General features: G+C 43.9%; 1 protein-coding gene across 1 annotated transcript; it reads right to left on the reverse strand.

Annotated features, from left to right (window-relative positions):
* Positions 1-121,133: 121,133 nt before the first annotated feature.
* LOC147464887 (Protein kinase superfamily protein) lies at positions 121,134-242,599 on the reverse strand. Its single transcript, XM_086516982.1, has 22 exons — positions 242,051-242,599; positions 203,415-203,459; positions 203,088-203,126; positions 202,803-202,973; positions 202,553-202,705; positions 181,138-181,173; positions 180,908-180,951; positions 180,745-180,835; positions 180,576-180,617; positions 180,310-180,418; positions 180,057-180,171; positions 179,859-179,908; positions 126,610-126,688; positions 125,823-125,873; positions 124,651-124,792; positions 123,850-123,894; positions 123,660-123,767; positions 123,216-123,257; positions 122,953-123,141; positions 122,716-122,835; positions 121,901-122,057; positions 121,134-121,790 (listed from the first exon to the last, which is right to left on the reverse strand). The coding sequence occupies exons 1-21, from the start codon at positions 242,516-242,518 to the stop codon at positions 121,911-121,913; spliced, it is 2,286 nt and encodes a 761-aa protein (XP_086373108.1). The 5' UTR covers positions 242,519-242,599; the 3' UTR covers positions 121,134-121,790; positions 121,901-121,910.
* Between the last annotated feature and the right edge of the window lie 5,625 nt (positions 242,600-248,224).

A 248,224-nucleotide genomic window follows, 5' to 3' on the forward strand; every position in this document is an offset into this window, starting at 1 on the left:
TGAGAGGTTTTGGGAAGCGCCTTCTCCACCCACTTCTTAACCATGAATTCACCAGGTTGCTAGGGAAGCTTGGCAACCAGAGACTTGGTTTTGGTCATAAGCTCTGCAAAAGTCTCCTCTGGTTGGAGCACCATGTTGGCCAACTCATCCAACACTTTCTCTTGGTAGTTGCCCGGCCTAAAAGCTGCACAGAACTGTTGTCTTAAGTCTGCCCAAGTTGAAAAATGATTCTCTGCAAACTGGCTGTACCATTTGTCTGCTAAGCCATCCAAGGTTGATGGAAAAAGTACCAGATAAGCATCTTCCCTGTTAAGACCACGTCCTCTACAGAGAGATACGAACCTCCGTGCATGGTCGTCCGCATCTTCCGAGGAGAGTCCTTTGAAGGTGGGGAACTTGATGTTTACCTTGGCCAACACACTAGCCAACGCCTCCATGGCCCCTTGTTGAGCCTGTTGCTCAATAGCCTGCTGTAGCAGAATAGGAGAGAGCTTTGCTGGAGAAGGTGATCTGGAAGATGTGGAACCAGATGAAGGAATCGGGGATGTCTTATGTGGAGGTATGGTTGATGAGGTTAATGGACTTCTACTAGATACCACAGGGCGTCTTCTGTTATAGTGCTTCAGAGGGATCAGTAGTGCGCTTTGACGCTCAACTGACCGCCTTGTATGTGTCATGCAGTGAACAACACGGGTCTAAAACCGAACAAGTGAGGATAGTGACTAGACCACCTGGTCCAGGACCAATGACTAGACCACCTAGCTGGCAGGACGAGGAGGACTGGACCAGGGCGAGGACTAGACCAGGACCAAGGACCAAGGACCAGGACCAGGACCAAGACCAAGACGAGGAGGGCTGGACCAGGGCGAGGACTAGACCAGGACCAAGGACCAAGGACCAGAGACCAGGGACGAGGAAGGCCTAGACCAGGACGAGCACTCGGTGGACCGCTGCGAGAGAGGACCAGACCAACAAGGCGAGAGACTAGACCAGCTAGATTAAGTTGAACCAGACCAAACCAGACCAACAGGCTGCACAGGCGAGGCGAAGAAACCAGCTACTCAACAGAGTGAGACTTCAGTTGAGGTCCCACCGTGATCGCCAAAATGAGAGCACCTGTAGCGCGGATAATGTGTCGTGCTCTCTACAGTGTGGGTGCCCCTCAGTGCAATGTGCATGACAATCTCACTCAACAAATGGAAACTCTCTCAAACAGAATGAAACACAGCAACAATGGATAACAACAGAGACACAACAGTGGACCAAAACTAGCTCAAAGAACATGTACATGGCGTGGCAGCACACTCAGCTGAACACACACTGGCTACACAGCTCCAGAGGACTCACAGGTACAAATGGGGTCTCCAGGCTCAGATGTGCAGGGATGGTGCTAATGTGCTCTGTGTAAGACTCTCTCTAGACGACTACGTACAAGATAATGCCACTGGCCCAGAACGACTACTCATATGTATCACCATAAAGAGCCACCAACGGCTCATAAATGTCAGCCATGTGGTGACCTGGCCACGAAGTCCACTAGACCACCGTCAGTAGGTACCCTGCCACGTGTCGCTCCCAGACCAGAGGGTCCGTCCAGTGTGAACCAGGACCAAGTGTAACCAACTGTCCAACTGTCTGTCCTGTGAAGTGACACTGTAGCCCTGCTACATAGAGTTGATGATGAATTGCCCGATATTCCCTTTTTCATAGTTAAGACCATGTCCGAGTCGAGTGAGAAGATTATAAACTTAGTTAGTGATTGTCCACCCAAGGAGATTTGTAAGGATATACCTTGGAAGCTACTCAAGAGAAGTGAACCTTATCGCCTAATTGTTGGAGCTCTCTACAAGCTAGGGAAAGGCGATATTCTTAGACGTTGTACCATGAGGATGAGTATTTGAACGTACTGCAAGAAGCACATATGGGCATAGCTGGATGGCATTTTTCAGGAGAACTAACTACTGGAAAGGTGTTACAATTAGGCTATTGGTGGCCCACCGTATAGAAGGATGCCTCACTTTTTGCGAAAGAGTGTGACGAATGCCAACGTTACAAAACCACACAAGGGAAATATAAGTTTCCCTTACATCCTATGGAAGTGACAATCATTAAAAAAATGGGGATTAAACTTAGTAGGTCCGATAAGTCTGGTAGCTTGTAACACTCAATCTCAATACATTGGTGTTGTCGTTGACTATGTGACAAAGTGGGTTGAAGCTAAGGCTACACACAAGGCTGATGCAAGGACAACAACTAAGTTTTTCTATTAGAAAATTATTACATGATTTGGTTGTCCCTTTGAAATTGTGAGTGAAAATGGTACCCATGTCATAAATAAAGTAATAAGAGAATCATGACAAGCTTCATGATATCCCACCATAAGTCTACACCTTATTATCCACAAGCGAATGGCCAAGCCGAGAGCACCAACAAGTCTCTAATCTCTATTTTAGTGAAGATGATAGAGGCTCATTGCACACATTGGAATTTGAAGCTGATCTTAGCTCTATGGGATTATCATACGGCTTATAAAGTGGCTATTAATTGCACGCCATTCAAGATGGTATATAGCAAGGAAGCAGTTATTCCATGGGAGCTCATCAGTCCTAGTCTTCAAGTAGCTTTGCAAAAGAAGGTTGGGATGGAAACCCTTTAGTCGAGCATTTATATATCTTAGAAAGGTTAGATGAAGAGAGACAATTGATTGTGAAAAATACACTTGTGGAGAAGGATATGAGAAAGAGGTGTTTTGACCATCATTAAAGGAAAAAGGATATCAAGGTTGGGGATAAAGCCCTTATGTATGGAGTGCGTAATGAGAAGAAAAATTTGAAACATGTTCGGAAAAGGGCCATACAGAGTACATGAAATTACCCACAAGGTACCATTTGTGTGGAAAATTTAGATGGAGTTAAAACCATTGGATTCCTCAATGGGAGTACATTTAGAAGATACTATAATCCCTTAAGCCAAGAGGAGATGGTTCCATCTCAGCAAGGGCTCACAAGGAGTTGGCCTACTGAAGAACAATGTTTTCATAATGGAACTTGGAAGACCTTAGGGTTAGCTTTGATAAAGACCTCCAATGGTTAGTGTAAACGTCCTTAGACCTTAGGTTAAGCTAGGTTCATGTTTTAAGTATTAATAATTAAGGTGCTTGACATGCTTGATAGCTAAGGTCCTTGGCCAAGCTCCACCTATGCTGGAGGTGTCCAAGTCCAAGTCAAAGTTGATCCCTACAAAGGAGAGAGTGAGCCTACAAGCTAGGGGGATGAGAGAGAGAGAGAGAGAGAGAGAGAGAGAGAGAGAGAGAGAGAGAGAGAGAGAGAGAGAGAACCCATGGTCATGTTAAGCTTGTACCTATTGACTAAGGTTCTTGAGAAGCTTCCCATGCTTGGAGGGTATGGTGCTTGAAGGGCTTGAGCCAAATAAGTTCCTACAAAGGAGGGGGCAAGCCCCAAATACAGGATTATGACTTAACCTCTCACTCAACCAAAGGGCACAAGGACACATGTCAGGTTCTCCCTATGCTTAGCCACATGGGGTGCTTGAATCTTATTGGCTAGGATAAAGAGGGGTCCAATGAAAATTTAGTTATTTAATTAATTGTTTATGGAATTTTTCAAGCCCTCTATCTCAAATGGGAAAGGAGGACACTTGTCCAAATGCTAGCATGGTTGTTTGATATGCACTGTGCATGTGATTGGCTACGATTGCAAGGGTCCAATCAAATGCAAGCATGGCTACAATGAGGGGTCGACCAAAGAAAGCTGGGGGTGTGCTTAGGGGTTATACTCTCTCTCACACACTCACATGCTCATTCTCACTTGGTGAAAGTGCAAGAACTCCATCTCCTTCTCCAAGCTTATGGAGAAGTTGAGAGCCTATACCAACACTCTTGGCCATGCTTCAATGCTTAAGATTTCCATCTTCTTCATCATCATCATTATGCTCTTATGCAATGCTATGCAAGAAGAGTGATGACAAGTGAGGAACTATCTCTTTCTCGTATGTTACTTCTTATTCCTCTTCCCTACCCTCATTCCCCGCTAGCTCTGTCCACCTTCAAAGGTGTTTGAGGTCTTGGGACTGAGGTGGAGGATGGTTAATGATTTTAGAAAGGCTATGTTATGCTTGTGATGCATGAAGTTTTCCATCTTCATTGCATCACCTAGGTCTTAAGGAACCCAGAGATTGTATTGTATCAAGTCTCTCTTTATGGGAGAATCTATAATACAAAAGCCTATTGGAGGGGGGACCCGACTCCACATAAATCAGGTCCTTAACTATCGTCAAGTTCTCCAATTCTCTCTCTTGAAAAAGTATTGTTCATGCGAGGTTAACTAAGTATGATAGTAATGTTTCTACCACTAATTAAGTTTACCCTCTATGTTCTCAAAGTAGTCATAAAAAATGCTCACTATAGCTCTCTTAATTCCGCTATTCTCAATGTTCATTGGCCAGTTCCATTAGGTTGATACTAGAGATATTGGTTTCTCTTTTCTTGCTTAAGAAGAGAGGTCCTTAAGTTGTCCATGAAAGGCTGGACATGTTCATTGTAATAGGGTAAGTGGGACATAAATCTATTATCTTGGTTGAAAAGGACTTAGTTCGAGGTACACCATTGGGAACTATAGTCTTAATAATGGAGTCTCTTGGGGTTTTCCTTTGGCTTAACCATTATTGAGCTACTAGCAAGCTCAATAGGAACCATAATCAATCGAGCAATGTTAGACCCTCTCCACTAGTCTTTTCAATCAAGAGTCTCTAAATCACTAGTGTGGCTGCTTGAGAACTAATGTTCAAAGGTAAAGAAGAGTAGCGACTAAGGTTTTTGAGGATACCAAAGCACAAAGTAATTTTATACATAAGTTTGATTAGCATGGCTGACAATAATCAAGAGAGTAGAATGAATATTGACAACTTTAATTTTGCACATGAAGGTGCTGATGATGATGCCCCCATGTTTGTTAATTATCTTGCTACTAGGTTGCAACAAGCTATGGGAAACCATGCTTTGCAAGTCAAATTTACTCAACAAATTTGTGCTTATGGGATTTCCCTTCCTCTCGAAGAGGAGAGAGAGCTTAGGAAGCCTCTTGATGAGACTCCTAGAAGAAGACTCTCTCCCATACAAGAGGAGGAATCCAAAGAACGAGAAACAAGTGAATCACTAAGTTTCTCTGAAGATGTGGCTCCATGAAGACGGTGGCCTAAACAATCGCCAACTCCTCCCAAGAGGAAAAGATAAACCTATAGTACTTCTCCTCATCACTCTAAAAGAGAAGAGAGGAAACAAAGGAAGAAAAATGCAAGAAAGAGGTCACCCTCTTCTCCTTGTTCTTCACCTTCCTCCTCTTTTGACAAAAGCAACAATTATTCTCCTAGAGAATACAAGAGGAGAGGAAATCACAAATCCTACCCTGCTTGGAGAAGGTCCCAAAATCTTAAGAAGTTCAAAAAGGGAGGAAAGAGTATCTCTTTTCTTACCTATGATGGCACCTTTGGTGCTACTGACAAACTATTGGCCTTCATCCAACAATTCGACGCGGCCTTTGGAGACAAGGGTTTCACAGAGTCCTCCAAGCTACATCATGTAGCTATGCACTTCCAAAAATCTGTTTGTCAATGGTGGGCTAGCCTTTGTTGCAACAACAAAGCCCCAAACACATGGAAAACTCTACAAGTCTTCATCATGAAGCAATTCCTTGCAAGCAATGGAAAGAACAAAGTGCTTACCAAATGGACGGAGTTTGAAGCTACTCTCCAAAAAGTCTATCCACAAATATGTGGACAAGTTTTGAGGTTTACATTGCAAGGCTACTGTCTTTCCAAAGATAAAATTCACTGAGAAAAAGCAACAATTCTGTGCGGGATTACCTCAAGAAATGGCCGAGTATGTCAACTCCCAACGGCCTGGTTCTATCACCAAAGTAATCCACCACACTATGGTTGCTTTGCACATCAATTTTCAACAAGGGGCTAAAAGGAATGCAAAGCCCATGGAAAACAAAGATTAAAATGATTCAAAGGGGAAGAACAATGCCCAAAACTCTTCCCAAGGCAATTCCGGCAACAACAACAATCGGTCCAAGGAGAAGGTAGTTTACAAAGGTAAAAATAAACTCTCTCCTAAACAGCTAGAAGCTTTTTGTAAGGACCACAAATGTTTTAAGTGTGGGGAGCAAGGTCATGGCTATCGTTCTTGTCCCAAAAGAAATTCCCGCAATGAGACTCCTAGAGTTTCCACAATCGAGGCTCCAAAAGAGGATGCTCATTGCAAAGGATCGTGTCTCTCCTCACAATTTCATATCAATGGAGTTGGCCACCAAGTTAGGCATTCCAGCTCATGAGATGGGAGAGTTGTTGTAGCCGATGGAGCCTTCAAGGGGCAAGAATCCGCCATTACTCCCTTGATTGGGAAATTGAGGCTTCATGTCCAAGGCTATGTTGACAAAGAAGATTTGTTCATCTCTCTTGTCAAACATGAAGATGTCATCCTAGGGGCACCATGGGTTGACTGTATGGCTGTTAATGTAAAGTTCCCTGAAAGAAGGTTGTACTTCAAGTACAGGTAAAAGAACATGTACATAGATGCTAATGAGCCTGGTCATACCATACCCCTTGTAAATTCTCCTGCTTTTGATAAATCAATGAAAAGCTCAATTTTTGCATACATGATTTTTGTCAAACAATCCATAAAACATCCTAATGTTTTATCAAATGTAAATGGTAAGAATCAAGAAGAGTTAGACTTGTCTAATTTTCTAAGTAGATTCCAAGATTTTTTTCTTGATGATATCCCTATGGACTTACCTTCAAAACGAGGGGATGATGACCAGCAAATTGAGCTCCTATCAAGAAGCTCACCACCTAACAAGCCTCCTTATCAAGTTTCCCAAGCTCAACAAGAGGACATCATGAGGCAAGTACAAGAATTGATAGACAAAGGGATGGTGAGGCCTAGCTCCTCTCCCTTTTGTTCTCCAATCCTTTCAGTGCAAAAGAAAGATGGTACATACCACATGTGTGTGCACCATAGGGCTAGAAGATCTGTTTGATAAGCTACAAGGCTCTACCTACTTTAGAAGGACTAACCTTAAAAGTGGCTATGATCAAATAAGGAGCAGAAATCGTAAAGACTGTGCTCCGTACAATGTTTGGTCTTTATGAATATCTTGTCATGCCTTTTGGTTTGACAAATACCCCAACCATGTTCAATTGTTTAATGGAGAAAATATTTAGACCCTACGGCAAATTTCATTGGAGTGTTCTTTGATGATATCATCATCTACTCCAAGTCCTTAGAGGAGCACAAGCAACATCTACATGTGATTTTTCAAGCTTTGAGGGAGAACAAGCTTTTTATCAATCAAAAGAAGAGTGAATTTTTTCTTCAAGAGATTCAATACTTAGGTCATTTTATCTCTCAGGATGGAATCCATATGGATCCATCTAAGTTAGAGGTAATAAAGGCATGGCCTAATCCAAGGAATCTACATGAGCTACAAAGCTTTATTGGTATGTGTGCATACTATAGTCGCTTCATAACAAAATTCTCTCAAATAGAAAGACCATTACATGACATAACAAAGAAAAACGTTAAGTACTCATGGACTGATAAAGAGTAAAATTATTTTGACAAGCTCAAAGAGAAGCTTACCTCCCAACCAAGCTTATGCTTCCGGTATCTCAAAGCCATTTGAGTTTCAATGTGATGCTTGTGGTGATTGCCTTGGAGTAGTCTTGCTTCAAGAAGGGCATACCATAGCATATGAGAGCCACAATAATGATGGATCTTAGGCATATATGAAAAAGATATTTTAGTTGTTCTACATGTCCTAAACACATGGAAGCACTATCTATTGGGGACTCCATTTATTTTGCAAACCGACCACCAAAGTCTCAAGTACTTCATGACACAAACCAAGCTTTCTGACAAACAAATGAGGTGGAAAATTTTCTTTCGCAATTTTATTTTTATATTGCTCACATTGCTGGTAAGCATAATCAAGGGGGCCGATGCACTTTCACGAGACGACCAAGAGTCAATGCGGTGTCTATAGAAAGTCACAATGATCTATCTTCTATGATAGATGAGCATGCTATTGACCCTGACTTTAAAGACATAATGTCAGCCCTTGCATTGGGGAAGAAAGAAGAACCATTCACCTTGCAGGATGGTTATCTTCTACATGGAAATATGCTATGTGTTACCCACTTCCTTTGTGAGAAAGTCATGTACGAATCCCATGCTCCTCCCTATGTGGGGCATAGAGGCATTCAACCTACTCTTTGAGGAATAGAGATGTACTTCTATTGGCCTACCATGAAAGTAGACATACAAGAGTATGTTTCAAAATGTGTGGTATGCCAAAAGACCAAGTATGATAGAGGGAAGCAACCTGGGTTACTCCAGCCATTGCTAATCCCTAGTTCACCATGTGAGAGTATATCCATGGATTCTATTATTTATTACCCAAGTCTATCCATGGAAATATGGGATTATGGACAATAGTCGATAGGTTTAGCAACCAAGCACACTTTATCATGTCAAAAAGACTATTAAGGGGCACCAAATGGCAACCCTCTTCATATCCCAAATTTTTAAACACCAGGGATTGCCAACATCAATCCTGCTAGATAGAGATCCTAGAATGACCAGTAAATTTTGGAAAGGTCTCTTTGAAAATCTAGGTGTACAAGATTGCATTTCTCTTTCGCCTATCACCGGATGGCCAAAGTGAGATAGTCAATGTTACGATTCTTGATCTACTAAAGACTTATGTTACAGAAGTAGATGTTACCATATACATGTGGTAGTGATGAACGCACTAGAACCGCCGGGGCATTTTTCCCCTCTTTAGGAGGTTTTTTCCCCCATGCATTGTAAATACACCCATCACTCTAGGGCTATCTATCTTTCCATTGCACACTAAGTAATAGACTCTCTATTGTGTGCCTTGAGCTTCCTTCATCTTCTCCAAGCTATGTGTATTTCCTACAACCCTAATTCCAACAATTGGCATCAGATCAGGTTGCATCCTCCCGGGCTTACTCGCTAGTAGCTCCAGCATCTGCCTCCTCACTTTCTCCGATTTTAGTGAGCTTTGGCAAGTGTTTGAAGGCCGAAAAAATTGTGGGAGATCGCGTAGAGCTTAGTCTGCTCAGATTTTTGACTCAGGCCCATTTCGACCTCCGTTTCCACTACATCGAGATTTGCACAGGCAATTTCATCATTTTGTGCAGAATTTTTGTCAGTGTCAATTACTGCATAACAAGTCCCATATAGTCTACTGTGGGTTGTGCTATGTACCATGTGTTGGTCTCACTCAGATTCTCCTCATTTTGAGAAATTTTCACATCAGGTGCAGGCATTTTCCATGGCTGACAACAACACAAATGTGTTCAAGATGTTTGCTACTTAGGACAGATTGGATGGGGACAATTACCCTATGCGGGCTTACATGATGCAACATGTTCCTGTGTCAAAGTGCGTCTGGAATATTATGTAGGCCATTGATGTACGTCCTAGTTCTGAGGATGTAGGAAATGTTGAGGATGTGGCAGGTCTTGCTGCAAGGATTGCTCTTGTTAGAGTTGTTTTGCCTATGGTAGAACAAGCTCGTTGTTGTTGGGATGTAAAGGATGTGCAGGCTCATGCATTAATTGTGTTGTATGTGAAGAGCACCATTACTACTCACATTCGTTTAGTAAAATCTACAAAATAGCCTTGGGATATTCTAGCTGGTCTTTGTGCAAGCCGCAATGAGGCAAAAATTGCATTGCTGCGTAAAGAGTTGGAGTCAAAGATTATGCACGAGGAAGATGATATGGACACTTTCCTTGCTGGTGTCAAGGATATCAATGAGCAACTAATTTTATGCAAGTGAACTCATTTCAGGCAGTTTCCTTGTGCAGACTGTTCTTGATGCCTTACTAGATTCTTACCAGACTTTTGCTAGTACTTGAGACTTATGACCCAAGGAAATCCTGAAGTTGTCAAGTTTGATGCATCTGCACATTGCTGTTGCAAGAGCCACTTTCCAAAAAAAATAGGACTAGACAACGTGCAGTTGAACAGGCTTTTATTGTTGCTCAAAGTAAGGGTGGTAACAACAGTGCAGCCACTTCTTATGGTTCTTCTACAAGTGGAAAATCATCTGTTCCTAATGCTTTTGTTGGTAGAAATTTTTCTGGAAATTTTGGTGATAAGGGAAAAAAGAAGATGCATTGCCATTATTGTACAGCTAATAATCTCTTGATCATTAGCAGTGTCCTAAGTTGAAGGCCAAAGAGGCAAAGAAGAAAGAGGGTGGTTCCACTGCAAATGCTGGTTCCACTACAAATACAACTATTGTTGAGTCTTCTCTGAAAGGAGACTGTGATGTTGATGTTGATATGATGGGCTTTAAGTGCAGAGTGTACCTATAATTGTGTTGTTCATGATGCATGCATGTCAGCTCCTTTTGATTCACATGTGTGGTATTTTGACAGTGGTGCTACAAAGCACATTACCTCACAACGTGATTTGCTCACCTCTCTTGAGTTTGTCCCTCATGGGAATTCAGTCACTTGTGCCAACAATGCCTCTTATCCGGTTCAGGGAGTTGGAAAGATTGTGCTTACTACTACAAATGGCAGTTCTTTCACACTTGTTGATGCACTTTATGTATCTGGGATCAAGAAGATTCTTTTGTTTGTACCTGCACTTGCTAGACTTGGACTGTAGTCAAATTTGTGGATGACAGATGTATAGTTCATGATCTTAGTTTTGGTGATGAAATTGTTGTATCTGGCCTTTTGTGCCGTGGGCTGTATAAGCTCACTTTGTATGACAAGTGTGCACAAAATTTTGCAAATGCAGTTGCATATTCAAGGGCTATTTCAAATGAAAAACTGTGGCATGCACATTTTGGGCAACTGAATTTTGCTAGTTTGCTGCGTTTGCAGAAATCTAATATGGTTGCTTCTTTGCCGCCTCTTGAAGCACCTATTAAACATGTTTGTGAAGGCCATGCATGGGTATATCCATTGAAAGCTAAGTCCAAAGTGTTCGTGTGCTTCAAGCAATTTCTTGCTGTGGATGAAAATGTCTCAAAATGTACTATGGGCACCATCCATTCTGATCAAGGGGGGAGGGGGGGGAGGGGGGAGTACATGTCTCATGAATTTAATGCATTTCTGGCTAGTCATGGGATAAAACATCAATGTGCAGTGCCGTATACGCCTTATCAAAATGGTGTTGCTGAGAGGAAAAACAGGTTTCTTACGGAAATGGCAAGATGTATGGTCAAGAGTCAATCTTTACCACGTTTGTTTTGGCTCGAGGTTGTCATGTGTGCCACTTATGTACTCAACAGGTGTCCTACAAAAGCGTTGCAGTCTATGAATCCATATGAATCATGGCATGATAGAAAGCCATCTATTGAGCACATGCATGTTTTTGGCTATTTGGCTTATGGTTTAGTGCCACAAGTGCAACGTAGAAAATTGAATGATAAGGATGTCAAATGTATTTTTTTTCGTTATAGTGCTGAAAGCAAAGGTTACAGGTTGTACCATCTGCAAAAAAAGCATATTTTGGTCTCACGTGATGTTGTGTTTATGGAAAATTATGTTTAGCCTTTGCTGTCATGTACTAGAGACAATAATGTAAGCTCACAGGACATTTATGACTCTTTGTTGCCTCTTTTCAGTGGTGGAAGTACAAATGTAAACTCCAATGAGGCAAATATACAACCTATGGGGGTTTTTGAAAATGTTGCAGATCAGGCTTTTACTGATGCAGATGTACATGATGTACTTGATGAGGAAAGGGCTGAAAATGAGCAGGCTAGAGGTATGCTAGAATGGCTGGTGCACACTTTGTGTGACAGTAAATTGGATGCACCTTTGTCTAGTCATACACGTTCAGGTTCTTGCCATGCATCTTATGCATCAGATTGCTTTGGTTGTGTCTAGCTTACATGATGTTGAGGAACCTCTATCTTTTGATGAAGCCTAGAATTCCAAAAATTGGATGGCTGCCATGCAATCAGAAGATGATACACTTATAGAAAATGACACACGGACTTTATGTGATTTGCCTCCTGGCAAAAAGGCCATTGGTACAAAGTGGTTTTAGAAGTTGAAACGCAAGCCGGATGGTGAGGTTGATCGCCATAAGGCTCGACTTGTTGCAAAAGGCTATGCACAGCAAAAAGGCATAGATTATGAAGAAAATTTTTCTCCTACTTGTCGTCCATTTCCAAAGCTATGTGGACAAAGAGGACTTGTTTATCTCTCCTCTCAAGCATGAGGATGTAATCCTAGGGGCACCATGGTTTGATCGCATGGATGCCAATGTTAAATTCCCTGAAAGGAGAATCTCCTTTAAGTTCAGGGAGAAATATATGTATATAGATGCTAAGGAAATGGGTAACACTATACCCATTGTACATACACAAGCTTTCAACAAGTCAATAAAGAGCTCTATTTCCGTGTACATGATTTTTGTTAAAGATTCTCAAAATGAACCTAATGTTTTAGCAAAAGAAAGTATACACAATCAAAAGGAATTAGAGTTATCCAATTTTCTCAAGGGGTTTCAAGATGTCTTTATTGATGACATCCCTTGTGAGCTACCTCTTAAACGAGGTAATGATGACCATGCATTTGAACTTCTTTCAGGATGTTCACCACCTAACAAACCTCCTTATAGAGTTTCTCAAGCTCAACAAGAGGAGATTATGCGGCAAGTGCATGAGTTAGTTGAGAAGGGCATAGTTAGGCCTAGCTCATCTCCATTTTGTTCTCCTGTGCTACTAGTGCAAAAGAAAGACGACACATATCGTATGTGTGTCGACTCTCGGGGGATTCAATCTATATATAAAATGGGACGCCACCTTCACGATCAGACAACTTTGATAAAACCCCTACATACGAATCATACTAGGGAATATGACCCCCCTTTCTACGCTTATACAACAATCAATGTCAAAAAATATCATACCCCTACTTTACATATAAAATTTAGGTCTCAGATGATCTAACTGAGTAAAACTAGTCAGAAAGTGTGTAGCATAGTGACTGGCAGTGTACTAAGGCAATTTTCTAAGTAACCACTTATATTGATAACTACATGCACCCTCGATGTGTCTTAGTTTGACTTTCAAACTATGTACCCACTCATCTTGTACTCTAGCTACTCATCCAATTCTGCCCCATCTAAATTACTCAAAAACATGATCATAAAGTTGTGCTAGGTTCTTTGTGTAAATTTGCATTTGTACAAAATTTTTATAGGTTTCATCCCTCAACAAATGAACTATAATCACAAAACAAGAAATCGATACAAGGCAGTGTTAGTGCTTGAGTGGATCTTTGTATCTATTGACTCAAAATTTCAAGGGCAGACTCTTTTGGGAAGCCATGTTTTTGAGACACAAAAAATTCCTCTCATTTTTTCCTTTTCTCACTTCTCCTCCCACCCAACCAATAAATATGATATCCCCTCCCTTATTTTTAAGCTTGGGAGATACATTATTGGGGGCCTTCCCCTAACTTATACGCTTATGTAACTTGTGAAAAAACCCCCCCTCCCTTGCACTTACGTGGTGTGGTAAGTTTTACATGGTGAATCCCCCGGGGTGTTGACTATAGAGCACTAAATAGGATCACTATCAAGAATAGGTTTCATGTTCCACGGGTAGAAGACCTATTTGAAAAGCTACAAGGATCCACCTACTTCAGTAGGATTGACCTAAAAAGTGGCTATCATCAAATAAGGATAGTTGATCAAGACATTGTAAAGACCGCATTTTTCACCATGTTTGGTCTTTACAAATACATTGTCATGCCTTTTGGCTTGACCAATGCACCAGCCACATTCAACCGCTTGATGGAGAAGCTATTCAGGCCTCACCGAACCTTTATTGGAGTGTTCTTTGATGATATCATCATCTACATGTAATTCATTAGACGAACACAAGAACACCTCCAGGTAATATTTCAAGTTCTAAGAGAGAATAAGCTTTATTTAATCAAAAGAAAAGTGAATTTTTCTTACAAGAGATTCAGTATTTAGGTCACATTATCTCTCAAGATGGCATCCAAATGGATCCATCAAAGTTAGAGGTAATAAAAGGATGGCCTAAACGAAGGAATCTTCATGAATTAAGAAGCTTTATAGGTATGTGCGCATACTATAGAAAAGCTTCATAGAAAAGTTCTCAATAATAGTAGGACCATTACATGACCTAACAAATATAAACATTAGGTACACATGGTCTGCCAAGGAGAACAATGCTTTTAAAAAGCTTAAAGAAAATCTTATCTCTCAACCTGTTCTTACACTATCGGATCTCTCAAAGCCATTTGAGGTCCAATGTGACGCTTGTGGTGATTGCCTTGGAGCTGTTTTGCTTCAAGAAGGGCATGCCATAGGCTATGAAAGTTGAAGGCTCAATTGTTGAGCAAGCTCTAGGCATATATGAAAAGGAAATCCTTGTGGTTCTACATGCCTTAGACTCATGGAAGCACTATTTCTTGGGGACTCCTTTCATTTTGCGAACGGATCACCAAAGTCTTAAGTACTTCATGACGCAGACCAAGCTCTCCGACAAACAAATGAGGTGGGAAAATTTCCTTTCGCAATTTCATTTTCATATTGCTCACATTGTTGGCAAGCATAATCAAGTAGCCGATGCACTCTCAAGACGGCCGAGAGTGAATGCGGTTTCCATAGCAACTCACAATGATCTATCTTCTATGATAGATGAGTATGCTATTGATCCCAATTTTAGGGATGTGATTTTAGTCCTTGCACTAGGGAAGAAAGAGGAATCGTTTACTTTACAATATGGTTATCTTCTCTATGGCAATAGACTATGCGTTACTAGCTCACTACATGAGAAAGTAATGTATGAATCTCATGCTCCTCCTTATGCAGGGCATAGAGGGATTCAGTCTACCCTAAAGGGGATTGAAACATATTTCTATTGGCCTCCCATGAAATCAAACATACAAGAGTATGTTTCTAAGTGTGTGGTATGCCAGAAGACGAAGTTTGATAGAGGGAAGCAACTTGAATTGCTTCATTCTTTGCCAATCCCTAGTTCACCATGGGAGAGCATATCCATGGATTTTATCTTTGGATTGCCCAAGTCTATCCATGGGAATACAGGAGTATGGACGATAGTAGAAAAGTTCAATAAACAAGCTCATTTTATACCTTTCTAAAAGACTATCAAAGGCCATCAAATGGCAACCATCTTCATTTCACAAATCTTCAAGTACCATAGCTTGCCAATGTCCATAGTGTTGGATAGAGATCCTAGAATGACCATTAATTTCTAGAAGGGTCTCTTTGAGAATTTAGGAACAAGGTTAAACTTCTCTTCGGCCTATCACCCGCAAACGGATGGCCAAAGTGAAATAGCTAACCTAACAATTCTCGATCTACTAAAATCCTATGTAATGGAAGTAGATCAAAGATCCCAATGGGAGAAGTACTTAACCTTAGTGGAGTATGCTTACGATAACACTGTACATACTTCCATGGGAAAAGCACCTTTTGAGGTAATTGAGGGAAGATAAAAAAGTCCCTTGATACTTAAGGTACACGGGAAGATCTTCGCTGCAGATGAATATAGCTGAGACCTACATGAATCTTTCCAAAAGATTAAGGATGCTAACTCTATCTCAACAAAGTCAAAGGCTGTTGCTCATAAGCACAGAAGAGCCCAAGCCTTTAAAGAAAATGATTGGGTCTTACTAAAATTTCCCAAAGCTTGATTAAGGCACACGACAGGCAAGAATCCCACCGGACACCAAAAGTACTATGCTAAGTTAGCAAAAAGGTATTATGGTCCCTTCTAGATTCTTAGGCCAATCAATGAGATGGCCTATCAACTCAAGTTTCCCAACCATTGGCTCGTACACAATGCTTTCCATGTGAGCCTACTAAAGCCTTACAAAGGAGAGCCACCTCAAGAACCAACTATTGCAGACCCACTGGAGATCGAGGACCAAAAAGAGGTGTTGCAGTTCGAGTCCATTCTCCGACATGAAGACAAGGTACTAAGAGACAGTAATACTATCCGCCGACAATATCTTATTAAGGGGTTATACAAATTGGCGAGCGGGTATTTCCGAGCAATGAAATAATTGAGCAAGTCCCTTCAAACAAGCTAGATTAAAGAAGTTTATAAATTATACGATTTCTTGAGCTTGAAGACCACGCGACGATGGTGCATATTTTCAAGACAATCTATCCTAATGGCTCAAATCCACACATTCCTGACATATGATTAATGCCGGACTCCCACAAAAACTCGGGCAATCATATGAGTTTCTAGAGAAGTGTAGCCGTGAAAATTTAAAAACTTGCATGTCTTCTTGCATAATTCAAGACTACACATGCTTGATGCATGGTGCCACGACCCCTTGTCTTTACGCGCTCCCTCCTTGTCTGCCCCCCACCTCACCCATACTACTTGTCTGCATCGACTGGCCTTCTCCTTCACATTTAATGGTGCTGAACTGCTAGTATCCCGTTCGATTCTTTAAGGTTTTTTTTTTAAATCATTGGCCCCTCGTTTGTCGATGCTTTCAATTTTTTATTGAAATCATTGGCCTTTTCTTATGTAATGGGTATACATAAAAACACACACACATTTATTCAACTAACAACATAGAAATTGTATTCCGCAAAGAACGAAATTCAAGTGAACTAACACCTTTGAGGAATCAAATGCGATTGGCAAGTTCAAGAGATATTGCCAAGATGTTGCTATTTCCACCTCCTCTTCACTTAGAAGTTTATAGTTACTTTTTTCCATAATCTGAGAACAAATCTAAGTCTCTCTCTCTCTCTCTCTCTCTCTCTCTCTCTCTCTCTCTCTCTCTCTCTCTCTCTCTCTCTTTGGAGATGATCATTGATATTGAATATTCCAAAACCTATACAACAGAGCGTGGCTGTCACAAACACAAAAGTACAAATCCAACATTTTTTAAACTATCTCACCCTTAATGTTGTCATCATTAGGACCGACAACACCTACTCATCCTCCTAACTACGAAGCCTTGCAGAACCATTGGTAATGGCAACGTTGGCTCGCTCCACAATTGATTTCCGCTTCAAAGTGGAAACATAATGACCAATCTCAGCATAAAACTTCTTGTTGTGCATCATAAGAAGGTCCGGTTCAGTAAAATTGTGCACCCAAAACTTTGGGAAACCATTGGGTAGCACATGCCTTATCTTCTTGTTTGAGCAATACCTAAGGTTAGGCATCAAAATGCGCCCTTTGAATTTCCTCCTGACATGCGAATCAATACCCTTTGGTGTGAGCCTCACCATGCAGCCCCCTGCGCTAGTACAACTCACGGAAACGAACTTCCTCATGGTTCTTCTGGCAGCCCTCAAGCTAGCCTGCCATGCCCTCAACGTCGGAGCCTTACCGTCTCCTACGCAGATCCACTCCACAGGCTCTACAGACACTGAAGGTGCTGACCCCTCTTGCCAATGATGCTAGCGTCAACACAATCAATGAGGCGCTTCGAGCCACGCTCCCTACGCCGGTGGTGAAACCCACTCAAGCACAACCTGTTGCAGGTGAGGCCAACCATGGCGAGTCCCTGCCTACTCCGCACCATCCAAGCTATGGTTACCATGCCGCATGCAAAACTCCAGACGGGACCCTTGACATTCTTGTAGCCAACTTGGTCGAATCAGTTGCAATCGAAGCTGACACCTCCATCATGGAAGCAATTATCGCTCCACTAGAAGCCCCTTGCTCAACGGTGTTGCTACCCTTGCAGACTCTCGCCTCCCACCTCTCACACTTATGCCACGGTCTGCTGCTCCCCGGTCTCCTGCTTGTCTGCTGCTGCCGCTCTCGCCTCCCACCTCTCACACATAAGCCTTGGTCTGTAGCTCAATGGTTTGCTGTTGCAACCATTCCGCGTCGGCGCGTGGACTGGTTGCAGTAGCAAACCAGTGCGGGCAGGGTCATTTACAAAAAGGGAAAATTACCAAAATACCCCTCCTAAGTTGCCTTCAAATTTCAAAAGTTCCCAAAGTAACCCCCATGTTTTGTCCTAAATTCCCATTTAATGCCCTTCAGATTTTCCAAAATTCTCAATTTACACCGATTTTGAGATTAAATTTTGTCAAAGATAAAAAAAATTGTAGCTTTCATAAGAACGCTGATTGTCTATCAATACAAGATGCTAAAACTAGAATTCGAGTTGGTTATGTAGGCTCTGCAAACGAATTGCTTCATTATTTTTTGAACATAATTGCCCTTTTTGTGAGGTAATTTGTGACAAATTACATGCTAAGCACTCAAAAACGGATCTCAAATGTCAGAAAGGAATAAAGATTAGAAAATCTTGAAGAATCCAGCCAAAATAGGTGCAAGGGTTTTTGGGAATTTCTAAAATTTGAGGGTATTTCCACAAATTAGAGGGGTACTTTGATAGTTTTCCCTTGAAAAAAATAGCATTTGTCAAAATGAGTTGGATTCCAAGCTTTTGTGAATGATTTATTTTCTGTTTTGTCTCACTTGCATCTACAATTACTGAGCTTTGCCCATTTGCTGCTTCTTGTCCATAGAATCACGCCCATGCAATCTGGCTCTTGCTAAATTTCAGACTCTCAACAATATGGGATCCTTGAGAGCCTACCATGTAGCCGCGGGAACAACCTGCCTAGTAGATTAACCAGTCAGCAGTTCTTTCCACCAAACATGTTTGAACATAGGCTACAAATGAGCACGAACTCTGTTCAACATAGCTCGAGATTTGAACTAGGGTGGGCTACGAATGAGCACGAACTCTGTTCAACACAAGTCAGGATTCGAACCAGCACTCTCGATTCATTCCAACATGACATACCCCATAGCACTAATGATGTTCGCTTACATTCCGATATTTATCATAAGTCACATACGACAATACTGTGATAGATTGGAGGGACATTGGATTGTAGCCATAGACGTTGGCATGTAGAAGAAACATTTCTATTGTACCTCTGTTCCTGTGATGGTTTCTCTTGTTTACCTATTGTTGCAAAAGATCTGGCAGGCTTTGGAAGTTGTAAATCACCATTCTTTGACCTAGGACTAAAAGATTCTTTCAATCTTGCTGGATATCCTAGGATTAGACAATTCTCTAGTTGTGCCATGGCCTTCGGGCATTTTTAACAATGAGAGCACTCACATTATAGAAGCTTTTAAGGAATTGTTGCTTCATGACTTTATCTTTGCATCCAATAGGAAAATGCACCTGAGACTTTGGCCTTTCCTGTGTAGAAGAACTTGCATTTGGCCTTGGGTCGTATCATTTTTGTCTATTGATCTCACAATAGACTCGTTAGGCAAGAAATTTTCTCAAGAAAAGTGGTTCCAAAAGCAAAATGATCCGATAAAGCAGCAATTTGGAGGTCTTGCAAGGCACCTCTTAAAGCTTTATTTTATCCTTAAATTTTCAATTAGGAGGGCTCAGAGAATTAAGAGGCATCTTAGAAGCCAATGCTGCACAAGCTGCCAACAAACTTAAGCGAGACAAGAAGTTTTGACTTGAACTTTTAGTAATTAGTAAAATGGAGCTTGCCAAATTTTTTACAACCTATTTTGAGAGGAGGTATGCCACATGGAATTGAACTGTATATGTTTAAAGTATGAAGAGATTGCTTGTGCCTTGTGTATTCAATTTTTATATTGGTTCTAAAATCTCATTTTTTGTGGATTGAGTGTTAGATTTGTGTAGTGAAAGTAATGTGCATGGCATAATGTTTTCCTTTCACCATTGTTGCTATTGTATCAATTTGCTCGAATTTGTCTTCGCTCTGTTTTTTTTTCTCGGTGATTAGAAACCCCCCTTATTAAGTTTAAGAATTATCTTTTTGAAGATGCTAGATGGATGCAAGGCATACAATTAAAGGATAACCTAAACCTTGTCAATGCTTACAATGCTTCCCTATAGTAAGCAAATGTACAAATGTTAAAAGTGAACAAAGTTTTTGTCTTATAAGATTCTCTTTTTCTTTATTGTGCACAAAAATGAAGTAGTATGCATGCTTAGATCAAGTTTGCAGAGAGGACGTCTCCCAAACACCAAGTAGAGATTGTCACTCTACTATGGAAGAGTGATAGGACTAATGTGCAGACATTCTTGCAGCAGCTTAGGCTCTCAAGCACCAAATGGACTAGTCATCCATTCTGGAACGATGTCGTAGGGTAACATAGGGATCCTCTACCCACTAAGAAAAGGACTAATGAATATGCTTTATCTTCTCTACCCCATAGTCGAGGACGACTATGACTTCAAGAGAGAGGTAATGTCATAATAATCAATATCTAATTATCCTAAATGATTTTCTCATGTTAAACTGATCATTTAATATGGGGAAGTGCCAAGGGAGAAAAAGCTAGAAATTGGTTAAGCTAGCAGACCGGCCATATAGGGATCCAAAGGAGGGAAAATAGGGATCCAAAGGGGGGGCCATATGTAAAAGAGCCATGTGCAACAATGGGCTTAAAAGACCCTATGGTTCAGCCCATTAAGACTTCCAAAATGCTAAGGTTCCAAAATTCAAAGACTGTGTCCAAAGGTCAAACATTGGGGGAATTGGATACTTTGTGTGTGTCCCAAAAGTCTTTATCAATCTCTACATAGGAGGGGACAAGCCTTGCAAGTAGGGGATGAGAGAGAAACACACACACACACACACACAAGCTCCCTTTACACAAAGGGAATGAGGGACACAAGTCAGCTCCCTAGCCTAGATGCTCACAAGGTGTACCCAATCCCTATTGGATGACCTTGGAGGTGTACCAATGAGAATTAAGCTAGAGTAAATCTAGTTTAATTAGTTTAGAAACACTTAATAAAATAACCAATAAGAATTAAGCTCTCTAGAAGACTATTGAACAATCTCCCAAGGGGACCAATAAGCATTTAGCGCCCCAATGGCTTGCCTGATTCTTATTCAAGAGGCAAAGGGGTCCAATGAGAGTTTAGTTGCATTTATTAATTACCTAAATCTCTCAAAAAAGGAAAAAAGGGGGATACATGTCATAAGGCTATCACTTATATTGCTTAATTCCCATTGGCTAGGCCTGGGGAGGTCCAATAGGACTGTAGCAAGAGCAAATTGGAAGGGGGGTCGACCAAGAGAGAGAGGGGGACTGATTTTTGCAAGGCATTATCACACACACACACTCACACAATCTCATGTGTGAAGCAAAGAATACTCTCTCTCCTTATCAAGCTTTAATAGAAAGCTTACCACCTACTCCAAGCTTGTGATAAGGGAGGCCTACACCAAAAAATCTTGGCTTTGTGATGCAAATCCAACCAAGAGCCAAGATTCAATGCATGCTCATCTATTCTACCATGCTAGTTACTAAGCTAAGCTATGCTAATATGAGTGATTATGTGAGGAGATTCTCGTAAGAATACTCCTTCTTCCTCTCAATCTACTCTCATACCCCGCTAGCTCTCACAATCTTTGAAGGTGTGTGAGGTCTTGGGTCTGAGACCGTGAGGGAATTGATGTTGTGTTTGATAAGTGTTTTGCTTAGTGCATGAAGTTTCCATCTTCATTGCACTAGCTAGTATTGGCGGAACACAAGAAATTGTATTATAAAATGTCTCTCTTGATGGGAGAAACCATAATACAAAGTCTTTTGGAGGGGGGACCGGCTCCATGCAAATCCGGTCCTCAACTGTTGTCAATTTCTTAATTTCTCTCTCTTTTGAAGTGTTGTTCATGCTATCTAACTAGGTGTTATGCTTTTTTTTTCTCTCTCCACCCAAGCACTCTTGTTATTATCATTAGGAATCTATTCTAATGAAATGCTCACTATGTTCATGTTATTTTCCACTACACACAAGGTACTAGACCATTAAATGTTACAGCTATAGAATTTTCTCTATTGTCCTTGTGCCTTTGTTGCCATTTCTACTACTGGCTAGCTTTGATGTACTTGAGTTCTTGGATCGACTTGAGTCCATGCTAGCTTTGTCTATAAATATGTCCCCTTAGCAGATTCTGATGTTGCCCTGTCAAATTCCTCTTGCTCAGGTTGACAATACTACTTGGGCCAAATAAATTTTGGAAGTTGACTGCTCTGTAGACTCACAAGAGTTGGGTAACTCTAGATCGAATAATGCAGACTTGATTGTAGATTTTGAAACATTGAAACATTGGTGCCATGATGGTTCCCAATGTGCAACCATCGATGCTACTGCAAAGTAGAATCTTCTTCTACACACACACAATAGTGTCCACATCTGAGCATTGTTATGGTAAGATGAGCAAAATTGACATGCAATCACTTCTTAGCATGGAGTGATATTTGTCATCCATCGTATCCATAAAGGATAAGATGGTTTTTGAAATTGTTTCCCTGTTGAAGTTTGAGAAGGGTTTTAGGTTTGTAGGTCTAAGTCGATGTTGTCTCATGCATGTTTTTGTGCATTTATTTGAGGCCCAACAATTTAATGTCACACCCACTATATTTATATGCAATAATATGTCTTTTGAAATCATTCCAACCCTTGTTAGGAGAGAATTGGGGATTTATAGAGGGTATGCATTAGGGAGATAGATATTGATGCAAGCTAGGGGCTTTAGGTATTAGGATACAGTACTTAAAAGTTTGCACAACTTTGTATATAGGCTTCCACCTAGAGTTGTGGATGTGTAAGACAGGGAAATGTATACCTCTAAAAAGCCTTGAAGGGAATCTTGTGACATTTGACATTCATATTACATTACCAAATGATGTCTCTGAAACTGTGCAAGTTAGTGATCGCACAAGCTGGGGGCTTTGGATACGGTACTTAAAAGTTTTCATAACTTTGTATATACACTTCCACTACAACGGTGGATGTGTAAGACTGGGAAATGGATACCTCTACAAAGCCTTGAAGGTAATATTGTGACATTTGACATTCATATTACAATGCCAAATGATGTCTCTACAAGTATGCAAGTTAATGATCACAGTTATTGACACAGCTGCCTTGGTCACTTCAAATATTGCAGTTGCAGAGCAGGCATACATCATGGAGGAGTTCTTGACAACCCAAGCCAAGCTTGTGGAAAATCAACAACCTCTTCATGTTGAGTAACTTGAATTTCATACCCCAAACATTGTTGATGAGAGGAGATCGTCCCTCAACCTTTACCTCACACCAACTATGGATGATGGCGACAGACCGACATGCAGTAATTGTCTTCCTTGTGGAATTGTCCATCCCAATGTATTTTCCTAACACGAACTTTTGCAGGATCGTTTGGACATGGAGGTGTGGGAAGCTTGCAAGGTGGGAGAGAGCAATGTTTTTGGCCCAGAAGCTTGCAAACTACATCGGCAAACAACCCATGGGCGACATCTGCATTATCCACAGGGACTTCTCCCTTAATGGACATTTTTCTTTGTGGGTCTTGAAGGCTGTCAACAAGCTCTTGTGCTTGTCTACTATACCTAAGACTATGCAAGTAGTTTTTCTTGTAAAAAAATCCCTTGCAATGTCCACTTTTGGCATAGGTTTTCATGGCAAGGTCTTAGTCCCCCGTGTAGCTATCAATCAAGCCTTAGGAGTGGAAGACCCACAAGCCATAACGGCCTCAATACTAACTTCTATCCTACCTAATGTTGAAGCAAGACACAAGGAAGTTGAACAATGCCTCCTTAAAAAAACCTTGTAATGAGTTCCTTTTTTAATTTCATGTATCAAGATAATATCAGCTCCGCGTGTACTTTCCTATCTTGACTTACAATTTGGTAAAAGACATGGATTTTAGTGAAATTTAATTTTCTAGTTTTGAATGTGCAAGTTTATTATGAGTTTTATTAGCTGTCTTGAATCTTTATTTGGTATAGAGACCCGATGTTCATTAGATCAATTTAAAATCTATGATTATGCAAGTGCTTTGTGGGTCAGTCTCTAGATCTACTTTGACAATGTCAGGGGTCCCAACTTGCCAGACGGAGGGGTTAGTGTACATGCAAATAATTGTCATAGGATGTGTCATTAACTTTCAAATGGTATTGTTAATGCTAATGTTGTGCTCGATTTGTCCCAGAAATTGCAAAAAACCCCTATCCACAAGGCAACAATTTTCGGCAAAACAAGTGCACTTGTTTTTCCCAAAATTGATGTCTTGTGGACAAGGGTTTTTAACAATGTTTGGCGGCCAAAACAAGCATATCTAGTGCCTTCCAGATGTCAATCAAAGGCATTTTGGTTGTCTCTCAGTCTTCCACAGGTACAGAAGGTTGGGAAGGTACTAGTAGCAAAAAAAACTATCAATGGTTACTTTGTTGGGTCTTATTTTCCAGTTGAAATACACACACAATATCTGTTTTGGCCCTGGTGGTGTAGAAGGCCCTTGTCCACAAGGCAGCAAGTTTGGGCCAGACGTGGCTCGTGTCTAGCCTAAACTCGTTGCCTTGTGTACAGGGTCCTTCTGCACCACCAGGGCCAAAATAGATATGATGTGTGCATTTCAACAACTGGCACTTGAAGCCTGTCGTGATGGTTTTGTAGCACTAGCGAACAAAATACTCATCCACAACTCCCCCCCTCCATGTCTCCCCCTCCGTGTTCAATGGCATGGTGTGCAAGAACCACCCGACAATGTATAAAAGACTTGTAAAAAATTATTGAACACAAATTAAATACAAACATCTTAATTTACATAAGAAATGAGACATTCCAAAATGAGTAAGCATCATTTCTTTTCCAAATTTGAAGTCATTACATATCCATTGCAAAGAGGTGTTGTTGTACATATTACTAACTACAAGTTTGCTCGTATCCAATAGGCTAGTGCCAAATCTTTTTGCATTATAGTTACATGCTTGGCATGGATGGCACACAAGTTGGTATCCTTAGATAAACCCACCAAGTATGCCTCTACGGCTTCTTGAGTCCTTCAAGGCTGATGGGCTGCATTGCTAACTCAGTGTTGTAGCTTTGCACAATCTCTCTGCGGGTCTGCGCAGAAGGAGCCCTTTCGATGACAAGTTCCATGCATTTTTTATAATGTCGAATATCAACAAAGGCTATGCTAAAACGACGCACTCTGCGAGGTTGCCTATATAGTGTCGCTTGCTCGTCTTGCTATAAAACTTTGTTTTGTGGCAACACTTGGGGGGTGGGGTTGCATTCTCTAGGAAAAAAATTTTGTTGCTAGACTCGTCTTCTTGAGGTCTTAACAATAATAATATGACACTCATCCTCTCTAGCTTCATTGCTTCACAATTTGGCACGCGTCAAGCTACACCAACTTAGTTCCAAACGCTGCAAGAGAATAAAGGCAATAAGTGAAGGTCATACAACGACAATGAAAGAAAAACCTCACATGATTCTTTCCTCACCATTAGAAGGTAGTGCATAAAAGACAACCATTGCTTGTTGAAGCCTCTTCAGATGGACAAAATGTTATTTGACATAGAGTAAGGAAACCCCTTGTCAATATTATCAGCACGATTCCTTGCATTAGTAGCTTTCTTAGCAATTTGTGGAGATTTTGCAAAGATAGATGAGGGCATTGTCTCCTCTCGATGTGCAAATAGTGACCTAGATGTGAGAACACATCTTCATTGGAGGCCCCTCTAGCAAGTTTCACCTTGCATGGCACTGGGAACACATTCTCTCCTCATTCCCTCAAAGCATTCTTGAAGAGGCTATGTAGTGAAGTGTAGCCCTTTGTACTAATGCCAACTTCATCACATTCCTTTTGCAAATCAACATCACTCACGAAATCAAAAAACTTACGCATCACCTCCTTGGTTACAACATCATTGATATGTTTTCCTTTTGGTATGTGCAAGAGTGCTATGACATCTACCTTCTTAAGGAAACTAGTAAGAAAATGAATGAGATCCTCTTGGATTTGGCTACCACATGTCTCTTGGATGAAGTTCCTACAATAAGAATAAAAAACAAAACAATTACCACAGAAGCGACTTCATACATGTAGGATATGATAGGGTATTCAAAAATGCACCTTGTAGCTATAACTCAAGAACCACCTTTGGGAGCAAGGGTCTCTATGGATGAGAAGCTCCTCTTATTCTCCCTTGCACCTAAAGGTGTCTCTTTCAAAATCAATATGGTACCCTCAAGATTTGCAATCTTACCATCCTTCTCTTCTACATGTTGCTGAAGAGTTTATGCTTCTTTCTCCACATGAATGATCCTCTGTTATAGATTAGAATTGTTATAAATGATAACTTGGTGTGATGCATCCACCATTGCACACTATGAGCTCTGATAGTGGACAACCGTTTGCAGTAGCCAAGCAGACCTGGCTTCCCTCTACCTACATATTGCAAGAAGGTAGGGAGACTATTGAATGTTGGATACACATTAACCAAAGGGTCATTGGGGTAGAGGCAACCATCCACCCAAAGGTCCACATGTGTGTGACCTGCAATGCGGTATTGTTGTGTTGTATGTAAGTCATAACGCTTGGAGGGTGCAAGCTCTTTTGAACACCAGATATGTACACGTTTTTTTTTTTACCATGACGATCGTGCTGTGGATGGGATATTTGTATTTTCATTTGTATCCATATCATGGAGAGATGGGGTTGTATAGCATAGAATGAAGGAGGTAGAGAGGGGCCAAGGCAGAGATTATGGGATGTATATTATGGGATGTATATTATGGGCTGCAAAGACCATTGTGTGCTATCGGCTCCAACAGACGACAATTTCTTGTAGTATCCAAGAAGACTGTGCTCCCCTCTGTCTACATATTGTAAGAATGAAGCAAGGCTATTGAATGTTGGATAAACATTGATGGCTGGATCATTAGGGTAGAGGAAACCATGCACCCAAAGGTCCACATTGGTGTGACTTGCACCACGGCATTGTTGTGCAATTTGCAAGTAATGACGCTTTGAGGGTGTAAAATTCTTTGGTAGCCAAACATGTAGAGAAATTGTTTCGAAACTTGATGATATTGCTGTGGATGGGAGGTTTGTAATGTCGCCTAGCTCCATGGCAAGGGGAATAAAGCTAGCCTCAAGCAAGAGTGGAGATCTGCAGCAGAGCCACGGAGGGGAGAGGTGAACTATGGAGTGAAGAGCTATGGAATGGAGATCTATGGAGTGGATAGCTTTGGAATGGAGAGCTGCAAGAGATCTATGGAGTGAATAACTATGGGATGGAGAGCTGCAAGAGAGCTATGGAGTGGAGACGAGGGCTATGGAGTGGAGAGCTATGGGGGGGAGAGCTGCAACAAAGCTATGGAGTGGATGTGCAACAAGGAGAGGGAAGGAGGAAGAGTGTCTGTTGAAAAGTAGGAGAGAGAAGAGAGGGAGAGGAGTGAGAGAGGGAAGAAAGAAGAGTGTGTACTAAAAAGTAGGAGAGAGAAGAGAGAGAGACAAAGGAGTGAGAGAGAGGGGAAAGTAGGAGAGAGGAGTGAGAGAGAGAAGAAAGTAGGAGAGAGAAGAGAGAGACAGAGGAGTGAGAGAGAGGGGAGTGATTTTGGAGGGAAATAAAAAAAGGTGGAAAGTTTGATATTTTGCAGGTCTAGCAGTGAGATTTTGAGAGAGAAAATTGATTTTTGGGTATACATATAGGCTGAGGAGAAGTTTTGAGTAAAAGTGAGGTTTTTTTTTGTGAAAAAAGTGATTTTTTGGGTTGAGTCTATGGACCCCCTTGATGATGTGGCAAAAAAGGGGGAGGGTAGTTATTGTTATAAGGACCACCACTCTTTTGGGTAGAGAGATAATATACCTATCCTCCCTCCCTGGCCTCTATTTCAACCTACAAGAAGAAGCCTATGACAACCTAAAAAATATCCTATGAGAATATCCTCATTCAATGGCCTTGTCTCCTAAATCACACACATTTTCAGCCTTAATCCCTTAAAATTAGGGATCCTTACAAGGCCCTTTTGGGGTTCATATTTTCTCTAATGCATTATGCACACTGTTATTGCAAGAGTCACTTTCAAGAAAGAACAGGGCTAAACAACGTGGAGTTGAACATGCCTTTATTACTTCTCAAACAAAAGGTGGTACCAACAATGTAGCCACTTCTCATTGTTGGAATTAGGGTTGCAAGAAAACACACACAGCTTGGAGAAGACGAAGGAAGCTCAAGGCACACAATAGAGAGTATTTTACTTAAGTGTGCAATGGAAAGATAGATAGCCCTATAATGATGGGCATATATACAATGCACAGGGGAAAAAACCTCCTAGTGAGGGAAAAATGTCACGACCGTCCTAAGTGTGTTCAGACACATCACTACCACATGTATATGGTAACAAATGCCCCCTGGAGTATTACAATGAACAAGAGCTGGCACATAGAATAAAGGGTTGTGGCATGCCCTGAGGACATGATCAATCCACAAAGGGGAGTAAGCCCAAAGCTTTACAGAGGTATTTGAACTTATCACGAGACAATGCCTTTGCGAACATATTTGCAAGGTTGTCTTGTGTTGGCACATAAGCCAAGCTGATCTCTCCTGCTAAGAGCCTCTCCCTGACATAGTGGTAATGCACCTCAATGTGCTTTGTGTGAGCATGAAAAACTGGGTTCCTCGCAACTGTCAACGCGCTCTGACTAGTCAGTGTAGATGTGGTTGGCAGTGTCATGTCCAACACCCAAATCAACCTTAAGGCTTCTGAGACATACACACTCAACCATAGCTGTGACAACTACCCTGTACTCAGGCTCACAACTAAAAGTGGCCAGGGTAGGTTACTTCTTGCTCAACCATCATATACATGAACTGCCAAGCATGAAATAAAAACCACTTGTGGACACTCGCATGACAAAACAACCAGCCCAATTTGAGTCCAAAAAAGCATGTAAGTCTGGTGGTAATGATCCCCCCTTGGGATAAAACAAGCCAAGATGTAAAGTGACACTCAAATAGCAAAAAATAATCTTGACAGTCTACCAATGCTTAGACCCTGGGCTATGCATAAATCTGATGATCTGTGAGACTGCAAACTGAATATCTGGCCTTGTGTTGCATACATAAATGAGGCATCCAATAGCAGTTTGGTAAAGAGTGACATCTGTAGGATCACCAACATCATGAAGACTCAATTTCAAACAGGTTTCTATGGGAGTGGCAATAGGTTTGCAATCCTCAAGTCCTAACTTACATAGCAATGTCTCTATGTAACTTTTCTGACACACCAGAATACCACCATCACACTGCTTAATCTGTATACCCAAGTAATGATGCAACAACCCCAAATCTTTCATCTTGAAAGTGGTGTTCAAATCAGCCTTAAATTCAGCAATATGTCTCTCATTTGGTCCAGCAAATCATCCACATAAAGAACCACAATGATAAGTACATCACCCTCATGCTTTACATACAATGTGATTTTTGTTGGATTGTTATGAAAGCCTTGTTTGACCAAATGAGTGTCAACCTTGTCATACCAAGCACGAGGAGATTGCTTCAATCCATACAAAGATTTGCTACATTTGCACACTTTATCCTCTTGTCCTTTCTTGACAAAATCGTGAGGCTGCATTACATTAACTTCCTGAAATATGTCACCATTCAAGAAAGTAGTAACAATGTTTGATTGATGTACATCCCAACCAAAATGAGCTGCCAATGGACATAGAAAATGCACAATAGTCATATGACAAGTGGGAGCAAAAGTCTCTTCATAATCTATGCCTTTTTGTTGTGCATAACCCTTTGCAACAAGTCGAGCCTTATAACGATCAATCTCACCATCCGGCTTGTGTTTCAACTTGTAAACCCACATCGTACCAATGGCCTTTTTCCCAAGAGGCAAATCACATAAAGTGCATGTGTCATTTTCTATAAGTGCATCATATTCTGATTGTATGGAAACCATCTAATTTTTTGAATTTTGTGCTTCATCAAAAGACAGAGGTTCCTCAACATCATGTAAGCTAGACACAGCTAAAGCATAGCAATTTGATGCATAAGATGCATGGTGAGAGCCTGAATGAGTGCGATTAGACAAAGGTGCATCCAATTTACTATCACCCAATGTATGCACCAACCATTTCGGCATACCTATAGCCTGCTCATTTTTAGCCCTTTCCTCATCAAATACATCATGTGCATTTGCATCAGTAATAGGTTGATCTGTAATATAATTTTTAAGAAACCCCCATAGGTTGTACATTTTCCTCATTGAAATTTACACTCGAACTTTCACCACTGAAAAGAGGCAACAAAGTGTCATTAATGTCGTGTGAGCTTACATTAATGTCTCTAGTACATGACAACAAGGGCTGAACAGAATTTTCCACAAACACAGCATCCCGTGAAACGAGAATACGCTTTGTTTGTGTCAAGCTTTACCACGTTTGTTTTGGCTTGAGCCATCAAGTATGCCACTTATGTACTTAATAGGTGTCCTACGAAAGCTTTGCAGTCTATGACTCCATATGAAGCATGGCATGATAGAGAGACTTCTATTGAGCACATGCGTGTTTTTGGCTGTTTGGCATATGCTTTGGTGCAACAAACACAACACAAAAAATTGGATGATAGACTATCAAATGTATCTTTGTTGGTTATAGTGCTGAAAGCAAAGATTACAGGTTGCATCATTCACAAAAAAAGCATATTATGGTTGCATGGGATGTTGGATTTTGTTCAACCCTTGCTATCATGTACTAGAGATATTAATGTAAGCTCACATGATACTTTGTTTCCTCTTTTCACTGATGGAAGTTCAAATGTAAATTCCAATGAGTCAAATGTATAGCCTATGAGGGTTTCTTAAAAATTATGCCATACAGATCAACCTATTACTGACACAGATGTACATGATGTACTTGATGAGGAAAGGACAGAAAATGAGCAGGCTAGAGGTATGCCAAAATGGCTGTGTGCATACATAGCATGACAGTAAATTGGATGCACCCTTTGTCTAGTTGCACTCATTCAGGCTCTCACCACGCATCTTAGCATCAGTTTGTTATGCTTTGGCTGTGTATAGCTCACATGATGTTGAGGAACCTCTATCTTTTGATAAAGCACAAAATTCAAAAAATTGGATGGCTGCCATGCAATTAGAATATGATGCACTTATAGAAAATGACACATGGAATTTATGTGATTTGCCTCCTGGCAAAAAGGCCATTGGTATGAAGTGGGTGTACAAGTTGAAACGCAAGTCGAATTGTGAGATTGATCGCTATAAGAATCGACTTGTTGCAAAGGGTTATGCACAACAAAAAAGGCATAGATTATGAAAAGACTTTTTCTCCAACTTATCGTATGACTACTATGCATTTTCTATGTGCATTGGTAGCTCATTTTTGTTGGGATGTACATCAATCAGACGATGTTACTTCTTTCTTGAATGGTGACATAGTTGAGGAAGTTTATGTAATGCAGCCTCGCGGTTTTGTCAAGAAAGGACAAGAGCATAAAGTGTACAAATGTAGCAAAGATTTGTCTGCGTTGAAGAAATCTCTTTGTACTTGGTATAAGAAGTCTGACACTCATTTGGTCAAATGAGTCTTTCGTCCCAAGGGAAAGCACATTGTGTGTAAAGCATGAGCGTGATGTACTTCTCATTGTGGTTCTCTATGTGGATGATTTGCTGATCATTCACTGGACCAAATGAGAGACATATTGCTGAATCTAAGGCTGATTTGAATGCTACTTTCAAGATGAAAGATTTGGGGCTGCTGCATCATTACTTGGGTATACAATTTAAGCAGTTTGATGGTGGTATTGCCTTGTGTTAGAAAAGTTACATAGAGACATTGCTGCGTAAGTTTGGACTTGAGGATTGCAAACCTATTGCCACTCCCATGGAAACAGGTTTGAAATTGAGTCTTCATGATGTTGGTGATCTTGAAAATGTCACTCTTTACCAAATTATTATTGGATGCCTCATTTATGTATGAAACACGAGGCCAACTATTGAGTTTTCAGTCTCACAGGTCAACAGACTTACGCATACCCCAAGGTCTAAGCATTGGTAGGCTGTCAAGTGGATTTTTTGCTACTTGAGTTGCAATTTACATCTTGGATTTTTTATCCCAAGGGGGGATCTGTGATGCCAGATTTGCATGCTATTTCAGGCTCAAATTGGGCTAGTTGTTTTGACACACGAGTGTCCACAAGTGGTTTTTGTTTCATGCTTGGCAGCTTATGCATATCACGGTTGGAGCAAGAAGCAAACTACTGTGGCCACTTTTAGTTGTGAGGCTAAGTACAAGGAAGTCTTCACAACTACGATTGAGTATGTATGGCTCACATGCCTTATGGCTGATTTGGGTGTTGGACAGGAGACTACCAACATTATCTACACTGACACTGGTTACGAGGAACCCAATTTTTCATGTCGCACAAAGCACATTAAGGTGCATTACCACTATGTCAGGGAGAGACTCTTAGCAAGAGAAATCAAGTTGGCTTATGTGCCAACACAAGACAACCTTGTAGATCTTTTCACAAAGGCTTTGTCTCGTGAGAAGTTCGAAGCTTTTTGAAAAGCTTTGGGCTTACTTCGCTTTGTGGATTGATCATGCCCTTATGCATGGCACTTCCTTTACTCTATGTGCCATCTCTCGTTCACTGCATCAGTCCAAGGGGGATTTGTTACCATATACATGTGGTAGTGATGTGTGTGAACACACTTAGGACCTTCGGGGCATTCTTTTTCTCACTAGGAGTTTTTCCCCCCCGTGCATTGTATATACGCCCATTACTATAGGGCTAACTTATCTTTCCATTACACACTAAGTAATACACTCTCAGTTGTGTGCCTTGAGCTTCCTTTGTCTTCTCCAAGCTGTGTTTTCCTGCAAACCTAATTCCAACACTCCTCATCACTCCAAAAGGGAAGAGAGGAAACAAAGGAAGAAAAATGCAAGAAAGAGGTCACCCTCTTCTCCTTCTTTCTCTTCCAACGAAAGTAGCAATTATTCTCCTAGTAGAGAATACAAGAGGAGAGGACATCACAAATCCTACCCTGCTTGGAGAAGGTCCCAAAAGCTTAAGAAGCTCAAAGAGGGAGGAAAGAGTATCTCTTTTGTTACCTATGATGGCACCTTTGGTGCTACTGACAAAGTATTGGCCTTCATCCAACAATTCAATGCGGCCTTTGGAGACAAGGGCTTCACAAAGTTCTCCAAGCTACATCATGTAGCTATGCACTTCCAAAAATATTCTCGTCAATGGTGGGCTAGCCTTTGTGGCAATTGCAAAACCCCAAAGACATGGAAAACTCTATGAGTCTCCATCATGAAGCAATTCCTTGCAAGTGATGCAAAGGACAAAGTGTTTACTGAATGGTGGAGTTTGAAGTTTCTCTCCAACGAGTCTATCCATAAATATGTTGACAAGTTTTGGGATTTACATCTCAAGGCCATTGTCTTTCAAAAGATAGAATTCACCTAGAAAAAGCAACAATTTTGTGCGGAATTACCTAAAGAAATGGCGGAGTATGTCAACTCCCAATGACCTGGTTATATCACCGAAGAAATCCACCACAGTATGATTGCTTTGTGCATCAATTTTGAACAAGGGGCTGAAGGAATGCTAGGCCCATGGAAAACAAAGATCCAAATGATGCAAAGGGGAAGAACGATGCCCAAAACTCTTCCCAAGGCAATTCCAACAACAACAACAACAATCGGTCCAAGGAGAAGGGAGTTTTCAAAGATAAAAATAAATTTTCTCCTGAAGAGCTAAAAGTTTTGTAAGGGCAACATATGCTTTAAGTGTGGGGAGCAAGGACATGGCTATCATTCTTGCCTCAAAAGAAATGCCCACAATGAGACTCCTAGCTTCTAGGATCGAAGCTCCAAAAGAGGATGCTCATAGCAAAGGATCGCCTCTCTCCTATGCTTGGGAAAAGGTAAGGGACCATGATGCCTTCATCTTGTTTGACCCTGGCTCTACTCACAATTTCATATCAATGGAGATGGCCACCAAGTTAGGTATTCAAGCTCATGAGATGGGAGATGTTGTTGTAGCTGATGGAGCCTTCAAGGGGCAAGAAGCCGCAGTTACTCCCTTGATTGGGAAATTGAGGCTTTATATCCAAGGCTATGTTGACAAAGAATATTTCTTCATCTCTCCTCTCAAACATGAAGACGTCATCCTAGGGGCACCATAGTTTGACCGTAATATGGATGTTAATGTAAAGTTCCCTTAAAGAAGGTTGTATTTCAAGTATAGGAAAAAGAACATACACATAGATTATAATGAGCCTGGTTGTACCATACCTCTTGTAAATTCTCTTTCTTTTGACAAATTAATGAAAAGCTCAGTTTTTGCGTACATGATTTTTGTCAAACAATCCATAAAAGGTTCTAATGTTTTATCAAATGAAAATGGTGGGAATAAAGAAGAATTAGACTTGTCTAATTTTCTAAATGGATTTCAATATGTTTTTATCGATGATATCCTTATGGAATTTCCTCCAAAATGAGGGGACGATGAACATCAAATTGAGATCCTACCAGGAAGCTCACTGCCTAACAAGCCTCCTTATCAAGTTTCCCAAGCTCAACAAGAGGAGATCATGAGGCAAGTACAAGAATTGGTAGATAAAGAGATGGTGAGGCCTAGCTCCTCTCCATTTTTCTCACATGTTCTGTTAGTGCAAAAGAAATACGACACCTATCGCATGTGTGTGCACTATAGGGTGCTAAACCATATCACTATTAAAAATAGATTTCCCGTATCGCGGGTCAAAGATCTGTTTTATAATCTAGAAGGATCTACCTACTTTAGTAGGATTGACCTTAAAAGTGGCTATCATCAAATAAGGGTAGGGAATGAAGATATCGTAAAGACCACGTTTCGTACAACATTTGGTCTTTTTGAATATCTAGCCATGCCTTTTGGCTTGACTAATGCACCGGCCACATTCAATCGTTTAATGGAGAAAATTTTTAGACCCCATCGCAAGTTTTCTACAGTGTTCTTTAACTATATCATTGTCTTTGGAGGAGCACACACAACATCTCCAGGTAATTTTCCAAGCTTTAAGGGAGAACATGCTTTTTATCAATCAAAGTTGAAGGTAATAAAAGCATGGCCTAATCGAAGGAATCTACATGAGCTACAAATCTTTATTGGTATCTGTGCATACTACAGATGCTTCATAGCAAAATTCTCTCAAATAGAAAGACCATTACATGACTTAACAAAGAAGAACGTTACGTACTCAAGGACTGCTAAAGAGAAAAATGCTTTTGACAAGCTCAAAGAGAAGTTTATCTCCTAACCAACCCTTATGCTTTCGGATCTCTCAAAACCATTTGAAGTTGAATGTGATGCTTGTGGTGATTGCCTTGGAACACTATTACTTCAAGAAGAGCATGCCATAGCATATGAGAGCCAAAGGCTCAATGCCAATGAATGGGTCTTGGGTATATACAAAAAAGAGCTTTTAGCTGTTCTACATGCCCTAGATGCATGGAAGCACTATATATTGGGGACTCCATTTATTTTGTGAATGGACCATCAAAATCACAAGTAATTTATTACGCAATCCAAGCTGTCCAACAAACAAATGAGGTGGGAAAATTTTCTTTCGTAATTTTATTTTCATATTGCTCACATTGCTGGTAATCATAATCAAGTGGCCGATGCACTTTCACAACAACCAAGAGTTAATGTGGTTTCTATAGTAACTCACAATGATCTATCTTCTATGATAGATGAGTATGCTACTGACCCTGACTTTAAAGACGTAATGCCAATCCTTGCATTAGGGAAGAAAGAAGAAACATTCACCTTGGAAGATGGTAATCATCTCCATGGCAATAGGCTATGTGTTACCCACTCCCTTCATGAGAAAGTCATGTATGAATCCCATGCTTCTTCTTATGCGGGGCATAGAGGCATTCAGCCTACTCTTCAAGGAGTAGATATATACTTCTATTGGCCTACTATGAAAGTAGACATACAAGAGTATGTTTTAAATTGTGTGGTATGCCAAAAGACCAAGTATCCTAGAGGGAAGCAACCTGGATTACTCCAGCCATTGCCAATCCCTAATTCACCATGGGAGAGTATATCCATGGATTTTAGCTTTGGATTACCCAAGTCTATCCATGGGAATACAAGAATATGGACAATAGTTGACAGGTTTAGCAAACACTATTTTCCTGTCAAAAAGACTATTAAGACACATCAAATGGAAACCCTCTTCCTATCTCAAATTTTCAAACACCATGGATTGCCAACATCCATCTTGTTAGATAGAGATCCTAGAATGACCAATAAATTTTGGAAAGGTCTCTTTGAAAATCTAGGTCAAGATTGAATTTCTCTTCAGCCTATCACCCACAAACTATGGCCAAAGTGAGATAGCCATTCTTACAATTCTCGATCTACTAAAGACTTATGTTACAAAAGTAGATCAACGCTCACAATTGGAGAAGTACTTACCCCTTGTAGATTATGCATACAATAATACTATCCATACTACTATGAAAAAGGCACCTTTTGAAATCATAGACGGAAGACCTAAAAGTCCCTTGCTATTTAAAGTACATGGGATGATCTTCGCTACCGATGAGTATAGTCGTGACCTACAAGAAGGGAGGCTATATCCATCTCTCAACAAAGGCAAAAATTTGTTGTTGATAATCACCGAAGGGCCTTAAGATTCAAAGAAACTGATTGGGTCTTATTCAAGTTTCCCAAGGCTTGATTGAGGCAAACGATGGGCAAAAATCCTACTGGCCAATCAAAAGTATTCTGCTAAACTAGCAAAAAGATACTATGTTCCTTTTCAAATCTCGAAGCCAATCAATGACATGTCTTATCAACTCAAGTTTTCCAACCATTGGCTCATACACAATTCTTTTCATTTGAGCCTACTTAAGCCTTACAAAGGAGAGCCACCAAGAGAACCAATTATTGAAGACCCCCCAGAAATCAAATACCAAGAAGAGGTATTACAACCCAAAGATATCCTTTGGCATGAGGATAAAGTACTATGACATGGTAAGATTATCCTAAGGTATCTTATTAAGTTCCAAAATTATCCTTTTGAAGATGCTAGATGGATGCAAGGAATACATCTTAAGGTTAGTATGAACCTTGTCAATGTTACAATGCTACATTAGAGTAAGAAAATGTACATGTTTTGTTTTAAATGATCAATGTTTTTGTCTTATAATACTAATTCTCTTTTTCTTGTGCACAAGTTTAAGTAGTATGCATGCTTAGAATCATGTTTGTGATGACGACGTCTCTCAAACACCAAGTAGAATTTGTCACTCCACTTTGGGATAATAAAATGGACTTAAGAGCAGACATGCTTATGACAGCTAAGTCTCCCAAGCCCCAACTGGATTAGTCATCCATCTAGGAAGGATGTCGTAGGGTAAAAAGGGATCCTCTACCTGCTAAGAAACATAGACTAATGACTAAGGATTTATGTCCTCTACCTCATAGTCGAGGATGACTATGATTTCAAGAGAGAGGTAATTCCATAAAATCTAATATCTAACTAATTCAAATGATTTTCTCATATTAAACTGATCATTTAATGTGGGAGAATAAACGGGAACAAGAGTTAGTATATAGACATGTTCTTATGGATCTATCTTGACACGGGGCGAAAGTCAATGGGTCCAAATCAAAGATGGTCTGTCAAAGAGCAATGCTAGCTAATGGAGCTTGAAAGACCTTAGGCTTGGCTTCATTAAATATCCCAAAGGCACTGTTAAATGTCCTTGGACCTAGTACCTTAGGCAAGCTAGGGATGTGCTTGAGGTGGAATCCCGGACCAACCTTGAGGTGCTTGTCGTGCTTGCTGACTAAGGTGCTTGAGGTGCTTGTCATTCTTGCTGACTAAGGTGCTTGAGGTGCTAAATGACTAAGGTTCTTAAGGTGCTTCATGACTAAGGTGCTTGAAGGTCTTGAGGTGTTCCAAAAAGGCAAAATGCATCCCTACACAAGGGGGGGCAAGCCCTACAAGTAGGGACATGAGAGAGAACACACACACACACACACTCACTCCATGCAAGTCAAGTCTAAAGAGGCAAAAATGGCACATGTCAAGTTCCTCCCCATGTTTCCCACATAAGGTGCCTAAAGCCTTGGTTGACCTCTAAAGGGGTCCAATGAGAATTTAGCCATTTGATTAATTTTTTAAAGCATTTTCCAAGACCTCTCTCTCAAAGGGGAAAGGATGACACTTGTTCAAATGATACCATGGTTTCTTGATGTGCACAATGCATGTGATTGACTAGGATTGCAGGGGTCCAATCAAATGCAATCATGAGCTACAAGGAGGGGTCGACCAAAGCAAGTTGGGGGTGTGCTTGGGGGGTATACTCTCTCTCACACAAACTCACATGCTCATTCTCACTTGGTGAAAGTGCAAGAACTCCATCTCCTTCTCCAAGCTTGTCGAGAATTTGAGAGTCTAATACTCTTGGCTATGGAATGCAAATCCAACCAAAATCCATGATTCAATGCTTAGCTTGACATCTTCATTACTATGCTATTATGCTATGCTAAGCAAGAAGAGTGATGATAAGTGAGGAGCTATTTCTTTCTCATATGAATGCTTCTTATTCCTCTCTTGCCCTCATTCCCTGCTAGCTCTCTTCACCTTTGAAGGTGTTTGAGGTCTTGGGACTAAGGCCGGGGAAAAGTTAATGCTTTCATCTAGCTAAGTTACGGGAATAATTGTGGTGCGTCAAGCTCTCTATCTTCATTGCACCATCAAGGTCTCAAGGAACATAAAGTTTGTATCGTATCAAGTCTCTCTTTATGGGAAAAATTATAATACAAAAGCCTTTTGGAGGGGAGACCGGCTCAACATAAATCAGGTCCTCAATTGTTGTCAAGTTCTCTAATTCTCTCTCTTGAAAAAAGTATTGTTCATGCCAAGTTAATTAAGTATAATGGTAATGTTGCTATCGCTAAATAAATTCACTCTCTATGTTCTCAAAGTAGTCTCCTAAAAATGCTCACTATAGTTCTCTTAATTCTATTATTCTCAATGTTCATAGGCCTTTTCCATTACACCTTGCATGTTTTACACCAGTGATGCACATCTCTCTGTAAACTAGGCCACACAAACCTGGCTTGTAGAAACTTCCTACTTGTGATTTCAAGTGAAAATTTCCCTCCACAAACACCATCATGGCAACTTGAAATTTTCCTCCACAAACACCATCATGGCAACTTGAAATGATTTTGGTGATCTCTCTAGAGAGAGGTATATGCCTAAGAATTTGATCTTTACCTTTGCAGTAGGAGTCATCATTACTAAGGCGGTTGTTGCCTTACATACAAGCCACTACTTTTGGCCCTTAGTAAGATCTTCAGGACACTCTCCTATGTCCAAGAAAATCATGGTGTCAGTCATAACATCGCTACCTTGGAAGAGAGGTAGTTTCAACTTGATGTTGGAATTAGGGTTGCAGAGAAACACACACAGCTTGGAGAAGACGAAGGAAGCTCAAGGCACACAATAGAGAGTGTGTTACTTAGTGTGCAATGGAAAGATAGATAGCCCTAGAGTGATGGGCGTATATACAATGCACGGGGGAAAAAACCTCCTAAAGAGGGAAAAAATGCCCCGGCGGTCCTAGTGTGTTCACACACATCACTACCACATGTATATGGTAACAAATCCCCCCTGGAGTGATGCGGTGAACGAGAGCTGGCACATGAGTAAAGGGAAGTGCCATGCCCTCAGGACAGGATCAATCCACAAAGGGGAGTAAGCCCAAAGCTTTGCGGAAAGATTCAAGCTTCTCACGAGACAATGCCTTTGTGAAAAGATCTGCAAGGTTGTCCTGTGTTGGCACATAAGCCAAGCTGATCTCTCCTGCTGAGAGCCTCTCCCTGACATAGTGGTAATGCACCTCAATGTGCTTTGTGCGAGCATGAAAAACTGGGTTCCTCGCAACTGCCAATGCGCTCTGACTGTCAGTGTAGATAGTGTTGGCAGTGTCCTGTCCAACACCCAAGTCAGCCATAAGGCGTCTGAGCCATACACACTCAACCGTAGCTGTGAAGACTGCCCTGTACTCAGCCTCACAACTCGAAGTGGCCACAGTAGGTTGCTTCTTGCTCAACCATGATATACATGAACTGCCAAGCATGAAACAAAAACCACTTGTGGACACTCGCGTGTCAAAACAACCAGCCCAATCTGAGTCCGAAAAAGCATGTAAGTCTGGCGGCAATGATCCCCCCTTGGGATAAAACAAGCCAAGATGTAAAGTGCCACTAAGGTAGCGGAAAATCCTCTTGACAGCCTGCCAATGCTTAGACCCTGGGCTATGCATAAATCTGCTGACCTGCGAGACTGCAAACTGAATATCTGGCCTCGTGTTGCATACATAAATGAGGCAGCCAACAGCAGTTTGGTAAAGAGTGACATCAGCAGGATCGCCAGCATCATGTAGACTCAACTTCAAACCTGTTTCCATGGGAGTGGCAATAGGTTTGCAATCCTCAAGTCCAAACTTACATAGCAATGTCTCTATGTAACTTTTCTGACACAAGGCAATACCACCATCACACTGCTTAAACTGTATACCCAAGTAATGATGCAACAGCCCCAAATCTTTCATCTTGAAAGTAGCATTCAAATCAGCCTTAAATTCAGCAATATGTCTCTCATTTGGTCCAGTGATCAGCAAATCATCAACATAAAGAACCACAATGAGAAATACATCATCCTCACGCTTTACATACAATGTGCTTTCTGTTGGACTGTTACGAAAGCCTCGTTTAACCAAATGAGTGTCAGCTTTCTCATACCAAGCACGAGGAGATTGCTTCAACCCATACAAAGCCTTCTTACACTTGCACACTTTGTCCTCTTGTCCTTTTATGACAAAACCGCGAGGCTGCGTTACATAAACTTCCTCAAATATGTCACCATTCAAGAAAGCAGTAACAATGTCTGATTGATGTACATCCCAACCAAAATGAGCTGCCAATGCACATAGAAAACGCACAGTAGTCATACGACAAGTGGGAGCAAAAGTCTCTTCATAATCTATGCCTTTTTGTTGTGCATAACCCTTTGCAACAAGTCGAGCCTTATGGCGATCGATCTCACCATCCGGCTTGCGTTTCAACTTGTAAACCCACTTCGTACCAATGGCCTTTTTGCCCAGAGGCAAATCACATAAAGTCCATGTGTCATTCTCTATAAGTGCATCATATTCTGATTTCATGGCAGCAATCCAATTTTTTGAATTCTGTGCTTCATCAAAAGACAGAGGCTCCTCAACATCATGTAAACTAGACACAGCCAAAGCATAACAATCTGATGCATAAGATGCATGGCGAGAGCCTGAACGAGTACGACTAGATAAAGGTGCATCCAATTTACTGTCACGCAAAGTGTGCACCAGCCATTTTGGCATACCTCTAGCCTGCTCATTTTCAGCCCTTTCCTCATCAAGTACATCATGTACATCTGCATCAGTAATAGGCTGTTCTAAAACATTTTCAGAAACCCCCATAGGCTGTACATTTGCCTCATTGGAACTTACATTCGTATTTCCACCACTAAAAAGAGGCAACAAAGTGTCATAAATGTCCTGTGAGCTTACATTACTGTCTCTAGTACATGACAGCAAGGGTTGAACAGAATCTTCCACAAACACTACATCCCGTGAAACCAAAATACGTTTTGTTTGCGGATGATACAACCTGTAACCTTTGCTTTCAGCACTATAACCAACAAAAATACATTTGACAGCCTTATCATCCAATTTTCTGCGTTGCACTTGTGGCACCAAAGCATATGCCAAACAGCCAAAAACACGCATGTGCTCAATAGAAGGTTTTCTATCATGCCATGCTTCATATGGAGTAATAGACTGCAAAGCTTTCGTAGGACACCTGTTAAGTACATAAGTGGCACACATGATGGCCTCAAGCCAAAAAGAATGCGGCAAAGCTTGACTTTTGACCATACATCGTGCCATTTCCGTTAGTGACCTATTTTTCCTCTCAGCAACACCATTTTGCTGAGGTGTATAAGGCACTGTACATTGGTGTTTTATCCCACGACTAGCCAGAAATGCATTAAATTCATGAGACATATACTCCCCCCCTCGATCGGAACGGAGGGTGCCCATAGTACATTTTGAGACATTTTCAGCCATAGCCAAAAATTGTTTGAAGCACATAAAAACTTCGGACTTCGCTTTAAGCGGAAATACCCACGCATGCCTGGAGTAATCATCAATGAAAGTCACGAAGTACAGGTAATTGCCCAAGGACGGAGTTTGCATGGGCCCACAAACGTCACTATGCACAAGCTGCAACCTGCATGTGGCCCTAACTGAACCATCCTTTGGAAACTTAGAACGCTGCATTTTACCCAGAATACAGCCTTCACAAACATGTTTGATAGGTGCTTCAAGAGGCGGCAAAGAAGCAACCATATCAGATTTCTGCAAACGCAGCAAACTGGCAAAATTCAGATGACCAAAACGTGCATGCCAAAGTTTTGCATCTGAAATAGCCCTTGAATCTGCAACAGCATTTGCAAAATTTTGTCCACACTTGTCATACAAAGTGAGCTTATACAGCCCACGGCACAAAAGCCCAGATGCAACAATTTCATCACCAAAACTGAGATCATGAACTGTACATCTGTCATCCACAAATTTGACTACAAGTCCAAGTCTAGCAAGTGCGGATACAGACAAGAGATTCTTCTTGATCCCAGGTACATAAAGTGCATCAACAAGTGTGAAGGAACTGCCATTAGCAGCAGTGAGCACAATCTTTCCAACTCCCTGAACTGGATAAGAGGCGTTGTTGGCACAAGTGACTGAATTCCCATGAGGGACAGACTCGAGAGAGGTAAACAATTCACGATGTGAGGTAATGTGCTTTGTAGCACCACTGTCGAAATACCACACATGTGAATCTGCAGCAACTGACAAGCATGCATCATGGACAGCAGGATTGTAAGTGCACTCTGCGCTAAAAGCCCATTCTGCATCAACATCAGCATCACAATCTCCTTTCACAGAAGACTCAACAATGGCTGCATTTGTAGTGGAACCAGCATTTGCAGTGGAACCACCCTCTTTCTTCTTAGCCTCTTTGGCCTTCAACTTAGGACACGACTTGATCAAGTGATCATTGGCTTTACAATAATGGCAACGCATCTTCTTTTTGCCCTTATCACCAGAATTGCCAGACGAAGTGCTGCCAGCAGAAGCATTAGGAACAGAAATTTTGCCACTCGCAGCAGAACCATAAGAAGTGGCTGCATTACTGTTACCACCCTTTCTTTGAGAAGCAATAAAAGCCTGTTCAACTGCACGCTGCCTAGTCCTGTTTTTTCTAGAAAGTGACTCTTGCAACAGCAATGTGCATAATGCATCAAACTTGACAACTTCAGGATTTCCTTGGGTCATCAGTCTCCAAGTACTAGCAAAAGTCTGGTAGGAATCTGGTAAGGCATCAAGAACAGTCTGCACAAGGGAACTGTCAGAAATGACTTCACCTGCAGAAATGAGTTGCTCATTGATATCCTTGACACTAGCAAGGAAAGTGTCCATATCATTTTCCTCATGCATAATCTTCGACTCTAGCTCTTTACGCAGCAAAGCAATTTTAGCCTCATTGCGGCTTGCATAAAGACCTGCTAGAATATCCCAAGCCTGTTTTGCAGATTTTGCTGAACGGATGTGAGGAATAATGGTGCGCTTCACAGACAACGCAATCAATGCATGAGCCTGCGCATCCTTAACATCCCAACGAGCTTGTTCTGCTGTAGGCAAAACAACTCTAACAGCTGCAATCCTTGCAGCAAGACCTGCAACATCCTCAATATCGCCTACATCTTCAGAACCAGGACGTACATCAATGCCCTGCACAATGTTCCAGACACCTTTTGACACAAGAACGTGTTGCATCATATAAGCCCACATAGGGTAGTTGTCCCCATCCAACCTGTCCTCAGCAGCAAACATCTTGAACACATCTGTGTTGTTGTTGTCAGCCATGGTAAATGCTGCACCTGATGTGAAAACTGCCCGAAAATAGGAGAAATGGAGCGGGAACAACTTGTGCTATATAGCACAAACCGTAGAAGACTATAAGGCACCTGTTATGCAGAAAATGGCACTGACAGAAAATCTGCACAAAATGACGAAATAACCTGTGCAGTACTGCCCGTAGTGGAAACGGAGGCCGAAATGAGCCCAAATCAAAATTCTGAGCAGACCAAGCTCTTCGAGTTCTCCCAAAATATTTGTCGACCTGCGAACGCTTGCCAAAGCTCACTGAAATCGGAGAAAGTGAGCAGGCGTGTGCTGGAGCAGCTGGCGACTAAGCCCGGGAGAACGTGACCTGCTCTGATACCAATTGTTGGAATTAGGGTTGCAGAGAAACACACACAGCTTGGAGAAGACGAAGGAAGCTCAAGGCACACAATAGAGAGTGTGTTACTTAGTGTGCAATGGAAAGATAGATAGCCCTAGAGTGATGGGCGTATATACAATGCACGGGGGAAAAAACCTCCTAAAGAGGGAAAAAATGCCCCGGCGGTCCTAGTGTGTTCACACACATCACTACCACATGTATATGGTAACACTTGATAGCAGTCAATAGAACATCTTGTAGTTTCTCTTTAGCTAGAGAATCTGCTTCTTGATTTTTTGCTCGAGGGACATGATGTAATTGTACAACTTGAAACTTCCCTAAATGTTTTTTAACTTGGTGAAAATGTCCTAGCAAGATATGATTTTTACAAGCCCAAGTTCCTTGTATTTGTTTTATTAAAATTATGGCATCACCAAATACATTTAACCATTGAATACCTTGTGTAACACACCACACTAACCCAAGAGTTAAGGCTGTGTATTTTGCTTCATTGTTGGAGTGGGAATCCAAAAGATGCCCAATGGAGAATACATTTTCCCCTTACTCCTTGAAGACGACAATGCATGTTGGAGCTTTGTCCAATGTCGTCTTATAGGCTCCATCAAATAAAAGAGAGTGAGACCTCTCTAACCTATGGAATTCCAACACATGTGTTACTTCTTTGTCACTTGTCTTGATCTCCAACTTCTTTTCATAGTGGCAATGAGTGAGAATGTCCCCCTAGACTAGCTCTTGTGGAGCTCTCCACATGCATTGTGTAGTCAAACTCTTGCAACCTTGTGAGCCATTTGGAAATCCTAGAAGAAACATCCATGTGCTGCATGTAAGGAAATACTTCTTCCATGGTTAAAATTATGAATGGTCTAGAAAATAAATAAGAGCAAAATTTGGTGGTAGCAAACATTAATGCAAGCACCATGTGCTCCACTGCCGTGTATCCCTTTTTTGATGGAGCCATCATGCGACTAGAGAAGTAGATAGAATGCATGAAAGAAGTTTGAGGATCCTTTTGCATCAATACTACCCCAGTTGTGTCATTTCCCACACTAGGGTTTACATAAAATGGCTCATCCCACTTTGGAGGTGTAATGGTGGGAAGTGAGGCTAGAATTTGTTTTACCTCACTGAACTATCGTTCATTTTCTTCACTCCAAGCGAAGATCTGTAGATGGATAACTTGTTGTAAAGGGAGAACCACTTGAGAGAGCAGGTGGATGAGCCTACTCAAATACCTCACCTTTGGAAGGAAAGAGACTAATCGCTTTGTTGTGGTGGAAAGGGAAAAGTCACCAAGCCTTGAACCTTGAGTTGGTCAGCTTCAATGCCCTTAGCAGAGATCACATGGCCAAGAAGAGTAACCTTTCTTTCACCAATGTGGCATTTCTCCACATTGAGTTGGCCACCCAAAGCTTACAGCCTAGCTAGACCTTCATAGACTTTTTCCAAATAAAGAGAGCGAGAGAAATATATACAAAATTCATCAATAAAAACACATATTGATTTTCCATATCGCATTGCCGACCTATCTTCATGTCATAAAGTATTGGATTCCCTTTGGCATCCTTCATCTGGATTATGTCGGTGTCAAATCCTACTTAGCTCTCATAGCCATAAGCCAAGGTTTCCCTAGAATGATAGGATACCCCTCCCCCTTGTGTGGCATGACAAAGATGTCCACATCTACCTCGATGATGAATGCCTTTATCCTAACTACATTTATAACACCAACACATTGAACTTTTACACTATTTTCCATTTTGGCTCGGTATGGTGCCGGCCTACTCACCTCTAAACCCAAATGGTGCATCATTTTTTCACTCATGATGCATATTTGTGTGCCATTGATGTAGATATTGGAGATGTGTGGCCCTTTGATGTGAACATCCATTACTGGTAGTATGTCATCTAGATTCCTCCCAAAGATAGCCCAGCTATCTTTGGCTTCGGTCGTCTTGTGCTAACGGTCTTTGTTCATTGTCTCCTCACCCTAGGTGCTAGGTGGAGTAATTGGGGCCAGATGATTTTTGGTCCCTACACAAAAACATCTTGAACCAAATCATATGGTTTCTCTATGGTTTAGAACATTCACCCAAAGAGAAATCTACAATGTCAATTTTACGTCGTGACTTTGGACGGCTTTTTTCTAGATTCCCCTTAAGTCTTCATCTTTTCTTTCTTTTGGGAAGATTCACCATGCCTAGCATGCTTTACCACCATGGCATCTACCCCTTCAACCTTGGTCTTTCATTTTGCCACTCTTTTGATATCATCCTCCACTTTCTCATTTTCCTTACCTTCAAGACCGATGACATTTACTGCTTGGTTGCCAATTGGTGGTGAGGGTAAGGGTGGAATGAGAGGTTGTGGTGGTGGTGGTGGATGTGGTTGAATGGGGGGTTGTAGGATTTTCAAAGGTGGTGCTTGTTGTGGTGCCCTTGGTGGTGGTGGTCTTGCTCTTGGTGGTGAGAGCTGGTTTTGTCTTGCGCCTTTGTTGAAAGTATGCCTCCTTGGATGTGAGCAGTAATACATTCCATGGCCATCTTCCCCACAATGTCACTAGTGGTGTTCTTGGCTTTACCTTCATTTTCCTCTCCCTTGCTCTTGATTGTGGTTGTGTGCATGCCCCTGATGCACCAAGTGCACAAACAAATTCTCCAATTGAGTAGTGATGCAACTCAACAGGTCTTGTTGCTCTTCTGATGCCTCTTGTGGTTGGATTCTCTAAGTGTTTGTTGCAACTAATGTGGTTAGTCAGACTAAGATTGATTCCTTTGACTAGTTGACTCTTGCTTGCATGCACAACTTCTTGTCTTTAAAGGCGGCTACTTCCACTTTCAACTCATACATTGCACGAAATCTCCCCTTCACCTTTCTCTTTAAGCGACAACCACATGCCAACAATGAAACAATCCTTTTTTAGGAAATTAAGAGCTCATTCACCTTCCTCAAGTGAGGCAACCCATTGCTCCCACAAATACACAAAATTGGATTTATAAGTGACATACTCTAGCCGACCTCCCTGCTTTAACTCTGTCAGCAGTTGCCATAACTTTTCTGAGGTTGTGCCTCCACCACCAAACCTCTTCACAAATGCAACACATGGTAAGTCCCATGCATCCTTGGTAGCTTGGGGCAAAGCATTATACAAAGACTGGGCCTCTACTTTCATCAGTAGAGGAAAGATTCATGTGAGAGAAGGGGGGGGAGAGAGAGAGAGAGAGAGAGAGAGAGAGAGAGAGAGAGAGAGAGAGAGAGAGAGGGAGAGATCATTAGCTAACATAGGCTTCATAAACACCATACAAACAATCACAAGGGGAATTTCACATAATCAACACTTTACAAAGTCATGTGTGCATGGTAAACCTCTTGGCCAAAACAAACAACCATAGCCATTACTATACCATAGTAGAACTATTCGTGCATAGAGGTGCATACACAAGGATGTACATGTAAGAGTGTGAGTGCTAGAGCATGATTGTGTGTGTATTACAAAAGAGGAGGCCTCCTTTTATAGGCCAAGAGAGTGATTAGGGGAGAGATTATGAGCAAGAAGGGTTATTACAAAGTGTCCTCAATTAAGGGAATTCCCCCAATGAGAGAGCTCCATCTGTCCTGCTTATTGACCAATTTCCTCCTAATCGCCTTCATCATGGTGAGCTTTGTCTCCATGCCACCTTCCATAGCTTGAGTACAAGAACTTCCTTATAATATTTGTGAGAATCTTGATAAAATAAGAGAAATCCAACAATAATAGAGAGAAACCTATAAGAAAGTATGTGTGTGGAGTTAAATAACCATGACTTCTTCCCCATGTGGACAAATAGGCTCCACAATTTTGGCCATATCTCCCAAACCGTAGCTCCAAAAATTATAAAGAAATAGGGGCAAAAAGATCAGCTCAACATCAACAACTTTGCTGTTGAAAACTTGTTTAAATTTGGAATGAAAAACATAGAGAAAAATCCCACAAAAAACATGTGTTTGTCTTTTCCCTTCCAAAAGTCTTCCAGGTGGTCCCCTCTTGAATCCATGCACAAGCTTGTGTCCACAAGTGAATTATGCTCAAATTTGATGATATTTTGTTGACTCCAACTCCATAATACATAAAATTCTCCTCCCTTTCACTATTGACTCTTATTCTTCACCTGTCGACATATAAACACTATGTAATAATTGAAAAGAGTTGGAAAAAATGCATCCACCAATATGTCTTTGACATATCAACCATAGTCACTTGGAACGGGAACAAGATCAACAAGGCCATCAGAGACAAAAATGGCTTGCTCATTTCACTGAAACAGTTTAAAAATGGCTTTATATAGGTATATTGTGTATGAAACTTCCCAAAGAAATGGCAAACCAAAAACGAGAAATAGGGGACTTTGGAAACGGATTTTCCGATCCAATAGGCCCCGAATCGGAGTTTCCTTGTAACTATGGTATCAAGCGGGACACGAATCAAATCAATGCATTGATATAGATCACACAAGTAGCCCATGAGTTGAAAAAGTTTGAAGTGCCTGCGAGCATGTAGTGAATGATGGACAAAGGAGTGAGCACATTCCCAAAATCATATAAAATTGTAGTGAAGCAACGTCCAATGCTAAAAAAGTTATAGTCTTGTCTCTAAATTTTTCTTTGCATCCTTAAAAACCAAAATATTTCAAGCAGCGAATAGAAATTATCCCTACATCTTACAGAAAGAGGAATCATTCCACATTTAAATTGCTAACCTTGCTCTGATTGGAAGCCGAGAAGAAATCTGCTATCTTTCTTGTTCCAAGAAGCGTGTTTGCAATTGGAGTAGAGGATTGGAGAGAGATTGTTGAGGGAGCTTTTTAGGGAGCTTTTTTCTTGATTTTTACTTGCAATAGTAAAAATTAAAAAAAGCTCCCTGGAGAGGGGATCCTTGAGAGAGCTTTAGAGGAACTTTCTTCGTCCTCTCTCTCTCTCTCTCTCTCTCTCTCTCTCTCCCCCCACCATGCTCACAAGTGAACGCTCTCTCCCTCTAACACACTTGTGAGCATGGTGGGGAGAGAGAGAGAGAGAGAGAGAGGGGGGGGGGGGGGGGGGGGGGGGGGGGGGGGGGGCGGGGGGGAGAGAGTGGGAGGGAAATGTTATATATACATACATACACATATATATATTTATATTTATCTATACACACACACACACACATATATATATATATATACTCTCTCTCTCTCTCTCTCTCTCCCTCTCTCTCTCTCTCTCTCTCCACCATGCGGGGAGAGGGAGAGAGAGGGAGGGAGGGAGAGGGGGAGGGAGATATTATATATATATTCACACACAGACACATGTGTATATATATATAAATATAAATATAAATAAATAAATAAATAAATATATATATATATGTATATATATATATACATACATACATATGTATGTATATACATACATATGTATGAGAGAGAGGGGGATATAGATAGATGAGAGAGAGAGAGAGAGAGAGAGAGAGAGAGAGAGAGAGAAGGGAGAAAGCTCCCTCCTAAAGCTCTCTCCACTAGGGAGTTTTTGAGGGAGCTTTTTTTTTATTTTTTCTACTGCAAGTAAAAATTAAAAAAATCTCCCCAAAAAGATCTCTCGATTCCCATCCCCTTGCAATTGCATGTTGCAGTGAGAGAGAGAGAGGGAGAGAGAGAGAGAGAGAGAGAGAGAGAGAGAGAGAGAGAGAGAGAGAGAGAGAGAGAGAGAGATGAAAATATTATATTAACGTCTTCTAAAATCCATATGGACCCATGAGACTAGAGAGTTACATCGCATGGAATCTAAGACAAGGTCTAGATAAAAAGAAAGAAAGAAACTAACTAAACAGAAACACTACTAGAGTTGTAAAACGTAGGTATCAAGAGCCAGAGAGATACATAAACAAAAAGTGGGCGTGTATATGAGAGAATAGATACAACATTAGGAAGGGAATGGGGTATAAGAGGGCCTCTTTATTTTCCATGGGATTAAAAATGAGATTAAGGAATGAGCAAATGGGGGACTACCATGTGGACTGAAATGGTGGGTGTGGCAGGTTCTAAAAGTGAGTGGTCAAACTTATAGGCCTAGAGGTGGAGGGGTCTTTTCTTTACTAATAAAATAAGAAAATAAGAAAAATTGAACCTTTTTTTATAAATCTAGGGTAAAAACCCACTCTTTATCTCTCTAGAGGCTATTGACTCCCCCCACCTTCCTCCCTAAAAGGGGGTCTTTCAAAAAACGTGCTAACATTCTCTCTCCTATTTACTCTCTCTAAGGCTGCTACATCTACTTTCTCTCCCCTCTAGCTATGAGACCTGCATCTCCCTCTTCAAGCTCACTTTTCCCTCCAAATACCTTTTGCAGCAGAGGTTTGAAACCTCCCTTCTCCATTGATCACTCAGCCTCACCCTCACACCTCTACAAAAGGCTATAGATCTACAACATTGGATACTTCTATGTTATCTTCATAAAAAACTGCCTTCTCCATTGATCACTTAGACTCACCTTCACACCTCTATGGAAAGTTGCAGATCTGCAACACAATTGCTTTTGGAGTATCCTGATCAATAGCTTCTTTGATCCTTCTTCCTCATCTAGGTGTGAAGGTGAGGTTAATCACTCAATCTCACCTTCAAACCTTGGCATGAAAGTATAGATTTGAAGCAGTATCTACTTCTTGAGTATCTTCATCAACACCTTCCTTGGTCCTTGTTCCTCATCTAGATCCAAAATGATCTCCCCTTACTCATCCACATCTTTTGGAGATTTTGCATAGGAGCATAGTTGGGTAAGATTGTTAGGCTTCTTCAGCATATGTGTTGGTAAGAACAGTGAGCTTCATTTCTATTTTCAATGTTCTTGTATCTTTGCTCACTCACCATACTGGTTTCTGTTTCCATCTTTCTTGTAGAGATTTGTGGCAGTGTCATTGTCTGTCTTTGTATATATCTTAGCATTTCTTGTTACCATGCACTGATAAAAATCGTGTATATAAATCAATCTTCATTTTTGTCACAACGCGTGTTACATTGCTTTCATGGATTCTTTAGGTGCTCATCAATGTGGGAGTTTTATTGACTCAATAAGTTGCAACAATATGCAAGACAATAGCGGTCCTTTGCTTGCTATCATGACTACAAATGATTTATGTGGGTGAAAATGCAGCCAAGTTCATGGAGTTTACACAAGGTGTAAATCAAATATATGGCTTCTCAAACAAATCATTGAAAGGGGAAGATTGTGGGTTTCAAGCAAACTCAAGATGGCAAGCATCTACGAAGGTACAACATGTGTATATAGCTTCTATGTTGGTGCTTGACATGTCTTTGCCTCAATCTAGGTTTCTTGAAAAGTGTACATGTTCTGCTTTTACTTAAATATTTTGGATTTATTCTTTTACCTCTTAGGTTGCTTCAATATATGCATAATTTGGTGTGTTTTTCCTTCATATATTTTCCATCTAACTTTGCAGAGTGGGAGCCAATGGAATCTTTTGCAGGCATCTTTGAAGCTATCCATGCGGACGTTGGCAAGTTTTTATATGCAGAGTGTTTACGTTGAGAGGTTCCCTCACAAGAGAGATTCTTATATGGCCATGCTTATGCTACATCGAATGCTCTATTATTGGTAAAACTGATATGCAGATATCAATCTGTAAATCAAGGCTTGTCAATGAAATTTCCATACTGAAGATGAAAGTGAACAATGGGAGTATGGGAGGCGCTCAACTCCAATATTGTTTTTGAAGATCTTGTGGACCTTCAAATATTCCCCCACACTGATATTGTGCCCAATAGTTGTGTCAATGATGACTGGCATCTTTATAATTTTTGCAAGTACCTTAGTCCTTGAATAGTATTCCTTTTGTGTGAATAGAAAAATTGTAAGGTCAAGAGAAGAGAAGGGTTGTACTTGTGAGGACATCTCATTCCCATGAATCTTTAATTCAATTTAGGTGTGATTATTTTGGTATTTCTTGAATCTTTCAGTTCTAGGTGTTTCAACTATAAACGTAATTAAGTCTTAGAGAATGACATCCAAGCGTTGTATTATTGTGCAAGTACACAAGTTTAGTTCTCTATTTATCTTCTCCACACAAAAAGAAAAAAATTAAACTCAATTTTTAGTAATTAAGTGAATTCTAATTAGTACTACATGGAGGCACACATGTGTGAATATCAATTGTTTTAAAGGGCTTACACCATACAATTATGAATTGATTTTCTAAAGCATATGTACAAAACTCACAATAATTTTTTATATTGCATGTTGAAATTTGTCAAAGGGATTTCTAAGAGGGACTGCAAGGTAGATGATCACAATGGCCTCATCAACTTGGGCATGAGATGTATAGGTATCCAATTTCCTGATTGGGACATGGACCTAGCTTTGCTAGTGCTTGAGGACACAGAGAGAAATAAGAACAAAGAAAAGAGCATGAAGAGCGATAGGGAGGTTGAAAAATTAAGTGAGCATGAAGAGGCCTCAATGAAGCTTGCACTCCTACAGGACTCTAACCTAACGGACAACATAACTTAAGTACTAGATAAAGAGAGGTGATGGAGGAGGTTCCACACTTTCATCTGCTCACTTTGTATGCAATGGTGATAAAGGCTCGTCAATTTCTTTTTGTCAATGAAATTCCAAAGACTGTTGGACTCTATTATTATAGGAAAATCCTTAATTATTTCACGACTCAGCCTTTAGTATGGAGCTTTGAGTATTATGGGGATTCAATATTTAGGTCACATTATCTCTCAAGATGGCATCCAAATGGATCCATCACAATTAGAGGTGATAAAAGGATGGCCTAAACCAAGGAATCTTCGTGAACTAAGAAGCTTTAAATGTATGTGTGCATACTATAGACACTTCATAGAAAATTTCTCACTAATAGTAGGACCATTACATGAGCTAACAAAGAAAAATGTTAGGTATACATGATCCGCCAAGGAGAACAATGCTTTCAAAAAGCTTAAAGAAAAGCTTATCTCTCAACCAGTGCTTACACTTTCGGATCTCTCAAAGCCATTTCAGGTCCAATGTGACGCTTGTGGTGATTGCCTTGGAGCTGTTTTGCTTCACAAAGGGCACACCATAGCCTGTGAAAGTTGAAGGCTCGACCCTAATGAGCAAGCTCTAGGCATATATGAAAAGGAACTCCTCGCAATTCTACATGCCTTAGACTCATGGAAGCACTATTTATTGGGGACTCCTTTCATTCTACGAACGAATCACTAAAGTCTTAAGTACTTCATGATGCAGACCAAGCTCTCAGACAAACAAATGAGGTGGGCAAATTTCCTTTTGCAATTTCATTTTCATATTGCTCACATTGTTGGAAAGCATAATCAAGTAGCCGATGCACTCTCAAGACGGTAGCGAGTGAATGCGGTTTCCATAGCAACTCACAATGATCTATCTTCTATGATAGATGAGTATGCTATTGATCCCGATTTTAGAGATGTGATTTCATCCCTTGCACTAGGTAAGATAGAGGAACCATTTACTTTACAAGATGGGTATCTTCTCTATGGCAATAGACTATGTGTTACTAGCTCACTACGTGAGAAAGTAATGTATGAATCTCATGCTCCTCCTTATGCAAGGCATAGAGGGATTCATTCGACCCTAAAAGGGATTGAAACATAATTCTATTGGCCTTCCATGAAAGCAAACATACAAGAGTATGTTCCAAACTGTGTTATATGCCAAAAGAAGAAGTTTGATAGAGGGAAGCAACTTGGATTGCTTCAAACTTTGCCAATCCCTAATTCACCATATGAGAGCATATCCATGGATTTTATCTTTGAATTACCTAAGTCTATCCATGGCAATACACGAATATGGACGATAGTAGACAGGTTTAGTAAACAAGCTCATTTTATACCTATCAAAAAGACTATCAAAGCCCATCAAATGGCAACCCTCTTCATTTCACAAATCTTCAAGTACTTTGGCTTGCCAATGTCCGTAGTGTCGGATAGAGATCCTAGAATGACCAGTAATTTCTGGAAGGGTCTCTTTGAGAATTAGGGACAAGGCTAAACTTCTCTTCAGCCTATCTCTCGCAAATGGATGGCCAAAGTGAAATAGCTAACCTAACAATTCTTGATCTACTAAAAGCCTATGTAGCGGAAGTAGATCAAAGGTCCCAATGGGAGAAGTACTTACCCTTAGTGCCTTCAATAATACTATACATACTTCCACGGGAAAAACATCTTTTTGAGGTAATTGAGGGAAGATCAAAAACTCCCTTACTACTTAAGGTACACGAGAAGATCTGCAGATGAGTATAGCCGAGACCTACAAGAATCTTTCCAAAAGATTAAGGATGCTATCTCTATCTCACAAAAAAGGCAAAAGGCTGCTACTGATAGGCACAGAAGAGCCCAAGCCTTTAAAGAAAATGCTTGGGTCTTACTCAAATTTCCCAAGGCTCGATCAAGGCACACGATGGGCTAGAATCCTACGGGACACCAAAAGTACTATGCTAAGTTAATAAAAAGATACTGATCATTTAATATGGGAAAATGCCAGGGGAGAAAAAGCTAGAATATTGGTTAAGCTGGCAGACCGGCCACAATAGGGATCCAAAGGGGGGGCCATCTGCAAAAGAGGAAGGTGCAACAATGGGCTTAAAATACCCTAAGGTTCAGCCCATTAAGACTTCCAAAATGCTAAGGTTCCAAAATTCAAAGTTTGTGTCCAAAGGTCAAACATTAGTAAAATTGGATGCTTTGTGTGTGTACCAAAAAGTCTTCATGCATGCCTACATAGGAGGGGGTGAGCCCTAGAAGTGGGAGATGAGAGAGAAACACACACACACACACTCCAAGCTCCTTTACACAAAGGGAAAGAGGGACACATGTCAGCTCCCTAACCAAGATGCCCACAAGGTGTACTCAAATCCTATTGGATGGCCATGGAGGTGGACCAATGAGAACTAGGCTAGATTAATTATAGTTTAATTAATTTAAAAACACTTAATAAAATAACCTGTAAGAATTAAGATCTCTAGAATACTATTGGACAGTCTTCAAAGGGGTCCAATGAGCATTCAGTAGCCCAATGGCTTACCTGATTCCTATTGGCCAGGAGACAAAGGGGTCCAATGAGAGTTTAGTAGCATTAATTAATTACCTAGATCTCTCACAAAATGGGAAAAGGGGACACATGTCATAAGGCTATCACTTATGGCTCTCAATTTTCACTGGCTAAGCCTAAAGGGGTCCAATGAGGTGCTAGCAAGACTAATTAGCAAGAGGGGTCGACCAAGAGCTCGAGAGGGGGCTGAATTTTAGAAGGCATTATCACTTACACACTCACACTAGTCCATGTGTGGAGTAAGAAGTCTCTCTCTCTCTCTCTCCTTCTCAAGCTTTAATGGAAAGCTTATCACCTACTCCAAGCTGGTGAGAAGGGAGGCCTACACCAACAACTCTTGGCTTTGTGATGCAAATCTAACCGAGATCCAAGCTTCAATGCATGCTCATCTCCTCTACCATGCTAATTACTAAGCTAAGATATGATAATATGAGTGATTATGTGAGGAGATGTACATCTTTCTTGTAAGACTACTCCTTCTTCCTCTCCATCTACTCTCATACCCCACTAGCTCTTACCATCTTCGAAGGTGTGAGAGGTCTTGGGTTTGAGACAGTGAGGGAATTGATGTTGTGTTAATAAGTGTTGTGCTTAGTGCTTGAAGTTTCCATCTTCATTTCACTAGCTAGTATTGAAGGAACACAAAGAATTGTACTATAAAATGTCTCTCTTGATGGGAGAAACCATAATGCAAAGCCTTTTGGAGGGGGGACCGGATCCATGTAAATCCGATCCTCAACTGTTGTCAATAGATTAATTTCTCCCTCTTTTGAAGTATTGTTCATGCTATCTAACTAGGTGTTATACTTTTTGTTGCTCTCTCCACCCAAGCACTCTTGTTATTCTCGTTAGGAATCTATTCTAATGAAATGCTGACTGTGTTCACGCTATTTTCCTCTACACACAAGTTACTAGGCCATTAAATGTTACATTTTTTATATCATGCAAAGCCACTATGATGACTCTCCATTTCCTATTCTTCTTATTCAATGGTGGTGTGGGAGGAGGTGATTGTTGTTTCCATGCAAGGACATCATTCTTGTACTATGGTTTGAGCAGTATTACACTTCCTCTTTTAAACTTTCTTTGGCATGTTCACTAAGGGTCTAATCTTGTGTACCCTCTTTGTAAGAAGTCTACTTATACTAACTTGATCCAAGGAACTTCTGTGCATAAGTCCTAAGTCCACCACCTCCCCCACCATTTTGAAATTTGGTAAAATATTCAATAAGTTCTAAGTACTTACTATATTTCCATGAATATTCCATATTGTATACATAAGTTATGGTGAGGTTATCAAAATCTACCATGACCTGCGTGGTCTAAGCCACTAACTTGATCCAAGGAAATTTTGTGCATATGTCCTAAAGTCCACCACATCTCCCACCATTCTAAAATTTGTTCAAAGATTCATTAAGTTTTAAGTACTTACTTAAAATTCCAAATAAGAGGCCTTCCTATATCCCATTCTCTTCCTAATTTCTATAAAGGTTGATTGTACTATTAGCAGCTATATGTTTCATGTTCACATTTTAGATTTAGATTCCCTTTATTTAGAAATATGAATAATGATCTTTTTTTTTGTTTTATGGTGCCTTTTGACCATCCTTTCACCAACCGCTATCGATATCCAATTATGTACAAGAATGTATCAATTACAAAAGTTATTGGCTAATTTGATTCTCAGCACAAATTTTTGTGGGGCCTAAAAAATGAGAGAAACAATAGTATTTCAAAACAAGTGCACATAGTTAATCACTATTTGAATGACAACATAAAGTAACTTCAAAACAATGACAAAGTTTAGTGCAAGTAAAGAGATGACACAATAGTATGGTAAAAATTGTATTGTCTTAATCAATTACATGAGCCCACTCGCTTAGCAGATGAGTGGTGTACTTAAATGTTCCGTACATATGAAACAGAGATAGGCTCTCTCTCTCTCTCACTACCACTCTATTGCTCCATCTTTTGGCCTCTTTGTCTTGCCTTCCATTTGCAGCACCTTTCTTTGAAACTGTAAGTTTAGCAGACACTGTCAACCGATTCTTGGTTCTTGAGATTTGGTTCCACACTTGAATATCCATCTTAGCTTCGTTGGTTCTTGGTCTGCAATTGAGCCACAAAGTGACTAATTATATCTCGCTAGGGATTAACTTTTCAAATATTGTAGGCATGAAATTCCACGTTATTAACTTTTGCGCTACACCTTGTGCAGGTCAAAAGTGAACACATGGATCTACAATATTAGAATCTAAATACAATGTGAGTTTCTTAAATCCATAGGTGAGTTTGATTGCAATATAAACATTACAACTTTACCTCTTCCAAGAGAAAGTATTGCAACATTTTTGAATTTAGACCAACCCATATTGTGGCCTACATTGCTAAAATGCATCAGAGTCAGGTTTTCCAACCATTGACAGCAACTTTCAAATAAATCTTTTGGAAGCACTAGTACCAATTTTCAATGTTGTTGAATATAGGAGAATCTGCTAAAACAAGAGATGATTAATAAAGAATCCTTCTAATTTCAAAGAAAAAAGAGCTCTAATAAGTCATTCATGGAAAAAATACACTAATTACACATGCTTTTCAGGAACTGACACTTACCTTAGGATCCTTTGCCAACATTGAAAACTTGTGACACTTCATAAGCCTTACATACACCCCTTGCATACTACTACATTGGCACCATGTATAATAAATCTCTACTGCATTGTAATCCTTTTCCGGGTAGCTATGAGCAAGTACACTCTTGCTAGAAATTACTTGCATAATGCATAGTTCACACACACACATACACACAATAAAGAAGAAGATGTTGCAGCAACTGTGAAAAGGATTTTGAAAGGAGATAGGGAGCTAGAGTAGGAAAGTTGATGTTGCACGTCAAGAAAGAGGTTATGGAACTCAAAAGAGAGATGCAAGCTTGGGATGAGATCAAAAGTGGACTGGGAACCTAGAATTTGGAGCTATGGAGATAGAAGTTGCAGATCTAGAATGAGATGTTGGAGCTATGGAGAAAGAGGTTGCAGATCTAGAAGAGAAGCTATAGGATCTATGGAGAAAGAGGTTGCAAATTTGGAAGAGAAGTTGTTAGAGCTATGCAGAAAGAGGCTCTAGATCTAGAAGGAGATGTTGTAGCTATGGAGAAAGAGGTTGCAGGTTTACAAGGAGATGTTGTAGCTATGGAGGAAGAGGTTGCAAGTTTAGAAGGAGATGTTGTAGATATGGAGGAAGAGGTTGCAAATCTAGAAGGAGATGTTACAGAGGTAGAATGATGTGTGATAAGTTACTTTACAAAAAGATACCCTAGAATGAGAAGAGGAGGAAAGAGAGATGTCAGGGCGGTTTAGATTTTAGAGAGAGAGAGTGGGGATAAAGATTGCAGACCTTCACTTTTCAGCAACAACTGAGGGGAGAGAAAGAGAGCTTGGGAAACTTTTTGAGGGTGAGAAATAAGAAGAGAGAGAAGACAAAGAGGGGACAAGATAGGGAAACCTTAATCATTTGAAAATTGAAAAGGTGCTTTTGGGGGGGAGAGTTACTCCAACCAGATCTAGTAAAATTTGCATTAAGAAAATAAGCAAAAGTAATTTTATAAAGGCATGTCTAGGCTATCTACCCCACCATTCTAGACCTTGGTCAAATCTTGATTAAGTTTTAAATATTTCCTTAAATTGCCAAATAAAGAGGCCCTCCTATACCCCATTCCCTTTCTAATGAATGGTGGATATGTGTATCAAAATCAAAGATGGCTTGCATGGATCACAACATGATCGTGTCAATGTTCTCCATGGTGAGAGTCTTCACAAGGCATCTCCCATGTCTTGCAAATATAGATTTGATCCTCTGCTACACCCCTCATCCATCAATGGGAGTATCTTCTCATCCTAGGTCTCCTGGATATCCCCAGCTCTGCTGCTCGATAACTCAATATACCTCTACTAGTGATGTGCCATGTATCCCTTCTCTTTGGGTTGTCTCGCCTCTACTCAATATTTGGATAGAATAATATTGTGATCTATCTTTGGGTGAGTCTCCCAATGTGTGAGCCTCTCTCTCTCTCTCTCTCTCTCTCTCTCTCTCTCTCTCTCTCTCCCCCCGATTTGGGTGATCTATAGCCTCAATCGAAGAGCACGAAGTCCTCTATGAATTGATGTAAAGACAGAAATTTTCAGAGTTATGGAAGGCGTTTCTGTAGCAGCATTTCCGAAGTGAACAGGTTCAACAAAATTGATTCTCATCTCCTATTTTAGATACAATGTCTTCCGGCACTCACAAGGGTTCTTCTTCTTTAACAAGGTCCACAACCATTGTGGAAAATGATCCAAAATCTCCTAAGTGTGGAGATAGCAACACAACCACCCAACCAACGACATCGGAAACCATGATCATGGCGTACTTGGTATCATTGCAAGAGACCGTAAAAAAACAAGGCGAAGACTTACGAGCACTTGCAATGGAGAATGGCACACTAAGGGTATTTGTGGTTGAGAATGAGAATCTCAAGAGGACACTTGAGATGCAAACAACACGTTTGATGCAACTTGAAGAGGAAGTCAAGGAATGTAAACGCTCTCTTGTGGACTTGAATGCTTTGAAGGAGCGGATGAGCAAAGTAGAGCATGACCATGTATTGAAAGAGGAGAAATTTGACACTATGAGCCAGGATGTATGCGACATGAAAAATGTATGCACAAACAAGTCTTGGGCTGATGTGTGTGGTAGCAATGTGGTTTCTAATTCCTCACTCATGCAAGCTATGGTTCAAACAAAGAATGTTGAGAATGTGGATGTGGAGGAGTTGAAGGAACGGGAGCGACGTTCCAAGAAAATTGTTATTCGTGGAATTCCTGAAGAGAAGTTAGAGACACCTCCTTCTCTTGCCATTGTTATTGAAGATTTCTTCAAAACCCACTTTGGAATGTCCGGAGTTATGGTCTATGGAGCACATAGAGTGGGGAAGCAAGGAGCTCCTCGCTTGGGAGAACGGCCAATTGTATGCACCATGCCAGATGAGACCAAGCGAAAGATTATCCTTGATAATAGTTGGATCTATTTGAGGGATAAAAAATGTTTTGTATGTGAAGATCACACTATTAAGCAACAACATATGCGTCACAAGGCATATGAGGAAAAGAATAATAAAAACAGGAGATCTCTCATGAAGAAAATGTGCCCAAGGAGGAGGCAAGTCTCTCAAGCAAATAGGGATGCATGACCTATGAGACCGAGTTACAATTGAAAATATGCTTTTGGAATTATAATGGATACCCATGGAATGCGGGGGTTGGCATTGATGAACTAACAAGCAAAGCCGATGTTGTACTTCTTGTTGAAACTTGGGAGCATGATACACAAAGGATTAACGGCTTGGAGGATTACAATGTACATTCATTGATGTGGTCAAAGAATCTCAAGCAACGAAGAGGACAAGGAGGGTTAGCATGTATGGTTAAGAAAGGATTGGAAGATTTTGTATCAATTGTGAAAGATGACAAGTACAAACGTTATGTATGGCTGAAAATTATGACACCAAAAAGAGCACCCATTTTTGTAGCCGGTTGCTAGATTCCTCATCATGATTCTCCCTTTTATGCTTGCATGGATAGAGATCGACCATTTTCTGATTTGGAAGAGGACATTGCTTATTTCAAAGGTGAAGGTGATGTTATTGTATTTGGGGATATGAATGCTCGCACAAAAACATTGCAACATAATACTCAACAATTTGATATGCCATACATTTCAAGGGAGTTGGAGGAAGTTCACTTGTATGATCGTACTTCAATGGATGAGAAAGAGCCAGATCACTATGGAAAGTTACTTTTACACATGTGAAATAGCACGGGTATGCTCATTGCCAATGGTGTATCTTTGTGGAGTGGAACCAATGGATTTACATGTAGGAGACATAATGGGGATAGTGTGATTGACTATATGCTACTCTCTGAAGCCATCATGTATCGCATAAAGAGTTTTATGTTTGGTCAATGGACCCCGGAATCCGACCATCGCACCTTATGTATTGACCTTTCATGTGGAGAAGCAACTAAGCATGATAATCTTAGCCAAAGGAAAGAGAAGTTATCACTATGTATGGATTTCAAACGGGCACCAATGTACATTGAAATGGTTGAGCAAAAATTATGGATGACAAAGCTTCAATGTGATGCACCATTGGAAACTAAATGGGAAGCTTTCAAGAAAGCTATTTTTTCTTGTGCGGAAGAATGCTTTGCCATAAAGCATCTCCATGGTATCAACAAAGATAGATCACGCAAAAGGTGGTTTGATAAATAATGTCAAGATGCTCGAAAGTCCTTGATAAAGCTTGATGCAAATATGGACAAAGACAACTATCAAAGTCATTTGCATACATACAAGGCATTGATTCAAAAGAAGAGAAGAAGATGGGAAGTAAAGCAACAAGAATTTCAAGTCCAAGAAAACGCACATGCATGTGGAAGATTTTGGAGAAGCTTGAGAGGCAAGCGGGTTGAGAATTTTGGTAACTTGAGTCTAGTGGATATGTACACACATTGTAGGCAATTATATGAGCAAGCAAATACTGAAAAAATGCCATTTTATGGTTCACTCCTATGTATGCCGTCTTTTTTTACTATTGAAGATGTATGCGGTGGGCTTGAAAAGTTGGCCACTCGCAAAGCGGGAGATCTTCAAGGTATCAAGCCGGAGATGATCAAATGGACAGGAGATTTTACCCATGAGTGGATGTGTGATATGTTCAACCTTGCACTTCAACATGGTATGCCTTATGATTGGAGTATTAATTGGGTTAAGCCTTTGCATAAAGGAGGGGATGTAAAGAATGTAAGCAACTACCGGACTATAATGATTGGGTCTCTTATGGAAAAGTTGTTTGGGTGCATAATGGAGATGAAATTGAGTGATTGGGCTGAAGAGAATGACAAGCGTGCAAAGGGACAAGCGGGTTTTCGTCGATGCCATAGCACCATTGATCATCTTGTCACTCTTCGTGTTCTCATGGAGGAAAGTCGGTTGAAAGGCAAGCGATTGTATTGTTGTTTTGTGGACTTTAAGAAAGCCTTTGATATGATTCCACGTAACAATTTGTGGAGAAGGATGGAAGAACTCCAAGTGCCAAGTGAGTTTATGCTTGCGGTTTCTCGAATCTATGAGAAGGTGATTTGTCAATTGCGCATGGGAAGAGAAATTTCAGAAATTTTTGTAAGCACTATTGGGGTTAAACAAGGATGTCCATTGTCACCAACTCTCTTTGGTCTATGCATCGATCAATTGGAACAAATGGTACTTGACTTTATGCAAGAAGAAGACATTGAAGAGGTCACTATTTGCAATGCGGTAATCATGCTTTTGTTGTATGCGGATGATGTAGTGCTTCTAGCACACACTTTAGAAGATGCACAAAAGCTTATGGTTGTCCTTGAGAACTTTTGCTTGCATAGTGGGCTGATTGTAAATGAATCCAAAACAAAGGTTATGCTTGTGAAAACCAACCATAAGGAGAAGCCATGCATTGTGTACAACAACGAGACACTTGAAGTTGTTGAGAGCTTTAAGTACCTTGGCCTTGAGGTTCCATCCAATCACAAGTGGCATGAATGTGCTATGCATCGTTTGGAAGAGGGAAAGATAGCATATTATGCATTTGAGAACATGTGTAATGCGGGAAACATCAAGTGTTGGATTCTCAAGAAGTATCTTTTTGATGCATTGGTGACACCGGTTCTTCTTTATGGAGTTGAAGTGTGGGGCGGGAGCATCTCAAAGTCTACTTGGAAAGAGTTTGAGAATGTCCAAAAGAGTTTTCTTACAAACTTTCTCCAAGTTAAGACACAAACACCATATATGCTCTTACTTCTTGAGTCGAGATCTCTTCCGATTGATGTTATGGGCATGGAAAGGGTTGTGGAGTACATGATAAAGATGCGTCAAAACCCCTCACATCAACTTCTTACAATTGCATGGGAAGCAAGCAAAAAAGTTCAAAAGACGCATAAAAGCAAGATCTTGAGCACGGGATGGATGCAAGACATAAAGAAGTGGTTTGGGAGATGGGATACATTACACTTGCTACATGATGCTTCAATTGACTCTCAAGTGAATGAAGCTTTTCTACAACGCCAATGTATTACGGCTTGGGAGAAATCCGGTGGGTCACGCTTCATACATTACACCACCTATATTGCCCCCAACTACAAAACCATGTTCTTCGCTGAGAGAGGAAACCGTACTCACACTTACATGCTTAAGCCTATTCCCTTGTCCGCGATACGCACTATCGTAGCAATTTGGCTTAGCTCCCATTTCCTTCGATGCGAGATAGGGCGTTGGGGCAATGGAGAAGAGTCAAATCGATTGTGCACATTATGCTCACTGCAAGTTCGAGAGTCTGAGCACCACACACTACTAGAGTGCTCAGCTTTTGATCACATACGAACTTGCTTCTCTCACATTTTCAGCCATAACTTAGACCTACACACTTTCCTCTCCCAGCCAAAGTGTGGGCTCTCCATTGCGACTCTCATCACTACAATTTTGGAGCATCGAGAGTCACTCATCAGCCATACACATACTACATCACATGTAACTTTGGTCCCATAGGTCATATTTGACCTCCGAGGATGATAATAAAATCTATCTATCTATCTCTCTCTCTCTCTCTCTCTCTCTCTCTCTCTCTCTCTCTCTCTCTCTCTCTCTCTCTCACACACACACACACACACACACACACACACACACACACAATAACCTTACTTGATATCATTGAATCTTCAATAGATAGAGGCCAAGACACCTTTGACCTTGGTATCTTCTTACTCTAGATAGAGGCCCAAAACCCTCCCTAAAGAGGTAGTGAAAATAGCCATGTATCTCAAAATATGATGTACAATGGCATATATAGTGAAGCTCTGTCTCTGGCTCTCTTTGAGAAAATTGGCACAACCTGGTCTCAATTGAAATTCCTTGATATCGGCCAGTCTCAATCTCCAATTGATGTCATGATGTTTGAATCTATCCAATAGCACATCGTAATACATATGACAAGTAAGTGTCCATGTAGGCTCGCCTAGATAAGAACCCATTCCATGCTCTTGTATATGTTGTATGCATGTCCTTTGCGTATCCAACTGATATAGATGTTGTGGTATAAGTTTAGTGACCTCCCTTTGTGTGTGTGTGTGTGTGTGTGTGTGTGACCTTGCTTGATATTGTTGAGTCTCCAATAGATAGAGGCCAAGGCATTTCTGATCTTGGTATCTCATAACTCTAGATAGAGGCCCAAAACCCTCTCTAAAGAGGCAGTGAAAGTAGCCATGTATCTCATACTATGCTCTACAATGGCATATATAGTGAAGTTTTGTCTCTTTCTCTCTTTCACATAGCTAGCACAACTTGGTCTCAACTCGAATGCCTTGATATCGGTGAATCTCAATCTCCAATTGATGTCATGATGTTTGAATCTATCCAATAGCACATCCTAATCCTTGTGACAAGTGACTGTTTATGTAGGCAAGCCTAGATAAGAACCCATTCTCTATGAATGAGAGAAAATGCTTTCTATATGTGGTCATCTCTGTACCTAGTTCTTGTATAGGCCTTATCCATGTCCTCTAGGTATCCAACTAAAATAGATCCTTGTTGACAGCAGGATGCAGAAGAGGTTTCCCAAAACATTGTACTACTATTTTTTGAAGTGAAAAGATACTTTTGTAATTTTTGAGCTGCCAATAGACCTTGTGGGAATGAGCCTCTATGGAGAAATGTATATAATTCAACTTTTGTAACCTAAACCCAACTTTTGGGAATTAACAAAAATCGGTTTTATCACTGTGCGTAGAGTCTGACAGAGAGAAACAGAGAGAGTGTGTGACTTGATCTCTTTGCGACACGCGCTATAGAAGTCCCATTGCTAAAGCGACACCATCACCGTGTTAGCAACTGCAAGGGCTTCCCTCCAACGCCAACAATGTGTGATTTCAACTACGACGCAAAGAGAGCGCCTACAAGCTTCCGAGTGAGTTTTCTTGCAAACCGGGTGTCCATTTGGTGATTTCTTTATACCTATGGGTTCACGGCGAGTAGGATTACACGTTAGGACCATTTGCCACACAAAAAATGGTAAATTTTATTTTGTTGCATGTCTTTATATGCGATTCACAAGGGGTAGTAGGAGGTGGGTTATCCAGTCACAGTCCATAGGATATTGATCTCAAGGCAAGGAGATTGTATCTTATGAGTTTCGTGACGTTTCGAATGCTTTTGACCTAGATTCGGTGAGCAGTAGCGTTTTAGTTTGGATTGTCTTTGCTCGTGCGTTCTTTGACCCAATTTCCTTATTAGTGATTGTCTTACAAGGTCTAGAAGTAGATTCATAACCCTCTTCTTATTTCCATGTGCCTACGGGTTAAGCTTCATCCTCGTCCGACATAGAGTTGTTGGTTTTGTTCTTTCTATGCTTGCGTCTGCTCGCACAGTGCCTGCCAACATTGGCACCGCTGCCAAGGATCGAAGCCTTAGGTAGGTGACCTTAGACTAATCCTATAGGCGAGAGTTCCTCTGGTTTACTAGAGTATTCCTTCTATCTTAGTTTAGTTAGGACCTATAGAGAGGTCCTAGGAAGTGTGTGTCTTGCCTTGGTCACCCGTGTTGATGGTTTTAGTTTAGAAATGTCATGGTTTGGGAGCTTGAGTGGTTGAGGAGGTGGTCAACCATTGCCTTGTCTGTTTGTGTCAGTTAAATGCTTATCTACTCACAATTGCAAAAGCCAGTTTTTTATGATTAGGAGTAGCTTTAGGTAGGTGAATTGATCTTGATGTAGACATGTCCAATCAATGGAAATTCGCTTGAGTTCATTGCATTTGAATCAAAATTTTGAAAAGAGAGTGATTCTTGGTTGAAACAGTGTAAAACAAGGGTCATTAAAAAAAAATTCATGACTGAGGATCTCTAAGGACTAAAGAAGAAATCATAAACGACCCTGCACATCAAAATCTAAAGTCTGTAAAGTTAGTCTTCATACACGTATGAAGTCTACCCTGCCAAAAAGAGACGAAACTTGGGAAAACTAACTGTACCAAAGTGTTCAAATGAGTAGTTATACCCTAGGAACACCTTGAGTTGGAAGTCTTGGCAAAGATTTGGGGACCAAACACCAAAAGATGGAGTGGTTGTAATTAAAATAAAAAATAAAAAACTTGTGCATGGAAGCACTTTTAAGCTCTAAATTTTGATGAGAACATATGTACATGATGATAACTTAAGGAAGAAATAGATCTGGATTCTGAGACGGACAGAGGACTTCATATGCGTATGAAGTCTTTAGGGTAGATTTGGGAAATATTTTGCATGTGGTCAGCACTAAGCCATTTAGGAGGGTTATCTAAGCTTGCTGACTTCAAGAATTCATATCATTTGGTCAGCTAACTTTACTTCCGGAGAGTATTTAGCAAATCCTAACCAAAAACAAAGAAAAGTGGGGAATTAGTGAATCATTGGCATTAAAACTTGATTTTTGAGCACATAGGCTTAGAGTACACACCAAAGAGAACTTTGGGCTAAGGTTTAAGTTCATTCTGATAAAAAAGTCTTTATACTCGTATAAAAACTACCAACTCAGAATAGAGCCAACATGTACAAAGGTAGATGCTCAAAGTTTTCTAAAGCCTTGGGGAAGCCCTTGATTCATATTTCATTGCATTTGGATCAAAACAAAGCTTAAAAAGAACAAGAAACAATGCAAACACTCTACATACCCCTGTCTTGGCCACAACTTGAACAAACTTGATTCCAAACTCAAGTTAGAGAATATGTGTGAAGTCCCTGATTGCTAGGCTACCTCTAGAGCAAGATTCATGTCAAACGGCCCCAAAAGTCTTTATACGCATATAAAGTATTTTTGATGCTATTGACTAAGAATTGAACTTAAGACCACACAGGGGGTGTCAACACTCAACTAGAAGCAATGATCTACAAAAATCTAGTCAATCTAGTCAAAAAGACTTCATACGTGTATAAAGAATTTCTGACCCTAATGACTTCCAAAGTTGAACTGGTACATATCATTGCATTCTAAGAGACCTTAGATGCCACTAGCCAAGATTACACTCAAGTTCAAAAGAATCTGAGTGTGCAAGTGCCAAGAAACAGAAACAAGATCCCAAATCAATCTACATCACATTGTAACTCACACTAAAGTTGTCCAATTGTTATTTTGAAAATTTATGTGAGCTGCATGAGTGGTAGAGAACCTCTCGTGAAGAAAGATTGCCATTTCTTATTAATAGTCTTTATATGCGTGTAAAGACTGACACCAGATTTTAGAGCAGGCAGTATAGCTGGAGCTGCCAAGTAATCCACTTATCTCTAACAACACCTTTTGCTAGTCCATTATGTGATAATAACATATATAGGGGATCAACCCTTCCAAAGAAAAATTTGGACAGGAAAAAACTTGCATGTTCTTCCTAATTAATACTGAATGTTACTAAAAGAGAACCATCATTGACAAGGAATTGCATAGTCTAAAGTTTTGTACAGATAGCTAGAAACGAAGTCAGCAAGTCCAGACCAATCTAAAGTGCAAATCAACCAATTGCAGAGCTGAAATAGTCAGAGTAAGACACGACAGAGTAAGACTGACACCTCCTCTGAGCAATCCTTTTATCTCATGGCGAACCAAAACATCGTGATGAACCAGTCAATCCAAGGAGAGGGAGGGAGCACCTCTAGAAACCCTCCTTGGACATTAAGGTTTACAACCCTTTACTTAGAAGGACCAAATACCCATGGGGCTTTGATCTATGCTGATGAAAGGGGACAAAAAAGCATAAGTATTGAGGAAAAACCAGCAGAAAGAGTGGATGCCCTTCTAGCGTACGATGATGGGGATAGATTCCGTGATGAGGAGGGAACACATTACCTTATAGTTAAGGATCCAGAGAGCTACAACAAGTATGAGGATAATGTGGTAAAGGGGAAGATGATTTCTAAAATCACCAAAATACCTCCTTTAATAGACCTTCCTAGTGCCACCCTATTGTTTGACAAGAAGGTGACTAAAGTTGCGACTAGCCATGGAGCAGTAGGAATCTATGAATACCTGAATGGGAGAGTCAAGACATATTTTCGATGCCTAGCACCATTTGCCTTTGAGCTAAGCATAGAAAAGAATCTATACTTGTTCTCATATGAATCGTGAGGGAAGCCTCATAATATATGTTGACAAATATGACGTGAGTATAAGCCAATAGAAAAAGCAAAGGTAGTGAGATTGATAGCCACTAGGGTGATCCCAACAGAACCACTCAAGGACTAAACCCTACCCCTAGTAAATCTACTAATCCCTTTGAGGAAATGGAGGATGAGATCAGAATCTCAGCCACGCAAGATGGAACGGTAGAAATCCGAGCCTTTTCTTCATATCTCAACACAAATCCAGAAACGTTACACTCATGGTTGCGACCTACGGTGACGAGAGAACAAGAGTTCTATAGAGGTGAATCCCTGATTACAAATAGTTCATATGTGACTCCGATAGTCTCACCTATGCCCACATACTCTTATTCTTATCCCAAGGACAGCAAGGGACCAACCACGATCCCAATCACAGCAGGATTTCCCTATCAGGAGAGAATCAAGATAGAAATAGGGTTTGTAAGGGAACCACCTGTTGAAAGGTCATACAGAGGCACTGGGATGGGAGGCATAGTTGACGGAAGACTGAGACATGAACCAGACCCAGTGAGGAGAGAGGGACATGGAGATTCTAAGGTTTGACTGATAGAACAAAGACGTATAAGACCATAATTCCAGAAATGGGTACACAAGAGGTATTTAGGAGAAGGAGATCCTAGAGATCATGTGGCAACATTTTTGCAAGTGATCCGATTAGAAGAGGTTAGAGATTTTGATACACAATTTGCCGAATTTGGACTCACCTTAGAGGAAGACACTGCCACATGGTTTGACTCTGTAGAAAGACGATATCATGGGACCATCCAAGAAGTCTTTGATGAGTTTGTGGAAGAATTCTCTCACAGAGGGATAGCTCACAATATTGTCTCTCAAATCCACAAGTTTAAACAGAAAGATGGAGAATCTTTTAGGAAGGAAGCCCTACGATTGAAACGATACGTAAAGTTCTGCCCAATGGAAGAACTACCTTCTCAATCCAGACTAATGTTGATATTTATCCAAGGATTCAAAAATGCAGATCTTCAAAAAGATTTGCATATGAAGAAAATCCCTACTCTAAATGAGTTAACCAAAGAGGCTTTGTTCCTTGTAGTAACTGTGAGATCTACAGAGTCGGAGATCTAAGGGACAGAGATGATGATTCATCATCTCAACAAAGTGGATCAAAAATTGGGAGAACTATACAATGAAATGAACCAGGAAGTAAACCAAGAGCGACTAATAGAGGAGGTGCTAAAGAGGATTAGCCCATTTGCCAAGCCACAGGCTAAACCTTTAAAGTGGTGTGCCATCAAAAAAAAAAGGACAAATCATGTTACTGAGGAATGCTACTATAACAAAGGGTACGTGAAAGAAGGACAGTATGTTTCCCAACCGCAAGTAGCACCACCTCAAGTGCCACATGTACCTAGATATACTGTGAGAAATTTGCCAAGACCAACTAGGGTTGAAAGACCACAGCCAGTTTTAGAGCAACAACCACCAATCCCAGGAACAAGACCAATAGGTGTGAGATACACGCCCATTGTGGAGGAAACAAAGGAACAAGCCTTAGTGCCTATCCCTGTTTATTATGAAGAACTGATTGAAACAATGGCCAGCCCAACATACTACCCACCAGAAGAGCCAAGAACACTGGAACCATGGAGTATGATTGGCAATGTTGGACCACCAACCGTGGCACAGATTGCAGGAGAAAGGAGATATAGTTTGGATGAAAGAACATTGTTGTTCATAGCCAATGGAGGTCTTAATGGACCTAGACGAGCTTACCAACAAAGGGGTTCCCAAGGAGCTCCACGACAACCACTGGGACCTTGCTATAAATGTGGGGGCGACCATCTTATGAAAGATTGTCCTCATTCAAAAATTTCACGAGTGAATGCGTATTGTCCAAATTGCGGCATCACTCATTTGATTGATGATTGCCCAAAAAATCCAAACAAAACAGTGAAAGCAACCATAAACCTTTTGGTGGCTATTCCTTCAAGCAGTGGTTCCGAGAATGAAACAATTATACAGATACAGGTCATCACACGAGCTCAGGCTCAAAAAAAAAAAGATGGACTTGGAAATAAAGAACTAGTAGGTAAAACATGTAGCATCAAACGAAAAAGTCAAGGAAACACATGGAAAGCTAGAAAAGCACACCTAGAAGTTAGGAAAGAACGAGAACAAAATGTCATAACAGAAGAGTCACAGCGGAGAAGAAATGAAGAAATTGAGCTTGAGAAGAAATCCAAATCCAAAAGTGCGCGATTGGGCGGATCGGTACTAGTGGAAAAAGTAAATGAGCATCTAGATGCACTCTTGAAAGCATACAACTCAAGACTTAAAATCGGACTTAAAATCGACCAAACTCAGAAGCAAAAATGGATGACATATCCCTATGCTAAGTGGGAAAAATAGAGATTGGAAATGTGCCAAAAGATGATCAAAACTGCGCAAACTTTACTGGAACCAACTCCAAGGAAACAGGTGGAGGAGGTAGAACTTTCAGTGCCAATAACAAGAAACCCTCCAACACATGGAACGGACCGACTAATTGTTAGTCCAGAAATTGAATTAAAACCTGAACATTCAATCGAAATACCTAGCATAGTGTCGAACACAACAAACTCAACATCAGAAGGGTTTCAACTTACCCACCTGAATTGTATAAAAGTGACGAGGGTTTAAATGATCTCTGGAGACAGATAAGGGAAGCCAATGAAGCTAACAAACTAAGCCAACGTGTTAACAAAACTAGTATAGGAGAAGATGACTTCCTTCCTCCTATTGAAGAATTTGAGGCAGGACCTGAAGTAGATCTAGAGATGCACTCTTATAGGGGAGACAAGGGATCAATGAAATCTTGTGATAGCCAACCTGGATCTTTGAAAACGTTACCATCCTTTATGGGAGAGTATGAAGCAAAGCATTAGGAGAAAGTTGGACTCACTTTTGGGCCCTATAAGAAGTGCCACGTCAGCTTAGAGAGAGAAAATGAAAATGTTAAATTGTGCATTTTATGTGATACTTTTTTGTGCAACAAAAACATTCTTTGGTAGGTAGCCGCCGTCTTTATCGTTCTTATCCTTCGTTCTCTTGTCAAGAATCCAACTAGCCGTATGACTAATGATTTGAAATGCCAACTTACAAGCGTTCCCTCCAGAAACATAAGCCAACAAACTCTATTAACTCTAAACTTGAGAATATGGTCTTCCCTCCCAAAACCTGAGATATTTCATGAGTTTCGAGTCTCCTTCTTTTTCTCTATCAACTCTAGGAATGGAGAACGCTTCTTTTCGTGATGAAAACACTAATTTGAACTTGCAATCCTCAGCCCCTTCATCTTTAACACTTACCCAAAGAAAGAACACACATCACCTTCATGTTGATGTATTGCAAGAGTACGCACCGTTGCAGAAACGTAGGAGGGAGTCTTTCTTATCTCAAAGGGAGAAAGAACTTAGAAGGACAAACAAGGAACATCATTTGGATTTGTGGACTGATGGGTCTATTTATCCAAAGGATCCTACGACAAATGCGCCACCTCCCTTTGCTAATATCATTAACCTCTTACATTTCACAGGCGATGGCAAGGATGGGCTATTGAGATACACCGAACATTTGGAAATGAGAGGATTGAATGCGGAAAAGCAAAAAAACTTCCTGGAGATGGAGAACACGCAGCTGAAGAAACTTAATGAAGCATGCTCTCAAAAGATTTCATCAAACAAAGAGACAATCCAAGGCCTTGAGAAGAAGATCACAAGTTTGCGAGAGAAAGACACCATGCTTGGTAATCAGAAAAGAAAACAAGATCTGTGCAACATTGAGAACATGAAGGTTGGTAGTGGTGGCCTGAAAAATGAATACGATCTCTAGGTAACTTGAAGTTTGTTTCTACTTTTGTATCTTCAATGTGCTTCACTAAGAAATGGATACACTTTCCTATACATGAGCATAATGCATGGTGCTTTTTTGGCAGGTCTTTATTGCATCCAAACTCGAACGGTGCATGCTTCAATGCCGGAGTGCATTACAACCATCTAGTTTCAAAAGAAGTAGTTGAAGAGATGATAACTCAGAAAAAAATTTGTAAGTTGAAAGGGAGGCTCCTTACCTCCTTCATGAATGAGAATCAGCTGGAACCAATGGAAGTACAAGAAATACTTGATGAGAGTGGCATCTCGCAGATGGGATACAGGGCACTCTTTAAAGCATTAGCTAAAAGGTCTCAAAATAAACTACAAAGAGGATCATTGCTGCCAAATCCATCACATGTAAAGGCTGCTCACCGGCACGTAAACAATGAGGTTTTTGAGAAACTTGGGTCACCATTCCATATTGAAGCAACGTTCTTAGGCAAGGGCGGTAGAGAGGTACAGTTTAACGAGCACAACAACCTCTTCGTTCATCTTGAAGCATTACAAAGGTATGCAGTTGACTTCTTTGACACCAGTCAAGAGGAGTGCGGTGGGGTTCTCAAGTTTGTTTTGAAGCTCGACGAGTGCGAGGTCTGAAGAACAAGAAGCTGGAGAGAGTCACCATTACCCTCATGAACAAAGCTCTGGATCCATCAATAACGAAAGAGGATCCACGATACTTCAGCGTGCAATTCGAAAACAACATTCAAACTCTAGGATCATTTTAGGTATACTTTGTTCACTCTATGATAACAAAAATATTGTTATTTGGTTGTTGATTTTGTGTTTTCGTTTTTTCACTACAGGTTGATAAGGAAATTTTTGAAATCCTCGATTGGGTTTTTAGTCAAACCCAAATTCCTTCTATCATCAGTGAATAAAAAAACGGAGCCGTTCTTTCAGTTGAAGGATTTGGTGACTATACAGTGGAATGGCACATGGCAGGTGACTTAAAGACTCTTAAGTGTATGTACAACATAACACACGGAGAAGCTGTGGCAAATCCATGCTTATATTTCATGGCTGATGCACAATCTCTTGAGAGTGTGCAATGGAATAGAGCTCCCAACAGACATCTTTGAGATAAGACTTTTAAACCAGTGCTTGATATTCCTCTGAGTAGAGTTCACGTCTGTACACTTCATGCACTCTGTCGAATAATTGAAAAGGTGGTTCATTTGTACATATGTTTTGGATGGAAATTAAAGCCAGAGAGTGAGTCAAAAAGAGTGATCAAAGCATTAGAGGGAGTGCTCTCAGACATCGGTTTGCATGGAGGCAATGTCAAAATCGAAGAGGACCCTAAGATGTCTCAAAGTCGGTACAAGGTACCTAGGAAAGCATCGATAGGTGGCGTGAAGGCAAGAAGGTTTCTTGGGTTTAGCCTCAAAGATTCAGATAGAGAAGAAAGAAGAAACCTGTTCAACAAATGGAAACAATTACATAAAGTGGTTAAAGACAATGCTGGTGGTGGGGCAATCCAAAATCAGAAGGCGAACGTGTGGAAATCATTAGATAAAATTTTCCACTACGTTGAGCAACATTCTTGGGACCAAAGTAAGCTCACATCATTTCAAGCAGCCTTGCTGGATTGGAAAAAGGCTTACCTTACAGGGTGGGGTGGGCAACATATCACACATTACATGGTGGGTTAGCATTCAAAGTATACAAAACAAAACTTTAAATTGTACTCTACTGACCATTTTGTTTTATTTCAATGCAGCACATACTGTTCAACCATGGTCCATATTTTGCCAAGACATACGGCTCACTATCAATATGGTCCACACAAGGCATGGAAAAAACCCACTACATGGCAAGAACAAGTTATTTTAAGCACACTAGACATGGGGGAGGAAAAGATAAGTCCAATAGCCTATTAGAGTTACACCAATGGACTTATAGATGACTAATTCATAGAGCAAGGCAGAAGGAGCTTCTTAAGAGTTCAAAAATTACATGGTCTTTACAACATATCCGCAAAGAGAAGAAACAGATGGCTTGGGGAGCTTCAAATGCGGTGGAGAGCCATGCGAGGTGGCGACGGTCATGAGCCACGAGCGGGAGAAGATGGACCTAAGCCCGTCGTTTCTATCCTCTTCGATGCACCTCCTTCTTCCTCACTTTGCACCTCTTCGATGTGAAAGCTCTGTAGATGAGCTTGATCCTCTGTTGATGGCAGCATCCCCACGGGCATCAGGCATCTTCTTTCCCTCAGAAATAGCCACTTGTTGTATGAATCTAAGCTTTTCGGATCTTCAACCCCTGCAGCCAGAGCCTGAGCTGTGTAGGACATGAAATAGGGGGATCTGAGTGCTTGGCACCCATACCCAATGCAAAATACACGTAGAGCAAACTGTTTCTCAATCAGAATTAGACTTTCTGCCATTTAGTGGGAGGGGGTGACCACCACACAATCTTGTAATAACTTTCATTGCAAACAGTGGGAACTTTGCATTGTCATCGGAGTATTCCTTGTGATATATTATGATTTACATAAAAATTGTAATGAATTTATGAGCCGTAAGTGAGATGAGTACAATTTCCAAGTACTTGAATTGTTTCTACAAACCTTTTTGTGGTTGAAACGCCCGATGTAGTGAGACAACGCCGCATCCTTGCCTTGGACTCCAGTGACAAGCCCTTGTCGTGAGCCTCCCGCTCTTCTAAGGAAACTATCATCGTACACTAGCACTTGTCAACAAAAAAAATGATCATGATATTTTATCACAGGGCCATCTCCAATACCATCTAAATGCACGACAAAAGTTACCATCTGATTCTCATCCATTTCCAGCATCGACCTCCCTCACAAGTGAATAGACTGACTATTCATTACCTGATCTCTGGGTGCCACGGGCCTACCCATGTTTTCCAAGACGAGTTGTTTTGTTGTCGATTCAAACTGCTCATCTGTTGGAAAATTGGCCTCTCTGGACTTCGCTTCATTGAATGTATCTTTGATCAGTTGCCACCCTAAAGTGAACTGTGAGTCGCAGACAGCTGTGTCAGCAATAAGATGTTGGTCCACTCCATCATCATCCACAAACCCCATGTCTGCCTCACAAAAATTCGCAATTGCAGCTAGGCAGTAGTCCTCCCGTATATTGAGCTCATGCATGATATCTGTGAGCAAAACATAGTGGGTGTCGCCCGCCATAGCAAAGCTTGGAGCGCAATTCAGAGGCAAAGTCACTTCCTTACTTAGACTTTCTTGCTTGCACCCTATTGCTGCATCAGCAAGAGAAGCAAGATTTAAGCCCGCATCAAATTTTTCCTTTAATACCTCTACCCGTTCTTCTTCTGGGTCAAACTGCACCTCCACATCCTCTACCTCTTCCTCCGGCGCCAATGGACAACTACCGAAAGTTGTTGATTGGGGAAGTCTCTGACTCACCATCCGTCTGCAAGTATAAGTAACAGACAAACCCGTGGTAGAATTCCACTAAGCGACACTTTTTGAAGTGCTTCATACATCTATCTTGTACAAGCAGTGCATTGGAGGGACACTTTTCTAGACAGTGATTCGGTCTCCTTGAAGCACTCTTGTTAGGGTCAAGGTCAGCTGGGTGCACATGTCTCATGCCATCAACTGTCATGGAATTGTCACAAGTGGTTGCCTCATACTGCTGCAAATGGGTTTGTAGGTACTCAAATGAGAAATCTATAATCCTCTGTATACAAAACTCTGCATTAAACATTCCTAATAGTTCTAGTGCACGGTGATGAGCATGGGCGTTGTATAAGAACGTGAATAGTTTTTCTTCACATCTATCCTCGCTCACAACGTCTGTCTCCAAGACTATGATCCCATGACTGAAAGAAAAAGCAAGCCAAAACTATTTGGTTTCATAACCAAGCGAATATTGAGCCTCGAGTACCCCTCAAGGTCTCTATTCGCTTGGTTTTGTCCCGTGCGCTAGTCTCATAAGAAGTGACATCACTTGAGTCAGAACCAAGCGAATAGGGGCCCCAAGAATCTCCGAAGGGCCCTATTTGCTTGGTTCTATCCCGTGCGCTAATGTCATAAAAGATGACATCACTTGAGTCAGAACCAAGCGAATAGGGGCCCAAGAATCTCTGAAGGGCCCTATTCGCTCGGTTCTGACCCAAGCATTCGGAACATGTTGATAAGAACAAAGCATTTAATGTTATAAGTGATAGATATATAGGCCTACTCACTCACTATGCCCAAACTCAGGCACGATCACATAAGGAGTAATTATTCCAACCATGCGGTGGGAGACTTTTAATCTTACCCTAACGCAGTGGCTTCGGTGAGAGGCAAGGAGAAAGAACCTGTCTCTACAATATCCAATGGTGCTGAGTTGGATGGTGATGTCACAGGCCACCGACAGCAAGAACCAGAAGGTGGCAATGGCGAGGGCGACACCGCAGCAAAGGACTCAACCCAGTGGAGGTCGCTCAACGTAGGATTACGAGAGATGGCCAAGGGGAAGAGCGCAGAAAGGCAAAGGCAACGGTGATCTGTTTGTTCTACTTGGAGATGGAGATGGCAACTGCAAGAGCAATCGGCATCTGACTCTAAACGCAGGATCATGAGAGCTGGCCAAGGGGAAGAGCGTAGAAAAGGCAAAGGCAACAGCGATCTGTTTGTTCCACTTGGAGATGGAGATGGCGATTGCAAGGGTGATTGGAGTCTGTCTGACTCTAAACGGTCACTCGAAAAAGGCACGTGGGCTGCACTCACAAGGACATGCAGTAATAAATGGTCTTAGATTCCCATGCAATACGATTTACCAACCACAATCTCGGGTGTAATCATGCGCATAAGTGAAGTTGTCACCCTCGCCGAGGTAAGCATTCTAAGTTTAGAGGCAGTACCCCCACCAAACATTTCAACTATACCCTCGCCCCACTCTTCTCTTTTTGCGTCCTCTACTACCCATCATTTTAAGTAACTCTACCCCCATCGACGCTACATGGTAAGCAAACCATCCCAATTTTTTTTTGCACATCTCCTCTTACTCTCGGGCATCCTTCTGTTACTCTTGTTCTGCAGTGCTTTAGTGACACAGAACTCTACACATACTGAAGAGGTATGCTACTACCCTTTTGTGCACTTGTATTTTGTGTAGTCAGTACTAAGAGAATAAGGGAAGGTAAACCCTGTTTGCTGCACCTGTTCGCTTGGTACTAGCCATCGTCTTTACCATAGGATGTTTGCTTTTACACTTTTCTGAGGTCAATACCAAGCGAATAAGGGAAGGCCACTTTGTTCGATGCACATGTTCACTTGGTACTGAACTCGGAAAATATAAGTGATGTTTGCTAGTACAGGGGTCAGTACTAAGCAAATAAGGGGAAGGTAAACCCTGTTTGTTGCGGGTTTAGGGTTTTTTTTTACCAAATACGTGTTTTGAATTTATAAGGGAACTACAAAATTACAACTTAACACCCATGTAGGGGGTTTTGGGCTAGACATCACACGGGACGGGCGCAAAGGCCAAGTTTCAAAGTTTACAAAAAGTGGCTTACTAATTTTTGGGGGTCTAGGGTTCGCAATAACCAGTTAGAATTTAATCCTTTTCCTTCACAGCCAGACTACCTCTTCTTGAAGCTTGTTGGCATAGTTCAGGGCTTCCTCATATTTACTAGCTAGCTCAAGCACTTCATCCTTCATCTCCTGTAGCCAATTATAGATAGCATCTACAGAGCCATTCTCGGCGAGCAATCGCTGCAGGTCTTCAGGCCTTCTTGCTTCCAGAGAGTCTTTGAGGATTGAGACTCTGTGCCTGACGATCAGTATTTGTTCCAGCTTGAGGCTAGCATCCTGCATAGAGCATTTAGCAAATAAGCTCTTCAAACTAGGAGCTTGGAAATTGGGAGCAAAAAGGAAAGAATTACCAGCGGCTTACCTCGAGGATTGACTCCCGTGTTGACAGCAGCCACTCCCGGGCTGTGTCGATCGAGAACGCTAAGGGTACCATTGGGTGAGGGCCAAGGGGGGACCTCATGAGGAGGGCCCGGATGCGGTCCTGCTCTGGCGCTACGGGAGTATCCCTTGGAAAGGCATCACCACTATCCTAAGCTTCCTGTAGTTGCTCTGCGAAACCTTGAGGGAGGTTCTGAAAAACTGCTGGTTAAATAGACTAGATGGACATGCCTGAAAAGCACAGCCTAGGTTCTGGCTGATGAGTGGTCTGTGAGGGGTGGTACCGCCATGCGGTTTCATGAGAGGTAGACGCGGGAGGGAGAAGCAATGGTACCACCCCCCTAGATTAGGGGAGGTGATGGAGAGAACGACATGACAGTTAGGACCGCATGGACTTAAACGTCTCCTTCACATTGGTATTTTGTTGCAGGGGATGCAAACCTGTTTGCTTGCTATTACACTTTTCTTAGGTTAGTACCAAGCGAATAAGGCAAGGAAAACTCTTTCCGATGCACCTGTTCGCTTGGTACTGACCTTTTCTAAAAATATAAGTGATGTCTGCTATTACACTTTTCTGCGGTCAGTACCAAGCGAATAAGGGAAGGCAAACTCTTTCCGAAGCACCTGTTCGCTTGGTAATGACCTCAGAAAATATAAGTGATGTCTGCTATTACACTTTTCTGAGGTCAGTACCAAGCGAATAAGGGAAGGCAAACTCTTTCCGATGCACCTGTTCGCTTGGTACTGACCTCAGAAAATATAAGTGATGTCTGCTATTACACTTTTTTGGGGTCAGTACCAAGCGAATAAGGGAAGGCAAACTCTTTCCGATGCACCTGTTCGCTTGGTACTGACCTCAAAAAATATAAGTGATGTCTGCTATTACACTTTTCTGAGGTCAGTACCAAACGAACAGGTGCATCGGAAAGAGTTTTCCTTCCCTTATTCGCTTGGTACTTACCTCAGAAAATATGAGTGATGTCTGCTATTACACTTTTCTGAGTTTAGTACCAAGCGAATAAGGGAAGGAAAACTCTTTCTGATGCACCTGTTCGCTTGGTACTGACCTCAAAAAATATAAGTGATGTCTGCTATTACTATTTTCTAAGGTCACTACCAAGCGAATAAGGGAAGGAGAACTCTATCCGATGCACCTGTTCACTTGGTACTAATCTTTTCTGAAATCTTAAGTCCCTTGTGCTGACAAATGAAATGTCATTTTGTGTTATGCTATTTGTAGAGATGCCTCGTACAAAGGCCACGCCTAGGAGGGCAACAGGTGAATCTTTGAATGCTCAAGCAAGAAGACGCCGATATGAGGCGCACAGAGGTGTACTGCAAGAGTTGTGCAGGATAGAACAACACGTTCAACCTGCTATTCCACGTCTCCCTTTCCAGTGAGTAGTGTGAGAGATTTGTGAGCAGTGGAGAGTCGGCATGCGATGGGCCAGCAGTGCACTACTCTGCCTTCAAGAAATTGTAGAAGACTACCTCGTTGAATTCTTCAGCGATGGATATATCCTGGCTGCCCATGCACACCACGTTACTATCATGCCGCGGGATTTTGATACTCTTCGGAGCCTACGTTTTTGCTATGATGGGCTGCTTCAGCCAATGCCTATCCGGGATAGTAGAACCATGGATATTCTCAACATCCCCCCTCTCCATCCTCGTGCACGATAGACAGAGCCGTCTAGGCCTAAAACAAACAGCAGAAGGACCCGATCACGGGTCGAGGGAAACGACACAGATGGACAGGCTGAGATAGCCGCAGAGGGGCATGAGCAAGCCACAGTGGACCCTGAGGTAGTCATGGAAGATACACAGGCAGTTATGGAGGAGCCAGCTAGACACCAAAATGAGCAAGTCATGAAGGATCCGCAGCCAGTAAGGGCTGATGAGGGGCAAGAGTAGGCTAGGGTGGACCCTGAGGCATTTATGGAGGAACCAATATTGAAGGAAAATGATCCGGAGCTTGTGCCTGTTAGGGAGGACCCTACAGCTGTTAGGGAGGATCCTGAGGTAGCCAGGGAGCCAGCTCAGTAAAGGCAAGTGCAAGGCTCTGCATCACAAGGTCCATCCAATGTATCAGATGAGTCAATTATTTTAGAGCAAATCAACGAAGAGAACGAAGAGGAGTTGAGAGTTTTTCTCAGCGCAGCACCTCTGCATGCACAGATACTGCTGCCTAGAAGGTCAGAGGGGGCCTGCATTTCAATCTCGATCAACAAGACTTCCTGTGCATGCGCAGTTTCACCAACTCCAACGCAACGAATGAGGTCATCAACATTGCTTTGTGGCAATTCTCATGCTCCTTAAAAGTCACGGTTGGTTCATTAAATGGGTCTCTACCAAGACATGGGTCAATACTAAGCGAGACAGTGGCTTATGGAATTGGATAGTGGTACTACTCGCTCGGTATTGACCCATGTTTTCGCGGAAGTCGTCAAATTTTTCTTTATAAGTCACGCTTGATTCATTAAGTGGCTCACTATTGTTAAGACATGGGTCAATACCAAGCGAGTCAGTGGCTTATGGAATTCAATAGCTGCCCCACTCGCTCGGTATTGACTTATGGGTTTGTGGCAGTGACAGCCCGCTGAAATACCTCAAGTCAATAGCTGCCCCACTCGCTCGGTATTGACTCATGGGTTTGTGGTAGTGACAGCCCGCTGAAATACCTCAAGTCTAATCTCTACCATTGATTCATGTTAGGCACGATGTCTCGCTTCTACCCGCTGAGGTTCAAGACAAAGTATACATAATAGATCCGTTGATATCACCTTTGCTGTAGAACAGCTCACTTTCCTTTTTGAGTCTGCTGAACTGGTTTAGCAGAGTCAACTTTGATCTAGCGCACTTTCTGGTCACTACATACAATCAATCATGAGTTTTTTCTTGCCTTGTAAAAACCATGTTGCATTTAGAATCTTTCTCCTCATCTTTGATGGTGTCTTCGTAGTGATCATTAGAGTCTGATGTTATTTGACATAAAAGCTAAGATTGTTTACTATGCAACCTCCAGGCAAAGTAGGGCGTTTCATGGTCATGTAAAAACGTAAGGCCCATGTGGGTACATATGGAACTAGTGTCTCTTTGTAATGTGTTGCTCACTCAAGTGGTTATGTACGTAGTGCCATGAAAAAACTTCCTAGAGCATGTTTTGTTAGAACATGATCTAGGAAATACCATCTGGCACGAACGGGTAACCGTGCCCACGCAGACAGACGACTATAGCTACATGTGGTGGCAGGCGAACCTGTTTGAATTCCCTGTTGCTCCTCAGTCAAATTATGGATGTACCGAATGTAAGTAATCGTGATGTTTCATTGTTTGCTACAACGTTTGTATGAAGCAACAAACGTTTGTATCACGCTTCTACAGGAACTTCAATTACATAACTACACCCCCAACGATGTGCGACATTTTTTGTAATGGCCATCCAACATATTATAATCTCAATAAACAGACGCACAAGAGAGGAAGGGGCGAGAGTTGAGGAGTTCGAACAGGCTCGCATTAACAAAACGATGCAGCGCTTCAATCAGAATCAAGAAGACGTTCGAAATATGCAAGAAGCAATAAATCAATATTATGCGAACGCCGCAGAAGTAGAGAAATGGGCTACACGCCGACGGCAAGAGCAAGAACAGAGGGAAGCTTCATAGGTGCAAGATGCATGGGAAGCCATGGAATAGGCCTCAAACATGGGATGCAGAAGTAGCAGCAACCGGAGTAGAGGGCAGGGGAGCAACTGGAGCAGAGGGCAAGGGACCAATGGCAGCAACCGGGGGAGAGGACAGGGGACGAGTGGCACAAAACGGGGGAGAGGACAGTAGCAGGGAAAGGGAGCAATTTACTTGTTTAAATCTTGACAGAAACAACACAATATGTAAAGTTTTGAGACAATGAAAATGTACATTTTTGAAACATTGTTTGACCGCCACAAAATGTCTTTGCATTAGTCATTTTGAAGAGTACATCATAGTTTGCACGGCATCAAAGATCTTTGCGTGCACAAGGTATGTGACCTAGCTTCTGGTGGAATCAATTAAGTGAAGTGTATTTGTGAGTGACTCCTTGCACAATGTTGTTTTCTCCTTGCATCTTGGAATCTGCACCGGAATCAATTAAGTGAAGTGTATTTGTGAGTGACTCCTTGCACAATGTTGTTTTCTCCTTGCGTCTTGGAATCTGAAAAGAAGAAAAAGTTAGATTCTGTCTTAATGTATTAAATACAATCAAAATTCATCGATTTAGTAAGCACCTTTCTATTGTTGAGACTGAATGCATACAATTCCGACAAAAGTGGAAGTTCTTCACATGTAATATCTACCCTGAGTTGTGCAAGAGTTGTGCTTGACATTGTCTCCATCACAATAAGTAGGCTTTCTGGAAAGTAGAGTTCCATTGATAAAGGTTTGTTCTCGAGGCTATTCTCTGTATCTTGGTCGAGTGGAATAAGTTGCCCACTAAGATCTACCCTGAGTTGTGCAAGAGTTGTGCTTGACATTGCCTCCATCACAGTAAGTAGGCTATCTGGAAAGTAGAGTTCCATTGATAAAGGTTTGTTCTCGAGGCTATTCTCTGTATCTTGGTCGAGTGGAATAAGCTGCCCACTAAGAAGATGATATCTAATATAGTAAAACGGCACTAAGAAATTTTGAGAGCTTATAATGAACTTGCAAATTATGGACTTCTTTTGCAAAATATAGATTTTGCTCTATGATTGTTTCCTATCCCAATTATCATCTAAAAATTCCAAACAACTCTCAGACTTGCAAATGAACATTGTTGCTCTAGTTCTTATTTGCTCATCGAAGAAAAAATCTACAAACACTTCAAGAGGCAATAATAGTGCGAGCCGAACTATTTTTGTGGCAATTTTCGAAGCTGGCAAGGACCAATCCTTGTTGTCAAAGGATGGAAGTGACAAAGGAGATACACGACCCCAACCAATGGAAGTTCTCGGTTCCACATATGACATATCATAAAAGAAAATTCCATTATCTGCAAGTTCCTTGTGTTGTCTTCCTCGGTACATTTGCTCACCAATAAATGCATGGAAAGCATTAAAAATTCCAACTATGCTCTCAACTGGTTGCCAATCTATCCTATTCAATGGATAAATATCTAAAACATACCAAAGATGATATCCACCACTTAACCTTTGAATATAATCATGCACTAAGCAAGATGCTCAAAATAACTTACAGTTGGGTCGATGCCTTGGAAAACTTGGAGGAGATGTTTGCAACCTTAAGTCTGCATGCTGGAAAGCATGTTGTATGAGGACCTCTTTCACCCGCTTGCTTTGTGCACACACTTTAAACTCTTTAACTTGTCCCTTGAAAGCCTCCACGAAATCATTGCATTGCCTCCTCTTCCTCCTCTTAGTTTGCAGTAGAACCCAACTTCTGATAGTTATTCGAGATGGTACCGATGCTTGATCGTCTGTAGTATAACTGTTAAAAATGCTAACAGAGTCAATGGTAGTGCTAGGCCTTCGAGAAGTAGTCATGGTGTGCAGTAGAATACAAAAAAAGGTTAGCGCAAATATGAAAAAGGGAAGAATTTTTGAGAGGGAAGTAGAGCTACTCAAAGTCATATTTGGGCGGGAACAAAGATACTAGATAGAGTCTGCAATGAAAGTTCTGAAATTCCTCGGTACAGAGTTAGTACGACTTACGGCATTTATGCCTTGAAAGCGTGAAATTGTGCAATTTGATGGAACAAAAATAATATTTTCTCCCTTTTTTTAAAAAGATCTTGACTCCAAAATGTCGATTTTCAACGTAACGTTAGCCTCTTCCTCATTGGTCAAGCGCCACTCTCTCTAAAACTGAAAGGCCCAAAAGTGAGTCCAACTTTCTCCTAATGTCACATGTGAAAGTTGTACCATCCCAGCAACTCGCTACAAGGAAGGGCATGGACTCCCAAGGGTTGATAACACTCTTATCAACTCCAATAACTTGTACCATTACTCTAACAAAGCTTCTCAAATTGAGACATAATATGTGGAATACGGTAGGAAAATGTCTCGAAAAATTTGGAGTAAGGGATCCGAATTCACGAATGCAGTAAGGAATCAAGGAGTTAGAAAACCCCAGGTAAATATGCAAGCAGTGCCTTTAAACAAGGTAGGAGAATATTGCAAAGGGGAATATAGAAATACCATGCTCCTAGTGGAATTAGAAGGTGTTACCACCATGGCTATTCTTGACAGTGGAGCGGGTGTGGCCATCGCGACAAAGGATGTAGGGAAGAAATGGGGACAGCCGGCTTTGAAAACCACCAGAATGAAATTGCAATTGGCTGACGTTTATATGGAGAGACCCATAGGACTTTTGGAGAAAATAGTTATTAAGTCTTGCAGAATCAAATACGGGCGTACATTTGCTATAGTGGATTTTGACAAGAAAAATAACTACGACATAATACTTGGATGACCCTTCATGAGACAATTAAAGATGGTTCAAGATTGAGGCTACAATCACATATACCTCAGACACATGGAAACTACTACACAAATAGACCTTAAAGACCATATCTACAAAGATGTCGATAGAACCCCGGTAGAAGAATTCAACTCTACGACTATAGTAGGGTCATAACTTTCCGAGTGGTTAGGAAATCCTAAGGAGTTATGGATGTGTGGGGCATCCAATTGTGGAAGCCTAAAACAAGAAGAATGTATTCTAAACAAAGTGATCGAAGATACGGAATACATTCCATAACCTTTTTCAGAAGAGTCCTTAGAACCATTAGAATGGACACATATTCTGGCAACCCTAGATGTGTGTGCTAAAGCGGAGGGACCAACGACTAAGTTTTGTGACCAAGATGGGTATGATGTAGTTCCATATTACATGGTTGCACTAATAAAAGAGGATGATTACAAAATCTCGGATCAATCAAGAAAAATTGAAAATAGGCAAGAAATGAATGGAGAGTTGTTCCATGATTCTCCAGACCATCTTGAACGGGATGACGATGCAGATAACAAATGTTCTGACAACCCTAGTGAGCTAGAGGAAAGGCTACCTGATATAAGGTTTTACGATTTTCCAAATAAAAAACCGAGACATCAAGCACATTACAAAAAATGGAGAGAAACTCACAAGGCAAGAGATAACCCAATGCCAATCATTAAAAATAGAATAGAATTCTTATCTCTGGTAAAGGCAAAAGATTGCATTAAAAACAAAATATCAGCTCAGTTCTCTCAAGATCGAGACCCAAGGACAAAAGACAGTCCTAGGGATGTGAAAGAAAGAAAGGAAAGGCTGAAAGCAGAAACTAAATCCAAAAAAGGGAAACATAATAAAAAATGGAAGAACCAAAATTGACTAAACGTGAACGTAAGAAAAGGTACCAAGAGCTCAAGAAAACTCTAAGGGAAGTCTGGACAACCCACACAAACATCAAAGAGGATGAAAAAGACAATAGTGGTAACAATAGGAGTGTACCATCCCATTACAAAAAGTTCACAAGTCAAGATCAAAAAATATGCTGACACAACCCATAAGAGAGCAACGAGAGAAAGAGTCTTATGATGGGCCAGAAGATGCAAAGAAAGTAGACTTAGCACAACCTAGAGAAACACCTCAATCTGTATACATAGCAACAGACCTAAGCCGAGACGGGGAGGAGGAACTTCTCAATGTTCTTCAGGAATATAAGGATGTGTTTGCATGAACTTACAAGGACTTACAAGGACTTAAAGGGAGTGGATCCAACGATATGTCAGCATACTATCCCATTAAAACCTGATGCGAAGCCAAGCAGACAACTGCCTTATACGTACAATGATACCTTTGCAAAGTGTATCAAGGCAGAGATTGATAAACTTAGGATGTGTTTGCATGAACTTACAAGGACTTAAAGGGAGTGGATCCAACGGTATGTCAGCATACTATCCCATTAAAACTTGATGTGAAGCCAAGCAGACAACGGCCTTATACGTACAATGATACCTTTGCAAAGTGTATCAAGGCAGAGATTGATAAACTTAGGAAAGTGGAGTTTATTTATGAGATAGAAGACACTGACTGGGTATCCCCAAGCGTTGTTGTACCTAAAAATAATGGTAAACTTCGAGTATGCGTCAGCCTCAAAAAAGTCAATGTAGCCACAATAAGGGATAACTATCCCTTGCCAATTACAAACATGTCCTTGAACGAGTGGCAGGAAAGCATGCATATTCCTTCTTGGATGGATTCGCTAGTTATCATCAAAACTGGCAATTGCACTCGAGGACCAATATAAAATGGCATTTTCCACAGAATGGGGCATATTTTCATATCGGGTCATGCCATTTGGGTTAACAAATGCACCTGCCACTTTTCAAAGATTGATGGCACATGCCTTCAAGGAATATTTGAGGAATTTCTTGGTAATCTATATGGATGATCTATGTGTACACTCTCTGCAAAGAGAAGAACCTGTGGAACACCTCAAAAAGGTATTCGAGAAATGCAGGACATATAGGATTTGCCTTAGTCCAGAAAAATGTGCTTTCATGGTAAGACAAGGACGAATCTTTTGGCATATTGTCTCGAAACATGGCATTTCCACATATTTGGATAAGATTAAGGTGATTTTTGAAATGCCTAAACCGATCAATGCAAAGCAAGTACGATGCTGCTTCATGGGACATTGTGGTCATTACAGGAGGTTCATACACATGTATGCAATTATTGCACAACCATTGTATAGACTTATCGTGATCTTCGAATGGACCGATAAATGCAAGGAATCTTTTAAGAAATTAAAAGATGCCCTTGTATCCGCTCCAGTGCTACGAGCACCTGATTGGGAAAAAATATTTCACATTCATATAGATACTTTTGCAGTTGCTATTGGATGTATTCTCGCTCATCCGGGAGAGGGAACTATGGATTTCCCAGTCAGCTATTCTAGTCGACAACTAAATAATGTCAAAAGAAATTACACCACCACTGAGAGAGAAGGACTTGAAATGATTTATGCCGTCAAGGAATTTTGGCATTACCTACTCGCAAATAAGTTTGTGTTTTTCACTGACCATCAAGCCCTTTTATACCTTGTTAATAAACCATGCAATATTGGACGAATCGTAAGATGGTTCATAATATTGTTAGAGTTTGACTTTACTATAGTGGTAAAGAAGGGGAAGACACACCTTCGTGCAGATCACCTCTCTTGATTACCTAATGGAAACGATCCAGAGGGAGTGGATGATGACCTACCTGATGTATACCTTTTCAATATAGAAATGGTACCTAAGTGGTCCTAAGAGATTGTCAAGCTACTATCACAGGGTGGGAAATTCAATAAGATGGATCTAGACCTTAAATGACGAACGATTTGCCAATCTAAGAACTTTCAGTTGGTTGGGGGACATTTATATAATTTAGGCTCCGACGGCATTCTAAGAGTGTGCATAAACCCTGAGGAATATGAAACATATTTGTTGGAAGCGCATATCCAGGCATTAACATTTCATTTTTCAGCAACAAAAACTTTCCAAAGACTGCAGCAATTGGGAATGTATTGGCATACTATGCGTATTGATGTTCATGATTATGTCACTAGTTATGTCAAATACGATTAAGCCCACCCATTGAAGATGCCACATTGTTTCAAATAACACTTACACCAGCGTGGAGTCAATACATTGTTGACTATTTGGAAAGGAAAATATTTCCTGAAAATATCACCAAAGCACGACAGAAAATGATAGAAACAGAGGCTCGTGCTTTCACTCTTATTGAAAATTAGCTTTATAAAAGGGGAAAGGATAACCAGCTTAGGTTGTGTGCAATGGAGAACATGTACGTTCCAGCCCTGGAACAAGCACATGGAGGGATTAGTGGAGGCCTTTTCTCTGGTGAGAAGACAGTAAAAATTGTACTCACATCGGGAATATGGTGGCCAACATTACATATGGATGCAAACGAGTATACTATACGATGTGAGTCCTATCAAAGAAACAACGTACCATTAAAACGGGATGAGATGTTCTTAAGGCCAATGATGGGAGCCAAATCCTTTGCCAAGTGGGGAATAGACTTCGTAGGGCCAATATCACCCCCTGCGTACAAAACACATGTCCAGTATATCATTATAGCCACAGACTATCTAACAAAATGGGTAGAAGCTAAAGCTACACCAAAGGCTAATGCCAGGAATACTGCACAATTTCTATACAAAAATATCTTTGTGAGATATGGTCTATCCATAGAAATTTTCAGTGATCGAGGCACACATTTCATAAATGAGATAATATCTTCTTGAACACTTCCTGATAGTTCATAAGAAGTCAGCTCCCTACCACCCACAGGCTAATGGTCAAGTCGAGGCCACAAATAAAACTCTATGCATAATCCTGACCAAGATAGTATCAGAGTCTAGAACGGATTGGGATCAGAAACTACATTCAACTTTATGGGCGTATAGAATAGCTTACAAAACCTCGATAGGCTTTACACCGTACAACATGGTGTTTGGCCTTAATGCTATACTGCCTATGGAATTTCTAATCCCAACCCTAAGAACATCAAAATGTCTAAAGTGGACGGGTCATGAAATGTCCTCACGTATAGATAACGTGGAACATCTAGATGAGCTTCACTTGAAGGTAGTAGCTTCTATCTATGCACAAAAACGAAGGCAAAAAGAATTTTTGATAAACATGTACTTTCCAAAAAATTCAAAACAGGTCATTATGTCTTGGTTTATACATTGAAACAACATGCAAAGAAACTTAAAAAGCGAGGGATGGGACCCTTTTGATTAAAGATTTATCTCCAAGTGGTGTCATCAAGCTTGCTACATTGGATGGGGAGGAAATGCCTAACTGGATAAGTGGTTGCTAACTAAAAAGATTTCATCTACCACTAACCCCAAACATGCTCTATCAAATCCATCAAGCAAAGAAAAATGCACAAGAAAAACAACACATTATTGCAGAAGCTCAAGCAAAGGCTAAATAAAGAGTGGCGAAAAAGAAGCTTCTTCGATGACAACAACATGGACCGCCTCTAAAGATAAATGCAATTTGTGTCACAGAATTCGACAACGAGACCATACAGTAGCCTAAAATTGATATCAAAATCGAAAACAATCAAGTGAAGGCAACATCGATACTTGATTCGGGAGCTCAATGCAACTTGATCTCCTACAACCTTTACAAGCAACTTCAACTTGACAACCAATTATAGAGGATGACGAATGCACTCCAAAGTTATTCAGAACATCTGATTAAAGTTTTGGGATGGACGGTGATCAGAGAACAAATCAATCAACATGACTATCCGCATAAATTTTATGTGGTCGAAGATACGAGCACACAACATGCAGTTTTGCTAGGGCAACCTTGGCAGAAAAGTTATAAGGTACAACTTGACTGGTGTCACAACACTCTCAATATACAATCTAATTCGGCAAAACAGCAAGTTCCTTTTGCTACCAGAAAAAGGTAAGCAGACCTTACCAACAACCATGGACCAAAAAGGAATTCCAAAGATCACGTCAAGGCAACAAGATCAAGTCCCAAAGGCAAAGACTCATGATACAAAGAACAGAAGTCACCAAAGCGTACACCAACACAAACAACAGGGTCAGTACAACAAAGCTATCAAGCAAATTTGCATCCGAAAAGATCGATTGACCAAGGAGGAGAAACCAGAAGTTAATTTTAACCCTCCAACCAATCATACAAATAGGAAGCCAAAACCAAACTCTTGTCGAAAACAGATATGGGTACCGAAGAAACTACTCAGCATTCACAACCACCATACCAAAATCTAGATTCAAAAGCAACAACTTCAAGAACTGCCAATACACAACTTCTACAACCGACAAAAGGCAAGTTCCAATCAACTAATATCGAAGGTTCAGTGGTGGCGACCTAAGCAAAAAGCAATCAAAAATACCAAAAGATTAAGAAGCCTGGCTCCCCAAAACCTATTGACAATCAAAGATAGAGCAAAAATACTTGAGATCTTACTATTCAGACGACTTCCCCAAGAGCATACATCATTGAAAAGCTTCAACATCGACATGGTCGTCCAGGAGGACTTCGACTAGGAAGGGGGAGGAACCAACACGCTACAAGTGTAAAAAGGGCATTGTTTTCCTTGAATTTATGGACTTTTATGTTTGATTGCAATTATTTTGATAAAAATCGAACAGATATGCCCTAAAATATTGAGTAATAACAGATGACAGAGGACAAACACCAAGATGAGCCTCTAGGTGTGTGTACATATCTAAAATTAGAGGTTTTCAAGAAGAAAAAGCAAGAAAACGGAGCAATCCGACCAAAAATACTACGGATTGATGTACATAGTAGGTTAATATGATATTACCTAATTATCTTGATTTTTTTATTTTTTTGGATCAAATTAGATATTTTTCTTTATTTTTAATTATTTTTCAGCCAAAAACAAAGAAAAATAGAAAAAGCAGGTGAAACGACACTTTGGCAACAAAAGAAAAATAATAGGAGTGGTCAAATAAACAATCGACAATTTATGGTGAAGACGAGGTGCAAATATGCGAAAAAGTTGCGGAAAGCCAAATTGGCAGATCTTTGGCCAATTGACAAATTTTTCAAAAATAGATCAATCGGAGTCCAAATGAAAAAATTTATGAGCCTAAAGTGCATTTCACAACAAGATAGGAGCACATGCCAAATTTGGTAAAAAGTGGTCCAGAAACCCGATATAAGTTCTTTTGGGCCCACTTAATAGCTCATTTTCACTATTCACAAGTGAGAGAGAGCTTGAGAGACGTAGAAAGATCGGATCTTTTGAGACTCCGTACGATGCACATGACACACCGATCGGTGCCAAATATGAGAGGTAGGCTTGTTACCATGAGTTTTTCTTGTCCTACACTCTCTTTGTCACGAAAAACTTCAAAAATCGTCAATGTAGCTTCGCGAGAAAGAAACCGAAAAGAGCCCGTAGTGCATCATCCACCCAACGGGTTGCTACAAGACTCGGTGGGGGGTTAACCCTAAGCTAAAAAACACATCTATGATCTCCAATGCAGGTTTAGGTCAACCGGAAAAACCCTAACTTCTTCGGGCAGCACGACAAAGACTGATCGGGAAAGAATAGTCGAAACGACGCAAAACTTCAAGAGAAGATACACCTCAAGCATGTCTTTAAGTCAAGTAAGTCTCTGCGTGAATCCACCATCAAAAGTAGGTCAAAACATGGGGTAAAGCTTCGGGGCCACAAAGTGTCATTTGGGCCTCACGGTCGAGATAGATGTCCGTTTGCCACCAAACTTCACAGGCTTCATCAACATATTATCAACAACCAGTACGTAAAGTCAAACATCAAGAAAAATTGTTGTCGGCACTCTCCTCAACAAAAGACGCTATTTTAGCGACAAATCGCCAAATGTAGCATTTATGAGTCCAAAGGATTCATTATAGCCACAGAAGGGTGCCTAAGGACATTCACATGCAAGGGAAATAGAGATCAAGAAGAATCTCTAAGTCAATGCGGCCACAATGGAGAAATCCCTTTCGAAGACTGAAATACCAAGTAGGGAGTTTCAAAACTGATCACTTGACTTTTTAAAGTGAAAAATAGCTAGCAGGGCTTAAGGCACAATCACAAACCACCTCAAAGCATCAAAATCAGTTTTTATCACAGCAGACTTCATACACGTATGAAGTCTCACATACATTTTTTGCACAAGAAACACTCACAGGAAATCACAGCATCATTTTGCATACCCTCTAGATGCAATACACAAAATTTTACGGAATTTGGAGCTTTTATAGTTCCCCAAGAACCAAAAAATGCAAAGTCTCAGCCTAATCTCAATATTTGGCTTTAGACTTATAAAAATTCCTCCCAATCATGTGGAATTATGTGCACAGCATATACTTAGCCCAAATATCTTATGACTATGCTCAAAAGTGCGATCTATGAAAAGAGACTTTATATGCGTATAAAGATTAACTCTGCAATAAGGGAGTGTTGCCCAGAAACTGATCACCCAAACCTGTAAAGTATATCATGCCAAGCCTCTACACCAAATTTGGACCGAATTGGGAATGTATTTGTCATCATTTTCAAAAACCAAAGTATCTTAGCCTGATTTATGGCCTTAAGCTCAAGAACTCTTACCCAATTTCATGTGTGCGCCTATCACAGCCTTATAAACATCATGGACTAGGTTTGCAACAAATCTGGATCAAAGATTCTCAAGTAGACTTTATACGCGTATAAAGTCTACAAGCCTTGATATAGCAGGCTAGCTGGGATTTTAGGCTTTTAGCACTTGGAAAACATCATCATGAGCTCTCTAACCCACATCAAGCACAATTGGAAGTGATATGACCTTCATTCATTCAAAAAAGCCAAACATGTGCCATGACATCTTTTGAAGCCTTTCTATCACAATCCACAAGCCCAAAGTCATATCAGAGTTCATGGATACTTTACACAAGCCATACAACACCAGCCTGGGGAATTTCTCACTATTTTACATCAATAGTCTTTATACCGTATAAAGTCTAAACTATTATCTGGGAGCCTAACCAACAATTTCTCAGCACTGGTTTGTGCACCATGTACTTACAATGCATACCTTCAATTTGGACAAGTTTGGGCTAGATAATGACCACTAGTAGTACCAAAGCAGAAATTTCCTCCTGTGCAGTATTCTAGACCCCATCCAATTAGTCCATATCCAAATGGGAATCAGAGTTTGATATTGGGTGTCCCAACCACCAAAGGAAGCTCCAGAATAATCCAAGGCCAGAAGACTCAATGAAGACTTCATACATGAATGAAGTCTCATAATGGTTAAATGATGGATTAAGGCAAAGCTCTACACTCCAAGGCTTTTATTCCAACAAAAGTAACCCAAAGCTAAAAATCCATCAAATTATGTATCCATTTACCCATGTTAACCCCAATATCGAAGTCCCAATCTCCATAGGTGAAATGTGGCTCCATACTCAGAAGGAAAATCCAAAATCCAATTTCACTGCCCCACAGATGTGTATAACATGCTAATGACTACTTACAGCCAAGGTATGAGTCATATCTAACACACTAGACTTCATACGTGTATAAAGTCTCTCTAATATGGAGATGAACCTGGAGATCAACAATGACCAATCTAAGCCTCAACAACAGGACTATGAGTACACTTACCCAAATTCATTACATTTAAGCCTCAAATACTCAGAAGTGAGCCCAAATCTAGTTTCAAACTGGCAAAGAGTCAAATGGGCATAGATGGTTCAAACAACATCCAAATTGAAATCCAGACACATATTCATGAAGCATACGATAAGTGTTGTGCATATGTAAACTATCACTATGTTTTAAGTACTTAAACTTCATACGCGTATGAAGTCTCACAGCATCAATCAGCACCCAAAAGCATCCATCATCCTATGCATTGCACCCTTTTGCCCTTGGTAGCCTATTTTTCAATTTAAGAGTCATTTGGACAGATGGAAACTGAGAAAATGCAAGATTCGATAATCACTTGAAGTGTCCGCAGGATCTATGGAGTCTAGTAAATCACCAACAAAGAAGAAGAGGATGTCTGTCAAAGACATAACTGCAGCCAGTGAACCATATACACTGCCAGCGGAGATACTCAAGCCAGCCAAGGCTTGGATAGATGAGGCAACAGTAGAAAAGGAAGGAGTTGCAGCCTATCAAGGCACCTCCAGAGACACACAGTCAACACATTGGATATCCCAATGAATCCACGAGAGATGTTAGAAATGGCAAACAAAGAAGATACCGTTACCCAGATAGAAAGAGCGGACCTTCATAACTTCTATACGACTCCACCAGCAGGTGTGGATGTTCAGAGAGTATATGAGCTAGTCAGCTCTATTCAAAAAGACAGAAAGGCAATGATAACAGGTTTGGATGGCCACAAGACAGGAACTCTAATCACACCTCAAACCATAGCAGATGCACTTGCGCTCCACAACAGGGGAAGCTCAGTGAGAGAAGAAGAGACGAGGTGAAAGTTTACGCACAAAAGAAGTTTAATCAGAAATTCAAAGATCTGGTGGAACCATGAGCTACAAAGATATGCAAACTATACAACCAATACTTCCATGTTTGCAGCAAGCGGCCACAGAAATACACAACTCCTCCTTATGCAGTGGCAACTACTATAGCCTGGGCTTTAAAGAGCAATGTACCAAAAGAGGTGAACTACGCTCAATATCTGCATGAGCAGATGATTGGCATAGGCATGGAAAAGCCCAAGTACATTGGAGGAGGAGAAACCTTGACAAAGATTGCATATGAGGCAATCAAAGCAAGAGGACATTGGCTAGAGCCACCAACACAGAATGAGTGGTTCAAGGTAAAACCTGATATCGAAGATGAGCCGGTAAAAACAACAGCTCCACCCATCACCACCAGGCTAAGAAGAAAATTGGAAATAGTGCCGGAGAACGAGCCTGTGGATCGGAAATTGATTGGAGAAGCCACCATAGTATGGTGTATGACCGCAAATATGGTGTGTGGCCTTTGGGAGTTGACATACTCTGTCATTTCTTTAGTTAAGCCCACACAAAATTGTTGTTTTTTCTCTCCAAAATCCATCTATTTGAAGACAGTGGATTTGAGATGTAAGTATCAAAACTTGTCTACATATTTGTGAATGGATTTGTAGGGAGAGAGCTTCAAGCTTCACCATTCAGTGAGTACTTTGTCTTTGGCATCGATAGCCAAAAATTGCTTCATGATGGAAGATCTTATAGCTTTCCATGTTTGTGGAGCTTCATCGTTTGCCTGTAGGCTAGACCACCATTGCCTGTCAGACTTTTGAAAGTGCATAGCTACATGGTGTAGCTTAGAGGACTCCTGATGTTAGGAAATAAGACGTAGCTAAATAGATAATTGAGTAGATTACTTAATGGAGAGAGACAGATTTACATACACGAGATTACAGAGTAGAGAGAGAGAGAGAGAGAGAGAGAGAGAGAGTACACACGATATACGTGGTTCACCCAATGTGGGCTATGTCCACGGGAAAGCAGCCACTTTAGTACTTCAAAACAAGAAGTAGTTTACAAAGGGATTATACCCTTAATGGAGCTCCCGCCTTGCTTCACTCTCACCACCTCACACTCACCTTGTTGCATCAACTTCACACACTATGAAATGTGTGTAGAAATGGCCTCCTTTTATAGGCCAAAAGGGCTGCCCTCTCTCATGAGAGGCAGCCATGTGTAGCCGCCCTTGTGTAGATAAGTCCAAATCGGACCCTCCAATCTGCCCATGTGTGGCCGCCCTTGAGAAGACAAGTCCGCTTTTGAATTCGGCCATTGGCCACCGGCCATTGACTACCAGCCACCGGCCAAACGACGGTTGTTTTCCGACCACTTTCCGGCCGTCGTCCGGCCATAATATTTCGGCGAAAAGGAATATTCCGGCGAGGGAAAAAAAAAGTCTCGGGGGCTTCCGCCCCTGAGGCCCCTAAAGTTGCCCCTTATTTTTTGCCGGGAAAATTTTGGTTTTCGGCAAGTGATTTTCCTTCACGCACAATGGCTTCTCCTCATAATGGGGACCTTACAAATGTGCGCTCTTACCACAAAAAATTACAAGGGTAAATCAGGCTCCATACTTAACACCTGAAGCCCTCATCTCCAAACACCGCATCGAATTGAAAGGAAAAGTGTTAGCCAGGGAATCTAGACCCAAGGAAACACACAGTCAGAAAGTTGCTCGTATTGAAAGATTGATAGAACAGTTCAGAGCAGAAAGGGCACTAAAAGGAGATTTTGAAGGATACTGGGTGCTAGACCTAGCCAAGGTGGGAGGAAGCTCCTCTAAACCACTAGAGGACCAATTTGACCATTACATCCGAGCATATGAAGAGACGGCAAGGGTACTTGATCAGAAAAATTTAGAGCCTTTCACAATGGAGGAAGTGAAAAATATCAAACAGAAGCTGAAAGAAACATCAGAAGGACAGGAGAAGAAGGAACAAGAGGAAGAGTAGAAGAAAGATGAAACACCACCTTTTCCACCAAGATCTCCCACACCTCCTCCAAGCTCAAAACCAGCTACACCCAAACCTCAGTCTTCACCAAAAACAACAGAAGAGGCCACATTTGCACATGGAGATCAGGAACAGGATGAAAGAAATACATATGAAGATCTCATCCAAGCTAGATATACTATGGCAGAGGATTCCACAGTGGTATATGGTACTCCGAACCCACCATGGGCTGCAAGGAAAGACAAGAGCTCCCAAGAAACAAAGAAAGAGATGATGAAGCAGAAAACAGGAAGGGAGAGCATGGATCTCAACAAAGAAATCCAGAGAAATACTCACCACAACCAGGAGTGCCAGGGATGGTTCAAGTCCCCATGGTACCCCAATGGAGACCCTTGGCTAAACCATTCCAAGCATCATTAGTAGGAGTGCTGATCAGTACGGGTTATCAGGTTCCACTGGCTGGTCCAATCAATAGACCAACAACTCGAAACCTTGTCGCAGCAACTGAAGACAACATAAGAGCCGCTTATCAAATACTAGATAGAGTCAAGGCGCTGTCTCTTGCCACTGTTGAAGAGAACAACATGCTGCGTACCAGGGATGACAACATGCAAATGGAACATGAGAACCTATCGTATCTGGTACAAGATACCCACCTGAAGACTGAAGAAGCAGAAAAAGAGCTCGACCCTCTTACTGCAACACTAAGGGAATCTGAAAGCAAACGAGACACTCTCCTGCTAGAGATGATTGAAGCATCGAGAGCAATCAAGACTCTTCAAGAGCAAAAATATTAGGCCTTGGATGACTTAGAAGCAGCAAAGGATGAAGTCCTAGAGCTGAAGGAAAAGTTAGAGCTCCAGGACAAGACAATCAATAGACTAAGGTCTACACCAAGGATCAAGAGAACAAGTGCAGGATCAGACACCCAAGGCATACAAGCACCGGAGGCACAAATCACCACCCTACATAAGGAACTGCGGCTATAGCAAAGACAAAGGATGCATATGGTAGAAGGATCTTTAGCCACCGAAGAAAGAATGAGAGCAGAACACACAGTTCTCGAAAAGAACATGAGGAACTTCAACAGAACCTAGAAACATTGCAAAATCAAATGGTTGACATGGCTGAAATAGCAACTCAACAAGACACATTGGCGCAAAGACAGATCATCGTTGACTTGCAAAAGGAAATAGCGGCGTTAAGGAAACAGGAAACAGAATCAGGGCATAGTGAAATAGAAACAAATGCTAGAGATGATCCCATGGAAATTCCTGAAGGGGTCGAAGATATCCAGTACAAGGAAGACTAGGAGGAAACAGAGGAAGACCAAACGAACACACTAACAGCAGAGAAGGAGACACGCTTCCAGCTTTTTAAGACCACAAGCCAGCCTTGGAATGGGTATCAAGAATGCTCTATTCTGTAGGAGTCCAAGGGCTGGTGACAAATGTACTTAGGGAGAAATGGATGCAACCCACACTCCCATATCCTCTCCTAAAGTATGAGGTAATACTGATCAAGAAAAGAGTCAAAGCAAAAGCAACAGAGCCGGTCTATGAAGGAGATGCCAAGAAGACGGAGGATACAGGTGGAATAGTGAACTCATAAAATCTGGCTCCTAAAGTGCCTAGTTTTTTTGAAATACTTGGTGGAGGCTCCAAAGATTATTAGAGATGACCTCCTATTTTGCCCAGTCCCTCGTGTTCTCACTTGGGAAAATCATTTCAGAATCTTGAAGGCTCATCCGAACTGGCTGAAATACCCGTCTATGCCTGCACCCAAATCAAGAGAGAGAATATGTGTCTCTTATATGGTGAAAACCCTGAAGGGCACCATTAAGATCTTTACAAGCTCTCTGGATTTTTTGTGCATCATGATCAAAAAAATCTGCAAAACCTTGTTGGCTTGTTTTGAAGTGTTCGCGCCTTCTAAAGCGACGGGTTCTATACTTCTATCAATGGGTGACACTGTCCTCACTGCAATGACATATGATCTGTCAAAACAACCATCTCCAAAGGTTTTACATCTGCTGTATCAGAGAATCATGTTCCTACCCAAATATCACATGCAAGCCTTTGAAGAATCTTTCTACATGGGATTCTTTACTTATGATAGCAAGATATTTGGCCCAACGACCACTTTGGGGAACATCCGGTACGAATCGTACCTAAAGCTGCACCACCAGGCTTCCACTGACATAAGAGCAGCTCTTACTAAAGTAAGACCAGTCATGTCAAGGACGACATGGATGGGGAAGGGGGAGTGTTGACGGCAGGATACAGAAGAGGTTTCCCAATACATTGTACTACTATTTTTTGAAGTGAAATGGTACCTTTGTAATATTTGAGCTGCCAATAGACCTTGTGGGAAACGAGCCTCTATGGACGAATGTATATAATTCAAATTTTGTAATTTGAACCCAACTTTTGAGAATTAGCAAAATTTGGTTTTATCACTATGCGTGGAGTCTGAGAGAGTGAAAGAGAGAGAGAGAGAGAGAGAGAGAGAGAGAGAGAGAGAGAGAGAGAGAGAGAGAGAGAGAGAGAGAGAGAGAGAGAGAGAGAGAGAGAGAGAGAGAGAGAGAGAGAGAGAGTGACTTGATCTCTTCGCAACACGCGCTACGGAAGGCCCATTGCTGAAGAGACACCACCACCACATTAGCAACTGCAAGGGCTTCCCTCCGACGCCAACAGTGTGTGATTTTGACTACAACATGAAGAGAGCGCCTACAAGCTTCCGGGTGAGTTTTCTTGCAAGCCGGGTGTCCATTTGGTGATTTCTTTATACCTATGGGTTCACGGCGAGTAGGACTACACGTTAGGACCATTCACCACAAAAAATGGTAGCTTTTATTTTGCTACCTGTCTTTATATGCGATTGTCGCAAGGGGTAGTAGGAGGTGGTTATCTAGTCACAGTCCATAGGATATTGATCTCAAGGCAAGGAGAGTGTATTTTATGAGTTTTGTGACATTCGAATGTGTTTGACCTAGATTCGGTGAGTGGTAGCGTTGTAGTTTGAATTGTCTTCGCTACTGCGTTCTTTGACCCGATTTCCTTATTAGTGATTGTCTTACAAGGTTGAGAAGTAAATTCATAACCCTCTTCTTGTTTCCATGCGCCTACGGTTTAAGCTTCATCCTCGTTCGACATAGAGTTGTTGGTTTTGTTCTCGCTATGCTAGCGTCCACTTGCGGCGTACCCACCAACAATCCTATAGTTTATTTCCAGTGATCTCTGTATGTGGCAAAGAGAGAGAGAGAGAGAGAGAGAGAGAGAGAGAGAGGGAGAGAGAGAGAGCGAGAGAGAGAGAGAGAGAGAGGGTGCATCTAGAGAATATTGAAAGGGAGGAACCTATCCATAGAGGAATCATGTAGCTCAAACCCTGCTACCCTCCGTACCTCTTGGATCTCCCCTAATCTGCTACTCGATAACTCGATATACCTCTACTAGTGATGTACCATGTATCCCTCCTCTCTGGCTAGTCTTGTCTCTATTCAATCTAGGGATGGAAGAAAATTGTGATTTATCTTTGGATATGTCTCCTAGTGTGTGAGTGTCTCTCTTAGTAACCATGCTCAATATCATTGAATCTCCAATAGATAGAGGCCAAGACCTCTCTGACCTTGTTATCTCATAACTCTAGATAGCGACCAAAAACCCTCTCTAAAGAGGCTATGAAACCAGCCATGTATCTCATAGTAAATTGTACAATGCCATATATAGTGAAGCTCTATCTTTGGATCTCTCTAACTCATAGTAAATTGTACAATGCCATATATAGTGAAGCTCTATCTTTGGATCTCTCTAACATAGCTGGGATGACCTAGCCTCAACTAAAATTCCTCGATGTTGGTAAGTCTCAATTTCCAATTGATGTGATGATTTTTTAATGTGTCCAATAGCACATCATAATCTATGGGACAAGTGAGTGTCCATGATGAGAACCTATTCTCTATGACTTGGAGAAAAGGCTCTCAATACGTAGTCATCTCCATGTCTAGCTCCTCTAAAGGCTATATCCATGTCCTCTATATATCCAATTGAAAAAAATGTTGTTGTATAAGTCTAATGACCTCCATCCATGTAATTCCTCCATGTAAACCATGGAAACTTCTCCCCTAACCCTCTACTAATATTCCCATTAGTGTCTTTCCTTGCCACTAATTCCAATATATGCCCTAAAACTATGGGGAAGTTCCTTGTCTTAAATTCATAAGTTCTCGAATGGGAATAATATCTCATTCTTTGAAGTTCCCTCAGAAGCACCTACATCCAACCTAAGTATTCCATTACAATTCCCTTAGCACTCCATATTTCCACAATGATCACTCTTAGATCTCTATAAACAATCCATTTTCCCACCTTTCTAGCCTCAAAAAGACGTGGTATGCATTCTTTCTTGTGCGCTACTTGAGCATGTGTAAGTCTTCTTTCAAACTACTTTCTTGTTCTTCAAGGTGTGTCGATGTGAGAGAAAATATTTCTTTCTGTTCAAATCAATAAAATTTGTTATAAGCGGTCTCTCTTTTGATGGACCTTTTCCTACTCTTCATGCATCTATGGGTCATTTTTCTATTGCCAAATTTTAAACATGAAGCCAATGCATCATTTTTTGGACTCGTCCTTTTTCCATCCCACACACAAGGCAAAGGGCTAGCTTTTTCCTTTTTCCTTAATTCTATCATGTTAGTGTTTTACTCATGTTGTTTGACCACATCATTCCACATCTTTAATAAAAGGCTTTAGCTCTTTTATTTTCCCTTGTAAATGCAGACTTGATGCACTACTTTGAGTTGTCTCGCTTGTATTGAGATTACTCTTACATACAATAGGTTTTTCCTCAAGGTCTTCAATCAATGCAACATACACTTTTCCATTTTTTATTTCCCCAACTCAAAAATAGCATCATACAATTCTTTTGCACCGTAAAGTCCATTACATTCACCTCTACTCTCAAAACAGAATGTATTTTTCATTTTAGAGCCACGTACATTGCAAGGTAAAATTTATCAACCATCTCCTTTTGCAAGGCATTCCTCAAGTGTGCACACGAATCATTCTTGTAAGCTTCTATGGCTTCATACATAACTCTTTGCATCTCCTACCTCATAAGGCTTAAAGTCTCCAAATTCAATCTTAATTACCACTTGCACTATTTCATACATGAATTTATCTTTCATTTTAGAAAGCTCCCATGCTCTTTTCACTCTCTATAGAAAAGGACATGCCACTTGCAAGCCGAGAGTCTTGGAAAACCCCCTATTTACAACTCATGTGAAGTAAAAATGACCCCCCTTCATACACTTATACAACATGTAGTTACTAAAATTATTATGCCCATAACTTATATTTTAAGGTTTGGTATAGTTTCTCACCTTCAAGTTCAAAAGATCAAACTCGATGCCATACAAGTTACACTTTTAACGTCAGTACCTTGAAATAGAGAAGACGTAGGAGATGCAAAATAGAGAAGGAGTAGCCACATGCACTTTATCGTACTCACAAATATAGACTTAGACTCACTCTCGAAAGTTACTCAACAAGACTTGGCAACATCGAAATGGTTGCAATGGCAGAAAAGTTCACACACATCTACACAATTCTGGACATAAGACTTGAAATGATGGCAAAGAAGAAAGAAGCATGCAGTAAGTAGTAGAAGTTCTCTCTCTCTCTCTCTCTCTCTCTCTCTCTCTCTCTCTCTCTCTCTCTCTCTCTCTCACACACACACACACACACACACACACACATACTTGTAAATCTATTTTGATTAATTTACAAGTGGAAAACCTCAAAATGAGGAAAATCCACCAAAACGATAATATACAAAGGGAGGAACACAAGAGTGCTATGTAATCCCTCTCTCTCTCTCTCTCTCTCTCTCTCTCTCTCTCTCTCTCACACACACACACACACACACACACACACACACATTGGTACTTGTCTTTATGTTTATGGTTAAAAGAAAACTAAACTTCCCCGTACTGCTGTCATCTCGGCTATGTATTTCCACTCAAAATATGGCTTTATATCTTTCCTAGCTACACTAAGTCAGTATCCACAGTGGGAAGGAACCCCTAGGGTTATGATGGTTGGAAGTCCTTAGTTGGAAGCTATATTAACGTGGGTACATGTAAGGACATGGGTCCTATGGGCAAGGCCACCGGCACGGCCAGACAGTGTTCGGATAGTGTGTACGCTAGGGGGAGGCTATAAGATAGCACGGTTGGGTGGAGACTAGCACACGCATTACCACCACCCTTTCACTGGTATCCAAGCTATTTTTTGGAGGAGGCTAAAAGCTTCTTGCGTGTGTGTGTGTGTGTGTGTGTGTGTGTGTGTGTGTGTGAGTGATGTCCTGCTTCTCTCCCACGTTCAGCAGACAGCGACTTCTCCGCTGCGCAGCAAAAATAAGGCAAGCATAGTTTTCTGTGCGAGCAATGCGTGGACAGGAAGCGACAGCAACCGACTGTGCCCGCCCCCACAGCGCACGACCAAGGAAGACAACCAAGGTAAACTCGACCAATAAATCGATGGCATCAAAGCTCCAAAGGCATTCATTGGTTTTGTTGGTTGGGCATACAAGAATGCCCGCTTAACCCTTGCATGAAGGAGGGTTGAACCCACCCCATGAGGGTAAGAGGCCAACACTTTACCATGAAGCTATTGGCCCTTGTTGTGTTAACAAGGAAAGATAGTCTACTTGTATTGAAAGGAAAACTAGAAGGAAAGGGAAAGCTTCAAACTTCAAGGAAGTAACTTCACCCTTCCTTTTCACTTCTTGCAGGAAGGCAAGTTTTCTTCCAAAAGTTCTTTTTTCCTCAAGGAGGTACTTCAAAGTGAAAAAAATCCTTCACAAAAACGAAGAGTTTTTGTGAAGAATCATCAAAGGTGTTCTTACAATGAACGACAAGTGAAGCGCTCAAATTCTCGCAAGGCGAGGTTCGCATGCAATGCAAATCGCGGAGCATACAAAACACAAAGACTTCAATTTCTCAAGGTACAAGTTGTCGTCTTTTTTTCTCTCTTTGCATTAGTGTGTGTTTACCATGGCCAGTAAGGATATCCCACCTACACACACGTTTGATTTTGAGCAGGTAGATCAAAATCAGGGCACCACGGGTGCTGCTGACACTAATATGCATGATGATGATGATCTAGGAGATCATGGGCTTGTAGGTATGGCTTCTTTCAAGACTTTGGAACATCGCCAAAGAGTACTTGAAAGCAACCTCTCTGTACTCAATGCAAATGTTACCAATCTTACGGAGTTACTTGTGAAATTTATGAATTTACAGACGACTCAAGGAGCCACAAGTGGCACGGTTCAAGGGAACCAAGCTCGCACGACTCAAGGAGTCCAAGAGACAAATATTGCAGAAGGTAGCAATGCATTACTTAAGAATATCACCATTCCTGAGTTTCACGGGGAAGAGCATGATCGCAACAAGGATGCGATCAATACGTTCTTATACAAATGGAGTGATATTCATAGATTGAGACACACCCCGGATATAAAGACGACTATGAAAACAAGTCTATCTCTTAAAGGAAACGCCTATAAGTGGTGGATGGCATTTCCAATAGATGCTCGTCCTTCATCTTGGGCTACGTTTCAAGCTTCTTTCTCCAAAGATCTTTTGGACTCCAATGAAGAAGATAAGAATTGGTTAGCATGGGATGCATGCCGCATGTCTGGTCTCTCTCTCACACAGTACCTTTCGAAGTATCGGAAAATCACATTAAAACTAGAAGGTCTAGATGAATTCCAAAAGATATGGGGTTTTAATAGGGGTCTTGACAAAGACTATCGTCTTCATGTCAAGACCCAATATCCAAAAACTTTGAAAGAAGACATTAGTCATGCACAAAGACATGATGATGACCAAGAGAGGAAAGGAAATGTTCCCTACTCTAAGAATACTTTTGCTAAGAGCAATGTGGCTAAGAGACAATGGCGAGGTAGATCTCCCACACGTTCCAAAGGAATAAGAGACCATCTACCTCTCCACGCCCACAAGAGGCTAAGAAGCCTAAGCAATCACGAGATACTCTGCGTGGGTCTCTCAGCACTGTTGATTTTGAGCATGCAAAGAAACACAATTTGTGTTTTAGATGTCTTTAGGACCAACATAACAAGAAAGATTTTCCTCTTTTGCAAGGCAAAGAAAAGGCCATGTACACGGTGCAACACCTCACATTAGATTCATCTCTAAATATTGTGTTGTAGAGGTTCTTCATATGGAAGAAAAACACAAGTGTTGTGTGTCTGCTTCAATGTGGCAGCCCGCCTTTGGCCCCCATGATTTTATTCGCATGCATGGCACTATTAACGAACAACATGTTCTTATTTTAGTGGATGATGGTGCAACTCATAACTTCTTGAACTATAAGCTAGTCAAGAAATTGAAGCTTACACAGACTCCTTGCTCTCACAAGTATGTGGTGGAGCAAATGTCTGCGAATGATAAAGAAGTATGGGACACGGTAGTTCAAGGTGTTGAGCTTATTGTTGAAGATCATACGATGACCCTTGACTTCCAAGTTATGAATATGGACCGTGCTGATGTAGTTTTAGGACATGAGTGGCTGCATGGTTTAGGAAACACATTGCACACTAGTCATGAACACAACTCCTTATCCTTTATGGAAAATGGTAAACATGTGCTTTTGCTTGGTGAGAAAAATATACCATCTGCACCTCTTATATGTACAGCCGAGCTTTCTATTTTGCAGAAAGAAATTTTAATAGATGAAGTCTTTTTGTGTTACTACTCCAAGTCTTGTGAATTCTCAAGAGCAAAGTGCGGTGAATTCTAGTAATGGTATGCAAAGTGCAATGAATTCTAGTAATGATATGCAAAGTGAAATGAATTCTAATGGTATGCAAAGTGCAATGAATTCTACTGATAAATAAAGTGTTAACAAATCTAACGAGCAAAGTGCTCTCAATTTTAACTCTATAGAGCAACGTGCAACTATTGTAAAACAAACATTACAGGAATTACAAGATTCTCCATCCTAGCATAACTCTAGTTTACTTTCTCCTTTTGCACGGCAAAAGATGACTCACTTATTCACAGAGTATAGTGATGCGTTCTCAAGTGATTTACCACCGGGTTTACCCCCTACACTTGATGTGCAGCATGGCATAGATGTCTTGCCAGGCACTAAACCGGTGAGTAAAACACCTTATTGTATGAGTGCTAAAGAAGCCAAGGAGGTTGAAAGTCAGTTAGCTGACTACCTCACTCGTGGTTTCATTAGACCCAGCACTTCGCCTTGGGCATCACCAATTCTATTGGTAAAAAGAAAGATGGTACTATGCGCATGTGCGTAGATTATCACGAATTAAATGCGATAACCATCAAGAACAAGTATCCTCTACCTCGAATGGATGAGTTGTTTGATCAACTCCACGGGGCAAGTTGATACTATACAAAGATAGATCTTCGTTCAGGATACCACCAGGTACGTATCCTACTACAAGATATCTCCAAAACTACCTTAAGAACACGGTTTGAGCATTTTGAATTTTTGGTTATGCCTTTTGGTCTAACCAATGCTCCAGCTACATTTATGACACTCATGGATAGTGTCTTACGTCCCTATCTTGAAAAATTTGTTGTGGTTTTCCTTGATGACATTCTCATTTATAGTAAGACTGAAGATGAACACATAGAACACTTACGATTAGTGTTTGAACAGCTACGAGCTCACGCATTGTATGCTAAGCAAAGCAAGTGCGATTTCTTTAAAACAAAGATACATTATCTCGATCATGTGATCTCTTATTATGGCATCAAGATGGACAATGACAAGGTCGCTGCCATTCTTCGATGGCCACATCCCAACATGGTTGAGGAGCTTCAAATATTTTTAGGCATGGCTGGATTTTATCGACAGTATATCCATGACTATGCCAAAATCATTGTTCCTATGATGGATCAACTTAAAGAAAAAGGTAAGACCTTTTCTTGGGAAGAAACTCAAAAACGCAGTTTCGAACAGCTCAAGGGAGCTATAGCCACTGCTCCCATCCTAGCAATCGTCGATTCACTTAAGTCGTTTGTGGTAGAGACTGATGCTAGTGATAAAGCCATTGGTGTGGTACTTCTCTAGGAGGGAAGACCTATAGCCTTTGAAAGTAAAAAGTTAGATAGAGCTCAACAGAATTATTCTGTCTATGAGAGAGAGCTCTATGCCATAATTCACGCTTTACAAAAGTGGAGACACTATTTATATGGTGTCGAGTTTGAATTAGTTTTTGACCATGAGAGTATCAAATGGTTTCCTACTCAAACAGACTTGAAAGGCCATAAATCTAGATGGACAGAAATCCTTCAATATTATAATTGTAAGCTACAATATCGCAAGGGGTGATATAATGTAGTAGCGGATGCACTAAGTCGGATGCCTCAGATTAATTCACTTGCTTTCACAAAACTAAAGAGTAGATTTTTGGAGTCATTACGTGGCAAGTGTGCACAAGATCAATCATATGCTAAAGTGTGGAGTGCAGCTTTAAAAAGGGATCCCTCACACTCACATGTCTCTGAACAGTCAAATCAACATGTCTTTGCATGCGCAGATAGAAACTCCAACACACAGATCTCCACCCCTACTCAAGAAGAGCTTAAGCAATGGAAGATTTCCATTGATGATGGCTACTTACTCCACAAAGGTAGAGTATGTAGGAACCAAATCTTATTTGAGTGTCACGATAGTCCAAGTACTGGTCATCCAGGTATCCGTAAGATGTATGCCTTAGTTCGACGGCAATTTTATTGGCCGGGCTTACATCATGATGTTCAAGAGTACATACTAAACTGCCAACAGTGCCAAGTCAATAAAGCAGAGTGCCTCAAGGTAGGTGGACTTTTACATCCTTCAGAGATTCCACAAGGTAAGTGGGAGAGTATCTCTATGGATTTTGTAGTAGGACTACCTACTATAAATCGTGGCCATGATGCTATTTGGGTAATTGTAGACCGTCTCACAAAGATGGGCTGATTCATTCCCACTAAGGCTACGGTTAAGACACCGGAATTAGCACGGCTATTTGTAGAGAAGATATATATAAATTTCTACGGTCTTCCAGCTAGTATCATTAGTGACAGAGATCGAAAGTTTGATAATCACTTATGGAGAGTTGTGTTCCAAAATTTGGAAATTAAACTTAATCTAAGTACGGCTGATCATCCAGAAACGGATGGTCAAACAGAAAGAGTTAATCAAGTGCTAGAGGATATTCTACAAGCGTACGTTAGCAAGAAGAAAACCAATTGGGAAGACCACTTACCTATTTTGGAATTTGCTTATAGTAGTTCAAAGCATGCGACTAGAGGGTTTAGTCTACTTATGCTTTTGTATGGATTTCAACCTAGATCACCCGTTACGGTGGGGTTGGCTAAGGAGAAGATACAACAAGCGAAGGATTTTCTCCAAGACCATTTTGACATGCTTCGAGTTACTCTACAGAATGTTAAGCAAGCTCAAGATCGATATAAGAAGTATGCAGATAAGCATCGACGTCTTGCTACTTTCGAAGAAGGAGACAAGGTTTTCCTCAAAGTTTTGGAGCATTCAGAAAGTCTGAAGACGGGAAAAGTTGGTAAACTTTCACCACGCTATTGTGGACTGTTCACCATTCTCAAACATATAGGTCAAGTGGCCTACAAGTTAGCTCTTCCAGAGCACTCACAAGTTCATCCTGTTTTTCATGTTAGCAGTTTACGAAAACAGCTAGGATAGAATAGTAATGTCATTGACACAGGTGTGTTGGTTGACCTTATCGCACCGCCAAGTATTCCTCATGATCCCGAAAAGATTTTGGATTCTCATGATCTTTGCACCAGACATCATGTCAGACGACAAGTGTTGGTAAAATGGCTAGATAGACCTGAAGAAGATTCTACATGGGAGAATGTCTCCCATGCACTTAAGAAAAAAATTTCTACGTTCATTTTCGAGGACGAAAATGATTCTCCAAGGGAGGGAGGGGGGGGGGGGGGGGTAATGTAAGGACATGGGTCCTATGGGCAATGCCACAGGCACAACCTAACAGTGTGTACACTAGGAGGAGGCTATAAGATAGCACGGTTGGGTGGAGACTAGCACAAGCATTACCACCGCCCTTTCAGTAAAATCTTCTTACTCTATAATTGGGCCTCACCTACCCTGCCTTGCTAAAGGCGCAATGGCTACTCTGCTCTACTATGACGGACCGCATCAGAGGCGGCTACATGTTGTGGCTTCCCCAAGAGGAGTAGCACATGGCCTACTCGGTGCTTGGGATGATAATGATTCTGTGCGCTACTCACCATAAGTGATCATGATCTACCTTCTCCTGCTTAAAGAGGTAAGGGCGCATTCTGTCCCTTACTTAGCCTTGTGTGTGTTTTACTTGCATAAAAAGTTAGGACTGTGTGTGTTTGTTCACTCTCCGCTATACCAATCATGAAGATTGCAACTCAACCAACACACGTTGGCTACTATTTACTGAGCTTGATATTATGGTTTTTCTCTCCTTTTTTCTTACTTGTCTTTAGGATAATAAAAACAGTCGGGCTTATTGGTTGGTGTACCCTATCGCTTAGCCTAGTAAGGCCCACTGTTGGTTGGCTTTATTTGACACTTCGAGGCACTACTGGATATGTGGTATATTGATCCTCGTTGCTTAGCTGGTTAAGGCCCACTGTGTGTGTTGGCTATGCTTGACAGTACGTGGTAATGGTTGAATGGTCTAACACTTTTGGGCAAGCTATGATCCTGCAACTGGTTTTCGGTTCTGAGTAGCTCTGAGTAAACTATTCATTGGTTTGATTAAGTTATACCTTAAACATTGGGGTACTTTATAGTGGTTGTTGCCGCTTGGCTTGACAATACAATACTCTAATGATTCAATGTCTGGATAGAAGACATAGTACATTGCATACTGTTCAAAAAAATCTTTTGGGGATGGAGGGGTATACCCTAGATGTTTATTGGTATTGGACTATTTACTATTACTAGTTGTTTCCTCTAACTTGATGCAGGTCGCGCAAATACTGGCTAATTGGGAGTTGAGGGGTATAGCCCAGCTAAATACTAGTGTTGGACCTTTTTGATACTGGTTGTTTAGAGTTTGGGGGTATGCCCCGGTTGCGTACTGATGTTGGACTTGTTTGATACTGGTTGTTTTGATAGTGTGTCACAAAACACTTTTTTGACATTCACAAGGCCAGGTATAGTTTGAAAAAAAAACCCTAAAGGCAACTGATCCTTTTTGCTTCATGGTTTGGCATTCGTTCTGGCTGGATACCACATCTACATTAAGGGTTCTCTACCACTTGGTTTGCTAAGAGGTGTATAATTAGTGTAATCGACATACAAAATTGGGAAGGTTGGATTCCATGAACCCTAATGGACATATACTATATCTGTTCTAAATTATAAAAAAACAAGTTTGATATTCTTGTACTATTAATGAAATTTTTAAAGATTTCTTAGACTTCTTTACTTTATGGCTTCATGTATTGAAAAAAGCAAGAGGAAATGCAGCTTCACTGATCTGGCAAAGCAAAAGATTGATAAGATGTTGATGAGGGATGAGACACTTGGATTAGAAGGGGTTATGGCCTTCTAATCAAAATAATATTTATGCTAAAAGATCAAGAAATATAAACTTTGGGATAATAAAACATTTCTAAAACATATATATATATATATATATATGGAACACATAAGTACTTTGGATTGTGCTTGTAAGTTAAAAAAAGTTGTAAGATGGACATGGATAACAACATGTAAAACACATCCAAGGCTAACGTATCTGTTGTCTTGTTTGGATGGATGCAGGTAAGGACTCTATCTTATAAGTTTTTTTGGTTAAAGCAATTGTCTACACATGATTAATTTATCCCTATTGCGGGGGAAGTACTTCTGATATCTATATACTCGAATGAGGCTTCATTCTTATAAGCATTGTACAAAGATAATTCTAAGACTAAGTTGTTCTTTTACTTATCATTTCTCTTTCTCTGGAGCCAACTGACTTTTGAATGTGAAAGTTTCAATTTTGTCTTATTATTTTATGTTAAAACAACTACACACACACACACACACACACACACACACACACACAAATTTTTTTTGGGTGATATGATATGATTTACTAATGGAACCCTCAAAATGAGGAAAACCCATGGAAAACATTACATGCGGTAAGTAAAAAACAGTCAAAGTAGATCTCATAGTGAAGAGGGGAGAGCTCATCCAAATTTTGAGCAAATTTAAGAGACTGTCGAAGGGAGGTTTTGAAGAGGAAAACATAATCCATTTTACACTACTGAAACATGCGATAATTTTGTGCTTTCCAAACTGTCCTCCAAACCACCCACTCCAAAGATCTAGAAATATCAATCAAAATGTATCCCAGGAAAATGATTGCGAAGACATGTAGAGATGTAATCTAAAAATCGATGCATGCAAGAACAAAATCAGAATAAATGTGAAATATTCTCCGTACGAGCACCCCAATGAATGCATGTTGAGGAGGCCAATCCTCTCAAGTAAAGAAATTTACTAGTTGGGAGAATCCCAGTAATGCATCTCCACATGAACAATTGCTCTTTCAAGGGAAGTTTAGCATGCCACACTTTCGTAATTTTGTTATGCCACCATGTAGTACCTTTATTTGTAGGCCATATCTTATTGGAGTTTTTCTCTATCCAGAAAGATGACTACAAATGGAAATATACCTTTTTTGGAGATAAAGAGAGTATTGAGGATCTTACATAATGCCAATCACACAGTTGGTCTTCAACGACAAGCGACAGAATGGGAGATCTAGAATCAACAATCTCCTTGATGATATGCCATGTGTGTCTATAATGCATTGCAAGACCAAAAGCAAGAGCAACTATTCAAAATGAGAGTGCATGTCCATCAGGATGATACTGCATCACGATATCGCATCAATGCCTTTGTGGGAGAGAAAATATGTCTGTGTTGAAGAACCATTGAGCAAGGGTCTGATTGAAAGCTAAACTTCAATTCAAGATCTCTAGTTTGAGCGAATTGTGATTCGCAGCATCCCTGCCATGCCATGACAACTGCTTTGTGACTTGTTTCCAATATGCTATCGGACTAGAAGCAAGGAGGTAACCTGTAATCGTAGCTATTTTCCAAAAATGACATCCCAGTAGGAAGACTGACAATGACCAAAAGCAAGTGTAGAAACCGCGTGAGAGCACAAAAAATCCAACATCAGCATCCAAGGTTGTTTTTTTTCCACCAATACCAATAACGTTGCATTCCTTGCAATAACATGAGAACACAAATATAAGATATTCAAACCACTACACTTATTTGAAGTACATAGTTTATCCATAGCAAACAATCTCACCTCTTTTATGTGAGCAAGTAGACCAGAAATGATTCAAAATCCGAGACATAAAAGTACAAAGTCGACGAGTTGGCCAATGCAACAATGGTAAGCAAAACTGTATATAAGCCATCAAGATGGACTACACTATTTTGAGTCATACATGTAACGACTAGGTAGACAATTTTCAATGAGCTGTAATTTAGATCTAATTTTATGCTCAACCCAATCCAAACATTTGGCATTCTTACCAACCAAGTCAACGAGTATCCAAGATGCCGCACTAGCTGATCATGCTTTACTATTTCACCTACCATTATATAGAATGCCAATGCATTTAATATAATGGCAAAAGCTTAGATTTTTGAAAATTAACATGAACACCAACAGCCAACCCATAAATGTGCAAGGCATCTATGATACAATGAACATCATGTGGATGATTTATGGCCAGAACATAGAATCATCAGCATATGTGTGTGCCACAAAATGATTACGAGAAGGTAATTCCAATTTATGCAATTGACAAGATGTCGTTAAGGTGTCCAAATAAAGCAATAGAGGATGAGTGGCACTAGCATAGAGCATGACACTCAAAGGGCATCCTTGCCTAACTAAATGACCAAGATCCCATGATTGTGTAAGCTCCCCTTCAATTAATCTAGAAGATTAAGTATGTTCATAAATAAGGTGGACCACATGACGCATTTTCAATCCAAAACCTATGATCTGTGCAATGATGTCCCACTGAACAGTATCAAATGCTTTCTTTGTATCAACTTGCATGATAAGCACATCTTGGTTAGTATACTTTGCATTCTCAATGCCGATGAAAACACTAGCAAGATTATCTGGGAATTTACCTAGGAGGAATGATTCCATATTGAACAACATGTATACCAAATAACAAATGATCTTTCATTCGTGCAGCAATCATTTTCGACATTGTTTTGTAAATAACCGGCATAAGCGTAATGGGTCGCCAATAAGAAAAGGATTCACAGAATGCTTGCTTAGGCAACAATTTCACCAGGTCTCCTTTCCATGATTGTGACAAAGATGTGGTCCATGCATGATTCATCATGAAAAGTAGAGGTTGTTTTAATGATTCCCAAAAGCGGAGAAAAAACTCAATCATAACACCATCCCACCCTGGAGATCTCCAACGGCCAAGATGCAACAAACTATTATGCAATTCAGCTTTAGTACTCTCTCTCTCTCTCTCTCTCTCTCTCTCTCTCTCTCTCTCTCTCTCTCTCTCTCTCTCTCTCTCTCTCTCTCTCTCTCTCTCTCTCTCTCTCTCTCTCTCTCTCTCTCGTCCCTGCCGTGCTCCCCCGGCTACATCCTGCCATGTTGCCCTGCTGCGTCTTGCCCTACTGCCCATGCTCCCACGCACTCTCCCCCCCTGTCGCCTCGTGCTGTCCGCCATCCTTGCTCCCGCTGCTGCCCTGCACCCCTGCCTAGCCCTTCTCTAGCGCCCCTGCTCCCGCCCCGTTGCCCCTGCTGACGCGCTTTCCCACCCCCCTTGTTGTCTAAGCGTAGAGAGAGAGTGGAAGGAAAGAAGGAGGCGTACAGAGAGAAGGTAAAAAGAGTCGAGAGATAAAGAGAGAAAAAAGTTGCATAGAGAGAGAAAGTTGGTTTTTCAGTGTAGAGAGAGAGGTGAGAAGCATAGAGGAAGAAAGTTTGTGAGCGTAGAGAGAGAGGGTGTTTAAAAAAAAGACATGTGCACGTAGAGAGAGAGAGAGAGAGAGAGAGAGAGAGAGAGAGAGAGAGAGAGAGAGAGAGAGCTCTTATACCCCTCTTCTTCACTCCTGTACCCCCTCTCCCTCTCCTGTGGCGGCCTTTCAACCATGAGAAAGCAGAATGGCAAAGATGACCCTATGGAGGTTTCCATCCAAAAATGCAAAGAAGAGTTAAGTGAGTCCATCAACAAGATCAACCGCACATCCTAGGTACTATTAACATATTCGATGCGTGCGTGGCAGCACAGGAAAGCACGATACATACACTCGAGGATCGCGTGAAGGACCAAGATGAGGAAATCGCACTACTCAAAAAGGATCTTGCACAAGTGTGATCGCAGAATGTCCTCAAAGAGGGAGAGCTTCAACCCTCAATAATTGAAGAGTTTAACACGATTAAGGAACAACGGCGGGCCCATCAAAGAAAGTGGGGAGCAACAAAAAGAAATGATGACCTCGTGGGTAGATGTCATCACAAAGATCCAACAAAAAGCAGAAAAGGCCGAAAAATGGATTGAGATTGTCAAGAAAGGGAAAGGCAAGGAAATAACCCCCACCCCCACACCAACCATCATCAACTTGACACTAGAAGAGGAGCAAAGGATACGTGTGCGAGCCTTACACGTAAGGATATGTGCCCTCAAAGACAAAGATAATGTGGATGAAGAGGTGAAAGAACTCATGACTCTAGTGGGGGTCAACGAGTAGACGCATACGAGGGCCTGGAGAGTGGGCACTAAGAAAAGTGGGAGCAATAGAGAAACCTCAAAGGAAAGGGCACTTATTCTCCGCTTTCCCTCCATGGAAGCGAAGAAGGACTTCCTGAAGAAGAGACCGACTATAAAGAAGACCGGCATCTTTCTTAGAGATGACCTCACCCTCTTGCAGATTGCTCATATGCAAGAAGTTATGCCGCAAATTAGAGCAACAAGGGAAAAGGGGAAGATTGCTTTTTTACAGGGATGGAAAGGTGGTGATATTGGAGCGACGCCCCGCATGACGGTGCGAGACCTATGGGACCACACTAAAGATGGCAACCTAGAATTGTAACGGGTCATTCCATCTTCATGTAGGGGCCTTTGAGCATAGCTTCACAAGGAGAGACAGCATCTTCTACTGCTTTGCTATTTACAAACTTTTGGTTCATAAAATACTTTTGGGGGTTCTGGGAGTCCTAGTACTCTTTCTTGTGCTAGCTTTCTTTGTTCTTCTTGGGCTCTTCCTTGGTGTTTTGGGATTCCCTCCTTAGGCTCTGTCTCTTTGGCTATCTTTTTTTGCTTCTCTTCCTCCTTGGCTTTGGTTCTTCAAATGTCCGCTTCTTCTTTGTCTTTTTCTCTTCATTGGCTTGGTTTCTGGATTTTTGGTGCTCTTTCTGGGGGAAACATGCTTCTTTACCTTCTTTGCAACCTCCTTTGGAATCTCCATGGGCTTCTCTTCCTTCTTTGACTTCTCTTCCTTTGGAATCTCCATGGGCTACTCTTCCTTCTTTGACTTCTCTTCCTTTGGAACCTCCTTGGGCTTCTCTTCCTCTAGCTTTTCTCTTTGGTGTGGATCCTCCTTGACCTATATGGTGCCTGGTCTCTTCCTTTGGCTTCTTTGGCCTTTTGGGGGCTTGGGTGTTGCTATGGCTATTGATTGGTGTTGGAATTAGGGTTGTAGGGAAACGCACACAGCTTGGAGAAGACAAAGGAAGATCAAGGCACACACTGGAGAGTGTATTACTTAGTGTGCAATGGAAAGATAAGCTAGCCCTAGAGTGATGGGCGTATATACAATGCACTGGGGAAAAAACCTCCTAGTGAGGGAAAAAATGCCATGATAGTCCTAAGTGTGTTCACACACAACATTACCACATGTTTACTTTAACAAATTCCCCCTCTGAGAGTGGTTTAATGAACGAGAGCTAGCACAAGGACAGACTTTGCATGGGCCCACAAACATCACTATGCACAAGACTCTGATACGCATCAAGACCCTGGGCAATCCATGCCATAGGTGAGTGGATATAGATGGGAGACAGCCTGTAGACATGAGACCAGATCGGAGCATCGAGGACTAGGCTCAGGGGGAGTGGCAGTTCTATTCAGGGAGGAGTTGCAGCCATCGATATATAAAGCGTCAAGGATGAACATGCTAGGTGCATGTGGGTGAGGCTCAGGGCAAAGAGATACCTCTACATTGCTATCTATTACTTTCCTCCTAGTACGTCATTATATGCATCACCTAGAGGACAATCCCCCTTTGCTATTTTGGATAACGACATATGGGAGTTTTCTAGGGATGGTGACATTATCATACTAGGGGATTTTAATGCTAGGACTGCCCACCACCAGAAAATATTTTATGATACTTCCCAGGAGATGCTTAGGGAGCTCGACATTACAGAGATGGGTCTATCCAGATTATCACAAGATGAGAAATACACTGAGTATCGCAGATACTTGATAGATATGGGAACCGCACATAGATTGGCCATTTTGAATGGCCTACAAAGATTTTTGACAGCTAGAGATTTTACTTGCTACTGACATGGTGCCAACACAATGGATTATGTTATGGCCCAGCCAGGTCTCATTCCATTCTTTCAGGATTTCATGGTGGGCACTAGGCCAGTTGGAGTATCAGTTGATCATGCTATCTTGTCCTTCACCCTAACATTTCAGTTCAGCACACCTCCCACACACATCCAGTATACCTTCATGAGGGAGACGGATTTTGTGTATATGGATGAGATATACAGAAAGCTATGCACCCAGAAGCCAAGACGGCCACTAGATGAACTCATTCAGATACTGACAGAGACGCTCCATGATTGAGCATCAGAACCATACCCCCACAACTAGCCTACACGAAGACGATCTAGGAACATGCCTAGAACAGTTGGTATGATGAGGATCAAGTTAAAGAGGGAAGTGCTCATGGGTATTACCACACATAGACAGTCACGGATTATCTTTTGCCGCCTAGTGCGACAAAAGAAAAGGGCTTACTATCCCAGCTAGAGCAGGATCTGTATCATCTATTATAAGTCAGGACTCGGGCGAAGCATGAAATCTATTCCATGAACATTCACCACCACCAGCGGTCACCTCCACAGAGACATGGGGGGAATATACCACATCTCTCTACACAGCATCAAGACAACCACCTCTGCCGGACCCATTAGACATGCCCAAAGACATGTTCTTTCTTTACTATCAAGAGGTTAAGGAAAGCTATTGACAGGATGAAGACAAGGAGAGCACATAATCATGATGGTCTCGTAGCAGAGCACTTCATCCATGCCAGAGATATGCTTGCAGAGCTCCTGGCTATGATGTTTAATCGAGCCATGTATAAAGGCTTCCCTGAGACTTGGAGTATGTCCACGATTGTGCCTATTTTCAAGTCAAGAGATCCAATGATTCTCGAAAATTATCGCACCATCATGGTTGGTCACACATTAGCTAGCTGTATGCATCCATTCCTGAGTAGGAGAGAGCTGAGTAGATGGGTAGAGCGAGAGGGCATAAGACCATCAAGGCAAGCAGGTTTCAGGAGAGGTTTCTGCACTCTTGACCAGATTTTGACACTCAGAGCTATTGTTGAGGAGGGTAGACACCATGGCAAGAGGATCTATTGTAGCTTTGTAGATTTCTGCAAAGCTTTTGACATAGTGCCGAGAGCCAGACTTATACGCAGACTACAGGACATGGGTGTGCCTACAGAGCTGATATGGGGTATTCTGGCTTTATACAGGACGATGATGGGGCGGGCACGCACAACTGAGGGAATGTCTGACATGGTCCTCTCCACTATTGGAGAAAAGCAGGGATGCCCCCTATCCCCGACTCTTTTTGGGATGTATGTGGATGCGTTTTTGGACTATGTAGAGCGTCAGGGAGACAGGGGGGCTCAGCTAGCAAGGAAATGGATTCCGTTGTTACTATATGCTGATGATATTGTGCTGATTTTAGCCTCTCCAGAGGGGATGCAACGTCATTTGGATGCTTTCCATGCATTTTCTTGTGATAGTGGATTGTCTATCAACCTAGGGAAAACCAAGGTTATGGTGTTCAACACCACACCACAGTGGGTCAGGAGGTCAACGCCCACATTTATGTATGGCCAGTAGACTGTAGAATACACAGATGCGCATACTTATCTTGGGGTAGTTTTCAGTGGACCGGTGTTTTCACTAAGGAGAGCATTAGAGACTAGACTGAAGAGAGCATATGCAACTTTGGGAGGACTGGAGAGGATGTGTTCACAGGTTCAATTTCACGAACTACGAACAAAGCTCTGGCTTTTTGACACTCTAGTGACTCCAGCTATGCTCTATGGAGTTCAAGTATAGGGACCCTCAGTAGACTACTATGGGAGATCTGGCAAGCAAATGGATGTAGATGTATCTGGTCTCTATGATCGCTCGGATGATTCAAGCTAAGCCCTCAGTGCTGCATGCGATTATCCCAGCCGAGCTAGCCACCCCCCCCACCCCCCCGGAGGCATTGACTAGATCAGTTTCCTTTATGTACGGTCTATGGGATCTCCCAAGGGACAAATACGCTCGGCTTGCCCTGGAGTCATCTCGACAACTAGCTCTACAAGGCGATACAGCATGTTGGTATGGACAGATGACAACATGGTTTCAGTCGCATGGTTTCAACATGGATAGATTGCCTCCGTTTCAATACTCCCTGGATCCACCCTCCCTGTCTCTCACACGGACAGAGATCACCAGACTCATACGCCAAGATCTAATTCGGCTAGATACCAAGAGCACATGGATACAACCGACATAGAAGTTGGGCACGAAGATGGCCTTCTATACAGAGCATCTTCTCCAACTCACGGAGGACGGTTTTGTGACTAGGCCTGCATACATGGATACACACTTATCTCATGGGATAAGATGCGCTATTGGGCAGATAGACACATCCTCACATCAGCTCCAGATCGAGAGTGGCCAATTTCTAGGGGTGCCAACAAGGCCAAGATATGTCACCTATGTAACTTAGAGCCAACGGACAGCTGCACTACACGTCATTGCCCGACGTACTATGAGATACGCGACCCTTCCATTGCTTGTTCAGAGAAGGTTTCGGACCTTTTTCTAGAGTCAGGAGATACAAGGATAAGAGATGTCTTGGATTGTTCCTACTAGAGCTACGCAAACTTAGGGAGAGCTCACTGAGGACAACAGGGAAAAGACAATCTCAAAGACGAGTCAAAGATTTCTTTACACCAGCCACGGGAGAGCCAATGGAGCAGTCATTACAGTAGATCTCAAAGCCCAACCATACTAGAGGTACGCTGCTCGACAGAGCCACAGAGCTAGGCAGATCCAGACACCCACGACCTCGAGGGGTCTCCCACCATCGACGAAGGCTGCAATAGAAGATACAGATCACTCTAGCTCAACATGCAAGACGCCCAACTAGAGTATTGACCATGGAGAAGGTTGATGAGATTCGACAAAGACCGGTGAGATATTTCATTCGAACCCACCAACCCAGTCTTTATCTCGTCTGAATCCCGAATCAACTTCAAATTTAATTCCTTTCTCCTTAGTATTCTAGTGTTTAGTTCGTTTTAATTTTGCACTCAGACATGATATCAAAGTCCAACTGTAACTTTTTGGTCTCATAGATCATTTTGGCCTCTTGAAGACGTTAATATAACATTTCATTTCATTTCTCTCTCTCTCTCTCTCTCTCTCTCTCTCTCTCTCTCACACACACACACACACACACACACACACACACACACACAAGAACAAAGAATGCTGAATATTCAATTCTTTTATTTCTTAAACCGAATTAGTATCTCTCTCTCTCTCTCTCTCTCTCTCTCTCTCTCTCACACACACACACACACACACACACACACACACACACATTCACTTCTTTTTTTTAAATCGCTTGAAGTATTGGTGGAAAATCTCAAAATGAGGAGTATATCATATACAAGACATGCCCACATTCATAGTGAACGAAGGCATAGTCAAAACACATATGAGAAAAGGGCATAAAATGATGCGTACAAATAAAGAGACTCCTAGAGCTATACTCTAGAGATGGAGACACTATTGAAATCACGAAATCACATGGGAAAACATTACATAGACAAGGATAAGGAAAAAGCTATCTCCATAGCTGAATACGATGCAACAATTCTTGGGGAGCATAAATTGTCGTCAACTCAAAAACTATGACCATACAAGCAATATTGAACCAACCAACCAATAGCTTAAAACATGACTGTGGGCCTTAACAAACAATAACTAATGCCGAGCTACCAAAAACAAATTGAGCACCAACATAAAAAAAATTATCACATCTCGCAAAATATCAATCTTGACTGGGCAAAGCATGCTGATCATGTTTTTGCAAACATACTATATGTGACTGCATGTTATTTGCATAATGCCAATAAAGCCCCATTTATTCCCATCACAGAGACCTTTTGATATTGCAAGAGACAAATTGTATTAGACCATTAAACATGGTGCGAACAAGATGTATATACCAACTTTGTAAAATAAAGAAAAAATCATGACATGTCGAGTCTCCAGCATGGCCTCCATGTGATCAAACCTTGGACAGCAACCCTTATGCATTTTAATATCTTAAGATTTAGAGCCCAAATCCATGCTTGACGTACCATCTCTAACAGATGTTTGACCATAACTTTACAATCGAGGTGGAAATGAAAGGATAACTCAAAGTACTAGTAGGGAGCACAAAAGCAGATAAAGGATGATATAAAATTCTGGGGCATTCAAACACCATGTCCCCAAATTTATGACATGCAAAACAAGACAATAATAAACTCCCCACTTGAAGCATAGACCCCCATCCCCTTAACATTTTCTGCGTCAATGGCCAAAGCATGTGGCTAGTCCTTGTCAATCCAAATAAAATACAGAACCTATTTTTGTTTTCCTTTCAATCAAGGTTGTCTATACACTTTCCCAAAGCAACTGCAATTTCAAGTAATTGTTCCCCGAGAAACTAACTCTACACAGACTAGACAACGATGCTTGTTCAATTGATAGTCTTTAGTTGGCAACCATGGAAGCACATGTACCAACTAAGAACCAAACATCAATGAGGAGGCTTCAACCATAATTTTTTGTGGCCAAACAATAGCAAGCACCTCAAGTGTCTTCTCAAGGATGCAATGAGGAGCAATTACTGTGCAGAGGTCAATAGAGATGCCTGGTGGCATTGGCACATAGTGCAGCTATGTGTTCCATGTTAAGTTCTTGCTATCCCATGTTGAGTTCTTAAGGTTGCAAGCACAACACTGTTCGATCTTAGGTCAGAGGCAGAGTTTTTGATGTACAGATAACACATGGCAAATGCATACAACTAGAAAGTATGATTGAAGTATGCTAGGAAGAGTTTATCATAAAAATGTGACCTCTCTTCTTGGCAATGAACATAAACTTCTAGAGTAATTACAGAAGACTTAATAACAATTAGGTTGAAAACACACACTACACTAGTGAGAAATAACATATCTGAGTAGTTTCACGGAATAAATGGATCTAAATATGGTTTCATTTAGCACTCTCTATCCCAAACATGTTTTTCAAATAAGTGGAAGCTTGGACAATCGGTAAAGCAGATAGTTGCAGCAATGTCCTAGATGTATAATGGGGGCTGTGATTCATACATGTGGGTCATCTGCATTGTTGTCGAAGAGGATGAGCATGATAGTGCAATATAATGGGCACAAACCATTGGTTGGAAAGAGTTTATTGAGACATACATAGACGAGTAAATCTATGCAATCTTTGGGCATAGTCACGCAAATCTTTGATCCTAGACGTTTATATGAGCATGGGTGCATAGTTGCTGTCATCTTAGGGCATAGTTGCAAATACTTGTTCATAGAAGTTCATATGAGCATGATTGCTCCTCTATATGCCTTGTCACAAGATCTGTAAAGCTACAGCAGCTAAGAGAAAACAGAAGTTTGTAGGGAAGTGTCTCTATAAGATTACACTTTTATTGAATATTAGTCGGCATTCACATGCTGATTCATGAGCAATTAATGAAACCATGATGTTTTATTTGATACAAAACGGAGGACAATAAGCAAGATTTGCCTGATTGTCCAAAGAGAGTGAGCAACAAGAGGGCACACTAGCGATACGCAGCAGCAGCAGCAAGGAGAGATCACAGCGCACCTCCATGCACAAGCCATGAGCTCTGCCATATTTGATAATCTGCCAGAACAATTCACTTACATCAGTTAAAACCACTATCAAGTCAAAGAGAGAGAGAGAGAGAGAGAGAGAGAGAGAGAGAGAGAGAGAGAGAGGCCTTTGCGACTCACCGGAACCACACTAAGCTCCCTGATCAGGTACCACTGTCAGATTCACTGCTGCCCTAGCAACAGAGCTCCTTATTGCCCTTGCAACGACTCTCGATGTCAGCCTCCCAATAAGCTCCCCAGGTAACAACAATGCTTGAACTTGTGCTGAGACTGGAAGCTGGCAGAGAAACAGAAAGATCACACCATGACTCTCTAATGTATTCACCTGGCCTTTGACATTCTAATAATCTACGAAAGAGCATCACCATTGAATCAAATGTCTGCCAAAACACACGAGCTATTTCACATTGAAAAACATAAGCAAAGCTTTGTCCACAGAAATACTGATGATAGCTCCCGTGCATATGAAATGCTCAATTGCCTCCTTAATGCCAACGCAGAAGCATGCATTGAAGTATGCTTATTTCATTGGGGAATAAAGAAACCTTTAACAATGGGCGTCAGGTCAAACAATGGTTTTCTGCTCCAATTCGTAAGCAATGCCTTGCAAATTAGTGAGCAGAATTACTAACAAAATTGATCCTCCATGTTGCAAACATTTCATAGTTCAGCAAAATTTTTGCAGAACGGTTATATTGCATGTAGTGATGCTACGCAAAGCCACAGACTTTCTTTACTACATTCTTTACTTTATTGGATTATCTATGAATGGGCCATTAATGATAATCAGCATTCTGGAAACAAGAGACCTTTAATAGCTTACAGACATGTTGATATGAAGTTCAGGAGAACACTGTACAAGGCCCATACAAACGGAAAATAAGAAAAAGCAGATGAAAAACAAACTTTCACAGAAAGAAACACGCAGCAATCACCTCTAATAGCAGACCCATACTGGGCAGAACTTTGAGGGTGCCCTGTACTAAAACAGACACATCTTCCAAAGAGGGAGCTTTAAGCCCATCCACATCCTTGCTGGGTAGGATCTTTTCAAACTGGTTTTGGACCACAAGAGGATAAATCTTCTTAGAAGGCAGTTTCACCAGAACAAGAACAAAAAAAAAAAACTAATGAACACAGCAGCCATTAGTTAACGTCTACAAAACAAGTACCTTTGCCAAATCTGGATCACCTTCCAAGCCTGCCGCAACAAGAGTACTCAATCTGCTGAATGTAGCCAGATTCTTTGCATCTTCTTCATCCAACAGTCTTGGATAATTAAATGATCTCATCAGTGACACATTTGACAGGATTGAACTGGTGGTAGTATCAAAAGTAGCTCGGTTCCAAGCATCCAGTCCCTGGCAACTTCAATCAAGTAAGCTAAAAGGAGAACCTAATCAGAAAAAGAGTTTCACACGTACACTGTCCAAACCTTTGCAAACTCCTCCAGAAGTGTCTCCCTTACAAAGTCTCCCTGAAATATCAAATGTCACACATTGAGTTTAAAAAGCAGAGTAATGGACCATATATGCAAGATGAACATCCTGCTGGATTTCATCCAAGAGATTACATTGGAGTGTCCCCTTCCCACAAATCAATCCGTATACGTCCACATTACAATCAGCAGACACATCAGGTAGATTAAGACCCTTTCCCCATAGCTCCTAAATATCAGCTAGCACATAAACACTGGGAACCCGGTCTACCATGACAAAAATCTGGTCCTTCAGCTGTTCCAGCAAACTTTTGCTCCACACTTTCACAAAATTTTACAAGCTCAATTATCATTCTAGCTTCAGTTTAACCTCGAATTTAAAATGGGTGTGAGCTACAATGGACCTGACGAAAATGAAGATCATAGGTCACACCGTTATACCTCGTCACTTAATATAAAGCTTAAAATCTTCATAATGATGCTGCTCCCAGTTCCATTTGGTGCCTGCTTCTCGGTGCCAAGCGATTCTGTTGTCCCAGATCTCAGAGACTGCATTTTCAAGTTTGAACCATCAAACAATATCCAATTTTTCAATAGCACAGGAACTTCAAGAAAGTGGCCCCACACAGACCTCAGTAACCAGAGACTCTAATCGATCGATCTGGAATACTCCATCCTGTGAACAAGCTAAATACAATCAAGTCATGGAATGACACAGCCACTGTTGAACTCAAACAATTAATTGTTAACAAAGTAGCTTCATATATTGGCCGTAAAAAAAGCAGAGAACAGGAAGATCTGAGAAAAACGAGGGAAGGATGATGCAGCTTAAAGCAAGTTCCTAAGCTGAGTAAAATGTAAAACAAAAATATTATGCCAAATGCTTCACACAAAAGTCCACTATGGCTGAATCTATCTAAAGAGGTAATCAAGTTGTCATTGGCAACTGCAGTTTATGTAGCATCACGTAATGTTCTTTAATACGGACAAGAAACAAAAGGCAACAAGAGATGTGACAAGTTCATTCTTCAATGTAAGCAGGCTGAAGCTACCCTACCCATTTCAGTGTGGCAAAATGCCTTACTTTCCAAAACTTAATGTCTTAAGCACACACAGACCAGTCATTCCATAAGAGTCGGATATGATTGAACCAGACGACTCTAACCTAGGATTAGGATTTTGTTGCACTAAGATCTCACTACACCAAGTGAAGAAAGACTTTGACCCTCAAGCTTGTATGCATGTGCAACTCCATTGGCTGTCTGTAACTAGAGAAGCTGATAGAAGTTTTTATTTCATACAGATAGATCCTTCCAGTGGTTGAGGAGAACCAACATCTGGCCTACAAGACTCTCATTTAAAGCAAGAGAACAAAGACAGACACAATTTGGAACACATCCTATCAATCCACATGATAAACATTTCCTTTTACCTTGTAAAGAAGAGCTTTTAATGTGGAACGCAATTGTGGTGAATTATCAGTGAGTACTTTCCTTGCAATCCATGGATAAGAACTGCTGAGGACTTTGTAATCAGGATTGTTGCTTAGAGCTATGCCTTCCAAAACCGTCAGACTGCAGAATTTCCAATGAAGATCTGATTAGGCTTGCTGGTGGGACACAGCTAAAACGTGCACGACTGTGCAATTATCAAACGAATGCAGCTACTCAAATTAGGCATAGAAATTTTATGCTATACTGATAATTGGTGGCACAAAGTTGCTGGCAAAAACTGTGATTGCAAGATGCTAAAGGGCCGAAAAAGTTGACAAAGCTAAGTTATACAAAAAATCTACTTAGCAGCAGAAGAATGACATAGAAACTTACTGCCAAGACCCCTACTGAAGAAGGCTGTCTTTAAAAAAAGTGGTCACATGGTACGTCTACTAGATGGCAAAAACTTCAAATGCCAAATGCTGAACGGTCAATTGAAGCACTACATTGTACAAGAAAACTAGAGAATGACAAAGAAATTTTACTGCCAAGACCCTTACTGAGGAAGGTTGTTTCGAAAAAGAATGGTCACATGGTCCGTCAACTATATAAGGACACAAATATGGCCTATCTCTCTGTTCTTAAGAAGAAGCAAGAAAAGTTATAGCAATTACATGCTGACAGCACGTGGTTTGACTTGTATGTCATCCAAACTGAAGGACATCCAGTGCACTTACACCCAGTAGACTTATGCTCTTCCTAAAACCCAAGCAGGTTTGCTTCGTTTGAAGCTCGACCTCCTCAAAATAAAGCAGCAGTACCAAATTAAGGTGATGATCTCAGTACACTAGTTTCAGAAACTCAAAACAACTACGCGTCATAGACTATTTAAGACTGAGGGTGTAGTTTATTATTGACCAGGTGTCAAGTAGAAGCACAATCTACTCCAGATAGGTTCAAAGATAACCATTTTAAACAGAACAGGTTTTGACCAGAAACCTCTTACCACTCAAGGAAAAAGGCAATTAAGTACATGAGAAAGTCAATCAACTGAGACTTTCTAAAGCCTTGTCCAGATTTGTCCAGCCAAGGAGGGACATTGAAATGAAACACAAAGCTATAAAGTGCATGATTTGCAAAAAGGAAGATAAGCATGGTAAGTATTCGTTACCTCCGGACAACAAGGGAAAAGTATGATGGTATACGAAATTTAAACTTGTACCTGGAACCATAGTAGAACAAGCGTCAAAACTTTTTTACCATCCAGGTCTGAGCATTGCTAAAAACAAAATCATGTCAGAGGGGTCGACTAAAAGACAATCACTCTTTATGCAACTGGCAGTAAGACCTTTAAAATAAACTGAGGGTTGCAGTAATAAAAATCTATCCAATGGGGGTATGGAAAACATGAGGTAAGTGGCTGATCAAACTACATATTGGTTTCAAGGGTCTAGTCCAAGGAAGAGACAAATCCCTCACTTCCACACACAGCCTGTTCAAGTGTAGGTTATGCTGATGCCAAAATAGCAAAAACCTGACTAATGTTTCATTTCAGAAGAACACGAAACCTATGTGAGGATAATTCTAGCTTGAAAGAATGCTTATAATGCTTTTGACAAACAGTGAAGATGATAGCTATATAGTGCACTACAGATTATGACTGGTCACGCTATATCACTACCTCTCCCTCATTAACCCAGTTCAAATAATTGGATAGTTCATCAGTATAACCCTCCAATATACATACTGACTAGGAGTCAGTCACTCATATCAAGCCCAATTCATGTACATAGTGAAGGTACACAGAATATACTTCTCTAAAGTTTTCACGTATCGTAATGCAGGGACGATTAATGCACACGTTTTTCTACTTATAAACAGAAAATGAAAAAGTGAAAATTGTGCATCATCAATGAAATCAGAGGATACCAGTTCATGTTTAGGGTATTTGTACTCACATAGTTCTGCCAAGGTTCCCAGACAAATCACCAAAACTAATGTTTCGAACCCCTCTGCTGACGGCATTTTGAAAGACCCCTGAAATAAGAAATCACCAGAATAATCCTTAATTCCATCCAGAGATTGACAGGCACAACTTCTCCCTTGAGATATACCATTAATTTGTCAATCACATTGCAGGACACTTCCCTGAATCCATGCATACACAAGTGCAACTGGTAGCACAATAAACTTAGTAGCTAAATGCAGCTAAAGAAAATTTACAAACATTCTCAGTGACAAGAATATCCTGAATATCACTAATAAACTCAGGGACATGTGTCATGAGCTCCCTGCAAAGACCTTCCATGCCTGTGCACACACCTACTAATTTTTCCCCTTGGCTGCTCCAGTTTTAACCCAGCCGCCCCTCCCCCCTTTTCTTTCCTATATTTCTCCTTAGTTCTACCCATGTTAAGTTAACATGCTTTCGTTGCCACCCCTGCCTCCAGCCTACATCAGACCCAGACCCTTGACTTCCTCCTGGTCGAAGCACGGTTTCCTTAGCTGCTCAAGCAAACACAAGGACACGATTCAAGATGTTCTAGACACACTCCAATGCAGATGCCATGCCCAGTAGATTTGGGTGGGGTGGTTTTGGAGGGGCACTAGAGAGGTCGGAGGTCCCACCACCTGCAGAGATGTTTCTGTAACAGTCATGCCAAAAACTATGGCAAACTTCTATTGCTATGTGTTGGGTTGCAGCCTATGGTATTGTCAGCACCAAACACGGGATATGTATAGCCATGGTGGAGTTCCTGCACTCTTTATTTTGTTTTCTGTTTTTGTGTTTGTTTTGTTTGGCTTGGGGTGTTGGGAAGCTGGCTGCTGCTATGATCTCTCTCCCAGGTTTACTAATGCAGGATTTCATATGGTGGTCCCCAAAGTTCCCTCCACTGACTTCCTGGAGTTCCCTCCTCAGCTCTGGATTTCAGGAGCCACCTTCAGCTAGTGAACTGTCCTCTACACTGTATGATATCTCCTTGTTTGCTTCAGTTGCAGTGCTTTGTTGGTCCTCTTATGGCCCTTCAGTAGTTTCTTGGTGATCTCTCTCTCTCTCTCTCTCTCTCTCTCTCTCTCTCTCTCTCTCTCTCTCTCTCTCTCTCTCTCTCTCTCTCTCTCTCTCTCTGCCCCCCGCTGGCCCCGCTCGCTCGCTGCCCCCTCGCCCTGCTCGCTGCCCCCCGCACCTGCCCCTGCCCGCGCGCCACTGTGCCCGACTGCAGCCCTGCCTGCTGCTGAGCCTCTCTCTGTGCTGCTCGCTGCTCGCGCGCGCTGCTGACTGGTTTGCGCCCTGCCCCCCCCCCCCCCCCCCCCCCCCCCTCTGCCCTCGCGCCCGCCGCCCTGCACCCCCGCCTCTGCCCCGCGCGCACCGTCGTCCTACACCCCCGCTGCCCTAGCCCCCCAACCTCTACGCGTAGAATGTCTCCCCCCCCTTTCCTACGCGTAGCGTGTCTTCCCCCCACACCTCCCCCCTTTTTTCTTTCACACGTAGGACGTCCATCCTCTACGAATAGGACGTCAATTTTTTTTTTTTTTTTTTTTTTTTTTTTCGCCCCCGTTCCCCCCACTCATACTTATTCCCCCCCCCCCCCTCTCTCTCTCTCTCTCTCTCTCTCTCGTAACTACCGTTTTCACCCCCGGGCCGTATATCTACCACACCCATTCCCCCCCCCCCCCTTCTCTCTCTCTCTCTCGTAACTAGCGTTTTCACCCCTGGGCCGTACCGCCTCCGCTCTACCACTCGCCGAGACCGCTGCTAGTGTGGGTGCATACGTGCATCTAAACCCAACCCCCTTGCGGACAGCGATCAAGCATGAGGAAGACAAACGATAAAGCCGACCCCCTAGAGGATGCCATTCGAAAATGCAAAGAGGAAATGACGGAGACCATCACCAAGTTGAACCGCAATCTCTGGGGCACAATAAACATTCTCGAAGGACGTGTGATGATCCAAGAGAGCAAGATAAGCACGCTGGAAGACCGAGTGACGACCCAAGAGGAAGAGATCGCGTCACTCAAGAAAGAACTCGCCGAAGCCCGATCAAGAAACACACCGGAAGAGGGCGAACTGCAACCCTCAGTAATTGAAGAAATCAACACGATTAAGGAACAAGTACGGGCCATCAAAGAGGGAGACGAACAGCACAAAGAAATGACGACTTCTTGGGTGGATGTTCTTACCAAAACCCAACAAAAGGCAGACGAAGCCGAGAAATGGATCAAGGTGGCCAACAAAGGGAAAGACAAGGAGATAACGCCCATGTCCACACCCAACAACATCATTAACCAGACACTAGAGGAGGAGCAGAGGAGAAGAGTGCGCGCTTTACATGTGCGAATTTGCGGTCTTAAAGACAAAGACAATGTGAAGACAAAGGCAATGTGGACGAAGAAGTAAAAGAACTCACAGCCCTGATGGGGATTCATGAGCCGACACACACAGGGGCATGAAGGGTGGGCAACATAAAGAAAAATGGAGGCAGTGAAGAAACCTCAAAAGAAAGAGCACTCATCCTCCGTTTTCCCTCCATGGAAGCAAAGAAGTCTTTCTTGAAGAAAAGACCAACTCTTAAGGAGACTGGCATCTTTCTCGGGGACAATCTCACCCTCTCGCAAATCGCCCATATGCAGGAAGTAATGCCGGAGATTAGAGCGGCAAGGGGGAAAGGCAAGATCGCTTTCTATCGAGACGGAAAACTAGTAATACTCGAGCGACGCTCCACATGACGGTGCGAGACTTATGGGACCACACTCAAAGTAGCTGCCTGGAATTGCAATGGATCTATGCGTCTTGATGTGGGTGCTTTTGAGGATAGCTTTACCGGCAGAGACATCATCTTCTACTCTGAGACACACCAGGCCCCGCGGCAATCCATGCCTCACATCAGTGGATATAGGTGGGAGACAACCTACAGACAAGAGACACGCTCAGAGCACAGAGGGCGGGGCTCGGGAGGAGTGGCAGTGTTATTTAGAGAGGATCTGCAGCCACTGATACATATAGCCCGCAGGGACGAGCAGGCCAGGTACATGTGGGTGAGACTGAAAGCAGAGACAGGCAGATACCTCTATCTAGCTATTTGTTACTTTCCCCCGAGTAAATCGGTTTATGCACCACCTAGGGGGCAATCCCCTTTCTCTATTTTGGATGATGACATATGGGAGTTCTCTAGAGACGGTGACATTATCATCCTCGGGGAATTCAATGCTAGGACTTCCCATCACCAGGCAGTGTTCTATGATACTTCAGAGGAGATGCTAAGAGAGATAGATGTGGCAGATACGGGCCATTCCAGACTATCACACAATATGGAATATACTGAGTATGGGCAACACCTGATAGACATGGGCACTGCACATGGATTGGCCATCTTGAACGGCCTATAGAGATTTCCTGTTGCAGGAGGTTTCACATGCTTCCCACACAGACATGGAGCCAGCACGGTGGACTATGTCATGGAACAACCGAATCTCATCTCTAGTATCCAGGATCTCACAGTTGGGCCCAGACCGGTCGGGGTGGCAGTGGATCATGCTCTGGTGTCAATGACTATCTCTTTCCAATTCAGTGTAGCACACAGGCCACGAGTAGCAGCCCCTACTCGCTACATATTCACAAGGGAGACGGACTCTGTATACATGGACGGAATCTACAGACACCTATGCATTGAGGACCCGGGGCGACCTCTGGAGGAGCTAACTACTATACTGACACAGACATTACATCAGGCAGCAGCAGAAGCATACCCACACACCCAGCCTGAGCAGAGCCGCCGATCTGGGAGCATGCCTCAGAACAGCTGGTACGATGAGGAGTGCCGCCAGACTAGAGCCAGACTTCAGAGGGAGGTGTTGTTGGGGGACATCAACTGGAAGTCCTGCATGTGCAATCATCCACATGAAAAAAGAAATACGACGAGCCGCATGTAAATCCCAGATGGCTGACCAAAACTACTGTAGATAGGCATGGGAGAGACCTGAATGTAACCAGAAACGCATAAGAGTGGGCTGCTCTGGGTGTTGTCTCATCAATGCTACTCTTCCAATTATGACAATGTACTCAAAGAATGATACAGGTGCACCGGTGGGGTTAGAGTGAGGCCAATGCCACTCTCCTGGGTCCCAATAAAGCTGAGATAGGGCACGACCCTCCCACACCCAAAGCCTCCAAAGTGCGGCATTAGCGGAAGCGAAACGGGGGTCAACACAACGACGCTTCCCGCGGGAGCCAACTACTCGTATGGATCACCAATCAGAGTCGCTCTCGACGTTATTGAAGTCGCCTCCAACAACCCAAGAGTCTACAGCAGGTAGAACAGCAGCCAAGGAGGACCAAAAAGTAGCCCTCTCCATTTTATTGATGAGCATCTCTCTCTCTCTCTCTCTCTCTCTCTCTCTCTCTCTCTCTCTCTCTCTCTCTCTCTCTCTCTCTCTCTCTCTCTCTCTCTCTCACACACACACACACACACACTAGTGGTTTAGGCGCTCACCAGATCTGTCTCCTCCATACACCGCATGTGGGAACTTCCCAAAGATAGATATGCCTACCTTGCACTTGAGTCCTCTCGACAGTTAGCCATCCAGGGAGATACAACATGCTAGTATTGGGAGATGACATCATGGTTTCAGGCGCATGGGTTCAGCATAGACAGATTGCCTCCCTTCCAGTACTCATTGGATGCACCCTCTCTGACTCTTACACAATTCCAGATCAGCAGGCTCATCCGTTAGGACTTGACTCAGCTAGACACCAAGAAGACATGGACACAGCCAGCACAGGAGCTGGGCACGAAGATGGCTTTCTACAGAGAGCATCTCGTCTAGCTTACGGTTGATGGTTTTGTGACAAGGCCCAGATACATGGACACCCACTTGTCTCATGGGATACGATGTGCTATCGGCCAGATACGCACATCTTCACACCAGCTGCGGATCAAGATTGGGAGATACAGCAGAGTACCAACAGAGGCAAGGACATGCCCCCTATGTGACATCGAGCCTGAGACAGAGTTGCACTACACATGCCACTGCCCCGTCTATTAGGAGATACGAGGACGCTTCCATTGCTTGTTCAGAGAGGGTTTGGACCATTCTCCAGAGTCATGCAGTACCAGGATCAGAGATGCTTGGGTTTGTTTTTGCTCGAGCTACGTAGACACAGAGAGAGAGAGCCTGATGAGAGGAGAGGTTGGCCAGTCTCAGAGACAGATCACAGATTTCTTTAGAGGTGCCACTGGACACCCGGAGGAGTTACCACAGCAGAGCTCGTCGTCTCACACCAGAGGCACACTGATCGACCGAGCGACTAAGCTTGGAAGATCCAGGCACCCACGACTGCGGAGGACTACACAGCATCGACGGAGGCTGCATCAGAGGATTCAGATCACTTTGGCTCGACATGCACGACGCCTGGTCAGACTACTGACCATGGAGGAGATTGATGAGATCCGCCAGCGAGACCGATGCTGGATCTCTTGTGATCTAGATATCCCAGCAAGCTGCTTAGTTCCCACCTAGCAGTTCAGGATTCCATAATATTTTATTTTTTCATTTATCATTTCATTTGTGTCATCTTGTACCTCTGACTTTGTCTCAGATCCACCACATTGTAACTTTTTGATCTCATAGGTCACTTTGGCCTTTTCAAGACGTTAACATTTCTCTCTCTCTTCTCTCTCTCTCTCTCTCTCTCTCTCTCTCTCTCTCTCTCTCTCTCTCTCTCTCTCTCTCTCTCTACAGTTAGCCATGCAGGGAGATACAGCATGCTGGTATGGAGAGATGACATCATGGTTTCAGGCGCACGGGTTCAGCATAGACAGATTGCCTCCCTTCCAGTCCTCACTGGATGCACCCTCTCTGACTCTTACACAGTCCGAGATCACCAAGCTCATCCGCCAGGACTTGACTCAGCTAGACACCAGGAGGACATGGATACAGCCAGCACAAGAGCTGGGCACGAAGATGGCTTTCTACAGAGAGCATCTCCTCCAGCTTACGGTTGATGGCTTTGTGACGAGGCCAAGATACATGGACACCCACTTGTCTCATGGGATACAATGTGCTATCGACCAGATACGTACATCTTCACACCAGCTGCAGATCGAGACTGGGAGATACAGCGGAGTACCAGCAGAGGCGAGGACATGCCCCCTGTGTGACATCAAGCCTGAGACAGAGTTGCACTACACATGCCACTGCCCCGTCTACTATGAGATACGAGGACGCTTCCATTGCTTGTTCAGAGAGGGCTTTGGACCATTCTCCAGAGTCATGCAGTACCAGGATCAGAGATGCTTGGGCTTGTTTTTGCTCGAGCTACGCAGACACAGAGAGAGCCTGATGAGAGGAGAGGCTAGCCAGTCCCAGAGACAGATCACAGATTTCTTTAGAGCTGTCACTGGACACCCGGAGGAGTTACTACCACAGCAGAGCTTGTCGTCTCACACCAGAGGCACACTGATCGACCGAGCGACTAAGCTTGGCAGATCCAGACACCCACGACTGCGGAGGACTACACAGCATCGACGGAGGCTGCATCAGAGGATTCGGATCACTTTGGCTCGACATGCACGACGTCCCGTCAGACTACTGACCATGGAGGAGATTGATGAGATCCGCCACTGACCGATGCTGGATCTCTTGTGATCTAGATATCCCAGCTAGCTGCTGTTCACACCTAGTAGTTTAGGATTCCATAGTATTTTATTGTGGCATTTGTCATTTCATTTTTGTCATTGTTGTCATCTTGTTACTTTGACTCTGACTTTGTATCAGATCCACCACATTGTAACTTTCTGGTCTCATAGGTCACTTTGGCCTTTTGAAGACGTTAATATAACATTTCATTTCTCTCTCTCTCTCTCTCTGATCCACCACAGCCTACGGACGACATCTACTTCGACTTGGCTCCCAGCACCGTCTCGTTATTTATAACGGGATGGTCCAGTGGCCCACCTCAGGGGGCCTGACTTGTATGCCACATGGAGTTGCAGAGGGAGGGGGGAGTACAGTCGACTATATTCTGGGACCCAGGGAGGCTACACACCTTATCACATCCTTCACCATTCCACCCATACCCATCGGAGCCGGCCACACATACCTCTCTTTCTCCATCACCGGAGATACCATTCCACAGCTCCACAGCACACACTCCACACACCACCATCCATTTCACACATGAGCTAGCCTCTCTTTACTCGGCCGAGGTCGAGCATGGCCTATGCCTCCTCCACCCATCCACACCACTCTCAGTTCTCACATCACATATCTCTTCCGTTCTCCACACTTCAGCTATTAGCTCCTTTCCACACACCACTCACACAGGACGCACTCCCCCCCCCCGGGACTATGCCTCAGAACCGCTGGTATGATGATGAGTGCAGAGAGCTATACCGACGCCTCCGCGCACAGCGAGCCTTAGGAGAGATCACAGAGAGAGAGGCCAGACGGCATATGAAGACGCTAACACGCCAAAAGCGGCGAGCATTCGAAGAGGCACAGGAGCTTGAGCTATACCGCCTATTCATGAGCATGGATAGCGCGACGGCATGGCGCACCCTACGCGAGCCACGTCCAACTACAGCTATTGAGGATCCACAGATATGGCATGATTATGCAGAGCGACTTTACGAGGTGCCAGGACAGCCTCCTATCCCACAGCCACACGAGCCACGCCCCACGTGCTCCTCCTTCTTCACAGCACAGATGGTAGAGAGGGCCATACGCCGCATGCAGCACAGACGATCAGCTGACCATACTGGATTACAGAGTGAGCACATCATTTATGCGGCCTCCACTATAGCCCCGTTGATTGCACATGTCTTCAACCGGGCTATAGGGGAGGGCTTCCCAGAGGAGTGGACACAGCACACCATAGTGCCTATCCACAAATCTGGCGACACCCTGGATCCAGGGAACTACAGGACTATCATGATTGGCCACACGATGGCCAAGCTATATGGAGCAGTACTTGAGGCACAGCTCAGCTACTACGCAGAGATCGAGGGTTTACGAGCTCCAGGCCAGGCAGGTTTCAGACGAGCTTTCTCCACCACTGATCACATCTTCGTTCTGCGCTGCTTCATTGATGGGGCAAAGGCGCGGAAGAAGAGGCTTTACTGCTGCTTTGTGGATTTCCGCAAGGCCTTTGACACAGTCCCACGCGAGAGACTCTTCCAGCGCCTTCACAGCATTGGGGTACCAACAGAGATGATTTGGGCCATATATGCTCTCTACGAGAAGGTGACGGGTCGAGTTCGTTGCCCAGGCGGTTTTTCAGAGACCATTGCTAGCACCATTGGTGTTAAGCAAGGATGCCCACTCTCCCCGACACTCTTTGGGCTCTACATCGACGAGATCTCCAACTACATACTGCGAGCAGGGGGAGGGGGGAGCGACTTGGCAGGTACTCCGGTCCACATCATGTTATATGCTGATGATATTGTGTTGATTTCAGAGTCACCCGAGGGCTTGCAACGCCATCTTGAGGCCTTGGACGAATTCAGCACACACAGGGGGTTGACTGTGAACCTTGGCAAAACCAAGGTTATGATCTTTCACACATCCAATGCAGTGAGGAGCGCTGCCACCTTCACAGCAGCAGGAGGACAGGTTGATGTAGTCACCTCCTATGTCTACCTTGGCATCACATTCACCAGCCTACCAGGACCCTTCACTATGAGGCAGGCTGCTGCTGACAGGCTCACCCGAGGATATGCAGCTCTGGCCATGCTAGAGCGGAGATGCCACCAGGCACACTTTCAGGAACCCCGCACGAAGGGGTGGCTTTTCGACACCTTAGTCACTCCGGCCTTGATGTACTCGGCGGCAGTATGGGCACCAGGATTGACAGCTGACCAGTGGACACAGCTTGAGAGGCCACAGATATGTATGATCTCACGCTTGCTCCGCAGCAAGAAGACAGTGCCACATGAAATTATTAGAGCCGAGCTCGCCACACCACCCATGGTGGTAGAGGCACTATTCCAGACAGTCTGCTTCATCCAGAGGATGAGAGAGCTACCTCCTGACAGACTTACTCGTAGAGCATTTGAGGCAGCTATACAGCTATCAGAGAGTGGGCATGAGAGAGCATGGTACTCACAGGTCAGAGCATGGTTTGAGGGACACGGTCTTGACATGGAGAGCCTACCACCTTTCCAGTACGACCCCCACTCACCATATGTTCACCTCTCTCGCAGTGAGAGGAACTTGGTACTGAGACAGGATCTGTGGCAGCTATACACTAGGAGAGTCTGGGAGTCACCTGGCTTGGGGACGAGGATGTCAGATTACAGAGACCAGTTTCTCACCATATTGTCTGGGGGGTTCATACAGAGACCACGCTACATGGACACATATATGCCACATAGCTCACGGGTGGCGATTGGTCAGCTGAGAGTGGCTTCACACAGGTTAGAGATTGAGATCGGGAGACATACTGGTGTCCCCAGGGAGGAGCGCGTCTGCAGAGCCTGCACAGAGGAGGTGGAGAGTGAGGAGCACTTTGTATGTAGATGCAGAGCATACACTGAGATCAGAGGCAGGTATGAGGCCCTATTCAGAGGACAGCCCACTCTCCGAGAGATCATGGACTCTCGGGATCAGAGACAGCTCGGACGGTTCTTACTAGAGATACAGAGCCATCGGGACACACTACTACAGCCACACACAGCTACACAGAGGGGAGACAGTCGCAGCTCACAGACTTCTTTCAGAGGATTACCGCCCCTCCCCCACCAGACACTCAGAGGGGAGTGACACTCCCACAGGCAGAGGTGAGCCGAGCTAGACGACGACCACGAGTCACAGGCTACAGGGGCGCGCGCTCCCACCACCGACAGATCGAGGAGATCCGAGCCCGGGAGCGCCGTGCCACTGAGGAGCGAGTGGCCCATATGAGGGCCGACCCGACAGCTTTCATCCGGGCAGCCCTGGCACCAGACCCGCCCATGTACCACATCTTACATCCCCCCATTAGTACAGGATGGAGCTAGATAGCTTGATGCATTCTCATGATTGTACTACCTTGAGCATATAGACATGCATATACCCCTAGAGATAGAGCTCCATCCCTCCTCAGATACCCCACTACGTACATTCAGTTCAGTTTTGTATCAGTTTTGTTTCATTTGTCTTTCCGATAGACGGATGACATACACACCATGTACATTTGATTTGTCTCATAGGCCGATTTCGGCCTGACATAGACGTTAAAAATCTTTCTTTCTTTCTTTCTCTCTCTCTCTCTCTCTCTCTCTCTCTCTCTCTCTCTCTCTCTCTCTCTCTCTCTCTCTCTCTCTCTCTCTCTCTCTCTCTCTCTCTCTCTCTCTCTCTCTCTCTCTCTCTCTCTCTCTCTCTCTCTCTCTCTCTCTCAGAGAGAGCCTGATGAGAGGAGAGGCTAGCCAGTCCTAGAGACAGATCACAGATTTCTTTAGAGCTGCCACTAGACACCCGAAGGAGTTGCTACCACAGCAGAGCTCGTCGTCTCACACCAGAGGCACACTGATCGACCGGGCAACAGAGCTGGGAAGATCCAGACGCCCACGACTACGGAGGACTACACAGCATCGGCGGAGGCTGCATCACAGGATTCGGATCACTTTGGCTCAACATGCACGACGCCCGGTCAGACTACTCACCATGGAGGAGGTTAATGAGATCCGCCAGCGACCGATGCTGGATCTCTTGTGATCTAGCTATACCACCTAACTGTTGTTCACACCTAGTAGTTTAAGATTCCATAGTATTTTATTGTGACATTTGTCATTTCATTTTTGTCATTGTTGTCATCTTGTTACTCTGACTCTGACTTTGTATCAGATCCACCACATTGTAACTTTTTGGTCTCATAGGTCACTTTGGCCTTTTGAAGACGTTAATATAACATTTCATTTCTCTCTCTCTCTCTCTCTCTCTCTCTCTCTCTCTCTCTCTCTCTCTCTCTCTCTCTCTCTCTCTCTCTCTCTCTCTCTCTCTCTCTCTCTCATGATCTCACCCTCTCGCAGATCGCTCATATGCACGAAGTAATGCCAGAGATTAGAGATGCAAGGGGAAAAGGCAAGATCGCTTTTTACCGAGACGGAAAAGTGGTAATACTAGAGCGACGCTCCACATGACGGTGCGAGACTTATGGGACCACACTCAAAGTAGTTGCCTGGAACTACAATGGATCTATGCGCCTTGATGTGGGAGCTTTTGAGGATAGCTTTACTGGAAGAGACATCATCTTTTACTCTGAGACACACCAGGCCCCTGGGCAATCCATGCCTCACATCAGTGGATACAGGTGGGAGACAGCCTACAGACAGGAGACACGCTCAAAGCACAGAGGGTGGGGCTCGGGAGGAGTGGCAATGTTATTTAGAGAGGATCTGCAGCCATTGATACACAGCCCGCAGGGACGAGCAGGCTAGGTACATGTGGGTGAGACTGAACGCAGAGACAGGCAGATACCTCTATCTAGTTATTTGCTACTTTCCCCCGAGTACTTCAGTTTATGTATCACCTAGAGGACAGTCCCCTTTCTCTATTTTGGATGATGACATATGGGAGTTCTCTAGGGATGGTGACATTATCATCCTAGGGGACTTCAATGCTAGGACTGCCCATCACCAGCCACTGTTTTATGATACTTCAGAGGAGATGCTAAGAGAGGTAGATGTTGCAGAGACGGGCCTTTCCAGACTATCACACGATGTGGAATATACTGAGTATGGGCGACACCTGATAGACATGGGCACTGCATATGGATTGGCCATCTTGAACGGCCTACAGAGATTTCCTCCTGCGGGAGGTTTTACATGCTTCCCACACAGACATGGAGCCAGCACTGTGGACTATGTCATGGCACAGCCGAACCTCATCTCTAGTATCCAGGATCTCACAGTTGGGCCCAGACTGGTCGAGGTGGCACTGGATCATGCTTTGGTGTCGATGACCATCTCCTTCCAGTTCCGTGTAGCACACATGCCACGAGTAGCAGCCCCAACTCGCTACACATTCACATGGGAGACGGATTCTGTATACATGGACGGAATCTACAGACGCCTATGCACTGAGGACCCGGGGCGACCTCTGGAGGAGCTAACCAGAGTTACCGGGGAACGCCCCCTAGCACCCATTCCGACGTTCCGGGGGGCAGTTCCCTTCCCGAACGTTCCGAAACGTCCCGAAACGTCAGACGTCTTGGAACGTCTGACGTTCCGGGTGGCCAGTGCAAACCGGAATGGCCGTTCCGGAATGTTCCGGAACGCCGCTGGAACGGCCAACAGCTACAAACAAATTTCGCAAAATTGAAAAAATTGAAGTAAATGTTTGGGCTTCTTTTTGAAGTGTGCAAGGCCTCAAGGCTCAAGCTCTCTCCCTCTCACACTCTCAAGATCTCTCCCTCTCAAGACACTCTCTCAAGGCTCAAGGCTTCAAGCTCTCTTCCTCTCCCTCCCACTCTCTCAAATCTCTCCCTCTCCCTCTCTGTCACGAGGACGTGGCAGTTATTAACCATGTCACAAGATGTGGCAACTGCTAACCTTGGTTGTTGGTTTCTTTCCAATGGGGTTTATTTTATTTGTTTTGAGACCCTCTTTTTGAAGTAGCAAACGGTCGGACATTGTATGGTCAATGTGAACGGTAGATTCACCCGCAGACGGGAAGTGGTCGGCACTGGAATTCGTATGGTAAGAGGATGTCTAGGCTCAGAGCAAGATCATATAGGTCCCCCAGTCGCACTTAGCAAGTTGGTGGATACTAGGAAGTGAACTCAATTAAGGCGTAAAGTCAAGGTGGGACTACCAACAAAAAGTATCCGACATTTGGGGCCACATTGCACTTTTGGATGCGGTCCCAATGATGATAGATGGTCAGAAGACCAGTGGCAGCCCAACGGAAGCATCTCCTAAAATTTAGGGAACTGCTATTTTGGGCCGTGAAATGTGTTCGCGTCATTATTCCGGTATGACTAGGGGAACATTTTATAACTCTGCCGTGAAGTCAACTGGGCAACCGGTCAGGATATTTTTAAGCGGCAAACCCGAAACGGGAAAATGCTTGAAAATGCGCCAAGTGTCACATTTTCGTGAACTTTCCTCTTGCAGAAAAATGGGCGCTGATTTTTATGCTGGGAGAGCCCTCATTTGCAACCTGTCACAGGTTAAGAGCTATGGAGTGCTTCCTTTCCCTCTCATGTACAGTGTGGTGCTAGGAGTGATGCCCTGCACACTACACACTGCTCTCTCTCTCCCCTACGTGCAGTTATGTGATGCCCCACAAGAGGGCTCCTCATTTGACTGATGTACAGTTGTGTGGGTTCATGCTTTTGTGCTTGAGGCAAGAGCCTCCTTGAGCAGGAACAGGGGTAGCTAACTGCTGCTCCAAAGCAGGCACTGGTGAGGGTCATAACCTCACCGTACAGGTGCAAAATCAGCGCTGTGTGTGCGCTGTAAATTCACTGTTTTTCAGCCGTACGGACGCCAAGATCATTGGGAATCGTGCCCCACTGGCAAAGGACAGTTAGGGGACTGTTTGGGGCTGAAAACAGGGCAAAAACCAGTAAATACAGCGTGCTGAATTTACTGTTTTTGGACAGGAATCAGAGGGTATACGACAGTGCAAGCGAGTTCCAGCAAGGAAATTGGTTTCGCGCAAGTTTTGGGGCTGTTATGCTGCCGAAATTCGGCCAAATCAGATGGTATTTAGGTGGATACACGTGAAGGATTCCCAGGACCTTACCTTGTAGTTTACCCTCCTAAAGAATAAAGAAATACCGAAAGGGGCGCCGATTTTGGGGCCTACAGGTTGTCGGCGTCTGCTCGGAGCATTCTAGCTTCCGAGCCGTGTGTGTGTTTAAGTGTTAACTCCCGTTACAGGTCTCCTTTGCAAAGTGCTTTGTGTGTGTGCATAAAGTAAAGAATTTCGGGTGAAAGCCAACGCCTACCGCCCTACGGGACGGTTTCATGGTTCCATTGCCGAGATATCAATCACTTTTTCCTCAAAGAGTGAGCCTGAATTGTTCAGGGTAAAGACACACAGTGCAAGAACACGGGGATTACACTATGGCCGACAAGGGGAAGGGAATTATGGAAGAGGGTTCCTCTTCAAAGGACAGGCAGGAGATTCCTATGGTTTTTGAGATTGGCGAGAGCTCACGGCCACGTCAGTCTATACCTCCTGTCAACATGAATGTCCCTCAAGTAGTACAGGGCTTTATGACAGGGCAACTTGAGGATGATGCGTTCAAGACTCAATTAGTTGCCGCGGTGAATGTCTTTTCGCAACTGGTGCAGAATCCGAGGTTTATGGAATTCTTGCAAGCGCCACGAGTGCAACAACAAAATAGGCAACCTACGCCGCGTACGGAGCTTGTTGAAGCTCAAGCCCAGGTACTTCATGTGGCGCAGGAGGAAAGGGAACACTCGCATGTTGCGGAGTCGGGGGCTCCAAAGCAGGTTCCTCCCGTGCTTGAACAGGTGGCTAGAACGCCTATTCCACAAGTTATGCCAGTTCAGCCCGCCATCTTTCCGAGCCAGCATGCTGTCTTGAATGGATAGGGAGCTGGATACCAAGCTATGCACTCAGTTTTTCCACCACCCACGGTACATCCTCGGTATTTCAGGGGTGGATCAGTGTTCCAAAGTATGGCTGGTTATGCGTCTGGAAGTCAGCCGTACATGCCAGGAACAGTGTTCGGGGGTATGCAAGGCATCATGCCAAACCCCATGTATGGTAGTATCGGCATGCAGCAAGGTTTCCACGGCAACCAGGGCCAGTTTGGGGTGCCACAGGGTCATTTTGGCATGGCTGGTTTTTCTGGACAGCAGCCAGATATCGCGCCTCTGATGCAAAATGTGAATGGCCAACACGTGCCGATTATGCCTAGTACAGTGCCCATGTTGCAGACCATTCCATATGACAACTTGGGGGCACTAGAGAAGCCGAAGGCTTACAAAGAAGGTGGTGCAGCGGTAAAGTTCAGTACCTTCAGTGGTTTCGAGGACAAGAAAAAGGCACCTCACTTTCCTCCAGTTTTTTGATACAGCTTATGCGGGAGGGAATTTTACAGAGGCCTCGAAGGTCAGGAAAGCTGCCACTTTCTTAAAGGACAATGCACTTACATGGTGGACGACATTGTTAATGCAAGGACAGGCACCCGCCACTTGGGTTTACTTCAAGCAAATGTTTGCATCTGCTTGGCTATCAAATGAATTTGAAGCCGATGTCCTGACAGATTGGCACCAGCTTACGGCAGCTTCGTGCAAGAGCTTGCTGGAGTACAATAGGAGGTTTTGTAAAGCATTACTCTCAGTGACCTCCTACAGATTTGTGCCATTGACAGAGCAGATAGAGAAGTATTGTTGTGGGCTGCCTAAAGGGCTTCGCGATTACTGTACAAAGAACAGAGTGGCTACCCTTACTCAGCTTATGGAAGTTGCGAACACTGGTCTTGCCTTGTTGAAAGGAGAGGACAGTGGATTTCCGAGCAATGACAAAGGAGGGCAGCAAAAGAAAAATTCAGCGAAGAAGCCCTTTGTGAAAACGGCTCCTGATGCGTCACAGGGGTCAGAACAGGCCACCAAAGATAAGGATTCAGCTGGGACTTCTGGAGCGCAGGCAAAGCAACAGAAAAGGAAGCCTTTTGTGCACAAGTCGCTCGAGGAAAAGAAGGTCCTAATTGCTGAGAACAAATGCTTTATATGCGAGCAGCCTGGTCATATTTCTATCAATTGTCCACAAAGGAAAAGGCCAGCTGACTCAGAGGATAAAGAAGACCAGAGAGGCAAGAAGCTAAAACCCATGGCAGGTTTAGTGCCAGACATGGTGGGTGACAGGCCCAGCACGGATGCCAGTGAGTTATGCGGGGCATGGGGTAAAGTTAGGGATCAGACGGCACTCATCTTCTTTGATCCAGGTGCCAAACCAACTTTATCTCACCAGAGTTAGCTATGAAACTGGGCATCAGAGCTGAAGAGATGGGGTACACCGCAGAAGCAGGGTTCGCATGTCCTGGCCACTCAGAGTGTGTTACTCCCATCATTGGAAAACTGCGTCTGCATATTCAGTCGTATGTGGACACTGAAGAGTTTTACATCATGCCGCTGGAAGGTTGTGACGCCTTGTTGGGGATTCCATGGATGTTCCGAGTGCATGGAGTCTTGGATGCCTACAACAAAAAGATCATTGTACAGCATAGGGGCAAAAGTCACATCTTGGATGTAAAGCTTAGAGGAGAGTCAGTCCCTATTGTATCTGCTTCTGCTATCACTTCTGTAATAAAGAATCATCTTTCTGTGTACCTGATTTTTGCACGTGATGTCTCAGATAATGATCAGTCAAATTTATCTGTGTTAGATAAAGAAAGGTCAGCATTTTTGCAAAAGTTTAATGACTGTTTTTCTGATTCATTACCGTCGCAATTGCCGCCAGAGAGACCTGAGGACCATCGGATAGATTTGGTGCCAGGGTGTAGCCCACCAAATAAACCTCCCTACATGGTTAGTGCGGCGCAGCAGAAAGAGATTATGGGCCAGGTTGAGGAGTTATTAGAGAAGGGGTTGATTCAGCCTAGTTCTTCATCCTTTTTGCTCCCCAGTGCTCCTAGTGCAGAAGAAGGATGGCTCATGGCGCATGTGTATTGATTACCGTGCGTTGAATAAGAATACCATCAAGAATAGGTTTCTTATTCCTCGCATTGATGATATTCTCGATCGTTTAGAGGGTGCTGCAAATTTGAGCAGGATAGACCTTAAGAGTAGGTACCATCAGATTCGTATAAGCCCAGAGGATGTACACAAGACTGCGTTTAGAACGACATTTGGTCTTTATGAGTTTCTAGTAATGCCGTTTGGGCTAGCAAATGCTCCTGCCACGTTCAACAGAATGATGGACCGGATTTTCCGCTCGCATCAACAGTTTGTTGGAACATTCTTCAATGACATGATTGTGTATTCGAAGAATGAAGAGGAGCATAGGCGTCACTTGACCATTGTGTTCGAAGAGCTGCGCTGTCAGAGGTTACTTGTCAATCCTAAGAAAAGTGAATTCTTCCTTGAAGAGATCCACTTTCTGGGCCACATAGTCTCAAAGGATGGTGTTAGAATGGTTCCCGCAAAGGTCGAAGCTATCAAGACATGGCCAGACTTGAAGACTGTGCACGATGTCAGGAGCTTCTTGGGATTGTGTTCCTACTATAGAAGGTTTATCAGAAATTTTGCAGAGATAGCATCGCCTCTTCACGCATTGCAAAAGAAAGAGGTCACTTTCAGATGGACCCAAAAAGAGATTTCAGCTTTTAGTCTCTTGAAGGAAAAGTTGACTTCAGATCCAGTTATTGTTTTGCCAGATCTTAGGAAGTCATTTGTGGTCCAGTGTGACGCGTGTGGCAGTAGCATCGGAGCCGTGCTAATGCAAGACGGACGGGTAGTAGCTTATGAAAGCCGAATTTTGCAAGGGCCAAAGAGGACTATGCAAGTATATGAAAAAGAGCTCTTGGCCGTTATTCATGCGCTTTCCAACTGGAAGCACTACCTCTTAGGTGCTGATTTTGTTGTCCAAACAGATCATCAGACCTTGCGATACTTCTTGACACAGTCAAAGTTATCCGAATAGCATATGCGATGGGCAAACATTCTTTCCATGTTCCACTTCCAGATTATGCATGTGGAAGGCAAGAAGAATGTTGTGGCTGATGCGTTATCAAGAAAGCCACAAATTTCAGCTGTGTCAATTCCTTATCATCATGAGTTAGATGACATGAAGGAATAGTATACTGCTGATGAAGATTTTGCAAGGATCTTTGAACAGTTACAAGAGGGGCAACATCACGAGCACTACCTTCTCAGAGATGGTTTTATCATGATGCATGGCAAACTTTGTGTCACTAGGCCACTGTGACATAAGGTCATGGAAGAGAGTCATGTCCCACCGTATGCAGGGCATCGTGGCATTGATGCAACAGTTAAAGCGGTAGAGACGTTCTTCTATTGGCCTACCTTGAGGAGAGATGTAGATGCCTTTGTGCGAGCATGCATAGTTTGCCAAAAGGTCAAGTTTGACAGGCAAAAGGCACCAGGGTTGTTACAACCACTCCCGATTCTGGATAAGCCATGGGAAAGCATTCCTATGGACTTTATCTTTGATCTTCCAAGAACGCCAACAGGGAATGATGGTATATGGACCATTATCTGCAGGTTCAGCAAGCATGCCCATTTTATCCCTGTCAGGAAGAAGATAAAATCTGATCAGATGGCACGCTTTTTCATGTACAATGTGTTTAACTACCATGGTATGCCACAATCGATTATTAGTGATCGTGATCCTCGCATGACCAGTTTGTTCTGGAGAGGATTGTTTGAGAACATGGGTACTACGCTCAAGTTCTCGTCTTCGTTTCATCCACAAACTGATGGACAGTCAAAAGAGGCTAATTCTACTGTCTTAGATCTACTAAAATGCTATGTGTCAGATAATAAGGGCAAGTGGGAACAGTATTTGCCTATGCTTTAGTATGCGTATAATAATACGGTGCATTCGTCTACTGGCAAAGCACCTTTTGAGATTGTTGAAGGCAGAAAAAAGGTTCCTCCCATTTTGCATACAAAGGACAAGATCTTTGAGGCAGATCGATATGTTGAGAACATGGATGAGATGTACAAGAAGGTTAAAGTTGCCTTGGAGAAGACTCAGGCAAAGCAGAAAAAGGCTGTTGATCGTCACCGTCGTGAATTGCTACTATCACCTGGTGATTGGGTTCTGTTAAGGTTCGAAAAGGCAAGGTTGAAGAAGATGAAGGGCAAGGAACGGCTGTTTCCTAAGCTCAGCATGCGTTACTATGGGCCTTTTCAAGTGCTTGACAAGATCAGCGATGTGGCTTACAGGCTGAAATTGCCTGATGCATGGAAGATTCATAATGCGTTTCACGTGAGTCTTTTGAGACCCTTCGTGGGTGATGTGCCAGAAGATATGCCAGTTGAGGATCAGCCAGTAGTTGAGGAACTCGATGAGATCCTGGTACCTGAGCAAGTTTTGGCACATAATTACAGAAAAGTTAAAGGATAAGTTGCAAGACGTTATTTGGTGAAGTTCAAGAACTATCCACCTATGGATGCAAAGTGGATGGAAGAGCATGAACTGTCAGAGTCACCAAATGTATTGCAGCTCTACCTTGAAGCCTTTGGGTTACAACCTACTTATGCCCCAACCCAACGTGTGCAAAGGAGGGGTAATGATAGAGCTAGTACATCAAATGTACCGATGAATTCAGTGCCATAGATACAAATGGCAAAAGTATGAAGGCCTCATTAAGTCATTTGTATCTATGTATGTTACGACCTTTCTTGCGGATACATGCGATGATAAAAGAGTGTTGATAGCACAAGATCATCAGTGGCGTGTATTTATGGAATACAATCGGGGACGTTTGCGATTTCAAGAGGGGGGTATGTCACGAGGACGTGGCAGTTATTAACCATGTCACAAGATGTGGCAATTGCTAACCTTGGTTGTTGGTTTCTTTCCAATGGGGTTTATTTTATTTGTTTTGAGACCCTCTTTTTGAAGTAGCAAACGGTCGGACATTGTATGGCCAATGTGAACGGTAGATTCACCCGCAGACGGGAAGTGGTCGGCACTGGAATTTGTATGGTAAGAGGATGTCTAGACTCAGAGCAAGATCATATAGGTCCCCCCGTCGCACTTAGCAAGTTGGTGGATACTAGGAAGTGAACTCAATTAAGGCGTAAAGTCAAGGTGGGACTACCAACAAAAAGTATTTGACATTTGGGCCACATTGCACTTTTGGATGCGGTCCCAATGAGGATAGATGGTCAGAAGACCAGTGGCAGCCCAACGGAAGCATCTCCTAAAATTTAGGGAACTGCTATTTTGGGCCGTGAAATGTGTTCGCGTCATTACCTCCGGTATGACTAGGGGAACATTTTATAACTCTGCCGTGAAGTCAACTGGGCAACCGGTCAGGATATTTTTAAGCGGCAAACCCGAAACGAGAAAATGCTTGAAAATGCGCCAAGTGTCACATTTTCGTGAACTTTCCTCTTGCAGAAAAATGGGCGCTGATTTTTATGCTGGGAGAGCCCTCATTTGCAACCTGTCACAGGTTAAGAGCTATGGAGTGCTTCCTTTCCCTCTCATGTACAGTGTGGTGCTAGGAGTGATGCCCTGCACACTACACACTGCTCTCTCTCTCCCCTACGTGCAGTTATGTGATGCCCCACAAGAGGGCTCCTCATTTGACTGATGTACAGTTGTGTGGGTTCATGCTTTTGTGCTGAGGCAAGAGCCTCCTTGAGCAGGAACAGGGGTAGCTAACTGCTGCTCCAAAGCAGGCACTGGTGAGGGTCATAACCTCACCGTACAGGTGCAAAATCAGCGTTGTGTGTGCGCTGTAAATTCACTGTTTTTCAGCCGTACGGACGCTAGGATCATTGGGAATCGTGCCCCACTGGCAAAGGACAGTTAGGGGACTGTTTGGGGCTGAAAACAGGGCAAAAACCAGTAAATACAGCGTGCTGAATTTACTGTTTTTGGACAGGAATCAGAGGGTATACGACAGTGCAAGCGAGTTCCAGCGGGGGAATTGGTTTCGCGCAAGTTTTGGGGCTGTTATGCTGCCGAAATTTGGCCAAATCAAATGGTATCTAGGTGGATACACGTGAAGGATTCCCAGGACCTTACCTTGTAGTTTACCCTCCTAAAGAATAAAGAAATACCGAAAGGGGCGCCAATTTTGGGGCCTACAGGTTGTCGGCGTCTGCTCGGAGCATTCTAGCTTCCGAGCCGAGTGTGTGTTTAAGTGTTAACTCCCGTTACAAGTCTCCTTTGCAAAGTGCTCTGTGTGTGTGCATAAAGTAAAGAATTTCGGGTAAAAGCCAACGCCTACCGCACTACGGGCCGGTTTCACTCTCACTCTCTATTTCTCTCTCTCTCTCTCATCATCTAGTCATAGCAAGGTTGAATGGTCTTCAAACCGAGTTTTTTGTGAGAATTAGAGTCAAAGCACTCTCATACTCCTTCCGTTTTGCGCCGTTCCTGTTCCGGACCCCTACCTGTTCGCCCGTTCTGCAGGGATCCCGTCGCCGTTCTCGTTCCGCGTTCCGGGTAACTATGGAGCTAACTACTATACTAACACAGACATTACATGAGGCAGCAGCAGAAGCATACCCACACACTAAGCCTGAGCAGAGCCACCGATCAAGGAGCATGCCTTAGAACAGCTGGTACGATGAGGAGTGCCGCCAAACTAGAGCCAGACTTCAAAGGGAGGTGTTGTTGGGGGACAGCACTCACAGACAGTCACAGATTGACTTCCGACGCCTGGTGCGGCGGAAGAAGAGGGCTTTTTCGGCTCGACTCGAGCATGATCTATATCAGCTATTCTTGACTCAGGACTCGCGTGAGGCATGGCGGCTCTTTCATGAGAAGTCTCCCCCCCCTCATATTTCCTACGCAGAGACCTGGGGTCAATACGCATCATCTTTGTACACACTACATGGACAGCCACCCCTCCCCAACCCCCCGGATCCATGCCCACACGCATGTGTCTTTTTCACCGCTGAGATAGTGAAGAAAGCTATTGACAGGATGAAGATTGGGAGAGCATATGATCATGATGGCAAAAGACCTACTAGCAGAGCTTCTAGCAATTATGTTTAACCGTGCCACGTGTGAGGGCCTACCGGACACTTCGAGCCTATCTACGATCGTACCTATCTTCAAATCAAGCGACCACATGGAGCCTGGGAATTGTCGCACTATTATGATTGTACACACACTGGCACGGTTCTATCCATCCATTCTTGAACAACAGCGGAGTAGATGGGCAGAGAGGGAGGGAATACGTGCAAGTGGGCAGGCAAGATTCAGGAGAGGCTTCTCTACTCTTGACCATATCCTGACACTCAGGGCCATCATCGAGGAAGGCAGATCTCATGGGAGACGAATCTACTGTGGCTTTGTGGACTTCCGCAAAGCTTTCAACACAGTACCCAGAGCTCGACAGATGCGCAGATTACAAGAAATGGGAGTACCCCCACAGAACTCAGTTGGGGGACCATGACATTGTACAGATCAGTAGTAGGGCATGTACGCACCCCGGAGGGACTTTCTACACCGGTTCACTCCACTATTGGGGTGAAGCAGGGCTGCCCGCTCTCTCCTACTCTTTTCTGTATGTATGTGGATGAGGTTTCTGACTACATTGACACCGATGGGGATAAAGGTGCTCAATTGGCAAGGACATGGATTCCACTTTTGTTGTATGCTGAAGACATAGTGTTGATCTCCGAATCCCCAGAGGGAATGCAACGTCAATTGGATGCTTTGCATACGTTTGCCCACGAAAGTGGTTTGTCTGTCAACCTGGGTAAAACCAAGGTTATGGTGTTAACTACCACCCCACAGTGGATTAGGAGGTCAGCACCTACATTCACATACGGCCAGGAGACTGTGGAGTACACAGACGCTTACACTTACCATGGAGTGGTATTTAGCGGACCTGCATTCTCACTCAGAAGAGCAGCTGAGACCAGACTTACTAGAGCCCACGCAGCATTGGGTAGATTGGAGAGGATGTGTTCGCAGGTTGAGTTTCAGGAGCCCCGGACGAGGCTCTAGCTCTTTGACACCTTGGTGGCTTCAGCATTGCTCTATGGAACCGAGATATGGGGATCTTCACTGGATCACCACGGGAGCCCGGGTCGCACAGACGGATGGGGGAACATGGAGAAACCTCTCCTCTCTATGATCTCGCGGCTCATTAGAGCCAAGGCATCAGTACCACGAGCCATTATCCGAGCAGAGCTAGCGGCCCCCCCACTAGTGGTGGAGGCGTTCACCAGATCAGTCTCTCTTCATAAACCGCACATGGGAACTTCCTAGAGACAGATATGCTCGCATAGCACTTGAATCCTCTCGACAGTTAGCCATACAAGGAGATACAACATGCTGGTATGGGGAAATGACATCATGGTTTCAGGCACATGGGTTCAGCATAGACAGGCTGCCACCATTCCATTACTCATTGGATGTACCATCTCTCACTCTTACACAGTCAGAGATCACCAAGCTCATCCGCCAAGACCTGACCCAGCTAGACACCACGAGGACATGGATACAACCAACACAGGAATTGGGCACGAAGATGGCTCTCTACAGAGACCACCTTCTCCAGCTTACGGAAGATGGTTTTCTGGCGAGACCCAGATACATGGATACCCACTTGTCTCATGGGATACGATGTGCTATTGGCCAGTTACGCACATCTTCTCACCAGTTGCGGATTGAGACTGGGAGATACAGCGGAGTACCAACAGAGGACAGACATGCCTCTTGTGTAACATGGAACCTGAGACAGAGCTACACTATACATGCCGCTACCCCGTCTACTACGAGATACGAGGCCGCTTCCATTGCTTGTTCAGAGAGGGTTTAGGACCACTCTCAAGAGTCATGGGATACGAAGATCAGAGATGTCTGGGTTTGATCCTGCTCGAGCTGCGCAGACACAGAGATAGCCTGATGAATGGCGAGGCTAGCCAGTCTCAAAGACGGATCACAGACTTCTTCAGAGCAGACACGGGACAGCCGCAAGAGCCACTCCCACAGCAGAGCTCCCCCTCGTCTCACACCAAAGACACACTAATTGACCAAGCGATTTTAGTGGGGAAATCCAGGCGCCCGCGACTGCGAAGAACTACACAGCATCGACGGAGGCTACGACAGAAAATTCGGAGCACGCTGGCTAGGCATGCACAACGCCCGGTCAGACTACTAACCATGGAGAAAATTCATGAGATTCGCCAACGATCGATGCTAGGTCTGTTGTGATTCAGCTATCGCAACAAGCCGCCAATTTTTGGCTTAGTTTTTTGCTTGGCTCACATCGACCAACTTAGGACCGCATAGTATATATCTTTGTTTTGTACTGTTGTTAGGTTATTTTGTTACTCTGACTTTGTATCAGATCCACCACTTTGTAACTTTCGGGTCTCATAGGTCACTATGGCCTTTTGAAGATGTTAATATAACATTTCATTTTCATTTTTCTCTCTCTCTCTCTCTCTCTCTCTCTCTCTCTCTCTCTCTCTCTCTCTCTCTCTCTCTCTCTCTCTCTCACAGATTTGGGGACCTTCATTGGATCATCACGAGAGGACAGGCTGCACTGATGGATGGGGGGACATGGAGAAGCCTCTGGTCTCTATGATCTCACGGCTCATTAGAGCCAAGGCTTCAGTACCACGTGCCATTGTCCGAGCAAAGCTAGCTGCCCCCACCACTAGTGGTTGAGGCGCTCACCAGATCTGTCTCCTTCATACACCGCATGTGGGAACTTCCCAAAGACAGATATGCCCGCCTTGCACTTGAGTCCTCTCGACAGTTAGCCATGCAGGGAGATACAGCATGCTGGTGTGGGAGATGACATCATGGTTTACACGCACATGGGTTCAGCATAGACAGATTGCCTCCTTTCCAGTACTCACTGGTTGCACCCTCTCTGACTCTTACACAGTCCGAGATCACCAGGCTCATCCGCCAGGATCTGACTCAGCTAGACACCAGGAGGACATGGATACAGCCAGCACAGGAGCTGGGCACGAAGATTGCTTTCTACAGAGAGCATCTTCTCCAACTTACGGAGGACGGTTTTGTGACGAGGCCCAGGTACATGGACACCCACTTGTCTCATGGGGTACGATGTGCTATTGGCCAGATACGCACATCTTCACACCAGCTGCGGATCGAGACTCGGAGATACAGCGGAGTACCAGCAGAGGTCAAGACATGCCCCCTATGTGACATAGAGCTTGAGACAGAGTTGCACTACACATGCCACTGCCCAGTCTACTACGAGATATGAGGACGCTTCTACTGCTTGTTCAGAGAGAGCTTTGGACCACTCTCCAGAGTCATGCGGTACAAGGATCAGAGATGCTTGGGTTTGTTTTTGCTCGAGCAGCGCACACACAGAGAGAGCCTGATGAGAGGAGAGGCTAGCCAGTCTCAAAGACAGATCACAGACTTCTTTAGAGCAAACACTAGAAACCTAGAGGAGTTACTACCACAGCAGAGCTCGCTGCCTCACGCGAGAGGCGCACTCATCGACCGGGCGACCGAGCTGGGGAGATCCAGACGCCTGCGACTATAGAGGACTACACAGCACCGACGGAGGCTGCATCAGAGAATTCGGATCACTTTGGCCCGACATACACGACGCCTAGTCAGACTACTGACCATGGAGGAGATTGATGAGATCCGCCAGCGACGTCTGATGCTAGATCTCTTGTGATTTTAGCTATCCCAGCTAGCTGATTAGTTCACACCTTGGAGTTTAGGATTCCATAGTAGTCATTTAGTCATTTTCATTTCATTTTGTTACTTTTGTTACTCGGACTTTGTATCAAATCCACCACATTGTAACTCTTAGGTCTCATAGGTCACTTTGGCCTTTTGAAGACGTTAATATAACATTTCATTTCATGTCATCTCTCTCTCTCTCTCTCTCTCTCTCTCTCTCACACACACACACACAGAGATTACAGACTTCTTTCCACTAGATACGGGACAGCCAGAGGAACAGCCATCACCGCACAACTCGGCTCACACTCATTCAACCACTACCGGCACTCTCATCGACCGATAACTGGAGCTACGGAGATCCATTTTGTAACAGATTGGTCTCATAGGTCATTTTGGCCTTTTAAAGACGTTAATATAACATTTCATTTCATTTCATTTTTCTCTCATGGGTTTGGACTTTTGCCTCTCACTGTTATTAGGGTTATATCACCATTTTTTTGGTTGTTTTTAGGGTTTCAAAACTGTTTTTTGCTTCTTTTTTTTCTTTTTTTTTTTAAGGGTTTTGTCACTACTTTAGATGTATTTTAGGGTTTTAGTCACTGTTTCTTGTTGTTTATTAGGGTTTTGAGTTTTTTTTTTCAAACCTTTTTTTTGCTATGTTTTAGGGTTTCAAATCTGTCTCGATGTTTTTTAAGGTTTCAACGCTGATTTTCTCTGTTTTTTAGGGTTTCACAAGTGTTTTTAGGTTTCTCCTAGGCACAATAAACACGCTCAAAGAACGTGTGTCGGCTCATGAAAGCAAGATAAACACACTTGAAAGTCGTGTGACTGCCCAGGATGCAGAGATTGCATTACTCAAGAAGGAGCTTGCAGAGGTGCAATCACAAAACACACTTCAAGAGGGAGAGCTTCAACCCTTAGTATTTGAAGAACTCAACACGATCAAAGAGCAAGTGCGGGCCATCAAAGACGGGGAGGAGCAACACAAAGAAATGAGGACTTCTTGGGTGGATGTTATCACAAAGACTCAACAATCTTTCCTTATGGGAGACCTTAATGTCAGGACATGCCGGAATCAATGTGAGACATAGGACACAAAGGACCCGGTGGCACTATTCGCCATACACGAGCAAGCCCCCATGAGAGATTCAGCAGACAAAGCTCGCACTACAGACTACTGCCATCATTTGCTCAGATTAGTCTCTTAGCACCGTCTCGTTATTTATAACGGGATGACACAGTGGCCTACTTCAGGAGGGCTGACATGCATACCACAGGGAGTTGCAGCCAAGGGAAGGGGGCGGGGGGGGGGGTACCGTGTAATACATCATGGGGTCCAGAGAGGCCTCCCACCTACTTACCGCTTTCACCATCCCACCCATACCGATTGGAGGCGACCACACCTATCTTGCACTCTCCCTCACTGGCGATGCCACACCCTACACACCTATGATACACACCCCACACCACGATCCATTTCACACATGAGGTAGCCCCCTTATACTCGACAGAAGTCGCGAAGGGACTTGTCACGAGGACGTGGCAGCTGTTAACTATGTCACAAGGACGTGGAAACTGCGAACTTTAGTTGTTGGTTTCTTTCCAATGGGTTTTGTTTTATTTTTGAGACCCTCTTTTTTAAGTAGCAAACGGTCGGACATTGTATGGCCAATGTGAACGGTAGTTTCAAGTGGTCGGCATTGGAATTCATATAGTAAGAGGATGTCTAGGCTCAGAGCAAGATCATATAGGTCCCCCCGTCGCACTTAGCAAGTTCTTGGATACTAGGAAGTGAACTCAATAAAGGCATAAAGTCAAGGTGGGACTACCAACAGAAAATATCCGACAGTTGGGCCACATTGCACTTTTGAATGCAGTCCCAATGAGGATAGATGGTCAGATGACCACTTGGAGCCCAACAGAATCATTTCCTAAAATTTAGGGAACTGCTATTTTGGGCCGTGAAATGTGTTCGCGTCATTACCTCCGGTATGACTAGGGGAACACTTTACAACTCTGCCGCGAAGTCAACTGGGCAACCAGTCGGGAAATTTTTAGGCGGCGACCACGAAAGGGGCAAAAGCTTATAAATGCTCCAAGTATCACTTTTTCATGAACTTGCCTCATGCAGAAAAAAGGGCGCTCAAATTTAAGCTGGGAGGAGACTTCATTTAGATTTTGTCACAGTTAAGGGCTATGGAGTACTTTCTTTCCCTCTATGTACAGTGTGGTGCCAGGAGTGATGCCCTGCACGTTACACACTGCTCTCTCTCTCCCTTACGTGCAGTTATGTGATGCCCCACAAGAGGGCTTTTCATTTGATTGATGTACAGTTGTGTGGGTTCATGCACGATTGCCGAGGCAAGAGCCTCTTGCACAGGTACTGGGTTAGCTAGTGGCTAATCCCCCGCAGGTACAAGTGAATTCGGAGAGGTTTCACGTGAGAAATCTCGTCCGATTCAAAGGGCAAGTAGCCCTGCACGTGCAGGAGCTCGAGGAATTGCTACAAATGCGACCGGCATGCGAAACGGAGCCCAAAACAGGGAATTACAGCCTGCTGTGTATTTTTGTAGGTTTAGGGTTTCGGCCCTAAACGGTCCCTAATACCCCAGGAGTTTCGGGGATGCGAGGGGACCGCTGTAGAGGTGATCTAGCGCATTTTCGGGGAAGAAAAATGAGAATTACGCGTGCTGCAGATTCTCGCCAGGTTTTGCAAAGTGTCCGTATGCGTCAGGAAAGTCATCTATTGCGTGGGGATACTGACTGTGAAGCGTCCTACTACAGATATGCTGCCGAAATCGGGCCAGAACAGGTGTTTCTTAGCCTCGATTATTCGGGGCAGCTCGTAGGAGATCACAGGTTTTATTCCCTCTGTTAAAGAATAAAGAAATGCCGAAAGGGGCACCAATTTTGGGGCCTACAGGTTGTCGGCGTCTGCTCGGGGCATTCTAGCTTCCGAGCCATGTGTGTATTCAAGTGTTAATTCCCGTCACAGGTTTCCTTCGCACGTTCTCTGTGTGTGTGTTCTATGTAAATAATTAAACAGGTTCCTCCCGTGCTTGAAGAGGTGCCTAGAGCGCCTATTCCACAGGCTATACAGTTCAGCCCGCCACCTTTCAGAGCCCGCATGCTGTCTTAAATGGACAGGGAACTGGATACCAGGCAATGCACCCAGTTTTTTCACCACCCACGGTACATCCTAGGTATTTCGGGGGTGGATCAATTTTCCAAAGTATGGCTGGTTATGCGCCTGCAAGTCAGCCGTACATGCCAGGAACAGTGTTTGGGGGTATGGAAGGCATCATGCCAAACCCCATGTATGGAAGTATCGGCATGCAGTAAGTTTTTCACTGCAACCAAGGCCAGTTTGGGGTGCCACACGGTCATTTTGGCATGGCTAGTTTTTCTCGACAACAGCCAGATATCGCACCTCTGACGCAAAATGTGAATGGCCAAGATGTGCCGATCATGCCTACTACAGAACCCATGTTGCAGACCGTTCCTTCTAACAACTTGGGGGCACTAGAGAAGCCGAAGGCTTACAAAGAAGGTGGTGCAGCTATAAAGTTCAGTACCTTCAGTGGTTTCGAGGATAAGACAAAGGCTCTCACTTTCCTCCAGCAGTTTGATACAGCTTATGCGGGAGGGAATTTTACAAAGGCCTCGAAGGTCAAGAAAGCTGCCACTTTCTTAAAGGACAATAAGCTTACCTGGTGGACGACATTGTTAATGCAAGGACAGGCACCCGCCACTTGGGTTTACTTCAAGCAAATGTTTGCATCTGCTTGGCTGTCAAATGAATTTGAAGCCAACATCATGACAGATTGGCACCAGCTTACTTCAACTTCGTACAAGAGCTTGCTGGAGTACAATAGGAGGTTTTGTAAAGCGTTACTCTCAGTGACCTCCTACAGATTTATGCCATTGGCAAAGCAGATAGAGAAGTACTGATGTGAGCCGCCTAAAGGGCTTCGCGATTACTATAGAAGGAACAGAGTGGCTACCCTCACTCAGCTTACGGAAGTCACGAACGCTAGTCTTGACTTGTTGAAAGGAGAGGACAGTGGGTTTCCCGGCAATGAGAAAAGAGGGCAGCAAAAGAAAAATTCAGCGTAGAAGCCCTTTGTGAAAACGGCTCCTGATGCGTCACAGGGGTCAGAAAAGGCCACCAAGGACAAGGATTCAGCCGGGACTTCTGGAGCGCAAGCAAAGAAGCCAAAAAGGAAGCCTTTTGTGCACAAGTCGCCGAGGAAAAGGTCTTGATGGCTAAAAATAAATGCTTTAAATGCAAACAGCCTAGTCACTTAGCTACAGATTGCCCACAAAGAAAAAGGCCAGCTGATTCGGAAAATAAAGAAGATAAGAAAGGAAAGAAGCCTAAGCCCACCGCAGGTTGGGTTCCATATATGGTGGGTGGCAGGCCCAATACAGATGCCAATGAGTTATGCAGGACATGGGGTAAAGTTAGGGATCAGATGGCACTCATCTTCTTTGATCCAGGTGCCAAAGCCAACTTTATCTCACCAGAGTTAGCTATGAAGGCGGGCATTAGAGGTGAAGAGATGGGGTACACAGCACAGGCAGGGTTGGCATGAGCTAGCCACTCAGAGTGTGTTACTCATTGGCAAGCTGTGTCTGCATATTCAGTCGTATGTGGACACACAAGAGTTCTACATCATGCCGTTGGAAGGATGTGACACGTTCTTGGGGATCCCGTGGATGTTCCGCGCTCACCGTACAGGATAGGGACAAAATTCACATCTTGGATGTAAAGCAAAAACGAGAGTCAGTCCCTATTGTATCTGCTTCTGCTATCACTTCTGTAATAAAGAATCATCTTTCTGTGTACTTGATTTTTGCATGTGATGTCTCAGATAGTGATCAGTCAAATTTATCTGTGTTAGATAAAGAAAGGTCAGCATTTTTGCATAAGTTTAATGACTGTTTTTATGATACATTACCGTCGCAATTACCGCCAGAGAGACCTGAGGACCATCGGATAGATTTGGTGCCAGGGTGTAGCCCACCAAATAGACCTCCCTAAAGGGTTAGTGCGGCACAGCAGAAAGAGATTATGGGCCAAGTTGAGTAGTTATTAGAGAAGGGGCTGATTCAACCTAGTTCTTCACACTTTTGCTCCCTACTGTTCCTAGTGCAAAAGAAGGATGGCTCATGGCGCATGTGTATTGATTACCGTACGTTGAATAAGAATACCATCAAGAATAGGTTTCCTATTCCTAGAATTGATGATATTCTTGATCGTTTAGAGGGTGCTGCAACTTTCAGCAAGATAGACCTCAAGAGTGGGTACCATCAGATTCGTATAAGGCCAGAGGATGTGCACAAGACTGCGTTTACAACGACATTTGGTCTTTATGAGTTTGTAGTGATGCCGTTTGGGCTGACAAAAGCTCCTGCCACGTTCAACAGAATGATGGACCGGATTTTCCGCTCGCATCAACAGTTTGTTGGAACATTCTTCGATGACATGATAGTGTATTCGAAGAATGAAGAGGAGCATAGGCGTCACTTGACCATTGTGTTCGAAGAGCTGCGTAGTCACAGGTTACTTGTCAATCCTAAGAAAAGTGAATTCTTCCTTGAAGAGATCCACTTTCTTGGCCACATAGTCTCAAAGGATGGTGTTCGAATGGATCCTGCAGAGGTCGAAGCTATCAAGACACGGCCAGACTTGAAGACTGTGCACAATGTTAGAAGCTTCTTGGGATTGTGTTCCTACTATAGAAGCTTTATCAAAGATTTTGCAAAGATAGCATCGCCTCTTCACGCTTTGCAAAAGAAAGAGGTCACTTTCAGATGGACCCAAAAAGAGATTTCAGCTTTTAGTCTCTTAAAGGAAAAGTTGACTTTAGATCCAGTAATTGTTTTGCCAGATCTCAGGAAGTCATTTGTGGTCCAGTGTGACACATGTGGCAGTAGCATCGGAGCAATGCTAATGCAAGACGGACCGGTAGTAGCTTATGAAAGCCAAATTTTACAAGGGCCAGAGAGGAATATGAAAGTCTATGAGGAAGAGCTCTTATCCGAGATTCATGCGCTTTCTAGCTGAAGCACTACCTCTTAGGTACTCATTTTGTTGTCCAGACAGATCATCAGACCTTGCGAAACTTCTTGATACAGTCAAAGTTATCCGCAAAGCATATGCGATGGGCAAACATTCTTTCCATGTTCCACTTCCAGATTATGCATGTGGAAGGCAAGAAGAATGTTGTGGCTGATGCGTTATCGAGAAAGCCACAAATTTCAGCTGTGTCAATTCCTTATCACCATGAGTTGGATGACATGAAGGAACAGTATACTGTTGATGAAGATTTTGCAAGGATCTTTGAACAGTTACAAGAGGGGCAACATCACGAGCACTGCCTCCTCAAAGATGGTTTTATGATGATGCATGGCAGACTTAGTGTCACTAGGCCACTGCGACATAAGGTCATGGAAGAGAGTCATGTCCCACAGTATGCAGGTCATCGTGGCATTGATGCAACAGTTAAAGCGGTACACACATTCTTCTATTGGCCTACCCTGAGGAGAAATGTGGATGCCTTTGTGCGAGCATGCATAGTTTGCCAAAAGGTCAAGTTTGACAGGCAAAAGGCACCAGGGTTGTTACAACCACTGCCAATTCCGGATAAGCCATGGAAAATCGTTGCTATGTATTTTATCTTTGATCTTCCAAGAACGCCAACAAGGAATGATGGTATATGGACCATTATCTGCAGGTTCAACAAGCAGGCCCATTTTATCCCTGTCAGGAAGAAGATAAAATCTGATCAGATGGCACACTTGTTCATGTACAATGTGTTTAAGTACCATGGTATGCCACAATCGATTATCAGTGATCGTGATCCTCGCATGACCAGTTTGTTCTGGAGAGGATTGTTTGAGAACATGGGCACTACGCTTAAGTTCTCATCTTCGTTTCATCCACACACTGATGGACAGTCAGAAGAGGCTAATTCTAATGTCTTAGATCTGTTGAAATGCTATGTGTCAGATAATAAGGGCAAGTGGGAACAGTATTTGCCAATGCTTGAGTATGCGTACAATAATACGGTGCATTTGTCTACTGGCAAAGCACCTTTTGAGATTGTTGAAGGCGGCAAAAAGGTTCTTCCCATTTTGCATACAAAGGACAAGATCTTTGAGGCGGATCGATTTGTTGAGAACATGGATGAAATGTACAAGAAAATTAAAGTTGCCTTGGAGAAGACTCAGGCAAAACAAAAAAAGACTGCTGATCGTCACCGTCGTGAATTGTTGTTATCACCTGGTGACTGGGTTCTATTAAGGTTCGAAAAGGCAAGGTTAAAGAAAATGAAGGGCAAGGAACGGCTGTTTCCTAAGCTCAGTATGCGTTACTATGGGCCTTTTCAAGTGCTTGACAAGATCAACGATGTGGCTTACAAGCTGAAATTGCCTAATGCGTGGAAGATTCATAATGCGTTTCACGTGAGTCTTCTAAGAGTCTTCATGGGTGATGTGCCAGAAGATATGCAAGATGAGGATCAACCAGAAGTTGAGGAACTTGATGAGATCCTGATATCTGAGCAAGTTTTGGCACATAAGGACGCTATTTGGTGAAGTTCAAGAACTATCCGCCTATGGATGCAAAGTGGATGGAAGAGCATGAACTGTCAGAGTCACCAAACGTATTGCAGCTTTGCCTTAAGCCTTTGGGTTACAACCTACTTATGCCCCAGCCCAACGTGTGCAAAGGAGGGGTAATGATAGAGCTAGCACGTCAAATGTACATATGAATTCAGTGTAATATATGGAAATGACAAAAGTATGAAGGTCTCATTAAGTCATTTGTATCTATGTGCTACGACCTTTCTTGCGGATATATGTGATGATAAAAGAGTGTTGATAGCACAAGATCATCAGTGGCGTGTATTTATGGTATGCAATCGATGACGTTTGCGATTTCAAGAGGGGGATATGTCACGAGGACGTGGCAATTGTTAACTATGTCACAAGGACGTGGCAACTGCTAACTTTAGTTGTTGGTTTCTTTCCAAAGGGTTTTGTTTTATTTTTGAGACCCTCTTTTTGAAGTAGCAAACGGTCGGACATTGTATGGCCAATGTGAACGGTAGTTTCACCCGCAGACCGGAAGTGGTCGGCACTGGAATACGTATAGTAAGAGGATGTCTAGGCTCAGAGCAAGATCATATAGGTCCCCCCGTCGCACTTAGCAAGTTGGTGGAAACTAGGAAGTGAACTCAATAAAGGCATAAATTCAAGGTGGGACTACCAAGAGAAAATATCCGACAGTTGCACTTTTGGATGCGGTCCCAATGAGGATAGATGGTCAGATGACCACTGGGAGCCCAACGGAATCATTTCCTAAAATTTAGGGAACTGCTATTTTGGGCCGTAAAATGTGTTCGCGTCATTACCTCCGGTATGACTATGGGAACACTTTACAACTCTGCCGCGAAGTCAACTGGGCGACCAGTTGGGAGATTTTTAGGAGGCAACCCGGAAATGGGTAAAAGCTTGTAAATACGCCAAGTGTCACTTTTTCATGAACTTGCCTCAAGCAGAAAAAAGGGCGCTGAAATTTAAGCTGGGAGGAGACAGGTTAAGAGCTATGGAGTGCTTTCTTTCGCTCTATGTACAGTGTGGTGCCAGGAGTGATGCCCTGCACGCTTCTCTCTCTCTCTCTCTCTCTCTCTCTCTCTCTCTCTCTCTCTCTCTCTCTCTCTCTCTCTCTCTCTCTCTTACGTGCAGTTATGTGATGCCCCACAAGAGGGCTTTTCATTTAACTGATGTATAGTTGTGTGGGTTCATGCACGATTGCCGAGGCAAGAGCCTCTTGCACAAGTACTGGGTTAGCTAGTGGCTAATCCCCCGCGGGTACATGTGAATTCGGAGAGGTTTCACGTTAGAAATCTCGTCCGATTCAAAGGGCAAGTAGCCCTACAGGTTCGGGAGCTCGAGGAATTGCTACAAATGCGACCGGCACGCGAAACGGAGCCCAAAACAGGGAATTACAGCCTCATGTGTATTTTTGTAGGTTTAGGGTTTTGGCCCTAAATAGTCCCTAATACCCCAGGAGGTTCGGGGACGCGGGGGGACCGTTGTAGAGGTGATCTGGCGCATTTTCGAGGCAGAAAACAGAGAATTCAGCCTGCTGCAGATTCTCGCCAGGTTTTGCAAAGTGTCCGTATGCATCGGGAAAGTCATCTATTGCGTGGGGATACTGACGGTGAAGCGTCCTAGTACAGTTATGCTGCCGAAATCGGGCCACAACAGGTGTTTCTCAGCCTGGATTATGCGGGGCAGCTTGTAGGAGATTACACGTTTTATTCCCTCTGGTAAAGAATAAAGAAATACTGAAAGGGGCACCAATTTTGAGGCCTACAGGTTGTGGGCGTCTGCTCGGGGCATTCTAGCTTCCGAGCCGTGTGTGTATTCAAGTGTTAATTCCCGTCACAGGTTTACTTCGTGCAAGGTTTTATTCCCTCTGTTAAAGAATAAAGAAATACTGAAAGGGACACCAATTTTGGGGCCTACAGGTTGTGGGCGTCTGCTCGGGCATTCTAGCTTCCGAGCCGTGTGTGTATTCAAGTGTTAATTCCCGTCACAGGTTTACTTCGCACATTGTCTCTGTGTGTGTGTAAGTAAAGAATTTCAGGTGAAAGCCAATGCCTACCGCCCTACGGGCCGGTTTCAGGACTCCTTCTGCTCCACCCCTCTACACCACTACCTATGCTTGCCTCCCTAATCACATTTGTTCTTCAGACATCAGCCATCGGCTCTTTCCCCCACACCACCCATACACGCCACACTCCCCCCCCAGGGGACTATGCCACAAAACTGCTTGGTATGATGAAGAGTGTAGAGACATCTATTGTCGGTTGTGTGCATAGCGGACTCTTAAAGAGATCAGTGATTGAGATGTCAGACACCAGACGAAGACACTCACACGCTGAAAGCGGCGAGCTTCGAAGGAGGCACAGGAGCTAGAGCTATACCACATGTTCATGAGCATGGACAGTGCCACAGCATGGCGCACCCTCCAGGAGCCACTACTGACCACTCCTATTGAGGACCCACGCGTATGGCACGATTATGCAGAGAGACTCTATGAGGTGCCGAACAAGCCCCCGTTTCCACAACCACCGGAGCCTCGACCCACGAGCTCTTCCTTCTGCACAGCAGAGATGGTCAAGAAGGCCATTCACCGTCTACAACACCGCCAATCATCAAATCATACAGGTTTACGGAGTGAGCACCTCATCTATGCAACCACCATGATAGCCCCATTGATTTCACACGCATTCAACCGAGCTATAGAGAAGGGCTTCCCAGAGGAGTGGACCAGGCACACCATTGTGCCGATCCACAAATCTAAAGACACCTTGGACTCAGGGAACTATAGGACTATCATGATTGGCCATACAATGGCCAAACTATATGGGGCAGTTCTTGAGGCTGAGCTTAGCTCATATCGGGAGGCCAAGGGCCTACGGGCTCTCGACCAGGTAGGGTTCAAGCAAAGCTTCTCCACCATCGACCACATCTTCGTTCTACGCTGCCTTATTGATGGGGCAAAGGTCCCACGTGAGAGGCTCTTTGGACGGCTTCAGAGTTTGGGGATACCTTCAGAGATGATATTGGCCATCTATTTTCTCTATGAGAGTTTGCTGCCTAGGTGGTATGTTAGAGTCTATTGCTGGCAACATTGGTGTTAAGCAAGGATGCCCCCTCTCCCCGACACTTTTTGGACTCTACATTGACGAGATCGACTACTACATCCTTCGAGTAGGAGGGGCAGGAGCTGACATAGCAAGTACTCCATTCTACATTATGCTATATGATGATATTGTACTCATCTCAGAGTCACCAGAGGACATACAGAGCCATCTGAGAGATTTGGATGAGTTTTGTAAAGACAGGGACTCACAGTGAACCTTGGGAAACCAAGGTCGTGATCTTCCACACCTCCAGATCAGTCTCACGAGCAGCCATTTTTACAGCAGCAGGAGGACTAGTAGAGGTTGTCACCTCCTACATTTACCTAGGAGTAACATTCACTAGCCGACACAAAACCTTCTCCATAGCACAGGCCACCACTCACAGATTTACTCGAGGATATGCAGCACTGGCCATGCTAGAGCGGAGATGCCATCAGGCACACTTTCAGGAGCCCCGCACAAAGGGGCGGCTATTTGACACATTAGTCACTCAGCCCTGACGTATGCAGCAACAGTGTGGGCACTTGGATTGACAAATAGCCAGTGCCCACGGATTGAGAGACCACAGATCTACATAATTTCTAGCTTGTTTAGAGGCAAGCACACAGTGCCACAGGACATCATCAAGGCAGAGCTTGCCCACTCCCCCCCCCCCGGTAGTGGAGGCACTCTTCCAGACGACCTGCTTTATCAAGAGAGTGAGAGCTCCCAACCGACACACTCACACGGCGAGCATTTGAGTCAACCATACAGAGGCAACAAAGTCTCGATACGACAGAGCATGGTACACACAGATTAGCGCATAGTTCGGAGCACACAGCCTTGACCTTGAGAGTTTGCCACCTTTCCAGTACGACCCTCACTCCCCCCAACTTCATCTCTCATGTAGTGAGAGAAACATAGTGATCCAACAAGATCTCTGGCAGCTCTATATCATACGGACTTGAATCACATCTCCCTCTCCAGCGAAAAATGTCACACTACAGAGATCATTTCCTGCAGAGAGGAACTGGAGAGCAAGGAACGTTTTTTTTGTACATGCAGAGCTTATGCGGATATGAGAGGCAGATACGAGCCACTATTTAGAGGGTAGCCTACCCTCAGAGAGATCATGCACTGTCGAGATCAGAGACAACTGGGACGCTACTTGCTAGAGATACAGAGGCACAAGGATACACTCATGCAGCCACCTACACAGACCCACGTGGGGGGCCAACAGTCACAAGAGGGGCCGACAGTCAGCTTACAAATTTCTTTCAGAGAGCTACACCCCTTCCACTTCCAGACCCACTGAGCGGAGTGACCCTTAAGTAGGTTGAGGGGGGCCAGGCCATACGACGTCCGCCTGCAACCCGATGCCATGCCCCACGACTCCACCGTAAACAGATCAAGAAGATCCATACTCGAGCACATCGAGTTGTTGAGGAGAAAAGAGCCCAGACGATGGCTCACCCAATGGCGTTAATTAGGGTAGCCCTTGCTCCCGACCCTCCCATATACTACATTTTACATTCCCCCATAGCACAGGATGGAGCTAGCTAGTTTACTGCATTTGCATGGTTGTACTACCTTGAGCATATAGACATGCACATATCCCTAGTACTCGAGCTTCACCCATCCCCATAGATCTCATCATCCACCAGAAGTCCTTTTCTTTTATTCTGCACCAGTTTGAACTATTTTGTCTTTTTTAATAGACGGAGGACATACACATGTATACTTGATTTGTCTCATAGGCCGACTTCGACCTCACATAGACGTTAATAAGCGCTCTCTCTCTCTCTCTCTCTCTCTCTCTCTCTCTCTCTCTCTCTCTCTCTCTCTCTCTCTCTCGCGTCCCCCCCACCAAAAGGGATCTTCTCCTAGGGGTCATCAATCACAAACAAAAGCCTTCATGCCCCTTGTACGACGCAAGAAGCGAGCATTCCTAGCTCAGATGGGGCGAGACTTATACCAATTGTTCTTAAGTAAAGACACAAGAGAGGCACATGGCATCTCTTTCATGAGCACTCCCCTCCCCTAGCAATTACTTCGCCTGATGTGTGAGGTCAATATGAAACATCCTTATAAACGGTCCCTCGACAGACACCAATTCCAAATCCCCCCTAAGCCATGCCCATTTATGAGTACCTTCTTTATCACTAAGATGGTAAAGAAGGTCGTGATAAGATGAGGACCAAGACGGCATATGATGATGATGGTCTAGTAGTAGAACACTTTATACATGCTAGACATATGATGGCAAAGGTTCTTGCAGTTTTGTTCAAATGTGTGATGTATGAGTGTCACGATTGTGAGGAATTCTTTGTCTTTGTATTACCTTCTTCGCTTGATTCTTGTACAGACACAAAGCTGCACTAAATCCGAGACCCCCGATTCTCCAAAGGATGCGTCTCTTCGCCCAAGAATCGCACCTATTTGGCAAACAGCCATGCCTCTTCAACAAATGGTTGCATCTTTACGCGCTATGGTCATGTCTTTTCATTGTGTCTCTTCAGTTTCTATATAAGAACACCCTTGTAACACATTTCAATCAATCAACACACATTCAGTCTCTTGAGTCTTATTCTCTAGTTCTACTTCACTTTTAGGTTTTATCTAAGTTTAGTTATGAATAAACACACATAGTAAGCGTGTTCTTCACAGTGAGGGTCTACCTGAGGCCAGGAGACTATCTACTATCGTGCTTATGTTCAAGGCAGGTGATCTTACGTAGCCTGGAAACTATTGTACTATTATCATTGGACACTCATTGGCACGGTTGTATGCATCTATACTCGAGCAGCAATTGAGCAAATCGGCAGAGAGAGAGGGCATGCGGGTGGCTGGACAGGCCAGAGTCAAGAGAGGCTTCTCCACGGTTGACCATATTTTGACACTCAGAGCCATCATTGAGGAGGGCAAGGCATGAAAGACTGATTTGATGTAGCTTTATGGATTTCCAGAAAGCATTTGACATGGTGTCTAGAGCCAGATTGTTGCGCAGACTACAAGAGATGGGAGTGCTCACTGAGTTGATTTGAGGAATCATGGCTCTATACAAATCAGTGGTAGGACATGTATGCACTCCAAAGGGGATATCTCATTTAGTGCACCTCACTATTGGAGTGAAACAAGGTTGGTATGTATATAGATGAGGTTTCCCATTACATTGACAGAGAGGGTGACGAAGGTGCCCAGCTGGCAAGGACATGGATTCCATTGTTGTTATATGTTGATGATATTGTGTTGATTTCGGACTCACCAGAAGGTATGCAACGACATCTGGATACATTACATAGCTTTGCGGAGGATAGTGGATTGTGTGTGAACCTTGATAAAACCAAGGTTATGGTGTTTAGCACATAGTTACCTGGAACGCGAAACGGGAACGCGGGAACGGTGAGGGGTCCGAAACGGGAACAGCGCGGAATGGGAGGCATAAAACACCCAAATAATGCAATTTTAAGCTCTGTGTGATTGAATAATAGTAGTGTCAGAGTCCTTTGACTCTAATACTCACAAAAAACTTGATCTGAAGACCATTCAACCTTACTATGGCCAACGTTTGTCATATAGACTTGAGAGCTTGAGGGGGGAGGGACGCGAAGAGAGAGAGAGAGAGAGAGAGAGATGAAATGAAATGAAATGAAATGTTATATTAACGTCTTCAAAAGGCCAAAGTGACCTATGAGACCAAAAAGTTACATTGTGGTGGATCTGATACAAAGTCAGAGTAACAATATGACAAAACAAATATACTATGGAATCCTGGACTGCTAGGTGTGAACGGGGCAGGGCATAAAAGAGAGAGAGAGAGAGAGAGAGAGAGAGAGAGAGAGCATAAAAGTTGAGAGAGAGGGAGACTCGACTCTTGAGACAGCTTGAGAGAGAGGGGGAGAGGGAGAGAGCGTTGTCGACTCTAGAGTCTAGCATCTAGACTAACGAGGCTAGAGCTTGAGGCTAGAGTCAAGACTCGAGACTCGAGAGGGTAGAGCTTGAGCTTTGACCCTTGAAAGCTTGTGTGCACTGGTGAAGGTAAGGTGTGGGGGAAGAGCATTTAAGAAGGGGGAGACTCAAAAGATAAAGCTCAAAAATCTGAAAATCTGCCATTCCCAGCCTTTCCGGACCGTTCCAGGCTCGCCGTTCCGGTAGCAAATCCCCCTCCGGAACGTCTGGCTGTTTCGGGCCATGAAAACCCTCCGAAACACCGTTCCGGCGTTCCCAGCCCACAAGGGGGCGTTCCCTAGTAACTCTGGTTTAACACCACACCGCAGTGGATCTTCATAGGGCCAAAGTTTTCTTCAAGGGAATAGCAAAGACTAAACTAACCAGAGCATATGCGGAGTTGGGAGGATTGGAGAGGATGAGTTCACAGGTTCAATTCCACGAACCCCGAACAAAGCTCTCACTCTTTGATACCTTGGTAGCTTCAGCTATGCTCAATGGGGTTCATGTTTGGGGACCCTCTGTGGGTCAAGGTGGAGAGGCGCTTGGTATCTATGATTTCTTGGCTAATTAGATCCAAGGCCTCCGTGCCACATGAGATCATTAGAGCCGAATTAGCACCCCCCCCCCCCCAAATGGAGATAGAGGCGCTTACCAAATTAGTCTCCTTTATGCACCGCTTACAGGATACTATCAAAGAGAGATATGTCAGATCGGCCCTTGAGTCCTCGAGACAATTAGCTTTATAGGGGTATGCACAGATGTCATCATGGTTCCAGATACATGGCTTCAGCATGGACAGCTTGCCTCCCTTCCAGTACTCCCTTGCTGCACCATCGTTGTCTCTTACATGGGTGGAGATTACTAGACTCATTCGCCCGGACCCGAAACAGTTGGATAACAAGAGGACATAACTAGAGCAATACTGGAATTGGGCACGAATATGGCTTTCTATAAAGAGCATTTTCTCCAACTCACAGGGGGTGGGTTTGTTAATCAAGATCATTCGACCCATCTATATGGATACGCATCTATCTCACGGGTTACGGTGTGCCATTGGTCAGATACGAACATCTTCACACCAGCTTGAGATTGAGACTAGTAGATTCAAAGGTATACCAACTGCCAGCATGATATGCCGCTTATGTCATACTGAGCCACAGATGGAGATGCATTATATATGTCAATGCACAGTGAACCATGAGATATGAGGTCGCTTCCACTGTCTATTTAGAGAAGGCTTCGGACCCTTTTCCAGAGTCACGAGCTATCAAGACCAAAGATGTCTTGGACTCTGTCTACTTGAGTTACACAAATATAGAGACAGTTTACTGAGGAAATCTGAAGAGAGACAATCCTAAAGATAGATTATTGATTTTTTCACACTAGACACTGGACAAATAGAGGAGCAGCCACAGTTGCAAAGCTCAACTCATACTCACACCCACGGTACTCTCAATAGCCGAGCATTGGAGCTAGGGAGATTGAGACGCCCACGATTGAGGAGAGGAACTTCACAACATCGACGAAGACTATAGCAGATGATTCAAGCCATACTATCTCGACATCCAGAGTACAAATGAGAATAGATTCATGGCCCATTATATCACCCTCTTGTGTTGGGCACCAAGTGTGTTAGTGATCACACATACCCCACACAGTTCTAGCTCGTCTGGATTCCTTTTAGCATGTACCCAGACATGGTATCAGATTGGTCTCATAGGTCATTTTTGGCCTTTTGAAGACGTTAATGGAAATCAAATATGGAAAAACGCATAAGTGCAAAAGATACAGTGATTGAAGAACTTAAGGGAGAACTGGCAACTTGTAAAAGTACTCCTGGAAGGGAGAAAGAAATTCAGCCCTCAGTGATTAAGGAGCTCGAGAAGATCAAAGAACGGGTGAAAAATCTTAGGGAAGAGTAAGAGCAGAAGTCGAGAACAACGTTTCATGGGCCGATGCCCCATCAAAATGCAAAAGAAGGTTGTTGAAGCTGAAGAGTGGATTGAGTTGCAAAGCAGGGAAAAGCCAAGATGGCTGAAGCTACACCAACCACCACCATTATCAATATGACCATTGAGGAAGAGCACAAGAGGAAGACTAGAGCCCTTTACGTGCGTGTTACAAGCCTTAAGGACATTGGAAATGTGGAAGAAGAACTCTTGAAATGCAAGGGCATTTCTAAAGCCACACACACAGTTGCATGGAGAGTTGGGAAGAAAGGAAACGGTGGGGAAGGAATTTCTAAGGAAAGAGCACTCATTTTACGTTTCCCTATTGTTGAAACTATGAGAGTTCTCGAAGAAGAAAGAAACCCTTAAGAAAAACTGGGATATTTCTACGCAATGACCTCACTTTAGCATAAATTGCACACATGCAAGACCTGATGCCAAAAATCAAGGCTGTGGGGGAGAAGGGAAAAGTTGCTTTCTATGGAGGGGGGAGAGAGGTGATCTTGGAAAGACACACTACATTACAATGCAAGCCCTATGGGATCAGCCTTAAAATGGCAATATGGAATTGTAATGGATCAATGAAGCTAGATGTCGATGCATTTGAGGATAGCTTCAAGGGAAGAGACATTATTTTCTACTCTGAGACACATCAAACTCCCGGTGTCACACTTCCTAGAGTGACAAGATACCATTGGGAGACCACTTGTAGACAAAGAGGTGCAATCAATGCATACAGGACGCGGGTCAGGAGGTGTAGCAGTTCTATTCAAGGAAGAGCTGCACTCCCTCATTCGTATTGTTCGGAGAGATGAACAAGCTAGATATATGTGGGTCAAGGTGAGAGCAGAGACGGAGAGGCCACTTTATATTGCAATATACTACTTCCCCCATAGCACATCTCTCTATGCATCGCCCAAGGGGAAGTCACCATACATGATGGGGATGGGGATGTCATCCTCCTAGGGGACTTCAATGCCAAGACAGGCCAATCTCAAACGGCCTGTATGATACCTCAAAGGAGATGTTAAGAGAGTTGGATGTCAGTGTTTTGGGATTGGCCAAGTGCTCACAGGATGTGGTGCATAACGAGTATGTGAGATATTTGACAAACACGGGGACTGCACATGGACTGGCCATCCTAAATGGCCTATAGAGATTTCCAGCAAACGAATGGGTTCACTTGTTTTTCTCACACACATGGAGCTAGCACAGTGGACTATGTTATGGCTCAGCCCAATTTTATACCATCTTCAAGATTTTGCAATCCGGGCCCAGGCTTGTTGAAGTAGCAATAGATCACGCCTTTCACATTTACAGTTTCATTCCAGTTTAGTATAGCTCCGTTGGCCCATACACCTACGCATACTTGATACACTTTTACATCGAAGACCGACTCTGTCTACATGGATAGTATTTACGAACGCTTGACTGCTGAGGAGCCGAGACGTCCATTGCAGGAGCTTACCTAGATATTGACAAAGACTCTACATGATGTATCAATAGAGGCATATCCACACACCCAACCCGGGCACAGACAACGTCCTGGTAGTATGCCACTAAACAATTGGTATGGTGAGGAGTGAACTGAGATGAGAGCCACACTCTAGAGAGAGGTGCTCTTGGGAGCCATTTGTCACGAGGGCGTGGCAACTGCTAACCTTAGTTATTGGTTTCTTTCCGTTGATTTTTATTTAATTTTTGAGACTCTCTTTTTGAAGTTGCAAATGGTCGAACATTGTATGGCCAATGTGAAACGGTAGTTGCACCCGTAGACAGGAGGTTGGTCGGCACTGGAATTCAAGTAATAAAAGGTGTCTAGGCTCAGTTCAAAGTCATTTAGGTCCCCTCGCCGCACTTAACAAGTTGGTGGATACTAGGACATTAACTCAATAAAGGCATAGTGCCAAGGTGGGGTCCCCAAGAGAAAATCACCCAAGAACCGGCCTGCATTGCATTTTTGCACGTGATCCCAGTGGTGAAAGATGGTCAGATGATCAGTGAGAGTCCAATGGAAGCATCTCCTAAAATTTACGGAACTGCTTTTGGGCCATGAAATCTGTTCGCATCATTAGCTACAGAATGACAAGAGGAACGTTTTATTACTCTGCTAAGTCAACTAAGTAACCTGTTGAGATATTTTTAGACCAAAAGAAGGTACAAAACGGAAAAACCATGCATGAGTGCCACTTGGCACATTTTTGGGCATTTTCCAACTTAAAAGAGAGAGACGCATTAAAAATTAAACGTTGGGCTGCATTTTCAGCTGTATGGTGGATTGTTGCAGGTACGAAAGCTACCGTGTGCTCACTGCTTGCTTACCCTCTATGTACAGTGAAGTGCAAGAATTGAAGCCTTGCACAGAATTCGCTGCTCTCTCTCTCCCCCCCCCTCTGTACAGTTATGTGATGCCCCATAAGAGGGCTCTTCATTTGACCTATGCACAGTTGTGTGGTCGTATGCTTCTATGCCGAGGCAAGAGCCTCTTTGAACAAGAAAAGAAGTAGCTAACTGCTACTCCAAAAGCAAGCACCAGTGAGGGTGATAACCTCACCTTACAGGTGCAATCACAGCGCTGGTTATGTGCTGTTTTTGGACTCTGCTGCAGCCGTATGGATACATGAAGCATTCGTTACGGTGCCTAACTGTTAGAGGACAGTTCCGGGACTATGTAGGGCTGAAAACATGGTAAAAACCAGTAACTACAACGAGCTGTAAATGCTGGTTTTGGGCTGAAAACAGAGGGTTTATGTCATTGGAAGCAAGTTCCGGCAAGGAGATTTGTTAAGGGCGAGTTTTGGGGCCGTTATGCTGCCGAAATTTTGCCAGAACATGTGTGATCTAGTTGGATACAAGTGAAGATCCCCAAGACTCTAGTTCTGTAACTTCACCCTCTAAAGAAATAAAGAAATACTGAAAGGGGCGCCAGTTTTTGGGGCCTATAGGTTGTCGGCATCTGCTTGGAGCGTTCTAGCTTCCAAGCCGTGTGTGCTTTAGAGTGTTAATTCCCATTACAGGTTTGTTCTGCAAAGTGTCTCTGTGTTAAAGCTTAAAGTTTCGGGTGAAAGCCAAAGTCTGCCGTCCTACAGGCCGGTTTCATGGTTCTATCACCCGGACAAAATCACTTTTTCCTCAAGAAGTAAGCCTCGGTTGATTTGTGGTGAAGACACAGAGTACAGGAACGGGGAATTACGCTATGGCCGACAAAGGAAAAGGCATTATAGAGGAGGGTTACTCTTCGAGGACAGATAGGACATTCCTACAGTGTTTCGGTCGGCGAGAGTTTACAGCCACCCCTGTCTCTACCTCTTGTTGATATGAATGTTCCTCCAATGAAGGTCTTTATGACTGGGCAACTTGAAGATGATGCTTTCAGGACTCAGTTGGTTGCCGCTGTGAATTTGTTTTTATGGAGTTCTTACAAGCGTCGACAATGCCACAACAGACAAGGCAACTTACACAGCTAGTAGAGCCTGTTGAGGCTGAAGCCCAGGTCCTTCATGCTTCTCAGCAAGAGAGGGAGCACTCGCATGTTGCGGAGTTAGGGGCTCCAAAACAGGTTCCTTCCGTCCATGAACAGGTGGTTAGGACGCCTATTCTACAGGTTTTGCCAATTCAACCCACCACCTTTCCCAGCCCGCATGTTGCTTTACAAGGACAGGGAACCAATTTCCAGGTAATGCATCAGGTTTTTCCACCACCGACGGTACATCCTGGGTAATTCGGGGGTGGATCTGTGTTCGAGAGTATGGCTGGTTATGCGCCTGGAAACCAGCATTATTTGCCAAGAACAGTGTTTGGGGGTATGCAAGGCATGATGCCAAACCCCATGTATGGTAGCATCGACATGCAGCAAGGCTTTTAGAGCAATCAGGGCCACTTTGGGGTGCCACAAGGCAATTTTGGCATGGCTGGTTTTTCTGGACCAGATATGGCACCTATGACGCAAAATATCAATGGCCAAGGCGCGCCGATGATTCCTATCACAATGCCCATGTTGTAGGCAATTCCCTATGACAATTTTGGGACACTAGAGAAACCAAAAGCATACAAAGAAGGTGGTGCAACTGTAAAGTTGAAACTTTCAGCGGCTTTGGAGGATAAGACAAAGGCTCTCACTTTCCTCAGAGGAAAATTTTACAGAGGAAAATTTTACAGAGGCCTCAGAGGTCCGAAAAGCTGCCACCTTCTTGAAAGGTAATCCACTTACATGGTGGAGGACACTATTGATGCAAGGACACGCACCCGCCACATGGGTATACTTCAAGCAAATGTTTGCATCTGCGTGACTGTCAAATGAATTTGAAGCCAATGTCATGACGGATTGGCACCAACTCACTGCGGCTACAAGAGTACAATAGAGGGTTTTGCAAATCATTTCTCTTAATAACCTCCTACAGGTTTGTGCCACTGACAGAGCAGATTGAGAAGTATTGTTGTGGGCTACCTAAAGGGCTTCAGGATTACTGTACAAAGAACAGAGTGGCTACACTCACTCAACTAATGGAAGTTGCCAACATTGGTCTTGCCTTGTTGAAGGGAGAGGACAATGGATTCCCAAGCAATGCAAAAGGGGGGCAGCAAAAGAAAAAATCAGCAAAGAAGCCCTTTGTGAAAACGGCTTCTGAAGCACCACAGGGGTCAGAAAACGTCCATAAGGACTAGGATTCAGCCGAGGCTTCTGGAGCGCAGGCAAAGAAGCCAAAAAGGAAGCCTTTTGTGCACAAGTCACTCGAGGAAAAGAAGGTCTTGATGGCTAAAAATAAATGCTTTATATGCGAACAGCCTAGTCACTTTGCTACAGATTGCCCACAAAGAAGAAGGCCAGCTGATTCGGAAGATAAAGAACATAAGAAAGGAAAGAAGCCTAAGCCCACCGCAGGTTTAGTGCCAGATATGGTGGGTGAGAGGCCAAGTACAGATGCCAACGAGGTATGCAAAGCATGAGGTAAAGTCAGAGATCAAACGGCACTCATCTTCTTTGATCCAGGTGCCAAAGCAAACTTATCTCACTAGAGTTAGCTATAAAGATGAGCATTAGGGCTGAAGAGATGGGGTACACGGTAGAGGCAAGGTTGGCATGTACTGGCCACTCAGAGTGTTTTACTCCCATCATTGGAAAGCTACGTCTACATATTCAGTTGTATGTGGACACAAAGGAATTTTATATCATGCCATTGGAAGGGTGCGAGGCACTACTGGAAATTCCGTGGATGTGCTGGATATCTGCAACAAGACGATCACCCTTCAGCATAGGGGCAAAACTCATGTTTTGGATGTAAGGCTTAAAGGAGAATCTTTCCCTATTGAATCTGCTTTTGGCTATCACTTCTGTAATTAAAAATCATCTTTCTGCGTACTTGGTTTTTGCACGTGATGTTTCAAATAGTTGTTAGTCAAATTTATCTATGTTAGATAAAAAAAGGTCAGCATTTTTGCGAGAGTTTAATGACTATTTTTCTGATTCATCGTCGTCTCAATTGCCGCCAGAGAGGCCTGAGGACCATGTGATAGATTTGGTGCAAGGGTGTAGCCCACCAAATAGACCTCCCTACAGGGTTAGTGTGGCTCAGCAGCAAGAGATTATGGGCCAGGTAGAGGAGCTTTTAGAGAAGGGGCAGATTCAGCCTAGTTCTTCACCTTTCTGCTCCCCAGTGCTTTTAGTGCAAAAGAAGGATGGCTCGTGGCGCATGTGTATTGATTATCGCGCGCTGCACAAGACATTAAGAGTGGGTACCATCAGATTCATACAAGGCCAGAGGATGTCCACAAAACTGCGTTTAGAACGACATTTGGTCTTTATGAGTTCTAATTGATGCCATTTGGTCTTACAAATGCTCCTGCCACGTTCAATAGAATGATGGACCAGATTTTCCGCTCACATCAGAAGTTTGTTGGCACATTCTTTGACAACATGATAGTCTACTTGAAGAATGAAGAGGAGCATAGGCATCACTTGACCATTGTGTTCGAAGAGCTGCACAGTCACACAGGTTACTTAACAATCCTAAGAAAAGTGAATTCTGCTTGGAAGAGATCCACTTTCTTGGCCACATAGTCTCAAAGGATGGTGTTCAAATGGATCCCGCAAAGGTTTAAGACATGGCCTGACTTGAAGACTGTGCACGATGTTCAAAGCTCCTTGGGATTGTGTTCATCCCATAGAAGGTTTATCAGGAATTTTGCAGAGATAGCTTCACCTCTTCACGCTTTGCAAAAGAAAGAGGTCACTTTCAGATGGACCCAAAAAGAAATTTCAGCTTTCAGTCTCCTAAAGGAAAAGTTGACTTCAAATCCAGTAATTGTTTTGCAAGATTTCAGGAAGTCATTTGTGGTCCAGTGTGACGCATGTGGCAATAGCATCGAAGCAATGTTAATGCAAGATGGACGGGTAGTAGTTTATGAAAGCTGAATTTTGCAAGGGCCAGAGAAAACTATGCAAATCTATGAGAAAGAGCTTTTGGCCATGATTCATGCGCTTCTAGTTGAGCACTACCTGTTAGGTGCTGATTTTGTTGTCCAGACAGATCATCAGACCTTGCGTTATTTCTTGACACAGTCAAAGCTATCCAAAAAGCATATGCAATAGGCAAACATTCTTTCTATGTTCCACTTCCAGATTATGCATGTGGAAGAATGTTGTGGCTGATGTGTTATCAAGAAAGCCACAAATTTAAGCTGTGTCGATTTCTTATCATCATGAGCTCGATGACATGAAGGAACAGTATGCTACTGATGAAGACTTCGCAAGGATTTTTGAACAGTTGCAAGAGGGACAACGTCATGAACACTACCACCTCAAAGATGGTTTTAGGATGATGCATGGCAGACTTTGTGTCACTAGGCCATTGCGACATAAGGTCATGGTAGAAAGTCATGTCCATGAAGACTTCGCAAGGATTTTTGAACAATTGCAAGAGGGACAACGTCATGAACACTACCTCCTCAGAGACGGTTTTAGGATGATGCATGGAAGACTTTGTGTCACTAGGCCATTGCGACATAAGGTCATGGTAGAAAGTCATGTCCCACCATATGCAGAGCATCGTGGTATTGATGCGACAGTTAAAGCGCTCGAGACGTTCTTTTATTGGCCTACTTTGAGGAGAGATGTAGATGCCTTTGTGCGAGCATGCATGATTTGCCAAAAGGTCAAATTTGACAGGCAAAAGGCACCAAGGTTGTTACAGCCACTGCCGATTCCAGATAAGCCATGGGAAGCATTGCTATGGACTTTATCTTTGATCTTCCAAGAACGCCCACAAGGAATGATGGTATATGGACCATTATTTGTTCAAGTACCATGGTATGCCACAATCGATTGTCAGTGATCATGATCCTCGCATGACATGTTTGTTTTGGAGAGGATTGTTTGAGAACATGGGCACTACGCTCAAGTTCTCGTCTTCGTTTCATCCACAAACTGATGGACAATCAAATCATCTTCAACCTTTCGAGTACATCCTTGGGCGGTACCCTACTCCCTGACAGAGTGCACATTGGACGCAGTCAACAACATTATCTTCCTCCAGTCCCTGGTGCGTGTTCACAGCGAGCTCCTTGTCTCGGATTACACAGCCCGCTCTAGAGGAGACACCTTCCATCGACGAGGTCAAGATCTCCATGTCGACGTCCCACAAAGAAGATGGTAAGCAGGCGCAAATGCTTGCTCGTCTCAAAGCCCAAATGGAAGCTATGCAACAGACTTTCTCAGCAAGTCTTGCTTCCATCAAACTTGCTTGGACAAGTTACAGATGCAAACCTTTGAACTGACCAAATCGAAGGTTTTCGCAGCCAAAATTTTCTCACCCAAAGTATGATTTCTTAGAGTCAACTAGACACAAAGTACCTTCGTGCGAGCAGCAAAAGTCTTAGCATGAATATTCTTGGAACTGTTACAATTCTCAGCAGCTAGCTTCTTATTTGAATCATCAGCAACAAAAGCAGTAACATGAAGCTTCCCAAGGATCATCAGCCATAACAAGACGGGCTTACTTAGTGGCACATATATCTGACCCTAGTCGAATACTCGGTCGTGAATGCTGCAACGCTGGACAAGTTCCCCCTCGCGAGCAATGCCCTACATTTAAGTCTTTCTTATCTGATGGTGGTAAGTCAAAGATTTATTGATCCTTTCCTTGTGCAAGATGATCCTTCAGAGGTCTAAGAGGCAACAACTTCCTCAACCTCCCCCTTGTCAATTGGAAGCCTTAATACCCGCTCAGAAAGCTGAAGATTCAAAAGATTCCATTTCTTATGTGACAACCAACAAGCACATAACCCCTTCTTTGGCCGTGATCCAGGAAGGAAAATTCGCCTCGTCACCGCCTTTGCAGAATACAGTCTTTGTCTCTAAACAGATACCAGATGCTATGGTGAATGATAATTCTTCAAACTTGAAGACTCCAATCCTTGCCTCCAGCGGTGCAAAGGATAAAGCAAATACAGCTTCTTGCGGCACGACTTTAGTCGCTACAAATGAATCTTTGGACACAACTTGTCCTATTGATAAACCTTTACAGATGGATATACCTCCAAACGTTACTCTGTCTCGGTCTACGACATCCCTTCAAGAGGATTTTACTGTTCCAGACAAACCAATGGAATACCTTACAGATTTCCAACCAGTGGTCATCACTCAACAGAAACTCAAGTCAGTTTACCAATAATTTCACTCGAAGCAGATAAAGATTCAATCTTTTCTTGGACAAAGCTCGAAGTTACAAAAGACTTTGATAAAGGCACTTATCAAGTTGCAGATATGATCAGTTTTCAATTTGACAAAATAGTCATGGTCAATAACAGTGCCATGACATGGGACTCAACAAAAAGAGCTTTGGATGCAGAAGCACTACAAAAATACACTTTCTTCTCTCGAAATTTCTTCAACTACCCTGGGTTTTATTTAAAGAGGGAGGGAATGTCACGATTGTGACTATGTTGCAGTATTACATCTACTTCTAGTTGCAAATACTCGAAGTGCCATGCCAAGGAGGACCCCTGCGCTTGGATAGTCATGACCCTTCGCTCAAGAGACGTGCCTCTTCGCCAAAAGCCACACTCCTTCGACAACTAGTCACACCCCTTCGCTTTACGGCTGCAACTCTTCGCCCAATGGTTGCAGCTCTTAGCCGAAAGGATGTGTCTTTACGTCTAAAGTCATGTCTCTTCACCAGGAGACGTGTCTTTTCATTTGTGTCTCTTCGTCTCCTATATAAGCAGCCTATTTTACTCAGTTTCAAGCAATCATCAATCAATCAAACACAGAGTCTTCTGAGTCTTGTTTCTGAGTTCAGTTCAAGTTTCTTAAGTCTTAATCATGAGTTTAAGTACTTAATTAAAGATTAGTACCTAGAATCCTTACATTGGTATCGGATTTACAACTAGTGGTCATCACTCAACAGAAAACTCAAGTCAGATTACCAATAATTTCACTCGAAGCAGATACAAATTCACTCTTCTATTGGACAACGCTCGAAGTTACAAAAGACTTTGACAAAGGCACTTATCAAGTTGCAAATATGATCAGTTTTTCAGTTTGGCAAAATAGTCATGGTCACTAACAGTGCCATGACGTGGGACTTAACAGACAGAGCTTTGGATGCAGAAGCACTACAACAATACATTCCTTCTCCCGGAGTTTCTACAACTACCCTGGGTTTTATTTAAAGAGGGAGGGAATGTCACGATTGTGACTATGTTAATAGTATTACATCTACTCCTAGTTGTAGATACGCGAAGTGCCATGCCAAGGAGGACAACGCTCGAAGTTACAAAAGACTTTGACAAAGGCACTTATCAAGTTGCAAATATGATCAGTTTTTCAGTTTGGCAAAATAGTCATGGTCACTAACAGTGCCATGACGTGGGACTTAACAGAAAGAGCTTTGGATGCAGAAGCACTACAACAATACATTCCTTCTCTCGGAGTTTCTACAACTACCCTGGGTTTTATTTAAAGAGGGAGGGAATGTCACGATTGTGACTATGTTAATAGTATTACATCTACTCCTAGTTGCAGATACGCGAAGTGCCATGCCAAGGAGGACCCCTACGCTTGGATGGTCACACCCCTTCGCCCAAAAGACATGCCTCTTCGCCAAAAGCCACACTCCTTCGACGACTGGTCACACCCCTTCGCTCTACGGGTGCGACTCTTCGCCCAATGGTTACAGCTCTTCGCCGAAAGGATGTGTCTTTACGTCTAAAGCGCATCTCTTCACCATGAGACGTGCTTTCCATTTGTGTCTCTTCGTCTCCTATATAAGGAGCCTATTGTACTCGGTTTTCAAGCAATCATTCAATCAATCATCACAGAGTCTTCTGAGTCTTGTTTTTGAGTTCAGTTCAAGTTTCTCAAGTCTTAATCACGAGTTTAAGTACTTAATTAAGAAATAGTACCTAGAATCCTTACAGGGTTAAGAACCTATCCCATTTGGGGAGGCTACCTAGATCTCGTGGATTTTGGACTAGCTACTTAGCGAGGCCACCATGCTAGCCCAACCCTTCTTTCTCATGGGTATAGGAGATATGTGGGTTAGCATGTTGGATCAAGCAGTATGCTAGCCCAACACCAGATCATGAGATATGACGGGAGACTTTGATGATAAAAGTAGTAGCTTACTATGACTAATTACAAGAACTCTTCTCTTTCCCCAGCAGCAACTTGACAGAAAAGTTTACTAGGAGGGCCCAATGCAGAAGATGCTGCCCCCCCCCCCCCCCCCCCCCCCCCGCCCAAACAAAAGACAGTAAAAGCCGTCCAAAGCAACCTTCTACAACAATTTGAGGTCAATTTAACAGACTATGGGAACTGGCACAAATTACAGCAGAGGGATGAGGCCCTCCTCAGCACCTAGCAGGTTGGACCCTTTTTGACCATGTGAAGGGCTCTCCATCCTGGTATTATCAGTCTCCTGTTTGTCCCCCAGCGCCCACAGGGGTAAAGTAAAGAAATAACTGGGTGTCATGAGCCCAAAGATGTCATTCCTTCATTGTACAAATGTATACTACCCCCATTCCAAGAGAGCTGCAGTTAATTGGAAGCTAAGTGTTTTAAGCACTGGAAGGATCTTCTTGATAACATAAAAAGGAAAAATTGCATCTAATAACTCAGGACAAAGAAATCTCTTAGCAACTCTTTTCCTCATCAAAAGCAAACCTAGCCTACAAACAGGCTCATACTTGCCACAGTTGCCATTGAAGTCTTGAAAAACATGTGATTGACCAATTTCCTAAAGGATGACTTCCTACTGATACATAGATATAAATAGTTATCAAGGAAGTGAGTCAATTCACAATCACCTGTCAAAGCTTTCGAAACATCAGTCATTTGAGCAGCTGCAGGCAGAAGCCTGTCCAGTTGAACTAAGAATCAATCAATCGTTTTTATACAAGGGTCAACATCAGCTAACTAATATTTACAGCAAGATACCCCATATCAACTCAAGACCAGAGTAAAGAGCAGAATGGAAACCCTCTACTTGGTCTATAAAGCCATACCCAAGTGCGACAAAATCCTCTGCCAGTGCATCAAAATCACGATTAACAAGATGCAGACATGCCTCAATCAACGAATCTCGAAGATTTTGCTGCATCTCCCCCATCATGCCAAAGTCTGTGAAATGACCACAACAAGTAATCCATCTCAATTTTCTTTAAACGTGAAAAGAACTTCTTTACATAGACCTCAAAAAAACTAGCATTCATTATTATTCAGTATGACTGCCTGTCCTTTGAAAACAGGATCAAATACCAAGATATGCCAGCTTTCCGTCGTAGGTTTTCATAAGATTTCCAGGATGTGGGTCCGCATGATAGAATCCATAATCCAAAAGTTGAGTTAAAGAACAGTACACTCCCACCTTGACGAAATGCAAAAGATTATAAGCCAGGAGTTTGGGCACACACCCACCCCCTCCCCCACCAGCAAAGCCAGGACTTTAGGCACACCCACCCCAGCCCCCACCGAAAAAAAAGCAACAAAGAATGAAGAGCAAAACAAATATGAAAAAGATTTACCTCAATTAGATGAAGATCATTGACATCTGACAATTTTTGCCCCTACAGAATTTTCCATTAACTTGTCGTCTGAGCAGATAAGCCGCGAGCTTCTATACATAATAAATTGCCAAAAAATGACCATTCCAAAAACAAGTGAAAAGATAATTAAGTTATAATGATCACTTACCTCTAACCATTCCATTACTAAAACCCTCCTACTTGTCAGTTCCGAGTACATCTCTGGAACTACAACATCTGGTAGACTCCCAAAGGATTTCCTACAGAGGATCTTTGAGTTAGAACTAGTCAAAAACCTTTGTAGTACACAAAATATCTGAGCTACAGCTTACCGAAACCGTAAGCCATTCTGAGCCTCTGCTTCATAATCCATTTCCTAGAACAGATAAAGTAGCACCTACACTTACATTACTAAGTTACACAAATCGCATTCATTGTAACAGATGATTCAGTCAGAGTTTTCTTTTAGGATGGCACAAGATGTGTTCAAGGACCAAATGTTGGAAAGGCATCAATCTCTTGAACCAGATTGATAAAATTTGAGCTCATGGCACATTCTTACCCGAAATAGACTAGTTGCCCACTCATCTACGATAGCCTGTTCATAAAAACACAAGTAACTTGATTTGCGAAATAACAATTGACCACTCAAGACCCAAGTCAACAAACAACAGCACATAGCAACCATTCCTATAACAAAACTTGTTAAGTTTGTGTATCAAAGAAACTCTGTTCAACAACGGTCGATATTTCTCTGTCAAAAAAACTCTTATCTCCTTAACCAATACAAAAACCTTACCAGAACAAAAGAAGGACAAAAATTATCCATCGGTATCCAACATAATGCTTGTACCATATTCAGTTCAGAAAGAGTTGGGACTGCACTCCTCTGGAATTGTCAGAAACTTAAAGAGTTTGTTTCATTATGTTTCACACCTAATAAAATTCAGCACGTTGTATGGCTAGTTGATGTAAGGAGCTAGCCACCGATTTGTATGGCATGTAGAATAGAGAGGACAGAAAATGTCAGAAGTGGTAGTGGACAATGGATGGAAACAACTAAGAGCAGGCCTGGTGCAAGTACGCGTCTCCTCGGTAATCAGGAGCTGCTATAACTCCCAGGGTTGTTGCAATCAACCTCCCAGAAACTGTCAAAGACGCAGCAGAAAAGGTGAATCAGATGACGATCAAGTCTGCAACTGCGAGCACACGTCCTTTTGATCATGGACAGCCACAGAGTCTCCATTCTACCACGATAGAACTCCTCCAAAAGTGGGCAACCCTCCGCATGGGCCTAGGGCAGCCACAGGAGACGCCTCCTACAAGAAACTCTACGAAGCACACGGGCTAAAGGGGACGAGAGAAATGAAATGAAATGAAATGTTTCAACATCTTCAAAAGGCCAAAATGACCCGAGACCCAAAAAGTTACATCTCGGGAGAATCTGATGAAGTGTGTCAAAGATGATAGAAAAATGAAATGAAATGAAATGTTATATTAAACGTCTTCAAAAAGCCAAAATGACCTATGAGACCAAATTGTTGCAATCCTGGTGGATCTATTTGTAAGGTGCAGCGGAAGTGAATGTTGAACTTTGCTCAAGATGAGTGCTCCAAACTGTGCTCAAGGTTCCTTTTTTCTTAGGGAAGGGAGAGCCTTCCGTGCTTTAGTGAGAGAGTGCAGGTGATCACAAACAAAGTGAATAGACACTGAGCGTGAAGGTGCATGAGACTGAGAGATAGAAAGAGAAGAGAATACAACACCAGAGACGTTGTAAAACCCTCCTCCAAGGGCTCCACTATCGATGGCGAGAGTGGTCTACTATTGATTGCACAATCTGGTACAATGGTTGATGCAATGAGTCTACAATGATTGCTATGTAGAGGCCGACGGTGGTGACGACGAGGACGAGGCTATCTGCCACTGTGACTTGATGCGCAACAACGCTGTCCTTCGTGCTTGGAACTGGCTAGATCTACTGCTCTTCTGTCTGCTGAATTTTGCCTTGCTGAAAATGCTGGTTTGGCAGTGCAAAAACACTGATGCAAGTTGCCAAAAACGCTGAAGTGGCTGGTCTCTTAAGCGCTGATTTTCTGCCGCAAAACGCTGGTTTGGCAGTGCAAAACGCAGGTTCATGGGCTGTCCAAAACGCTGCAGAAAATGCCAGGCTGAGGTGCTTGTTCTTGCTGAATTGGAGGACTGAAAACACTAACTGAGATCGCCAAGGTATGGCTGAAAAACGCAGATTGCAAGGGCTCCAAAACGCTGGCCTTCTGGGTGGAAAACGCCAGGCTATGGGGGTTCTTGTCTTGCTTGAGAATCGGCCTACTAAGCAATGCTCCTGTTGCCTCTTCTGGTAGAAAGTGCTAGCTCTAGTTTGCTTATATATTATCTTAGCAAAATTGCCCTACCTAATTTCCAACAAAAGTCACTTAATAAATAAGTGAAAAATGTCAAAAATAGGAAAAATAGGTTTAATGCACTGGAAAATTCCCCTGATGAATTCTAATGGGAATACTGATGATCATGTTGTGTGCAACCGGAGGATATGCATCTACTCTACGTGACTAGTCATGCACGGTCTGCGAACAGACTCACAAAAGTGCCAGATCACTTCCTATTCTAGACTGACTGGACTGACCTAACCTTGGTCATGTTGTAGCTTGTCCACGGACACATAGGGTTGGATGTGTCACGTGACACTAATACAATGTCTAAGTACAAAATAAAATGAAGTAAAATAAAAGCTAAAAGCTAAAATGAACATTAGCATCTTAGGATGTTTGGCATCGGGCACTATCCGAGCATGTACTGCATCGGTCGATGAATAATATCTTCAGTGTCTACGTTGGTAAATAGTCGTAGTGGACGTCTCCCATGCCGTGCTACAATAGTCCTGATCCTCTGATTGAGCCTCCATCGGTGCCGTGGTGGCCCTTGTAGACGTGAGCGTCTAACTCTCCCAACCTCAATGGCCATCAATCAATATACCTCTGGTATAGGTGGACTTTTAAGTCTATTGTGAAGCTTGCTCATCTAGCTATTGAGTCTGCTCTCTAAAGAAATCAGTGATTTCTCTCTGTGAATGTCTCCCACTATCTAATCTCGAGGAGACTCTTCCTATGTCTGCACAGCTCTAGCAAAAAACAACCCAAGGCATCTCTAATCCTGATATCTCATGACCGTAGCCAGCGGTCCAAAGCCCTCTCTAAATCCAAAGCCCTCTCTAAATAGACAGTGAAAGCAGCCTCGTATCTCATCATACATTGGACAATGACATATGTGATGTAACTCTGTCTCTGGCTCTATATGACACAGCTTCAAAATCCTTGTCTCTGTTGGTACTCACCTAAATCTAGCAGTCTCAATCTCTAGCTGGTGTGATGATGTGTGCATCTTATCAATAGCACATCGCTCCCATGGGATAAATGAAAGTCCATATAGGCAGGTCTGATCATAAATCCATCATCTGTGAGCTGGAGAAGATGCTCGAAAGCCCATATTTTTAACCGTCTATACGACACCAAAGTCGGCCTATGAGACAAATCAAGTATACATATGTATATGTCCTTCATTTATCGGAAAAGACAAAATAATCCAAACTCGTACATAATAAAAGAAAAAACCCTGGTGTATGATGGATGATTTGGGAGCTATGGTCATGCCTGTGGGTAAGAGGGTTACAAGAGATCATGACATGAGTGATGCAAGTCCCAACCATAAAAGAGGGAAACAAGTTGCAACAGGTACAGGTAAAGAGAAGAAGAAGAGAAAACCCAAGCAACATTACAATGCATCCGACTTTCCTTTGGGAGAAGGACAACAAAATTATAGTTTAAGGGCTGATTTGGTGGATATAAAGGCTGATGTTACCTTTGGGCAACTCATGGAGATGTGTCCTAAGTTAAAGAGGCAATGGAAGCATGTCCTTAACCCCATGAAGAAGGAGCCTACAAGGAGGCTATGACATCGTCCTTATCCAAATCATATTCATCGACATAATTGAGGAGCAAAAGATCTTTTTGGATCACTATTATGATGACACCGACAAATTGGAAGAAGAGACATTTAAAATTGAAGAATCAGACTCAGAAAAAGAGAATGTAAGGTGTTGCATTGCAAATCCGAGCATACCAACGCGCTCACAAGGTGCAAGCTCTCTCTTTCTACGTAAGTTTCTCGCAATAAAGTTGTGGTTTTAGTCATGCCCATCTACAAGCTATTTTCATTCTCTACGCACAATACATGCATCTAAACTCGTTTATGACCATAGAAATAGATAGAGTACGTCCTAAGGAAGCTACAGAGTGCTTCAGACTCCGAAACCGATTGACCTACAATAACTAGGAATATGTGCATGTCTATATGCTCAGGGTAGCACAACCATGCAGATGCATCTAGCTAGCTAGCTCCATCCTGTGCTAATAGGGGGGTGTAAAATGTGGTACATGAGAGGATCGAGAGCAAGGGCTACTCGAATAAGCGCAACTAGGTCAGCCATCATCTACGCACGTCTCTCCTTACCTCTCGACGCTCTCGGGTCTAGATCTCCTCAATCTATCTGCAATGGCGTCATGGGGTCTGGCATCCAGTAACACCAGGGCGCTGTCTGCCCCAGCCCGTCTCAATCTGCTGGAGAGTCACCCCCCTCATGGATCTCATGGTGAAAGGGGTGTGGTCCTCTCAAAAATATTTGTAAGCTGTGATTGTCTCCCACCCTGTAGAAGTGTATCTTTGTGCCTCTGTATCTCTATCAGGTAGCACCCCAGCTTTCTCTGATCTCTAGAGTACATGATCTCACGGAGGGTAGACTGCTCCCTGAATAGTGACTCGTATCTACCTCTAATATCATCATAAGCCAGAACAAAAATGATATGAAATGATATATTAAGGACTTCAAAAGTCCAAAATGACCTATGAGACCAATTCATTACAAACTAATGAATTTGATACCATGTTTGGGTACAAAAAAGAGAAGATACTAAAATGAATCTAGAAGTGCTACTAGTTGGAACTATGTAAGGTATGTGTGACCATTGATACAATGGGTGCCCAATACAAGAGGGTCATACAATGGGTGAGGTATCCATCCTCATATGTACTAAAAATGTTGAGATAGTATGGCTCAAATCCTCTGCTCTAGTCTCCATCGTTGTTGTGAAGCTCCTCTCTGTAGTCGTGGGCGTCTCGATCTTTCTAGCTTCAATGCTCAATCAATGGGAGTACCGCGGGTGTGAGTATGAGTTAAGCTTTGCAGTGGTGGCTGCTCCTCTATCTGTAATGGAAATGGCCTATGAACTCTTTAGTTGCTACTCCTCTTAGCCTTTGAAAATCAACACTTACGTATCTACATCCGCAGCTCGAATCAATTAATTATAGACAATAGTGGAGTGGGTCTAATATTGCAGAATTGCCGAGGGCTAGCTCCTTTCGGACTTCTTATGGCTCAATAATGGTAAAGCCGTAGGCAAGTCTAAAAAGACCCCATTATTAAGACCAAAGCTCCCGAGATGAGCACCATATCCCCCATAGTAAACTCAACAAAACCGATAGTAGATCCCAATTCCACTTACCCTAAAATAATTAACAAAATCAACCATTGATAGGCTACTTAAGGATCTCTCTTCTTAAGCAAGAAAAGAGAAACCAAATGCTCTGATACCAATGTAATGGAAATGGCCTTTGAACTTTGAGAGTAGCGGAATTAGGAAATTAAAGAAAGCACTTTCGTGAGAATACTTTGTGAGCATAGAGGATGAACTTAATTGATGGTAGCAACATAAACATAGTATTTAGTTAACTTGGCATGAACAATACTTTTGCAAGAGAGAGAGTTTAGAGAGCATGACAACAGTTCAAGACCGGATTTATGTGGAGCCGGTCCCCCCTCCAATAGGCATTTGTATTATAGATTCTCCCATCAAGAGAGCCTTGGTACAATACAATCTTTGTGTTCCTTGTGACCTAGGTGATGTAATGAGGATGGAAAGCTTCATGCATCACGAGCATAACATGAACTTTGCAAAAAGTATTAACTATCCCAAGCCTCATCCCAAGGCCTCAAACACCTTCAAAGGTGGAGAGCTAGCGAAGAATGAGCGTAGGAAAGAAGAGGAAGAAACATTCCATAGGAGAAAGAAATAGTTCCTCACTTATCATCACTCTTCTTGCTAGCATACATAATAGCATAGTAATAAAGATTGAGAAGATGGCAAGCTTAAGCATTGAAGCATAGCTCTTGGTTGGATTTGCATTCCATAGCCAAGTTGGTGTAGGCTCTCAACTTCTCTACTAGCTTGGAGAAGGAGATGGAGCTCTTGCACTTTGCACTTCACACAATGAGTGTGTGTGGGAGAGTATACCCCCCAAGCTAGCCCCCTTCTTGCTTTGGTCGACCCCCCCTTGTAGTTCAAGCTTGAAGCTCATTACACCCATGCAAGACTGGCCAATCACATACAGGATACATTACAAGCAACACGGGTAGTCTTGGGACAAGTGTCCCACTTTTCCCTTTGAAGAGAGGACTTGATAAATGCAAAAACATTTCATTAAATCTACTAAATTATCATTGGACCCCTTGGGAGGCTAATCGATAGGCTTTAGGCACACCATGAGGTAACATGAGGAGGAACTTGACAAGTGTCCTATATGCTTTCTTTGTATATATGCTTTCTTTGTACCAAGCTTGCCTTGTGTGAGGGGGTGTGTTCTCTCTCTAGCCCCCTCTTGTAGGGCTCGCCCCCTCCATGTAGGGATAGTTGTTGACTTTGTGGAACACCTTACTCTCAAGCACCTTAGTCAGCAAGCATGACAAAGCACCTCAAGCTTGGGCAATGTTCCCACAAGCATCTCAAGCTCCCTAGTCGGCAAGCACCTCAAGCATCTTAGTCAGCAAGCACGACAAGCACCTTAGTCATCAAGCACGACAAGCCATAGTTACCCGAAATGGGAACGGGAAACGAGAGCACGAGGATCCGGAATGGGACGGGAAGAACGTGGAGGAGGAGAGGGGGCCGAAACGGGAACGGGGTCGGAACGGTCTACTAAAGTAAGGCTTGAACTACCTCCATTCAGCTTAGTCCCAAATAAACTCCTAAGCAACTCAAAAACTGCACCTAAATCTACCCCCAGACCTGCCCTCAAATTGCACCAAATATGTTCCCCAAACAACCCCAAATTTGCCCCCAAATACCTACTTCTGTCCGTTCCGCCGTTCCGTCTCATGTTCCTCCCATTCCGGAACACCGTTCCGGTTGCACCCTGTTACAAAACGGCGTTCCGTTCCTGACTCCGTTTGGGGAACGAGACTCGTCCGGAACACCATTTCGGAACATTTAGGCTGTGTTCCGCCCGTTCCCTGTTACACTGCGATAAGCACCTCAAACTTGGGCCCATCTCAAGCTCAGCCCTAGCTTACCTAAGGTCAAAGGACTTTTTAACACTAACCTTTGGATGTCTTTAATGATATACCTAGATGAATCCAGGATAGGCCCAAATTCACCCTTAAAAGGAAAGTGCAAGGTACAGACCCATGGTAGTCACTCACAAGACAATATAACCATCAGCTTCATCATGCATAGTATTGACTAAATACCACGACATCCCCACTAACGTCGTCAGTGCCCAATAGTGGGTGTAGAACTAGGTACTAACATATGCTCCCAAACACGACACACACCACACACACACACACACACATGAGCATACATCAACACAAAGTTCAGCGTACTGAGTTTCTGTCATGACTCCGGAGATCAAGGGTAGACTCAACCATAATGAAGCCTAGCACTAAAAGAAGCATTAAATCGAAAAAAAATAGCACAAAGTTGAGGTAGGTGATAGGGCATACGCACCGCAAAAGATTGAAAGAATTAGCACAATATCAATTGGTCGTAACTCGGACGAAAACTTCACAATGTGAAGTCTGCATTTCTGCTATACGACTAAAAAATATACCTAGATGAATCCAGGATAGGCCCAGATTCACCCTTAAAAGGAAAGTGCAAGGTACAGACCCATGGTAGTCTTTAATGAAGCTAACTCTAAGGTATTTTAAGCTCCATTGGGTAACCTTTGGAAGTCTTTAATGAAGCTAACTCTAAGGTATTTTAAGCTCCATTGGGTAGCCTTGCTCTTTGACATACCATCTCTCATTTGGACCCCTTTACCATTGGCCCCATGGTGAGATAGATCTGTAAGCACATGTCTATATTCTAATCCTTGTTCCCGTTTATTCTCCCACATTAAATGATCAGTTTGATATGAGAAAATCATTTGGGTTGGTTAGATATTATATTTTATGACACTATCTTTCTAGTGTCTAGTGTGAAGAAATCAGTAATCTGTCTTTGGGATTGTCTCTCCAAATCACCTCAGTAAACTATTTTTGTATCTGTGTAATTGTACTTTGGATGTCGAGATAGTATGCCTCGAATCTTCTGTTGTAGTCTATGAGGATGTTGTGAAACTTCTCTCCTCAATTGTAGGCGTCTCGATCCGCCTAGCTCCAATGCTCGGTCGATGACAGTACCGCAGGTGTGCGTATGAGCTGAGCTTTGCAACGTTAGCTGCTCCTCTATCTGTCCAGTGTCTAGTGTGAAGAAATCACTAATCTATCTTTGGGATTGTCTCTCTCGAGTTCTCAGTAAACTGTCTCTATGCCTGTGTAACTCAAGTAGATACAGTCCAAGACATCTCTAGTCCTAATAGCTCATGGCTCTAGAGAAGGGTCCGGAAACCTCTCTGAATAGACAATGGAAGCAACCCCATATCTCATAATACATTGTGCACTGACATATATAATGCATCTCCGTCTCTAGTTTTATTTGGCATAGGCGGCATATCCTCTAGCTGTTGGTATCCGTTTGAATCTACCAGTCTCAATCTCAAGCTCGTGTGAAGGTGTCAGTATCTAACCAATGGCACACCGTAACCCATGAGATAGATGTGTATCCATATAGCTGGGTCAATTCACAAACCCATCCCCTGTGAGTTGGAGAAGATGTTCTCTATAGAAAGCAATATTCATCCACAACTCCTAAGTCGGCTCTATCCATGTCCTCCTGGTGTCCAATTGGGTCAGGTCCTGGTAAATGAGTCTAGTAATCTCAACCTGCGTAAGAGACAGTGATGGTGCATCAAGGGAGTACTGAAAGGGAGGTAAGCTCTCAATATTGAATCCACGTATTTGGAACCTGTGTAAGAGACAGTGACGGTGCATCAAGGGAGTACTGAAAGGGAGGTAAGCTCTCCATATTGAATCCATGTATTTGGAACCATGATGGCATCTGTGCATACCAGCATGTTATGTCTCCCTGTAAAGCTAACTGTCTATAGGACTCAAGGGCCAATCTGGCATTTCTGTCTTTGGTAGTATCCCATAAGTTATGCATAATGGAGACAAATCTAGTAAGCGCCTCTATCTCCATAGGGGGGCACACACACACACACACACAGAGCCAAAGAAATTAGAAAGAAACAAAGCTTTGTAACATCTTCTAGAGGCTAAAAGTTGGCCTATGAGACAAAACAATGTACATGTGCGCCTTTTCTCGGTATCTAGAAAAGAGGGGGGAGGAGTCAAAAATAAGGCTGCTATAAAATATAATAATATACACTGACATGGGGGTGTGTGTACATGTGTATGAGGGATGAGGCGGATGGAGCTCTATGAAAGGTGCAACTAAAAAGGTCAATTGGATGACGATCAAGTATGCAAACCATAAGCAAAGATCCTTTTGATAAAGGGCAGCCACCAAACCTCTAATCTACAGTGATGCAACTCCCCTGAATCAGCCTCAAATTGTGAACATCCCTCCCAAGCAATAAAGCAACGCCTAGGGCTGCCCATCCCAGTGTGCAAAAGCCATGGCAACACACAACACAAGAGGAGAGGTAGTGCTGAGGAGAGAGAGAGAGAGAGAGAGAGAGAGAGAGAGAGAGAGAGACGCAAAGATTTTATAGAGAGAGAATGCTGCAAATGAAAAACATGAGAGGAGAGATCATGTACGGATCTGCGAACGCTCAAGACAAGAGAGAGAGAGAGAGAGAGAGAGAGAGAGAGAGAGAGAGAAATGAAATGAAATGTTATATTAACGTCTTCAAAAGGCCATAGTGACCTATGAGACCACAAAGTTACAAGGTGGTGGATCTGATACAAAGTCAGAGTAACAAAATAACCTAACAACAGTACAAAACAAAGATATATATTATGGGATTCTAGATTGGTTGATGTGAGCTAAGCCGAAAACTAAGCAAAAATGGGCGGCTAGTTGGGATAGCTGAATCACAAAAGATCTAGCATTGGTCGTTGGCGAATCTCATCAATTTCCTCCATGGTTAGTAGTCTGACCGGGCGTCGTGCATGCCTGGCCAGCGTGCTCTGAATCTTTTGACGTAGCCTCCGTCGATGCTGTGTAGTCCTTCGCAGTCGTGGGCGCTTGAATTTCCCCAGTTCCATCGCTCGGTCGTTCAGTGTGCCTCTTGCGTGAGACGAGGGGGAGCTCTGTTGTGGGAGTGGCTCTTGCGGCTGTCCCGTGTCTGCTTTGAACAAAGTTTGTAATCCGTCTTTCAGACTAGTTAGCCTCGCCATTCATCAGGCTCTCTCTGTGTCTGCGCAGCTCGAGCAAGAACAAACCATGGCATCTTTAATCTTCGTATCCCATTACTCTTGAGAGTGGTCCAAAACCCTCTCTAAACAAGCAATGGAAGCGGCCTCGTATCTCGTAGTAGACGGGGCAGTGGCATGTATAATGCAGCTCTGTCTCAAGTTCCATGTCACACAAGGGGCAAGTCCTGGCCTCTGCTTGTACTCCGCTGTATCTCCCAGTTTCAATCCGCAGCTGGTGAGACGATGTGCGTAACTGGCCAATAGCACATCGTATCCCATGAGACAAGTGGGTATCCATGTATCTGGGTCTCGTCACAACACCATCTTCCGCGAGCTGGAGAAGGTGCTCTCCGTAGAAAGCCATCTTCGTGCCCAGTTCTTGTGCTGGTTGTATCCATGTCCTCCTGGTGTCTAGCTGGGTCAGGTCTTGGCGGATGAGCTTGGTGATCTCCGAGTGTGTAAGAATGAGAGATGGTGCATCCAATGAGTATTGGAATGGTGGCAGCCTGTCTATGTTGAACCCATGCGCCTGAAACCATGATGTCATCTCCCCATACCAGCATGTTGTATCTCCTTGTATGGCTAACTGTCGAGAGGACTCAAGTGCTATGTGAGCATATCTGTCTCTGGGAAGTTCCCATGTGCGGTTTATGAAGGAGACTGATCTGATGAGCACCTCTACCACTAGTGGGGGGACCGCTAGCTCTGCTCGGATAATGGCCCGCGGTACTAATGCCTTGGCTCTAATGAGCCGCGAGATCATAGAGACGAGAGGTTCCCCCATCCGTCTGTCTGACCCGGCTTCCCGTGGTGATCCAATGAAGGTCCCCACATCTCAGCCCCATAGAGCAATGTTGAGGCCACCAAGGTCTCAAAGAGCCAGAGCTTCGTCCGGGGTTCCTGAAACTGAACCTGCGAGCACATCCTCTTCAATCTACCAAATGCTGCGTGGGCTCTAGTCGGTGTGGTCTCTGCTGCTCTTCTGAGTGAGAATGTGGGTCCAGTAAAAACCACTCCAAGGTAACTGTAAGCGTCTGTGTACTCCACAGTCTCCTGGCCGTATGTGAATGTAAGTGTTGATCTCCTGATCCACTGTGGGGTGGTATTAAACACCATAACCTTGGTTTTACCAAGGTTGACAGACAAACCACTTTCGTGGGCAAACATATGCAAAGCATCCAATTGGCGTTGCATTCCCTCAAGGGATTCAGAGATCAACACAATATCGTCCGCATATAACAAAAGTGGAATCCATGTCCCTGCCAACTATGCACCTTTATCCCCATCCATGTCAATGTAGTCAGAAACCTCATCCACATACATACCGAAAAGAGTAGGAGAGAGCGGGCAGCCCTGCTTCACCCCAATAGCGGAGTGAACCGGTATTGAGAGTCCCTCCGGGGTGCGTACATGCCCTACTACTGATCTGTATAATGCCATGATCCCCCAAATGAGCTCTGTGGGTACTCCCAGTTCTTGTAATCTGCGCATCAATCTAGCTCTGGGTACTGTGTCAAAACCTTTGCGGAAGTCCACAAAGCTACAATAGATCCATCTCCCATGAGATCTGCCTTCCTCGATGATGGCTCTGAGTGTCAAGATGTGGTCAAGAGTAGAGAAGCCTCTCTTGAACCCTGCCAACCCAGTTGCACGCATTCCTTCCCTCTGCCCATCTACTCAGCTGTTGCTCAAGAATGGATGCATACAATCGTGCCAGTGTGTGCCCAATCATAATAGTGCGATAATTCCCAAGCTCCATGGGGTCTCCTGACTTGAAGATAGGTACTATCGTAGATAGGCTCCAAGTGTCCGGTAGGCCCTCACACATGGCACGGTTAAACATAACTGCTAGAAGCTCTGCCAGTAGATCTTTGGCATGTATGAAATGCTGAGCGACTAAGCCATCATGATCATATGCTCTCCCAGTCCTCATCCTGTCAATAGCTTTCTTCACCATCTTAGCGGTGAAAAAAGCACATGTGTGTGGGCACGGGTCGGGGGGGTTGGGGAGGGCGGCTGTCTAGGTACTGTGTACAAAGATGATGCGTACTGACCCCAGGTCTCTGTGGAGGTAATAGCAAGGGGGGGGGGGGGGGGGGGGGGGGGGACGGCTCATGAAAGAGCCGCCACGCTTCACGCGAGTCTTGACTCAAGAATAGCTGATATAGATCCTGTTCGAGTGGAGCCAAAAAAGCCCTCTTCTTCCGCCGTACCAAGCGTCGGAAGTCAATCTGTGACTGTCTGTGAGTGACGTCCCCCAAAAGCACCTCCCTTTGAAGTCTGGCTCTAGTCTGGCGGCATTCCTCATTATACCAGCTGTTCTGAGCCATGCTCCCTGATCGGCGGCTCTGCTCATGCTGGGTGTGTGGGTATGCTTCTGCTGCTGCCTCATGTAATGTATGTGTCAGTATAGTAGTTAGCTCCTCTAGAGGTCACCCCGAGTCCTCAGCGCATAGGCGTCTGTAGATCCCGTCCATGTATACAGAATCCGTCTCCCGTGTAATGTGTAGCGAGTAGGGGCTGCTACCCGTGGCCTGTGTGCTACACTGAACTAGAAAGAGATGGTCATCGACACCAGAGCATGATCTACTGCTACCCCGACCAGTCTGGGCCCAACAGTGAGATCCTCCATACTAAAGATGAGATTTGGTTGTGCCATGACATAGTCCACTATGCGGGCTCCCTGCCTCTGAGGGAAACATGTAAAACCTCCCGCAGCAGGAAATCTCTATGGGCCGTTCAAGATGGCCAAATCATCTGCAGTGCCCATGTCTATCAGGTGTCGCCCATACTCGGTATATTCCACATCGTGTGATAGTCTGGACAGGCCCGTCTCCACAACATCGAGCTCTCTTAGCATCTCTTCTGAAGTATCATAAAAAACTGCCTGGTGATGGGCAGTCCTAGCATTGAAGTCCCCTAGGATGATAATGTCACCATCCCTAGAGAACTCCCATATGTCATTGAAACCGACCCGTAGGGCGGTAGGCGTTGGCTTTCACCCGAAATTCTTTACTTTAGACACACACACAGAGCACTTTGCAAAGAGAACCTGCGACGGGAATTAACACTTGAACACACACAAGGCTCGGAGCTAGAATGCCCCGAGCAGACACCGACAACCTGTAGGCCCCAAAATTGGCGCCCCTTTCCGTATTTCTTTATTCTTTAGGAGGGTAAATTACAAGGTAAGGTCCTGGGAATCCTTCACGTCTATCCACCTAGATACCATTTGCTTTGGCCAAATTTCGGTAGCATAACAGCCCCAAAACTTGCGCGAAACCAATTCCCCTGCTAGAACTCACTTGCACTGGCATATACCCTCTGATTCCTGTCACAAAACAGTAAATTCAGCACGCTGTATTTACTAGTTTTTGCCCTGTTTTCAGCCCCAAACAGTCCCCTAATTGTTCTCTGCCAGTGGGGCACGATTCCCAATGGTCCTGGCGTCCGTATGGCTGAAAAATAGTGAAATTATAGCGCATACACAGCGCTGATTTTGCACCTGTACGGTTAGGTTATGACCCTCACCAGTGCCTGCCTTGGAGCAGCAATTAGCTACCCCTGTTCCTGCTCAAGGAGGCTCTTGCCTCAGCACAAAAGCATGAGCCCACACAACTGTACATCAGTCAAATGAGTAGCCCTCTTGTGGGGTATCACATAACTGCACGTAGGGGAGAAAGAGAGCAGTGTGTAGTGTGCAGGGCATCACTCCTAGCACCACACTGTACATGAGAGGGAAAGGAAGCACTCCATAGCCCTTAACCTGTGACAGAAGCTGAAATGAGGCCTCTCCCAGCATAAAAATCAGCGCCCATTTTTCTGCAAGAGGAAACTGCATGAAATTTCGACACTTAGCGCATTTCCAAGCATTTTCCCATTTCGGGTTCGCCGCTTAAAAATATCCCAACCGACGCGTCAGTTGACTTCGCGGCAGAGTTATAAAATGTTCCCCTAGTCATACCGGAATAATGACGCGAACACATTTCACGGCCCAAAATAGCAGTTCCCTAAATTTTAGGAGATGCTTCCGTTGGGCTCCCACTCGTCTTCTGACCATCTATCCTCATTGGGACCGCATCCAAAAGTGCAATGTGGCCCAACTGTCGGATACTTTTTGTTGGTAGTCCCACCTTGACTTTACGCCTTAATTGAGTTCACTTCCTAGTATCCACCAACTTGCTAAGTGCGACGGGCGGGACCTATATGATCTTGCTCTGAGCCTAGACATCCTCTTACCATACGAATTCCAGTGCCGACCACTTCCCGTCTGCGGGTGAATCTACCGTTCACATTGGCCATACATTGTCTGACCGTTTGCTACTTCGAAAAGAGGGTCTCAAAACAAATAAAATAAACCCCATTGGAAAGAACCAACAACCAAGGTTACCAATTGCCACATCTCTGTGACATGGTTAATAACTGCCACGTCCTCGTGACATACCCCCCTCTTGAAATCGCAAACGTCCTCGATTGCATACCATAAATACACGCCATTGATGATCTTGTGCCATTTCCATCTATGGCACTGAATTCATATGTACATTTGATGTACTAGCTCTATCATTACCCCTCCTTTGCACACGTTGGGTTGGGGCATAAGTAGGCTGTAACCTAAAGGCTTCAAGGTAAAGCTGCAATACATTTGGTGACTCTGACAGTTCATGCTCTTCCATCCACTTTGCATCCATAGGTGGATAGTTCTTGAACTTCACCAAATAGCGTCTTGCAACTTGTCTTTTAACTTTTCCGTACTTATGTGCCAAAACTTGCTCAGGTACCAGGATCTCATCAAGTTCCTAAACTTCTGGCTGATCCTCAACTGGCATATCTTCTGGCACATCACCCACGAAGGGTCATAGAAGACTCACGTGAAACGCATTATGAATCTTCCATGCATCAGGCAATTTCAGCCTATAAGCCATATCGCTGATCTTGTCAAGCACTTGGAAAGGCCCGTAGTAACGCATGCTGAGCTTAGGAAACAGTCGTTCCTTGCCCTTCATCTTCTTTAATCTTGCCTTTTCGAACCTTAACAGAACCCAATCACCAGGTGATAGTAAAAATTCACGACGGTGACGATCAGCCGCCTTTTTCTGCTTTGCCTGAGTCTTCTCCAAGGCAACTTTAATCTTCTTATACATCTCGTCCATGTTCTCAACAAATCGATCTGCCTCAAAAATCTTGTCCTTTGTATGCAAAATGGGAAGAACCTTTTTGCCGCCTTCAACAATCTCAAAAGGTGCTTTGCCAGTAGACGAATGCACCGTATTATTGTACGCATACTCAAGCATAGGCAAATACTGTTCCCACTTGCCCTTATTATCTAACACATAGCATTTCAGCAGATCTAAGACAGTAGAATTAGCCTCGTCTGACTGTCCATCCTTGTCTTTGGTGGCCTTTTCTGACCCCTGTGGCGCATCAGAAGCCGTCTTCACAAAGGGCTTCTTCGCTGAATTTTTCTTTTGTTGCCCTCCTTTGTCACTGCTCGGAAATCCACTGTCCTCTCCTTTCAACAAGGCAAGACCAGTGTTCGCAACTTCCATAAGCTGAGTAAGGGTAGCCACTCTGTTCTTTGTACAGTAATCGCGAAGCCCTTTAGGCAGCCCACAACAGTACTTCTCTATCTGCTCTGTCAATGGCACAAATCTGTAGGAGGTCACTGAGAGTAATGCTTTACAAAACCTCCTACTGTACTCCAGCAAGCTCTTGCACGAAGCTGAAGTAAGCTGGTGCCAATCTGTCAGGACATCGGCTTCAAATTCATTTGATAGCCAAGCAGATGCAAACATTTGCTTGAAATAAACCCAAGTGGCAGGTGCCTGTCCTTGCATTAACAATGTCGTCCACCATGTAAGCGCATTGTCCTTTAAGAAAGTGGCAGCTTTCCTGACCTTCGAGGCCTCTGTAAAATTCCCTCCCGCATAAGCTGTATCAAACTGCTGGAGGAAAGTGAGTGCCTCTCTTATCCTCGAAACCACTGAAGGTACTGAACTTTACCGCTGCACCACCTTCTTTGTAAGCCTTCGGCTTCTCTAGTGCCCCCAAGTTGTCATACGGGATGGTCTGCAACATGGGCACTGTACTAGGCATGATCGGCACGTGTTGGCCATTCACATTTTGCATCAGAGGTGCGATATCTGGCTGCTGTCCAGAAAAACCAGCCATGCCAAAATGACCCTGTGGCACCCCAAACTGTCCCTGGTTGCAGTGGAAACCTTGCTGCATGCTGATACTACCATACATGGGGTTTGGCATGATGCCTTGCATACCCCCGAACCTTGTTCCTGGCATGTACGGCTGACTTCCAGACGCATAACCAGCCATACTTTGGAACACTGATCCACCCCCGAAATACCCAGGATGTACCGTGGGTGGTGGAAAAACTGAGTGCATAGCCTGGTATCCAACTCCCTGCCCATTCAAGACAGCATGCTGGCTCTGAAAGGTGGCGGGCTGAACTGGCATAACCTGTGGAATAGGCGTTCTAGCCACCTGTTCAAGCACGGGAGAAACCTGCTTTGGAGCCCCCAACTCCGCAACATGCGAGTGTTCCCTTTCCTCCTGCGCCACATGAAGTACCTGGGCTTGAGCTTCAACAAGCTCCGTACACGGCGTAGGTTGCCTATTTTGCTGTTGCATAGGTGGCGCTTGCAAGAATTCCATGAACCTCGGATTCTGCACCAGCTGCGAAAAGACATTCACCGCAGCAACTAACTGAGTCTTGAACGCATCATCCTCAAGTTGCCCTGTCATAAAGCCCTGTACTACTGGAGGGACATTCACGTTGACAGGTGGTACAGACTGACGTGGCCGTGAGCTCTCGCCAATCTCAAAAACCATAGGAACCTTCCCTGTCCTTTGAAGAGGAACCCTCTTCCATAATTCCCTTCCCCTTGTCGGCCATAGTGTAATCCCCATGTTCCTGCACTCTGTGTCTTTATCCCAAAACAATCCAGGCTCACTCTTTAAGGAAAAAGTGATTGATGTCCAGGCGACGGAACCATGAAACCGGCCCGTAGGGCGGTAGGCGTTGGCTTTCACCCGAAATTCTTTACTTTAGACACACACACAGAGCACTTTGCAAAGAGAACCTGCGACGGGAATTAACACTTGAATACACACACGGCTCGGAGCTAGAATGCCCCGAGCAGACACTAACAACCTGTAGGCCCCAAAATTGGCGCCCCTTTCCGTATTTCTTTATTCTTTAGAAGGGTAAATTACAAGGTAAGGTCCTGAGAATCCTTCACGTGTATCCACCTAGATACCATTTGCTTTGGCCAAATTTCGGCAACATAACAGCCCCAAAACTTGCGCGAAACCAATTCCCTTGCTAGAACTCACTTGCACTAGCGTATACCCTCTGATTCCTGTCCAAAAACAGTAAATTCAGCACGCTGTATTTACTAGTTTTTGCCCTGTTTTCAGCCCCAAACAGTCCCCTAACTGTCCTATGCCAGTGGGACACGATTCCCAATGGTCCTGGTGTCCGTATGGCTGAAAAACAGTGAAATTACAGCGCATACACAGCGCTGATTTTGCACCTGTACGGTCAGGTTATGACCCTCACCAGTGCCTGCTTTGGAGCAGCAGCTAGCTACCCCTGTTCCTATTCAAGGAGGCTCTTGCCTCAGCACAAAAGCATGAACCCACACAACTGTACATCAGTCAAATGAGTAGCCCTCTTGTGGGGCATCACATAACTGCACGTAGGGGAGAGAGAGAGCAGTGTGTAGTGTGCAGGGCATCACTCCTAGCACCACATTGTACATGAGAGGGAAAGGAAGCACTCCATAGCTCTTAACCTGTGATAGAAGCTGAAATGAGGTCTCCCAGCATAAAAATCAGCGCCCATTTTTCTGCAAGAGGAAACTGCATGAAATTTCGACACTTGGCGCATTTTCAAGCATTTTCCCGTTTCGGGTTCGCCGCTTAAAAATATCCCAACCGACGCGTCAGTTGACTTCGCGGCAGAGTTATAAAATGTTCCCCTAGTCATACCGGAGGTAATGACGCGAACACATTTTACCGCCCAAAATAGCAGTTCCCTAAATTTTAGGAGATGCTTCCGTTGGGCTCCCACTCGTCTTCTGACCATCTATCCTCATTGGGACCGCATCCAAAAGTGCAATGTGGCCCAACTGTCGGATACTTTTTGTTGGTAGTCCCACCTTGACTTTACGCCTTAATTGAGTTCACTTCCTAGTATCCACCAACTTGCTAAGTGCGACGGGGGGGACCTATATGATCTTGCTCTGAGCCTAGACATCCTCTTACCATACGAATTCTAGTGCCGACCACTTCCCGTCTGCGGGTGAATCTACCGTTCACATTGGCCATACAATGTCCGACCGTTTGCTACTTCAAAAAGAGGGTCTCAAAACAAATAAAATAAACCCCATTGGAAAGAAACCAACAACCAAGGTTACCAGTTGCCACATCTCTGTGACATGGTTAATAACTGCCACGTCCTCGTGACAGTCATCATCCAGAATAGAGAAAGGGGACTGTCCTCTGGGTGATGCATAAGCTGATGTACTCGGGAGAGAGAGAGAGAGAGAGAGAGAGATGACCCAAGCAATGGCTATGATGCAAGTGAATGAAAAAAATACAAAGGGGGAATGGTCCCTATATAGGAACCACCGGCCTACCCGACTCCCCCACTAGAAACCACACGACCCAAAAATGGGGGCGCCTTGAAAAAAAATATGCCACATCAACAATGAATAAGAATATGGCTAAACAACGATGACCCTAAACTACCACCCCAAATGACCTAGGACCCTTCATGCAAGCCTACTGGGTTGGACACATACATGGCTCAAATCGACAGAACAGGTACATCTACCTCAAATATGGCACGACACAACCACAAAACATCCCTAACTCCCTAATCTACTCCTAGGAGATATTGGAGCCATCAACGGACAGAAGATATAACTCTTAACACCCCCTCTCAGGTCTTGGATGGGAAACCAATCCAAGGGTGTTGGCATGAAAGGATAGTGTCGCATGTGGTAGAGACTAACTCCAAATTCCTTGGGTAGGATCTCTGTCGTACAAGGAGTATAATTGTCATGGCTACTTGCGGTATTAAGACATCCACAATGAGGATAACAAGTGTCACCAATTCTCCCTCTTTGAAAAGATATAAATCTGGGTATGCAGATGAATGAAGAAAAAAAAGCCGCAAGAAGAAAGCACATATCTTTTGGTACCACAGTTGAGGAGCTTGCTTTAATTGACTGAGGGCCTTTCACAACCTATAAACCTTGTCACACGATCTTGGAACTGAGAAACCTCTATAGAGGTTGCTCCACATACACCTCCTCCTCTAAGTGGCCGTTGAGAAATGCGGACTTGACATCCATCTGGAACACAAGCCATCGATGATAGGCTGCTAGAGCAAAAACTGTTCGTATAGTCAATATACATGCAGTTGGTGCATAGGTTTCGTCCTAGTCCAGACTCCACTCCTAGGCACTAAGAAAAGCCCTTGGCTACTAAGCAAGCCCTATGCTTGTCCAATGAACCACCTGATTTGAACTTGGTCTTGTAGACCCACTTGATACTGATGACCTTCCGCTTATGTGGCCTCGGAACTAACTCCCATGTGGCATTCCTCTCAATGGAATCAAGCTCTGCCTACGTGGCTCCCTTTCACTTTGGTTATGAGAGTGCCTACTCAGCCCCTTGCCATTGAGGACATCATGGCATAGTTCACTACAATAAAGCTCCATCTATCTCAACTTTCTGCAACCATCCTCATAGTACCCAGTGCACGCCAATTGTGGAAAATCTATAGTCATAGCATCTTACAGAGTACCCAACATCCACAGGTCTGCCCCCACTCTCGAGAACTACTAGTATCTCCTTATCCTTTGCATTATGATAAGAACCTACACCACCTCAAGGCTGTGCATCGCTTTCTGAAGCCGAGGGACACGAACCGGAGAAGAGGGTCCATTACCGGGAGGAGAGCTGATGAGCTCTCTTTGGCCGAGTTTTTGGCATGTCGTAAGTGAGAAGCTTAAAAGTTGAAATGTTCCAATGTACTGCCCACTATGCACATGCCTATTGTCCTCACTACTCTTGTGATGTCAATAGATGAGGATGCAACCAATAAAGAAACTTCACGTTTGCCTACATAAATATGCTCATTTGGGAGCGTCTTGTGCACCTCCTATGGCAAGCACAAGAGGCCAGCCTCCAAAGTGTTGCATCGTGGGTAAGGGCCCAACATGAGAGATTGTTTCTTGGGAGCCATAGTTCTAATAAGAATGCTCATCCAAAACAAACCTTGCAAAAGCATAACATCAATATTCTCGACAGTCACAACAAGATAGAGATTACACGCCAATAGGGTCCCACACAACCCTCTCATTGGATCCCTGCTCCATTTCTAAAGTGGGGTTTGCTTCTTATTGCATAAATGACGTGTGCGAGGATCATACCTCCATGCTCATCCAATAATGATGGTACCTTCCATGGAGATTCAATTAGACGACGACTTGGCACCGACTCCCACTCTCCTCTAGTGATGCACCTTTTGGGGCTTAAAAAAGGAGTCTCCCAGGACTAATCTGAATTCCCTTTTCTAGCCGCTGCTGATGGTGTCTCCAAATCTGAAAAGGGGATCTGCTACTGAATCAACATCTGAGAATGACAGCTCCCTCAAGGCTGAAGTTCTCCTACGAAAAGCAAATGAAAGAGGCTTGCTTTGGCAGCTGAGAATGGCTGCTCCCTCAAGGCTGAAGTTCTCCTTCAACAAGAAGATAAAAGAGGCTTGCTTTAGAAATCCAACTACTTACTGCTGGTGGCTTGGGGGCTGGCTATGGCTGGCAGCTATAAATCCTCAAAGGCACAGCTATGTAGAAGTCGTCTTCATGAGAGATCTGATGCATCCAGGACCAATTCTAGGGCTGGATAGCCAAGATCTAGCACCTCGTGGTCAAAGGCAAGGCAATTAAGATGCAGGGGGTGCCAAACAAAGACTGTTTCTGCTGCTAGTAGCTGCAGGCGCCTAGAAACCCTGAGGCTACACTTCTATCTTCTTCTCATGAATGCCCCACATCAGCCCAAAGCTGCCTTTACGCCAATCCAGAAAAAAGATTGGCCTAGATGTTCCTAAACTTACAAAAGAGATAACTTGGATGCCAAGTCATCATCAGTTTGACCTCCGAAGAAATAGCAGCAAAAAAGCACAAGCCTTCCGCAAATCCATGTAGATGTCACTACAATGGTTTTGGAGTCTCATCTCACAAGCAAGAGAGAAGAATTCTAATTTTTCTTCAATTTCAAACTTAAGGCGATGTTGGTGCACAGAAATATTTTGGTGAATGTTTAAGATCAAAGCAAGAACCTCAAGATCTGTGTTGAACTTGCCAGCTCTACGCACAAAACCAGCAAGCAAACGTAGAATGAATATATCCAAAGCAATTGCCGCTCGAACACCTGGCCGTTGTACTTTGACGGCTACAGTTTGCCCATTTACTCGCAGACGAGCCTGATACACCTGTCAATGCAGCATACACCTTCCAAATCAAGAAATTAAGTAGAGAAAAACAGTCCATTACCTAACTCAAAACCAATGTTCATAAGAAAATGAGTACCTGACCAAGAGATGCTGCTGCTACAGGCTGCGGAGTGATCTCAGAAAATATTAAATCTACTGGTAATCCCAGCTCTTGTTCTATTGTCTTCAAAGCAGCATCAGTTGCAAAAGGTGCAATCTGGTCTTGAAGTAGTGAGAGCTCTTCTAGATATGCAGGAGGTATCACATCCTGCAGACAATTTTTAACATCAAATGCTTCAGAGGCAGTGCGCAGATCATCAAAAGGGGATAAAATAGCGAGAAGCCAGAGATCAAGCTCGATTGCAAAATTTGTTCAACTTACAGGCCGTGATGAGACTGCTTGGGCGATTTTGACAAAAGCCTGCACTCAAACCCAGCACCAAGCTAAGATGGCAGGCAATGTTCAGCTTCATTAAAACACTAAGACAACATGAACACCCCTAGGATATTAGCCAACTCATGTAACACTAAACAAACACAAGATTCCTTATAACACTATAATTCAAGAAGTTGATTTGGCCAAGAGTATGTCCTGACAGAACCATCCAAAACTTACTATTAAAGCCCAATCAAAACTCTTCATAAAAGCAAACAAAGCCACTAAGTCACATATGGACAATTGCAAAGTCACAATGTCAGATGTACATACAGGGCCCAATTGCACTAGTGCCGCACGCAGCTCTCCTGCCCGCTTCTACAAAAGAAGAAATAAACCCAAGTCACTACAGAATACTAAAAGCCAGAGTCATTAAACTTTCAGGATGAAACAAGCCTCCCTTTGGAAATGAATTTATTGCTTGTTTTCCAAGCTTGGCAGTAGTAATTTAAATGCAGACTGAACATTCAAGAAACTACAACAATGCCACTGTAATGACTGAAACTACAACAATGGCGCTGAAAGGACTTGAGGTTTTTGAGCTAGCAATTTCCTTGCCCTGTCCAGAATACAGTCACAAGGGGTAAAATTCCATTCTATATACATAAATTATTTAAATTTTTCAATGCAAGACCCCTCAAGATCACCCTTGGACCAAAAGAAGTATGAGCTAGCTCAATTTTGAGACCAGTTAACGTTAAAAAAATGTCTGCCAAATATCATTTTGATGTTCAGGTAGCTACAAGCAAGGTAGTTGCATACAAGAAATCTGGGAAAAGTACCCAGAACCTAGGAGGCTGGAACCACCGCAAAGTTGTACCATACGTGCCGTACCAATCCCATCCATACAATATGTCTATACCGTACGGATCCGTACGTGTGGCATTTCTTTAAAAGAAAAATTCCCGGCCTGAATATCTATGTGAGGTTGCTTAAGTGGGTCGAGATTTCTTATACCTTTTACCAGTGATCCCGGGGAAGGCCCTTTTTTGGCCAAGGACTGCCGGAACGGCGTTCCGGACACTTGCAGGTGGACGGAACCTTCCGGAACAGCCGGACGTTCCAGGTGGCAGTCTCTTACCGGAACGGTCCGTTGAGGAACAGGCGGAACTCGGCCGGAACGGCAAGGGAAATTTTTCCTCAATAAGGCAAAAAACGCCATCATTTTAAGAACACCCTTACTTCCCCCCTCCCCACCCCTTCACATCTCCATTCAAGCTCTCAAGCTCTCTCCCTCTCAAAACTCAAGCTCCCTCTCGAGTCTCAACTTTCAAGCTCTCTCCCTCTCCAACTATAGTAGGTTGAAACAACCTTCAAATAGGGTTATTTGTTAGTAGTAGCAATCAAAGAACTCTATTGTTGATTAAGCCTGAGCTTGGAAAGGTGAAGAAGGCTCGCTGCTGCTGTCCTCTCCCTCGCCGTCTCGTTCCAGCTTCCACATGCACACCCCCCCCCCCCCCAACCTGCTGCCCTGCGGTGCGCAGCCCCACTGCCTGCCCGCCCATTTTGCCCTATACGCGTGCTGCCCAGTCCTGAGCTGTGCGCAGCCTGCCCGCCTGCCCCCCAGTCCCCCCCCCCCCGCAAAACCCCCGCCTCGCATCCGCCGTTTTCTGCTTGACTGAGATCATCATCTTCCTCAACGTACTCGGGCGCAGAAGGCCTCCTCTCGTCAACGACTCTTCGCCTTTCTTCACAGCAGCAGACACAAATGGAGGCTCAAGCTCCGCCACAGAGGGACTCCTCCGAAGTTCCCTCACCCGACCCCGCTGAGCCCACCATTCGACTTGCTCTTTCACCAACAGAGCAAGCGAGCCTAGCCGCAGAGGTAGAGCGCTCGCAGGCCACTTCTGTCATCTGCAAGATTCTCGGCACCAAACCTAGCAGAGGAGAGCTGCGTGACCTTCTCCAGGCCCGCCTTCTCGCAGAGGTGGGCAAGATCTTAGACGTTCAGATCCTCCAAGGCTACTATCAAATCGAGTTTGAGACCTCCAAGATGGCGTCCAATGTCATCGCCATGAGCCCCTTGACCATCTGAGCGGTTCGCGCTCACTTTCAACAGTGGAGACATGGTTTTGACCCTCCTTCAGATGTTTTGGTAGAGGAGGCAGACATTCCCATCTCCGTCTGCTTTCCTGGTTTGCGGAGGGAGTACCTACCACTTTTGTCCAGGATAGGCTCAGTGATTGGGACTGTCCTGGAGACACCTCGCACGACAGCCTCAGTAGCTGCCAAGGTGGCCGGCATTCTCTCAGTTCGCGTTCTGGTTAGGGACACACACTCTCCCGAAGGTCATCCTCCTTCCTTGAGTGAGTGGGGGTTGATTTAGACAGAACGTGGAGTATTCGGGCCTCCCAAACCAATGCTTCATTTGTCGACAAATGGGCCATCTTGCAAAGGCCTGTCCACGGAGGAGGCCCCGACCTTCACCGCAGACTCAGCCCCAGCTTGCAAGGGCTGGCCAGCAGCCACATTGTTCGTGGTCAACGACGGCAGGGGCCACAGCGATAGCCTGGCACCTAGAGTGGTCCTCAGGCGCCTGCCCAACAGTAGTGGGCTCCCACGGGGAACCGATTCGGACCTCTTGAGCAGGACGAGGTCCCTGCCCCAAGCCCCACCTCAGCTTCACCCTCAAGAGCCCCTCCTCTCCCCGACTTCCCTCTCTCCTCATCAGCCTCCCCCCCGCCTTCTGCTCCCGCCGCCTCTCCCCCTCGCCCCTCTACCTTTGTCAATCCCTCCCGCCCCTCTTCTCCCCCACTCCTCTGCTGCTACACCCCCCCCACTCCCGCTCCAGTTCCACAGTCAACTCAGGAGGCAAGGCCATCTCCGACTACTAGGATAGCTCTTGGCAACGCCTTTGCCACAAGTCGCTTGGCGAGAGAGGGATAGCCTTTCTTGTAACCCCCTCTACAGGTACAGACGTCTCCCAGTCCCTCGTGGTCTGACGAGCTTCGACATTCGGTGTCGATGGGACTTCTTTGCCTACGATTTTACACGCTTTCTCGGCGACTCCTCATCAGCGTCAGAGGGGCCAACTGCGTCAGGAGCTTCAACGTTGCCTTGTGGGAGGAGAGATTGATCTCCTTATGCTACAGGAGCATCATCTGCGTGAGAGCCACATTAGACGTTGTGGTCAGCTCTTGCGTGGACGATATGATACTTTTTGGTCAGCTGCTTTTGGACCTGGAGGCATCCAAGGTGGAGTATGTATGAGTATTGCAGATTCTTTGCAGCAGGCCATTGTGGGCATAGGGATAATTGTGCCAGGCAGGGCTCAGTGGATCACTCTGCAGGTTCAGGGTTACCTTGTGGGCTTCCTGAACATATATGCGACCAATGTGGCGAGTGCACGAGCAGAGTTTTGGTCACAGATTGTTGAGTCTCTACCGCAGGCAGAGCAGTGCTGCATAGGGGGTGACTTCAACATGTTGGAGGACCCTTCTGACAGGATTGGTGGTAGCCATGCTACTATGCATGGAGTTGAGCAGGCAGCTTGGGAGAGGTTTTATATGACTGAGGGTTTCGGATGTGTGGCACCACTCTAGCTTTGTGAGGTCCCCAGACAGCCTGGCCTTCTCTCGTTCGGACCGCACAGTGGGCGGAGTGAATCTATCGCGAATAGATCGCTTCTACACTAGTGACCATTTCTGTGACTTGGATGGGACAATTGGCATTCTAGTAGGGACTTCCTGCTCGGACCATGCACCAATGATCCTCACAGTGGCAGATAGACAGAGGAGGGGGAGCACGATGCTTCGCATCTCTCAAAGGGTCTTGCTGGACTCTGCACTCAGAGAGCGAGTAGAGGCTCTCTGGACAGAGAGCTTGGACATGCAGGATTCTCCTGCTGACAAAGTGGCCTCAAGACTAGCTCAGCTTAGTCGCTTCTTTCTCCAAGAGTCTTTGGCTTGCCTGGCTGCAGTGAGAGAGGAGGAGCAACGTCTCAAACGGGACGTTGCTTCCTTGCAGAGGATGCAGGAGCAGCATCCAGACAATCCTGGTTGGAGGAGCAGTTAAAGCAGGCTCATCAGGAGCTTGTTAGCACAGAGGAGCCGCGCCATGAGTTTGCTTTCCATCGACAGGCATCTCAGTGGACACAAGTGGGTGATAAGAGTGACTGGTGCTTTCTGTCACCAGCATGTGACTACTATCTATCCTTTTTGTTAATTTCTTTCTTATTATTTATTTACTTACACTTTTTGGAAACACCCCTCGGAAAATCTAACTGCCGTGCATTGCATAGCTAGTGTGGAACTGTCCAGAGGGAGTCCAAGCCTGAGGGCAAGAGAGCACTAAGGTTGGACACAGACTATGGTTAGCCAAAGTGGGGTCATTGACTAGCCAAAGTGGAATCCTTTGCTACAGAGGCTACATTTCAATTTTGGGTGTGGCTGTAGTGTACTAAGGGGGTTAGATGACCTAGAAAGATACAATGGCAGCATCTCCTAAAATTTAGGGAACTGCTATTTTGGGACCTGAAAATGTGTTTGCATCATTACCTCCGGAATGACAAGGAGAACATTTTCTTACTCTGCCGTGAAGTCAACTGGGCAACCGGTTGGGAGATTTTTAGGCGGCAACCCCGAAACGGGAAAATGCTTGTAAATGCGCCAAGTGGCACATTCTGGTGCACTTTCCTCATGCAAGAGAAGGTGGCGCTGAATTTAAGCTGGGAGAGGCTCATTTGCAGATTTTGTCACAGGTTAAGAGCTATGGAGTGCTTCCTTTCCCTCTTATGTACAGTGTGGTGCCAGGAGTGATGCCCTGCACGCTACGCACTACCCTCTCTCTCCCCTATGGCAGTATGTTATGCCCCTCTAGTGGGCTTTTCAATTGACCAATGTACAGTTGTGTGGGTTCATGCGCGATTGCCGAGGCAAGAGCCTCTTGCACAGGTACTGGATTAGCTAGCGGCTAATCCCCCGCAGGTACAAGTGAATTCGCACAGGTTTCACGCCAGAAATCTTGTCCGATTCAAAGGGAAAGTAGCCCTACACGTGCGGGAGCTCGAGGACTTGCATGCGACCGGCACGCGAAACAGAGCCCGAAACAGTAAATCACAGCCTGCTGTGTATTTTTGCAGGTTTAGGGTTTTGGCCCTAAACGGTCCCTAATACCCCCAAGAGGTTCGGGGATGTGAGGGGACTGCTCTACAGGTGATCTAGCGCATTTTCCGGGCTGAAAACAGAGAATTCAGCGTGCTGCCGATTCTCGTCAGGTTTTGCAAAGTGCCCGTATGCATCGGGTAAGTCATTCAATGCGTGGGAATACTGACTGAGAAGGGTCCTAGTACAGTTATGCTGCCGAAATCGGGCCGGAACAGTTGAAATTCAGCCAAGCTTGTGCGGGGCAGCTTGCAGGGAACCACAACGTTTATTCCCTCTTTTTAACAATAAAGAAATACCGAAAGGGGCGCCTAGGTTAGGGGCCAATCTGGTGTCGGTCTACTCATACAGGTGCAATCTAGCAGCCTGTATCCCTCTCCCCTTTGTTGTGTCTTGAAAGTACAGGTAAAGTGGGCGACAAATTAATTGGGTGAAAGCAAATAAGGTTTAAGTCTAAAGTCTACCGCCCTTTTTGAAGTTAACAGGCCGGTAACATGGTTCCATCCCCGGGATTAAATCACTTTTTCCCATAGAAGTGAGCCTTGGTCAGGTTGGGCTTAAAGGCACAGGGGATCATAGACCAGACACAGGGAATTGCAATTATGGCTGACAGACCAGATGATGTGACTGAAGGGATTTCCTCTTCACAGGGTCAACAAACACATGAAGTGGGTGAGTCTTCAAGACCACCACGGACGGATGAAGATATATTCAGGACCCAGTTGGCTATTGCTGTGGCTATGTTGATACAAGTAATGCAGAACCCGAGGTTTTTAGCCTTTCTGCAACCTCCTCTTCCGTCTCAGCAAGTTGGGTCACTGGATCATATTCAAAAGCCTGCTAAGGCTCAAGGACAGGTGATTCATACTGCAGAGTCAATGGAAACACCTGTACACTAGACGGAGAATATGCAATCTCCACAACCTGTGCCTAAGGTGCAAGAACAGGTGGCTAAGATGCCAGTTTCTCAACCTGTACCAATTCAGCCCGCCACCTTTCAGCAGCCTATAACTGGTTCTAATGGGCAGGGAAGCAACCTACAGGCTATGCAACAAGTCTTCCCACCACCTTCAGTACACCTTGGCTATTTTGGAGGTGGATCGGTATTCCAGAGCATGGTTGCTCATGCACCTGGAAATCGATTTTTCACGCCAGGAACAATGTTCGGGGGTGCTCAAACGATGATGCCTAACCCCATGTATGGTGTCACAGGCATGCTACCAGGGTTTCAAAGCACTCAGGGCCAATTTGGGATGCCGCAAGCAAATTTTGGTATGGCTGGAATTACAAATCAGCAGCCAAATCAGGGAACACAAATGAACCCTAACAGTGTTCCCATGTTTCAGTCACTTCCATATGACAATTTAACGCCGCTCGAGAGGCCAACTCCGTACAAAGAAGGTAGCAAAGGTGTGACTTTCACGACCTTTACAGGGTTTGATGACAGGAAGAAGGCTCTCTCATTCCTCCAGCAGTTTGACAAGGCCTATGCAGGGGGAAACTTTACAGAGGCTTCAAAGGTCCGCAAGGCAGCCACTTTGTTGACAGGGAATGCGGGACAATGGTGGACAACTTTATTGCTGCAAGGGCAAGCTCCGTCCACATGGATTTACTTCAAGCAGATTTTTGCAACAGCATGGTTATCTGATGACTTTGAAGCAGATGTCATGACAGAATGGCACCAGCTTAATGCTGCCACTTGCAAGAATCTCGATGACTACAATCGGAAGTTTTGGAAATCTCTACTACAAGTAACTTCCTATAGGTTTGTGCCATTGACAGAACAGATTGAAAAATACTGTTGTGGCCTACCCAAAGGATTGAGAAAATACTGCACGAAGACCAAAGTCACTACTTTGACGCAGCTCATCGAGGTAGCAAACACTGGCAATCGTTTGCTCAAGGGAGAAGATTGTGAATTCAATACTGGCGTCAAGGAAGGATCAACCAAGAAAAATTCAGAGAAGAAGTACGTTCCCAAGGAGGTTCCTAAAGTGACTCAGGAGCCGGCCAACGAAGGGAAAGACAAAGCTACAGCTGAATCAGAAAAGGGACCTGCGAAGAAATGGAAAAGACGTTTTCCTCGCAAGTCGGAAGAGCAAAAGAAGGTCCTGAGGTCAGAGAACAAATGCTTTATCTGTGAGCAGCCTGGCCATATTGCTTACAATTGTCCTACAAAGAAAAGGCCAGCTGATTCTGAAGACGAGGACAAGAAAGGAAAGAAGCCCATGGTTGGTCTAGTGCCAGATATGGTGGGCGACAAGCCAAATTCAGACGCAAGTGAGCTTTGCAGACCATGGGGAAAGGTTAGGGATCAAATAGTGCTTATCTTCTTTGATCCAGGTGCCAAAGTCAACTTCATTTCCCCAGAATTGGCTTCAAAGTTGGGAATCAGACCTCAAGAGATGGGGTATACAGCAGAGGCAGGTTTGGCATGTCCTGGCCATACAGAGGCTGACACCCATCATCGGAAAGTTGCGCCTGCATATCCAGTCCTATGTAGATGCTGAAGAATTTTACATCATGCCACTGGACGGATGTGATGTGTTGTTAGGTATTCCTTGGTTATTTCGTGTACACGGAATCATGGATGCCTACAACAAAAAAGATCACTGTACAGAGCAGGGGAAAGACTCACATTCTAGATGTAAAGCTTAAAGAGGAGTCTATTCCCACTGTATCAGCTTTTGCTATTACTTCTGTAATGAAAAAGCATCTTTCTGTGTACTTGGTTTTTGCACGTGAAGTGTCAGATTGTGATGAATCAAATTTATCTGTGCTAGATAAAGAAAGGTCAATGTTTTTACAACAGTATAGTGACTGTTTTTTCAATTCATTACCGTCTCAATTACCGCCAGAGAGACCCGAGGACCATGCGACAGATTTGGTGCCAGGCAGTAGCCCACCAAATAAGCCTCCGTACAGGGTTAGTGCGGCTCAGCAGAAAGAGATAATGGGCCAAGTACAGGAGCTATTAGAAAAGGGGCTGATTCAGCCCAGTTCATCCCCATTCTGTTCTCCAGTGTTGTTGGTGCAGAAAAAGGATGGCTTATGGCGTATGTGCATCGACTACCGTGCACTGAACAAGAATACCATCAAGAATAGGTTCCCTATACCTAGAATTGATGATATTCTGGACAAATCAGAAGGAGCGGCTATGTTTAGCAGGATAGATCTAAAGAGTGGGTACCATCAGATCCGCATTAGATCATAGGATGTGCACAAGACTGCTTTTAGAACAACGTTTGGCCTTCACGAATTTTTAGTGATGCCCTTTGGTCTCACAAATCCTCCTGTTTAATAGGATGATGGACAGAATTTTCCGTCCACACCAGCAGTTTGTTGGTACATTCTTTGATGACATGATAGTCTACTCAAAGAATGAAGAGGAGCATAGGCATCACTTGGCCATTGTGTTCGAAGAGCTACGCAGTCATAGGTTGCTCATCAATGCAAAGAAAAGTGAATTTTTTCTGGAAGAGATCCACTTTCTGGGACACATTGTCTCAAAGGATGGTGTCAGAATGGATCCTGCAAAAGTTGAAGCGATCAAGTCATGACCAGATTTGAAGACGGTGCACGATGTCCGAAGTTTCTTGGGACTATGCTCCTATTACAAAAGGTTTATCCGAAATTTCGCTGAGATTGCTTCACCTCTACATGCTCTTCAAAAGAAGGCGACTCCTTTAGATGGACACAGAAAGAGATTTCAGCTTTTAATCTCTTAAAGGAAAAGATGACTTCAGATCCAGTCATTGTGTTGCCAGATCTTAGGAAGTCATTTGTGGTCCAGTGTGACGCCTGTGGTAGTAGCATTGGTGCAGTGCTAATGCAAGATGGCAGGGTAGTAGCCTATGAGAACAGAATTTTGCAACGGCCATAGATGACCATGCAGGTCTATGAGAAAGAGTTACTGGCTGTGATTCATGCGCTCTTAAGTTGGAAACACTACCTGCTAGGTGCAGATTTCGTTGTCCAAACGGACCATCAGACCTTGCGATACTTCTTGACACAGACAAAGTTATCTGAGAAGCATATGCGATGGGCAAATATCTTGTCCATGTTCCATTTTCAGATTGTCCATGTGGAAGGCAAGAAGAACGTTGTGGCTAATGCCTTGTCAAGGAAGCCACAAATTTCAGCTGTGTCAATTCCTTATCATCATGAACTTGATGATATGAGACAACAGTATGCAAATGATGAAGATTTTGCAAGGGTCTTCGAGCAGCTAATGGATGGACAACGTCATGAACACTATCTCCTCAAAGATGGCTTCATGATGATGCATGGCAGATTGTGTGTCACAAAGCCATTGCGACGCAAAGTTATGGAAGAGAGTCATGTCCCACCGTATGCAGGGCATCGTAGTATCGATGCTACAGTTAAAGCGGTTGAGACATTCTTCTATTGGCCTACATTCAGAAAGGGATGTGGATGCCTTTGTGCAAGAATGCCTAATTTGCCAGAAGGTCAAGTTTGACAGGCAAAAGGCACCAGGGTTATTGCAACCACTACCTATTCCAGATGAACCATAGAAAAGTATTGCTATGGATTTTATCTTTGATCTTCCGAGAACGCAGACAGGAAACGATGGTATTTGGACCGTTATTTGCAGATTCAGCAAACAGGCTCATTTTATTCCTGTCAAGAAGAAGATAAAGCCAGATCCGATGGCACGCTTGTTTATGAGCAATATTTTCAAGTATCATGGCATGCCACAGTCGATTGTTAGCGACCGTGATCCGCGCATGACAAGTTTGTTCTGGAGAGGCTTGTTTGAGAATATGGGCACCATGCTCAAATTCTCTTCGTCATTTCATCCTCAAACAGATGGGCAGTCAGAAGAGGCAAATTCTACTGTCCTAGATCTGCTGAAGTGCTATGTGTCAGAGCATAAAGGAAAGTGGGAGCAATATTTGCCATTGGTGGAGTATTCATACAATAATACAGTGCATTCATCAACTGGCAAGGCACCTTTTGAGATAGTTGAAGGTGGCAAGAAAGTTCCTCCCATACTGCATACAAAGGACAAGATATTTGAAGCAGATAAGTATGTTCAGGACATGGATGAAATGTACAAGAAGGTCAAAGTGGCCTTAGAAAAGACTCAAGCAAAGCAAAAGAAAGCAGCTGATCGTCACCGTCGTGAAGTGGTATTTTCACTTGCTGATTGGGTGCTTCTACGCTTTGAAAAGGCAAGGTTAAAGAAGATGAAGGGCAAGGAAAGACTCTTTCCAAAGCTCAGCATGCGTTACTATGGGCCTTTTCAAGTGTGCGACATAATCAGTGATGTTGCATGTAGGCTGAAATTGCATGACAGTTGGAAGATTCACAATGCGTTTCATGTGAGTCTTCTCAGACCCTATGTGGGTGATGTGCCAGAGGATATGCCCGCTGAATATCAGCCGCAAGTCGAGGAACTTGACGAGATCTTGGTCCCGGACTAGATTTTGGCACATAAAGAAAGAAAAGTGAAAGGCAAGGTTGCTAGGCGTTACTTGGTAAATTTCAGAAACTATCCACCAATGGATGCTAAGTGGATGGAAGAAGGTGAACTTGCAGAGTCACCAACTGTGTTATCACTTTACCTTGAAGCCTTCGATTTGCAACCTACCTTGACCCCTTGAGTTTCAAAGCTACATGGATTGTCAGTGTGACAATGGCTTCTGAAAGAAATGATGTACATGGTATTTCAAGTGAGCTCAAATGAAATACCTGTTACATGAATGTTAGAGCTGTACAGATTGTCAGTTTGGCAATTGCTCTTATGGAATGTCCAAAAGTTTGGTTAGTGCTATAGAAGTGAGTATTTCTTGTCAGTTTGTCAAGGATACAGTAATTGCTTCTATTAAAGGGTACATTCTTAAACTATCTGTTTGGGTATGCGCGAAAGTGTTACTGGGCCCAACATGTACTGAAAGACAGTGGCAAAATGTGAAGCTACCATTTTGTCATTGGAAAGTTAATGACTCAAAGCAATGGCAGAGTGCGAAGCTACCACTATGTCATTGGGACAGGGTTCACACGCAGGCAATACATATGTCGACGAGGTGTTGAATACACCAGGGTTGACAATGAGCATGTATGTGTCGTACATATGTCGACAGGTGTTGAATACATCAGTGTTGACTGTGAGTATGTACGACATAGATGCAAACGAGGACGTTTGAGATTTCAAGAGGGGGGTATGTCACCAGCGTGTGACTACTATCTATCCTTTTTGTTGATTTCTTTCTTATTATTTAATTACTAACTTTTTGGAAACACCCCTTGGGAAATCTAACTGCCTTGCATTGCATAGCTAGTGTGGAACTGTCCAGAGGGAGTCCAGGCCTAAGGGCAAGAGAGCACTAAGGTTGCACAAAGACTATGGTTAGCCAAAGTGGGGTCATTGACTAGCCAAAGTGGAATGCTTTGCTACAGAGACTACATTTCAGTTTTGGGTGTGGCTGTAGTGTACAAAGGGGGTCAGATGACCTAGAAAGATACAATGGCAGCATCTCCTAAAATTTAGGGAACTGCTATTTTGGGACCTGAAAATGTGTTTGCATCATTACCTCCGGAATGACAAGGAGAACATTTTCTTACTCTGCCGTGAAGTCAACTGGTCAACCGGTTGGGAGATTTTTAGGCGGCAACCCCGAAACGGGAAAATGCTTGTAAATGCGCCAAGTGGCACATTCTGGTGCACTTTCCTCATGCAAGAGAAGGTGGTGCTGAATTTTAAGCTGAGAGAGGCTCATTTGCAGATTTTGTCACAGGTTAAGAGCTATGGAGTGCTTCCTTTCCCTCTTATGTACAGTGTGGTGCCAGGAGTGATGCCCTCCACGCTACGCACTACCCTCTCTCTCCACTATGGCAGTATGTTATGCCCCTCTAGTGGGCTTTTCAATTGACCAATGTACAGTTGTGTGGGTTCATGCGCGATTGCCGAGGCAAGAGCCTCTTGCACACGTACTGGATTAGCTAGCGGCTAATCCCCCGCAGGTACAGGTGAATTCGGAGAGGTTTCACGCCAGAAATCTCGTCCGATTCAAAGGGCAAGTAGCCCTACACGTGCGGGAGCTCGAGGACTTGCTACGGATGCGACCGGCACGCGAAACGGAGCCCGAAACAGTAAATCACAGCCTGCTGTGTATTTTTGCAGGTTTAGGGTTTTGGCCCTAAACGGTCCCTAATACCCCCAAGAGATTCAAGGATGCGAGGGGACCGCTGTACAGGTGATCTAGCGCATTTTCGGGGCTGAAAATAGAGAATTCAGCGTGCTGCGGATTCTCGTCAGGTTTTGCAAAGTGTCCGTATGCGTCGGGAAAGTTATTCAATGCGTGGGAATACTGACTGAGAAGGGTCCTAGTACAGTTATGCTGCCGAAATCGGGCCGGAACAGTTGAAATTCAGCCAAGCTTGTGCGGGGCAGCTTGCACGGAACCATAGCGTTTAATCCCTCTTTTTAAAAATAAAGAAATACGGAAAGGGGCACCTAAGTTAGGGGCCAATCTGGTGTCGGTCCACTCATACAGGTGCAATCTAGCAGCCTGTATCCCTCTCCCCTTTGTTGTGTCTTGAAAGTATAGGTAAAGTGGGCAACAAATTAATTGGGTGAAAGCAAATAAGGTTTAAGTCTAAAGTCTACCGCCCTTTTTGAAGTTAACAGGCCGGTTACACTTTCTTTGAGACAGTGGGACCTCGGCATACGCATGCCAAGGTCAGTTAGTTGAGGAGGCCCGACGGGTCAGTTGCTTATGAGCCAGAGGACATGCGTGCAGTTGCTACTGACTTTTACCGTGAGTTACTGTCTGCAAAGCCTCATTCAGAGCGTCAGGATGCATGCAGGAAGCAGGTATGGGCACACATGCCTTGCCTTGTGACTGAGGAGATGCGTCAGCGGCTTGAGCTGCCACTTTAGCTTGAGGAGTTGCACACGACTCTTAGGGCACTCCCCCGTGGTAGCTGTCCAGGTGAGGATGGCTTGACTCCCAGTTTTTTCTTGGAGTACTGGGACTTGCTTGGCCCAGATCTCTGTAGTGCATTTCAGTACATCTTGCACACAAGAGAGATGCCTAACAGTATGAGTGAGGGTCTCATCTTCCTCATTCCCAAGGAGGATGGCTCCTTGGATGAGATTCGACAGTGGCGCCCCATCATCATCCTCAACTCAGCCTACAAAATGCTTGCCAAGGCTCTGAGTTTGAGGATCCACCCACTTCTAGAGAGCCTTATACATGGGACTCCGACAGGTTTTGTCAAGGAGCGTAGTATCCTTGACAACATCTTTACTTTTTCAGAGGCTTCTGCCCTAGCGCGGCTCTGTAGTGAGGATCTGGTGATTCTTCTTCTCGATTTTGAGAAGGCCTACAACAGAGTTGACTGGGACTTTCTGGAGGGCACTCTCATAGGATGGGCTTCTCAGATGCTTGGATCAGAGGGGTGTCAGCTTTGTACAGACGGGCACACAGTCAGGTACTTTTGTCAGGAGGTAGAGGTGATCGTTTCATGCTCACAGGTTCGGTCAGACAGGGCTGCCCTCTTGCCCCATTCCTCTTTTTGTTCTATGTTGAGGCGATGAGCAGGTTTTTGGTGTTGCAGCAGGTTGGTCTACGGGGCTTAGCACTCCCTGTTCGGGAAGATGAGCTACTGGACGCTGAGTTTGTTGACGACTCAGCCTTGTACTTGGATGGCCAGGAGGCCAACCTTCACAGTTGTGAGCAAGCTCTAGAGACCTTCTGTTGTGCATCTAGCGCACTGATCAACTGGAGAAAGACAGTGGCTTTCTCGGTTGGTAGTGCTCATGTACCCGATTGGATGCCAGGTGAGGGTTTCACGTGGATTCCCTCAGGGACTGCAGCTCGATACTTGGGCTGTCACGTTGGTTTGGACTCGTCTCCCGAGCAGCAGATTGCTCCCCTCCTCCTATCTATCAGGAGGAAGTTGTCACATTGGAGCTCCGCACGACTTTCTTTGGCTGGCAGAGTTGTAGCGGCCAACCAGGTGTTGTTGGCTACTATGTGGTACATCACTTCTTGCTGAATCTTCCCGAGTTCTTGTATCAGCCAGGTAGAAAGACTGATCGGGAACTTCCTTTGGTCAAGGCATGACACTCAGACAGCTGGGCCAGAGTGGCTTGGCAGGTCATCACTCTTCCTTGTTCACAAGGAGGGCTTGGGATCATAGACCCAGCACAGCAGAGCATAGCCCTTCTTGGGAAGTTCATCGTCCGAGGACTTCTTCTAGGTGAGGAGCCCTCGAAGGAGCTCTTGCTACAGCGGCTTCGTGCTAGGGTGCCTCAGGCAGGAACCCCCTAGCAACCTTCGACCAGATGGATCTTCACAGAGATGCACATAGTTGATTTGAGAAGGAGATTGGAGGACCGCTTCACTGTGGGTTTGCTTCGATCTTGGGAGCACTTGCTGCGAGGCCTGCAGCAGCGGCAGCCTACTTGCACGGAGGAGCGCCTGCGTCAGCCCCTTGTTTGGAACCCCATGGTTAGCACTCAGGGAGGCCACTTGGTTGGTAGTCGGCCTCATGTTTCCTGGGGTTCCATGGCAACAGGTCCAGCACGCTCTTTAGGTGACCGGTTACAGTTTTCAGGCTTGTCAGAGGAGTTGCAGGACTTTCAGCTACAGGGCATGAAAGGGGTGCAGAGCATGTGTGTAAGGTGCAGCGGAATGAATGTTTGAACTTTGCTCAAGATGAGTGCTCCAAACTGTGCTCAAGGTTCCTTTTGTTCTTATGGAAGGGAGAGCCTTCCATTCTTAATGAGAGAGTGCAATGATCACAAACAAGTGAATGGACACTGTGCGTGAGTGTATGAGACTGAGAGAGAGAGAAGAAAAGAGAATACGACACTAGAGACGTTGTAAAACCCTCCTCCAAAGGCCCCACTCTCGTCGGCGAGAGTGGTCTACTATTGATTGCACAAACTGGTACAAAGTGGATGCATGTGGTTGATGCAAATCTACGTTAGATCAACGACGACGATGGGAATGGTGTGACCGATCCAAGGGCTGAAAAATGATGCTTTTCAACTGCTGTCCAAAAACGCAATTGGCTGAAATCTGCTGCTTTCGTCCTGCTGTCCAAAAACGCAATTGGCTGATATCTGCTGGGATCAAAACGCTGATGTGGGCTGCTCTTTGCGGGCTGAAATCTGCCGGTTCTGGGGCTTGTCAAAGGCTGAAATTCTGCTGGTTCTTTATCTTCTAAAAAACGCCATGCAAAAAGGGCGACTTGGGGTTCTGGAAACGCTACCGCTGAGAGGCTATGGCGATGAGACTTCTTGCTGATGGAAATGCTAGCAAAGGGGGATCATGGCGATGATGCTTGCTGAGGAAAACGCTAGAGTTGAGGTTATCCTGGAGATGGGTGCTTGGAGGAAAAACGCTAGGCTGTGGTTTCTTGCTTGGAGGGAAAACGCCACAAAGGGGGTTCTTGCGGAGAAGTTGCCTGTTGAGCTTGTGCTCTTGCTGCCTCTTCTGCCAATTAGTGCTAGCCTAGGTTTGCTTGTATACAAACTTACTCAATTTGCCCTACCTACTTTCCAACAAAAGTCACTTAAAAATAATAAGTGAAAAATGTCAAAAATAGGGAAAATAGGCTAAATGCACTGGAAAATTCCCCTGAAGGATTCTGATGGGAATGCTTCTTATCATGATGTGTGCAACCAAAGGATATGCATCTACACTAAGTATCTGGGCATGCATGGTCTGCGAACAGACTCAAAAAGTGCCAGAACACTTCTAAATCTAGACTGACTAAACTGACTAAACCCTTGTCGTGTTGTAGCTTGTCCACGGACACATAGGGTTGAATGTGTCACGTGACAATGTCCCAGGACATCTCAGAGGCAGTAGTACTAGCTGAGTGGCTCACACCTCTGGAGTCAGCAACGCCCAGATGGATGGGAGCCTTCACGCTCATCTCAGTTCGGGCTTGCTCAGAGACTGTTCCCTCCCTGTTTTTTGAGTTACAGGGTGAGGGACGCTTACAGCGAGTTGCAGTAGAGGCCCCGTAGGTGGCAGAGTGCTATTTCAGAAGATCCGAGTGGTGGGCATCTGTGGGAGGACTTGTGTCATCGATCCTGACCTAGCTGCTCTTGAGATTGGACATTGGACACTATGGGCTTGGGAGTGTTGTCCACTGGCATGAGTACAGTGGGATCCTGGAGAGTGGCTTTGGAGGGACCCTTTCTCTTCTGCAGACCACCCAGGTGTCCCTTTCTTTCAGTACACTGTTCGACTGGGATGTCACAATTGGCAGCACAAAGAGAGGCTCGCCTTGCTACAGCACTTCATTGGCAGGAGGAGGATCTCACAGCTGAGTTCTTGGCAGCTTTTTGAGAGAGGTTGTGGGACTCCAGACGGTCGAGGCGAGTCACTTTGTTTCAGTGGCTGGTCGCACACAGAGCTACAGCAGTTGGGAGCTGGCTTGTGCATAGTGGTCTCTCGGTCGCACACGCAGCTTGTGACCATCTTGTGGAGAGTCAGCGTCACTGTCTTTGGGACTGTCCCTTGGCACAGCAGGTGTGGCTTCGTGTTCTTCGGCCGATGCCTGCTCTCTCCACGGCTCGGCAGTACACTTGGGAGGCAGCTACTTGGTCCACTCTCACGGGCCCGGCACTTCAATTTGAGCTATCTTCCACCAGCAGGATGATAGTGATGCAGGGGGGGGCGACCTACACTCCAGATTGCCATAGAGCTTACTCCACAGGAGTGGTGCAGTGAGAGAGAGGGGTGTTGGGAGCTCATCAGTGGCCTGACACTCTGGTTCATCTGGCGGGCCCGTTGCTTCCGCATCTTTGAGGCTCACCCTGTACCACCAGCAGAGAATGTTCGCGATCTTTGGTTAGAGCTGATCCACACTCTCAGAGGACAGCTCGAGAGACTTCAGGGCAGCTCCGGCCACATGAGGGAGCGCAGAGAGGCCTTCCTTCGACTTTGGTGTCCTGGGCCTTTTTCCACCATGGTCCAGGGTGTACTCAGATGACACTACCGTCCACCTGTATGGATTTTCCCTCCTCCCATTTCTTGATTTAGCCTCATTGTACATATGTTGTTTTTTCATTGGGAGAGTCTCCCCATCATGGTTGTTGTAGCCCTCTCTCGAAGAGGTGGTTGTAGCCCTATGGGTAGTTTCATTAACTAATAGAAGAATCTTTTTCTCGGAAAAAAAAGGAACTCTATTATTACCAACATTTATTAACTCTATTATTACCAACATTTATTAACTCTATTATTACCAAAAAAAAGAACTCTATTATTACCAACATTACTCTATTATCTTTTATCATACTGTTACGTGCACATCTAACCCTATGTGCATGTGGACAAGCTTACTTCTATTTTTAGGGTCAAGGTTAGTCTAGAAGTGCTCGGGCACCCTTGTGAGCCTGTATGCAGGACGTGCATGTCCAGGCACTTTAGATTAGTTGCATACCCTCTGATTGCACATGAGCATAGCCAATGTTTACTACGTGTAGGCATTGTTCCCATACAGTTTGTCAGGTGCAGCGGAAGTGTTTATGGATTTAACTCTGATCTAGTACTCCGCACAAACACAAGGGACACTTTACTTCACTTGAAAGAACTGAACTGAACTGAACTGAAAGAAAGAGAGACACGAGAGAGAGAGAGAGAGAGAGAGAGAGAGAGAGAGAGAGATATGGTATGTCGGGTCCCAACCCTCAAGGGCCCCCTTGCTCTATTGCCAGAGCAAGTAATTTCTTTATTCTTGCACAATGCTGATATAATGTCTGAATGCTAAGATGCTGATGCTAATGGGTACTGATGCTACTAATGCTCGGTACTACTCATTATTGATGGTACTATGGGAATTGCGGGGTACTGAGGTACTGAGATACTAAGAGGTTCTATGTCGATGACGATGATGACGACGACAGGTACTGATGGATTCTATGTCGACTACGATGATGATGACGATGAGGTATTGAAGGGTCTACGTCGACCACGATGATGTCGACAGCGAGGTTCTGTGGATCTATGTCGACGACGATGACGACGACAACAAGGTTCTAGGGATCCTTATGCCAAACCAAGGCACAAGGGGTACTAGGTGTTGGATATTGTGTCGACGACGATGATGACGATGACACTATGACTCAATGCCGGAATCTGCTAGCGGTGTCGATGGTAAGGGGTCTACAACCCTCGTTTATAAGTGACACGGGGTGTCACTCATGGGATCTATGGCAGAGGCGAATTTTTGGTGAGGCGGGGGCTTTGGACCGTCAGATCCACGTGACAGGGGGGGCAAGGATTTGTATGCGCGGCCTCGCAATGCTTGCACGGATGCGTGATAAGCAGGTTGGATAGGGTGTCGGGGTCTGTGGGATGAGGTCGGGGGCTCGATGAGCGAACGCGGCGAAGGGAGGCTAAATTTTTTAGGTCACGCAGCAGGGATCAACGGTGGATCGGATGCACGCCGTTGATCCCTCGAGTCCACCCCGTGCGCTTTATAAACGAGGGTCTACAACCACGAAGAGGCTAGGCTGAGGTCTGTTGGTGCTTCACAACTGGAAACGCTGGCTGTCTTGGCTAAAAAAACGCTGACCATCTAGGGCTGAAAACGCTGATGGAAAGGTGAAGAAAACGCTGGCTGATCGGGGCTGGAAACGCCAGGGAGATGAGGCTGAAACCGCTGGCTATCTTCTGCTTCCTATTATGCTGATCCTAGGGCTTCCCATGGGCTGCAGTTATGAAAGAATTATGCTAGGTCAAGCACGCTAATAAATCAGCCCACGATCTGAGTATTTGAAGGGTCATTTAATAAATCAATGCACGCAAGAGGCGGTTCACAAGCGGTAAATTGCCTAAGTACTGAAATGTTGTACTGTGCAAGAGAGGGTATGCAACTATGACCAGCCTGGGACATGCACGTCCTACTAGAGGTTCACAAAGGTGCCAACCTCAATCCTAAGCTAATGACTCATGCTAGACTGTAGCAAAAGCATGTCCACGTAGCACAAGTGAAGTGCGCACGTGACATCCCCCCTTGTTGAAGGTGAGGCACAATTGCCGAACTTCTATCTTTGGATACTTTTCTGTTCTTCTGATGCTGACTGCTTATAATGCATGTGGATGCACAAACCGATGAAAACTTGTTCTTGATGGTTCTTTGGTTCTTTGGTTCGGGAAGTCGAAGCACACACACAACTCTGATACCATTGTCAGGTGCAGCGCACACAAAGCTCTAATACAAAGGTGCAACGCACACAATGCTCTAGACCAATATCAAGTGCAGCGGAAGAGTATATGGATTTAGCTCGGATCTAGTACTCCGCACAAATATAAGGGACACTTTACTTCACTTGAAAGAACTAAACTGAATTGAAAGAAAGAGAGAGACAAAAGAGAGAGAGAAAGATAGAGAGAGGAGACACGGTATGTCAGGTCCCAAACCCTCAAGGGCCCCCTTGCTCTGTTGCCAAAGCAAGTACTTTCTTTATTCTTGCACAATGTTGATATGATGTCTAAATGCTGAGATGTTGATGCTAATTATTGATGCTACTAATGTTGGGTACTACCGGGTATTGATGGTACTGCGGGTACTGAGAGGTTCTATGTCGACGACAACGATGACGACAACGGGTGCTGTTGGTTCTATGTCGATGACAATGACGTCGACGATGAGGTACTGATGGGTTCTATGTCGACGACGATGACGACGACGACGAGGTACTGATGGGTCTACGTCGGTGACGAGGTTCTATGGATCTATGTCGATGGCAACGAGGTTCTTGATGGATCTATGTCGACGACGATGACGACGACGACGTGGTTCTAGGGATCCTTATGCTGAGTTCAGGCACAAGGGGTGGGTATTGGCTGTTGCGGTACTGTGTCGATGACGGTGATGACGACGCTATGGCTGAATGCCGGAATCTACTAGTGGTGTCGATGGTAAGGGGTCTACAACCACGACAAGGCTGAGGTCTGCTGGCGCTTCACAACTAAAAACGCTGGCTGTCTTGGCTGAAAAACGCTGACCATCTAGGGCTGAAAACGCTGAAGGAAAGCTGAAGAAAACGCTGGCAGATCTGGGTTGGAAACGCCGCGGAGATGAGGCTGAAAAAGTTGGCTATCTTCTACTGAAAACGCTGGCTATCTTCTGCTGATCCTAGCGCAGCCCAGGGGCTGCATTTATAGGAAAATTCTGATGGGTCGAGCCCATGATCTGAGTATTTGAAGGGTTAATTTATTAATATATGCACACAAGAGGCGGTTCACACGCGGTTAATAGCCCAAGTACTAAAATGATGTAATGTGCAAGAGAGGGTATGCAACTATGACCGGCCTGGACATGCACGTCTTGCTAGAGGCTCACAAAGGTGCCAGGCTCAATCCTAAGCTAATGACTCATGCTAGACTATAGTAGAAGCATGTCCATGTAGCGCAAGTGAAGTGCGCACCTAACACAGTTGCATTAGTACTCATCCTGGGTATTTATCTGCATGTGAATCACCTCTTATTAACAATTCATCAACTTGTTAATAAGTGACATTTTTGCATCATTTTAGAAATCGTGGGGTTTTTAAAGTGGCATTGCCCTTCCCAGCTTTTACCCGATATATAAGTGACCCTAGGGGTCACTTCTGAACAATAAATCATTACCCTCGGTACTAACAGCACCAATCACAGTACCTCAGCCTATCTGGCGTTTTTGCACCAGATCAGCCCATCAGCATCAGCGCTTTCAGTTTTCAGCCATAGCCTCGCCGCACCATTACTGATCCGACCATCAAACCCAGCGTTTTCACTTTTCAGCCCAAGATGCCAGATCAGCCAGCATTTTTCAGATTCCAGCCCATCGCAACCATCGGTGATACCAAATCAGCCCATAGCCTCGTCACAGTTGCACATCCATCAGTCCCATTAGTGTTTTGCATTTCAGCCCTTAGCCTCACATTTCCAAGCACCTACATGAAGGAGTGCGAGCGGAAGTGCGACGCGAGAGAGAGTGCGAGAAGAAGAGCACAACGATATGGTGAACTCGCTCTACTGTAATGTGTAGAGCATAGTGAGTTCTTATTAGGTTTTTACAAAAGAATATGTGTACATACCTGGCGGCCCGCCCACTTACCTGGGCGACCACATTGGGCTTTATACCCCAACAACCTTCCACTTAAAGTCCAATGTGGTACTTTAAGTCCAATGTGGTACTTTAAGTGTGAGAGAAGCTACTATACAAGCTAATATACAAGAGATGTAGAGAAGTGATGTACTACCCTACACCTAACTGCTTGCGAAAATGCGCAAAGCTCTCTGAGGGAAGTCCATTTGTAAGTAGATCAGCAGGATTTTCTGTGGTGTGAACTTTGACAAGCTGAAGTTGCTTATCCTCGAACATTTCCCTGATGAAATGATACTTCACATCCACATGCTTTGTCTTTGAGTGATGAACTGGATTGCGAGCCAATTGTATAGCACTTTGACTATCACAATATAACACAGGCATCTCTTCTTTGATTCCCAAATCTGTTACTAGTCAATTAAGCCAAATTGATTCTTTGCATGCCTCTGATGCTGCAACATATTCAGCCTCTGTAGTAGACTGAGTAACACAATCTTGTAATCTAGAACGCCATGATACTGCTCCACCAGCCAATGTAAAGACATACCCTAACGTAGACCTTCGGTTGTCTAAGTCACCTGCATAATCTGAGTCTGTAAAACCCTTTACACTTAGCTCCTGACTCCCATAGCATATGCGCATACTCTTTGTAGCTTTCAGGTATCTCAATATTCCTTTCACTTCCTCCCAATGTTTCTTGCCTGGGTTTGACATGTATCGACTTACTACTCCCACTGCAAATGCAATGTCTGGGCGAGTAGCAATCATTGCATACATCAAACTACCCACTGCAGACGCATATGGAATCTTATTGATTTTAGCCTTTTCTTCCTCAGACACGGGACAATCTTGTTTGCTAAGTTTCACATATGGTGGCAATGGAACACTCAGTGCCTTTCCCTTCTCCATATTGAAACGTTGCAAAACCTTGTCAATATACTCTGTTTGAGATAACCAAATCAACTTCTTTGATCTGTCTCTCTCAATGTGCATACCAAGTATATGACTTGCCTCACCCATGTCTTTCATGTCAAACGATTTTGCCATCTTTGACTTTAAAGCTGAAATTTCTTCCAAGTGCTTGCCAGCAATCAACATGTCATCCACATACAAAATAAGGACCAGCCAACTACCATCCTTAGCCTTCTTTGTATATAGACAGTGATCGAACTCACTACGTTTGTAGCCTTGAAAAAGCATAAACTTGTGGAATTTATGGTACCATGCCCTCGGTGATTGTTTTAAGCCATAAAGACTCTTTAACAACTGGCATACCCAATCTTCCTTGCCTTTCTCAACAAACCCTTCTGGCTGCTGCATATAAATTTCCACATCTAAATCACCATGCAAGAACGCTGTCTTGACATCCATTTGGTGCAACACCAAATCTAATATGGCAACCAATGCAAGAAAGCATCTCAATGTAGTCATCTTGACCACCGGAGAGAAGACTTCCTCAAAGTCAATGCCTTGTTCTTGCTTAAAGCCCTTGGCAACAAGCCTTGCTTTGTACTTTGACTGACTATCATGAGCGGTGATCTTATACCTGTAAACCCATTTACAAGGTAGAGCCTTTTTGCCCTGTGGTAATTTAACTAGCTTCCATGTCTTGTTTTTATGCAGAGCTGTCATCTCTGACTGCATGGCCAATTGCCAATTCCCAGAGTCCTTCATTTGCACTGCTTCCTTGTAACATGAAGGCTCATTGCAATCAGTCAACATGACATAGTTCATAGATGGAACAAACCTATCAGGAGGTCGCGTGATACGTCCAGATCTACGCACAATAGGTGGCTCAGGCTCAGCCACAACCTGTGGTTCCACTCTATCCTGTCCTTGCTCCTCTTGAGCCCTGACATTTTATCTTGCACGTGCAGGTCCATCTTCTTAGAAGACAACTCTTTTAATCTCCTCAACCCTCTCTGGTTTAGAATGATATTTGGATTCATTAAAGTGAACATCATTGCTGCGGACAACCTTTCTGGATTCGGGATCCCAAAGTCTGTACCCCATCTCACCAGAATTACCATAGCCTAGAAAGATGCACTTTCTACTCTTTGGCTCAAGTTTGTTCCTAAATTCCTTTGGAACGTGAGTATATGCCTCACAGCCAAAGACTCTGAGATGCTTGTATGAGGGTATTTTGCCTGACCATACCATCCCTAGCACTGAATCCTTCTGCAAAACCTTGCTAGGAGATCTATTTACAAGATGAAAAGCTGTTGATACAGCTTCAGCCCAAAACCCATTTGGCAGCTGTGCATTAGACAACATACTTCTGACCTTCTCTTGTATGGTCCTATTCATCCTCTCAGCAACACCATTTTGAGGAGGATTGTAAGGCGCAGTAAGTTCACGTTTTATACCTTTTGACTCACAAAAGTCCTGAAAGGCCTTTGAAACATACTCTCCACCATTGTCAGTGCGTAAGCATTTAAGCTTCTTGCCACTCTGATTCTCCACAAGTGTCACAAACGTTTTGAAAACACTAAACACTTCATCCTTGTGCTTGAGAAAGTAAACCCATACTTTCCTCGAGTAATCATCTATAAATGTCATAAAGTAGGCTCCCCCTAGAGATAGGTTAGGCATAGGTCCACACAAATCACTATGAACAAGTACCAACTGTGTATCTCTTCTACTGCTTCTATGCTTATGTGGCTGCTGTGTTTGCTTACCATACAAACAATGTTCACAGAATTCAAAATCATTAAATGAAAAGCCAGGCAAATAACCAGAACGAGACAAGATTTCCATTCCCTTCTTGGACATATGTCCTAACCGGCTATGCCACAAAGAAACGTTCGGTTGCTCGGTTACATTGATTACATTTTTAGAGACATTTGATACATAAATCATGTAAAGTCCTCCAGACTTTACTCCATGTGCTACTGTCATAGAACCCTTGGATATCTTCCACATGTTCTGTCCAAAAGTGGTGACATAGCCAGCATCATAAAGTAAACCTGTGCTGATCAAGCTCTTTGTAATTGCGGGAACATGTCTCACATTCTTCAGCTTGAGAGAAGAGCCATTCTGAAACTTCAATTGAACATCTCCAACACCTAAGATCTCACATGTTTGCCCATTGCCTAGCCAAACATGATCTTTAGTGGTCACATAAGAAGTAAACCACTCCTTGTTTGGAGACACATGAAGTGATGCCCCTGAGTCTATAATCCAGTCACTCAGTGCATTTCCATCAGATGCTGTAAGAAGAGCTGAGTCCATTGTATTCTTCAAGAAGTAGATGTCTCCTGACACTAGACTGTCATCCTCTGCAACAGTGTTTGTCACATTTATTTCTTGAATCTTCACTGAGTACTTGTTCTTCTCACCATGGTCTTCAGCTTTCTCTTTGCCTTTTTCTGCTTTCCATTCTCTGCAGTCTCTTTTCATGTGACCCTTCTTGCCACAATGGTAGCATTCTATGTCACTCTTGCCTTTAGCACTGCGGGACTTGCTACGAGACTGATTCCTCTTTCCACCTTTGTACTTTTCTTTGGTCCTTCCCCTGACAACTAAGGCTGTTCCTTTGCCTTTGTCCATTGTCTTTCTATTGGTTTCTTCAGTAAGCAGACTTCCTTCTACACCTGCTATGTTCAAACCATCTGGAGGTGCAGAATTACTCAAAGCTGTGCGAAAAGTGTCCCAACTTTCCGGCAATGTGATCAACAGGAACATAGCTCTAACAGGTTCATCAAACTTGACACCTTGAGCTCACAACTGACTATAGATTGTGTTGAATTCATTCAGATGATTGGACATAGGTGTCCCTTCTTTCATCTTTAAGTCAACAAGCTTCTTAAGCCAGCATACCTGTGAAGCTGCACTCTGCTTCTCATAAAGATCACTCAGCTTTAACCATGCTTGATAAGCCGACATCTCGTCTGCTACATTGAAGTAAACGCTTTCTACCGAAGTCAGCATAATGGTAGAAAGTGCCAATTCATCCATTTCGCTCCATTCATCTTCGTCCATATCTTCTGGTTTTATCCCCTTGAGCTTTATAGGTTTTATTTGCTTCTTTTGTACCAGCACGTGCCAAATCTGCTTCTTCCACAATGGGAAATTGGTTCCATCCAACTTCTTGATATTGTAAAGAGCAGTGTCCTGTGATCCAGCCATAGCTACGCTTCACAATAGTTTACTTTTCTGGGAAAAATTCGGCAGAGTTTCCCTTGTAAACTGACCTATGAACCAATATCAACCTGTCAAATGAACCAAGAAAGCTTCAGATTCTGCATAAATTTCGGCAGAGTCTCCTTTGTAAAATGGCTCTGGTGTACTAAAAACAGACCAAAAAACAGCTCAAAAAACATTGTCTCTCTGACACTGTAAGCTGCGTGTAAACCTGTCCTGCACCTGTACTGTCTCTCACTGTCCTGTAAGCATAGACTGCGACAATGCCTCAACGGCAGTAAAGCAAAGATGCAATCCCAACTGTCTAACTCACAGTCAATACATCCTAGCTGCCTATCTAAGGGTGCTCGAGGGATCGCTCCAAGACCTGTATCACCGAAAGTATCTCAACATTCGAGAATCCCCCAACTCAATAAAACCTCACTCGACCCTCAACAAAGGCTGCAGTAAATCTGACAGTACATAGACTTCCCACAAAGTCATACATCCACAAATTTCCCACTGTATGCTGTAACCGCTGCGGCGGTTGTTTGCTGCGTGACTCACAGCCAGCAAACCCTCAACAGACATACATCATCTCTGACAATACATCCCATGTGGAAGTACCTGCAATGTCAGGATGAAATCTGGAATATCAAGCAGCAAACACAAGCTACCTGATGAACTAGTGGATGTCGCCTACAGTCTGTGTGTAGATGCGCCCGTGTCGTATGTGACACGCCTCCAAGAACTGTGAGCCGTCCTTCGATGTGTAGACAGCCACAAATCAGCACTCTGGGAGTGTCGATATCCTCAGCACCTGCAGTCGTAGGCCGAAAACCCCAAATTTGCAGAGTCGGATCTGCACCCGTCGAGACCACGTAGTCGAAAATGGCCTGCGCAGACCTTTGTCGAAGCCGAACGGATGCCGAGATGACCTCAGAATGAAATTCTGACAACACCCAGCCCTTCGGGCTATCCCACGAGATTTGGGGCCGTGTCTTCGCCTGTCGAATTTCACTCCAATCTGAGTTGGTGACTCTAGCCTCCTGCAGCGCTGCCCCGAGCCTCGATCTCAGCTCCGATACTAGTTGAAGGAGTACGAGCGGAAGTGCGACACGAGAGAGAGTGCGAGAAGAAGAGCTCGACGATATGGTGAACTCGCTCTACTGTAATGTGTAGAGCATAGTGAGTTCTTATTAGGTTTTTACAAAAGAATATGTATACATACCTGGCAGCCCGCCCACGTACCTGGGCGACCACATTGGGCTTTATACCCCAACACTACAACGAGATCCCATCAGCATCTCAGTATCTAGGACCATTGTATCAGCATTTGTGCAATCTAAACCAAATACTTTTCTAGCTATAAAGAGGGGGGCCCTTGGAGGGGGGTTTGGGGGACCATCTAGTGTCAGTCCTCTCTCTCTCTCTCTCTCTCTCTCTCTCTCTCTCTCTCTCTCTCTCTCTCTCTCTCTCTCTCTCTCTCTGCCCCCTGCTCTCGCTGCCCCATGCAGCCCAGCCCAGCCCCCCAGCTGTCCATGCCCCTCGCGCCGCCCCATCTGCCTAGCCCCGTCCACGCGCTACCCCCCTCCCCCCCCCCCCCACTTGCCACGCCCTTGCGCTGCCCCTCCCCTGCCATACCTCCTCGTGTTCCCCCACTTGCCCAGCTACCACACCCGCTGCCCTCTGCTGTGACCTACGTTTTCTGTAGAACAGAGATAGAGAAAAGGGTGTGGGATGTCGAGAACACAGATTTTGTCAAGCACGGAATTTTTCTAATTTTTCTAGTACAGGTCCAACAGTTTTCCACAAGGGAATCCAGAAATTCAGATAGCATATTTTTTTGGCAAATGTATGCTTAATGCGGATGTACGCTTGAAGCGGGAGATAATGTATGCATACTGTGGATGCATATGTGCGCTTAGTGGCTCTTTTTCGGACGACGATTAAGCATGAGGAAGCTGAATGATAAAGCCGACCCCCTAGAGGATGCCATTCAAAAGTGCAAAGAGGAAATGACAGAGACCATTACCAAGATGAACCGCAATCTATTGGGCACAAAAAAAATGCTTGAAGGACGCGTGCTGATCCAAGAGAGCAAGATAAATGCACTGGAAGATCGAGTGACGACTCAGGATGAAGAGATTGCGTCACTCAAGAAAGATCTCGCCGAAGCACGATCAAGAAACACACTAGAAGAGGGCGAACTGCAACCCTCAACAATCGAAGAAATCAACACGATCAAGGAGCAAGTGCAGGCCATCAAAGAGGGAGAAGAGCAACACAAAGAGATCACAACTTCTTGGGTGGATGTTCTTACAAAAACTCAACACAAGGCGGATGAAGCCGAGAAATGGATCGAGCTGGCCAAGAAAGGAAAAGGCAAGTAGATAACGTCCACATCCACACCCACTATCATTAATCAGACACTAGAGGAGGAGCAAAGAAGACGTGTGCGCGCTTTACATGTGAGAATTTGCGGTCTTAAAGACAAAGGCAATGTGGACGAAGAGGTAAACGAACTCATGGCCTTGATGGGGGTTCATGAGCCGACGCACGCAAGAGCCTGGAGAGTGGGCAACATAAAGAAAAATGGAAGCAATGGGGAAACCTCAAAAGAAAGGGCACTCATCCTCCGTTTTCCCTCCATGGAAGCGAAGAAGTCCTTCTTGAAGAAAAGACCAACTCTTAAAGAGACGGGCATCTTTCTGGGGGAAGATCTTACCCTCTCGCAGATCGCTCATATTTAGGAAGCAATGCCGGAGATTAGAGCGGCAAGGGGAAAAGGCAAGATTGCCTTTTATCGAGATGGGAGAGTGGTAATACTAGAGCGACGCTCCACATGACGGTGCGAGACTTATCGGACCACAGTCAAAGTGGCTGCCTGGAACTGTAATGGTTCTATGCGTCTTGATGTGGGTGCTTTTGAGGATAGTTTTCCTGTAAGACACACCAGGCCCCTGGGCAATCCATGCCTCACATCAGTGGATACAAGTGGGAGACAGCTTACAGACAAGAGACACGCTACACCTTCACGCGGAGACGGATTCTGTATACATAGACGGGATCTACAAACGCCTATGCACTGAGGAACCAGGGCGACCTCTGGAGGAGCTTACTACTATACTGACAGATATTACATGATGCAGCAGCAGAGGCATACCCACACACCCAGCCTGACCAGAGACGCCGATCAGGGAGCATGCCTCAGAACAGCTAGTACGATGAGGAGTGCCGCCAGACTAGAGCTAGACTTCAAAGGGAGGTGCTTTTGGGGGACGTCACTCACAGACAGTCACAGATTGACTTCCAACGCCTGGTGCGACGGAAGAAGAGGGCATTTTTGGCTCGACTCGAGCAGGATCTATACCAGCTATTCTTGAGTCAGGACTCGCGTGAGGCGTGGCGGCTCTTTCATGAGCAGTCCCCCCCCTCCCCTGCTGTTACCTCCATAGAGACCTAGGGTCAGTACGCATCATCTTTGTACACAGTACCTGGACAGCCGCCCCTTCCCAACCCCCCCGATCCATGCCCACACACATGTGCTTTTTTCACCGCTGAGATGGTGAAGAAAGCCATTGACAGGATGAGGACTGGGAGAGCATATGATCATGATGGCTTAGTGGCTGAGCATTTCATGCATGCCAAAGACCTACTAGCAGAGCTTCTAGCAGTTATGTTTAACCGTGCCATGTGTGAGGGCCTGCCGGACACTTGGAGACTATCTACGATTGTACCTATCTTCAAGTCAGGAGACCCCATGGAGCCTGGGAATTATCGCACTATCATGATTGGACACACACTGGCACGGTTGTATGCATCCATTCTTGAGCAACAGTTGAGTAGATGGGCAGAGAGGGAAGGAATGCGTGCAGCTGGGCAGGCAGGTTTCAGGAGAGGCTTCTCTACTCTTGACCATATCTTCACACTTAGGGTCATCATCGAGGAGGGTAGATCTCATGGGAGACAGATCTATTGTAGCTTTGCGGACTTCCGCAAAGCCTTTCACTCAGTACCCAGAGCTAGATTGATGCGTAGATTACTCGAGATGGGAGTACCCACAGAGCTCATTTGGGGGATCATGGCATTGTACAGATCAGTAGTAGGGCATATACGCACCCCTGAGGGACTATCTACACCGGTTCACTCCACTATTGGGGTGAAGCAGGGCTGCCCGCTCTCTCCTATTCTATTTGGTATGTATGTGGATGAGGTTTCTGATTACATTGAGAGTGATGGTGATAGAGGTGAACAGTTGGCAGGGACACGGATTCCACTTTTGTTATATGCTGATGATATTGTGTTGATCTCCGAATCTCTGGGGGGAATGCGACGTCAATTGGATGCTTGGCATAGGTTTGCCCACGAAAGTGGTTTGTCTGTCAACCTTGGTAAAACCAAGGTTATGGTGTTTAATACCACCCCACAGTGGATCAGGAGGTCAGCACCTACATTCACATACGGCCAGGAGACAGTGGAGTACACAGATGCTTACACTTACCTTGGAGTGGTTTTTAGCGGACCTGCATTCTCACTCAGAAGAGCAACAGAGACCAGATTGACTAGAGCCCACACAGCATTGGGTAGATTGGAGAGGATGTGTTCACAGGTTCAGTTTCAAGAGCCTTGGACGAAGCTCTGGCTCTTTGACACTTTGGTGGCTTTTGCATTGCTCTATGGAGCTGACATATGGGGACCTTCATTGGATCACCACGGGAGACCGGGTTGCACTGATGGATGGGGGAACATGGAGAAACCTCTCGTCTCTATGATCTCACGGCTCATTAGAGCCAAGGCATCAGTACCACGGGCCATTATCCGAGCAGAGCTAGCGGCCCCCGCACTAGTGGTTGAGGCGCTCACCAGATCAGTCTCCTTCATACACCGCACATGGGAACTTCCTAGAGACAGATATGCTTGCATTGCACTTCAGTCCTCTCGACAGTTAGCCATGCAAGGAGATACAGCATGCTCGTATGGGGAGATGACATCATGGTTTCAGGCGCATGGGTTCAGCATAGACAGGTTGCCACCCTTCCAGTACTCATTGGATGCACCATCTCTCACTCTTACACAGTCCGAGATGACCAGGCTCATCCGCCAAGACCTGAGCCAGCTAGACACCAGGAGGACATGGATACAGCCACCACAGGAATGGGGCACGAAGATGGCTTTCTACAGAGACCATCTTCTCCAGCTTACGGAGGATGGTTTTGTAACGAGACCCAGATACATGGACACCCACTTGTCTCATGGGATACGATGTGCTATTGGCCAATTACGCACATCTTCTCACCAGCTACGGATTGAGACTGGGAGATACAGCGGAGTACCAGCAGAGGCCAGGACATGCCCCTTGTGGGACATGGAGCCTGAGACAGAGTTGCATTACACATGCCGCTGCCCCGTCTACTACGAGATACGAGGCCGCTTCCATTGCTTGTTTAGAGAGGGTTTTGAACCACTCCCCAGAGTCATGGGATACGAGGATCAGAGATGCCTGGGTTTGTTCTTGCTCGAGCTGCGCAGACACAGAGATAGCCTAATGAGTGGCGAGGGTAGCCAGTCTCATAGACGGATCACAGACTTCTTTAGAGCAGACACGGGACAGCCGCAGGAGCCACTCCCACAACAGAGCTCCCTTTCGTCTCACACCAGAGACACTGATCGACCGAGCGATTGAGCTGGGGAAATCCAGGCGCCCACGACTGTGGAGGACTACACAGCATCGACGGAGGCTACTTCAGAAGATTCGGAGCACTCTAGCCAGGCATGCACGACGCCCGGTCAGACTACTAACCATGGAGGAGATTGATGAGATCCGCCAACGACCGATGCTAGATCTCTTATGATTTAGCTATCCCAGCAAGCCGCCCATTTTGCTTAGTTCACATCGACCAGTCTAGGATCCCATAGTATATATCTTTGTTTTGTTATGTTGTTATTTTGTTACTCTGACTTTGTATTAGAACCACCACGTTGTAACTTTCTGGTCTCATAGGTCACTTTGGCCTTTTGAAGACGTTAATATAACATTTCATTTCTATCTATATATATATATATATATATATATATATATATATATATATATATATATATATATATATATATATATATATATATATATATATATATATATATATATATATATATATATATACACACACTCAGACATGGTATCAGACATGGTATCAGATTCACCAGTATGTAACAAATTGGTCTCATAGGTCATTTTGGCCTTTTGAAGACGTTAATATATCATTTCATTTCTCTCTCTCTCTCTCTCTCTCTCTCAGCACCTTTTCTCACAGTATCATTCTCTCTTTCTAGTCTATTGCACAACTCTCATAATGTCGCATGCACATCTAACCCTATGTGTACGTGGACAAGCTACTTCATGACAAGGGTTTAGTTAGCCTAGCTTAGGAAGTGTTCTGGCACTTTTGTAAGTCTGTTCGCAGACCGTGCATGTCCAAGCACTTAAAGTAGATACATATCCTCTAGTTGCACACAGCATGATCATCAGATTACCATCAGAACCCATCAGGAGCAATTTTACAGTGCACAGACCTATTTTCCCGATTTTAGCCATTTTTCACTTATTATTAATAAGTGACTTTGTTGGGAACAGATGGTGCTTTCAAGGGGCAAGAAGCTGCAGTCACTCCCTTATGTGTGCGTGTGTGTGTGTGTACTAGGACCAGAAGATGGGCCAGTCCCCCCATCCCTGATACAAGTACTAATGAGAAGTCTTTATAAAAGCGCTTGAACCGACTGTTTTACCACATTCGACCTAGATCATGTTAGAGTTCAGGTATCTCTCTTGGTTCATCCAGTGGGTCCCAGTTTCTCCCAGGGACAGGTGCTAAGGAGTGGGTGTTGTTTTGTGGCTGTGCCAGCCAGTGTGAGGTAGGTCTCTCATGGCGGGTTGTGTCTAGCCATGTTTCGCTCGAGTTTTGGTTCAGTTCCATAGCCATGTAGGCTCCTTGTGCCATAGGGTACATTTCCCCTTGCAATCTAGTGACTTCCCAGGGCCCTAGTGGCCAATAGCCACTTCCTCCTATTTAGTCCATAGAAATAGGGGACCCGGGACCGGGCCTTTACGACAGGGACGAGACGCAACACCGAGATGGGGGACGAGACACCGGGACTGGACGTGTGGACATCCCTCACACGGGTGCGCAGGCAAGACGTCCGTCCCCGGTGACGAGGTTTCGATGGGACGCGGGCGGGGGGCGCCGAGCAGGATTTTTTAAAATTCAAATTTCAAAAATAGACCGTTTGTGGCCGTTTCACTTGGGGGGGGGTTTTCAAGTTTCTATATAAGAGGCCCAAGGAGGAGCATGCCCTTCTTCGGCATCATTTTGTGCATCAACCGGCACTGACGGCGACCGCCCACCTCCACCCTCTACCAGCCCTTCATCCTCGTCTTTCCCTCGTTCTCGTCCACCCAAGCGGCAAGCAACTCTTGGAGAGAGTTGAAAACTGGCCTTGAAGAAGAGGTAGATGTGGCCGTGGCAAGATTTTTCTAGCACGACCATATTGCTTTAAATGCGGCACAGTAAGCTCTATAAGGCTTAAGCTCTAATCTTTAGTATGTACAATGAAAATCATTAATGTACACTTTTTTTTTTTAACAGTAGGTCTCACGGAAGATCGGGGAGTTTGGACCCACATATGTGCCTCCCTCTTTGGAGAACTTGCGCACCACTCTCCTTGATAGGGAGAAGATGATTGTGGAGGCGGCATGTGCGACCATAAGGGCTTCATGGAAGAAGAATGGGGTATCCCTCATTGTGGATGGGTGGAGTGATACTCGTCGTCGCTCCATTTATGCCGTGGTGGCATATTCTCGGGGGGAGATGTATTTCATTGACTCCCATGATGCATCGGGGACCGGGAAGAGTGCGCAAGTACTTGAATCGGAGTGGGCGCTTAACATCGAGAAGGTGGGAAAGGACGATGTCATTGCCATCGTCACCCATGGAGAAAATAGTGATTGTGCCACCGAAGCCATCATCGAATCCCTTTATCCAAAAACCACCGTCACATATTGTATGGCTCATTGCCTCAACAATCTTCTCAAAGAAATAGACGCTTTGGAGGATTTCCCCCATTGTTGAGCGCAAATACAATGGTGACTTTTGTCGACAATCGTCAAAAGGTAACCATTAAGTGTTAACCAATCTCATTTCAATTCGAATCTTATTTCAATATGGAATTCCAATTCTAATTTTATATGTTGAATTTTCTAAATAGGTGAGGGCTGAATTTTCAAAGAGGTCAAAGCTAGCTCATCTCAAATACTTGGACACTCATTTCACCTTCAACTTTATTATGCTCCATCGCTTGAGTGTATGTAGTGGGGCATTGAGGGGACTCTTCATTAGTGATGAGCTCTTGGCAATGCCGGAGGCAAATGTGCCAATGCAATGGAATGCCGAGCAAGGGCGGACATCCCGGAATGGTGGGAGGAAGTGAAGAAAATTTCCAAAATCTATCATTCACCTCCTACAAGTGTTGGATTCCATCAAACCTTGCATCGGCAAGATATATGAGGCCATGGACACCATGATTGCCTCTCTTGCAAAACTTATGACCGACCCCGATAGGTAGTCACGACTCATGAGTCACTTTTCCCTATGCTTTACAAGTTTACTCTTCTTGAGTTTATTTTGAATCTTGATTCAAGCCTTGTGCATGTGCCATGTACTATGTATAATACAGGTACGAGAAGATCCAAGAATTGTGTATGTCAAGGTGGAATGTTTATTCTTCAAGAAGCGGCTTATGTAGTGCATCCACAATTCCAACAAGGGAACCAATGGAAGGATAAAGAGGTGATTAATGGTTGGCAAATCATCCTTGCGCACCTTATGCCCGATCCAAAGGAAAGGACCGAGATTCGGAGGCAAATCAATGTCTACAGGAATGGAAAGGGAGAAATTTGTCACATGCCCGATGCACAACAAGCTCGCTTTGAGATGGGCAGTGCTCTTTGGTGGGAGGAGTTTGAGGAGGGATTGGGCAGCTCATAGGATTTGGCTATACGCATTCTAGGCCAAGCATGCACTATGAGTTGTTTGGAGTAAATTTGGAGTGTGTGCTCATGTTGCCTCAAAGAAGAGGAATCGTCTTGAGTGCAGAGAGCCAATGATCTCATATATGTCTCATCAAATTAGAAGATACTTTCCAAGTCATACCAAAATGATGATTTTGCGGAGTGGGAACTTGTAGAGGATGATCCTATCCTAGAGGCAAAGATAGATGCAGAGGGAGAGATTGAGACAACGACCCTTGAGGATGATCTTTTAGAGAATATGGACTTGGCAGTTATCATTCAGTTGGCACCATGGGCCAACATGTAGACCTCTTGACTCTAGTCTTGAGTCCTTCCCTTCCCTCTTTCCCTACAACTTTTCATTAGGCTCTTCAATCTTGAGTTTTGAGTCATATTTTGTACATTTTTCATTTCACATATATGTGAGACTCTACTTATCCACTCTTCACTTGTACATCATTACTTTTTGCTCTTTGAGTAGGATGATTGATCATCGCATCAACGTGCGCAGTGTCGCGCAGGCCCTGAGCCCTTACCGCATGCTATATTTTGGTATTATGTAATATGAGTGCAAAACGCACTTCTTCTTTGCAATCTTGTGCTCTTAGTGTTGTCTAGTATATGTCAACTATTAAATCTGCAAAGAACAAGTGGCCCGTCCGTTGTCCCCTGTTTTGCCATGTCCCTGTCCTTGGGACCCGTTACGTCCCCGAGACCCGTCCCGTCCCCACGTGACTATGATTTATTCCCCATTTATGGGATTTATGCCAGGTCATGGAGAGTCATGGCTGGGTTGCACAGATTTGGTTGGTGCATAGCTGGGTCGCGCAAATTTGGTTGGTGCATATATATGCACCAGGGGTCACCTTGGATGCAGTGTGTGCACAAGCTCTAGGGAGTACAAGGCGCTCCTAGGGGGAAGCCCTAGGAGGGGCAGTGGGCAGAGGGTGCATTCAGCCCTAGCATTTTTCCATGCAGCCCTAGCGTTTCTCTCACCCAGCAGTAGGGCAGCACCATAGACATGCAGTGAGTGGGCAGCAGGCATATCTTCCTTGCGGTTTCTCCTCAAGGCAGCCCGAAGGTGGACGTATCATGCAGAGGCACAGCATCTCCAATGCAGGCCTAGGAGAGAAGAGGATTCCTTTTCCCTCTAGAGGGCAACTATACGACAGCAACCTTGAGCCTTGATTCCTCTCTCTCCAGATCCACTTTGTTGCCAAGAGGAGATGCAATTTGGTAGAGCCCATGATGAGACCGTGTCAGTGGATTTGTGTGCAGGAGCAGTTGGCAGTGTCACTGGCAGTCGCAGTTGTGTGTACCTCGGGTCTATCCATAGGGCATGTCAGTCTATGCCAGACCACCCTTGGTCACTTGTATGAGCAAATTGTTATCATTATCGAGAGCCTTTCCCAGCTCTCTCTCTCTCTCTCTCTCTCTCTCTCTCTCTCTCTCAAATGTGTTCTCTTTCTACCTTAGTGATCTCTCTTCTCCACAATTGTGCCTTGTTCATGTGTTTGGCATTGCAGGTGTTCTAGATCAAAGTCGAGGTCCCACAGGATCACGAGCAAGTTCTTGTCTTCATTGCATCTTCCGCTGCCACCTTTGACATGGTATTAGAGCCCTAGGTGTCACGACCACCCTAAATGCTCGGATATAGCTGATCCGTGACTGTTTTGGACATGATTGAGAGAGAAGAAGCTGGCTGTTTTTTCCTGGTTTTCTCCATGTTTGGGGCAGATTTGGGTATGTGGAGGCCTTGGATCCTCGTCTACGACTTCCCTGTCTTTACCCTTGATTACCCCACCCTCTCTTCACCGAGGGGATCCGGATGGAGGCTTCAGGATGTGTAGCAGCGTTGGATTGCTTTGGTTTCTTCCCAAATGGAGTTATGCTACCTTGCCTTCCCGCAAGCGGAGCAAGCACACGGTTGTTGGATCCAGAGGGGGGGCTATTCATTTCCAGCTTCTTCAAAGAGAAGTGTTTGGACAGCAATAGGATTTTCTTCAGCACGTCTGGAGCAGGTTTCTATGACCTATGTTTTCTTCGAGGAGACGGATTGGCAGATTTGTTGTGCCTTGTGCAAATGCACGTCTTTCTTGGAATTGTGGACAGAGCTACCTATCCAATGGGTAGCAGGTTGATGATTCGGTTGCACTTTTGTACCAGATTGTGGATTATGGATAACAGATGGGGATCTCTTCCCTTCTTGAAGGAGAGGATGTTCTTTGACTTTCCATTGTCCATCTAAGGATGGAAGTTCCAGTTCCACCTTCAGGTGACTCTTGTTTATCCGGTATGCAGGAATTCAAGCGCATGTTCGAGTGCATGTGTTGGAGTTGGCTTTGACAGGCAAAGGGGGATTCCTTTATCTCCAGAACCACTTCTTATATGGTCATCCGACTGTTTTGGATGAGGTTTAGAGGTGGAGCATGTGGTGCCAGACCCTTAGCCAACAATGACGACAATTCGAGGAGGTTTTGTTGGAGTGTGAACTTCTCCTTTCTCCATGTTCTCTCCTTCCCCAATGGTAGTGTGGCCCTACAGATATGGTCACTTCTTTGCCCTCTTGTGAACTTACCAGTATCAATTGTGGGACAGTTTACGATCCTTGTGAGCTAGCCTACACCAGTTTTGAGATCGGTTTGCAACACTTTATGGGCAATTTTCTTGATGATTGACAGCAGATTTGTCGAGATCCTTTGGATGACAGGTTTGCACATAGGGTCGACCGTTGGGGACATGTAGTCCCTACTCCCGCAATCAACAACATTTGGGTGTTTCTTCCATACATCCCTTTGGAGAGCTCCAACCTTGGGAGCAGCCTTTTTCGGGTGCAAATTTCGCCACCGCTGGCTGGTATAGCAAGTTTTTCCCTTGCAGTCTTTTGCCCAACTTTCTGGCATGTTACAAATCAGTCCCAGCGTTCTCGTGGGCTTGTTCTCCAAGCCGGTTGCTTTACTCTCCCTTGAGTATTGGACTCATGTTGTGTATAAGATATTGATTGCGCAGTTTAGTTGTGGGTATATACTTCTCAGAACAAGTTAAAAGGACAATTTTGGTGAAGATTATATAGAAACACGAGTTACAACAGTGGGAGTATTTGTGCTCTTCCAAGTCTGTATGCAGTTTGGCATATTGTATTGATTGTACCTACATGTTTGATCTTCGTAGATACAAGAGGTGGTGGACGTTTGGTTTGACCTCAAGGAGTTTGCGTGAGTAGCTAGGTCTTTCTGGACCACGACAGCTTCTTTGGCAAACATGAACCTCAGGTGATGACCTTCCAAGTCTTCCTATTCTTAGCAGTCTGAGTTTATCAATGGTGTGATTCTCTTTGTGTCTCGAGTTCCATGAGATTCAAGTTTTGTTATTCAATTACACATAAAGTAGTTTTACTTGAGGTGGTCTTAGATTTCTTTCTGATGGTACTCAATCTCTTTTCCCAAGATTGAGCGAGAGGGGGACTTTCTATCTTGGGAAGAGTTCTCAGCTTTAGCTCTTGAGCTTTGAGTGACAGTGCTTGCTCTGATCCAACGTGGGTTGAGTTGATTGTTACCTCAAAGCGTACTTTTGAGGATACTTCTCTTTCAGAGAGGGCTTCCAAGTCATTACCTTCACTTGAGTTCCGGAGCTCCATTCAGCAGAGTACCACGCATGGTGTCTTCCAATCCTTGGTTTCCCTTGCCCATTTCTTGTGGCTTTGGATGGTGTGCTTCAGCACACAGTGCAGTTAGTATCTTGGCGGATGTTCTTCTTTAGCAATAGCCATTTCGGTGGTTGCCTCGTTGATCAAATTTGTGGTGTGACGGTTACTCTTCCCAGTGGACCCTAGTAGTAGTTCTTATGCCTTATCTTCCAGATTGATCCCTGGAGGCTATACCATTCAGGACACACCTATTTCTCTTATCCTTAGACCAGCATGTTTTTTCGTACAGGTGAAGAGTGGTCCTTCTCGGACTTCTTAGTAGAGATTTCAGTGTAGAGATGGGGTGGAGAATGAGGAGCGTTCTGTATGCAAATGCCCAGCATATGAGAGCATGCAGGTCCCATATACAGCCCAGCTTAAGCTGAAAGACCAAAGACACTTGGGTCACTTCTTACTAGAGATTTCAGAGACAAAGGGAGACTCTCCTCCAAACACCTGCAGAACCCAGTGGAGGCCGACAGTCTCAGCTCACACACTTTGTTTAGAGAGCTACTCCAGTACCACACACAGACATTCAAAGAGGGGTCACACTACAGCATGCACAAATTGCTCTAGCTCGTTGGTGCCCCAGAGCACTACGGCACCAACAAAGAAAGTACATCACAAGGCCATGCAAGAGATTCAACTACTACATGAGCCGACCAAACAAAAGAAGACAGAGAAGCCTTCTTGGACCCTGCCGCTATACCACAGAGACTCTTCACTCCCTCCCAAATAAAATATACAAGAATATGCCAACGACCGCAAAGATGTGATCCCAAAATCCATAAAATAAGCAGTCAAAGACACCATAACTATGAATTGGAGGCCAGTAAACCGAAAAATGAACCTTGAACATAAATTCAGAGCGACCCAGAAGAGAGTCAATGTAGCGCAAGAATGCCCAGCGACCAATTGTGGTGGAGATTTGGAGAATGCGGCGACCGAAAAGGAATGGCCGCCGTGTAAAGATGGTGGCAATCTGCTTGGCATCATACTCAACAAGCTGCTCAGCCTCAGTAGTAGCAGCAGCTGCAATGTAGCCCGAGTACTTTGAGAACGTGTCAGGCTCTGTGATAGCATTATCGTTGGAGGTTGCGGTGACCTTATTCACAAAGCAGAGAGTACGTGGAAATCGGGATACAGAAAGCACGTATGATCGCGTGCTGGCATTCTGCGCCCCTCCTTGTAGACATCGCTTTGGCAGCCATGGCGAGCTTAGCTGGGATGTCGAAACTCTTCTGTTGCTGCGGAAATGCTCTTTTCGCCACAGAAGTGGTGAACTTGGACTCGAGGAGCACGTCGTCTCCAGCATCATCACGATTGCACAGAGCGTAGTCTTTGGTGCACATGAAAGAGAGGATTATCAGCTGGTGAGTGCGCCACCAGGTGGCAAATTCAAACATAAGCTAGCCTTGCATTTGCTTGTTTTCTCTCATTCACAAGTGCACACATGAATAGAGAGAGGCCACGTGACCATCTCTCTCTCATTCTCTTGAGTTCAACTCTCCTCGTCCGATAGATCTTTGGCTGGTTACACACAGAACGCAGAAGCTTGGGCGTGCTGGCGTGGATTTCAAGTGGCGATGTCAGATTCGATTCGCAAAAAGAGGAATGCCCAAGACAAGGGACAGCCAAGTTCCCCTGTCTATCGATGGGTGGGGGTGGAGGTCACGTCCGCGACAGCAGTAGGACTGACACAACCAATAGCCTACCCACCAACTGCTACAATATCCCGCTTTTATTTAATGCTTACTTGAAGTTGGGCAGGCAGGTGTGTAAAGCTCACCCGTATACCCAAATTGAATGTGAGGTGGTGCCCATTAGTGTCTAAACTCCCTTTCAGGTCTCTTGGGATAGTTTCCTACGACGTTAAAATACTCTTCTTCTTCTTCTTCTTCTTCTTCTCTCTCTCTCTCTCTCTCTCTCTCTCTCTCTCTCTCTCTCTCTCTCTCTCTCTCTCTCTCTCTCTCTCTCTCTCTCTCGAAAATATCTTTCTTATATTACATTCTTGTAATAATATACATCTTTATGGACTAGCTTACAGAGCATCTATATTCTTTCAATTGCCTTGGACCATGTTTCAAAGCTCTCTCGCTCTCTCTCTCCCCCCACCCCACCCCACCCCACCCCCCCTACCAACTTGCATTCTTGAGTATTGAGATGTGGGTGATGCAAAGTGTGTAAGGCTGGTTACAACTCTAAACAATGGAACAACTCTAGTTGACTCTTCCATAGCTCACTCAGTCTACTCATTAATCATATTCATATGTGGTTTATTTGTATGTGGGGGGCTTTTAGGAGATTATTAAGTCCCACCTTTAGAACTTCATTTTAAGGCCTAGAGGCCCAATCTGGCACATTGTGTCTTTTGCAAACTTGTCTGGTGCTCTCCCACCTATCCAAGGCATTTGGAGAGGTCTTGGGTGAGCTATTGGTCCATGTAGGCTAAGTGGAGCCCCACAAATCGCTATTTTTGGGCTTCATCTGGTCTACGCCTAGGTGGTGAGGTTGTTCATTTGGCCCTTCAACCCATTTTTCACTTGGACCTTTAGTCATATGCTTGGACTTCCGTCATCTTGGCTTGGTGTTTGATTCTTCTTGCCCTCTTATGCCACTTTAGTGATGGTAAATATGGGTCTTTAAAGAATCACCCTTCATGTGGCTTATTCTTCTTCTTTGAGAAATCCTAGCACCAAGTCTGGTTATGGTTTGGCTTCCTTGTGCTAATTGCTTAGTGCTCCATTCGCCATAAGTTTACTACATGTGATCTCTGCATGGCACTCTAGTCCCTAGGGAGTTCCCTTTCTTACATTTGAGTTCTAGGAGCTAGGAAGCATTTGACTTGAGGCTTATGGGTTGGGCTACCTGTCTAGTGAGTTAGCGGGTTATTAGGTTAGCATGTTCAAGTTAGGTTGTTAGTGTGTCGCTAGGGGCACTTTCTTTTGGATTTAAGGATCTTAACACCATATGGCATCCAATATGGTCCCTTTTGTCTTCTCCCCATTTTTCTAGCTTACCCAACTTCCGAAACGTATCCTTGAGGAACTCTTCTAGTCTCAAGTCCTTAGGAGCCCCAAAAATGGCGATTTTTGGGCTCCTTATGGCTTTTATACTACTTTGCACCTTAAAGCTTGTTGAAAGCTTGTTGATAAGTGTAGATCACTTCCCCAAAGTTTTTCACAAAACATTTTTAAATTTCCAAACCCACACAAGTGACCAAATGTCAAGGAGGCATTCATTGTCCCAGGGGTGAGTTGGGGTTCATTTGTCACCCAGAGGTCTTTGTTATCCTATAAATTCATCTTTAAACCTAAAAATCAAATTTTGGGGGCTCCTTGGAGTGGTACACTATGATGACATAGCTTTGATCCCCAAGTGTCCCTAAGTCTTTTTCCCTACTTGGTTTTCAATTTGGGCCTCATTTCTCAATTGGTTCATGTGTTTTTTGATGAAGAAAATCATTGCACACCATTTAGTTTAACCTTTGACCGGACTTTCACTCATTGGCTTAACATATCTGCCAAATTGGCTTATTTATGAGAGCAAAGGGAATGGTATAGTCTTATCCTTGACATGAGTGATCATATTCCTTTTCTTGAGCTATAAAGCAAATGCAACCAAAAAATTAAGTCAAAACATTCCTTATTCAGCTAAGTTGTAATCTCATCGCCTAATGGCTTAGTCCTTCTCCCCCACCTAACGAGAGTCTACTATGATGACCATATTGAAGTGCTAGTGCTAGGGATTAAGAAATCATGCCTATGTGAGGCGATATATATGCTCCTATCATGCAAGAAAATCAATGCATTCCAAAGTCACTTACTATGCAAGCAAAGAATCTGAGCTAAATTCCGAAGGGGCTTTTGACAATGTGGCTTTGCCTATTGACAAGATCTTCTCGAGTAATATAAAACATTTTCAATAGGTGTAAAGCTTGTTGAAGAAAGGTTTGGCTTTAAGTTTTTATTTTGTTGTTACCTTTGGTTTCCCAATGAAATCCATGGACTTGGTTTTAATTAAAGTAGGGTGGTTGTCTCTTGCAATAGTGGTAGAGAGAGAGAAATTTTGGTACACAAAACGTTGAAGAGAGAAGAGACAAAGTGCTACAATGCTTTAGAGAGAGAAAATATTGGAGAGCGAATGTAGCCCAAACGATGACTGCTATGTTCATTGATGTGATAGCATGCCAAAAAGTACTAGGGATAGGCTTGCATATATATGGAAATTTGGGGTCTGTCTTGCCTAGCCCAAAATCGCACAATCCTAAAAATGGCCTAAAAATTGCTTATAAAAGCGAAAACTCACTAAAAGTGATCTACAACACACATTTAAGCAGAAGTGCAAAACATTAGAAACTCTAACCTCGAGAAACCCTAGGAACCTGGGTCCTGCCTCATGCCAGACTACCGGATGGGCAACATCGTGGATTGCACCATTGAAAAGGTACATCTACCTTAGATATGGTCGAGCACACCCACAAAACAACCCTCACTCCCTAATTTTCTCTTGGGTGATATTGGAGCCACCACTAAATAGGAATCTAAACTCTAACACCCCTTCCGAGCTCTTGAACGAAAACAAGTCCAAGGGAGCTAGCATGAGAGGATAATGTTGCATGTGGAAGAGGTTGGTGAAGATATCAACAAGGTTATTTGACATCAAAACATTTTATAGTTGAATAGATCCATCCTTGGTCTTCTCACAAACAAAATGGTAATACATCTCTATATATGTCTAGGCATGAAAGATTGGCTTCCTTGCAATGGCTATATAACTTTTAATTGTTAGAGTAGATTGTGGTTGTCTATTGTGGAAATCTAATCTCCAAAAGTATCCTCTGTAATAACCACAGTGACTCACGTGTAGCACTGCAAACACCCCTATACTCTGCCTCTGTGGATGATAAGGCAATTGTAGGTTGTTTCTTACTGCCCCTGAGCCAAAAGCCTAAAGGTGTAACCTATAGTCGGCCATCTGTGAGTGCGCGAATGCAGCGAATGCGGTGCATGTACGGAGAATCTCACTGTATAAACACAGTGTGAGAATGTGAGTGAGAGCTCCTTATTCTTTGTATGTATAAACAATAAGGAGATAAATGTGGGCGGCCAGACACTGGCTGGCAGACACGGGAAAAGCACGGTGAGGCACGCCGCCTTTACCTAATATTCTCCCACTAAAGGATGTGTGTCGATAAGTGGCGAGAAGACTAGCCTACAACTAGTATATACAAGAGGTGAGAGAAGAGGCAAACATGCTCTAGTGTAGATGCAACATCCATACCACTAGGGCTAGAGCTACGATGAGACTCCTGATGCACGTATCAAGTGACGACTTGCATAGCTCCATAATGCACAATGCCAATGTCAGTCATCGCACGACTGACAACTTCCACTGCAAATGCACCAACCGCATAAGCAAGATCAGGTCTCGAGACCAAAAGGTTAGACATGAGAGACCCAAAAGTCGACAAAACATGCACTATGTGTGCCAACCTATCCCTATCAGCAACCTCAGTTCCTTATGCATCCTCATCAAGAACCACCTGACTATGCATCACCATGTCAGCATCGTCTGGCAAAGACATATCTGCTTAGAATGACTGCAAAACTAAAAGATCAGCACCACTGCAATCACACACAGCTATCTGAAGGACAGCGTCGCCCTCAAACGTATCAGACGCATCATAGAACAATAGATCGATCTCTGGCTCGATTGATGTCACCTCAACTGATGACTGACAAAGTTATGCATCTCCAAAGATACCACTGTCTCCGTGAATGTCACCACAAGACAAATGCACATCCTGCTCTTCATGCAACACATCCGCAAAAGAGACACGTCTCGTCTCTCGCTCCAAACATGGCTGCAAATACACAGAGACTACACCGCCTCGTGTGTCAAAAATATGCAAAGGGTATACCAGACCATTCCTAGCACCTTTGGCTATCACCAGTGATCCCCTATGCGTCTGAAATGACTACTCTCCAAGAAATACACAATATCCACTACTCCTGCAACTAACACACTGAAATGAGACTCTGGCTAAGTCCTGGTACATAACGTACATCTCGTAGCATAAGCAATGCACCACTAGGTAAAGACATGCATACATCTCGAGCACCCTCTATGTCATATACTGAACCATCAGCAAATTGTACACAACCAAGTCTCCTACTAGAGAAAGAGCAAAACAAATCACGACATGGCGTCATGTGAAAAACTGTATGCTTGTCTAGTAGAAAACACGTAGACAATGTGCTATCCCAAGACACAAATTAGTATGAAGGCAAGCTAGACTGAAAAGTGACATGCTCGTCACATGCATACTCTCTACCATCTGTCCTCATAGTAGCACCATGCATCTTTCTCTTTTGCTACCTCATACGCCTGAAGCAACGACGCCTAATATGTCCATCGTGGCCACAATGCAAACATGTGATCAGTCGCCATTGTGAGCGAGAACCGCCTCTAACCTGAAGCGTTTCCATAACCATGCCAAAACTATGGCAAACAAAGCTTGTACTTGTCCAGAATTACCTCACAAAGTCATACACAGAGCCAAATCGCTCTAGCCGGAGTATCACTTAATGGTGCCACAAATGACATACATACGTGAGTGAAAAATTGCTGCAAAAACGTGTCAATGAATGACCAATGTGCCAGAAAACCATAGCATACACAACTCCTCACTCTTGCAAGAGTGGGTACAAGAACACCAAACTATGTCCAAACTGACAAAACCTGTCAATGTGAGAGCTAAGCTTGATCACAAACTATGGCAAGTAAACTCCAGCCAATATCCCACAAAAGCATACACAAAGCAAAAGCTCAAGACACCTGCCGTGTCGAAACTGGTATGAAAGCCAAAACACTGCAAAAGATGTTCTCAATTGTAAATGGCAACACCTTTGGGAGTACTAAACTCAACATGTAGGCTGGGAGTCAAAATTGGAAGCTCCAAATGGTCAAGCACTCACAGCGCAAGACCAAAAAATGCACAGTGAAACACTCACGATGCACC

Source organism: Adiantum capillus-veneris, chromosome 1 (assembly GCF_014529385.1).
Source record: "Adiantum capillus-veneris isolate H3 chromosome 1, ASM1452938v2, whole genome shotgun sequence".
NCBI lineage: Eukaryota > Viridiplantae > Streptophyta > Polypodiopsida > Polypodiales > Pteridaceae > Adiantum > Adiantum capillus-veneris.

What these genes read in the sequence shown, in the direction of transcription:
- LOC147464887 (XM_086516982.1), bottom strand. Translation starts at nt 242,518, where the DNA reads ATGATGCTGGAGACGACGTGCTCCTCGAGTCCAAGTTCACCACTTCTG. An exon ending in CAGAATGGCTTACGGTTTCG is followed by an intron (nt 180,836 to 180,907) that starts GTAAGCTGTAGC and finishes GATCCTCTGTAG; the next exon opens with GAAATCCTTTGGGAGTCTAC. An exon ending in TGTTTCGAAAGCTTTGACAG is followed by an intron (nt 126,689 to 179,858) that starts GTGATTGTGAAT and finishes TTCTTATTTCAG; the next exon opens with GGGTCTTTCAAAATGCCGTC.